Raw genomic sequence first — 229,482 nt, 5'->3', positions numbered from 1 at the left:
GGAGCCAGTCGTGCGAAAATCTGGAGGAAGAGTATTCCAGGCAGATGGAACAGCTAGTGCAACGGCCCAGAGGCCTGTTGTGTTTGAGGAACTGAAAGGGGGGGGAGGGGGGCAGGGAGGAGCAGCAGGAGGTGGGGTCAGAATGTGTGGCCTGGGGCTCTGTAAACCTGTGAGGGCTGTTACTCCAGGCTGAAATGAACACGGTCTTGAGCTATGTTTTAAAGCAGCGGTCCCCAACCTTTTTGTCACCAGGGACCAGTTTCGTGGAAGACAATTTATCCACGGAAGTGGGGAGCGGGGGCGGTGGGGGGCTGGTCAGGCGGTGATGCGAGCGACGGGGAGCGGGGAGCGGCAGATGAAGCCTCATGCTTGACCGCCGCTCACCTCCTGCTGTGCGTCCTGGTTCCTAACAGCCCGTAGACCGATACCGGTCCGCGGCCCGAGGGGTGAGGACCCCTGTTTTAAAGGATTTCTCTGGCTGCTAAGGAGAGAATAAATGTGGGTGGAAGCAGACCGGTGAGGAGGCTGCTGGAGTAATACAGGCAAGATGTGATGGGGGCTGGGAGAGTAGAGAGAGGTGGCCAGATTCAGGATGGGTTTTGAAGGTAGAGAGTGCAAGGTTTGCAGAGAGGTTGGATGTAGGGAGTGAGGGAAAGAGGAGGCAAGGAGGACTCCAGCGTTTTGGCCTGAGCACCTGGAAGGAGAGTTGCCATTACCTGAGACATGGAAGTGGCAGGTGTCTGGGGCCAGTTATGTTTGAGATGCCCAGTGATCATCCAAGTGAAGGTACCATGAATAAAGTGCTTGGTACCTAGCGGTTGCTCAATAAGTATTTGATGAATGAAAGAGGAAGGAATATGCCAAGTGCCTGGATAAGAATAATCGGTGGTCCAAGTGTCAGGTAAGGAAGGAGAGTCTCCTGGCTTTGAAGGAACTGTGTCCTCCACCTGGTTTGCTTTCTCCCACCCATCCTCCTCGTGGTGCCTATTCATCTGCCACTACTGTTTTTGAGCGGCTTACTACGGGCCCTGCTTCAGGGCATTCTCCCATTTTTCCTTAAAAAAGCCCCCAGCAGGTATTCACGCCACAGCTCTTTATTGAGCATCATCTGCAGGGCACTATCCTCGCCTTCAGGGAACCCAGCAGAGGTGAAAGGACTAGCTTCACGTGAAGCCGCCGTTGGCTCGTGCCTGCCTCGGGGGCGCGCAGAGCCGGAGATCGAAGGAGGTGGGGCTTGGGGAGGTTCCGAGGGCTTACTGGGCCGGTAGAGGGCGGGGCAGGACGTTGCTAGGGGGATTCTGTTAGGTCCTCCGGGGAAGGTTAGGCGCAGTGAGGCCCCGCCCCTCTAGAACGCCGGAAGCGCATCAGGTGACTGCGGTGGTGGCTGGTTCCGGAGACCGAAGCAGGCGGCTTGGAAGGGGTGAGTGTCAAATGTGGACGACTCTGGTTGGGGTCCCCGTGGTGGGCCGCTGGGCCTGCGGTCTTTGGGGACGGGGGGCGGCAACCCAGACCTGGAGGGAATACGGAACCTGGTCCCGGCCCGCCGCTTCCGTTCTTCCTGGGCGTCCTCGAGCCTGTCGCTGCCTCTCGCTGACCCCAGTCTGGCAGAGGGCCGCCCTTGGGCGCTCGGGGTTCCCAGCAGTGCAGAAGGGGTGCGGTCTAACGTCCAAGATACCTTGTTTACTATTTCCTCAGGAAGAACACAGGCTCGGGGAAGTGATGGCTGGGGTAGAGGCGGGGAGCGGTGAGAGGGCTTGGGGACCCAGTGTGGGATCCACACCCAAGGTTAAGGGCGGCAGGGCTAGCCAGGCAGCAGTGACGCCAGTGCTTTTCTAACGTTTCTTAGCTTCCAGAGCCCAACATACAGAGCTGGTAAAAGCAGAGCAGATCTGGTCAGGTCCTGAGACGCTGAGTCCAGAGCGATGTTGCTGAAGACAGGTACCTACACGGATGGGGGTGGCTTTGGGAGGGTAGGTGACCAGTTGGGGGTGGGAGCTACCTGGAGGAAGTTCCAGTCCTGTGGCGTCTGGGCCTCCTTCCCTGATGTGGGTATGTGGGGAGACATGTTCCTCTCATTCCTGGAAGTGGGCCAGGAAAGGAGGAAGTGCTCCCCACCTAGGAATCAGTTCCCCTCCAAAGAGGCCTCTTCCTTGCGCACCCCCTCTACCCCAAAGCACAGAGGCCCTATCTTATTAACATCAACATGTAATAAGAACAGCCCTGTAAAGTCACTACAGTGATTCCATCTTGCAGATAAAGAAACTGAGGCCCTAGAGGGAAAGTGAGCTGGCTGGGTGCAGGTCCAACCGGCTGGCCTCTTAAGCCCTTCTGAAGCCTCTTGGGTGTCTGTGGAGAACAAAGAGCCCTGGATGGGACTCAGGAGACCTGGAGTCTGGCTACACTGTACTGTCAAGTTCTGTGTGAATGGAGTGGGGGGAGCTGGTCAGGGTGTAGAAGGGATATGACCTCAGGGTGTTAGTTTTTGATAATTCCAGCACTGCTGTGGTAACAGCAAAGTGGGAATCCAGGCCTCAAACACGTTGCCCCACCCCAGGCACCGTCCACCCACTCACAGCACTCCTGGAGCCAGGAGTTGCAGGAAGAGCCCATTCCACCTTAAGCGCGAGAGTCTAGTTCCCCTAATGTGCAGGCCAGCAGCCTCTGCAGGGCTGGGCAGCACGTGGGTGGGGTGGGGCGAGGGCTGGAGCTATAGGAGCCACTCACAGTTATCCTTCCAACCCCCTGCAGTGCTCTTGCTGGCCTTGGTGGCCCAGGTGCTGGTTCTGGAGAACGGGCTCCTGCGGAAGCCACCCATGGGCTGGCTGGCCTGGGAACGCTTCCGCTGCAACACTGACTGTAACGAGGACCCAAAGAACTGCATCAGGTGAGTAAGGTCGGCACCACCCAACAGGCTTGCCTAGGGCCCTCACAGAGTGGGAGCAGCGAGTGGGGGTCAGCTAGGAAAGAGGGCAGGGTTAGAGCCCCCCATCCCAGAGAGAAAGCAACCAGAGGTGACTTTTGAGACCTCTGACACTCAGCTTCATGACCAGCTTGGGGCCTCTGTGGTGACCTCAGGCCTGTGGGGCAGGGACCCTGTGGTGGACGCAGCCACTGAGATAATGGAAAGAAGGTAACAGTTAAGGGCCAGGCCGGACCCCGCATGCTTCCCATTGGCCCGGTTCTGCTTCTTGGCTTGGGGGCCCCGTCACTCCTCTTGCTCCACCCTGCTCATGGCTCATGACATAATCCTTGGTACCCCTCACACTTGTTACCTGGCTTAGTCCTCGGCTGACAGCAAGGCCATGGTACTTGTAGGCTGGATTCACACTCAGAGCATCTAAGAAGTTTGAAAAGCTCTGAGGAACGGGGGGTGGGGTTAAGGTTAGGCCAGTGCTGGGCCACTGAGCAGCCCTGTCCCCTACCCCTCGCCAGTGAGCGGCTCTTCATGGAGATGGCTGACCGGCTGGCACAGGATGGATGGCGGGACCTGGGCTACGAATACCTTAACATCGATGACTGCTGGATTGGTGGACGTGATGCCAAAGGCAACCTGGTGCCTGATCCCAAGCGCTTCCCCAACGGCATGGCCTTCCTGGCTGACTACGTGAGCCCCACCCCAGCCCTGCCCCTTGGCCTGTGGGCCAGACCGCTCTTTCCACCCCATCCTACTTAGGGCTCATTTCTGTAATCCCTGCTTGAGAACTCACAGTCTGGTGGAGGAAATAGATACATGGACAGGTAGTTTTGACCCACTGTAGTGGGTGAGAGCAAGGAAGGACATCTTATTCAGCCTGGGATTTCAGGAAGGTTCTCCAGAGGAAGCAATTCTTGAGCTGATACTGGAGAGATGGCATTCAAGGGAATGGCAGAAGCAAATGCCTAGAGGCCAGAAACAGCCCATGCAAGGTGTGTGTGTTGGAGGGAGGGGAAGTATCATGGTTGGCAAAGGCCAGGCCAGCAAGCTGAGACCCTTTCCTTTGGGCTTTAGGAAGTCATTGAAGGTTTTTATTTATTTATTTATTATATCTTTAAAATTAATTAATTTATTTTTGGCTGCATTGGGTCTTCATTGCTGTGCGCAGGCTTTCTCTAGTTGTAGTGAGCGGGGGCTACTCTCTGTTGGGTGCGCAGGCTTCTCATCGTGGTGGCTTCTCTTGTTGCAGAGCACGGGCTCTAGGCTCATGAGCTTCAGTAGTTGTGGCATGCGGGCTCAGTAGTTGTGGCGCATGGGCTTAGTTGCTCCGTGGCATGTGGGATCTTCCCGGACCAGGGCTCGAACCTGTGTCCCCTGCATTGGCAGGCAGATTCTTTTTTTTTTTTTTTTTTTTTTTTATTGTTTTTTTTTTTTGTTTTTTTTGTTTGTTTGTTTTGTTTTTTTTTTTTTCTGCCTCTCCCGTTGCGGAAGACAGGCTTTGGACGCGCAGGCTCAGTGGCCATGGCTCATGGGCCCAGCCGCTCGGGAGCATGTGGGATCTTCCCAGACTGGGGCACGAACCCGTGTCCCCTGCATCGGCAGGCGGACTCTCAACCACTGCGCCACCAGGGAAGCCCGGCAGGCAGATTCTTAACCATTGCGTCACCAGGGAAGTCCCATCATTGAAGGTTTTAATGGGGCCTGGTCAGATGTGCCTGGGAGGTGGCTCCTTGAGGTGCTGCCTGAGCCCAGTGTGTTGTCAACCCCCCACAGGCTCATTCCCTGGGCCTGAAACTGGGCATCTACGCGGACATGGGCAACTTCACCTGCATGGGTTACCCAGGCACCACGCTAGACAAGGTGGTCCAGGATGCTCAAACCTTCGCGAAGTGGAAGGTGGACATGCTGAAGCTGGATGGCTGCTTCTCAACCCCCGAGGAACGGGCCGAGGGTGGGTCCCACAGCTGGCTGGGGGCCATTGGGTAGACAGGGAGGGGTGGCCATGGAAGGCCCCATAGTGCTCATCTGTCTGTATGGCCCCTAGCGGGTAGCATTTCCCAATTCCCCTCACCCAGGGCCTAGGGGGATCTTGGCTCCCAGGCTCCCTAAAGATGGGTTGGTACCATGCCCCTACCTGGGAAGTGTTTGCAGCTCTGGGTACAGGGAAGCACCTCCTTGAACCGTAGTTTCCTCCCATTTGGTGGGAGGTTTGGGCTGAGGCCCCAGATTTCATCTTGTGTCTCTTCATCCTAAAATGTGAGGGTTGGACTTCTCCAGGGTACCCCAAGATGGCTGCTGCCCTGAACGCCACAGGCCGCCCCATCGCCTTCTCCTGCAGTTGGCCAGCCTACGAAGGGGGCCTCCCCCCAAAGGTAAGCCATTCTGTGAACCCACCTGGCAATGCCCCTCATACCCAGGCCTCCTTGCCTTCTATGCAGTCAGGGCTCCTCTCATCATAGTTGCTCACATGCTGATTTGTAGGTCTAGGAAAGGGTCATAAGTACCTGAGGGGGCCTGAGCTAGCCCAGGGTCTTAGAGGAGACACTTGTCAGGTGGGCTGAAGGGATGGGTATCCAAGGCATGGGAACCATATGTTATGTGCTGACACAGCACCCAACAAGCAGTCAGAATCCTGGTTTTGCCGAGTGGGCTAGGAGATCCAGAAGGCTGGTGAGGCCAGGCAGGTGGGGCCTGGCCTCTGAAAGGCCTCGTGGGCATCTCACCAGGGACCCTTCAGCATGTAGGGTGCTAGAAAGGGTGGAATCAGACTTGCAGACCCGAGGGAGAACCCTGGCAGAGGGTGGGACTCACTGAGAGAACACGGGGGTGGGTGTGTGGTAGGGAAGGTTATGGTATGCCAGCCTGGGTCCATACCCCGGGCTTGGCCCCAGCTGGCGTGAGAGGGAGGGGTCGGCTCCTGGCACTAGCACGCATGGAGGAGAGGCCGGGCAGCTCCAGAGCAGGGCCACTCCCTCTGAGGCCTTCCTCATCCTGAACACGCTCAAGGTCTGTTCTCTTCTCCCTTCCCTACCCTCTATGTCTCCTGCTGAGGCTCCCCAGCCCCTTTGCAGGGCTCTAGGCAGCAGAGTGTGACTCTGGTGTTGGACTCTGCCTTCCCCCCAAATCCAGGTGAACTACACTCTGCTGGCGGACATCTGCAACCTCTGGCGCAACTATGACGACATCCAGGACTCCTGGAGCAGCGTGCTCTCCATCCTGGACTGGTTTGTGACCCACCAGGACATTCTGCAGCCGGTGGCAGGCCCTGGGCACTGGAACGACCCAGACATGGTACCAGCATGGAGGGGGATGGCCCAAGGCCCACTGCCCTATGCTGTCTTCCTGGACGCTGACTGCCAGGTTCTAGACCATCATATCAGAAACGTGTCCTTGAACCAGCCGTGCTGGACTTGCCTTGGGGGCTTACAGTTCTGTTCCCAGGGCCCCACCCCACCTCTTGGATCAGAATGTTCAGAGAGGGCCTGGGAATGCCCATTGTTAAGTCTTCCCAGGCAGTTCTGATGTGTCTTAAAACTTGAGAACTTGATCTGTAGTGACTCTTGTGTGAGACCTTATTCCTGCATAGGGTAAAGATCACAGATAGTCCACACTCTCTTGCCACCCTTCCCTAGACTCTTTGCCAGGTCTGCCTCTGACCCCTCTCTCAATGCTCTGTATTGTTACCCTCCACAGGCAGAACTGGCCTCTCATACCTACCTCACTCATAGCCCTGATCACTTAAATTTCTTTGCAATTTATCTTACAGTTTTATAGCTATCTCTTTAGTCAACGAGTATTTACCGTCAGTGATGATTATAATAATTACAAATACTAGGCCAGATGGAGAGGTGCCTGGAGAAACAGAAATTGACCTGCTTTAGAGTTCCAGCTCCAGCTCTGCCACTTACCTTGGGCACGTGACTTAATTTTTTCTGTGACTCAGCTTTGTCAATTGGAAAATGGAAATAATAATAGCAGCTGCTATATATATAGGGTTGTTTTGAGGGTTAAAAGGATGACCCTTTTTTTTTGTTTTATTTTTTTTTTTAGGCCAGCACATGGCTGATGTTGCAAACAGGACTCAGCTCCCTGGGGCTGGAGGGGAGCTGACCTTCATTGACCTATTAGGCACCAGGCCCAGGGCCAAGTCCTTTTTTAAAAATTATTTTATTTTTTGGCCATGCCACATGGCATGCGGGATCTTAGTTCCCTGACCAGGGATCAAACCCGCTCCCCCTGCAGTGGGAGCGAGGAGTCCTAACTGCTGGACCACCAGGTAAGTCCCCAGAAGGATGACCCTTTAAATGTCTGGCATGGTTTGCACATATACAGTGCTTAGTTAAATTGGTGTCACTAAGTACACAAGAGTGTTGAGTTGGCAGTAATCGTTTGTGTCCTGTTGGTGTATTGGTTGCGCTGAGGACAGGAGTGCCCGTTGGTGTAGTCAGCTGTCGTTAGGGCAGGTGGGTGGCTAGTGGCAGGAGCAGAGACTCTGTCCGGGTCTGGTTTACTACCATCCTGGCTGTATTTCTTGACTTGCATATTCCAGTTTATAAACGCTTTTGGCAACAGGATCCATTGGATCCTCTGAACAACCTGTGACATGGTCAGAGCATATTATCACCCCCATATTCTTGATGGAAGAAAAAACCTGAGGCTCTGAAAAGTGACTTGACCCACCCCAAGGCCACGCTGCTGGGGAATGGTGTTTGCAGAACCAGGGCCCGCACCTGGCCATCCTCCCCCATCTCTGTCTTCTTTTGCTACAAGTTTAGGGTTGGTCCCCGCGCCCACCGCCCTGAAGAGGGCAGAGCTTAGCAATCCTCTTTTCTGCCCCCAGTTGCTCATTGGGAACTTTGGCCTCAGCTTCGAGCAAGCCCGGGCCCAGATGGCCCTGTGGACGGTGCTGGCGGCCCCCCTCTTCATGTCCACGGACCTGCGTACCATCTCCGCCCAGAACATGGACATTCTGCAGAATCCACTCATGATCAAAATCAACCAGGATCCCTTAGGCATCCAAGGACGCAGGATTCTCAAGGTACTGGGGGTGTGGGAGCAAGGAAGGGAGGCTGAGAGACTGGGCTCCCCTGGAAACAAGTCTGCAGGCCAGAGGTTCAGGGGTCGGGACTGGGCCTCTGAAATCCACTCAATCCCTCCTAGTTGCATTCAGTCGAAGTCTCTACTGGGAGCTGCTTCGACTGTCCCTCACTTGCCTGGGTAAGAGCAGGGCCAGGGCAGGACAGCTTGTGGGATTTGGGGAAGGGAGACATCACCACACATGCACAAGGGATCAGTGTGGCCCCTCGGTTTGGAACTACAAAACTTCTGCACAAGTCTGTGATGGCTGGCAGAGAAATAGGGCTTGCCTTCAGAGTTTAGGAGTTGTTTGAGCCATGGAGTACAACTACTACTAGTACTAGTGTAGACTAGTTGCTGAGCACCTAGTGTGTGCTAGACATTCTAGATACATTTTCTCAGAAGGTCGATGCTCCTTCCCTGTTTTACAAATGAGGAAACTTAGACTTGAAGAGTCTCAGTAACTTTATACCAAGGCCACACAATTGGTAAGTGGTACAACAGGACTAGATGCCGATAGTGTCACCTCAAAGCTTGTGCTCGTTGCCCAGATCCTTGCCTCTCTAGTAAAAGGAAATCTACACCAATATAGAAAGCAGCTGCTGAACTGGTGATGCCCAGAGGCGATGACTAATCCTGCCAGAGGGGCGGATGGTGGAGCCAGGCCCAGGGGCCTTCTGGAGGCTGTGGCTTCACCCTCCTGGCTGCTCAGGGCAGAGCTCATCGTTCTAACTGGACGGTGCCCTCCAGTCCAGTGCCAGGGGCTGTCCATGTCTGTCTCTCCCGTTATCCTGTAAGCTCTCTGAGGCGGGACCTCGTGCAGCATTTATCTGTGTCCTGGCGTGGGGCCTGGCACAGAGTAAGTGTCGGGGAGCGTCTGCTGAGTCAGGGAAGGAAGGATGGAAGGTGGAGTTAAGATGAGTTGTGTGCTGGAGGGCTGTGGTTTCCCCTCCAAGCTTCTGCCTGACATGGAACTGTGGGCTGGCGAGACCCAGAGCTCAAGGGCGGGTTGGGAAGGGAGCTTCAGGGCCTGCTGAGCAGGGACCCCAGCCAGTAGCCATGTTCTGCGCCAGGAGAAATCCTACATTGAGGTGTACATGCGGCCCCTGGCCAGTGAGGCCAGTGCTATAGTCTTCTTCAGCCGCAGGACAGATATGCCGTATCCCTACCGGACCTCCCTCGCCCGGCTGAACTTCACCAGCTCCAAGGTGTATGAGGTGAGTGCCCTGCTACCTGCAGCGCTTTGGGTTTCCCTGAGGGTGTTGCTGGGTCCTACTCATACGGGGGCCCCTTCACTCACACACCGTCCCTTAAGCCGTGGGCCTTGGGTCCTCTGGCTGGTGCTGTGCTCTGCACTGGTGTTTTCAAGCTACACAAACGACTACCTTGTGTAAATGAGTCCCGTCAGCCCCCGAGGCCGCGTGTTTCCCCTCTGCAGTCTTGCTGGCACATGTCTCAGGTTCTTGGTGGGCTGGGCCCTCACCACTGCCAGTACTTGGGCATCTGTTGGCTTTGCCAGAGGGGAAGTCATGGGGACTCGGGCTCCCACTTCTGTAGGGCATACTGGAGGGTCAACACAGGCCAAAGTGCAGGCTCTTACATCCCCTGGAGTGGGGGGCGGGGGGGGTTTGTCCCTGTGCAGCCATTCTTAGGGTGGCATAGTGCTGTGCTCCCCCCTGCAGGCCCAGAACGTCTACACGGGTGACATCATCAGTGGCCTCCGGGATAAAACCAACTTCACATTGATCATCAACCCTTCCGGGGTGGTGATGTGGTACCTGTATCCTATCAGGAAGCTGGGGACGCCCCAGCAGTGAGGAGCTGGGACGTGTGACAGGCTGTGGCAGCACCACTGAGCCCAGGCCACGGAGGTTCCACGTGCTGAGGGCCAGTAGGTGGGGTCGTCTTCTACCCGTCAGACCCAAAGTGCAATCTCAGGGCCGGGTTCTACGCCCTGCACAAGTGTGAAGTCTCTTGGAAACTTGTCTTGGGGAGACTTCCTGTGGCCTCTCTGGCCTCTACCTCATCTGTTCAGCCCCATGGATGTTGCTGAAAACTCGGCCAGCCTCCTCAGCCCCCATAGGCAGAGGCACCGATACTTGTCAGGATTCTAGCCTCTGACCTTCTTTTTACTGACTCTGAAATCAGGATTTGGAATTTTCTTAAAATTAGGAGTGGAGCTCTGACCTCTTGTCGGGAAGTCCCATGAATTACTATGTGATCAACTTTCCTGCCCGGAGAAGGCCTTACAGGCTGACACTGCCTGGGAGTGACCTTGGTTCCTTCGGGTCACCAATAAAGCTGTTCTTTAGTCAAGTAGTTGTAATATGGACCTGGGGCCAGGGGCTGATCAGGTGGGGACTCTGGGTGGCACTACACAAGGTGCTGGTTTCAGATTTCACCTTGCATGGAAGATGTATGGCCTCTTCTGGCTCCTCATTCCACCGCGACCTGCAGACTGTACTTCTGGCCATGCCAGGCTTGCCTCCCGCCCCAGTCATCCCTGCTGTGCCTAGCATCATGGTGGTGGTAACGGCACAGTGAGGCGGACTAGTGATGGTCCCAGGCCCTCTTCCCCACCGCATTCAGACGTTACAGGGTCTGCCAGCCACTACCCGCACTCAGCAGCCCCTCTGCTGCACAGTGAAAGGCCCTTGACCTGCTAAGGAACGTTGCGTTACTGTCTTCAGCCTCTTTCAGCTCCTCTCCCCCTTCCTGACAGGGCTTCGCTCACTGACGCTCCTGGGCTGGGTGCAGCCGAGGGCAGTCAGCTCTGCCTTTCTCCCACAGGGCTTGTGTAGCTTGTCCTCTGCCCACCAGTGCCCCCAGCTCCTCCCTTAGTTTCTCCTCTCCTAACCTGGCTGCAGAGGAGTTTCAGATCCCTCAGCTATGTGCAAAGAAAGGTCCAGGGGCTCTTTGTGTCTTACAATATATATCCTGCCCCTCCTCGTAGGGAAAAGGGTATTAAAGTAAAGAATGGCAGGTTCTGACTGCCTGCCTTTGGTTCCTGTTTCCCAAGCCCTCTTTTTAGCTAAGGCCTCAGGGCACCTGTCTTCCCTAGTGGCTCTTGTTCCCCTCTGGAAAGCTGGCAGCAGACCAGGCTAGGTACCTTCTCCTTGTGCTTTGAATGTGGGAGCACCCAGTGCCTCAGGCTTTGCATGGTCCTGCCCTGTGGGAACTTTTCTGGGTGGATCTCCCATGTTCCCTCCCTCAGGGTTTAAGGTCATTGTATTTGGAGTATGTTATAAAGAACTCACAAACATACATTTTATAGTGTAATTTAAGATTTCTGGAGCTTCCCTGATTGAGTCTGGGGTCATCAGAGGAAGCTCCCTTTTCCCAGTTGGTGTCTTGAGGCTGTGGGTCACTTAGGAGGACAGAAGCCTACCTCATCCCAGGCCTCTGCCCTTTGAGGTCTGTCACCCTATGCATAGCTCCAGCTTTGGGTCTTGGTCATAGTGCTGGGCAAGCCAAGCAGAATGGTTTCGGGCAGAAACACTTCTTTTGCTAGCCCCAGGAAAGAAATCTTTTCCACCCCTGTGGGATGTGGTGGAGACCACCAGACTTGGGAGTTGGGGCCAAGGACCAGCATGGATTTGACCAGTCAGTTTCTTTGCCTTCCAGACACAGAGATAGTTACATGTCTTTACTTGCTGTATAACTTTATCCTGAGGGTACCTGACTGGTTCTATCACGTTAGCCTTTATTCTCTTAAGGCACACTCTATCTTCCAGGACATTGTTTTACTCCCTCCCGCCCAAGACAGTATGGGACTAAATTAATTTTTCCCAGTTCAAGGCAGCCTTGTCTGGACCCAAGGGTACCCCTTCTGTTTTTTTAAAAAAAATTTTATTATAGAAATTTTTGAACATTAAAATGGTAAGTGAACCTCCATGTACCCATCACCCAGATCCAACAACCATCAACATGTGCCATTATTTCATATCTCTCGTCCCTCACATACTTTTGCATGTAAGCTGGAGTATTTGAGAGCAAATCAAAGAAAACTCTAACCACCACTATGTAGCTCTAACAGGCAATAGGGTCTTGAATATACAATTTTCTTATCCAACAAAATAAAAGTTTTAATCTGATAACCAGGCTGCTTTCAGTTTTTGCCAGGTGTGTTGGGTTTTTGTTTGTTTCTGTTTTGTTTGTTTTGTTTGTTTGTTTGGCTGCACCCTACAGCTTGCGGGATCTCAGTTCTCAGACCAGGGACTGAACCCAGGCCACAGCAGTGAAAGTCTGGAATCCTCACCCATGTGGCCACATGGTGGGGACACACATGTGTCCCCACAACAACTGGTGGGGACTCCCACCAGTTGTCTCAAAAATATTTTTCCATAGTTTATTTGAATCAAAGTCCAAGCAAAGGGTCAACAAAAATGGTCCCGTAAGAACCACCGAAAGTTTGCTCTCTCTAAGACCAATGAAAAGTCTGCCATATATAATCAGAATCAACTTTAAACTCTGGAAATTAACCAAAGGCTTTCACTAACCCAGAGAGTGTTCAGTCAAGAAAGACAGTAGAATCTTGGTAAGAACAGAAAGCTTTTTAGAGTTTTTAACTTACCCTAGTACCAGATTTTAAGTCAGCTATTTAAAATACGTTCAAAGAGCTAAAGGAAACCATGTCTAAAGAACTAGAGGAGAAAAAAAAAAAGAACTAGAGGAGGTAAGAATGGTGTCTCACCAGATAGAGAATATCAGTAAAGAGACAACTTATAGAAAGGAACCAAATAGAAATTCTAGAGTTGAAAAGTACAATGACTGAGAGAAAAATTTCACTAGAGGGGCTCAGCAGACATGACCAAGGAGAAAAAAATCAGCAAATTTGAAGATAGGTCTGTTGAAATTAACCTATCCAAGGAATAGAAAGGAAAATGAAGAAAAATTAACAGAGGCTCAGAGACCTATGACACACCGTGCAGCATAGACATAAGGGGACGAGAAAGGGCAGAAAGAATATTTGAAGAAATGATGGCTCAAAACTTTGCATATTTGATGACAAATACTAATCTATACATCAATAAAGCTCAACAAACTACCAGTAGGATAAAGTCAAAGAGATCCATACCTAGACACATCATAATCAAACTCTCAGAAGACAAAGGGAGAATTTTGAAAGCAAGACACAAGTGACTCATCACATACAAGGGAATATACTTTGAGATGAATGAAAACAAGTACACAACACCAAAAATACTAAAACAGAACATACCAAAACTTATGGAGTCAAAGTAGTGACCAGAGGGAAATTAATAGCTGTGATTTGCCTATATTAAAAAGAGTGAAAAGACAACCCTCACAATGGGAGAAAATATCTGCAACTCATGTATCTGATAAGGGACTTGTATTTAAAATACACAAATAACTCGTAACTCAGTAAAAAGACAACCTAACTTCAAACTGGGCAAAGGATCTGAATAGACATTTTTCCAAGGAAGATATGCAAATGGCCAATGCTCAACATCACTAACCATTAGGGAAATGCAAATAAAAACAACTGAGATACCACTTCACACCCAAAAGGGTGGCTAGAAGAGTCAGATAATAATAAGTGTTAGCAAGGATGTGGAGAAATTGGAACTCATGTACTCATGCTGCTGGCAGGAATGTAGAACTGGAGCAGCTCCTGTGGGAAATGGTCTGGCAATTCCTCAAATGGTTAAGCAGAGTTACCACATGACCCAGCAGTTCCACATCTAGGTATGTACCCAAAAAAAGTTAAGACATGTGTCTACACAAAACCTTATATACAGATGTTGATAGCAGCATTGTTCATAACAGTCAAAAAGTGGAAACAACCTAAATGTCCTCCAACTGATCAATGAATAAACAGAATGCGGTTAACCATACAATGGAATATTATTCAGCCACGAAAGTAAAGAACTGACACATGAGGATATTAGGCTAAGTGAAATAAGCCAGTCACAAAAAGACAAGTACTGTATGACTCCATTTATCGGAGGCACCTAAAGTAGTCTATAGAAACAGAAAGTGGGATGATAGTTGGCAGGGGTTTGGGGGAGGGGGAAGTGGGAGTTCAATGTGTACAGTGTTTCAGTTTTGCGAAATGAAAATGTTCTAGAGATCCGTTGCACAACAATGTGAGTATAGTTAACAGTACTGCAGTGTACACTTAAAAATGGTTAAGAAGATAAACTGGTTTTTTTTTTACTATATGTATATATATATAGTAAAAACTATATCTATATCTATATCTATAGATATATATATCTCCATCCCTGAGAGTGAGCCAGAAGATGCCCAGCATTTTAGGGATGGTGGCCGTGAATAAGTCCAGGTCAATAAGAGTCCAACATGGCTAGAATACAGTACATGAGCTCGTGGAGAATACGCTCAGTCTGGATTACAGACAGCAGCATTCCTCAGGAAAGCAACAGTATACACAAAAGGAGAATCCCATCCAGACGTGCACATCTTCCAGCTCTGGGATGCCCAAGAGAAGGAATGAAGAAGGATGGAATTGGGTGTCATTAGGAATGGACATCTTCTCTACCACTACTGGTGATTGTGTGTATCAGATATATCAGAGTCAGATGTCAGCTTCCCATTAATGATTCTTGCTCTATATCCTTCTTTTTCCAGACTCCTGGTAAAATGCAGTACAATCTTGTAATATTCCCTTTCTCCCATTCAATGTTATCCAAACTTTTCTGCCGTCTTTACCCCATCAGATGGCTCCAGGAATAGAGCCATCCTCGCTCTTTCCCAGATCATTCCCATCCATGAAAGGGTGAACAAGAAGAGAGGGGAGAAGAATATCATCTGTCAGCTGGATATTCAGGGTAAAGAGTAAGAATTTTTCAAGTGGGGTGACATCAGCAACATGGCTGAATAAGACAGCCCTCACATATCCCTGCACTCAACAACAATTTGGCATCCATCCACAGACAGAAGTGCCTTGTAGCACCTGTGGGATCCAGCACCATGTACCAAGAGACCCAGGAGAAGTCTTACCCACCTGTGCATCAGGTAATAGGCATGCGGACCTCGGTCCTGGCTGTAGACCCTGCAGTGGCCTGTGAACCGGCTCCAGCCCCTCTCAGCCACAGTGTGGGAGACCCTGGAGAACAATGTCTTAGACAATCACCCACAGATGAACGAGCCTTTGTGGAAGTCCAGGTTTCCAGTGGAGAAGTTCCAGCACACCACTGGAGAAAGAAAATAGAGGTTGGGACACATTGGAGAGGAAAAGAGGAAGGGTTTGATTTTACCCACATCACCCCTCCCCCAAGGCAGCACAGCTCAGTACTGGGTGAGACGTTCTTGGCCGTTGATTTCTCCCACAGGGGAAAGTGAAGCATGCCAGTGCGCACCTGACTTCCCCAGCTGTGTGGGACATTGCCAAAGAGGCACATTCCTCTCTCATGCCATCCAGAGTACAGAGTCGTGAGCTGGCTGATGCCGGGGTGGGAAAAGGCTGGGAGAGTGGCAGATAGGACACTTGGAGGGCATTAAAGGATGCAGATCCTACTAACTGTGCTGCAGACTCCAAGGAGCCTGCCCAGGAGCTGCTGGGGACACCTTGCTTGCAGATCCCCCACTTGGCCTGTAGGCACCTCCAGTGCTCTGTGTGCCTCACCCACTCACACCCCTACCCGTGGCCAGCTCTCTGTGCACACTCCTGATGGTGGTGAGAGTGAGCTTTGGCAGACGGCTTGTAGAAAGCCGGCCTGAGTCTGCAGGCGAGGGAGAGACCACACACTTGAGCTTTAGCTCAGCCCTTGGGAAAACAAAAGGGAGGCTGTCAGCACCTGGCCTGGTGTGTTGCAGGATCAAGAGAAGGCAAACAAGCTTAAGAATTCTGCCACAAGAGGGAGCAAGAAGCATGGTGGAGGTGTATCCATAGATGGTCTGAGAAAGCCTCAGAGTCTCTAGCAGGACTGATGGTAGGGATTTCTCTCCCAAAGTCAGTTAGTGAAAATTGGAGAAGGTGCCCGCTACTGCAAGTGTGAAGACAAAAATGTGAGACTCCAAGGAACGTGAAAAACCAAGGAAACATGACACTACCAAAGGATAACAATAATCTTCTAGTAACTGACCTCAAAGACATGGAGATCTGCAGTTTACCTGATAAAGAATTCAAAACAGCTGTTTTAAGGAAGCTCAACGAGCTACAAGAAAACACAGAAAGGCAATTCAACAAAATCAGGAAAATTATACATGAATAAAATGAGAAGTTTAACAAAGAGATAAATCATTTAAAAAAAGAACCACACAGAAATTTTGGAGCTGAAGAATACAATGAATGAAATGAAAAATGCAATAGAGAGCATCAATGACCAGCAGAATGGAGCAATCAGGGGAAAAAAATCTGTGAATTCCAAAACAGGAACTTTAAAATTACCCAGTTAGAGGGTAACAAAGGAAAAAGAATAAATAAGAATTAAGACTACAGTAATCAAGACAATATGGTACTGGCACAAAAACAGAAATACAGATCAATGGAACAGGATAGAAAGCCCAGAGATAAATCCATGCACCTATGGTCAACTAATCTATGACAAAGGAGGCAAGGATATACAATGGAGAAAAGACAGTCTCTTCAATAAGTGGTGATGAGAAAACTGGACAGCTACACGTAAAAGAATGAAATTAGAACACTACCTAACATTATGCACAAAAATAAACTAAAAATGGATTAAAGACCTAAATGTAAGACTGGACACTGTAAAACTCTTAGAGGAAAACATTGGCAGAACACTCCATGACATAAATCACAGCAACATCTTTTTTGACTCACCTCCTAAAGTAATGAAAATTAAAACAAAAATAAACAAATGGGACCTAATGAAACTTAAAAGCTTTTGCAAAGCAAAGGAAACTATAAACAAGATGAAAAGACAACCCTCAGAATGGGAGAAAATATTTGCAAATGAATCAACAGACAAAGGATTAATCTCCAAAATATATAAACAGCTCATGCAGCTCAATATTAACAAACAACCCAATCCAAAAATGGGCAGAAAACCTAAATAGACATTTCTCCAAAGAAGATATACAGATGGCCAAGAGGTACGTGAAAAGCTGCTCAACATCACTAATTATTAGAGAAATGCAAATCAGAACTACAATGAGGTATCACCTCACACCAGTTAGAATGGGCATCATCAGAAAATCTACAAACAACAAATGCTGGAGAGGGTGTGGAGAAAAGGGAACCCTCTTGCACTGCTGGTGGGAATGTAAATTGATACAGCCACTGTGGAGAACAGTATGGAGGTTCCTTAAAAAACTAAAAATAGAATTACCATATGACCCAGCAATTCCAACTACTGGGCATATACCCAGAGAAAACCATAATTCAAAAAGACACATGCACCCCAATGTTCATTGCAGCACTATTTACAATAGCCAGGTCATGGAAGCAACCTAAATGCCCACCGACAGATGAATGGATAAAGAAGATGTGGTACATATATACAATGGAATATTACTCAGCCATAAAAAGGAACGAAATTGGGTCATTTGTAGAGACATGGATGGACCTAGAGACTGTCATAGAGTGAAGTAAGTCAGAAAGAGAAAAACAAATATCGTATATTAACACATATATGTGGAATCTAGAAAAATGGTACAGATGAACCAGTTTGCAAGACAGAAATAGAGATACAGACATAGAGAACAAATGTATGGACACCAAGGGGGGAAAGCTGGCGGCAGGGGAGGTGGTGGTGGGATGAACTGGGAGATTGGGATTGACATATATACACTAATATATATATAATAGATAACTAATAAGAACCTGCTATATAAAAAAAATAAAATTCAAAAAAAAGAATTAAGAAAGCCTATATGATCTATAGGATACCATCAAAAGAAGCAACCTGCAAGTTACTGGAGTCCCAGAAGGAGAACAGAGGGAGAAGGCAGAAATAACAGCTGAGAATTCCCAAATCTGGGGAGAGAGATCGGTATCCAAGTTCATGAAGCTTATAAGTCACTAAGCAAACCCAACTTCAAGAGATCTTCTCCAAGATACATTATGATAAAAAGTGTCAAAAATCAAAGACAAAGAAAGACTCTTAGAGGCAGCAAGAGAAAAGAAGCTTGTAACTTACCAGGGAATCCCCATAAGGATATCAGTGGATTTGTCCACTTTTAATGTATCATCCCATTCTCTCCTGCCCTATAAGCTTATAGGGCAGGAGAGAATGGGATGATACATTAAAAGTGCTAAAAGGGGCTTCCCTGGTGGCGCGGTGGTTGGGAGTCCGCCTGCCGATGCAGGGGACGCGGGTTCGTGCCCCGGTCCAGAAGGATTCCACATGCCGCGGAGAGGCTGGGCCCGTGAGCCATGGCCGCTGAGCCTGCGCGTCCGGAGCCTGTGCTCCGCAATGGAAGAGGCTGCGGCAGTGAGAGGCCCGCATACCAAAAAAAAAAAAAAAAAAAAAAAAAAAAAAAAAGTGCTAAAAGAATAAAACTGCCAACGAAGAATACTTTATCTGGCAAAGCTGTCCTTCAAAAATGAAGAAGAGATAAAGACCACCCCAGACAGAAGCTGAGGGAGTTCATTACCACTAGATGTGCCTTACAAGAAATGCTGAAAGGAGCTCTTCAAGCCGAAATGAAAGTATGCTAATTGATGACATGAAAACATAGGAAAATACATAACACACTGGTAAAGGTAAGTATATAGTCAAATCCAGAATACTCTGATGCTGTAATACAGTAAGTCCCCTATATGTGAAACTTCAAGTTGTGAACTTTCAAAGATGCGAACGTGCGTTCCCATGTCCAGTCATGCAAGTTAGTTCATGTGTCTGGCGTACATTGTCACATGCATGCATCCTCTATAAGTGGTTGTGCTTTTGTGTACTTTACTGTACAGTACTGTATAGAGTACAGTGGTACAGTATCATTATTTCAAGCCCAGGATGTCTGGAAGCAAGCATAAATGCAGTGGTGATGTAGCTGGTACTGCTAAGAAGCACCGAGCGATAACGATGGAGACAAAAATGAAAATAATTGAGAGAGTGGAGCGACAAGAGGAAGAAGTAACTGAAGAACCGAAGAGATTCACGATGCAGGAAATAGCAAGGGGATTTTCTTTATTTGAGGAGGCACTGTTAGTTTTTGAGGCACAGGACCCGAATGTAGAACAGTACACGAAGGTTGCAGCAACTGTTCAGAATGCAATTCAGTGCTACCATGTCATCTATGATGAGAAAAAAAAAGAGCTACTACCCAGGCATAACTGGACTGTCTTTTCAGGAGGGCAGACAGAATTGAATCCAGCAAGGAACCAGAACCTGAGCCATCAACGTCAGGTGTGAGTGAAATGGCAGCTTGCCCTCCGTCTCCTATGGCTGACGATCCTTCAGCTCTACCGTCTCCCACCTCCTCTCCCTCCTCCAGTCAGTAACTCTTCTTGCCTGTTCACTCGATGCCAGCCCCTGTATGCCAGCTGTTGTACTGTACTACTGTACTTTTCAAAGTACCGTACTGTAAGATTAAAACTGTTTATTTTTTGTGTTTGTTTGCTTTTTATGTATTACTTGTGTGAAAAGTATTATAAACCTATTACTGTACAGTACTATATAGCCGATTGTGTTGGTTGGGTACCTAGGCTAACTTTGTTGGACTTATGAACAAATTGGACTTATGAACGTGCTCTGGAACAGAACTTGTTCATATGTAGGGGACTTACTGTATGGTGGTGTGTTAACCACTTAACTCTAGTATAAAAGCTAAAGAACAAAAGTATTAAAAAATAATTATAGCTACAATAATTTGTTAATGAATTCACAATATAAAAAGAGGTGAATTGTGACATTAAAAACATAAAGGGAGAGAGAGTAAAAAGGTAGAGTTTTTGTATGCAATAGAGTGAAGTTGTTATCAGCATTAAATAAACTGTTGTATCTAGAAGGTCTTTATGTAAACCTCATGGTAACCACAAAGCAAAAACCTACAGTGATACACGAAAGATAAAGAGGAGAGAAACAGCGCATACCACTAAAGAAAATCATCAATTCGCAAAGGAAGGCAGCAAGAGAGGGAGAAAGGAACGAGGGAACTATAAAACCACCAGAAAACAAAAAGATGGCATTAGTAAGTCCTTATCTATCAATAATTACTCTTGTTTTTTTTTTTTTTTTTTTTTGGCCAAGCCATGCAGCATGCGGGATCTTAGTTCCCCAACCAGGGATCAAACCTACTCCCCCTGCAAAGGAAGCATGGAGTCTTTTTTTTTTAAATAAATTTATTTTATTTTATTTATTTGTTTTTGGTTGTGTTGGGTCTTTGTTGCTGCACACGGGCTTTTGTCTGGTTGCAGCAAGCAGGGGCTACTCTTCGTTGCGGTGTGCAGGCTTCTCATTGCGGTGGCTTCTCTTGTTGCGGAGCATGGGCTCTAGGCACGCAGCCTTCAGTAGTTGTGGCACGTGGGCTTAGTTGCTCCGTGGCATGTGGGATCTTCCCAGACCAGGGCTCGAACCTGTGTCCCCTGCCTTGGCAGGCGGATTCTTAACCACTGTGCTACCAGGAAAGCCCAAAGCATGGAGTCTTAACCACTGGACTGCCAGGGAACTCTCTCAATAATTACTCTTGATGTAAATGGATTAAATTCTCTAATCAAAAGCTAGTTGGATAAAAAAACAAGAGCCAACTGTATACTGCCTACAAGAGACTCACTTCAGCTTTAAGAACACATATAGGCTCAAAATGAAGGGATGGAGGGACTTCCCTGTTAGTCCAGTGGTAAAGAATCCTCCTTCAAATGCAGGAGATGCGGGTTCAATCCCTGGCTGGGGAACTAAGATCCCACACGCTGTGGGGCAACTAACCCTGGGCGCCACACTACTGAGCTCATGTGCCTCAACGAAGGAGCCCGCATGCTGCAAACTACAGAGCCCACCGCTCTGGAGCCCGTGCCACAACTAGAGAGAGAAAACCCACACACCACAACTAGAGAGAAGCCCGTGTGCCATACCACCTATACGGTATATCCATACTGTATGTGCTACAACATGGATGGACCTTGAAAATGTTATGCAAAGGGAAGAAAGCCAGACACAAAAGAGCTTATTGTATGATTCCATTTATATGAAATGTCTAGAATTGGCAAATCCATAGACACAGGAAGTAGATAAGTGGTTGACAAGAGGGAATGGGGGGCTTCCCTGGTGGTGCAGTGGTAAAGAATCCGCCTGCCAATGCAGGGGACGCGGGTTTGAGCCCTGGTCCGGGAAGATCCCACGTGCCTCGGAACAACTAAGCCTGTGCGCCACCTGTGCTCTAGAGCCCACGAGCTACAACTACTGAAGCCTGTGCGCCTAGGGCCCGTGCTCTGCAACAAGAGAAGCCACTGCAATGAGAAGCCCGCGCACCACAACGAAGAGTAGCCCCTGCTCACTGCAACTAGAGAAAGCCCATGCGCAGCAACAAAGACCCAACACAGCCAAAAATAAATAAAATAAAATAAAATATTTTTTAAAAAGCTTTAAGAAAAAAAAAGAGGGAATGGGTAGGGACTGTTAGTGAGTATGGGTTTTTTGCGGGGGTGGGTGATGAAAATGTTCTGAAGTTAGATAGTGCTTATGGCTGCACAGCTATCTCTCTGTTCAAATAAATGATGTGGTTTCTGTCTCCTGGCTGGACCCTGACAGGTACATAGGGAGCCTGGAATCAGCTGTGCAAGGGTCCAGATGAGAGACAGGGAGACAGGGACAGGGGGTGATTATAGTGAAGATGAAGAAGAGGGACTGGCCAGACCCCCATGACTGAGCGTCAGTGGAAAGGGGACCACTGAGGCGATGTGCACAGCCAAAGACATTGGTGGTAAATAAAGACGGAAGTGTTAGGAGCTGGTTGAAAAGTACCTATTCCACAACACTGTCTCCCGCAACAGTCTAACATTTCTAGACTCCCCTGATAAAAACAGTCTAACATTCTAGACTCCCCTGGATTCCTATTTAAAGAAACTCAACCAGTTTTCAGAAACTATTCCCCCAGACAGTCCCTGGATAGGGTGTTTGTGGGAGGGGGTCCTACAAAGACTGACCTCTCAGCTGAAAGAGACCCCATACCTCCCCAGGTTGGAACAGAGGTATTTGTACTGACTCAGGATGTGCAAGTATAATAAATTGGGGTGATTTCCCTCATTAAAATAGACTGCCCAGTTTATAGAATGAGAAAAAAGTTGCCTGTGGTGATTTAGTTACGTGTTCTAATATCTAGATTTAAATCTTGGCTTAACTTGCAGCAATTTTGAACAAGTTACTAAATATCTCTGTGCTTCTACTTCCTCCCCTGTAAAGTGCGGACGTTAATAGTTCCTACCGCATAGGATTGTTGCTAGAGGATTAAACGAGATAGTATATGTAAAGCACTTAGAATGGCACCTGAATAAGGAATTATTCAGGCCCAGACTTTTCCACATTGTGGTTTTTGCCACTAAGCCCAGAAGCCCTCTATAGGAAGCATGGGAAGTAACAGGCTCTCCCGCTTAATGCGCTTCCCAGTCCTCCTGTCTCCCCCCAACCCCCTTTTTTAAAAGAACAGTTTTAGGTTTACTGAAAAATTGAGAAGAACGTGGAATTTCTATACCCCCTTTCTTCCCCCCAGGCCTCCTTCAGTGTCTCCACTGTTATCATCTTGCATTAGTGTAGTACATTTGTTGTGACTGATGACAATATTGATATTTATAATTAGCTAAAGTCCGTAAGGGAATTCCCTGGTGGCCCAGTGTTAGGACTCTGCACTTTCACTGCCGGGGCCCAAGTTCCATCCCTGGTGGGGGAACTAAGATCTCGAAAGCCGCGTGGTGCGGCCAAATTTAAAAATAAATAAATAAAAAATAAAGTCCATAATTTACATTAGGGTTCACTCTTTGTGTTGTATATTCTATAGGTTTTGACCAATGTGTGACTTGTGTCCACCATTACAGTCCAGCACACAAGTTTCACTGCCCTAAAATCCTCTGTGCTCCACTTACTCATCCCTCCCTACCCCCACCTCAACCCCTGAAACCACCAATTTTTTCAGTCTTCATAGTTTTTCCTTTTCCAGAACATCAGAGGGTTGGAATTATACAGTATGTAGCCTTTTCAGATTGGCTTCTCTCACTTGGCAATTTGCCTTTAAGGTATACTTTCATGACCTGATAACTCATTTCTTTTTATCGCTGAAAATATTCCATTGTATGGATGTACCACTGTTTATCCACGCAGCTATTGAAGAACAATATCTGGTTGCCTCCATATCTTGGCAATTATGAATAAAGCTGCTATAAACATTCACGTGCAGAGTTTTGTGAGGACATAGATTTTCAACTCATTTGGATAAATACCAAGGAGCTCAATTGCTGGACCATGTGGTAAGAGTATGTTTAGTTTTTTGTTTGTTTGTTTGGCCAAGCCGTGCAGCCTTTGGGATCTTATTTTTCCGACCAGGGATCAAATCCCCACCCCCTGCAGTGGAAGTGCGGGGTCTTAACAACTGGACCTCCAGGGAAGTCCCGAGTATGTTTAGTTTTATAAGAAACTACCAAACTATATTCCAAGTGGCTGTACCATTTTATATTTCCACCGGCAAATGAATGAGACTTCCTGTTGCTTCAAAACCTTGCTAGAATTTGGTGTGGACAGTGTTTTGAATTTTAGCCATTCTAATAGGTGTGTAGTGGTAGCTCATTGTTTTAATTTGCAATTCCCTAATGACATATGATGCAGAGCATCTTTTTATATGCTTATTTGCCATCTGTATATCTTCTTTGGTGAGGTGTCTGTTCAGATCTTTTGCCCATTTTTAACTGGGTCGTTTTTCTTCTTATTGTTCACTTGTGGGAGTTCTTTGTATATTTTCGATACTAGTCCTTTACCATATGTGTCTTTTGCAAATATTTTCTCCAAGTCTGTGGCTTGTCTTTTCATTTTCTTAACAGTGTCCGTCACAGAGCAGACTTTTTAATTTTAATGAAGTCCAGCTTATCAATTTTTTCTTTCATGGATAGTGCTTTTTGGTGTTGTTTCTAAAAACTCATCAAAAAGCCAAGGTCATTAGTTTTTCTCCTATGTTATCTTTTAGGATTTTTATAGCTTAGCATTTACATTAGGTCTCTGATGCTTATTGAGTTAATTTTGTAAAATATCTGTGTCTAGATTTTTTTGTTTGCATGTCCATGTCCAGTTGTTCCAGTGCCATTCATTGAAAAGACTATTCTTTCTCCACTGAATTGTCTTTCTTTTTCAAAGATCAGTTGATTACATTTGTGTGGTCTGTTTCTGGGCTCTCTATTCTGTTTCACTGCTCTATTTGTCTATTCTTTCACCAACACCACACTGTCTTGATTACTCTATCTTTATATAAAGTCTTGAGGTTGGATAGGGACAGTCTTCCAACTTTGTTGTTGTTCTTCAGTATTGTGTTGGCTATTATTGGTCTTTTGCTTCCCCATATAAAATGTAGGATCAGTTTGTTGATATCCACAAAATAACTTGCTAGAATTTTGATTAGGATTACATTGAATAGACCAAATTGGGAAGAACTGACATCTTGACAATATTGATTCTTGCTATCCCTGTACATGGAATTCTTGCTAACCCATTTATTTAAATTCTTGCTATCCCATTTATTTAGAATTTCTTTCATCAGAGTTTCATAGGTTTACCCCACATAGACCTTGTACATATTTTGTTGCATTTATACCTAAGTATTTCTTTTTATTTTATTTTAATTTTATTTTGGTAAATAGTATTGTGTTTTAGTTTCAAATTCCAATTGTTCATTGCTGGTAAACAACTGACTTTGTATATTAACCTTGTATTCTGCCACCTTGCTATAATTCCTTATTAGTTTCAGAGGTTTTTTGTTTTTTGTCGATTCTTTGGGATTTTCTACCTAGATAATCATAAAAATCATGATAAAAAAGGAAATAAAATGTATACAGACTTGGAAAAAAGTAAAACTAATTTTTTTTTTTTTTTGGTCTTATTGCATTAGCTAGGACTTCCAGCACAGCATTGAATAGGAGTTGTAAGAGGGGATGTCTTTTCCTTGTTCCTGATCTTAGGAGGAAAGCATCTAGTTGCTCACCATTGAGTTTAATGTTAGCTATAGAGTTTTTTTGGTACATGCTCTTTATCAAATTGAGGAAATTCTCTCTATTCCTAGTTTACTGACAGTTTTTATCATGAATGTGTGTTGGATTTTGTCAAATGTTTTTCTGCATGTTGATATGATCATATGATTTTTCTTTAGCCTGTTGATACAATGCATTATATTAATTGATTTTTGAATGTTAAACCAGTCTTGCATACCTGGAATAAATTCCACTTAGTCATGGTGTATAACTCTTTTTATATATTGTTGAATTCAATTTACTAGTTTTTTGAGGATTTTGCCTTTTGTTCATGAGAGATGTTGATTTGCAGTTTTCTTTCTTTTCTTATCTTGTTTTGGTATGAGGATAATGCTGGTTGCCTAGAATGATTTAGGAAGTATTCCCTCTGCTTCTATTTTCTGGAAGATGTTGTACAGAACTGGTATCATTTCTTCCCTAAATGTTGTGTACCAGTTAACCCATCTGGGCCTAGTGCTTTCTTTTTTGGAAGGTTATTAGTTTTGAATTCAACTTATTTAATAGAGATAGGCTTATCCAGATTATCTATTTTTCTTTGTGTGAGTTTTGGTAGATTGTGTCTTTCAAGGAGCATTGGTAACTTTTGATTGTTTCTTAGAGTTTCCATCTCTCTGCTTACATTATCCATCTTTTCTTGCATGCTGTCCACTTTTTCGATTAGAGCTCTTAATAATCAGTTGTTTTAAATTCCCAGTCTGATAATCCCAACATTTTTGCTATGTCTGAGTCTGGTTCTGATTCTCGCCCTGTCCAAGCTGTGTTTTTTGTCTTCTAGTATGCCTTGTAGTTTTATGCTAAAAGCCAGACATGATATACTATGTAAAAGGAACTGAGTTAAATAGGCCTGTAGTGTAAGGCCTTATGTTTATCTGGCTTGCAATTAGGCTGTGTTTATTATTTGCTGTATCTGCAGGTGTGAGAGACTAAAATTTCCTCTGGTGTCCACGTTTTTGTCTCCTCTGTTGTCTTTGTGTTTCCCTAGAGACTGCTTAAATAAGGTCTGTGATGTGCAGTTCTTTCAGTTGTAATCCCCTGTTGTTAGGCAGGGGCCCTGTGGATGTGGTGGTACGGTGCTAGGGGAAAGGAAGAATTCTATAGTCCTATGATTAGGTGTCAAACTTTTAGTGACTTCTGCCCCTGGGCTTTGACCTTCACAAGTGTATCCCAGTTGTTGGATTCCACCCCCCTTAGTGGAGGCAGAAAGACTAATTAGGGCTGGACTTGGACATTTCCCTTCCTCTGCATGAAAGGTTACAGTGGACTGGAGTTGGGTATTCTCCCTCCCTGGGTCAGTTAGGCTCTGGTAAAACCCCAGTCAATTAGACCCTGGTTAAATGATTTCTCTTGAGAATAGGCCATGTTAAGGGAATAAAAGGCTTTGGGTGTAATTTCAAAATAGCTACTATTCCATTACCCCTGCTGGAAGTACAAAGGGTTTTTCTTTTCTCCACTCTTTACTGTGGGGAGCTGGTAGGGCTCCTAGAGGTAGAACTCACAGAAATGTTGGACTCCTCCCAAGGACTGGACCCCTGAAATTTTTAACTCTCAAGCTTGCCTACAAGCTTGAATTGCCTCCAGCAATTCGTCAACTGCAGTTTAAGTTTTCCTACCCTGATGCTGGCTCCATGGGTGGGGTTTCCTTTCTTGAGTTTTGTTTTCGGTGAATCGTGGTTCTCTGTATCCACCTGTCTCCCCAGTTTTGCAGACAGCAGTTTGCCCTGAGGCCTTCAATTCTCTGATGGATCTAAGAAGAGTAACTGATTTTCAATTTATTCAGCTTTTTTTTCTTGCTGTGAGGATGGGAATGTTGACTTCCAAGCCCCTTACCTGCTCTTCTCCTTTTTAGGAATCAGTCTGTGAAGGGAGCAGAAGGATGTGCAGGCACAAGGGGACAACCGGTCTCCTTACTAAGCTGGACCACATGCCCAGACCAAAGGCCTTCCTGGTTGGGGCATCAAAACAACGCAGACAGCCCCTTCTCCAGGAAGCCTACAGAACCAACTTGGGCTGGCCAGAACCGCTCCTCTGAACCCTGTGCTGACCTCTATCACTGCACTTATGTAAGGAATTAGGAGTGTCTCTCTCATTGGTCATCAGGTAAAAGCCAGAAGTCTAATGCCATAATTGGGTCCAAGGGAAAAACCCAAGCCTGAGCAGAAATATTTCTAAATTAGTTCCTTTATTTACTTATTTATGGCAGTGCCTCGAGGCATGCGGGATCTTAGTTCCCCGACCAGGAATAGAACCCATGCCCCCTGCAATGGAAGCATGGAAGCTCAGAGTCTTAACCACTAGATCGCCAGGGAAGTTCCTTTCCAGCTTTATTTATTTATTTATATCTATTTATTTTTGCCCATATTGAGGTATGCCAAGGCCATATCAGAGGTCTGATGACCAGAGAAGATAAGACCAGCAGAGCAAGCCAACAGGAGGTGGTCTAGACAACCTCCCTGCAGGGACCACACAGAGGGTGTGGTACTTATCTGCTTCCATCTTATATTTTAGGGATGGGTGGAGTCCAAGACAAGGTGGACACTTGGAAAATGTAATGAAATTGTCTATCTCTGGGGTAGTCTGTTTACTCCTCGAGATCAGGGCATATCAGATTCCTCAGAGCACAGGACTGGCTCAGAGCAGCCTCAGTAAGTACTTAACCTGAACTGATCCTTAGGAAGCCCAGGGCACAATATTGGGCAGTACGACAAACAAGTGGTCGTCCCACAAGCTCTCACATCAATTTATTCTGGCCCTCCTCTCCATGGAGAGTCAGAGAATGGGCTTCCCTGACTTAGGCAAGTGCTCCATCAAGGGGATTCAGAGACTTCAGCTGAGAAGATCCATCTCTCTTGGAACCAGACAATGAACAGTTGAAGCAGGACAAGTGCAGCACCCAGCCTGAAGCTGAGAGCCTGGGTGCATCCAAGCTGCCCTACTGGGAGGCCCCAAGGGAACAGCGCCAGGAAATGCATATCACAGATGCCCTCAGAAACAGAGAGACCCAAGGCCAAGGAGCGGTATGCAACAGCAAGCAGGCTTTAATCAGGGGTGAAAACCAGGGTGACCCTAGCTTCTTCGGTTACACTGACTTCTCTTTTATCCTCAGGACATAGACAGGAAGGAGGCCTGTTTTCTAACGACAACCTTTTTAGGAATCAGTCTGGAAAGGGAGCAGAAATCAGCCTCCATCCCCAAACTGTTTTACTTGCTGGTTCGGATCTCTCTCACTCTGGTTGGCTTGCGGTCTGTTTTCAAGCATTTTCCTTCCTTGAGAACAGGAGTCTTCTCGCATTCATCTGTGTTTTGAGGCACTGGGTATAAGGGAAGAAACCTGGGAATTAAGCTGCCTTTACACTAGCTGTTCCCTCTGCCTAGAGCGCTCTTCCCCAGATATCCGCGTGGCTACTCCCTCATCTCCTTTACCCTTCAAATCGTTCCTCAAATATTACCTTCTCAACAAGGCTGTATTACAATCTGCTCCCTCTGCCAATCTTCCAGTTTTCCCAATCTCCCTTACTTTGCTCTATATTTTTTCATAGCTCTTAATAACTTCTGTCTTTGCTTTTCCAGCAGTATGAATATGATACGCCTAGTTATATCATAACATTTTATATATATATATATATTAAAAATATATTGACTGTGTCTTCGTATTAGTAGAATGTAAGCTCCATAAGAGCAGGAATTTTTGTTTGTTTTGTTGACTGATAAAGTGCATAGAAATGGCACACAAAAGGCACTCAACAAATGAGTGTCTGAATGAAAAGGGAAACCTAGGTTTGGATCTCGCCCTGTCGCTTTCCAGCCAGCTGTGCGCCTTTGACAATTTGCTCCTCCCTCGGGCCCAGTTTCTTCATCTATGAGATTGGAGTCCAAGCACCCACCTCACTGGATTATGCATGTGAAGTGCCTGGCAGGGTGCTGGGCACGAATAGATAGTTAATAAACGGGCCGGTCAATTGACCTAATTACTGCCCCTCTCAAACTCTTCACCTTCCCATCTGTTACAAGTACCCTTTACTCGGAGCCATCGCTAAGGCAATTAAGACCTTTAGGTCTGGGGCTGTGATGGGAGATGAGGGCATAAGGCCATGAAAAACCCAAAGATCTCAAGATTCTCTCTTTCCGGTGCCAGTTGAGCTGACTCAAGGGCAGCTGACCTCAGGCTCTCAGCAAGCCCTGCACCCCAATTACATGGCAGCAGAAGATCTGGAACCAATCTACTGGTCCTGTGAGAAATCTGAGCCCTCCTCTGACCTGCTAAACCACGTTTGACACAGTTGATTTTCTAAGCCCTCTGATCACCAGGGATCAAGCCTGCAGCAGGAAAAGAGACTCAGAGCTCACCAGGACCTCACGGGTGTGTGGAGAGGATCAGGCCGCTACGTGCACAGGGGACGCCTCCTACGCTTGGCACCTGTGGGATGAAGAGAGGATGCTCAGGAGCAGAGGTGAGGGTCCATGTCCTGCCTCCACCTCAACAGCTGTGGATTCTTTCATTTCCTAAGGTTGCCAAGCTTCAGTGTGCTTAGCTGTAACATGAAGATATTAATAGATTTTCATCCTCACTGGATTGCTATGGTGAGATACGCCTCTGAAGTGCTTTAGCACTTGCCTGGCACCTAGCTATAGTAATAGTCATTAGGTCATTTTCAAAGGCCTTTAAACACCAGATGAGTTCTATGGGACCCCCTTGCCCGTGGTGGCTTTGGCCAGTAAGAACCATACAAACTGTGGCTGTGAGGTAGGAAGAGGTGAAATATAACCATGCCTTCAGGGCTGTTCAACTCAGTCGGCCAGAGAAGAGACAGCTTTCTCCAAAGTCCAAAAAAAAAATTTTTTATGTCAATCTATTTATTTATTTTTATTGGGGTAAAGTTGATTTATAATATTATATAAGTTTCAGGGGTACAACATAGTGATTCACAATTTTTAAAGATTATACTCCATTTATAGTTATGATAAAATATTGGCTATATTCCCTGTACTGTACAATATACCCTTGTAGCTTATTTATTTTATATGTAGTAGTTTGAACCCTACCCCTATCCTGCCCCTCCTCCCTGCCCTCTCCCCACTGGTAACCACTAGTTTGTTCTCTGTATCTGTGAGTCTGTTTCTTTTTCTGTTATATTCACTAGTTTGTTTTATCTTTTAGATTCCACATGTAAGTGATATCACACAGTATTTGTCTTTCTCTGTCTGACTTATTTCACTTAGCATAATGCCCTCCAGGTCCATGCATGGTGTTGCAAATGGCAAAATTTCATTCTTTTTCTTAATGCCTGAGTAGTATTCCATTTTCTGTGCGTGTGCGTGCATGTGTGTGTGTGTGTACACACACCACATCTTCTTTATTCATACATCTGTTGATGGACACTTAGGTTGCTTCCATATCGTGGCTATTGCAAATAATGCTGCTATGAACATTGGAGTGTATATATCTTTTCAAAGTAGTGTTTTCATTTTCTTTGGCTATATACCCAGGAGTGGAATTGCTGGATCATATGGTAGTTCTAATTTTAGTTTTGTGAGGACACTCCATACTGTTTTCCAGAGTGGCTGCACCAATTTGCATTCCCATCAACAATGTACAAGGGTTCCCTTTTCTCCACATCCTCACCAATATTTGTTATAAAGTCTGAAATTTTAATTTCTAATCCTTTCTGTCTGCCAAACAAAACCAATTCTGCAAATTATAATCTTTAGTTGGTGGCCAGAACTCAGTGGTATATGAATGTGTTGTATGTGTATATGTATGTGTATATCATAAATCAAGAAACACAATTTACTCGTGTTGTAGAGTGAATAAACACAATTTATTCACTCTACAAATGTTTACTAGACACCCACTCTATGCGGTGCCTTCTGCTAGGCACCCCTGCAATGAGATACAGGCTCTGCTCTCAAGGAGCTCACGGGTTGTGGAGGAGATGAGCACACAGACAATCCCAATAGGACTGGCACACTATTTCACCAGAAACACTCCAAGGGTACCATACAAGCTCAGTAGAAGGGCAATTATCCTAGAAAGGGAGTTCAGAAAAAGCTTCTTAGAAGAAAGGACTTCTGGGCTGTTTTGAAAGATGAGTAGAACACGTGGAGAGGAAGGTACAGAGGCAAAGGTCATGCTCAGCTGGGTCACTTGGCTGGAGAGGTCACTGGAAGGGCCAGACCTTGCAGAACCTTGAATACTAACGAGCATAATGTGCCAGGACTGGGCATACAGGCAGTCCCGTGTGCTACTGACACTGCAGTTTCGTAGACCCATGCATGACTCAATGCCAGTAACTAAGAAGGAGCAGCAGCTAGCTGCTCTCTATATTATCATATAGCTTCTTTAAGAAGATCTCCTGTTCTCTGTAAACTGGACATGAAACTCTTTTTCTTGGAATGGGAGGAAGAATGATCTTTGACTTGCCTCATTGTTGGAAAAAGCTTTGAAGTCCATTTTAATTCTAATATCCCAGAAAGTGTTTCCCAAACTTTGTTCCACTGAACCATAGTTTTTCCAAAGTGTTTAGTGAATTAAATAGTCTAAGGTCAAATAATTTTGAAAAAAGGTGTATAATTGAAAATCTCTCCCTCTTGGAAATTTATGATGTTCATTATAGGTGCTGAGAAGTCATGAAGTCATGAAGAAATCAGTTTACCTAGCTTTTTCAAATATATATGACTCAATAACCCCTTTTTTCACATAACACCCTTAAATAACACCCCCCTGACTTCCTTGGGAAAGGCTGTCCTTGGGAATATAGAAGATCTGGTTTCCTAATTATTACAATGAGAGTCAATCAATAACTCTAATCTGTTTTAAGGAAATGACACCCCCCTCAAATTTTTAAAGCTCTACATAACAGAGAAGTTAACAATGCTGTTAGTAATAGCAAAAACCTGCAAACAAATCAAATATCTTAAATAGGGATCAAGAAAATATGTAATGGTGTAACCATGTCAGAATATTATGTAGCCACTAATGATATTTATGAAGAACTTTTTAAGGGAATTCCCTCGTGGTCCAGTGGTTAGAACTCGGTGCTTTCACTGCTGAGGGCCTGGGTTCCATCCCTAGTGTGGCCAAAAAAAAACCTATAAAATTCATCAAATATATATGTTTTTAATATATCAATTATATCTCAATAAAGTTATTTTTTTAAAAAACCTATAAACTTGTTTGTAAAATAGCTGAAACACTATATATATATAGCATGTTCTCAACTACATATAAATATGCATAGAAAAAATGTTTTGGTTTAAATGTCTTCTGTGTCTAGTAATATTGTGGACTGGAGCCCCTGAAACCCTTCTGCTATACAATATCTAAAAAGAATTAAATTTTTAATGCCTCACTTTCATGTGGCTTAACAAATAAATTAAACCTGCAAGAAAGTAATGAAAGGCCAACGAAATTAGGAACTTGGACAGAGTGAGAGAACAGTGAGCTCTTAAGAGGCTGAAAACCTTTGAGTAGTCTAGAATACTCTAGAATGGTGGTTCTCAGCAGGGATGGCATTACCCCTGAAGGAGCGATTAGGAAATAAGTGGGGATATTTTTGGTTATCATAACTGGAGGCCACTGGTGGTACTTAAAGATGCTAGACATTCTGAAAGGCATAGGGCAGTTCCTCACAACAAAAAATCATCCTATACCCGCTCATGACTTTCAGATGAATCCCTGGCCATTGATGTAGGTGAAATACATGCTTATAATCATTTGAGCCTAGAGCTCAAATGATTTTAATATAGACAGAACTTTTCAGGAATTCAACCACTGTGGAAATCGAGGGAAAATTAAACTTCGTTTTATTTGGAAATTTGTCAAGAAATGTTTATCATTTTGGAAAACAATATTGCCAATGGCAATGCCACCATGATATTCAAGTCACCAATAGGCATACATATATCACTTTACAACTAAAGTGAATCTACACATGGTGAGTGAGCACTTGATTACTTCTTTGTGTCTTCTAGTACGGTGGAATCTGAGCATTTATATGTATATTAAAATACTTAAAACTTTACACCCAAACTACTCTTCTATTCTTCTTTATATCACATTTATGGCCTTGGGTTGATTTTGGTTGAAATAGTGCAGAATCATGTGCAATTGTCTACGAATTTCATTCCAATGAAGTAAAGGAGACATTACAAAATATTTTTTCTAAAAGGGGGCATTCAGTCTGATGGAATTAAAAATTACTGTAGCATAAAACTTGTTTTTCTCATTTAACAATAAGGTATAGAAATTTTTGCATATGTAGCATGCAAGTTCCATAGTTTAAATATTTACTATTAATGGACATATAGGATATTTCTAATTTGGTGCTGTTAGAAACAATGAATGTAATGAAATCGTCCCACGTTGTTGTGCACACGTGCAAGTATTTCTTAGGAATGGATATTGAGAAGTGAAGCTGCTAAATCAAGAGTAGAAATATTTTGGGCTTCCCTGGTAGTGCACTGGTTGAGAGTCCGCCTGCTGATGCAGGGGACTCCGGGAAGATCCCACATGCCGCAGAGCGGCTGGGCCCGTGAGCCATGGCCGCTGAGCCTACGCGTCCGGAGCATGTGCTCCGCAACGGGAGAGGCCACAACAGTGAGAGGCCCGCGTACCGCAAAAAAAAAAAAACAAAAACAAACAAAAAAAAAGACTAGAAATATTTTAACTTTTAAAAGGTACTTGGGGAATGCCCTGGCAGTCCAGGGGTTAGAACTTGGTGCTTTCACTGATGAGGGCCTGGGTTCAATTCCTGGTCAGGGAACTAAGATCCCACAAGCTGCACGGTGCAGCCAAAAAAAAAAAAAAAAGGTACTGCCAAATTTCTTTCTAAAAAGGGATACCATTGGGACACTGGGACTGACATATATACACTAATATGTATAAAATAGATAACTAATAAGAAGCTGCTGTATAAATAAATAAATTAATTAAATTTAAAAAAGAATAATTAATTAACAGTAAATAAAAAGGCATACCAAGTTATGCTCCCACTAATAGTGTATAAAAAATAATCTTTTCCCCACATTCTTCCCAACACTTGAGTTTTTCGGTCTTTTCTTAAATTTTATATTGGAGTATAGTTGACTTACAATCCAGAATATATTTTTTAAAAATCCTTATACAACTTAATAGAAAAGCAAACAAACAATCCAATTAAAAAATGGGGGGCTTCCCTGGTGGCGCCATGGTTGAGAGTCCGCCTGCCAATGCAGGGGACGCGGGTTCATGCCCCGGTCCAGGAAGATCCCACATGCCACGGAGCGGCTGGGCCCATGAGCCATGGCCGCTGAGCCTGCGTGTCCGGAGCCTGTGCTCCGCAACAGGAGAGGCCACAACAGTGAGAGGCCTGTGTACCGCAAAAAAAAAAAAAAAAAAATGGGGAGAGGCTCCGAATAGACATTTTTCCAAAGAAGACATACAAATGGCCAACAGGCACAGGAAAAGGTGCCCAACATCACCAGTCATCAGGGAAATGCAAATCAGAACCACAATAAAATATCACCTCACACCTGTAAGAATGGCCACTACCAAAAAGACAAGAAATAACAAGTGTTGTCAAGGACGTAGAGAAAAGGGAACCCTTATGTACTGCTGGAGGGAATGCAAAGTAGTGCAGCCACTACGGAAAACAGCATGGAGGTTCCTCAAAAAATCAAAGCTAGAACTACCATATAACCCAGCAGATCCACTTCCTGGCCTTCATCCTGTCAAATACAAATTGGCACTTGCCATCTACCTCTACAAGGATTAAATAATGTGCTGCTGCATCTGCTGACTTTCAACACCCCCTGAAAGGAGTTCAGGGTGGAGAGCAGACATGAGGTTCTCTGTGCTCTGGGAAAACTGGCAGAACAGGTCTTCAGATAGTTAGGTATTTTCAGGAGCTGATTTTATGAGCCCAATTCTTATATCTCCTCATATCTAGTAAAGCACTAAAATCCTTCAGGGTGATGTCTGCTCCTCGTGACTAGCAGTAACCTTCTGCAAAAAAAATATGTACTTGATTGCATGTACTCCCCCTTCACCAAAATCACATATATACTGACCTCTCCCACTACCTCTCTGGAGCAGTTTCTCAGAGCTATCTGAAATGCTGTCTCCCAGGCTATAGTCCTCATTTTGCCCCAAATAAAATTTAACTCACAACTCTCATGTTGTACATTTTTTCTTAAGTCAACAATCCAAAAGAAACAAAATCACTATCTTGAAAATATATCTGGGGCTTCCCTGGTGGCGCAGTGGTTGAGAATCCACCTGCCAATGCAGGTGACACGGGTTCGAGCCCTGATCTGGGAAGATCCCACATGCCACGGAGCAACTAAGCCCATATGCCACAACTACTGAGCCTGTGCTCTAGAGCCCACGAGCCACAACTACTGAGCCTGCGTGCCACAACTATTAAGCTCATGTGCCTAGAGCCCGTGCTCCACAAGAAGAGAAGCCACCACAATGAGAAGCCCGCGCACCACAATAAAGAGTAGCCCCCGCTCGCCGCAATTAGAGAAAGCCCGTGCGCAGCAACGAAGACCCAACACAGACAAAAATAAATAAATAAAATAAATAAATTTATTAAAAATAAAAATAAAAGAAAATATATCTGCACCCCAGTGTTCAAGGCAGCGCCATCTGCAATAGCCAAGACAAGGAAACAACAAGAGTTCATCACGAGATGAATGGATTTTTTTTAAATGTGGCACATATACAATCAAACACTAGTTGTAAAAAGAAGGAAATCCTGCCATTTGAGACAACATGGTTGGATCTCGAGGGCATCACACTAAGTGAAGTCAGACAGAGAAAGACAAATACCAATACTGTATGATCTCATAGGTGAAATTTTTTTAAAAAATCAAAAACAAAAAAATGAAACTGAAGCCATAGATACAGAGAACAGATTGATGGTCGCCAGAGGCAGTGGGTGAAATGGGTGAAGGTGGTCAAAAGCTACAAATTTCCAATTATAAAATAAATAAGTCACGGGTGTGTAATGTACAGCATGGTGAGTATAGTTAATAATACTGTATCACATACTTGAAAGTTGCTAAGAGAGACCTTTTTTTTTTTTTTTTTTAACCAGTCATCTTTTCTTGGGTGTTAATTCTGCATCAGGATATGAAAGGATTCAGGGGTGCCAGGCAAAAGTCATAGTCAGGAATGCAGAGTGTGCCCTCTTCAGAGGTACTCACTTGGCTGCTCATGTTTAAGTTCCTTGTAAGAACTGCAGTAGCTGAAAAGCACATAAGCTGCCAGCAACATAGAAAGCCCTACAATGCTCCCTTTCTTCATGTTGAAATACTTGTAATACCAGTAATAACCTCTTTGAAACGCTCCAGCAGTTCCTTTAAGGATGAAATCCCGCATTAGTATCCAGCTTGCCAGCTCCCTTAGTTTGACATTCAGGAGCTTCTTCTTCAGTGGTACAACTGATTCCATCTTGGAGTCCTGGCTGTCTGCCCCAATATCAACTTTTCCATGTTGAACAAAGTCTGAGGCATCATCTTCATAGGGTTTCTCACCACTATGAATTCTCTGATGCAGAAGAAGAGATGAATGTTTTCCAGGTATAAACGTTTTGCTATCACTGATTATTTTATAACTTGAATCCAAATCTGTACTCCAGTTTCTTGTTTCTTCCCTCACAACCATCCAGGGTTCTTTTCCTTGCTCCAATAACACAATTATGTCTGGCTTAGAAATGGAATGGCCCAGTGAGACCAAGTTACTATAGTTCTCCATCATCACACTGCAGTACAACTTCTTCTGAACAAGGTCGAGAAATTCCCACTCATGCTGAAAGAACGCTATGGCCACATACTTGAATGTTATTGGTCCATGGGCCATGATTTTAGACCTGCAAGAGCTGATCAGTCCTCAGGGTTCCTTTACCAGAAAAACACAGAGTCCAGAAAACCCAGACCATCCCTTGCCAGCTTGGGGCTACCTCTGCACAGTCATTTCGCAGCAACCTATGCTAGTTTCTCGCTTGGATGGATGCCACTTACAGGCAGTTCCCAACAAGGAACATAGAAAAAGGCCCGAGGTGGAAGTCACCTCGTCAATTGTCTCAATCATTTTCTTTTTTTAGTATTTATTTATTTATTTGGCTGTGCCAGGTCTTAGTTTTGGCATGCAGGATCTTTAGTTGTGGCATACGGGATCTTTTTAGTTGTGGCATGTGGGATCTTTAGTTGTGGCATGCGGGATCTAGTTCCCTGACCAGGGATCAAACCCAGGTCCCCTGCCTTGGGAGCGCGGAGTCTTAGCTGCTGGACCACCAGAGAAGTCCCTGTCTCAATCTTTTTAATGTTTGTAAATCTTTAGAAATAAAAATTCTCATTTCAAGTTGCATTTAGCTAACACTAGTCAGGTTGAACAAACATCTTTTCAAATGATTCTTGGTCATGCTATTGCCTCAATTAATTGAGAATTCACATCTTTTGTCCATTTTTTATTTTGGGTTGATTTGCAGAAGTACATATATTCTGACTACAAACTATTTGTTTGTTTAATATATATGTTGGAAATCAGTTTCTCCTAGTCTCTTGCCTATCTTTTAACTTTGGTCATACAGAAGTTTCAAATTTTGTTATAGTCAAATTTATCACTGGTTTCCTTTATTTCTTCATTGTTTTTGGTCTTCTTATAGAAGGCTTCCCCTACCTCTAGATATCATTTTCAATGGCTGCATAATATTTCATTGTATGGATATACCATAACTTGTGAAATTCTCTCTCACTACTGAAAATTTAAGTTGTCCCATCCATTCACTAATATAAATAATGCTATGAAAAACAACAAAGTGTTCAAGTTGATATTTTTAAGTATATATCTTAGTTCCTAGCAAAATGAGCATAATAAATGTTTCTTGAATGAGGGAGGGGAAAATGCAGGACATTTTTTCCACACTCACTCAAGGCATGTTAAAAAAAATGCAGCCCAATGTACACCAAATTACTGGAGAATTAGCTCTACAATTCTACTTCTCCTTTAGCCCATCTAATCAAGAGTTGACTCTGCCTCTAAAATCTAGGCATGGAAGTAAAGCTTCATCTTCCCTCTAAGGTTGCCTTCCCAAAGGGTGTGACAGCTATCTGAGACAGGCCTTTAACCACATACCTGAGTCATCCTTATTATTGTGACTTCAGTTTTAGGGTGCCCTTTGCTTGGTGAGTCTTCAATGTTTACTTCTTAGAAGGTGGTAAATGAGCCTGAGAAGATGAGGTAGATGGAAGAGAAGCCTCCGGCTGGGCTGCCACAGATTTGTGAGAGGCAGCTCTATTTCCAGCAGGTGGAGCTTCATATGCTGGAGGTGGGGCTTCATTTCCAGCTGGTGGGGCTCCATACCCTGCAGGCAGGGCTTCATATGTCACTGGTGGGGTTTCATATCCCGCAGGTGGGGCTCCATATCCTGGTGGTGGGGGTCTGTAGACCACAACTGGGTATGCTGAGAAGGAAAAATATCAGTTAGTCATTTGTTAGAGTAGACAAGGAATAAGTAAGAAGGAGATAGAAGATAAAAAATAATACTGGGGCTTCCCTGGTGGCGCACTGGTTAAGAATCCACCTGCGGGCTTCCCTGGTGGCGCAGTGGTTGAGAGTCCGCCTGCCGATGCAGGGGACATGGGTTCGTGCCCCAGTACGGGAAGATCCCACGTGCCGCAGAGCGGCTGGGCCCATGAGCCATGGCCTCTGAGCCTGCGCGTCCGGAGCCTGTGCTCCGCGGTGGGAGAGGCCACAACAGTGAGAGGCCCGCGTACTGAAAAAAAAGAATCCGCCTGCCAATGCAGGGGACACAGGTTCAAGCCCTGGTCCGGGAAGATCCCACATGCCGCGGAGCAACTAAGCCCGTGCGCCACAACTACTGAGCCTGTGCTCTAGAGCCTGTGAGCCACAACTACTGAGCCCACATGCCACAACTACTGAAGCCCATGCACCTAGGGCCTGTGCCCTGCAACAAGAGAAGCCACCGCAATGAGAAGCCCCTGCACTGCACGAAGAGTAGTCCCTGCTCGCTGCAACTAGAGAAAAGCCCTTGCGTGGCAATGAAGACTCAATGCAGCCAAAATAAATAAATAATTAAAATTAAAAAAAATAATAATAAGAATACTGAAGCAAACTGACACAGGAAGAGAATTCAGGCAGGCAGAACAATGCAGAAGCCATATTCTTCAGCCATCACCAGCTGAAGGCTTTATCATTTCTTGTTGTGGAAGAATTCAAATCAACATGAAAACAACCCTATAGTTATATCTCTACATTACTTATAGTTGTACCCAGATACATACTTAATAAAGTTTGTTTTGATGATAAAAAAGTAATAAATGCTCAATGAGGAATATGTATTTGGGAAATAGAGAAGAGATAAAATTTTAGAAGTCATCTATAATTCCATAATCAAATACAAAAACTTAATATTTTGGTGCACTTATTGGTAGGATCTCTGTTAATCTTTTTTATACGATCATGATTATAACAACCATACAATTTTTTAAAAATCTGGCTCTTTTTACTTGACATTATGAGAAAGTTCTTTATATTATTAATGTATTTCATAAATTAAAAGCTGGACTATATTTTATCATGCTGATAAGTGCTACTTATGATAAGTGCTCCCTGGTTGTTGGAGAGCATGTTGCTTCCAAATTTCCAATTAATATTATAATAAACATGAGTTTTATTTATTTCCTTGGCTACATTCCCTAAGTGATTTGACTGTGTCAGTGTGAATGGACTGTCAAGTTACTTTTCCATAATCCATATTTATGTTTAAGCTATGTAGAAAACACATTAAAAGAACTGTCTTAAAGATGCTCAAAGAACTAAAGGAAAATGTGGAGAAAGTCAAGAAAATTGTATATGAACAAAATAGAAGTATCAATAAAGAGATAGAAAACCTAACAAGAAAAGAAACAAACAAAAAATTCTGGAGCTGAAAAGTACAATAACTGAAATGAAAAATTCACTAGAGAATTTACATTCAGATTTGAATAGGCAAAAGAAAGAATCGGTAAACCTGACTACAGGACAATAAAAATTGTTGATACTGAGGAACAGAAAGAAAAAGACTGAAGAAAAGTGATCAGAGCCCAAGGGACCAGTGGGACACTACCAAGCAGACCAACATACACATTGTGGAAGTTCCAGAAAAAGAAGAGAGAGAGAAAGATGTAGAGAAAATATTTGAAGAAATAATGGCTGAAGACTTCTCAAATCTGATGAAAGACATGAATATAAACATCAAAGAAGCTCAATAAACTCCAAGTAAGATGAACTCAAAGAGATCCACACTGAGACACACTATAGTCAAACTTTCAAAAGCCAAAGATAAAGAGAGAATCTTGACAGCAGCAAGAGAGAAGTGAATAATCACATACAAGAGATCCTCAATAAGAAAGTCAGCAGATTTCTCACCAGAAACATTGGAGGCTAGAAATAAACTGTCCAACAAGAATCCTATATCTGGCCAAACTCCTGTGAGAGTGAGAAAGAAATTAAGATGTTTCCAGATAAACAAAAGCTGAGGGAGTTCATTACTACTAGACTTGCCCTGCAAGAAATGCTTAAGGGAGTCCTACAAGGTGAAATGAAAGGACACTAGAGAGTAATCTGAAACCATATGAAGAAATAAAGATTTCAATAAAGGTAAATCATTGAGCAATTATAAAAGCCAATATTATTATAACAATGGTTTGTAATTCCATTTTTGTTTTCTACATAACTAAAGAGACTAATGCATTTAAAAGAATTATTAGGTTATGTTTTGGGGGGCACAATGTATAAAGATGAATTTTGTGACATCAATTGAAAGGGGTGAAGACAGAGGGGCTGTAAAGGTACAGAGTATTTGTATGTTACTGAAGTTAAGACAGTAAAAATTCAAATTAGTGTTATAACTTTAGGATGCTAGATGTAACCCCCATGGTAGCCACACACACACACACACACACACAAACACACAGAACAGCTATGAAATATAAACAAAAGGAAATGAGAGTAGTGGGAGTCAAGATGGCCATGTGGGAAGACATGGAGTTAGTGTCCCCCCACAACTAGGGCACCTGCCAGCCTCTGGTGGGGGACTCTGATGCCCAAGGAGACAGGAGGAACCCCAAAGTGAACCAGTTGGTCATAGGGGGACTGAGGGGGGAGGAGAAGTGGAGGCCAGACAGGATCAGCGCCCCTGAGGCTGGGGAGATCAGGAGAAGCAGGTGGGAGGGACTCTCTGGGAAGAGCAGGAGAGGAGTGGAGGGTGATTGCCTGGCCCACTCAGGCCGGGGAGCCTGCTGAGCTCCCAGACCGGTACCCACCCCATCCAGGCCGCGTGGGTCCTGGGGGCATAGAAGGGAGGTCAGAGAGATCAGGAGTCAAAATCAACTAAACACAAAAGAAGACAGTAATGCAGGAAATGAGGGTCAAAAAAGCTATAACGCATACAGAAACCAAATAGTGAAATGACAGAAGTAAGGCCCCCATCATCAGTATTACTTTAAATGTAAGTGGATTAAATTCCCCAATCAAAAGACAGAGATTGGTAGAATGAATAAAAACTCATGATTCAACTGCATGCTGTGTGTATGAGACTTATTCTAGATACAAAGACATAAATAAATCAAAAGTAAAAGGTTGGAAAAAGATATTCCACGTAAATAGTAACCAAAAGAGAGCAAAAGTGGCTATACTAATATCTGACTAAATAGACTTTACATCAAAAAGATTATGAGATAAAGAAGGAAATTACATATTAATAAAATGTTCAGTACAGCAAAAGGATATAACAATTATAAACATTTACACACCTAATGACAGACCATCACATATATGAAGCAAAAACTGACAGAATTGAAGGAAGAAATAGACAGTACTACAATAATAGTTGTAGACTTCAATATCCTTCACTCACAATGATGGCTAGAACAACCAGACAGAAGATAAATAAGGAAATAGAGGACATAAAAAATACAACAAACCAACTGGATCTAACAGACAAATATATGACACTCTACCCAACAACAATAGAATACACATTCCTCTCAAGTATACATGGTACATTTTTCAGAATAGAACATATATTAGGCAACAAAGTAAGTCTGGATAGATTTTAAAAGATAGATGTCATACAAAGTAGCTTCTCTGACCACAAAGGGATGAATTTACAAATCAACAACAGAAGTAAAACTGGAAAAATTACAAATTTGTGGAAATTAAACACTGCACTCTTAAACCACAAATGGATCAAAGAAGAACTCACAAGGGAGGTTATAAAATACTTAGAGATGAATGAAAATGAAAACACAACATACCGGGACTTCCCTGGTGGTCCAGTGGCTAAGACTCGGTGCTCCCAATGCAGGGGACCCGGGTTTGATCCTTGGTCAGGGAATTAGATCCCACATGCCACAACTAAGAGTTTGCATGCCACAACTAAAAGATCCCACATGCCACAACCAAGACCCGCTGAAGCCAAATAAATAAATAAATTTTTTGAGCTTTTTTTTGTTTTTAATTATTATTATTATTTTTTTATTTTTATTTTTTGCAGTACGTGGGCCTCTCACTGTTGTGGCCTCTCCTGTTGCGGAGCACAGGCTCCGGACACGCAGGCCCAGCAGCCATGGCTCACAGGCCCAGCTGCTCCGTGGCATGTGGGATCTTCCCAGACCGGGGCACAAACCTGCATCCCCTGCATCGGCAGGCGGACTCTCAACCACTGCACCACCAGGGAAGCCCCTAATTTATTTTTTTATACAGCAGGTTCTTATTAGTTATCTATTTTATACATATTTGTGTATATATGTCAATCCCAATCTCCCAATTCATCCCACCACCACCCCACATAATAAATAAATATTTAAAACAAACAAACAAAAAACACCATATACCAAAGCTCAAAGAATGCAGCAAAAGCAACGCTAAGGGGGAAATTTACAGCTAAAAACACAGTAAAAAACAAAAAAGATCCTAAGTCAACAACCTAACTTAAAAACTTAAAGAACTAAGAAAAGAAGAACAAACTAAATCCAAAGCTAGCAGAAGGAAGGAAATAATAACAATTAGAACATAGATAAATGAAAAAGAGAATAGAAAAACAATAGAGAAAATCAGTGCAGCCAAAAGCTGGTTCTTTGAAAAGATCAACAAAATTGAGAAACCTTTGGCTAGACTGACCAAGAAAAAAAGGGAAGATTCAAATTATTAAAATTAGAAATGGAAGTGGGTACATTACTACTGATTCTACAGAGATAAGAAGGATTATAATACGCTACTATGAACAACTGTATGTTAGCAAATTGGATAGCCTAGAAGAAATGGATAAATTCCTAGAAGCCTAAAACCGATAACACTAAATCATGAAGGAATAGAAAATCTGTATAGACCTAGTAAGGAGACTGAATCAATAATTTAAAAAATCTTCCAACAAAGAAAACACCTGGACCTGATTGTTTCACTGCTGAATTCTACTAAACACATAAAGAACTAATACCAATCCTTCTCAAACTTTTCCAAAAAATTGAAGATGAGGGAACACTTCCTAACTCATTTTATTACCTATTGTGAATAATGCTTCTATGAACATGGTGTACAAATGTCTCTTAGACCCTGCTTTCTATTCTTTTGGTATATACCCAGAAGTGGAATTGCTGGGTCATTAAAAATGTTTTTAGGAACCTCCATACTATTTTTCACAGTGGCTGTCCCATTTTATATTCCCACCAACAGTACATAAGCATTCCAATTTCTCCACATACTTGCCAACATTTGTTGTTTACTGTTTTTTTTTTTTTTGATAGCAGCCATCCTAATGGGCAAGAAATGAAAACTTATGTTCTCACAAAAACCTGTACCAAAACCTGCAACCAACCCAGATATACTTGAGCTGCTGAATGGTTAAACAAACTGTTGTACATCTATACCATGAACTATTACTCAGCAAAAAGAAGGAACAAATTATTGATACATGCAACAACCTGGGTGAATCTTGAGGAATAATGCTGAGTGAAAAAAGTCTATCCCAAAAGCTTACATACTACATGATTCCATTTATATAACAATCTTGAAATGTCAAAATTATAGAAATGGAGAACAGATTAGTGGTTGCCATGCGTTAAAGAGGAGGGGGAGGAAGGGAAGTAGGTGTAGCTATAAAAAGACAAACAGAAGTGATCCTTGTGGTAATGTAAATGTTCTGCATTTTTATTGTATCCATGTCAATACCCTGGTTGTGATATTATACTATAGTTCTGCAAAATGTTACCAGTGGGAGAAACTAGGTAAAAGGTATAAAGAATATCTCAGTATTATTTCCAAAAACGTATGGGAATCTACAATTATCTCAAAATAAAAAGTTTAATTAAAAAACCATAATTATAGCAATAAACAATCCAAAAAGGAAATTAAGAAAACAATTACATTTACGATAGCATCCAAAAGAATAAAATACCTAGGAATAAATGTAACCAAGGAGGTAAAAGACTTGTGTTTTGGGACTTCTCTGGTGGTGCATTGAGAAGACTCCACGCTCCCAATGCAGGAGGCCCAGCTTCGATCCCTGGTCAGGGAACTAGATCCCACATGCGTACCGCAACTAAGAGTTCGCATGCCACAACTAAGGATCCTGCATGCTGCAACTAACACCCAGTGCAACCAAATAAATAAATAAATATTTTTTGAAAAAGACTTGTGCATTGAAAACTACAAAACATTACTGAGATAAATTAAAGAAGACCTACATAAATAAAAAGAGTTCCTATGTTCATGGGTTAGAAGACAATATTAAATTAAGATAGCAATTCCCCCAAAACTGATCTACAAATTAAATGCAATCCTTATCAAAATTCTAATGGTCTTTTTGCAGAAATGTAAAAGCTGATTCTCAAATTCATATGGAGCTATAAGGGACCATGGATGGCCAAAACAATATTGAAAAAGAAATACAAAATAGGAGGACTCACACTTCCCTATTTTGAAACTTACTACAAAGTTACAGTAATCAAAACAATGTGGTACTGGCATAGGATAGACTCATATACCAATGGGAATAGAACTGAGAGTCCAGAAATAAACCTAAACATCTATTACCAATTGATTTTCAACAAGGGTGCCAAGACCACCCAGTGGGGAAAGAATAGTGTCTTCAACAAATGATTCCTGGACAACTGGATAAGCACATGCAAAAGAACAGAGCTGGACCCTAACCTTACTCCATATACAAAAATTAACTCATAGAGACTTCCCTGGTGGTCCAGTGGTTAAGACTCCATGCTCCCAATGCAGGGGGCCCGGGTTCGATCCCTGGTCAGGGAATTAGATCCTGCATGCCGCAACTAAAAGATCTTGCATGCCGCAATGAAGATCTTGCATGCAGCAACAAAGATCCCATGTGCCACAACTAAGACCTGGTGCAGCCAAATAAATAAATATTCTTTAAAATTAAAAAAAAATAACTCGTAATGAATCAATAACTGAAATATAAGAGCCAAAATTATAAAACTCTTAGATAAAACATAGGGGTAGATCTTCATGACATTGGACTTGGCAATGGATTCTTAATTTGATACCAAAAGCACAACTAACAAGAGAAAAAAATAGATAAATTCATCAAAAATTAAAACTTTTGTGCATCAAAGGATATTCTCAAGAACGTAAAAGATGACCTACAGAATGGGCAACATATTTGCAAGTCCCATATCTGATAAGGATATCCAGAATATATAAAGAACTCTTACAACTCAAACAATGAAAAGACAAACTACCCAAGTTAAAAATGGGCAAGGACTGGAATAGATATATCTCCAAAGAAGATATGCAAATGGCCAAGAAGCACATGAAAAGATGTTCAACGTCATTTATCATCAAGGAAATGCAAATTAAAATTATAATGAGATATCTCCTCACAATCACTAGGATGGCTTTAATATAAACAACAAGCAAAAAAAAGTTAAGTAACAAGCATTGGCAAGGATGTGGAGAAATAGGAACTTGTACATTGCTGGTGAGAATACAAAATAGTGCAGTTGCTGTGGAAAATAGTTTGGTGGTTCCTCAAATAAGTTAAACATTAAATTACCATATGACCCAATAATTCCAAATGTAGGTATATACCCAAGAGAAATGAAAACTTATGTCCACCTGGAAACCTATATACAAATGTTTGTAGGAGCTATTATTCATAATAACCAAAAGGTGGAAACAAGCCAAATGTTCATCAGTGGATGAATGGATAACAAACTATGATACATGCAATGGAATATTAGTCAGTCACAAAAAATGAATAAAGTACTGATAATGCTACAACTTGGATGAACCTTGAAAATATTATGCTAAGTGAGATAAGCCAAACACAAAGGTCACATGTTGCTTGACTCCTTTTATGTGATATACACAGAATACGCAAAGCAGATTAGAGGAAACCAAGAGATGTGGGGAGGGGACAATGGGGAATGATTACTTAGTGGGTATGGAGTATTCTTATGGAGTGATGAAAAAGTTTTGTTTTGTTTTTTTGGCCTCGCCACGCAGCATGCGGGATCTTAGTTCCCCGACCAGGGATCAAACCTGCGTCCCCTGCAGTGGAAGCGTGGTCTTAACCACTGGACTGCCAGGGAAGTCCTGAAAAACTTTTGAAACTAGAGAGAGCTGGCGGTTGCACAACATTGTGAATACGCTAAATACCACTGAATTGTACATTTTAAAATGGTTAATTGTACGTTATGTGAATTTCAACTCAAAAACGTTTTTATAAAACTTTAGCAACACTTACTTTTAGATCTTGAATATTAGATTTTAGTAACCCTTAAAAACTAAGGTAACTATTAAGACTATAGATAACTATCCTTCAGCTGTATACAAAACTAAATAAGCCGATGGACATGTACGTCATGCTCCAAGGAGAACCCAAGAGACAGCCTGCATTTGGGGGTCTGTTGGTAACCTGTTAGGAGACTTTTTGTGGTCCACCAACAGACTGTGGACCGTAGTTGAGAATCACTGATCTATGTGTCCTGGGAACATGACTCAGCAGCTATGGACAGGCACGACTGTTAAAGGAAAGTGTACAGGGCATAAAGCCGAGGACTGGAGTCCTCGGTGAGGTTGAAGGGCATGGCACAAGCATGATGGCTATGCTTGTGTGAAAGGGGAAGGGGGAAGTTGGCAAGAGCACATGTTTCTGCTCAGGCTGTAAGCAGGAAGTGGCTGTTCCCACTGATGGGAGTTGCCCAGGTATGCTCCATATTTGTACATTATAGTTAAAAGTAAACCTGAAATGGAAGCCTGTCATTTACTGACTTGCCACTGAGTTTTAGTCTGGAAATGAAGTCATGGACTCAACCATTTTCCAGCCCCCCAAACCTCTGCTGCTTCTTCTGCAGCAGAATTGGAGGCAAGGTAGCAGTGAATAGATCTTTGAGCCCCTGGCGTACCTTTCCACCTCCCAGGAAGAACCTCCATGCCATATCTTACCTGGACAAGGCGTCTGTTGGGTGCACATCATGCCCCCTGGTGCAGTAATTATATAGGGTCCTGAAGTGCCGAACCAGTAATTTACACTTCCAAGTGGAATTCCTCTGGCAGCTGAGAAGACAAGTTTGGCAAAATAGGGACTCTTTAATTCTTTTAAGTCAGATGTACAGCAGCTAGCAACCAAATAATTAACAGAGTATTAACCATCACCTTACATGTGTGTCCAACAATGTCCCCAGGATACAAGATTAAAAATATACATTGCCCTTGTCCTCAACTGTATGCTTCTTGAAGGCAGTGATTGTGTATATTTGCCTGTGCTTATTGAAGGCCTAGCATAACACCCACCATGATAGGTATTCAGAAAAAATTTCCAAGTGAGAATTCTATCAAGTTGGCAAGTCCATTAAAGGCCAATGTAATGGCAGTACTAAAGAAAGCACTTCTGTTTGTCTCCCTCTGCCTCTCTCTTAAAAGGACACTTTTGATGGTATTTGAGGTCCACTTGAATAATCCAGAGTAATCCCCGCATCTCAAGATCCTTAATTATATCTGAGAAGGCTTTTTTTTTTTTTTTTTTTTACAAACAAGGTAACATTCACAGATTCTGAGGATTAGGACACAGATTATATCTTTGGGAGCCATTATCAGCCTGCCACACTAATTTCTGGCCTATGGCATATGACCAGAAGTAATGTACACTGCTTCCAGGCCTGACCCATGAAAACTTCCCAGGTGAGATCTTTACTCTCTTCCCCTCTCTGCTCGCTACCCAAAGAGGTCTTGGAAGCCATGTGTTAACGATGGCAGAGACTCTATTACCCTGGGTCCCTGAAGGGCTATGTGGAACAGAGCCCCCTTTCACCCCTGCTGATTGGCCTTTATATAAGCAGTAATATCCATTATCTTAAGCCATTGATAATTTGGGGTTTATCTGTTTCAATAGCTAGCATTATCTTAACTAATTCACTCTGAATCTACAGTTGTCATCCTTCCCTGTTACCCTCCCTTTCAATATTCTATTAGTATCCCCTTTCAGAATAAGTCATTATTTTATTCACTTACATGTTTGCTTATTTCTTATATGACTCTCACTAGACTGTAAGTTTAACAAAAGCAGGGACTATGTACTTATGTCTCGTTCACTGTTGTGTTCCCAATTGTCGCTCCTAGTGTTTGGCACACAATAGGTACTCAATACATGTTTGCTAAAAACTTAAATCAAAGAGCCCTGACAAAGCAACTCTGCTGAGGCGAAAGGAATCTTTCCTGGTCATATAATCAGCTCATGATGCATGATGGGTGTTTAATTCCAAAGGCCTCAAGGAAGCCCATTCACAAGACCTGACTCTTGCCAGGGGAGTAGGCATAGGCTTCCACACCTAAACCATGACATAATCAGACCCAGAGCAGTTTCAGACATTGGGCCAAGTTCATATAAGTTGCCTAAATCCTTTCCAAGTGGCTGTGCAATGGCTGAGACACTGACCTACCTTTGCAGGCCAAGAAGCAGAACTTAATGAGAGCACGAAGAGAATCCCCTGAAGTTGCCTGACCCTTATCTCATAATCCTAAAAATAAGCCCCCTCAGTACTGTGAGGCCAAAAATAAGAGTGAATTCAAGACCCAGAATGCAATTGTCCCGAGTTCCCCAGACATCTGTAGCAAAGGGGAACTGGATTTCCAAGTGTCCCCTGACCCGGATTCTTCATAGCTACACTCCCTCTGTCTGTAGGACACTCTGTTATCCAATGTCAGGCTTCCAGATGCTGTCTGCCCTCTGGACCATGAAGAGCTGCCAGTTGGGTACAGCTTGTGAACTCCTTGGCCTTTATATATTTGCACTGTATTTTTAACAGTAACTGCAACAAATTTTCTTACTCCTCAATTTTCTCTAACATCGTTCTTCATCACCCCTCTTCTCCAGCAGTTCACTGAAATCTCTTGATAATTCTGCCAAAAACCTCAAATTTCCTCATGCAATGCACATTTTTCAGTCTTCATTTTACCAAACATCTCTCCAGCAGCTGACAGATGACTACCCAGTAATGCTTGAACCTTTCTCCTCCCTTGACTTCCAGGATAATGAACTCACTTGATTCTTCTCTCACCTCTCAGTCAGCCCCTTCTCAATCTCCATTGAAGGTCACCCCTCCCTACCTATCCTTTAAATGTTGAGGACCCTTGGCATACCATCCTTAATTCACTGAATGAGCCCATCATTCACATGGCTTCAGAGATGACCGATGTGCTGAGGATTTCCAAATCAGTGTCTTGATACAGTGCATCTTTGGAGCTCCAAGCTGCATGTCTACTGCCTCTAGCAGCTTGTGTACCTCACACTTAATATGGTGCAGGGGTTAAGAGTGTAGGCTCAAAAGGACACAACATCTTTTATACAGTATTCCTGCCAAAATACATGACCTGAATATAATCATGAGGAAACAGACAAACACAAATTAAGGGATATTCTACGAAACAATAAGGCTGTATTCTTTTTAAAATGTCAGGGTCATGAAAGACAAAAAGAAAGGCTGAGCGCAGACTAAAGGAGACCAAAGAAATAGGACAACTGAATTCAATATGTGATCTGGGATTAGATCCTGGATTGGAAAAAAAAAATGCTATTAGAATTAGGAATAGTAATGGTCAATCATTTGAACTTGAATAATCAATAGTATTGTTTCAATGTTAAATTTTCTGATTTGATAAGCACACTGAGGTTAGATGAGAGAATGCCCTTGTTCTTAGGAGATACACACTGAAATATTTAGAAATGAAGGAAATGATCTTTGTGACTTACTCCCAAATAGTTCAAACAAAAGCAGGAAAAAAAAAGAATAACATAAAGCAAACGTGGGGACTTCTCTGCTGGCGCAGTGGTTAAGAATCCGCCTGCCAACGCAGGGGACACGGGTTCGAGCCCTGGTCTGGGAATATCCCACATGCCGCGGAGCAACTAAGCCCACGCGCCACAACTACTGAGCCCGCGCACCTAGAGCCCGTGTTCTGCAACAAGAGAAGCCACCGCAATGAGAAGCCCGTGCACCACAATGAAGTGTAGCCCCCACTCACCGCAACTAGAGAAAGCCTGCGTGCAGCACTGAAGACCCAACACAGCCAAAAATAAATAAACAAATTTATTATTTTTAAAAAAGCAAATGTAGGAAAATGTTAATAATGGGTTAATCTAGATGAAGGTCCATGTGAGTTCACTGTAATATTCTTAAAACTTTCTATAGATCTTATTTTTTTTCAAAATGAAAAGTTTAAAGAGAGAGAGTATGTTTAAGGTTCAAATTCCAGCTCCACCACTTGCTAACTGTATAGCCTTGAGAAATTATATAACCATCACTGACTCAGTTTCCCTAGCTATACATTGGGGATAATGATAGAACCTACATCATAAGTTTTTGTGAGGATTAAATAAATTAACACATGTAAAGGCCTTGGAACACTGCCCAGTATATGATAAGCATTCAATAAGTGTTAGCTAGTATTAATTACTATGTCTAAAGTTGAACTCAATTCCTCTCCAATTTAGACTATCGCTTATACTCATTTTTTTTTTTTTTTCGGCCATGTGTCTAGCAGGATCTTAGCTCCCTGACTAGGGATGGAACCCGGGCCAATCCCCAACCACTGAAAGCATCGAGTCCTAACCACTGGACTGCCAGGGAATTCCCTAGACTATCTCTTATACACTTGACTATGGTCTATAGCATCATGATCCAGTCAGTCTTCTAAGGTAGAAAATTCACTACATTCGTCTGTGTGTCCCCAGAACTTTGCCCATGCCTCTATTACAGCACATGCCATAAGACAGGATAATGTATCTGCATATGTCTATCTCTACTGGACTGTGTTTGTCTCAACTAGACTGGAGTTGGGAGTGGAGAAGGCAAGGGAGAAAGGGGAAGAGCATTCCAGACAGAGCAAATAGCATGAAGGCTCAGAGGTGGGAGGGCAAGGCACAAAGAAACCCAGTTGGATTGGAGTACAAAAGGTGAGAGAATGAGGGATATAAAGTGAGGCTAGATTGAATTAAAATATAACATAAAAAGATTATTTGTATCCTCCGGTACATCCATTAGATCAGTGCTGCAGGGCTTGATGGTACCTCTTCCCATGCTTTAGTCCCATGGAAGATGGGAATTAAACCTAAGAGAAGCAAAGGCAAAGTCAGAAAGGAGAGAAGACAAAAAGCCATGCCAGAGGAAGAAGAGCCAAGGCCACGCTACCGAAAACAAGACTACTCAGTGATACATGAGACCGGCACTTAAATGGACAAAAGACTATCAGGTATAATTAGCTGTTCAGGTGTCTGACGGTAAGCTCCCATTAGACTGCAAACTCCTTCAGGACAGGGAGGGACTAAATCCTGTGTTCCTAGCACGTAGTATGTTACTTGGCACATAGTCAGTAGGCTCAGGAAATGCCCGCTGAATACATGTGCAAATATCAACCGCCTGACCACAGAGGCCGGAAGTCTTCACTAGCTAACAGTCTTACTTCAATTACACAGGCCCCCAAACCCCAAAGTGCTTGATAATTTTATAAGCATCGCTCACCAGCAGAGGCAGCTTTCATCAGCAGCTGGGCAAATTCAATGGCACCTCCTTTTCTGAAGGATAATTTAAAAATAGCCTGTCCTTCCCAGCCACCTGGAGGAAGAAACGGCACACACTCACTAAGAGGCTGGCATGCTGTAACAGAAGGACTGCCACAAACAATAAGAGAAGCACTACCCAATGAAGCAGGGGCCACGTCTGAATCTTAAACCTTCTGGAAGCTTTTGAGAAAAAATACACTTCTGAGGGGGGACACTTACCATCCGGAGCTGCCTGAATGGTTCCTTTAATGTAGTTGGGGGCAAAGATTGGTTGTTGAATGGTGCAATTACTCATCAGACCAAATGGCATCATAAAAGAAAGCATGGGGTCATTGACTAAGTGTGAAGTCACGAAGATCACCTAAGAGAGAAAAGAAACTTTGGAAAAGGAATGCAATTTATCCATGGATTGAGACATATAAGAGCAATTCTGAAGTTAAGGCTGCTTTGGCATTCTGGCCTAATTGAGAAGCATGACTAATTTTCTTCCATCACACTTCAACATGGAAAATCTCAAAGGAGAAATGGTTTAAAATACTTTGAAAGTCAATGTTTAACCTCTCTCCATTTTAAGGAAAAATGTGGAGTTAATCAGATCAAAGTAGAAGTAGAAATTACCCGGTATGAAGTGAGAAACAATGTTCCTCTTTTTGTACCATTAAAGAGATCATATCCCACTGGTTGCTGTAGGAAGGAGAGGTCCACATCCTGACTCTGCTTCAAGACACTGCAGAAAAGACAGGGCAGACAGCACACAATTTAGAATCTATATAAAATTATACAAACAGAGCTCGTAGCATAGTTTCTAGCCTGGAGGGAGATTTTAATAAAAGTTACTTGCTGCTGCTACTGCTACTACTATTTTATTAAAATAGAAAGGAATTTAAATGATCTTATTCTCTGACAATTCACACTTATTCTTCTTCTTTATCATTGGGTTCTTTTTTTAAAAAAAATTAGTTCCCCCACTCTTTTATTAATTAATTTATTATTTTTGGCTGCGTTGGGTCTTAGTTGTGGCACTCGTTATCTTTCATTGTGGCTCACAGGCTCTTCACTGCGGCACGAGGGCTCTCTAGTTGAGGCTCATGGACTTAGTTGCCCCACAGCATGTGGGATCTTAGTTCCCCAACCAGGGATCGAACCCACCTTCACCTTCATTGGAAGGCGGATTCTTTACCGCTGGACCACCAGGGAAGTCCCATTGGGTTCTTCTTTCTTATCAAACCTAATTCTATTCTTAATGTATATTCATTAATTCTTCTACTTCTTGTGCAGTTGGTATAAAGCACTCTGTTAACGGAAATGTTTCTTGGACTCTGGTAAAGAACGTTAGGCACACGCAGAGTGCTCCCGAACGCTCTGACATGTTCCCTCTGTCTGTCATGTTCTCCCTGCACTCCTAACCTGAAAAACTTGGGCTCATCCTATTCTTACTCATAGAATCCTACTGGGTTTTTTCCCTTTCTTAGCAATTTGTATATATAAATTATAAATATATAAGTGGGTGCTACTAAATATTGAAAGAATGAGTGAATGAAAACATGAATATAGGTAATAATGCAAGAAATATATGACATACATCACATAAATGGAACAAAAATATCATGGCAGTTTGGTGGAAGGAGAGATTAGCTCTTGGTTGAAGTAATTAGGAATGACTTTACAGAAAGGTTGACATTTGAGCTGATTCTTTTTTTTTTAGGCCATGCCATGCAGCATGCAGGATCTTAGCTTCCCAACCAGGGATCCCCTGCATTGGGAGTGCAGAGTCTTAACCACTGGACCACCAGGGAAGTCCCATTGAGCCAATTCTTAAGAGATGAATAGTGTTTCAGTAGGCAGAAGTGAGGGTAGGGGAAAATCCTGATGGGGAGCAAACAGCATTAATGGAGGTATGCAGTGGAAAGAAAACTGCGTACTTGGGAGCAGCCTACCTATGTGGATTCATCAAAACAGCATGGAAGTGAGACCGGGAGGAATAGTGAGATAAAGCTGGAATCATGCTGGGACTAGAGCTTGGAGACATCATTCAATAGGCAAGGCAGAACTGTGACTTACAGCTGTCTCAGCAGGGAAGTCACATGATCAAGGAAGTGGTAGTATGTCAGAGGGATCCATTTAAGAGTTCCTAAAAATGTTGCGATATGAGGTAATAAGAACTGGAACTAGGATGGTGGTGTATGGATAAAAAGGGCTTTTTAAGAGACTATGAAAAAATAGGATGTCAGCAAAAATGGTGGAATAAGGAACTCTAAAGGTCAGCCTAGAACTCTAGAATCTAATCAAAAGTTTATAGCAACTAAGGGAATGTTTAATCAAGAAAAAAATAGTTGAATGTCAATAAGGGAGTTCTGTGCACTTTAACTTACCCTAGTACTATCCTCCACTCCCCAGTTTGGCAACAGCCTTGACAACCACCACCCATATTCTCAGTATAGGTGCCCACTCCTGGGCGGAGGAGAACAGACCTTATTGTGGTTTGACCTGTCCAGTGGCTTCCTGGAGGACTAGTTCTAAGGGCATGTGCCTAACTCAGAACTCTCTTAGGACTTAGGCAGCTACCTAGGGCACATCTGTCAAAAACATTTCAAGGCAAATGTGTTAGAGCTGCTATCTGGGGCAAAGAACGACATTTTGGGCAAACAATAAAAAAACTGAAAAGTGAGGAAGGAAAGACTGGGAAATGAGATACTTTGAGGAATAAAGGCTTTGAAAACCTCTGACATGTTCATGGGAATCTAGAAAGCACCACACATACATTTTCAGGGCTGAGTTCATGCTCAGAAGAAACCTGAGAAGGCCCCAAAACTGTTACCTCTGGTTGACAGTGGCTCTGCTCTGCTCAAGCAGGCAGTGAAAGCTAAGACAGAGTTTTAAACTGCCTAGCTGAGTGATAAAGACAGGCTCCAACTCACACACACACACACACAGGCCATCTGCAAAGGCTGGGATTTTGTTGTTGTTGTTCCAAACATACAAGTAAACTGTCAAATCACTAGCTAGCCTCTAAATTAACATAAAAGAGGCCACACATGTCATTAGCCACACATAACAAAGAATATAGACTTTACAAAATTAGTTCAGGGGGCTTCCCTGGTAACGCAGTGGTTGAGAGTCCGCCTGCCGATGCAAGGGACACGGGTTCGTGCCCCAGTCCGGGAAGATCCCACATGCCGTGGAGCGGCTGGGGCCATGAGCCATGGCCGCTGAGCCTGCGCATCCGGAGCCTGTGCTCCACAACAGGAGAGGCCACAACAGTGAGAGGCCCGCGTACCACAAAAAAAAAAAAAAAATTAGTTCAGAAAAATCACTAAACAATAACTACAATATGCAGCAACAACACCCTGTGGAAGAGGGAGAGTCTGATTTCCAGAGTTGCCACATTATAATTTTTAAAAATGTCCAGTTTTCAACAAAAGAAAAACATGAGGCATGCAAAGAAACAAGAAAGTATGGGACTTCCCTAGTGGTGCAGTGGTTAAGAATCTGCCTGCCAATGCAAGGGACGCGGGTTAGAGCCCTGGTCCGGGAAGATCCTACATGCCACAGAGCAACTAAGCCCGTGCGCCACAACTACTGAGCAGACACTCTAGAGCCCACGAGCCACAACTACTGAAGCCCGTGAGCCACAACTACTGAAGCCCACGTGCCTAGAGCCCATGCTCCGCAACAAGAGAAGCCACTGCAATGAGAAGCCTGCACACTGCAACGAAGAGTAGCCCCTGCTCTCCTCAACTAGAGAAAGCCAGCACACAGCAATGAAGACCCAAAGCAGCCATAAATAAATAAATAAATTTATTTATTTTAAAAAATTAATTGAAACTGCCCCTTAGGAAGCCAAGAAATTAGATTCACTAGACAAAGACTCTAAATAAACTATTTAAAATATATTCAAAAATTAAAAGAAACAACGACTTAATAACCTAAGGAAAAGGATGAAAACAATGTCTCATCATGTAGAGAATACAAAAATAAAAAGATAGAAATTATAAAAAGGAACCAAACAGAAATTCTGGAGTTGAAGACTATAATAACTGATATAAAAAGTTCAGTAGTGGGGGACTTAATGGCATATTTCAGCAGGCAGAAGAATCAGTTAACTTGAAGATAGGTCAATTGAGATGAATAGTTACTACCTGAGTAACAGAAAGAAAAAAGAATGAAGAAAAAGGAACAGAGTCTAACAGACCTGTGGAACACAATCAAACATATCAACGTATGTATTATGCGACTGGCAGAAGGAGAGGAGAGGAAAAAAGGGGGAATAAAGAATTTTTGAACAAATAATGTCCACAATTTTCCCAAATTTAATGAAATACATGAATCTACACATCCAAGCTCAACAAACTCCAAGTAGGATAAACTCAAAGAGATCCACACTGAGACACATTGCAATCAAACTGCTGAAAGCCAAATACAGAGAATCTTGAAAGCAGCAAGAGAAGAAAATTATCATGCACAAGGAATCCTCAATAAGACAAACAGCTAACTTCTCACCAGAAAATATGGAGGTAATGGGATGAAATATTCAAAGTGCTAAAAGGAAAAAAAAATTGTCAACCAAGAATTCTAAATCTGGCCAAACTATCCTTCAAAAATTAAGGAAAAATTAAAACATTACCAAGTGAACAAAAACTGACAGAGTTTATCACTACTAGATCTGAAATATAAGAAATGTTAAAGGAAGTCCTTCTGCCTGAAATAAAAAGACACTGGACAGTAAATGAAATCAACACAAAGAAATAAAAAACACTGGGAAAGATAATTACATAGGTAAATTAAAAATCAATATTAATGAATTTTGGGTTTGTTCATTTCATTTCATCCTATATGATTTAAAACACAATTGCATAAAACAATAATTATAAATCTATAATGATGAGCACACAATGTATAAAGATGTAATTTGTGACAATCACAATATAAGAGGGCAGAGATATGTAGGAGTAAAGTTTTTGCATATAATTAAAACTAAGTTGGTATTAATTTGAACTAGATTGTTATAAATTAAGATGTTAAACATAATCTGTGGGGCAACCACAAAGAAGATAAGTAAAATACATGCAGCAAAGGAAATGAAGAGAGATAAAGATGGTATACTAAGAAATATCTGTTAAACACAAAAAAGCACTCATGGAGGAATTGAGGAACAAAAATGATATAAGAAATATAGAAAACAAATAGCAAAAGAGCAGAAGTTAAATTCTTCCTTATCAATAATTACATTAAATTAAATGGATTAAAGTCTCCAATTAAAAGGCAGAGAATGGTAGAATATATTTTTTTTAAAACATATTACTGCTATAGACTGTCTACAAAAACTCACTTGAGATCTAAAGACACAAATAGGTTGAAAGTAAAAGGATGGAAAAAGATACTCCATGAAACAGTAACCAAAAGAGAGCTGCAGTGGCTATACTAATATCAGAAAAACATAGACTTATTTATCTCTTGTAAAAATAAAATACAGTGTGTGTGAAAAAAAATTATTACAAGACAAAGAGGAATCTTCTATAATACTAAAAGGGTTAATCATCAAAAAGATACAACAATGATAAGCATGGATACATCTAACAAAATTCAACCAGACCTAACATATAAGGACACTCCCCCCACAAAGGTAGAATACACATTCTTCTCAAGTGCACATGGAACAGTCTCTAGGATAGACCATATGTTGGGCCACAAAACAAGTCTCATGAAATTTATGAAGACTGCAATCATACAAAATATCTTTTATGACTACAATGGAATGAAATTAGAAAACAATAACTGAAGGATATCTGACAAAGTAACAAATATATGGAAATTAAACATCACATTCTTCTTCTTCTTTTTTTTTTTTTTGCAGTACGCGGGCCTCTCACTGTTGTGGCCTCTCCCGTTGCAGAGCACAGGCTCTGGACGCGCAGGCTCAGCAGCCATAGCTCACAGGCCCAGCCGCTCCGTGGCATGTGGGATCTTCCTGGACCAGGGCACGAACCCGTGTACCCTGCATCAGCAGGCGGACTCTCAACCATGAGCCACCAGGGAAGCCCTAAGCATCATATTCTTAAACAACCAATGGGTCAAAGAAGAAATCATAAGTGAAATTAGAAAATACTTCGATCTAAATGAAAGCAAAAGCATACATACCAAAATTATTTAGATGCAGCAAAAGCAGTGCTTAAGAGTGAAATTTATAGCTTTTAATGCCTACATTTTTTAAAAGAGAGATTTCATATTAATAATCTAACTTTCCACCTTAGGGAACTAGAAAAACAAAAGCAAATGAAACCCAAAGTTAGCAGTAGGGAGGAAATAATAAAGATTACAATGGAGATAAATGAAATAAAGAATAGAAAAATAGAATCAGTGAAACCAAAGTTACTTCATTGTGAAGATCAACAAAATGTACCAATCTTTAGCTAAACTGACCAAGGAAAAAAGAAAATTCAAATTACTAAAACTATGGATGAAAGTGGGGATGTTGGGCTTCCCTGGTAGCGCAGTGGTTAAGAATCCACCTGCCAGGGCTTCCCTGGTGGCGCAGTGGTTGAGAGTCCGCCTGCCGATGCAGGCGACACGGGTTTGTGCCCCAGTCCAGGAGGATCCCGCATGCCGCAGAGTGGCTGGGCCCGTGGGCCATGGCCGCTGGGCCTGCGCATCCGGAGCCTGTGCTCCACAATGGGAGAGGCCACAACAGTGAGAGGCCCGCGTACCGCAAAAAAAAAAAAAAGAAAAGAAAAGAATCCACCTGCCAATGCAGGGGACATGGGTTCAAGCCCTGGTCCAGGAAGATCCCACATGCCGCAGAGCAACTAAGCCTGTGCGCCACAACTACTGAGCCTGCAAGCCACACTACTGAAGCCCACTTGCCTAGAGCCCGTGCTCTTCCACAAGAGAAGCCACTGCAATGAGAAGCCTGCGCACCTCAACAAAGAGCAGCCCCCACTCGCTGCAACTAGAGAAAGCCTGCGTGCAGCAACAAAGACCCAATACAGCCAAATATAAATAAATAAATAAATAAATAAATAACATTTTAAAAAAAGCAAGAAAGTGGGGATGTTATCGCAGACCTTACAGAGATTTAAAATAAGATTATAAGAGAATATATGAACAATTGTATGGCAACAAATTAGATAACATAGATAAAATGGGTAAATTCCTAGAAAAAAACTACTGAAATTGACTAAAGGAAGAAAATTCCTTTAGACCTATAACAGGTAGAGATTGAATCAGTAGTCAAAAAACTTCCAATAAGAAAAAACAGAAAAATACTCATGTAAAAAATCCTCAAAAATATACTAGTAAACTGAATATAACAACACATTAAGAGGATTATACACCATGACCAACTGGGATTTATCCCTGGAATGCAAAGTTTAAGATACGAAAGTCAATCAATAACATAAAAATAGACTACCTTATGATCCAGCAATCCCACTTCTGGGTATATATCCAAAGGAAATGAAAATAGGATAGCAAACAAGTATCAGTACTCCCATGTTCATTGAAGCATTATTCATAATAGCCAAGATATGGAAACCATGTAAGTGTCCATCAATGAATGAACAGATAAAGAAGATGTGAGATAGATAGATATGTATGGACAGAGAGAGAGAGAGAGAGAGAGCCACACAGAGAAAGACAATACTGCATGGAATCACATATATGTGGAATCTTTAAAAAGTCAAACTCAAAGAAACAGAGAAGTAGGGTGTTGCCAGAGGCAAGGGGCCAGGGTGGGGGGCTGTGGAGAGAATAGGGACAGGTTAGGAAAAGGATCAAACTTAATATAAATTTTTTTTAAAATAGAGATTTTTTTAAGAAAATCAATCAATGTAATATACCACATTGACAAAATGACGGACAAAAAACCACATGATCATCTCAATTGATGCAGAAAAAGCATTTGACAAAATTTTACACTCTTTCATGATAAACACACTCAACAAACTAGGAATCATAGGAAACTACCCCAAAATAATAAAAGCCATTTATGAAAAGCCCACAGCTAACATCATACTCAATGGTGAGAGATGAAAGCATTTCTTCTAAGATCTGGAAAAAGGTAAGGATGCCCACTCTCACCACTTCTATGGTAAAATGATCTTCAACAAGGGTGCCATGACCACTCAATGGGGAAAGAACAGTCTCTTCAACAAATGATGTTGGAAAAACTAGATATCCACATGCAAAAGAATGAAGTTGGACCTTTAACTTACACCATCTTAAAAATTCGACTCAAAATGGATTAAAGAACCAAACATAATCTCTAACACTACAAAATTTCTGGAAGAAAACATAGGTGGAAATTTTCATGACACTGGGCTTGGCAACAATTTCTTGCATATGACACCAAAAGCACAGGCAACAAAAGCAAAAATAGACAAATGGGACTATGTCAAACTTGAAAACTTTTGTGCATCAAAGGACACAATCAACAGAGTGAAATGTCAACCTATAGAATGGGGGAAAATATTTGCAAACCATAAGAGGTTAATATCCAGAATATGTAAAGAACTCCTACAACTCAACAACACCAAAAAAAACCAAACCGATTTAAAAATGGACTAAGGACTTAAATAAACATTTCTCCAAGGATGATATATAAATGGCTTAAAAATATGAAAAGATGTTCAACTTTATTAATCATCAGAGGAATGCAAATCAAAACCATGAATGAGATAGCACCTCACACCTATTAGGATGGCTACTATTGAAAAAAGAAAAGTGTTGCCTAGGATGTCGATAAATTGGAACTCCTGTGCACTCTTGGTGGGCTTGTAAAATGGTGCGACAACTATGGAACAGTATGGAGTCTCCTCAAAAATTAAAAATAGAACTACTCCATAATCCAGCAATCCCACTTCTGGGTATATATCGAAAAGAATTGAAAGCAGGGTCTCAAAGAGATATTTGCACACTCACGTTCATAGCAGCACTATTCATAATAGCCAAGAGGTGGAAGCAACATAAAAGTCTATCAATGAATGAATGGAGAAACGAAATGTGTTATATGAGTAAAACGGAATATTATTCAGCCTTAAAAAGGAAGGAAATCTTGTCACATGTTACAACATGGGTGAATCTTGAGGACATTATGCTAAGTGAAATAACCCAGACAAAGACAAATACTATATGATCTCACCTACATGTGGAATCTAAAAAAAAAATTCAAATTCACAGAAGCAGAGAGTAGAACAGTGGTTATTGGGGGCTGATGGGATGGGGGAAGTGGAGAGATGTTAAGCAAGGTTACAAAATTTACAGTTAAGTAGGATGAATAAGTCTAGAGATCGAATATATAGGCATGAAGACTATATTGTACTTAATAATACTATATTGAACACTGGAAATACGCTAAGAGAGTAAAAAAATGATCATTATGTGAGATGACACGTTAATTAACTTGACTGTAGGAACCATTTCACTATGTATATTACATCAAATCACCATGTTGTATACTTAAATATATACAATTTTTATGTTTTTAGTGGCTAAGATGGTAAATTTTGTTATGTGCTTTTTACCACACAAAAAATGAACAACTTTGGGATTTCCCCGGTGGTGCAGTGGTTAAGAATCTGCCTGCCAATGCAGGGGACACGAGTTCGATCCCTGGTCCAAGAACATCCCACATGCCGTGGAGCAACTAAGCCCATGGGCCACAACTACTGAGCCCACGTGCCACAACTACTGAAGCCTGCACACATAGAGCCCGTGCTCTGCAACAAGAGAAGCCACCGCAATGAGAAGGCTGAACACTGCAACGAAGAGTAGCCCCTGCTCGCCACAACCAGAGAAAGCCCGTGAGCAGAAACAAAGACCCAACACAGCCAAAAATAAATAAATAAATACATAAATAAATATATTTATTAAAAAATTAACAATTTAGCAAAAAAATGGAGAACATTTATGAACCAAGAAAATTTACCAAATACATATAGTCAATAACCATAAGACAAAAATAATTTCACTAGCAATTAAGCTTTAAAAAAAGATATCAGTATTCAGATTCCATGATCAGACTGAGAGAGCTATCAAAGATTAACACAGGGTGTTGGCATTGGGCACTCAAAGTATTAAAAGGAATGTAATTTGATATAATTCTGTAGGGTAATTTTGCAATAAATATATTTCTGTGTATAAATATATTAAATATAAAAGATTTTTAATATTTTGACAAGATCTTTCATATTAAAAAGAGATTTTTAAAATATTTTTTTAAAAGTCTGTGTCCTCTGCTCCCACAATTCCACTTTCAGGAATATATCTGAAAGAAACATTCTGACAGGTGGGCAAAGATAAATCTTTAAAAAGTTCACTGCAGCAATGTTTATAGCAAGGACAAATTAAAATCAGACTATCTGGGACTTCCCTGGTGGCGCACTGGTTAAGAATCCGCCTGCCAATGCAGGGGACACGGGTTCCAGCCCTGGTCTAGAAGATCCCACATGCTGTGGAACAACCAAGCCCATGCACCACAACTACTGAACCTGCATTCTACAGCCTGCGAGCCACAACTACTGAGCTTGCGTGCCACAACTACTGAAGCCCGCATGCCTAGAGCCCATGCTCCACAATAAGAGAAACCATCGCAATGAGAAGCCTGCGCACTGCAACGAAGAGTAGCCCCCACTCGCCGCAACTAGAGAAAGCCTGTGCGCAGCAACGAAGACCCAATGCAGACAAAAAAAAAAAAGAAAGAATATATCCTCCTTTTTTAAAAAAAAAAAAATCAGACTATCCCAGATATGGGCTGGAGCAAATATGTATGCATACTGGAGTACAAGACATTGAAAATAATGATGTAGGTACCGACACTGGAAAGCATCCCCAATACATTGGTAAAGGAGAAAAACAAGTTACAAAGCAGTCTGACAGGGGAAGGTGTGTATATTTCCACAGGGGAAAGTACAGAAGGATACATACCAAAATGTAAAAAGCACTGGATGTAGGAATTTGGGGTAATTTAAAATTTTTCCCAAGTTTTCTACATGGTTTTACCTGCACACATTTTTGAATATGGATTTAAAAAAAAACAAAACTCAATGTCTTCCCTTTTTACCAGTAGACTCTGGCCCGCACATTTATGACTTTTCAGCTGGGATCAGAAAAAAATCTCCACACAACACAGCCAAGCTGTGATGAATTTCTCAACTGTGTATTGTGAATAGTCCAGAGAAGTCAAAATATAACCAATCTTCTCCCTCTCAAGCTATTTCTTTAAAGTGTTTTTTATCCAGGAAGCCAGAGCACCTACAGAGACTTCTTTGCTGAGAAGAAAGAAGAGAAGCAGTCCTTTTCCTTTTAGAGGGGCAGCCAGAGTAGAGAAGTGAATGCATAGTGCCTAAGTTCAGAGCTCTCCCACATGCACTGGCCATGTGATTTTAAGCAAATTACTTCTCTTTCAGTTTTCCCACCTGTGAAACGAGGAAACTAGTACTGATCCTTATTGCAGATAGAGCAGTTATAACTATAAAGCCCTTGCACAGTGCTCGGCTATGGTTAACTATTCAAGAGCACACAAGGGACCCCACAAAGGTAATCAAAGGACCATAAAATCAGTATATGTTACAATTTTTTAAAACCATGCGTCATTCCCTGCCTCCAGCACACAAACAGAAAAGCAGACAGACAGACTCGTAGCCTGAATGAGAAGACACCCGAACACCAGATTAGAAGTGGCTTCAAGGCACAGAGCCACAGGCACACAGGTCAGCGTTCTCTAGGCCAGTGTGCACGCGGTCAGAATGGTGGGCAATCATCTCCTACTACAAAACTGAACAAACAGCAGCGGTCCTTCAGGGGCAAGGGAGAACCTACCGCCTTGACGGCGCGTATAAATCTGTCAAGAAAATATTCTGGGGAAGGAAGCATAGAAAAAAGATCTGGACATCAGCGTGTGGTACTGACTTAAATGGTCTTCCTGACAGATGCATTCAAAGAGACCTAGGTGTGCTCTGCCTCACCTGAGCACAGCCCTGGGCTTCAGAGTCTCACTGCTAGGCGAGCGCAAAGGAAAACGAGGGCAAACCGGAGCAGAGAGGAGCACCTTTAAGAAGTGCCGGGGGCTGGAGCAGGCCTCTGGAAAAATGGGGGCGGGGGATGAAGGAGGGGAGCGGGGCAGAGTCGAGGTGTTAGGTGGGGAGGTGAAAATGGGCGGCTCCGGGCTGAGCCTGACAGAGGCGAGAGAAGAGGGGCGAGCGGTGGTCACCGCTAGCACCACACAGAGCGATCGGTGCGAACCCCAAGGCCGCCATGGGAGGCAAGAGAGCGTCATTCTTCCTAGACGCGTCTTCTTCCGGTCCTGATCTTTAGAAAAAAGTAAGACTAGTCATCTCCTTGGTTGGGGCGAAGACGAGAGAGGGCTTTTCGAAGTTCTGAGAGTGAGGAGAGGCCCCTGACAGTTCGGGATCCTTCCAGAAAGATTCCAAAGACACTCATGCCTCTTCTACCTCCCAGAAGCCTGGCACCTTGTTCCCGTCACTCTACAAAGGTAGCGCACTAACAGCAGCCGAAAGCGACCCGGAGGGTCGGTGCGACTCCCCACTCTCACCACTGCACTTCCACCTTTCTTCTGAGGCAGCACGCGCCCTTCACACGTGCAACGGCCCCCGCTGCCGCCTTCCCATTCCGAACACCCGTGAGGCAGCAAGCGCCCTAGCGTCGGGGCGGAGCCACGCCCGCTGCGCACGCGGAAAAGGCGGGAAAGTCTGATGCGCTGAGAGTTTGCGAGCCGCCAGTTCCCCGTGCATCTGCTGCCTCCTCTGACAGCTCCGCAGGCTTCCTTTCACGCACCTTTCGCCGAAGGGGATGAGGGCCCAGCGACGGTTCTCGGTGTGGCTCCGGTTCACTGCCATCCTGCCCTAGGGCCGCTCCTGCCGCCCCTCAGATGGGAAGGGGCGGGGCCTGCGCCAAGCTGTTGGGTGGGGCTCTGAAGGGGAGGGCGGAGATTATGGCGTAAGGGACTGAGGCGGCTGGTCACGTGAGGGGCCTTGGTCAGAGGACCAGACGGAGTCAAGGTCGAGACAGCCCTGATGGGGAAGGGGGAGGGTCCAGGGAGTTGACTCCACCTCCGGAGCGCAGAGGAGTGAGTGATGAGTGGCCTCCTCGACGGTGATTCGCCGTCTTGGCCCCTATGTGGCTGCCCCGCTGCCCACGGGTATGAACTTGAATTGGTCCTGTTGGGAATCAAAATTAAAAGTGGAATTTTCCTACGCCCTCCCTGGCCTGAGTCAGGAAGCTGTTGCCCTTTGGAGAAAGGGTCCAGAACGATTCCTCACCTCTCCTAAGGCGAGCAGAACTTTCTTCCACCAAAGAAAGCCTGGGATCAGAGCCGATTTCTTGTGAGGCAGCATCCAGGAAAGGGTGCGTTGCTGGGTCAGGAAATCAAAGGGGGAATTTCGACCCTGTGTGAGTCTGTTCCAGCTCCAAGATGGAGAAAGCCTTTTGTCTCTGTGGTACGCATCATACCTGCCCTGCCTCCTCCAAAGGGTGACTGTGAAGATCAGGTGGGATACGTTATACCAGAATTGCTTTTAAAACTAAAATGTTGTATGTATTCTTATTTCCTTTAAACTTCACCAATAGCACCAGAGGGCTTCAAACAGAAGGATGTTAACATCTTCTGGACCACCTACCATATTTCATCAAATTTAAGATGTTGTCAGTTGTAAAATGCACTATTTTAAAGTGTAACTTGAAGGAAAAAAAGTTGCCAAATAAACGGACATCTGTTGTAAGATGTATGCTGATTTCAGAAATATATGTATTTTTTTTAAATCTTTTTTTTTAGGATGCACCAAGCATAATGCAAGATCTTCCCATGACCAGGGATCGAACCCGTGTCCCCTGCATTGGGAATGTGGAGTCTTAACCACTGGACCACCAGATATATATATACTTTTAAAGCACGACTACAATAGGAATGGCGTGAAGCAGGGGAACAAGCACTGAGGTCTAGGCCCTGTTCTGCCTTGGTAACTAAGTGTACAACCTTGGGCAAGACGGTTATGCTTTCTAGACTTGTTTCCATATCTGTTTGAAGGAAGAACGAGAAGAACTCTTAGGTTTCTTTCAGCTGTGATATTTTATGATTCCCACACTGCTGTGTCACTCAAATCTTCTCACTTCCCTCCATCTTGGTGTGGCCTTGCCGTTCTAGTTCCAGTCATCATTTTACTTGAATGACTCCAAGGGCCTGCTGACCTCTCTTCCTCTCGTCTTGACTCCCCACCATTCATCTATACCTTGTGCTCACCCTACAGAATGTTGAGGACCCAAACACAGTTGCACATGATTGTCACATTCAAATTCAGAGAGATAATATACAGGTAGAGTTGTGTTATTTGCTGGCTATAGAAGACAGTGTGAACCTCACGAGAGGAAGGATTGGTTTAAGTTTGAAAAAGACAATACAAGCTAGTGCTTTAAGTTTAGCTCTTAAAAGTCTTCACTGCAAAAAAGGCAGGTCTCAGGCTTCCCTGGTGGCGCAGCGGTTGGGAGTCTGCCTGCCGATGCAGGGGACACGGGTTCGTACCCCAGTCCGGGAGGATCCCACATGCCGTGGAGCGGCTACGCCCGTGAGCCACGGCCACTGAGCCTGCGCGTCCGGAGCCTGTGCTCTGCAGCGGGAGAGGCCACAACAGTGAGAGGCCCGCGTACCGCAAAAAAAAAAAAAAAAAAAAAAGGCAGGTCTCTAGGCAAGATAGGTCCACTCCTTTCCTAGATTTGGTTTTATGCCTTCTGGAAAAAGGAGGGTGAAAGCTAGGAAATTAATTGAATGAAAATAGACATTGTTTCCATTAGAGGAGACAGGCTATGCAGAGCATAGCATCCCTCAAGGTAAAGTGTGATAGCTCCATCACTCATTCTGGATACAAAACTCCAGGGAATAATGACAGGGGTCCAACTTCATGCCCACTGAAGATGAACTGACCTCACAAAAACTTTTCCATCTCTAATTTCTGTGTCTACTTCTTACCAAGATGGTCCCTGTCTCACCCTCCACACATGGGTGAGATGATGTAATGGCTAATTTGGCCAAGGACTGAGGAGCAAAAATAAAACACAGTTCAGTTATTGTTCAAACAGCAATGTTTAGTTGTACAACACATAAAGTCTAGCAACATTTACACAACCAGTTTGAGTGTCTGTTTGCTTACTTTCAACTGGGAAAATTAATCATCATGTCACCAAAAGGTTGGCTGGGACTGGTAACATTTAAGAAATGGGTCGTTCTTGCATCCCCTAGGCTTGGGCCTCTTGCTCCATCAGGACTTGGTTGTAGATGAATGGCCCACAAGTCACCAGCCTTTGAGCAAGTTGTGTCCAGGTGGAAATGGTGGGGCAGTGGGCAAGGGGTATTCCATAAAGACATAGTGTGTGGGGCGGTGGCAGCCGACATTCGCAAACATTCATGCATCTGATGCGGGGCTGTACCCTCCACTGGGGATTTTCCACTAGCCTACAGTGACCAACTGTGGCCAGGCTGATTCATTACTCACGTTAATGGAGTGGGGGAGGGGGTGGGGTGGAGTAGTCAGGGTGGGTGGGAAGAGATTCCCTCTTATTGCTAAGTGGACAGAAGGGTGCTTTTTTCCTCCTAGAGTTCACATCCTGTGACTTTCTGGAGTTTTGTGTGTGCATTTAGTTCTTATTTAAAGTTTGAGGATAAGGAAGTCAACTCCAGGAATGTCTCAGGAAAGCCACGCTCCCTAAGTGGCTGCATTATGGGGCAGGGAGGGTGTGTGACTACCCTCCGGGCCAGCCACAAGCAGTGATTTTTTTAAAAAGTGATCCTAGCCCTTGCTCCCCCAGATCTGTAGTGACCCACCCTTATAAATAAGCTTTGAGCAATGAAGGAGGCACCCTCGTCCCACCTTGGGGCTCACACAGCTGACGTCAACAAATCTGACAAGGAGAAAAGTTGCTTTCTTGACCCTCTGAGGAAGCCAAGAGTAGCTCATGCAGATGAATGGACAGGGAACAATGCCATTTCCCTTGGAGATGGTTACAAGTAGCCAGTATGGGTTTGCAAGGGCAGAAGGAGCTCTTGGTGAGCTCTTTCACCCTACAGATGGGCTAGGACCAGCTGACACAGATGATGGAGGAGGGCAGTGCTGGCGAGAACTCCATTCCACTGGGAGGAGAGGGGTGGTTTGGATGAATGGAAGAAGCAACTGTCCTAAAGGGGCAGCCGGCCCCTCCCACCAGCTGAGGGCTGAGAGGGGCCGTGGTGTTGGCTGGACACACACAGCACTAAAAAGGGCGTGGCCCTGCAGCAATAACAGCTGAGAGGAATGGAGGGAGGAGCGGTGCTTGAAATGGCCTTCATTCTGCAGTGGGACAGGGGGTGGCTGGCACAGGTGGAAGGACAATGCCCAGGAGGCCTTCTCCCTGCGGGGGGGTTGAGAACGGTTGAGGGTGTGGAGACCAGCAGCTGGCAGCAGACATATAAAACAGCTTCTCCAGGGAGGCTGAGATCATGATTTAGGGGCGCCAAGCATCAGTCTCCTACTCAGCCTCTCTAATGCCCCCCCCTCACCCCTAGACCTTCCCCGCTAGGCCGAGGTGTCTAGTCCCACGTCTCCATATAAGCTAGGGATCCCTCTTCTGTTGAAATGTAGCAACCTCTGGGCTCTAACCCTGCCGCTCTTCTATCCTGCCTCGAATACTTTGTGGGTGAGGGAAGATGTGGGTTGGACTGGTAAGGTGCTTCCAGGAAAGACTGTGACCATGAGTTTTGGGCCACTGGCAACAGATCACCTGCCTCTTTCTCCTGGTCCACTGAATCTTGGTCTTAAGTCTATGTGTTCTCCTAGCACCTGAGTGATAAGGGACTATCAACGCTGGGATCTGCAGGGGACCAGTTAAAAACCTAGGGTTAGACCAGGAGATGGAACAGGAGGTTGTAAGAGGTTACTGTAAACTGTATCACTTGTTTTCCCTTGCCTAAGGCTAAACTGTTTCCCCAGCCCCAAATTTCAGCCACCTTACAGACTATAGGAGAAAGAGTAACTTGTTTGTAAAACAACAGGGGAAATATATGCATTAATAAATACAGGGCTGAAGGGAAAGGCAAGAAAAGGCTACATGTATGATTGTGGCTATCACTGGGAATGTCTACAGGGGTCAGGAAGAGGAACTGGGGAAAAGCAGAGAAAGACAGACAAAAATGCAATTAGCTTCAACATGAGAGAGACAGTGAGACAGAGAGAGAATAGAAGAGAAGTAAAGGGTGGGGGTCAAGTATACACAAGAAGAAGAGAGAAACAGAAGCCAGCTTTAAGGAGGAAGAATCCTGATGGAGAGAAGGGAGGTGTGGTTTTAAATTGCCAAACTACCAAGAAAGACAAATACTGTATATTGTTCTTGATACTTTAGACTCAGTTCTTCTAGAACTTAATGCCTAAAACAGGTTGTCTCACTTGACCAGCACATGTGCTTCTTTAACCAGTGGGCACCGCATAACTCGCTGTGTCTCCTCCTTTGCTGGGCTGCCCACAAGCTCGGGGCCATTTTCAGCGCTCGACCGCAGAAACTTTCTTTCCCATGCCTCTCTATAAATCCAATTTCTCTTGAAATCTCAGTTTGTACTGTCCTGTGATTTAAGTGATGATTTTATTTTAAGTGGCCTAAAGTCGTTTTGGGAAGTAGACTGGGCATAAATCCTAAATATAGAAATGAAGCTAAAGTGGATTAGGGTAAAAAGAAGTGAAAAGTCAGAGGGGGTAGAATGAAGGAAGGAGGGCAAGGGGGAAAAGAGAGGAAGTGGAAGCCGAGGGGAGCGAGGCAAGGGGAGTGCGGAAAGCAAGCAGTCTTTGGTGGTGACAGGTAGTAGCTTTCGGACAGTGAACGCGACACGGACCAAAGGGTAGAGCTCTCTCCTCCACTTCTAGGTACTACTTCTTTCTGCAGGAGCCCAGCTCTGGGCTACTTCTCTGCTCTCCCCTGATCTTTCTTTTCCCAAATAGTCCTAGCCTTACCCCAGACCAACCCGGACTTACAGAGAGGGTTAAGTCATCAACTCCCCGTCCCCTCCCAGGTCTAGCTCCACAGACTGTCCTTGGAGAATCTCTGCAGTCCCTGTTTGCAGGTGGGTTTCAGAGGTAAGAAAGCATTACCTGTGGCTCACCTGCTCCCATCATTTTTAAATTAAACCTCCCCCAGACCACTTGAGTGAGGCACACGGCTTTGTTCTGGGACACAAGGAAAGGAGACAGATAATGGACAGCCATGGAGGAACCAAACTTACAAGGGACTTTCCAGGGAGGGCAGTAAAAATACCTCACCCCTGCACAGGTGCACACACATACACACACACAATCTCACACACACACTCTCTCACACACACACACACACACACACACACACACACATTGTAGACAAGATGCTCCACAATTACCAGATAGGCCTGTGGGACAGGAGAGAAAGGAAGAAGGTGGTTGGTGGTGGTTTGGGGATGTGTGTGCATGGAGAAGTGGGTATGTGTGATGATACAGAGAAAGGGTCGTCATGGGTTACTGTCGTGGCTTTCCTCTGTGTCCACGCTCACCGGGGGGAGGCCTCCATTGTCATTGAGCCGCTTGGCCCTGTAGGTCTCATAGTGGATGTTGTGTGTCACTTCCTTGAGGTCCTGGAGGTGGGTCCTGAAGGACACAGGGCGAGAAGAGAGAGGGATGTGATTAGCGGCGGCAGGAGGAAGAGGGGACCCACGTCTGAGGTCCACACATCGCGTCCATGGCCTGGACCCACTCCAGAGAGCCCATGATACCTCTTGAGCCCCTTTTCCTTTGAGACGCGAGCCGGGACTGGAGCAGAAAGCTCTGTCAGAGAGACCTGGGGACTGAGGAAGTCGATCTGAACAGACGGCCTCCAGACCCCAAATAATTAAACCTGCCATCTGACGGGAGGGGTGCATCTTACCTGATGACAAAGTCTCGAAGCAGGGCAAACTCACAGTGGTTGAGGTTTTCCACTGTGAACAACAAAAAAAAAACAGGTGGTCATTTCACTAATGCTGCAACACCAGCCGGTGAATTTCTGTTCAGGTCATGGAGGCATTTAGGAGGGAGCCACGGGGCAGGCTATGGTCACCCTTTCAGAGGTGTGCTCATCTTGGCACTTCAGTGCATTGGATTTCACTCATTGAACAAGTATTCATTAAGTAGCTACAGGGGCGCAATACTACTCTAGACTCTGTGGAATAAGCGCTATTATATTGCCCATTTTATAGAAAAGGAAACTAATACACAGGGAGTCTAAGAAACCTGTCAAAGGCCTAAGACACAATTCCTATCTTTGAGGAGCTCATAATCTGATTGGAAGACAGTAACACACATAGAAAGTAACGACGCCATCTTAAAAAGGTCACGATGGCTTTTGATAAATTTAATTCAACATAGACTGAGTGCCTACGATTTGCAAATCACTTGCCAAAGACTGTGGAAGCAGAAGAGGATTAAGCCACAAACGCTCTTGTCTCACAATCTAATGGGTAGGGCAGATATTCTCATGATTCAAGGCAGATGATGAGAAAAAGCTATTTTTTAAAAAATCCCCACAAAGGGTCATAGAAAAATGAGAGACAACACGATATAATGGGATGAACCTGGTTTTGGAATCAAAGTATCTGGGTCTAAAATCCAAGGTTCACCACTAACAAGTCATGTCATCTTGGACAGGACACTTAACCTGTCTGAGACTCAAGTGCCTCAGGACGGATGTTCTGAGAACGGCCACGCCTACCCTGCTCCCCTCCGAGGGGTATCATAATGAATGTGATCAACTGAAGTGATTCTCTGAGAACTTTCAGAATCATTGTGACCTTCTCAAGGTCACACCGTTCCTCATAAAATGAAAATGGCAACATCTGAACAACCCTTCAAGAGTTTTTCAGATCATGCCTCCTTTCATGTGAAAACCTTTCTCTGGTTATTCCGATCCGTATAATCTCTCCATGTTCTGAACTCCTTTGACCCTCGAGCTAGTGCCTCCTGGTCAGGTGCTAAATCCAACTTTTATTGCTTCCTGCCTGTGAGCCTCATCTTCCCAATTAGACTGGAAGCCCCTTACGGCAGGGTCTGGCTGACATTCATCTTATATCTTACATCCCAGGACTGTGCCTTGACCTATAGATGCTTAATAAATAAGCAAAACTGACCAGCGGCCAGTTCTTCAAGAAGATGCACTGAATTACCTTCAATGATCCCCCAGGGAGTTTTTCTGCCGAGGACCCGCTTGCCATTCACTTGGTACTCCTTGTCACTTCCCACCACAGCGAAAGGCATGCTCTCCTGCTGACAAACCAGACACACGTGCATGTCATCCTCCTACCATCTGGGCCTCCAAGGGCAGGATGGAGTACGGTCCCGGGCCTCTGGCCTTGAACGGCACATTTCTGAAGCTCATTCAGTGATCCCATTGATGGCAAGGGCAAGGCTCTTGTCTCTTAAAAAGAGCACTGGACTGGGAGTCCGAAGGCCTGGGTCCAACCCCGATCGCTCCCCGTGCCTAGCAGGTTAACCTCAGTAAGTCAGCTTCCCTACAATTGGAGAACGCTGCACGCTCCTCAGCGCTTGATCAGGTTTGGTTTGATTTGCAACAACCCTGTGAGATAGCCAGGAAAGACAGACCTCTTAAACGACACCTACATGACTGACTGCCAAAGTAACTGAAGCTTTACACTGTCTCCCCCACTGGCAGAGGCCCACACCCGCTGAGCTTCCAGAGCTCAAAGGCTGCTTTCTGATGTGCGTAGGCCCCTCTGCTCCACCAGGTATCTGTTCCCAAATCTTTTTGCCTGGTGTGTACTTGTTGTTGCAATTGGATAAATTAACTGTTATATAAGCTGAGGACATATCAGTGTGGAGAGTTGTTTCTCTGAAAATTAAGTTGAATGTTTCAGAAAGACTTGATAAAGGTGAGCTGCTTTTGCATTCAGAGCAGACTTACCTTCAAAGGAGAGGTCTTGTCTCTCTATGAAAAGAATGTTTAATGAATGTATTAAAACACTTTTTATAAACATTTAAGATAAATAGGTTTCATTTTTAAAATAACTTCTTCACTTCAATTGATTTTTTCAATTAACTGACCAACTACCTGTCTCAACTACATCAGGTAAGGGGCTTCTACCAGGTTACCACACTGGATGATGGAGACTCAAGACCAAAGCAAATGAGTGATTGGTCCCAGGTTACAGTGGTTAATGGAAAAGCTCAGACTAGAACTCAGGATTCTGATGTAGAATCATGGAATAGTAGAAGTTTAGAATTGAGAGGGATCTTAGAAATCACATAGGTCCGTGGTTTCCAAGCCAGGTTTCATGAAACCTTAAGATTCCCAGGAGAGGGACTTCCCTGGTGGCACAGTGGTTAAGAATCCGACTGCCAATGCAGGGGACACGGGTTTGATCACTGGTCCGGAAGGATCCCACATGCCACAGAGCAACTAAGCCCATGTGCCACTAGAGCCCGCGCACCACAACTACTGAAGCCCATGCGCCTAGAGCCCGTGCTCCGCAACAAGAGAAGCCACCGCAATGAGAAGCCCACGTACTGCAACAAAGAGCAGTCCCCGCTCGCCACAACTAGAGAAAGCCCACGTGCAGCAACGAAGACCCAACGCAGCCAGAAAAAAAAAAAAAATCCCAGGAAATACCCCAGGGGCTGCTCAGAAGGTAGGGCTGTGCCTGTGTCACTTAGCCAAAGCAGTTCTGTTTTTGTGTTTTACATATTGGAGTCTGTCTGACATTTAATTTTTTTAAGGGTTCTTCTCGGGAAAAAAAAAAAAAAAGAGCCTATAAGCCTCTGAATTTTATAGAAGGGGAAGCTGGCAAGCAGAGCTCTGGTAGAGTATAGATACTGTGGACCCCAGGCTGAAGCTTTTCCTGCCTGTGCCCTTCCATCACCCCATACCTTGGTTTCACTTGGCCCTGTGGGGGAACGAGAGGCTTTCGTGTGGTCTGGGGATGGACGGAGCACTGGCTTCCTGGGTGCAGGGTTCACAGTCCTGTCCAGCGCCCCAAGTCCTCAACCTCTCCCCTGACACTTCTGGTCTGGGTCAGGCAAGGTGGGGCAGGGAGTATGGAAAGGGAAGAGCAGGTTGCAAAGCAGAAGTGGTACGTGACCCACAGCCCAGGGGGACTAAGGCGGGCATCCGTGTGATGAACAGAGTCCCAGGCACCTACCCGGATTTTGTCATTCTCTGTCTTGTCCTCCAAATCCTCATCAAATTCCTTCTGGGGGTAGAATTCAATGCCATTTACTTCAAGCTCCTTTCGAACCTAGAGGTGGGGAGGAGAAGCATGGTAAGGGGAGAGAGGGCCATGTGTGCGTGTGCATGCGTGTGCAAGTGTGTGCATGCTGAAGTCAGAGGGACGAATGCAGTCTTTGATAATCCAGTTATCTCTGAACTCTGAGGCCCTGGGCAGCAGGAGGATCCTGAACACATGGGAGCCCCAACCCTACAATTACCATAGCCCACCCCAGCCTGCAATGAGGAAGAGTCTGGGGGTCTAGCTTGTTCACCTTAGGGTAAGATTAGGATTCAGACAAGCAGTACAGCTGGGAACAGATTCCACATGGGCAGTGCTCATGCCATACTTGTTATATTCCTGTTTGCAGGGAAGAGAGGTGCATCGCCCCCACCCCCAGCCTCTCTGTTTATCCTCTTTCAAAGCTCGGCTTAAGTCTCCTCCTCCAGGAAGCCACCCAGCATCTTTTCAGTAATCTACTTGATTGTAAGTTTCTTAAAGGCAGCAACTGTCTTTATACTTCCTCTGCGTCTCCCCAACCCCGTCGCCTGTGTGTCCGACACAGGATAGAGCTTATGGAAAATAACAATAAGGACTAGCAGGCAGTTGGTTAATTAGTCCTTCAAGCAGCCTAACAGTGAGGAGTGGTTTCTCATGCTCATGGTGATTTGTGTGTTCAGAGGTCTTTGCAGGTAAGTTTGGAGGGCAGCAAGAAGGCTGGAGCTGCACTAACTTCTCTTCACTGTTGGTCCCCAGATACCACCAGTCCAGCCTCTTTAATGGTTGAGTAGGGGCTGGGTGGGAAGCGGGGTAGAGGGTGGATATAATAATGAAGGATAGGAGAGGGCTTGGACCAGAAGAGGGGAAGGCAAGGATGGGGACAGGAAAAGGAGGAGGGGGCCTTCTCACCCTTTGCTTGAATTCAGACTTCTCCTCCAGGGTCATGGTGTCAGCCTTAGCAATGACAGGGATGATGTTCACAACTTTGCTGAGGTGTTTCATGAACTCCAGATCGAGAGGTCGCAAGCTGGGGCCCAGAGAAGGTGGGGTGTCAGAGCCACCGTGCCCTCCCCCACGCAGCCACTGCCACCATTCCAGGGGCACCCTTGCGACAGGAGGACTGGGCTGGGAACTGGCTGAGGCCAAGAGGCTGCTCCCTTTCCTATCCGACACACATCCACCATCTCAATGTGCAGAAGAGACCCCGACTCTCCACCCACACACGGTCCACCACCTCTCTTTCTCCTCCTCGGTTCCCATGCAAATCCTGCCTTCTTTAAGCCCCACTCAAACCACGCCTTCATGACATCTTTTCTGACCTGAGATTTCTTTCTCCTGGGGACAGCTGTGGACTGCTGTCCCTACCCAAACGTCCTTGTGTCACGGTTACATGTGTGTGTCTATTCTGCCTACAAGACAGCACTTTTTGACAGGTCTCCTCCCAGCCCCCAGTTAGTCCTGCAGGGCTCCATCTGGGGGCCTGATCCCTCCCCCATCTGCGGGGCCAGCTTCCTCTGGACTCTGGGGCCCCCATCTGGCTCTAGTTTGCAGTCTAGGGGACTCATTCAGTCAGGCCATCTGCTGGCTTGCTCTGACCTTGGGTCCAGGTTCTAGGGAGGGATAACGCAAACTTTTTGTTGAGTTCCTGAGCTCCTCCATTGAAAACCTGCTGAATATCTGATTCCTCCAACACTGGGGGCCTGCCTTGCTTGTGCCATCTTCTCAAGAACTGAACTAAGCTGGGCTTAGTGATAAATCACGAGACACCCGCCCTCTGCTCGCCTACCTGGATTGCTCCGTTCTCTCCTGGTACTCCCTAGCATGGAACCCCGCCTGACACTCAACAACCAGACTTCCCAGCATGCCCTGCTTATTGCCAGTCTTCATCTCTAGACACCTGGCTCCTCATGCTGGGCTGGCCGCCCTCCAAATGCCTACAGCTGGGTACCTCCCCCCGCAAACACCAGCCCCAATCCAGTAGCCCAGCCCCTCCCCATTTCACCCTTCTTACTGCCCCTGACCCCAGGCTTGTGCAAAGCAGGTATCTCTTGAACAAATGAGGAGCATCTGGGGCACATAAGCCAACTTCTGTCCGCCGGCACAGTCGTGCTACGGTGCCAGAACACCAATGGGCGGCGCAGGGGCTGACGGTCAGCTTCACTCTCCTGGCAAGAAACTCTGGGGAATCACCGGACTGTGACTACACTGGGGCCCATCTGGCCCTCCCCAGCTGAGTCCAGGTAACGGTTACCCACTACAGGTTGGGCACAGATGATGCAAACTAAAGCCAGGCCCAGCAATGGGGGTGGGACTGGTACATACGAGTGTCCCGTCGGGGAGATGAAGTAGAGGCAGCAGTGGACACGAGTGTCAGGGATGCGTTTCTTCCTGGCTATGTTCACCTCCTCCTTCAGGAATTTCTCATATTGTTCATTGATGTATTTCTCAATGGGCTCCCAGCTGGGGGGTGGGAAGAAAGCAGATGGATGTCCCAGAAGGACAGGACCTGGGAGCTCACCTTAGACATGGTCAGGAAGCAGTCCCCTCAAATCCATCTCATTTCCTACCTCCCCTGGTGGGTCTAGGTTACCTGCTGACTATTATCCCTCGGCCTCCCATGGATGGCTTTCCCTGTGATCAAGGGCAGAGCTCCCCTGGGGACCTAGCTCTCTGACTGGGCTAAGGGACCCTGCAGAACCCCATCCCACTCCCGACAGCAGCGCACACTTTCCCCACATCCATTACTTATTAGCTGGGCAGCTCTGGGGAAATCTCTGCCCCTCTCCGAAGCTGTTTTCTCATAAGTAAAAAGAGAGTAACAATAGGTGCCTGGAGAGATTCATAGAAGAATCAGAAAGAACAGGTATAGTACTTAACAGAGCAATGGCACGTAGAAAGTACTCAGTCATGGCAACAATTCATTGATAACAATGAATAATAACCCTTCTCTGTCCAGAAGTGTGTGTATAGCCAGAAAAGAAGGCAACCAGACACTTCTCTAAGATCAATACAGCCAGTTCCTAGGTGTGCTGCTGAGTGGTCCTGTCTGTCTGGGGCAGACCCCAGCTCCCTCACAGAGGACAACTGTCACCATCCCTGTCTGGGAGCAAACTTCTGCCTGGCACCTTCTGTAAAGTGGGGAATGTCACTTGCCATCTGGTTCTACAAGGATTAAGTCATTAGTCACTGCAGTCGCTGATCTACAATATACCCTGAAAGGAATTCAGGACAAAAAACAGGATAAGGCTTCTCTGCACTTTGGGAAAACAGGGAAAACAGGCCCTCAGATAGTTGTATTTCAGAAAAAAAAAAATTTTATGGACCCAAATCCTTGCACCTTCCCCTACTTAGAAAAACACTAAAATCTTAACTGAGATATCTGATCCTCGTGACGTGCCTTTTGCTGAGCTGTTTGCTTGACTCTCCGTATCCCCCAGCCAGAAATCACACATATATTGCCTCTCGCCCACCTGTTCAGAGCAGGTCCTCAGAAGCATCTGAGAGTCTGTCTCCCGGGCTACAGTCCTCAGTGAGACAGTGAATGAAACCCAACTCACAGCTCTTACGTTGTGCTTTTTTTTCACAGTCGACCCTTCCGTCTATGCCTGGACAATGTATTTCACCCCTTCTTGGCGGGACGCTGACTGCAGCTTTGCTCTGTGGATTCCCAGAGGCAAAGGTTCTCCATGGAAACTCCCCTTCCTCCTGTTTTCCACCCATCCTCTCTTTGTCCAGGGCTACAACATCTGGCTCTCAGGTCAAGCTCCCTGCCATAGCCTTCAGGTCAGCCTGGATTTGCACCCCAGTTCCCCTTGCTCTGCCTCTCCTGCCTATTATGACAGATCCACTCCCATCTCCAGGCAATCCCTCAGCTGACATTCCCTCTGTACTGTCCCCTTCCATCCCCATGCCTGGGCCCCATGAGGACCTCCTCCCTCACCTCCTGACAAAGCCCCTCCGCTCTTTCAGCAAGCCTTCCCGCTTAACCCCTCAGCAGGGAGGGCGCAGACGGCTCTCAGTGTGAGTGAATCTGCGCCACATTCCGTATCTGCCTTGCAGAGTCTTTAGGGTGGAAATCTCACAGGCAGACATACCAGTTTTCATTGTTGATCTGGTCTCCAAAGCCTGGCGTGTCGATGACAGTCAGCTTCATTTTGACACCGCCTTCCTCTATCACTGAGGAGTGAACAGAAAAGGCACCAGGATGCTGCAGAGCAACTAAGCCCGTGCGTCACAACTACTGAGCCCACATGCCACAACTATTGAAGCCCGCGTGCTTAGAGCCCGTGCTCTGCAACAAGAGAGGCCACCACAAGAAGCCCGCACCGCAACGAAGAGTAGCCCCCGCTCGCCGCAACTACAGAAAGCCCGTGTGCAGCAACAAAGACCCAACGCAGCCAAAAATAAATAAATAAATTTCTTAAAAAAAGGCACCAGGGAGATCACTCCTCCAGCTGACACCAGGTGCCCCTACCAGCCCGGGGGGAGCTGGGCTCCTTCCTTCTGAAGGACTGATTATTGGAAAAGTCGAGTTCAGGGTCTTCAACACCTTTGTCCATGCTGTTCCCTGCGCCTGAAATGCCGTCCTTACCCCTTCTGCCTGTCTAAATCCACCCAGCCTTTGTCATCCAGCTCAAATCCTACTTCATTCCTTTCTAATTCCCTCACCCCCTTTCCTGGACTTACAGTCTAAGGAGTTGGCTCCCTCGTGTTTAGGGCTTAATTCTATTCTGTCTTGAGGTTGCCTTTCATCTGTCTCATTCTCCAAGAAGCCCTATTCTTTCCCTTTTCTGCCAGAGGCTCCTCTGAACAATGCCCATCGGGGTCCCTGCCTGGTCCTCACCGTGCCCGATAGCTTTGATCTCCACTGTCTTGGGAATCTTCTCTTCCCGGTTCCAGCTGGAGGCCTTGCGGCTCACTTGGGATTTGAAGAGCGTGTTGACTAGTGTTGACTTGCCCAGTCCACTCTGACCTGCAGCAAGACAGGAGGAAGATGAGAAGGCAGGGAGACCCCATGCCCACCCGCCGAGACTAGTATCTCTCCCCTGAGCTTACAGAATTCTAGAGCTGTGATCCAGGCCCTTGACTGATGGCTCACTGGGGAGGCAAGGGGCTGAGTAGGGAGAGCAGGTGGGTGGGAACGGTTTCCTACTTACTGGTGAAGGACCTGGGGGAATGTTAGTTGGATTCCACATTCTCTCCTTCTGGAGCCCCAGGACCACTGGGAAAGGAACAACCTCTGCATTTGTCTCATGTAGTGGTTTTCGGTTTGGTTTTGTTTTTGCTTGACCTAAGTTTTTAACATTTAATCATACTAAAAGTAAAGACAGAATTACTTTGCATACTGACACTGCAGTTCAGCAGAAGATTTCATTCCAAGGGAGAGCTCCACACTAAAAATATTTGAAAACCACTGGTCTGAGCAGTGTTTCTCAAACATGCACCAGAATCACACCGGCAAGGCTGGCAACTAATGAGTGGCACTTGGCATCACCTGGGTGCTTGTAGGAAATGAGGTACCCCAGGCCCCACCCCAGCCCTATGAATCAGAATCTGCATTTTAACAGGACTTCAGATGAATCAAATGGGCAATAAAGTCTGAGGTGTGCTGGTCTAGAGCATTCCTGTCATATATTAGGAAATGGGCCCGGCAGGGGGCTGGAGCCTAAGGTTCTAGACTCAACTGTGCTTCTTCCCTGAAGCCTTGGACCAGCCATGTTTGCTCCTCTGGGCCTTAGTTTCTCTTTACTGATAGGACGGTGGGGAGGGAGGGAACTGGATGAGACCAGGGATGGCAAATAAGGTCCATTTCTCAATCCAACTGATTAACTGGCAGTAGCCACGTGCCTAATATGTTTAAAAGGCTACCTCTGGGCTCGGTACTGACTGCGCGCAGTGACTGACCCGTGACGAATGCCACAGGCACTGCCGGGGAGAGAAGCGGCCCACCTTGCTAGAACGGGCGGTAGAGTGGTGAACAAGACATCATCCTCACCCTCAAGGAGCCATTGGGTGTGAGGGAGACAAAACATAAGCGGACAATGCCAAAGGGAACCTAATCCAGTCTCTCTGGGATCAAGGAGGACTTCTACGAAGAAGCAATAACTAAGCTAAAACCTAAGAATGACTTCAAATGACCCACGAGAAGCTGGGAGGGCAGGTTCTAGAGAGAGCGAACAGCATACACAAAGGCTAAGAGGTAGGAAAGAGCATGTTAAGTCCAGGAGAACTGTTCCCTGTAAGGGAGGAGTCGAATGCTACACGGGAAGTGGTAAGACAGCAGCGGAGAGGTAGTGCCAGGCCAGGCTAGGAATTTAAACCCGTAAACTTAAGAAAGATTTTAAGTAGGGTGTGTGACTTGAGTTTTGCAGGTTGGAAAAATTATTCAGTCACTGGTGGACAATGGATTGAAGGAGACAGGAGACAGAGAATCGGGAGAAAAAGAAGTTCGCACCAGAAAGTAAATCAACTTATGTCACCAAGCACAATGTTTAGTTTAGCCGATGTTTTTTACAGCAAGACTTTCCAGATGATTTACACTCTGGCCTAGCTCCTTATGTTTAAGCAGCACTGAGTCAGGTGGCCCTGGTAATCCAGGGGAGAGATCCACTCGGCCTAGGGTGGTAGCAGTGGAGATGGAGAGAGGTGGACAGACTTGAGAGATATTTACCAGGTAAAATTGACCGTATTTGATGATTGACTGGATTGGGGGATAAAGGAGGAGGAAAGAAGGATGATGCCCAGATACCAGTTTCGGCAACAGAGAGAATATCTCACTGAGGTCAGGCAAAGGCCCCCCTCTGCTCTTACATTCTGTGACCCAGTGACCCTACTTAGTGACCAGTGTCCTGGAAATTCTCTCTAAGCTTGAAAGCACACAAAAGATCAGAAAGAAGACCACCTTTCATCCGATCCTCCCCCAGCTCCTGAAGTTAGGGGAGGACACTGGTGATGCCCGCCGTGTGCCACACACACGAAGGCAACTTGAGCACAGCCAGGTGTTGGTGGGGCCACAATGACCACCCACCCCCAGCTCCCACCCTTGGATCAGCCAGCCTGTGGGGAGACAGGGCTCAGGCCTTTGTGATCTGCACAGCGAGATCTTTCCTCCGAGAAAGAGCTCATTCTAGAGAAGCCAGGGCTGAGGCCATCCTCGAGAAAGAATCGGGATCCTGGGTGCTGCCTGCCACCAGGGCCTCCAGGGAACCCACGGCCTCCATACCAACGACCATGATGTTGAAGTCGAAACCAGTCTTCATGGTCTTCTTGCGCATCTGCTCGATGATGGTGTCGATGCCAATGTAGCCCAGCAGGTTGGGGTTGATGCTGACGGGCTTCATGGGCACTGCCGGCTTAGGCCTGGGCTCAGGCACCAGCTCTGACATGGCTGCGTCCGTCCTGGTCTCCGGGAGCCCTGAAAAGCCAAGGTGGGAGGGGTGGGCTAGAGGAAAGCAGAGGTCACGTGGAAGGCACAGTATTATTCTCTGGATACAGAATCATACAGGGTTGGGCCTGGAAGGGACATCCAGTACAGGTCTCTCATCTCACAGATGAGGAGACTGACGCCTGGGGGGGAGGGACTTGCCAAGAACACAGCAAGTCAGATGCAAAATCTGGACCAGTACCCAGACCCTCCAGTCGCTGGGGCACTTTCATATGCACCTCGCTGCTCCTAAGAACCACATCTGTGTCTCTAACCCAGGGGTTTCTCCACCTTGGCACTATTGACATTTTAGGCCAGATAATTATTGCAGGGAGCTGTCCTGTGCATTGTACGATGTTTAGTGACATCCCTGGCCTCTACTAGATGCAGGGAGTAGCCCCCCCAGTTTAATGACCGAAAATATTTCCAGACAGTGACAAATGTCTCCTGGGGACAACAGTGCCCCAGCTGAGAACCACTGATCTGAGAGATGTCTGGGGTTATTCTGACCTGAGTTCCTGCCTCCCCCAGAAAAACGGCAAAGACCTTTTAGGATACTGGACCTAACATCTGTTGACTGCCTGTCACTGATCCAGTTGCTTGTCTTTTAGAAGCACATGGGGAGACTTCCCTGGTGGTCCAGTGGCTAAGACTCTGTGCTCCCATTGCAGGGGTCCCGGGTTCGATCCCCGGTCAGGAAACTAGATCCCACACGCCACAACTAAGTGTTCACATGCCGCAACTAAAGATCCCACACACCGCAACTAAGACCTGGCAGCCAAGTAAATATATAAATAAATATTTAAAAAAAAAAAAAGAGGAAGCACATATAGGGCTACCCCATCTCTGCAGAGTGAGCATCACTCCTGTCTCCCAGCCTCCGTGTCCCCTCTGTTCCACAAGCACTGCTGCAAGGTAAGGAGGTCTGTGCCCTGAGGTGCCCCCAGACACCCTCCGAGCCTTAGTTTTGAGTCTGAGGGGGAATAAGTCTCCCCTTTTGACTGCTGGGGAGAGGATGAGACCCAAGTAGGGGCCATCACTGACCTAAGATGACATGACACAACGTGTTCTTGGGATGGTGGGTAGCAAAAGAAAGGCGAGGCTGAAATCACAGCCCTTCCCCAGTGGAGAAAGGCAAACATCCCTCTGTGTCTGGCAGATCATGGGTATATTCACATACAAGAGAAATCTGTGTGTTTCCTCATCAGGCCACTGTCCACCAGGGTGGGTTTCAGGATACAGCAACTCCATTTCCCTCCCCGTAAAATGGGGGTGTGTGGTGATGTGGAAAGAGCCTGGCTCTGCTGCTTGCCAGCTTTGTGGACTTGGGCAAACCACCCCCCCTTCCCACGCGCCTGCTTCCTCCTCTGTACTCTGTAAACCGGTTAGGATCGTGAGTAAGGCTGTAGTGAGCACTGCACACGAGGTATATGCCTAGAAGCGCCTGCACAGCGCCTCCCTGTTCCAGACCCTGTTGCTCCTGTCCCTTTCAACTTCACAGCCTGTCAGGAGGGGAAATGAAGTGGTGCATGTGAAAGCACTCGTGAGAGGGAGGTGCCCCAGATACTAATTACACAGCACAGTTACTGGACTCCACGCTCTCCAAAGGCCCTCTTCCAGCTCTGCCATTCTAGAATCCTACGGTTCACGGTTACCACCCTGCAGAGTCTCAGGCTCACAGAGAGAACTGATGGAGCAGCAGATGGGAAAGAGGGTGAGGGGACAGGAGTACCTCCCTCCCCCACCCCCAAACCCAGCCAGGAGTCTGTTCTTGTACCCCTACCACCTGGTCCTTCCACTGGTCCTGGCAAGACTCTCTCTCTCTCTCTCTCTCAATTGGAAACCATTCTTTCCTTGTCACTCCCAGGCACAGCCAAATCTGACAAAGTCTCAGGACCTCCCCAGGGCCTGGCGTGGCTCCCTCCTGCTTCCTAGGAAGCTGTTGCCAGCCAGGCGGCCCCAGAAGGCAGCAAGATTGGCTCAGCCCTGCAGCAGCTGACTCTCAGCAGCCTGGCCATCATATCCACTCTGCACGTGGCTCCCGGACCCAACTCAGCACACCTGCACTGGGGGCCAATGCCCCATTTTCCCTGCCCAGCTGCTCATCTCCCTCATGCCTCTACAGCCAGCCCATTTGGTCTCCACAACCTGTGTTGTGAGATAGATCCATCGGTGTGTATGTGTGTGTCGGGCAGGCAGGGTCTTACCTCATTTTACAGACCTGGAAAGTGAGTCTAGTATTTATTTATGGGAGTTTTTGTAAGTATTTTTATAAAGTGTGTGTCCTCACCATGGCCTGCTCAGCCCTGGTCTGTCAACTGCAGCATCTTCAAAGATCATTCCCAAAAAGACAGACCCTGGTTACAAGAAGGGGGTGGCCTACCAGATTCCCAGGCAACTTCTAGGGGCTACAGCAGGCCTGCTGCAGGTCCAGAACGGGAGCAGATCTCACCTTCATTCTTCTATCAAGCACCTATGAGCACCCATAGAGCTCCTGCTGGCAAGCTGCCCCTCCCAACCGCATGGCAATTACAATCAGCCACAATTACTGCAAACCTGTGGTGGGTCACTGTGTCACAGCCTTTGCTGGAAGACCCTTCGCCCATTCCAGCCCCTGGCTAACTCGTCCTCTTTTTTCGCCATTCAGCCCAAGGGCTACCCCTCAGGAAACCTTCTGCTTTCCCATCTCGTGTGGATGCCTCTCTTCTGTGCTGCCTCAGCCCCCGACTAACTTCCTAGTCATCACATTCATTCACTCACTCACTCCATCCCATCCCTCCCATCCAGGCCTTCCCACAGGCTGTCAAATGGGAGCCTACTCCAGCCAAACTTTAGACTAAATGCCAAGGACACTTTTGGACCCCAGACAAGGTCCTTGCCCCCAAGGGCCCACTGTTTGGTGAGGGTGCCTGACAAGTGCATAAAGCCCTCCAGGGCACAGGACAAATGCAGCTCTGGAGCTGAATTCTGCAGCTCCATCCTCTGCCCTTACAGCTCCCCTGGTCCCGCCATGCCAACTCCAGATGGCCCATACTTGACTCCCAGCTGGATGACCCCTGTGAGCCTCAGTGTTCTCCTCAGGAAAATAGGTACAGTACCTACCTTGCTGGGTTGCTATGAAGCTTATACAAAAGCATGGACATCAATGACCTGGCACTGAACATATGCCAGTTCCCACCCTTCTTCAGCGCAGGAGCCACGTCTTATTGATTTCTGTGCCCCAGTGAACCTAGTATAACAAGACACTCAGCAATGAATGAATGAAGGCAGATGTTACTTCAGAGCCATCACTTTTCTCTTCCCTCAGATGCTGCTCCCTTGGCAGAGCAGCTGACCTCCACCCAGCAGATGGCTCTTGTGTGGGCCACGGTCACGGAGGTAGACTCTGTTACGAGACTTTCTCCTTCCCCTGCAACAGGGATTGGAGGGGGGCTCCCCAAGGGGGGGCAAGAGCTCAGGATGGGGCCACGGCAGGATGTAGCTCAAATATGCCATCCCGCCTAAGTGGTTCTGGGGGCTCCTCCTAAACTCCCAGCTCTCTCAGGGCCCCTGGAGAGGAGGGGATCTGTCTGCAGCACCCCCTGCCGGGAGCCACCTGCCCATCAGTGCTCCAGGAAGAGACATTGTCCACCCCACTCAGCTCTAGCTTAGTCCCCACAGAAACAGCACCTCCCCCCATCCCCGTGCCAAGCAAGGACCCTGGTGCTTTCTTTTACAGGCAAATGAATGGCTTTGTCTTTGTCTGGCCCAGGGACCGCACCCCTTTGTTGGGAAGGTGGCAGCAGGGGGAAGGGACCTTTCCAGAATAGCACCTTCCTCCCTGGCTTAGTGGGGATCCAGGGGGTGGGGAGGCTCTTCCATGGGGAGCTGCAGGTCTTCCTCAGCCCCCAGCCGCCTTCAAAACAGCGCCCCCACCCGCAGAGGCAATTCCAGTCCACCCCAGCTCCAGCCCCCGGCTCTCAGAAAAGGAATCACAAAAGATATCTTAGTACTTTCCCATTCACAGAAGCAAAGGGCCCTGGGATACCCCTGCCTCCATCCCAGTCCTCTGGAGGCCAACGAGTTCCCTTGGAGACCACCAGCTGGTGCCCGACTCAGTGTGCGCCTATGTGTGGGGGAAGGGGTCTACGTGTCAGCGCACAGGTCTCTTGTCTGGCTGTAGGTGGTCCTGATACCTGTGCGTGGTGTGCATGTGTGTGCACTTCTTGGTGTGCTCCAGTGTGGAGCTTTCTGTGCGCATCTGGGGGCCTCCTCGCTTCTTCGGGGCTCTCTGTATCTCTCCGCGTTTCCATATGTGCATTTCTCCGGGCTTGTACATCTTGGGATGTGTGCCACCGTGTGTGCGTGTGTCCGTGCGTATGTCACCGCGCATGGGTTCCTCAGCGCATCAACCCTCCCTGGGTAGCATCTCCAGCCGGGCTTTGGGGGCCGCAGCCTCCTCTCGGCGCGCGCCGGTGGCGCCGCCGGCCTTCCTACCTTTGGACATGAATCCTCCTTTGTCTCCGTTCCTCCGGGAAGATGCTCAGGGCGCGGGGCTGCAAGGCTGAGCTGGACGCGGGCTCCTCCTGGGCCGAGCAGACCCTGCAGCCGGGCCTCGCCCCTCTGCGTTCTCCGCCCACCCGCCCGGCCCGCGGCCCGGCAGCGCCGTCCCCGCGCCCCGCGCTGCCGCGCCAGCCCGGGACTTCGACTCGGCAGGCTCGGCGCAGCGCTGCCCCTGCCCGCTTGCACCGATGCCGCCGCCGCGCCGCCGCCGCCGCCGCCGCCGCCGCCGCTGCCACCCGCACCACGTGACCCGCCCGCCCCGCCGAGGGCCCTCCCCTCCCCCTCCCTCGGCGTCCTCGCCCGCACCGGCTCCCCTCCCGCCCGCACACGGGAGCGGGTACCCAGGGCTGGTTGCGGGCCGCCGGGGAGGCGCGCGGGGGCGCTGTGCCTGCAGGCTCGAGGTTCCGGGTGGGGCATGGTTCCCGCATCCCAGTCCCGGTCCCTCCCCCTCGATCCTGCTCCCGGTCTGTTACCCTCTAGGCCGGGGCGGGGCGGGGAGCGCAGGGGACCTGTGGGAGCTGCGGGAGGCGGTGCGCGCGCGAGAGTCACGCGGTGGCTGGGATGCTGGGCTGGTTCAACGCGGTTCTGCCCAGACGCGGGTGCCTGTAGAACCCTGACTGATTCAGGAGCCCGCGTTCCAGGCCTGGCTCTGGGATGATGAGCCCTGTGACCTTGAGCTAGTCAGGAACTTTCCTGAGCCTCAATTTACCCTTCAGAAAAATCATCCTTGCATTCAGTCCACTTGAATGGACAGCATATTGCCAGGCCTTGAGGGGACAGGAATGAGGGTCACCATTTCTGTCCTCAAAGAGCTCTGGGTCTGGTGGGTCAAGACAGAAAGCTGGCCTGTCCTAACGGAGGGGGTGGGGTATGCACAGGGTACTGTGAGTGCAGGGTGGTGGGCACCCACCGGGTACTGTGGGTGCAGGTGTGAGGGCCCTTGCTGAGGGCCAAGATGGAAAGGCAAATATAGGTGCGAGGGAAGAAGGGAAAGCAGCCTATGGAGAGACCCAGAGGCGACAGCTGCATGGTGCTGGGGACAACAGAGCTCCCGGGTGCACCAAAGCAGGGAAAAGTCCAGACAAGGATATAGAGTTAAGAGGCTGGAGAAGTCCAAAGCCTTGGAAGCCAGGCTAAGGAGCTGGACTTATCAAAGAAGGTAACAGCGGGTCACCAACAGCTGTTAAGCAGGAAGTGCTGCCATGAAATATATGAGTCCCTGTGGCAGCTGTGTGGAGGGGCAGGGGGTGGCCTCACAGGGACAGAGGGATGGAGAGGAGGGGACAGACAGCCAAGGACTGAGGAGACTGATCAACAGAGTTGGAATTAGACTGGATGGGATGAAGGAGAGAGAAAGATGAGGAAGACGAGGATACCCAGGTTTCTGGTATGGTGCCTGCAGCTGAGGGAGTGAGATCAGGGAGGGCAGAAGTCAGGAAGAAAGGGGCTGCCTCTAGACATGCCCGGGAGTTGTCTGGGTAGAGGGGTCCCGCAGGCCACTGGGTGTCTACACCTGCATTTTGAGAGAGAGGGCTGGGCTGAAGATGGAGGGAGAGCTGAGGTCCCATAGGGAGGAGGGAAGACCAGAGCCTGGGTGGGCTCCCCCAGGCCGAGTGTGCAGAGGGCAATGAGAAGGGGGCTGACAACCCCCAACGCCAGTTAAGCCACTGGACTGGATACCTTCCAAGCATCTGCCAGACCCGGAATCTCTGAGCCTTTGAAATGTTGGGAATGAGACTGCCCAAAGTAGAATTCCAAGATCTGGGTTCCCATCGGCTTACTGCCATCAACCAGCTGTGCGACTTTAGGCGTGTCACAGCCTCTCTAAGACCAAATGAACTTCTAGCCCTTGTGTTGACCTGTTTTTTCTTCTATGTAGGACTTCCAACCTACAAGTCCCCAACTCACCTTTCAGGACTAAAGGGCTGGGGGTAAGGGACCGAGAAAAAATTCCAGGTGAGGCACCTTTTAAGCAACAACCATCCTCCTGAAAGGCCGACTGGGGATGATTTAGAAGGTCTCGGGTGAGATCACTATTCACATCTAGAGGAGCCTGGCAGTGTCGACTGTTAGACAAATCACCACTTACTGAAGTGCTGGTCTATATTTTCGTGTAGGTGGTTTGCTTTTCAAGCTGGACTCACCTATAGATCACCTAATTATTTCAGCTCTTCAGGGAACAAAGAAACAATCATGGAAGATGCTAAAGGACAGACTCAGCATAATTGCTCTCCCACAAATTACCCCTGTAAACCCCCTTCTGATGGCTTCCCTCAACCTGACCTCTGACTGGCAGAGTGGGACCCAGTTCAGGGTGCACCCCCTGTGTTCTGCCACTCAACCCCATTCCCTTTTCTCCCAGCTCATTCAACTCTGCCGTTAAAGTCCCCCAGATCTATCCAAGCGTAATCCAGCTCCAGGCTCCTACACCCCAGCAGTCCAGCGCATCCCCAGCCCAGCCTTTTGCATTTACCTTTGGTTTCTCTGGCCAGGTCCAGCATGGTGAGCGCTGTGACCCAGTCTGTGGCAGCATCTGCCGTAGCATGGTCCAGGGCTGCATCTGTGCTTCTGCTTGGCATTGATGGGTAGGTGACAGTGTCTGATCTCGTCAGCTTAATGACACTGTCCAGTGTGGTCTCACCAGTGACTGGGTCTGGGGTGACCGGCACAGCTGAATGCATGGCTGTGCCCAGCCTGCTTGTATCCAACACAAGAGAACCCGTAGTCATGTCCAGCTTGGCTCTGTTCGCCCCGGCCAACACCAGGGCTGTGTCCAGCTTGCCTGGATCTGGTGCTGCCACTTCCCTGGCTGTACCCTCCGTGGTTGTATCTGGCTTGCCTGTGCCTGCTGTAGCTTTGCCCAGCTTTTCTGGGTCTGGGGTCACCGCGTCCGTGACCGCGCGTGGCTTGGTTGTGCCTGCTTTAGCCAAGTCCATGGCAGAGCCCAGTTTGCTATCCAGAGGAGGGAACTCAGTGCTTGTGTCCAGTCTAGATGTGTTTGGTGTAGCCAAGTGGACAGCCAAGCCAGGCCTATTGGTGGCCATCGTGGATGAATGTCCGGATGTGCCTGGCCTCGTTGTATCCAGGGCAGCCAAATGCATGGCCGTCGCAGGCCCCGTGGCAGGGATGGCCCTTTGGAGATGCAGCCGGGGTCTCTGAATACCCCTGGGCCGGGGCTTGCCTCTTCCTGGAGAAGCTCTGGTAGGCACATGGGCGGTCATTGGGACAGGGTGCCTCTGACCCACCAAGCCTGGCCCTGCAGGACCTGGTGGACCCTGAGCTAACTGGGATTGGAAAGGCAGGGTCAGGCATGAGCTCACCAGGGGCTTCTCCACCACAGGCACCCTGCTGGGCTTGGCCAGACCTGGGTGACCTGGGCCCTCGGAGTGGACCCTGTCCCCTGGCACTAGGGTCACAGGTGGTGAGTCAGGAGAAGGCAGCCTCCCTCCTCTGTGGGTGGCAGCCTCCCTGCCCGGGGTAGACACCTGTTCCCAGTGAGAAGGCAGGGGGCCCAAGCGCCATGCCTGGCTGTGCTGGCGGACTGTTAGGGAGATGGAGCTGAGCTTCCTGGGTGCCAGGCTCTTGCCAGTCTCCTGTGGGGGCACACTCCATGCCCTAGCTCCAAGGCCTGGTCGGCCGGAAGCCTGTGGGATGTGGCTCTGGGGGAAAGCATCCAGATGGATGGTCTTCTTGAGAACAGGGATGAGAGGCGACACCCCTCCAGGGAGCTTTGAGGGGCGGGCAGGGCGCCCCAGTAGGTGGCTGCGGGAGAAGGAGGTTCCAGCACCTGGGGCTCCGTGAGGCTGCATCGCAAAGTTGTGGTCCATCCAGGTCTTTCGTCTTCCCCTGATCGACAGAGAAAAGGGGCCGAGCGGGGGTGAGGTGCTCGAGCCTGCAGGTGCTGGCCCTCCCCGTCCTGACTAGCAGCTAGCACTCCTCTGAAGGGGCCTTGTTTGGGAGACTGTCAAGTCCTCAGTGGCGTACACCTGTCCCTTCCTACAGCCCTCCTACAGCTCCCACCTGCTACATGCCTACACACCTCACACACATGGGCCCTCACACACACACACACCTACCAAGATACCAGGTGAATGTGGAAGAATGTTCCAGCAATGGGTGGAACCCAATGAGCAGGCTGCCCCGGCATGAGGAAACCTCTGCCTTTGCAGGCCTGAGTGTGGCCCCTCTCTGGCCAACTCCATGGAGGTCACATATACCTTTTCAGGAGCCCCAGTGGAGGGCAGTGGTTATTGGAAGCTTATCTGCTTCTTCCAGAAGGGGCCAGAGGACTCTGAGTTCCCACACACAGCAGCCAGAATAGGAGTTCAGGCGTCCAGGTAGGAGACCAAGAGGTGACCAGTTTGGCTTGGGAAGAGGGTCTGCACCTGGGGCTCCTGCCCGGAACCAGGAAAGAGCCCTGGGCTGGCCTGCTGCTGGAGCTGAAATCGGAACCAGAACTGGAGCTGAAGAGGGCCCTGGACGAGGTGAGGCTTGGGAAGTAGAGAAGTAATGAGCATTCACAGGGTACTTATCCAGTGAACAAGCCACAGTATCTACCCTGGGGAGACCGGCCATCCCCAGGGGCACCGGACAGTGAAGCAGGCAGAGCTATGCGGGAGGTGAGCCTTGTGGGGGAAGCATTAGCTCAGCCTTTGGGGTTAAAGGAGGGAGGCTGGGCCTGGGGCTGGGGGAAGTCACACAGAAGGCCCAAAGGTGAGGAAATGTGGCATCTTTCTGGAAATCCTCCATGGGGCTCCCAGGCTGTATTGTGGGGGAGGGGCGAGACAAGGCTGCAGGTGCGCTGGGGCCCAGGCCAGGCCGCAGTGATGCTCAGGCCCTGGAAGATGACCTGGTCAGATCTGCAGGTGGCCACTCCAGGACTGTGTGACAGCAAGATCGGGGGGAAGAGAAGTGGAGGCAAGGAGGGAGTTCCCTGGTGGCCTAGTGGTTAGAATACCAGGCTTTCACTGCCGTGGCCCCGGTTCAATCCCTGGTCCGGGAACTGAGATCCTGTAAGCCTCGCAGCAAGGAGAGCAGCGAGTTGAAACACTCTGTGAGCTGGGGGTGGGGCTGGAGAAGGCTGAATAGCACAGAGGAAGCAGCAGCAGGACTGCCAGAACATGGCGAGTCAGGGAGGGGGCGTCCAGGACTGGCTGGTGGTCTGCGTGGATGAGCCATCCCCTGACGGGGGCTCCACAGCTCCCAGACGGCCAGCTGGGGCACACTCTGGGCTCCCTATAACCCACCTTCTGGAGCAACGTTGTTTCTGTTGCTTTCAGCACAGCAGGTGGGGCCATGATGCCGCTGGGGGGGACTGGCAGCAGGGGCTTATGGGGGGAGTGTGATTTTATGGCTAGGGCCCTAAAGTTTGGAGCAGGGGCGGGGAAGGCAGGACACTGGAGGGGTCTTCGTCATCTTTCACGGTGGCACCCCAGCCCCTCATCCCCATCCAGTCACATATTTGTACCCAAGGCTGTCCCTGCCTTATCACCTCCCCACTTGGCTTATCCCTGCAGCCCTGCTTTGGGGCCCTTCCTCACAACCACACATACCTGGGTACATGCATGTTTACCCTGCACTTAACCACAAACATCTACCCTCCGTGTGTACACACACACACACACACAGCTGGCCAGAGGACAGAATTTCTGAGATCTATTTGTTCTAACATCCCCAGATCCCTTCCCCTCACTGAGCATCCACCCGCCATCAATCACCTGGTACTATCCTCCCCCCACCCACAAATACTCACCTACCTTGATCAGAGAACAAGAAAGGTCTAGTGTTCTTCAGTCTGGGACGCTAACTCTAGTGCAGGGCCCTCACCTCCTCCGCGCCCAGATTCTGGCTGTGATGACCAGCTCACGGATCTCATCTCTCTGATCCCCTCAGTCTCCAGGCTGTAGTCCCCAGGCCTAGGGCCCAGCCTTCTCCTGACCTGTACCACCAGCTCCATCCACAGCTGGGCTGGGCTGGGCTGTGGGGCAGGGAGGGGCTGGCTTCTCAGCCAGTGGGCGTCAGTGAATGGCTGCTCTGAGCCTCTGGAATCCCAAAGGGCCATGGGAGGCTCGTAACAGCCAGGCTTGGCTGCCCTGGACTCAAGGACACGTGGGGTGTGGTGCCCTGCTGCCTGCCCTCCCCAAATCTGCTCTGTCTCCCACAGACTCTGACCCTGGAGAGATGTCTGCCATAAGAATAGGGAGACTCCAAACATGGCCACGCTCCAGTGGTCCCAGAGCCGACCTCACTTCTGCTTTCCCTGTGCATTTCCCCACACCCTGTTTAGTTCTGTGACCCTCAGACCACCTTGGCCACCCATCTGAGGTCTTTCCTGGAGCAAGATGGAGTTCCTGGAGACTAAAGCAGGGGCTTTCTGCTTCAACAACTATCCCCTGAGCCCGTGCTCCCTCCAGCTGGACCCTGTACTAAGGCCCTGAGCCTGCGAAGATGACCCTCCCCTGGACCTGAGGAGACCCAGGAGGCCTCCCAGCCTGGCTCTGGCATTGCGGGCTGTCAGCAGACCCTGGCCCTTGGGCTGGGCTGGGTCCCCTCTTCTGCCTCTATCATAAGAATAGTAATAATAATGAAGGTGATAATGACAGCTACCATTTACTGAACACTGACTATGTGCCAGGCACTACGTCAGGGCTGGGAAGGAGCCCGCTTCTGCTCAGGAAGATGGGAACGTAAATAGATCCTTACAGTAACTATAATACAGCAGTGACGGTGGACATCCTCCGAGCACTCACCCTGAGCCAGGAACTAGGCTAAGCGTTCTCCTGGCATCTCCTTTAATCTTCGCCTCGTCACAGGGACCAAGCAACTGAATTTTTAATTTTATTTACATTTAATTTGTGGCTATGATATTGGACAGTTCTGAAGGGCCTGGATTTTATTCGTCTCTGGGTCCCAGGTCCTGGTAAGAATTACTCTCATAAGTTTCTGTAGAATGAATGAATAAAAGGAAAAAATGATTGAATGAATGGTGAATATGTGGACCTAGGAACTTCCCCTCTTCTTATTCATTCTCTCCCCTGCAAGCTTTAGGTTCTCAAACTTGGCTGTGCTCTGGTTACCGGGACAACCTGGTGGAAGTCCTAGTGGGTGGGGGAGGAGATCTGTCTGGAGTTCCCCTTCTCTCCTTGCTTTGAGGCCTGAGGACCAGCCTGATTCTAGGAAGAAAAGAGGTGGCTGGGGGAGGGGATAACACAGCTCTCCCTGGACAGATTGAGTTGGGGGAGCCTTACCGCCCACCCCCACTGGATTGCACTATCTTTGAGATGCAGAAACCCTGAGCTGAAGTCAGGGGTCCTTACTCGTGGGCTTCTCTCCTCTCTTTGGCCAGTGACTCATTGTGCAACTTCTATCAGATCTCTTGCCCCTCTGGGCCTCAGTTGCCTTTTTAAATAGGGACCAGATGCCTTCATGTGGCCTCTTGAAGGTCTAGAATTCCTCCATCTTGCTCCCTGCCAGGCTGTTAGGGCCTTGAGAGCAAGGAATGGGTCTTGTTCATCTCAGTATTCCTGAGGCTCACCTGCGTCTCTCTCCTCCAGTGTTGGGGGCCTGGACGAAACTGCCTGCCTGTTAATTACGCGCTTGGGTTCAGCTGCCCTCTAGTGGCCCAAAGTGGCAATGACCTCCTTGTGTCTGTACACAAGTTTTTTTCCCACCAAAGGAAAGGTTGACAGGCCTGAAAGTGGCCTCAAAGGACAGACCTCCACCCAAGCAAAAAATCATTGTGGTGGCCTCCCAGACAAGTGGCACAAGCTCTAGAGTCTCAAATCTGGGTTTGTGACAGCTGTGCAATTTTGAATAAGTCACTTAATCTCTGTGAGCTCCAGTTTCTTCATCTGGGAAGTGGGAATTATATCAGTCAAGATGGGTTAAATTATGTTCCAGTAACAAACAATTCCAAAATCCCAGTGACTTATAATAACAACTATTTATTTCTGATTCATGCCTCATGTCCACTGTGGTCTGGGTCCACTGAGGCTCTGTTCCATGTCTCCTTCACTCTGGAACCCCGGCTGATGGAGCGACCGCCTTCTGGAGCCGTGTTGGTCTTTGTGGCAGAGGAAGGAGAGAGTGGTGAATCATATGGTAGCTATTATATGCTTTGGCCTGGACTTTTCTGATCACAATTCATTGGCAAGAACTAGTTGCAGGAAGGTTAACCCTACCATGTGCAAGAGCTGAAGAGACAGACATATTTGGTTAGCAGCATTGCTGGCCCGCTCACGCGGCTGTAAGGATGCAGTGAGACGTGCCGTTGCACTATCCCTCATGCAATGAATTCAATCAACCTTAGTCATTGAAATTACTGTCTTGTAATTCTGATTTCCCCTTTCATCTACCCTCGTGATTTTCTGTGACTTCCACATCAATACCAACTGTTTACAGCTGCAGATACAGAGAGGGAAATGGACTTGCCAAGTTTCACACAATGAACCCGTAGCTGGACACCCACATCTCCAGGCTCCAAATTCTGAGCTTCCCGCCCCCCACCTGACGTGGTGGAGGAGAAGGGGCTTTGCCCTCCCAGGGTTCTTCGTAAGGGTGTTGACTGACAGTGTGACAGTCTTTTGAGGGAGCCTGGAGCCACTGCCTCCCTCCCAAAGCTGGTCTCTCAAGCCTTCCCAAGCCCTGCCCGCTCAGCCAGAGTGGAGAGCCGAGGGGGTAGAACAATGAGAAGCCTGTGCCGCCCTCCAGGGCCAGAGTCCGAACATCGCAGCCACTCCTACGCAGGGACCCTACACATTCCCGCCTCCTGTTTCCCTGTCCTGGGCCCAGCCCAGACATACCCACAGTATCCTGACAGCAACCAGATGGTGGGAAAGGAAAGCTCCCAGGACTCTTCAAAACCTCCCAAAGCATTTTTAAAACCTGCACAAAACCTGACCCCCAGAAAGCCTCCTAGCCTCTCTAAAATCTTTGTCTCTAAGTAGATGGGTGGCCCCTGGCAAGACAAAGAGACAGGCCCCACTCATCCGACAAGCGTGCTTTCAGGGAGGCCCTGCCCAGTGCCATGGAGGCTGCAGGCTGAGATAAGAAGATGCCGTCGCTGCTCTCCACAGACATGTGAAAAAAAATCACAGCACAAGACTAGGGCTGTAATGGGGAAAGCTGCTGGTGGGGTCAGGGAAGCCTTCCTGGAGGACATGGCAATTAGCAGGTCATCAGGTTCTCTCCCTGGACCTAGCCTTACTTGAAACACAACTTTCTGGTTGTTCATGCCCCTCTCCCACCACTTACTTGCCAGTATTCTGTGCTGCAATCACAGGACACCACTCACAATTCTCAGAAAGGTCTGCGTCCTCCCTAGCCTCCACGGCTTTGCACTTGCTGGCTCCTCTTCCCTTTATAGGGAAAACTCTTATTCAGCCTTCAAAACCCAGATCAGTAGTCATATCCTCCTTGATAAACCCCTTCCCTGGGATTCAGTTCTATTTTCAGTTTCTCACACATACTTCTCTCGCTAGGACAGTTGTAATTTGTTTACATATCCGTCTGCCCCTCCAGTCTGTGAGTTCCTTTGATTCAGGGACTATATTGTCGTTGTCTTTGCATTCTTGGTGCCAGACCTAGTGCCTGGGGTAGAGCAGGTATGTGACATGCCTCTGCAGGGTTCTGGAGAATAGCTGTATTATGCATGGGATTTATACAGTGCTTTCCTGCCAACTACCTCCTTCGACATTTACCCTAACCCAGCGAGGCAGGCAGAGCAGGAGTGATATAAAAACAACCAGCTCTCTACAAGAATCTGACATGAGCTGAGCGCAATGCCAGGCACTGACAGAGGACACTTATCTGGGCTTTAATCATCTGTGATTCTCAGTGCCTGGCACACAGAAATGCTTGGTGAACTCAGTTGTGTGTCAGAGCAAGAAACTCGCCCTCCAAAATGCAACGTATTGTTATTTTTTTTAATATTTATTTATTTGGCTGCACCGGGTCTTAGCTGGCACACAGGATCTTCGTGGCCGTGTGTGGGATCTTCCTTATGGCGTGATGGATCCTTTTTTTTTTTTTTTTGGTGGCATGTGGGATCTTTAGTTGCAGCATGTGAACTCTTAGTTGCAGCATGTGGGATCTTTTAGTTGTGGCCTGTGGGATCTAGTTCCCTGACCAGTGATTGAACCCAGGCCCCCTGCATTGGGAGCGTGGAGTCTTAGCCACTGAACCACCAGGGAAGTCCCAAAAAATGCAATATTTTAAAATTTTTATTTTATTTATTTTTGGCTGCGTTGGGTCTTCATTGCTGTGCACGTGCTTTCTCTAGTTGCGGACAGCAGGGGCTACTCTTTGTTGTGGTGCGCGGGCTTCTCATAGCTATGGCTTCTCTTGTTGTGGAGCACAGGCTCTAGGCGCACGGGCTTCAGTAGTTGTGGCTTGTGGGCTCTAGAGCACAGGCTCAGTAGTTGTGGCACATGGGCTTAGTTGCTTTGTGGCATGTGGGACCTTCCCAGACCAGGGCTTGAATCCGTGTCCCCTGCATTGGCAGGCAGATTCTTAACCACTGCGCCACCAGGGAAATCCCCCCAAAATGCAATTTAAATGGACAGTTTTATAGGATTTACTATTGCCAGGCCCTGACCTCAAGTTGCTCCCAGTACAGTCCTCTGGCATGCCCTAGCAGATGGAAAAATCTGGTTCCATGGGCACTGGCCTGTTTCTGTAGGCTCTGCTGTCTGGGTCAACCGTGCCCCTTGTAAAAAGTGCTGAGGGCACAGTCTACTGTGTTGCTCTTAACACTGAGACATTTCTTTTTAGTATTTGGAACCAGAAAACTTGTCTTTCATTAACAGTCAATTTCTCCTGCTATCATCTAACAGGAATAAAATGATCTCTTTGTGTTTCCCCTTTCCCTGTGGCTGCCAGGAAGCTCAGAGACAAGTAATAGTATTACTGTAGGAGTCAGAGTCAGAATATTTCCTTTCCACCCCCATGTATGTGGCTCCTTCAGCTAAAACCTTCTTGGGTCCTTTATAGGAGGAGCATGGATAAGTAACCATTTATGTAATAAGCCCTGGGGAGAGCACAGGGAAAGGATCCAGGTTTAAGAGCAGAAGGCTTGGGTGAATCCCTTACCGTCTCTGAGCCTCAGGCTCCTCCTTGGAAGCCTGGGGTAGGAGACCCTGCTGCAGCTTTTGGACATTGCCAGCTTTCCTGCGATGAAGACTGGCCACTGCCCAGGCCTCAGGTAGGGTCACGGTCAACGTCCTCCCTGCTGAGGCTGTGAAGCCTGTAACCTTGAACACCTTCACACTTTAGACCCAGTACGGCCAGAATTTTTATTTTCAAAGAGGAATCAGAAAAAAGATTTTTATGTGAAATCTCCTGACTTAGAAATGTTGCCAATTAATTTGCATTTTTTCAGGAATTCCCTGGCGGTCCAGTGGTTTGGGCTTGGTGCTTTCACTCCCAGGACCTGGATTCGATCCCTGGTCAGGGAACTAAGATCCTGCCGGCTGCATGGTGCAGAAAAAGAAAAAAAAATTGCATCTTTTCAAAGCACTGTGTTGGACATACCAAACTTGGCTGCTGGCCAGATCTAGTCTGAGGCCTTCAGTTAAGCTGAATACATCTCCAATAGGGACTGTCTGGTGTGTTCAAGCTAGGGGTGGGGGAGCAGTTTTCATCATTTCTTCTGAACCCTGCCTTCCCGAGGTAATATCCCAAGAGACCTGACAGTAGGACTCGGCATCAGGTTCTGAGATGACCTGTGCTCAGGTCATGTTGACTGGTCCAGATGGGCCCTGACCCAAGCTGGACCACACACAGGACCCTGCCCCAGCCTTGGGTGATGAGTTTAAAATGGGCGCCTGACCTAGGATGAGCCATGAATCCCACCCCTGAGATATTTGTGCTTGCAGCCAGAGAGAGGGACAGGGTAACTCTCTCTCCACTGGCTGGAGCTGTAAGACAAAAGTTGCCAGAAGTTGGCTGCTACATTTTCCATGATGGGGGGCATCGGGGTTGGTTAGTGAAGTAGGTATACAGAAGCAGGAATAAAAAATAGTTTGAGGGGCCTTCCCTGGCTGTCCAGTGGTTAAGATTCCACGCTTCCACTGCAGGGGGCACGTGTTCGATCCCTGGTCAGGGAACTAGGATCTCACGGGACACTGGTGCGGCCAAAAAAAAAAAAAAAAGGGTCTGAGAAAGAATTCTAAGGGGGTCTGAGTGGCTGCTTCTAGTTGTCCTGAGTCCCTGCTACTTTCCTGTCCTACAGGACCGGAACACTCCAGAGTCTTTGTGATAACTTCCCCTTCTCACCCAAGCTAGTGGAGGTGGGGCTTCTGACCTTCACAGCCATCAGTTCTAACTCATGCACATGGTTCTGCTTGGGCTCTTCCAGTTTCCTGATGAGTAATAGCAGCACGGGGCTCCCAGTCCTGGCCTCCCAGCCACCACCACCCCCACCGCCACGCCTGACACCTCTACTCACTTGGATTAGCACTGAAGGAACTCGTGAAATGCAGAGCCTCATAATGAAAGAAGTTCATCCCCTCAGGGAAGGCAGCTCAGAATACAGTGGGGCTGGCACTGCCAGAGAAACTGAGGCAGTGTGGGACTGGCTACCCAGTGGGTGGTGCTGGTTACCCCCATTCTTGTGTGGGGTGATCTGTAAGGCACTGGAAGGGCCCTGCCCTCCAATGGGTCCTGCCTCCGCCACGCCCTGCCTGCCCTGGAAGTTCATACCCAGAGCACCGATTCACATGCTCACCAAATTCTGAGGGTTCCTGCCCACCCTCCCCACCCCAGACTCCCAGTCCCAAACCCAGGCACTAGTAACCCCCTGGGTCACCCCGGGTGGGTCATTTCTCTCCGTGCTTGTTTCCTCTTCCGTAAAGCAGTGTCCTCAGTCCCTCTTGGGTTTTGCCCAGCATCCCTTCCCCTCCTTTAAGTAACAGCTGCAACCTACCCCCACCCCCTCAGACCATGTGATCAGTAGAGCCAACTCCACCCCTGGATGCCGGGGTGGGTGCCAGAGCTGCCTGGTAATCAAGGCACCCCCATCCCCTAAGCTCGTAAGCCTTGGGGGCTGACAGGAGCCCACCCCCTGAGGTTGTGCAGGAACAGATGCGTGCTCTCACCTGAAATCAAGGCACAAGGGCTGCATGAGCCTGGGGCTGCCAGGGCACCTTTGTACCACGTGGAGAAAAGTCACCTGAAGGAAGCCCACAGGGCTTAACAAGATGGAGAGAGAGAAGGATGGAGAGCTGGAGTGACCCAGTGACATCCTTGAGCCCCAGGGTCCAGCTGAGCCTGAGTCCAGAACCAAACCCTATTATTGCAGCTGTTTTCAGTTTGGTCTCTTGTGCCTGCAAGAGTCCTGGGCGGTAGTGTGGTGGGGAAGCTGCCTGGTGTGGGGGCGGGGGTGGGGGGAATCCCTGTGGGCTGCAAAATGCTCTGCTGGGTCAGAGGTCAGGGCTGTGAGACTCAGAAACAGCAGGACTGGGCCTAGGGTGAGGCAAGAGAGGTGCTGAGAATTGAATGAGGGGGCCCTCTTGCCTCACTCTAACCTGGCTCTGCAACACAGCCCCCTGCAATTGCTGGGTTGCCCCAGGGAGGAAGGGCAGCCTCACCCCTCGAGATGAGAGAAGGCAGCTTTTGCTCTCGCTGACTCCTAAGATGGGGCGTGTGCAAGAGTGAGCCCGGGTCTGGGGTCAGGAGGTCTGGTTCAAATCTCAGCATGTTGTCCTGTTGCCTTGGCAAGTCCCTATGAAAATGGAATGGCAGCTGCCTCTGTGTGTCCTCCCCCTTTCAAGGAGGGGGACTTTTTTCTTTTTCTTTTTTTTTTAATATCTTTATTGGAGTAGAGTTACTTTGCAATGTTGTGTTAGTTTCTGCTGTACAACAAAGTGAATCAGCTATATGTAAGGAGGGGGACTTTTTAAATGGACACACAGCCACCCAGCTCTTCCCAGCCTCCCTTGCAGCTAGGAGTAGCCACGTGACTATGTATTGACTGGTGAGGTGTAAAGGGATGTAAGAGGTCCAGCCAGCAGGAGTGTCCCTCAAAGGGGCAAGTGGCCCCTTCTACCCTCCCTCCACCCTGCTCCTCGGGATGCCGAAGAGCCCCCCTCGGGTGGCGCCAACCAGGACAACAGCCCTGCAGCAAGAGAGGAGCAACTCAGGTCCCCGAACACTGCATGGAGCTGTCCACCAGATCAGCTCTGGACAACCTCCCTATGAACTGTACCGTAAGAAAGAAAAACGTTCTATTTGGTTTAAGGCCCTGCCGTTTTGCATCTCTGTGCCCGAATTTCTATCCTAACTGGTTCTCTACCCCAGGGAATCCAGTTAGTTAGGGGGGAGGCACAAGTGCTACTGGTTTCTAGTGGGTAGAACCCAGAGATGCTCATCACCCTACCACACACAGGCCAGCCCCCCTACAAAGAATGATCTGGTCCCAAAAGTCAATAGTGCCACTGCTGAGAAACTGCTCTTTCCTCTTGGAGAGTCAGTGTTCCCATCCCCCAAATGGGGGATATTGAACTATCATGATTTTTATGAGGACCCAGTGAGATGATAGACATGATCCTACTCTTAGGAAAGGAGACAGTCCTGCAAAGATAGTCATGGAGTCTTTATTATTGAGATAAATTAAGATGGACGCCCCAAAGGAGGGGAGTGAGCAGGTTGCCAATCTATGTCCAAAAAGGAGGCAGTGGTGCTCCACAGAGAAGGAGAGGCTCCAGGGTGGGCTTGGGGCCCCTGGTGCAGTGCAGGACCCGGAGGGGAGGGCAGGGGCTCCTGCCAGTGGCCTCAGCCTTGGGAAAGGGAAGGGATAGGCAAGTCCAGCCAAGGGTGGGGGGTGGGAACTGCTGGTGGTCCCCACACTGCCCACAAAGCTCACCCCATCCCCACCACCTCGCATCCTGCCTGGGGGCACCCCCCTCACACAAACATGCTTCTCCTCCCCTCCGCACGCCTGACCCCAAACGTTCTCTCTCTCTATCACACACACACACACCTCCTTCCTCTATGGCCTTGCCCCTTGCACACCCCACCACAAACACTCGTCCATGCCAAGCCCGGGTCCGGAGTGGTAGGACTGGGCTGGACTCAGCTGACATCCCTCCAAAGGGGGCCCTTTCCTTGGGTCAGCTTTGAAGCCTGGCCCATGAAGCTGTAGGGTCGATACCATTGGCTGGAGTGGGGAGCTGAGTGTCACCGAGGATCTGGTAGGGAAGTGGGAGATCTGAAGGCTCAGGACAGGCAGGGGCAGCCATGCCTGACGCCGGGTGGAGGGGCAGGAGTGCTGGGCAGCACAAAGGCACTGGGGGGCCGTGGGGCGTCCCCAGAGCTGGGGAAGGCAGGTGTGGGATAAGCTGGCTTGACCTGGAGAGCAAGCCCTGGGCCATCAGCAGCGACATCTCAAGGCACCCAGGTGCCCCACAGCCAGGGTCCTCCCAGAGCCCCTCCTCCTGGGAGGAGCCAGGCTGCGAGGGAGAGCCTGGACGACCAGGGATTCTCCTCCGTCTGCCCCGGGGTCTCCAGGCCGGGCGGGACGGGAGAGGGCACCCGGTGCCCGCCCCCCACCGCCAACAGAGCCGGTCAACTCAGACCTCGGGGCCCCCGAAGGCCAGGTTGTCGCGAACCATCATTGTCTTGCGGAGGTCACGGTCCACCAGGGGGCGCTGCATGCGCCACTTGTGCGCCTCCTGCAAACCGGGCTCGAAGTAGTAGATGCAGGCGCCGAAGCCCACCAGAATGAGGACAGAGATGAACAGGTAAACAGGCACGAACCAGTCCAGGAAGTGCGGCATCGCGGAGGCCTTGGCTGCTGAGACGCGGTCGGTGAGAACCAGCAGAGAGGCTGCTTATCCCACCCACCCTCCCAGAGGGGGACCCGCAGGCGTCACAGAGCCAGGAGGTCGGAGCTTCACCTTACGGCTGGGAAGACGGAGACCCTGGAGAGTGGAGAGCAGTGACTCAGCAGCCCCGGCCCCCTGACCAAGCACACAGCTGCCCCCACCCCAGGGGCCCACCCAGCTCCTACTCACCCTTCTACAAGGAAGCTTATAGCTGAGGGCTGGCCCTGGCTCAGTCCCTCAACAGTATGTGTGCCCTCAGGCAGGTTGCTTAACCTCTCTGGGCCTCAGCATTGTCCCCTGCAGAAGGGGACGCTACCAGAGCCTTGTGGGGATTCAGTGAGGTGACTGACCCCTCAGAGCACTCAGAAAAGGACAGCTGGGGCCATGCCTCCTCTGAGCTGTCCCTCCCGGCTCTGACTGTGCATTTGCAGAGGCTGCCACTTACTAGGCCCCTCACAGATGAGTGGGTCCCCAGCCACCCGTGCATCCTGGCTAGGTGTGGCTTAGTGAAAGCATGGTGAACAACTGCCCATCCCTAGGGGACCTGGTTGATATCAACAGGCTCTGCACAGGCTCCTGAATTCAGGCCCATGCCCCATTTTATAATTATAAGAGTATGGACACAGTGCCAGCCCCAAAAGACTTGGACATTGGTTTCCACATCTGTAAGATGGGAGTGAAAACAGTATCTAGGTCATAGGGCTGTTGTGACTGTTAAAAGAGTTAATTTACGTAAAATGCTCAGAACCAGTGCCTGGCGCTTACCAAGTGCTACATAGTAGTTTGTTCTTAATTCTCTGGGCCTCAGTTTCCTTATCTGGAAAATGGGCATAGAAGTAGGACCCACTTCTTAGGGTCTCTGTGAATGTTTAACAAGCCAATGCCTAAGGAGCACTTAGCATCATGCTGCTTGGTGCAGAATCGGCACCCAGTGAATATCAGCTATTGTTATTTCCAGTGCACCAGAGGTGGGGAACGCAGGAAAGTGGAAGCTAGCAGGTTTAAGGTGCTTCACAAGTTTTACATACACCCAGACTCTTTAGAATGGCCCAGAGATGCCCACATCTGCTCTCTGCCAACCTTGCCAGCCTCATCTCCCACACTACGTGCCATCACAGGGAACCACTTGTCAGTCACCTATGTGCATCTGCATGTTATACAGTCTACATCTTTGCATATGCTTTCATTTTCCTTGGAATGTCCTTTGCATTCATGTTCATGTGGCAAACTCCTATACATACTTCAAAAGCCCCACCACAGGTTATCTCCTCCAGAAATGGAATAAATCAGGGCCCATTTAACCCACCCTCAGCCCCTTCCTGAGGTGTGAGAAAAGGGTAAGGTGAGGAGCCCCACTTCTGCCTGTCAGGCAGGGAGACCACAGTCAGAATGCAGTCACAGACCTTACAGAAGGCCTATGGGGTAGATGTTACTGTGCACATTTTACAGATGAAGAAACTGAGGCCCAGAGAAGTTCACTAACTTGCCCTGAGTTACCCAATTGAGAAGTGACAGAGCTGGACTCCAACTCCCCAGCGATGTCCTGAGGTTTGATGGGGAAAATACCTGAACGGAATGAAATGAGCAAAGGCCCACCTTGTCTTCTAGGGAGGGAAGAAAGGGGATGCATGGAATGACCTCCAGGGCAGGCTGAAGAGAAGCTCCAGCTTTTCAGACCTCTGTCTCCAAGCTCCAGCTCCTCTTGTCCCTCTACTGCCAGGTGGGTCTACGAGGTGGGCTGTGAGGCCAGGGGAGGGAGAGATGCTGCTTCCCAGTCCTGCGTCCACCCAGAGCCCCTCCCCTGCCCTCCAGGGTCCCCACTGGCTGTTCTGAAACACAGTGTCTCAAGGTGCCCTATTCTCCTCATGGAGAAATAAAATGAAGAGTGTGCTAATGGCCCAAAGTCAGGGTTAGAGCAGTGTCCTCCTAACCATCTGTCCTTCCGTAGAGCCAAAGAGAGGGTTCAGAATTGCTTGGTGTGGCCTGGGTTTAGGGGGAGGTGGAGAAGGGGACCTACAAGCAGAAAGGCTGCTCCAAACTAGCGTGACTGAGGCCAAGTGATTCGTGCCCCCTCCCCTGGCTCCGCCCAGGACCCTAGCCTCCTCTGAGCTTAAACATGAGAATGGGGGACTTGGGCAGATCAGAAGCCATTTCAGCTGCAATGCTGTGGGCCTGTGAAGCAGTGTTTAGGGTCTCCCAACCTCTCCAGCCCTGTGAACAAAATCCCAGGCATTCTGGGGCAACTGAGGACCCCAGACCTTCTCCTGGCTTCTCAGAGGACTGGCTTAGCTGAAGCAAAACATTCACTGGCCTTCTGTGTGACCTTGGGCCCCTCCTCACCCTCTCTGAACTTCCAGGGTTCCCTGCACAGTGATGGGGTGGGGGCGGGGGCTATCAGATGATCTATAAGGTATTTTCTAGCCCCCATTCCAGCTAAAGTCCCATCCAGGACAGTGTGAGGGTTGCAGAGCCCCTCTCCCTGCCTCCCAAGCACCACTCAATCCTCCACCCGACCCCCGTGCCCGCACACCCACCTCAAGCCCTGCAGATGCCTGTTCCGAGGGCTCCGGGCTGAGCGCACAGCCTCGGCCTAAGCAGCTCAGCGTCGGCCCGTGGACTCAGTCGCAGCTGCCGTCCCCAGAGATGCTGCCATCTGCAGCCGCCCCGGGTGCTGGAAGCAGAGAAAGGGCGAGGCCAACGCCCCCTACGGGAGACAGAGTTTCTCAGGCCCAGGGAGTCTGACTGGGCCAGGAGGGGGCAGTCCTGGGCTAGCTCCGGCAGCCTGTACCTCTCCCTGCCCGTTGGAGACCCTTCTCTCTGCCCCCCACCCTCAGAATAGCGGGAGGTGGGACCTGCCTTAGCCAATCAGCAGCCTGGCAGAGCAAGGGCTTTATCCTCTGTTGCCCTGGCAACCAGCCTTCTCTTCAGGATCCCTTGCACTGTGCACATGGTACAGAGATGACAGGCAGAGCAGGGTTGGATAAATTCGGGACAGGTGGGAGCCACCCAGCAGGCTGCTGGACCCCACGGCTACTAGACCTAGAGAGGAAGTGTCCCCTACCAAGATAACTAGGAGGATTTGGCCACTTGTCATTTGAGGGTAGGGAGAGATTGGGGTCCCTGGCACGTGGGCAGGACACAGAAGCAATGACCAGTAGAGCCAATGAGGGTCATGTGTTATAGAGGGAAGAACCAAGACTGAGATTCTGGACACATTGGTCCAATGTAACATTTACCATATGCCAGACACTGCTTTCAGTGCTTTCCATATTTATGTTAACTCATTTCTTGGTCATCCAAGGTCACATGGCAAAAGTCTCAGTGCCAGGGTCGGAGCCCTAGCCTGGGCTGCAGGCCCGCTCGCAGGGACTGCCCTCCTGGTTCTGCCTCACCAGCCCCGGCGACCCCCTGGCTGGGATACAGCCTGAGATGGTTGTGGCTCCCAGCCACGGAGCCCTCCCCGCCAGGCCAGGACTGGGCCCCACATCACTTCATCTGGTCCTCCAGCTGGTTAGTTGTTGAAGCCCACTTTGGGGTTGAGGCAGCTTCGGCTCAGAGACGTGAAGCTGCTTACCCTCTCCTTCTTCAAGGTCACTCAGCTTCTCAGTGACAAAGCCAGGGCGTGTGCGGGGGTGGGCTGGAGGTGAGGGTCTACCTCCCAAGCCTGGGTCCTCCCTCCTATGCTAGAGACAGAGTGTTTGCAAAGTTTCAGAGGCCCAGTGAGCATTCCATAAACAGCAGTGGTTGTCGTCTCAGGAGGAGAGAGCAGCCCCGGAGGCCCACGGGATGGGGAAGAGTCTTCGAGGAACCATCTCCCTGGGGAATCCATTCCCAGAAACTGAGGACGGGCAGGTGGCAAAGGCTATGGGTCAAATGGCTTTGGGTCTCTGGGTCCCCCAACCTACAGACACCCTGACATCTGTGGGACAATCTGGGAGTCCTGCAAGTGTCCTCTCCAGCATATGTGGGCCAAGGGGACTGAGTTTGAGTTTCCAGAGAGATTTTTATTAAGATCTAAGGTACATACAGTAAAATACAAACCTTAAGTGATGAACGTTTACCTGTGTATACACCTTTGCAGTTGCCACCCAGACCATGTCTAGGATATTTTCATCATCCCAGGCAGTTCCCTCCTGTCTCTTGCCAGTCAGTACCGCCTTCCCAAAGGCACACACTGATATGATTTCTGTCACCATAGATTAGTTTTTCCTGTATTTGTATTGCACGTAAATGGAATCTTATGGTATATGCTCCTTTGTGTCTGACTTCTGTTGCTGAGCACAGTGCTTTTCTCTGCACTGACGATGTTGCCTTACCAATGTACCACAGCTTATCTGTTCACCACTGAAGGACATTTGGGGCATTTCCAGTATTGAACTATGATGAGCAAAGCTGGCAAAGTGCCGTTGAACAGTTTGGAGTGGGAGGGCAGAGAGGAGGTGGGGGAGGATGAAAGGGGCACAGAGAAACTTTTGGAGGTAATGGATACGTTCATTATAAATTGATTGTGGTGGTGGCTTCCTGGGTGTATATTTATATCAAAACTTACCAAACTGTACACCTTAAATATGTGTGGCTTATTACGTGTCAATTACACTTTAATAAATCTGTTTTTAAAAGTGATAAACAGGGGACTTCCCTGGTGGCGCAGTGGTTAAGAATCTGCCTGTCTGGGCTTCCCTGGTGGCGCAGTGGTTGAGAGTCCGCCTGCCGATGCAGGGGACACGGGTTCATGCCCCGGTCTGGGAAGATCCCACATGCCGCGGAGCGGCTGGGCCCGTGAGCCATGGCCGCTGGGCCTGCGCGTCCGGAGCATGTGCTCCGCAACGGGAGAGGCCACGGCAGTGAGAGGCCCGCGTACCGCAAAAAAAAAAAAAGAATGCCTGTCAGTGCAGGGGACATGGGTTCGATCCCTGGTCCTGGAAGATCCCACATGCCGTGGAGCAACTAAGCCCGTGCGCCACAACTACTGAGCCTACGCTCTAGAGCCCTCGAACCACAACTACTGGGCCCGTGTGCCACAACTACTGAAGCCCGCGCACCTAGAGCCTGTGCTCTGCAACAAGAGAAGCCACCGCAATGAGAAGCCTGCGCACTGCAACGAAGAATAGCCCCCGCTCACTGCAACTAGAGAAAGCCCTCATGCAGCAACGAAGACCCAACGCAGCCAAAAATAAATAAATACATTTATTGAAAAAAGTGATCAGCAGCCCTTAGATATTGTTTTAGCCACATGATTCTTTATTCACAAAAAAGTTTATAGGAAGCTCAATATGTAACAGAGATGAAGCCAGAGCTGCTTCTGTTAACTGGTGGGGTGGGGTTTCTGGGCCCTACGTACTCAACTTCTCCCCTGCCCCTCCCGGTGCCCCTGAGGCATCTCCCCAGGGTTTCGCAGAAGTCAGTTTGAAAAACACTGGCCCAGAGGGTCTCTGATGGCCCTGCAGGTTCTGGGTGTTGATGATACAAGAACCTCCAGGCCTGGGTCTGGGCTTCCTGCCAGTCTCTACACTTCATCACAGTATGGGTCTTACACACAACTATGTTCTATTGCACTACCTATGCGACAAGCACCCACTCACCTGACCCCTCAGCCAACAGTCACCTCCCCAGCAAAGTGTAATGGGGGCCCCCAGGGAGCCTTAATGCACCTTCATCTGGGCTCCAGCTGCTTCCCATGATGGCTCTCACCCACTGTGCTGCCTTTGGCTGTTGTTATCTGTCCATCCACCACTGAAACCTCTGTGCCTGGGTCACAGTGTCCAGCACCAGGCCTGGCCCAAGGCAGGCACTCAGCACAGGTTGATTGAATGGGCCTCAGCTCAGCCCCTCCTGGACCATGCTGAGCAGGGTCCAATGTCTTTCCTTGACTCTCTAAGGGCCTCAGTCACCTGGCCCTCGATCAGCTCTCTAGCTTCATCTCCTTCGCTCCTCATCCCACCTGCTTCAGCCACTGGCCTCCTTGCTGCTCCTCAGAAGTGTCAGGAATGCTCCCCACTTGGGGTCTTATCACTTGCTGCTCCTTCTGCCTGAATCCTCTTCTTCACTATATTTATTTAGCATTTTTCTTTTTTTCCATTTTATTATTTTTTTAACATCTTTATTGGAGTATAATTGCTTTACAATGGTGTGTTAGTGTCTGCTGTATAACAAAGTGAATCAGCTGTATGTATACATATATCCCCATAACCCCTCCCTCTTGCGTCTCCTCCCACCCTCCCTTCTTCACTATATTTAATTGGCTCCTCTCTCACCGCATGCAGACATCTGCCCAAACATCACCTTCTTAGCTAGGCCTCCCCTGACCTAAAGTACCTCCTCCTACCCATCACGTTCTATCCCCTAGCCCACCTTACTTTATTTTCCTAGTACTTACTACTACCTGACTGTCAGGGAGTCCCCTCCGTGCCCCGTGCCATGGGGAATCAAAACACCATCTGTGCTGGGGCAGGGGCTCCCTGAAGCCACGTACTTCCTGCTCTTTCTAAGCAAGGTATAACTAGTTTGGTTCGCAGTGAGAAGGATTTAGGTTAGACAGGAATATGCCTCTTTTCTCCCACATGTCACAGTAATGAACACACTGTGAGATCACGGTCCTACTCCCCCATCACACTGAGTTGGTCAGTAACATCTGATTCATCTGTGTTCCCAGGGTGGGGCATTGGGTCTTCCCTAGGAAATGAATGAATGAATCACTGCTGAGAATAAACAAATGGATGTAAATCGATTCATTCATTCATCAAATATTTCTTGAGCAACTACTATGTACCAGACATTTTTTAAAGTGCTGGACATACAAACTGACAAAATTTTGCCCTCATGTATCTTATGCTCTAGTTGGAGAGACAGACAATGAGCAGATATTATATAACTGTTGGGAGAAGCAATCTGCTGTGGGCTCTGAGTCCCTGCAGGTTCTTGCTGGGCATGCCAAGAAAGCAAGGCTCTGAAAGCTCTTTACCCAGGCCATTTCTAAGGGTTTGTTTTTGCAGCAAGCAACCTTGAGGGTTGGGAAAAGAACAGGAAAAACAAGCAACCGGAAAAAGGACAGGCATGCCTACCACTCACTGTTTTACAGTGTTTGAATTTCTAACCTCTGTGTTCCTCTCCTATAAGGCCATCCACGAGGTGTACAGGCAAACATGATGGGTGGGTCCTTTGCAGGGCTTGCGGGACGTGGGGAAAATGACACAAACAAAGGTAAAGCCACAGCTGCTGCTTTTACCTTGAGTAATAATGTCCTTTGTCCCTTACCCAGGAGTTTCATGTCTTCTGCAGCATCCATGAAAAGGTAACAGACTATTACTAATCAGTAATAAACAGTAACAGTTTATTAGTTTGTAAAATCTCAGGTGCTGCCCAGTTCTAGTCAATATGTGAAGTGCTATTGAGAAAACTGAGCAGAAAAGGGGAGAGAGGGATTATGGGAGGGCTTGCTATTTTAGATAGGGTCGTTAAGAAAGCCCCCTCTGATGAGGTGACATTGCAGCAGAAACCTGAATAAAGTGAGGAAACAAGCCATGTGACTATTTGGGAGGAGAGCATTTCAGCCAGAGGGAACCACAGGGCCAGGGGTCCTAGAGCCGTTTTTAGAGGGAGAAGGGCAGAAGATGAGGCCAGAGAGACTGTCAGGGGCCAGAACCCACAGAGCCTCAAAGGCCCCGTAAGGCATTTGCAATGTACCTGAGCAAGAGGAGAACTATTGATGGGTTTTGACCAGAGAAGTGGCCTGCTCTGATTTCTCTTTTTAAAGGATGACTCCGATTGCTGTGTGGAGAATAGCCAGTAGCCCTGGAGACCAGGGTGGAAGCAGGGAGCCAGTGAGAAGGCTCTTACAGTAGACCTGGTGAGAGAGGAGAGTGGCTTCTCCTGGTGCTGGGGTGGAGGTGGTGAGAAATGGTCGGCTTCTTGCATTTTAAGAATAGAACCCACAGGCTTGCTTACGGATTGATTGTGAGGTGCGGGGAAGAGGAGTCAAGAATGACCCAAGATTTTGTTCTTTGCAGCTGCAAGGACGGAGTCAACTGAGATGGAGAAGATGTGTGAGGGACAGGTTTGGAAGGAATCAAGAGCACCTTGAATGAGCACGAATTAATGAAAATGAATAACTGAATCACTGAATATCTTCTTTCTCCCAGTCGTGAAATAAAAGTCTTGTCCCGCAGGCAGCACCCTATGCGCCTAGAGCCAGCGGTGGAACCTCTCCTCGGAAAAGGCGGTAGTGGTTCCTTTAAGAAGGTCCTGCCCAAGCACTGTCACGTGACCCGCGATTACGCACAAGGGGTGGGCCACTGGGTGGTTTGAAAGCCCGGCGCGCACTGCACGAGCGGCGGTTCGGCCTGTCCCTGGGATGTCGGTGTTGCGGCCGCTGGACAAACTGCCTGGCCTGAACACGGCCACCATCTTGGTAGGCGTCAGCAGCCCAGATTCTCCCGCCCGCCTTTCCTCCCAGGCTGTGCCTCAGCCGCCAGGTCCCCTGCGCTCTCTGAGGTGCTGGCGTGGGCTGTTCTGGCTGGGGTGTGGTGGGCCGGAGAGCCACACTCTGAACCAATCGGAGTAGCCGCCCTTCTGAGGCTGAGGGACATCCCCACCAATAAGTGCGCAGTTTCTGATTGATGGGGCGGCTGGGCGGGGCGACCGCGCGCAGGGCGGGGTGCCGGCTGTCCAAAACTCTGTTTTCCCGCGTAGAGGGATCGGACCTCCGGGAGAGACGATGCCTTTCCAGGAAGGGTCCGGGGAGGTAGTGAGTGCTTTCCGGGCAGGACCGGAGAGGGTGCAAACCTCGGGCCCTCTGCCGGAGTCCTCTCGGTAAAAGGGTGCCTCGCGCGCTGGAGCCAGAATCTTGGGTTCGCGGCCGTCCGGGCCCTCCAGCGGGACTGCTGTGTCCAGGTATCAGTCGGTCGCCTTCTCTCTCTGGGCAGCTGGTGGGCACGGAGGATGCTCTTCTGCAGCAGCTGGCCGAAGCGATGCTCAAGGAGGATTGCACATCGGAGCTGAAGGTGTAAGTAGCCTTATGCTGGGGGTGTCCGATCGCTGGCCTGGGCGCAAGGGAGAGCGGGGTTGGCTGTAGGGGGACCACCAGAGAGGCGGGCACAGGTGGAGCCGGTTGACCAACCCCTCAGAGACTCCGTCCTAACGCGTGATCTGTCCCCGTCCAAAGGCCTCCTCCATCACTGTCACACAGTTTTTCTATTTTCCTCTAGCACTTGTCACTATAAGAAGTTGCCATGTTTCTTTACTTGTTTCCAGTCTGCCACCCCTAGGGACCAAGGTCAGCCCCTTGAGGGCAGGGACTTTGACTTTTGCTCATTGGTGAATCCCCAGTGCCTTGAGCAATACTTGGCACAGAGTACATGCTCAGATAACCCCCAAATTTGGAGAAAAAGTAACTAAAGTATATTTTGTTTTCCTTCTTCTAACTGAGAGGGAGTAGAAACAGCTGCTGGCAGGAGTCAAGTGACTGAATACATGTGGGTGTCATTCTCCCTGATAAAGATTATGTTCCCTTATTCTACCTAGTATGGGGCATTTCCAATTCCCACAGAGGAAATACCCTCTAGATTTGGATCATTCTCCTTCAACGTAATCTTTCCCTCAAAATGAAGATTGTTCATATGTCCATCTGTGCTCTACCTATGTTGCCAGCTTCTTTGGCTATAGAACACCAAACACAATAACCAATAATCTCAAACCCATAGCTCAGAAATTGGAAAGGATAAAAAAAAATTAATTTGGGACTTCCCTGGTGGTCCAGTGGTTGGAACTTTGTGCTTCCGCTGCAGGGGGCACGGGTTTGATCCCTGGTCCAGGATCTAAGATCCTGAATGCCATGGGGCAAGGCCCCCCCCCCAAAAAAAAGTCAAAAAAAATAATTTAATTAGCATCAGAGTAAATGGAAAACGTGGATAAAATTGCCTACATTCAGCAAGATGGAAACCATTGGCAAAAAAGAGTCACATGACATGCAAAAAATCTGATGAAGAACCCACTCTGGGGAAAGGGGAAGAAAGCTCCTTTTTGAGTTCTCTGTGCCATTGAGGAATTTAATAGGAACATGAATTTTTTAAAGAAGCGTTCAAAGACCAAATAATAACACAACAGAATGAGAGGAAAAGGGAGGTTGCAGAGCTAAGGACAAAAAAGGTGAAAAATAATACCATATGAAATCTATCTAATAAATACATAGAAACAGCAAGGATCAGAGTAGATGTGGTTAAAGACTTAATTATTTACAAAGAAGAAAGATTTGAGAAAATTACAGCAAAAGTATTTGAAGTGTAGTAGAAGAAGACTTCCCTGGAATGAGTGAAGAGTTGAATTTGTCCATTAAAAAGGGTACATATATCTTGTTCCAGGAAAAATGGACAATTATTTACTTCTGAAGTAAATAATTCTTCAGACTTTTAGGCAGGAGAAGCAAATCACCCATATGGTCATCTGTTCATTCTGTTGTCAAGTATTTTCAGCTCTCTGCATTTGTAGTATTTGGCAGGAACTAGGTTTGACCTTTTGTGGTTATGTGGAGCCACGTGACTAGTTCTGGCCAATGAGTTGTGAGCAAAAATGATTGTCTCTTTATTGCTGAAGCATTTAGTTGCCAGTGAGAGACCTTCCTCAGTACCCTTTGTCTCTCTCATGTTCTAGAGTGGCAACTTCATTAGCTGAGGTCCGAAGTTATGGTTAGAGCAAAATATAAATGTATATAATAATACCATTAATAATAGCAATATAAATTACATTTGTAAGTTTTGTCCAAATGGTAAGGTAGATTATAAGAATGCTAATTTTCTCACTTTTCTTAATAATAGAGAATCAATCCCATATAGGTAGAATGAAAACTGTTAAAAATGATACCAACTTACTCATTTATTCCATAATCTTTTTTTAATTGGGTTCTTTGAGGAAATAACTTCTTGTGATTAAAAAATAATTTATCCAAAGTTCATCTTTTTTTTCAGTTCTACTTTAGTTATTTTGCTTCCACTAAATTCAGATAAAATTAATACTATTATCCTATTTTTATTTATTTTTATTTTTTATTTTTTGGCCGCACCATGCCCCTTGCGGGTTCTTAGTTCCACGACCAGGGATTGAACCTGGGCCACGGCAGTGAAAGCGCTACATGCTAACCACTGGACTGCCAGGGAACTCCCTCCTATTTTTCGATTACATCTACTGTATTCTAGTGTCTGAATGTGTATACATTATGTACATGGAGAGATGTTTAGAAAAATGTTCTAACGTTAATAGTAGTTATTTCTAGGTAACTGAACTTTTAGGAGTATGTGTTTCTTTTTTAACTTTTGTGTTTTGTATACTTTTTGGTATTCTTAAATTATAAGCTGAGGGGTGGGGGGCAGATGAGTAATAGTCATATGTGGAAATGGGCAGAAGTAGAGGATTCAAAAAAACCCTTCAGGTGGGTATTTGACAATCTGAGACTAAGTCCAGACAAGAATGATGAGGGTGACTTACCCAAGGTCACATAGCTGATAATTGGCAGACCTGGGATTTGGGGCCACTTCTGTCTTACTCCAAAGAGCTTCAATCTTAACACCTGAACTTCACAGTCCAACACCCTCCCCCGCTTCTGAGCCTGGTCTCCCTCCCAGCATGCAGTGTAGATGTCTAGCCTCATGCCATCTTATATCCAAAACTCCCTCTTGCCAAGGCAGTTACTAAACTTTCTGGCAGGGAGAGTAGAGCAGGAGTCATCTGGATAGGACCAGCTCTGCCCTGCCCCTGTGCTCACCTGAAAAGTCTTGCTTCAGGTGAATAGGAGAGGAGCTCTTGACAGCCTCTTCCCTGTGACGGGCGGCATGTGAACAGTCATTGTGATGTGGGTACGTATTTAGTCCTGCAATTTCTTGTTTTTCAGCCACTTGGCAAAGTCCCTCCCTCTGCCCTCCAATGTGAATCGGCCCCGAATTGACTTGATTGTGTTCGTGGTCAACCTTCACAGCAAACACAGGTGAGAGCCAGAGGATGGGGGCTGCCGGGCTCAGGTAGACCTGGCGCGGGGATGTGCTGGGACAGTGGCCTCACTTGTGATGGGAAGGAGAGGAGACAGGGAGAGGCTGCCTGGGGTTAACTTAGACGGTGAGGAGCGGGGAGCCAGTGGCCAATGCAAGATGTTTAAAAGACACTGATAAATGCCAGCAGTGTCATCTGTCATTTGGCTCTCTGAGGCCTACTGTGTATCCCTGACAGCAGGCACAGACATGAATGAAACAGACCCTGTCCTCAAGGTCCATTAGGGGAGGAGGCTAGACTTTTGAACAGACAGTTACAGTACCTGCGATGGGTACTGTAAAAAGAAGGAAGCAGGGGGCTGTGAGAGCCCAAACAAGACCTCTGACTCCCAGGACTTAGGTCAGGCTAGACTTCCCGGTGGAGGTGACATTTAAGTAGACACCTGAGAGATGACGAGAAATTAGCCAGGGAAAGAGAAAGTGAGCAGAATGTTCCAGGTGGAGGGTTAATGCAAAGGGCAGGAGGAGTGTAGTGTGTTCGGAGGACTGTCGAGGCCTGGGCAGCATCAGAGCCAGTCTAGCGCGGGCCCGTGGCAGTGGCAGCATGGGTGGTGTTGATGCTGGTGGCCTGATCCGGTCTCCCTGTGGTGCTGGCAACCCTGGGGACAGGACTGCAGCCAGCCTAGGGAGTACAGAAGAAAGGTCTGCCCTCTCCCTCCTGGGTGACAGCAGGCTAAGAGCAGGACACAGTGTCCAGCACAGAAACCAAGGCAGATACCTGGGCCTGTGGTAGGGATCAAGGGAAGGATGTGGTGGAAACACCTGGGAATCCAGTGGCATAGAGACACCAGATACCTGTAGCATCAGGACCAAGTCCAGACCGCACTACCTGACCGGTTGGAACCAGTCAGTGGTGACTTAGGCCCAGGTGGGGCTGAGATCTGCCGTGGTTGCCAGAAGGCCCTGGCTCAGCAGATCTGTTGCTCTTTGGGTGAGATCTCTCTGTTCACCAGAAGGGACACTGGCCCAAGTCTTTGGAGAGATCCTGCTTCACAGCCACACTTAGGGGCAGGGCCGCTGTTGCTGTTGGCCTCAGGCTGTGTTCATTCAGCCTGAAGCCTGACCTTTGAGATGGCTTTTTGGCCAGGAGACCACAGGTTCCTTCATCACTCCCTGGACACGAGTGAATGAAAGCCTCAAACCAGAAGGTCAGGGTGCCGTTGCTTAGAGGAAAAGAGTGTTTTCATATGATTGATATGACTTAAAATCACTGTAATCTTAATGCAAAGCAATTCAGCAATACTTATCTACACTTAAAAAAGACACATACTGTGACCCAGCCATTCCACTTCTAGCGTCTGTCCTACAGAAACGTTTGCTTGGATGTGTAAGGACCCGTGGGAAAGAAAATTCATGCAGCATCTTTCGTAACGGTGAACAAGAGGAGACCGTTTAAATGTCCATCACAGGGAAAGTAGTTTGTGGTACTGTGTGGTCATTCCAAAGAATGTAACAGAGTTGTCGAACCCAGTTAGACCCAACTGGATGCTGGTACCTATCACTGTCTGTATTTGCATATGAAAAATATTCCAGAAGAATTACACCCCCAACTGTCAGCAACAGTATCTCTGGGGAGTTGAAACGGAAGGTGGTGCTGGAGACGGGGACTTCTACTTTTTACTTATACACCCGTATTTACTGTTTGATTATATTACGAACTTGAGTCACTTTGTAATTAAAAGTAGTTTGGGAAATTCCCTGGCAGTCCAGTGGTTAGGACTCCTCGCTCTCACTGCCGAGGGCCCACGTTCATCCCTGGTCGGGGAGCTAAGATCTCGCAAACCGTGTGGAGTAGCCAAAAACAGAACTACCATCTGACCCAGCAATGCCACTACTGGGCATATACCCTGAGGAAACCATAACTCAAAAAGAGATATGTACCACAGTGTTCATTGCAGCACTGTTTACAATAGCCAGGTCATGGAAGCAACCTAAATGCCCATCGACAGATGAATGGATAAAGAAGATGTGGCACATATATGCAATGGAATATTATTCAGTATAAAAGGGGACGAAATTGGGTCATTTGTGGAGACGTGGATGAGTCTAGAGACTGTCATACAGAGTGAAGTAAGTCAGAGAGAAACAAATATTGTATATTAACACATATATGTGGAATCTAGAAAAATGGTACAGATGAACCGATTTGCAGGGCAGAAATAGACACACAAATGTAGAGAACAGACGTATGGACACTAAGGGGAAAAGTGCCGGGGTGGGAGGGGGGGGTGGGATGTATTGGGAGATTGGGATTGACATGTATACACTGATGTGTATAAAATGGATGGTTAATAAGAACCTGCTGTATAAAAAAATAAATAAAATTAAATTTTTTAAAAAATGTAGGGTTTCCCTGGTGGTGCAGCGGTTGAGAGTCCGCCTGCTGATGCAGGGGACACAGGTTCGTGCCCCGGTCCGGGAAGATCCCACATGCCGTGGAGCGGCTGGGCCCGTGAGCCATGGCCGCTGAGCCTGCGTGTCTGGAGCCTGTGCTCCGCAACGGGAGAGGCCACAACAGTGAGAGGCCCGCGTACCGCAAAAAAAAAAAAAAAGTGTAGTTTAAAGATATAAAAGGACAAAGTATTCCTCTAGGGCTGTTTCCTGTCACCCTCCTCTCGTTCTCTGGCCTCTCTGGCAGCAGAGGCGGGGCGGCTTCTGCTTTCTCTGTTGTGAGGTTTGTCCTCTGCTTTGTCCTCTCGCCCTGGCCACTGCAGCCTCCGGAATGTTGAGGAGTCCCTGCACCATGTGGACGCCACCTTCTTCCTGGGGAAGGTGAGCTTCCTCGCCACTGGCGGTAAGTGCATCCCTCCCCCGCCGCTCACCCCCTCCCTCGCCAACCCAGGGCAGGCTGCGGCTGGGCCTGTGGTGGACTCCTTGCAAAGGCAGCCTGGGTGATGGAAAACACATGCATTTTGGAATCTGATGTTGTCAGTCTTTATAAAGCAAATCTGAGCTGATCCGTCTGCCAAGTTAATTCCGCTGAGATAACGGCTTAGAGGTGCCTAGTGGCTCTCTGTGGCTTTCAGAGTAAAATCCAAACTCCTGTAAAGGCACAAAGTATTTTGCAGTTTGGCCCCTGCTTCCTGTCTTATTTCCTATTACTCTTCCCCTCTTTGGCTCAGCTTATAGTTCTCTGAAACTTGGTAATATCAACAGTGGAAATAATAATAGCTACCCTACATCGAGCACTCACAATAGACCAGACACTGTCCTAAGTGCTTTGTTTCTATATTACTTAATCTTCACGACAGGTACTACTGTAGTAGGTACTATTTTCTCTGTTTTGCAGCAGAGGAAACTGTGGTCACGAGGTTAGGTAACTTGCCCAAGGCCCCGCAGCTGAGCAGTGGTAGAGCAGAGATTCACACGTAGAGAGTCATATTCCAGAGCCCATGCCTTTAATGATTGTACCATGTGGCTTCTCTCAAATACTCTTTCCTCTTCTTTATCTCGCTAACCCCTATTTTCTGCCTCCTGGGGGACCTGACCAGCCCTGCAGTCTGGGCCCTCAGGGTATCCATCCCACACATGCCTCTGTCAGAGACTCCTAACCCTTCTACCTACACTGACGGTGTGCCTGCCCCACCAGCTACACTGCGAGCTCCTTGCAGGAAGGGCCTGGCGCAGATGATTCTCATTAAGCACTGCTGGATAAATGGACACCAGGTCACTTCTGTGTGTTCATTCATTGAATCTCGATAGTAACTCAGCAGGGTAGGGGTCGTTACTATCCTCATTTCACAGATGAGGAAATTCGTGTTTTTATTGAGGACTCTCTCCAAGCCCCTTCAGCCTATTTTCTGATTTGATGATCTTGACTGCCCTGAAAGGAAGGTAGAACAGGCTTGTCACCCCACTGACTAGTAAGTAACGGAGGCCCAGAGAGGGGAAATGAACTACTTGGCCCAGTGCTTCCTAGATCACAGTCATGAAGGTAGAGATTACAGGCCGTGGCTTCTTTGCAGCTGGGCGGGAGAGCCACTGCAGCATTCACCGGAACACCGTCATGCAGCTCGCCCACACCTACCGGAGCCCCCTGCTCTTCTGCGACCTGGAGGTGAGGACCCCAAGCACGCGGGTTGAGGGGTGGGGCAGTCAGCACACAGTGGCCGTGGCAGGGATGCTCCTTGGAGGCTCGCTGAGTACCCTGGTGAAGGGGGTCCTGATATGGAGACAAGATCCTCATTTGAATCCTGGCTCTTCTGCTCGCCGTCCTTGGGTGGGTCACCGTAAGCCTTGGGTGGGTCACTGAAAGCCTTGGGTTCGCACATGTAAAGTAGGGTGATGCTCCGTGTACATCTTGAGCTCTGCTCATACACCAGGCGCCATCACCTCTTGCTTTTGCGTCGTTCTCTCTACTCGTAACTAAGTCTTGTGTGTGTACCTGTGGGTCCATGTTAATATCTCACTTCCCTGCTGGGGTTAAGTGCTGTGAGGCCAGGCATCTTGTCTGCCTCATTAACCAGCAGTGAAGGTGCCCAGTGTCCTCCTTACATCCCTGGATTGCAGACCTTGTCTGGTACCAGCCTGGGGCAGGGGGTCTAGCAGGCAGCAGAAGGGGAGGCTGGGTAGGTGGGCAGGTGCTTGGATGGATACATGTGATATTAGTTCTGCCCTGACTTGCTTGTGTGGGTGTTTCTCACGAGGTGAATGCTCATTGTGGGGTCAGCACAGCAGATTTCTATTTTGCTGTTGAATTTTGCTCTTCAGCCTCTCTTTGTGTGGTACGGAACCTGATGACTTTTTGCTAAAGGGTCCTCAGCAGGAGTTGATGCTGCTGCCTCTGGGCTCCCAGGGCCTGGGCTGCCCCACCCGCACGCCAGGCCTGCTCAGTTGGTTTTGAGATTCGTTTTAAAGATTTGTGTTTCTGCTCTGTTCTGGGTCTTGCACCTGTTCCCAAAAGCAAAGTGATGTCGTAAGAGGGAACTGAGTCAGTATGTGGTCCCTCATCACCAAGGGTTCTTACTCTGGGGTCTGTGGACCCCTCTGGTCGGAAGGGAGAACAATTCAGGGGATTTGCGGACCTGGACGAGGAAAAAAAATTACTTCTTGTTTTCAGTAACTTCTAAAAGAAATTTATCATTGTGAATGTAGGCAAGAGATGTCAGTAGTATTAGCAGAACCTGTGACTGTTAGCAATAGAAGCGGCGGGACGTTGCCATGTCCCATGGGGATTGAGGCAGCTCTCATTACTACTCCGACACTGCAGAAGTCATTAGACCTGCCCCAGATCTCATTCGGCACATCGGTTAAGATGTACAAATTTGTGTTTCACATTTGATGACTATTTTAAGAACCCCGACTAGACCGATGCTCCGATCTCACAGGTAGGACCTGAGGCCCGGGGCACCCCTGAGGAGCCTGTCCCTGCAGGCTTTCCTCACAACAGGAGAGGCGAGACGTGCTCACAGTCACACAGCTAGGAAGTCAGCGGAAGAGCCAGGTTGGCGTGCAGCTGTCCCTTTCCTGTCTTAGCGGGCTGACTGTGTGGCTTTGAACAAGTCGACCCACCCCCGACACACGCACACACACGCACACGCACACGCACACAGCCTGCCTTCTCTTGGCGCTGAAGGGGAATCGCCATCTTTGCTCCACGGCAGAGGTGCGCGTGGTGCTGCAGTTCTGTGTGTGGCCATGAGGTGGCAGGCTGTAGCAGGTCCTGGGTTGTCCTCTAGCCTGAGAACTTCTCTCAAAAAAAGGTCTGGGGGAAAAAAAAAAAAAAAAAAGGTCTGGGGCCGACTTTCTATTTCCAGCCAGCAGCAGCCCTGCTGAGAACCTAGACCTGGCATTCTCTCACACAAAGCACCCAGTGTCTGGACGGTCAGCACTCCTCGTACCGCTGTCGTCCCGTTCGGGGCACCCTCCTCCGCTTAATCGACTTGGAGCCTCACCGTATTCTGAGGCCTTTGCGTGGCAGGAATTATTAGCCCCGTTTTACATATGAGGAAACACCCAGGGAGGTGTGGGATTCGCCCAGTGAAATCATTTCCCAGCTCCGCTGATCGGGCCCTGTGCTGGTCCCTGAGAACACAAATGCCTCAGATATTGGCCCTGCCTCTCAGAGGCAAGCAAAATAGACCGACATGTAACATACGCAGCAGGAGAAGGATTTGCAGAGCTTTGGAAGCCTGGCAGTGGAATTCAGCCATTCCTTCCTGTAGGTGACGGGGCGTCATGATAGGGTCAGAAGTGGGATTTGCGGGCCACGTCTCTGGAGTATGATGTGTGGATGGGAGGAGGCCTGGCCACAGGCAGGAGGCCTCAGGACGAGGCTGCTGCGGGAAGCGGACTGTGGAGTCCAAGTGAGAGCAGCAGCAGTTTGGAGGGACAGTTCAGAGGCAGAGGCCACAGAGCTCAGAGGACTTATTCAGCAAGTATTTCTGGACTTCCCTGGTGGTGCAGTGGTTAAGACTCTGCCTGCCAATGCAGGGGACACAGGTTCGAGCCCTGGTCCGGGAGGATCTCACATGCCACAGAGCAACTAAGCCCATGTACCACAACTACTGAGCCTGCACTCTAGAGCCCGCGAGCCACAACTACTGAAGCCCACGAGCCACAACTACTGAAGCCCACGTGCCTAGAGCCCATGCTTTTCAACAAGAGAAGCCACCACAATGAGAAGCCCACGCACCGCAACGAAGAGTAGCCCCCGCTCGCCACAACTAGAGAAAGCCCGCGCGCAGCAACGAAGACCCAATGCAGCCAAAATAAATACATTAATTAAAAAAATAATAAAACAAGTATTTCTTACATAACCTACAGTGCGCCGAGCATTGTTCTAGGCACTAGGGAAGCAGCATAGAGCCAGAACAGTTTTAAAACTCCCAATTCTGTTCTAGTGGAGGAAACAAAGTGAGGAAGTAGAACGTATGGCGTGTTAGAGAATGGATGTGACCTGTCAGGTGGTGGTAAAGTGGCAAGATTTACATAGGGGTTGAAGGGGCTCACTAAAAAAAATGACCTGTAAGTAAAGACTTGAAGGAAGGCGCCGTGGGGTCTCCTGGTGGAAAGGCCCACTAGGTTGGAGAAACAGCAAGGGCAAAGGCCCTGAGTTTGGAACTTGCCTGCTGTGTTCAAGGTCCACAGGGAGGCATGGGTGGCTGGAGCAGAGCTGTGAGAGACGAGTCAGAGTGACCGTGGGGCTTTGTGGGTCGTAGGACAGGTGGTGGCTTTCACTCTGAGTTAGACTGGAGCAATGGAAAGTGTGGGGCTGGGCAGGGGGAACACAGCCTGACTCGGGTTTTAAGTGGGTCCCTGCAACTGTTGGGAGGAGAGTGGACTGAAGGGAGACAGGGGCAGAAAGAAGGAGATGGGCCTGGGGACTGTGTCTGGAAGAGTTAAGAGTGGTCTGGGCTCAGTGGTGTCTGGGGAAGAGGGAGATGAGATGGTCTGTGATGCTGGGTGTTTCCAGGGCGGGGCCGACAGATGTGCTGATGGCCTGGATGTGAGACAGGAGAGGAAGAAGAGTCAAGGTCGACTCTGGAGTTTTCAGCCTGAGCAACTGGAAGGATGGGGTTGCCTGTGGCTGAGATGGGGGGCGACTGCAGTTTGGGGGGACTCCCAGGAACTCCGTCTTAGACACACTAAGACTGAGGAGTCTGTTAGATGTCTACACAGAAACCAAGCAGGCAGCGGCACGTGTGTCTAACATTCAGAGGAAAGGTCTGGAGATGCAGTTTGAGCATCCTCAGCAATGAGATGGTTTGAAGGTCACAGAGCTGGCTGAGATCACCTGGGGACCGAGTGTGGGGGAAAGAGATGCAAAGGCCAAGCCCTGGGACCCCCAGCAGTTAGATGTCACACAGAGGAGGGAGCAGCCTGTGGGGTGAGAGGAGAAGCCCCGGAGGGTGGGGTCCTGGGAGCCAGGTGGAAAAGACTTGTCAAGGGGAGGAAGCAGCTGCGTCAGATTCTGCTGAGAGGAGACTCAGTGCGGATGAGGCCATGTGATGAGGACTGACGTCACCTCTGGATTTAAAACCCAGGATGTCGTGGGTGGCAAATGGTGGAGGACGTGGGGATGCCTGATCACTAGCTTGGGTGACTGGGTGGATGGTGGCGCCCTTTCCCCAGTTAGAGAGGGAACAGGGGAAGGGGGAGATGCTTCTGAGGCCACCTGTTGGTCAGGGGAGAACATCTGAGCATCACTGTTTATTCCTCAACATTTCTAATGAGCACCTCATCTGCCCGCGCCATCTGATGCCAGGCCCTAGGACAGTCTTGTCACCCCTGCCTAATCCCATGGCTCCTCTGGGCCCGCCAGCCCTTCAGAGGCCCTGATATAGGAACCGTCTGTTGACAGTGCCTCCCTGTCCTCGGAAAGGGCCACTCTCTACCCACCCCTCCTTTCTACCCCTGTGAGCGTCTTTCTCAGACAGATCCCAGGTTGGGAAGCCTTTGGGGCCTACTGTACCCCAGCGTTGGTTGGGACTAGCCCTGGTTCAGATGCCAGCTCTGCAGGCACTAACTGTGTGCCTCTGGACAGTTGGCCTAACCTCGCCAGCCCAGCTTGCGGGGCCTTCATTTCTTCTGGAGCAAGGGTCATCGTCTCTGGTATCCCTGGAGGGTGTTTGAAGGATTCGGTAAACTAAGGTGGTTGGAAACGGCTCGGCGAGGTGTGGCGCGGACAAGGGCGTGGCCATGCTGGGCAGCGGTGCCCTGAGCTGTCCCCACATCTCAGCACCCCGCTCCCCCGGGCAGCCCGCGGAGCTGCTCCACGTGAGAGGAGCAGACCCCTCACCGCTGTTCTCTGCTCTTCCTCTGCAGATAGAAGACTTTCGAGCCACCATGGCGCAGCGCCTGGTCCGCATGCTGCAGATCTGCGCCGGCCATGTGCCCAGCGTCTCGGCCCTGAACCTGCTGTCCCTGCTGCAGAGCTCTGAGAACCCCTCCCTGGAGGACCTGTGAGGGCCACCAGCCCCCGGGCTGCCCCTCCCCAGGGCTTGGTGCCCGGCTCAGTAAACAGTCACTGTTGCCGGGGCTTGACAGGCCGGGGTCAGCAGGCAGTTGCCTCAGGGCCCAAAGTCCTCGAGCTCCAGCAGCACGTGCTGGGGGCAGGGGGTGGGGAGGGAGCCCAGCTGGTGGGACTGCAGCCCCCCTCCCCCTCCCACGCTCACTCCAGCAGAGCCCCAGGTCTTCGTCCATCTGACGTGTTCTCTCTCCACTTAAGACTTCAACCGAACAAAGGGTCCGTGGCTAAAAAAAGATTGAAAATCACTAGTCTCGTCCACCACTCTGATTTTGCAGATGAGCAAACTGACTCAGAACAATTAGGAGCCGGGTAGGGGGAGCTTGGACTCTGTGAGCCCAGTCTGACTCTGCATCCTGGCCTTGCCATGCCTGGTTATAGGACCTGGTTGTTGCCTCCTGGGGCCTCAGTTTTCCCAGGTGTGAAATGGAGATTGTTCTCCCTACCCTGTTGCGTTGTGAGGATTGTGTGACGTGGTGGAGGTGAAGTGCTTGAGGTTGTATGACTCTTGCGCTTGTCTGAGCGCCTGCTGTATTTCATAATAAACGTGTTGATGCTTACACAGTGCCAGGTGAGCACTCGATGAACAGTTATTTGAACGATTATTTGAAATCACACAGAGCTAAGTTCAAAACCTGGTGCACATCCAGGAATTACACTGTGAAGTCTTAAGGTTGTGCGAATTCAGTGAGAGAATCTGAGGGCTGCTTTCTGGGTTGGCAGCAAGAGATTGTGCCATGACCATTGCTTTCCTTCTCCTTTGGGTCTCATTAGAATTTGTGGAAGTGCCGGGATTAGAATCCAGAAACCCTGGCAGCCAGATCTGGGCTCCGGCTGCTCCCCCGTGGCCGGCTGGGCATGCATGTGAGAGCTTGGGGGTGAAGAGGAGGCCTGGGGGGAGAGGCCTCAGGAGGAAAGCCAGGTTCTGGCTACCTTGGAGCGTGACAGCGCCCTCCCAACCCCGCCCCTCCTGCTTGTGCCCCGGCCTGTCCTCCATCCTCAGGCCTCAGGACCGACCGGCCCTGCTTGATGCCTTGGACGGTGCCAGCACTGCAGGGCCTCTGCTTTGACGTCACCATGGCAGCCGCAGCTCACGCTCTCCACCGAAGGATGGGCCAACCTGAAACTCGGTGCAGGCGTCATAAGGGTAGGGCCCGCCTTTCTCCTCTCCTTGGGTTCCTTCCAGACCTGGCCCAGCACCCGACCCCTCGTGCGTGCTCGGTAAGGTTTGCAGATGCCTGGCTGTCTTCCAGGGAGCCCCCTCAGCCCACCGAGAACCTCAGCTGCCAGCTGTGGAGACTCGGTTCAGGTCCCAGACGTCACCCACCCGACGTCGCAGAGCTTCACACTTCACAGAGCCCTTCTCACACAGTCGCTCCTGCCACCCTCCCCGCAGACCTGTGAGGTTGACAGTGTTTCCCCATTTCAGTTAATGAAACTGAGACTGTTGTCATCAGAGGCTTATCCACAGTCGCACAGCTAATCGGAGGCAGAGACGACCTCTGGCCCCAATTCTCTGCTTTTTCTCTCTGGTTGTTCTCTTAGGCACCTAATCGTTGAACAAAGGTTTGGGCATCTCTGCTGGGCAGGCCCTGAGCTGAGAACACAGAAATGGTGGACACACAGGCCTTGAGCCAGAGAAAGCAGCCATTTGGAAGGGCAGTCTCCTATTAGCACAGGGGGAGGCTTCACAGAGGGGAGGGCGGAGAGCAGGCCAGGGGCCCGGCCCACCGCAGGAGGAGGATGTTGCAAGCCTCAGGCTCCAGCAGGCCTGGGGCACAAGGATCGCCCAAGGACTCGCAGCATCTGGGAAGGGAAGCCAGCTTCTGTGCTGAGGTTGGGGTGGGTCTGGCTTGAAGGAAGAGGCTGGCAGTAAAGGTGGGCAGTGAATCCGCGGGGATGGGCTGGATCAGCAGAGGTCCAGGAGGCCAGCCTTCCAGAAGGACCCTCGGCTCCTAGAAAACCGGCATTGTCTTCAGCCCCTCAGGAGCCTGGGCCACAAAGGGCAGGGCTTTGCAGGGCTGCGGTGGGTGGAGGGGGCGGGGGGCCAGGGAGGAGGCCTTTGGGGGATGGAGCGTGGTGTCCAAGCAGGAGAGTGCAGCGGTGTGGGCACAGTCTGCCTGCCTCTTCTGGGCTAGTCATTTTGCCTGGAGACAGGTGGGGTCCTCCCCATACACCCGCCCCCACCCCCAGCCAGCATGAGGCACTCTCTCGCTCTCTGGTCCCTATGCCACGTTTTCTTCGCCACCTGGTACCATTTAATGAGAAATAGCGTGGCATCACGTTCTCCAGCCGAGGATCTGGGAGCCTTCCAAGTGCTGGGGGAGCGTGACGCTGTCACTGCTGTCAGCTCCAGCGAGCTTGGCGTGGGGCCCTGGAACCCAGAGGCCGCCTCTGCCTCACAGCAGAGCTGACCAACCCCTAAACGGCTGCCGGCCACCCTCAGGCCCACTGCCCCCAGCCGGGGAGTAGGGGCCAGCAACATTGTCCCGGAGACAGTTTGACTGAGGGAGGTGACGGAAGACCAGTCTTTACGCCCCCGTGGTGCCCAGAATTGGCGCTTGGTGCTGTGGAGGGAGACGGGAGAGGCTGCACTTGGCTTCTTACTGATCTCCCCATCTCAGGCAGGTCACTTATCCTTGATGTGCCTCAGTTTCCTCATCTGTAGAATGGGGTCAGGCTAATTGATGCCTTTCTTCCAGCCGGTTGTGAGGACTGAGAATCAGAAGCTGTTATCTTAAACATAAAACTCCAAGCAAATGGAAGACTTCTGGGGCTGGCCATGGTCACAGGGTGGTCACGTTTGAGGCAGTTATTGAGGGTTGGCATGGACCCCTGGGCAGCAGGTCCGAGTGGGTGGGCAGCCCAAGGCTCCCGGAAGGGATGCCCTTCTGCTGGGCCTGGGAGCTGCCCGGTCCAGGCTCTCTGAGAGCACAGAGGAGGGAGTGAGACGTTTGGGCCCCCGCCTTGTGGATGAGGCATCCAGGCTGTCAGAGGAGCTGGGCTTGTTCAGGGTCACAGGTTCTTTTGTGTCCTCAGGCCACCTGGTTGTGGGCAGCCCTGGAGCCCAGGCCCAAGGAGCTCACATTCTCCGTAGGAGGCAGCCCAGACCCAAGCATTCAGGCCCGGGTCTGCCCAGGAGGCAGGGCCTCCCTTCAGGGAGGGGGCTCCGCAGCATGCCACCTGTGTCTCCACCCCTCAGCGAGCAGAGGCAGGGGCATCCTGGCCACAGAGAGGAAGTGATGCAGTGGGAAAGGACCTGGCCTCTGAGTCCCATTGACTTGGGGTCTGTGGCCAACCTGCAGTGTGACCTGGGGTGGCTTACTTCCCATCCCTGAGCCCCACGGCCTGCTGAGGTTCTCCTGAGCTCAGAGAAACTGAAGTGCCTGACACCGCAGCTGCCGCATGCTCACCCTCCAGGCCCTCCAGAGAAGGTGCAGGAGGTTCTTGAGGTCAAGGCCCCCTCACACCTGGTGCAAGGCCAGCACAAAGGGACCCTTTCCAGAAGGTGCCTGCTGACTGAAACACTGCCCCCACCCCAGCCTGCCATCCGTCAGTCTCCCCTGGGGCTATGCAGAGAATCATTGTGAAAGGACTTCTCACAGACACTTGGCGAGGCTGAGGGAGACAGTGTGGTGGGCTCTGCACATCCCAAATCTGTGAGTCCTGATTGAGTGTGACCCTATGGACTGGGGGGTCCCTGACCGGCTCTGGGAAGGAGAGGGGGTGGGCAATGCCCAGGGCCCCTGGCTTGGGCAGGAGGCAGCCTTCCCTGGGGGTTTCTGGGAGCTAGCATTTGGTGGAGGCTTGGTCTGACTGCATAACAGCCCTGCCAGGCCAGGCTCAGAGGGGTTGCCCAGCACTTGGTCCTCTTCTGTGCCGGACCTGACCCCACCCCCCCAGTGTCATCGACCCCCAGATGTTGTATCGTGGGAGCGGCGGTGGGAGAGCTCAGGGGCCGGGGGCTGCCTGGCTCATCCCTTTTCCTTCTGAGCTTGCTCTGTTCTTTGCAAAGTAAGAATCACAATTCCACCTCCCCCCACAGGATTGAGGCAAGGGATTCAGGTGACACGCAGGGCACAGGGCCAAGCAGGTGGTGAGCGTGCACGCTGCCGGTCCCTGGGCCTTGCCTGCTCCTCCCCAGACATCTTCCGGGGTCACTCGCACCTCTGTCCCCCTGTTCCGAGGTCTCACCGGGCCTTTCCCAAGTCTCTGGCCCTCCCTGCCACCCTTCAGTCCTGACGTTTTCTCCCCAGCACTTCTCACCTCCTCATCCACTGTATGGTTTTACTGTTGGCCTTTTGTCTCTGTGGTTCCCTGCTGTCTCCCCAGAACCTAGAACAGTGCCTGACTCGTAGCAGGTCTCAGTAAGTACCTGGTGTCTGCACGCGGAGTTGGCCTGTGCGTCACACAGGGGCCAAAAGCCCCCAGGAGGCCCCGAACCAGTGGCCTTGTCCCTCCTGTGTGGTGTCCCGAATGGTGCCTGCGGAGGGATGACCGCTGGGGAGTTCCCTGCTCCTCTCCCCCCCCACCCTAGCCTCACCGCCTCTGTCCACCTTACACACCTGCAGGCCTGGCCCCAGGAGGTGGGGACTCTCTTCCCTGTGGCCGTGAGGCTAAAGGGCCGGGTCTCCTTTCTGACCTCCCATGGAGGGCCCGCGTCCCCCAGCCTAGGGCCAGGCTGAGAGAACTGCCGGGGCTGCTCTGGCCAGGAACCCCTGGACTGCGTGTGTGTGTGTGTGTGTGTGTGTGTGTGTGTTTGTGTGCAGGGAGGCTGGGGGCTTGAGGCTAGACAGAGAGGGCCTGGAAGAGCCTGGGCAAGGATTTTCTAACTGCTTCATGGACAGGCATGACCTGCCCTTGTATAACGGGTTCAGGCGGAGAGGGGCCCCGGGGTCTCTCTGGCCTCACCAGGACTTTGTACTGATCTCCCTGCCTCTCCCACCCTCTCCCAGTGTCCAGAGGCCCAACATCGCATCCTTCCCACTCCCCGGTGAGGGGCCCTTTCTGGCAGTGTGCTGTATGTCAGAGCTAATACGTGAGAAAGGCAAAGGGAATCACTACTCTGGGGGCTCCAGCCGCTGTGACAAAATAAGACGGAGCGAGCGGGACTTCCCTGACAGTCCAGTGGTTAGGGCTCTGTGGTCTCACCGCCAAGGGCCTGGGTCCATCCAAGAAAAGAACAAAAGATGGAGCAAGAGAGCCAGCACAGCGCTCAGGACGGGCCCAGGGATGGGAAAGGCCAACAGAACCATCCACACCACGTGGCCCGTCTATGAAACACAAGACCTGGTTTCCTCTATGCACGTACACGAGAATTTAAAGGCATAAAAATCAGACTGGGATGAAAGGCTCCAAAGTGAAAACAGACTCCCTCTGGGGGCAGCAGGGAAATGCCCCTTCTTACTCATAGGCTTCTGTATTGTTTGAGGGTTTTTTCATGAGACTGTGTTCAGATATTACTCACAAAATGACAAATAAAACTAATTTTTAAGTACAGAATACACGCATCCCGGGTCTCAGAGCACTTTCACATCCAGATCTGGGGGGCTGGGTCTCTGTGCCCCTGGGGACTGCCCCCACCATGACACTGAGCTTGTCCAACAGGCAGAGTTCCCTCACTTCCCCAGTCCTGTCCTTGAGGCACGAAAGGCATAGGCCACACTTCGTAGTCGGCTGGACACAGACCCCCACCCAGGCCACCTCGAACGTGCTGGGTCATCCCTTTGCCCCTCAGAGCCCTTATTTCCCCATCTGAAATACTTTCATGATGATAACACCTGTGTCAGAACCATGGGGAGGGTGTTTTGGGGGGCATTTCAGGGATACAGATCAAGGGAGACTCCCTTTTCCCTGACAGACTCAAATTAATCGTCTTTTTAAAAAAACTCATCATTGAATGAAAACTTGAGAACACGATAGATTCCATCTGAAGGGTTTTTCAGCAACAAAGTCCCTTGTTTTCTGCTTCAACATGCATTGAGGTGATGACACCAAATTATTTAAAGTAAAAACTATCAAAAGAGCAAGGGAACTTTGCTTGAACCACGTTGATTTTTAGAAAGTTTAACTCTTCTCTCTTGCTCACATCTCATAGTTAAAAAGTGACGTAGAAGACAAATTTTAAAAATTAATTGACTTAAGAGCTATGTGAGAAAAAAAAAAAAGAATACGTTGAGGAATAACTTTTTACTACATTGGTCTGATGGTGAAATTTCTCTTCTTAACAACTCCTAAGTCGTCCAGAGATTCGAGGCCTCCCGCTTCCCTGTTTAAGAGGCGCAAGTGAAAAGGTTTGTTCTGAGCCAGGTGCCCGCACGCTCCATCGACACGTGTCCTGTTGTCTGCTCCGTCCTCAGCGCCTGGCTGTTCAGGCACATGGGAGGCACCCAGGAAACCTTTGTGTCAAACCTTTGAGTGTCTCCGCTTCTCCCTCAAGATGGCCTGCGCCAGGGTCCACGACCAGCAGCGCCACAACCCTCCCCCAGAGTCAGAGCAGCCACGGTGAGATGAGACAGAGGCCAGGGCAGCCCCTGCAGTGATGGCTCAAGTAAATGATCCCAGACCTGGCTCCACCCTCACCCAGGAGTAGCTTCCCCCTCCAGGCTCCCGACACCCAGCCCCCTCCACTGGGGTTAAAAGAGATGCCTGATGCAAGTCAGGGCCCTGGGGTAACAGGTAATAACAGCTTCCGTAGCGATGGCGATGGGGCGGGGCTTGGGGCGCAGTCTTCCAGCCTCACCGCCGCCCCTCTGCCCCATAGGAGGGCCTTCCCTGCCCTGACTCCTCTCCAGCTCTGGGCTCCCCACCCCCTCACCACACACCCACTCTCACACCCACACCCACCACCCCAGACCCACTTCTCCTTTGCAGTTGCCCCACCGCCCACACCTTCCTGCCACGGAGTTGCTGGCCCGTACGTAGGGGACGGAGAGGCAGTGGGCCAGGGCTCCCCAAGGCCGGCCAACTCAGGGTTCTGTGTGAGTCCTAGGGTCCCCGGAGCCAGAAACCTGGGGGCTGGCCTTGCTCCCCTCACTCCATGGCATCCCTCTTTCCTCCTAAACAGCTGCTGGCTCGTCCCCTGGCCCTAGGCTATGGTGCCAGCTCTGCTTACTTTGTCCAGTCTCCGACTCCACAGCAGCCGGGGAGAGGGTCCCTTCTAAGGCACAGCTCAGAGAATCTCTCCCCCACTCAGACACCTCCTGGGGCCCCTCACTGCCCCAGGCCTGCGGCTTGAGGCCTGGCCCTGCCCATCTGCAGCCTCCCCCTGAGGCAGTGGCCATGCCTGTTCCCAGAGCAAGCTTCCCCTTGCCCTTCTCTGTGCTTCTGCCCTTGCCCATCCCCTCTCTCTGCCTTGAAGGTTTCCCTCCCCCTTGAACGGCTAAAGATCTACTCCTACCCCTAAGCCCCCTCCCTGCCCCCGGGGCAGTTACTCTTTCCTCTGTGCACCTCCAGCCCTGACTGCTTAGGGGTCTGGTATGGCCCACCATGAGGCTCTAAGTCCGTGCTCCATGCTGAGGCTCTCTGCCAGCCCCTGCCCCCAGGGAGGGGGCAGCATATGTCCAGGAAGGTCGAGGGGGCTTGTGTGTCTGTCTGAGACTCAGTCTGAGAGACACAGGTGAGAGACAGGTGGGTCTGCCCCAAACACCAGGGAGTAGAGACAGACAGGAGGGGCCTCGGTGAGACACAGAGGCGAGAAAGCCTGGACACACACAGCGCTGAGAAAAAGGAGTCGGGTGGGTGAGCTGCCTCCTGCCTACTGGGCCTTGGTCTGTTCGTCTGTCTGTTCATCTGTGGATCTGAGTGTCCCTCCTGCTTAGGATCTGGAGACCGAGCTGTCCCTGAACCTACCCCGTCTGTGCCCTCTACTCCAGCCAGTGGTTCCTCGCTAACCATAGTCAGGCAAATCTGACTATGACACGCCTTGCTTAAAGCCCTTCATGGCTCCCCAGTGCCTTTCCAGCCGGAGTCCCAGCTTCTCTCAGTCAAGGGCCTCTGGTCCCAGTACTCCCTGGCCTTCATATTTAGGCCCTTGCTCACCCTGGGCGCTCCCCTAGACCTCACTCCACTAGCAAACACCTTCTCATCATCTCCACAAAGCTTTCCTGTCCCCTCCGTGGTGATCATCTTCATTGATGCCGCTGCCGTGAGGCATTGTCTCCCCCATCACCACCTCCAGGGTGGGAGTCGTCTGGGGCCTGGTACAGTATGGCCACTCAGGATGTGTTTGATGAACTGAGCAGCTCTGCCTGAGAAGGACAGGAGGGCTCCCCGGAGGAGGCAGGTGGGGGGGAGATGCCTGGTGAGCATGGTCTAGGACTCTGGACTGGCCTTGGGAAGCAGGACAGAGGAGGCCACCCAGAGGTCTGTGTCCCGATTAAGGGGCCCATCCTCTGCTCCCCAAGAGCAGGCCCTGGTTTGAGCCCCAGCCTCATCTCAGTGCCCAGCAGAGGGCCCGCCCAGTGGTTGTCTGGAGGTGATGGTTGAATGGAGAAACCACAGATAGAAGGTCTGGGGTGCTGGGGCCCTGGCTAAGAGTGGCCCCACCTGGTCCCACCCCAGCAGGCAGGAGGGCGGGGTGGGTGGTGGCCCCGCCCGGTTTCCTCCCCATGGGGCAGCAGAGGCCAGACTCAGCCCCAGCGGGGTAGGCAGACAGGCATGGGCTTCGGCAGCATGAGGCGAGGGGCGAGGGGCCTGAGGGGCAGAGACATGCCGGCCACCCCGCAGTGCCTGCAGGCCCAGTGCTTCGACCCGCTGGTTCGCAAATGCGTGGCCTGCAGTCTCCTCCGGACGACAGAGCCTAGACCGGGTAAGAGTTGAGCCGCGCTGACGGACGGCACGCAGGGCGGCCCTGAAAGGGGAGGGAGGGTTCTGCCGGGAGGACCCCGCCCTACCAGAGTCGCAGGCATGACCCCCACCTGTCCCAGGACGTCGGGGGGCATCGCGTTAACGGGCGAGGAGGGGGACCTGTGGGCTGGGGCCTGGATGGCGACCAGCCATCGCCGCGTGGCCCTCATGGCCCCCTCTCTCCCCCTCCCCCTGCCCTGCCCCGTCCGGCTGTCCCTCCCCTCCGCGGCCCAGCCTCGCCCCCCTCCGACCCTCCCCCTCCCCGCTCGCCTCTCCCCTCTGCCCCGTGCTCTGCCTGCCCGTCCCCTCCAGCAGGTGGCCCGAGCAGTCTGGCGCCCGGGACGGCGCTGCAGCCGCAGGAGTCGGTGGGCCCGGGGGCCACGGCCGAGGCCGCGCTGCCGCTCCCGGCGCTGCTCTTCGGCGCCCCCGCGCTGCTGGGCCTGGCGCTGGCCCTGGTCCTGCTGGGCCTGGTGAGCTGGAGGCGCCGACGGCGGCGGCCCGGCGCGGCGGCCGCCTCAGAGGCCCTGGAGGCCCCGGACAGAGACCAGGATGGTAAGTTCCGTGTCTAGGGGAACCGAGAGGGCTGGGGGCCGTCGGAGGGGAGACATGGCCCTTGAGGGGCAGGGGCAGGGGCAGGGTAAAGGCGTGGGGGAGGTCTGAAGCAGAGGCTGGGCTCTAGGGGGTGATGCAGACAGAGGGGACGAAGACTTGTGTGAGGAAGAGACACAAGGCTGGGGAGCCCGGTCGAGGGAGGGGGTCTGTCCTGCCCTCTCTCTGGACAGCCAGACTGGTTCCCACCCCTCCTCGCCCTCTCCCATTTTGCCAGCGCTCTCAGCACTTCCTGTCCTGAGGGCCGATCATGTGCCACCCTCCCCAGTCCCGCCAGTGGGGCTTCATCAACTGACTTCTCTCTCATAAGTCAGAGGGCTGTTCCTCCAGGGAGGCTTCTGGAACAGGGATGGGGGAAGGCTGTGACCCAATCCTGACCCTGCATTCCCCTGCCACCTCCCCAGAGCCCCTGGACGGTGACAACGTCCTCTCCCTGGGAACCCTGGATGCCACAGCTCCCATCTGGCTTCCGCCCAGTGAAGACCCAGCTACCACCCCACCTGCCCACAGCGTACCTGTGCCAGCCACAGAGCTGGGTTCCACTGAGCTGGTGACCACTAAGACGGCCGGCCCGGAGCAACCATAGCGACGGAGGGGGCAGGAGGTGGTCCCTGCCCTCCCTGCGGGCCATCAGCCAGGGGCTTAGAGATTGAATTCGGTTCTTCACCCCAGTTCTCACCCATCCCTTTTCTGGGAACCATGCTGCTCCCCGGCTAACCCTGCAGAACCACAGGCACCGCAGACCACAGGGTTCAGACTGCATGGCATCGTATGGCATGTTAGCATTTGGCTTAAAATCATACCATCTATGGCAGCCCTCAAAGGTCGTGGCTGAGCTCTGTGCTTTCGAGTGGTTGGGGTACTCTTTTTTAAGCATGGGGAAGCCACCAGAAACCAGAATGAATCTAGGAAAATTATCGAGTGGGAGGATGCTTAATTTGTAGCTGGGTGTTGTATTTTTTTTAATACTTGCTCTCAGAGCTGTCCTGCTTTTAAACTGATACAAATGGAAGCAATGGGTAACCAACTGACCTGTTTTCTTTGGGATTGAGTACAAGATGATTTTAAGAAATAGCCTGAATTGTGCTGATTCTTTGGTATCTGTATCCTAGGGTCACCCCTGAGCTTGGCCCAATCTGCTAGGACCTATGATGCCATTTTCACCCTGGTGGCAGCTTGCAGAGCCCCAGGCTGTAGCCCTCCCTTCCCTTGGGAGGAAGCCCTCTCTTCCCTTGGGAGGAAGTCTACAGCCTCTGGAGCTGGACTGCAGATTCACACTGAAGGCACACTGACAGGCATCTCCATCAGAGACCACCTGGAATCCCAGCTGCCTCCAGGGCACACTGGGCTGTACACAGGGCAGGGCCCAGGACCTGCAAGAGGCTCCTTGTTAGGAGGCCAGGGCAGGCCTCTGGCCTTGAACCAGCTGGACCTGATGTCCCTTGAGTGTCCTTCTCTTTGTGGCCTGTCCTCCTCAAGTGCTTGGGTCACTTGGCCACTCTGTGCCAGCCCCCTATGGTCACCCACCATCCCAGTGGAACTGTTCCTCTGACAGTGGTGCCCCTTGCTCTGGGGCCTGGAGCTGAGACCATCTCTTCCAGTTCTGGACCATCCTGTGCACTCAGTCAGCCGCTGACTTTCCTGCCGATCCTCCTACACAGGGACACAGGGTTAGAACCTCCTGGCCTGGACTCCACCCTGGACAGTGTCCTTGGAATTTGTCACAGCTTAGCACCCTGGGAAGGCACGATGGACTGGGAATCAGCAGATGGGATTCTGAGTACCATTTTGTCCCACTTGTAGGTTCTTGACCATGTTCCTTTTTTTTTTTTTCCTTTGCCATGCTGCGCAGCTTGTGAGATCTTAGTTCCCTGACCAGGGATTGAACCCAGGCCTTCGGCAGTGAGAGCTAGGAGTTCTAACCACTGGACCGCCAGGGAATTCCCATCTTGACCGTGTTCTGTTCCATGCATCAGTTGCTTTCTGCCCATCAAAGCTGCCCAGCAGACATCTGCCTTTCCTGCCCACCCCTTTCCCAGCTCAGAAGATAGTCAGCGGCCAGCAGTAGTTGGAGCCCCAGAACCTGGACTACTACATCTAAGCCTCTTCCTCTCCCTCCCAAACCCATCTCAGATGCCCCCTCCCCGCCCCCAGGCCACCAGGTGGCTGAGGTGAGGTCAGTGTGCGGGCACAGGCAGGAGGGTGGGGAGCAGGCCCAGAACGGGTCCAGCTTTCCACTTCCCTCCATCTCAGGATTCGGGGGGTCTGAGCTGTTCTCGGCCATCCGTCTCACGCCACCTTTTCTACCACAGCCAGGGGGTGGGCCCTGGAGGCGAAACAAGTGGGTGAACACCCCTGGGGTCCAGACACGCAAACCTCTGGCACCACCGTGTCCCCAGTGAACCCCTAGTCCAGTCTCAGTTTCCTTTTCTGAAAAATGGTGGTGGGGGTTGGACGCAAAGTTGTCCTCGTGGCCTGTGGCCCTCCGAGTAGGACTGGGAAGGCAACGTGGAGGATCCTCACTCCCCCACCCCCATTTTACAGATAAGGAAACTGAGTCTCTTTCCCAGAAGGAGAGTCATTGCTTTAAAAAGGCCTTGACCTTTTTTAAGACCCCTGTTGGTCAAATTGCTTTCCTGAAAATCTGGACCCGTTCATGTCCGTGAGCAGGGTGATATGGCGCATTTTGCAGGTAGGGAAGAAGAGGCCCAGAGAGGTGAAGGGATCTGGCCCAAGATACAATAAGCAGCGGTGGAGCTGGGCTCCACCCGGGCGCCTACCTGTCCAGAAGTACCCTGGCCCAGGTGCTCTGCTGGGGAGCAGCAGACTCCAGGCGTTGATCCCAGGCTTTACTCCTTGTTTCTATCACTACTCAAAGATTTCCCTCCCCAGCTGGTCTCTTTCTGCAGTAAGAGGGATCCACGATAGACTGGGAGAGCTGCTTGTTGGGATGGGAACTGAGGGAAGTAGCCCGCCTCCCACTAGCCTGTTTCTGGACAGTTTTTCCTGATGGAGGGTCAGGTGTCCCGGAGGTCCCCAGGGCCCCACGGGGGGGGGGTGGGGGCGGGGTTGGCTGAAGTCTCAGTTCCTCCTGGGGCTTCCTGCAGGCACGTCTCACTTCCTGCCCTGGCAGCCCTAGCTCCCGGCTCAGGCTGGGGGTGGGGAGGCCCAGCTGGTGAGGCCAGGGAGGAAGGACCTGACCCCTAACCTCCCTCTGTCTCGGCAAGGATGGCCCCCTTGCCTTTAGACGCTGCTGCATCTCTTTGGGCCTATCTCCCATATTCAAAACGGAGCCTGAGGACCAACCAGTTGTCCAAGATTAAAGAGGTCATGTGGAAAGTATGGTCTCCACCTCAGAAGTGCCTCTACTTCCTTCCTTCCCTGGAATGAAGACACCTTTCTGCCCAGGGCCCCCAACCCTTAGAAATTCCCTCTGGGAAGTGAGTTTCCCAGTGAGTTTCAGAGCCTGAGGCTCTGGTCTCAGGAGTTACCACTCCCATCGCTCATCTATTTACTGCACCGTTGATCACACCAGATGCCAGCACGCCTGCTTTGTGCCAGGACCATTCTGGTCAGTGCCAGGAGGTCAGCCTCAGACCCTGCCATTAGGTCCTATTCCAGTGGGAGAGACAGAGCGGGACACAATGACAGGACAGGGTCCTGATCCCTGCCAGAGCCAGGGAATGCCCCAAGCGCGGGAGTGACTAATTTTTTATATATATATATAAATTTATTTATTTATTTATTTATTTATCTTTGGCTGAGTTGGGTCTTCGTTGCTGCACGCAGGCTTTCTCTAGTTGTGGCGAGCAGGGCTACTCTTCCTTGCAGTGCGCGGGCTTCTCATTGCGATGGCTTCTCTTGTTGTGGAGCACGGGCTCTAGGCGCGCGGGCTTCAGTAGTTGTGGCACATGGGCTCAGTAGTTGTGGCTCACGGGCTCTAGAGCGCAGGCTCAGTAGTTGTGGTGCAGGGGCTTAGTTGTTTTGCGTCATGTGGGATGTTCCTGGACCAGGGCTCAAACCCGTGTCCTCTGCAGGGAGATTCTTAACCACTGCGCCACTGGGGAAGTCCCGGGGAGGGTGTGTGTGTGACTAATTTAGCATTTAGCGTGCTTTGGAGAGTAGGAGGTATGCCCTGAGTTCTGTGGAGTTTTCCTGCTGGAACAGAGCAGAGAAAGGGCATTCTTGGCCCAAGGAACTGTGTGCAAAGGTGCAGAGAAGAGGGGGCAGGAGGAGAGGCTGGAGACTTGGGCAGTGTGGCCCCTGAGTGCCAGGTGAGGCTGTCAGAACCTTCCCTGTGGCCATTCTGCCCCCATGGCACACAGGGGCACCCACTTCAGGGAACCCAGTGCTCCTCCAACCCCATCATTTGGTCTCACCCTTTCTGTCACCTCCGAGAAGCCACCAGACCCCTCTGGCCCTTCTCTGGGCACAAGGTGGGAGCTCATTCCCATTTGCTCTATTGTTGGTGGCTCAGGCCAAATTCTCCCTCACCCAGAACGGAAATTTGACCTCTCTCCAATATGAGCCAGCTCCCCAGCTGCCTGATCCTGACCTGGGGGTGGGGAAGGGGGGGTTGAGGGGTAGGAACCACTGCCCAAGATCACATGGAGAGTCGAGGAGAGGAGAAGCCAGGAGGACACCCATGCCAGTGTTCCAGCCCATGCTCTTTCCAGGGACTCTGCAGGGGTCCCGGGGCCCAGGGGGCCTCTGAGCATCTCCTCACTCCCCTGAGCTGCAGAGACTCTGAGGACCAGCCCCGGGTGTCCTGCATGGATCTAGGACGGTGCCAGCGACTCCAGGGCAGGTGAAAGTCTATCTCGGCAGCTCCTGCGGTCAGCGAGACCGGTGGCACTTCAGAAGGCGGGGCTGTGGGACGGAGTGGGTGGGGCCAGGGCTAGAGGCGCGGCGAGGGCGGGGTCAAGAGAGGTGGGGCTGAGGAACCCCGAGCCTCCAGGTAACACGAAAGGGGCGGGGTCAGGAGCATGTAGAAGGGGTGGGTTCAAGGCCCACCCGCAGGGAAAAAGGGAGGCCACGGATGAGCGGAGGCTACCAACTGTAGCCTCTCTAAACTCTGGACCACCGCGCTCACGCGGGGTCCCCATCCTCAAGCGAGGCCCGAGGACCGCGGCCCGAGCCAGGAGGGGTCCAAATGCAGGGCATGGCCCCGACTCTGGGGAGAGGTGGCCTCCCCCACTCCGTCCCCCGCCCTCCGGCTCCGGGCTCGGAGCTGACCTCGGAGGTGTGTCCCAGGAATGGGCAGGCTAGTGGGTCAGGGAGCACCTGTCCCGGGTGGAGGCGCTGTACGGCCTCTGCCGAGCACCGTCCTCTCTGGGTCTGTTCCCGTGCTATGGTCTTGGTGGGCAGCTCCGGATTTGCACCTTCACTGGGTGATGCGGAATTAAGAAGGGAAGCTGAGCTCCAGTTCCCAGCACCACCACCCCGAACCCCCGCTCCCTCGCAACCTCAGGAGCCCGGGGGTACCCTCCCTCCCACAGGCAGCTGGAGCCTGAGTCACGAGCTGCCTCTCATGGAGACAAAGGAGGCTCAGGCCCTCCCCTCCAGACCCCGCTCCCGGTACTGGCTTCGCATCTGCACTAGCAGGGAGTACGTAGTCCCCTAGAATCTCTGCTTCTTGCGTAACCCTCCACCGTGGACAAAACAAAAGCAGTGTGGGCTTGGGAATGAGGCCTTTGAGGCTTGTGGACGACACCCACAGTGGCCATCACAATCTTCTCAGCACCGCTGTGGCGGGGGCTCCCAAAAGGCTGCATGTTCCTGGGTGTTTTTCATCCAGGGACCCATTGGCTTCTTCCTGCAGCCCTGCCAAAGAGGAGCTAGCAGCCCATCTTGCAGATGAGAAAACTGAGGCCTAGAAAGGTCGACTGGTCTTACTAGAGCAGGAATTCTAACCCACAATAGTCTGGTTCCAAAATGAAGAATAAACAGGAGCTCTCAGTGTGAGGGGCTGGAAAGGCCTTCCAGGAAGAAACAACCTGCTGGAAGGCCTGGGGGCTTATGGAGGAGCTGTCGTGTCAGGCGTTAGTCAGGCACTGGGTGTGCTGCTACTGGGGGTAGGAACACCTGCCTGGCCTCTGGGCTGGGGTCCTCCAGCTGCTCTCTCTGTTTGTACTAAACTGGCCAGAAGGTAGGTTTGGGGCTCACAGGGCAGGTTCCAGGCCATACCCCAGCCCTTCCAGGCTGTGTGCCGGTCACAGCAAGTCATTTCTTCTCCCTGGGTCTTGGGTTTCTCTCTAGGAGGGCTGGGCAGACTGGTGACCTACCACCTAAAATCAGGACACTGAGGCCCAGGACAGGTTTTCCTTAATGTCCACAACCTCTCCTCTCAGGACCCTGAGCCAGAGCTGGACACCAGGCGAGAACTCAACAGTGAGGGAAGAACACATATGCAGAGGCATATCCACACTGACACACACATGTGCGGGGAAGGCTCTCATAGCTGTGCCAGCACCAGACATGCACACTCTCACTCACATTCGTGAGCACACTCAGACACCTGCACACTCCAGCTTTCGGAGCTGGGGGTGGGGCGGGTTCCCTTCATGAACAGAGACACGGCTCCTCTGCCCGCCACATGGGGCTCACTGCAGATGCCAGGGGTTATTTTAAGCCTGGATCAATGGATGATTTTTGGTGACACAGGCTTGGGGACGGCGGGCAGTGGAGATGAGGGGCTGGTGCTCTGGTGCCTTGCTTTGGAGAGAGACCCCAGGGTCCAGGGAGGGCAGCCTGGGCAAAGGGATCCCCCCTTAGCTGGACTGCTCCCTCTAGATCCCCTTGCCCAGCACATGGCTGGGCACCTGGAGGACAGTGTCAGCTGAATGAATGGCCAGACCCCAGGGCTCAGCCAGTTAGCTGTGGTCTGTCTTTGCATTTGCCCTCTCCTGCTTCCCCCACTGCAAGGCTATGTGTTCACATGGAGAGGACATGGAGCGCCTGGCACAGACCTGGTAGATGTGGGCATCTGTTGTTCCCGGCTGACCACTGAACAAGACTGAGATGGGGAGGATGGATGTGGGGAGGAGTTGGAGGTTGGACATCAATCCCTTGGGGGCACAGTGGAGGGGACAGCTGAAAGCCAGCTCCTTCATTGGATAAATGGATATATATATATATCTCCTGACTGCAGTCAACTTGGGGTGGAAGCTGAGCAGAGCACCCAATGATGCCAGGACAGTGGGGGCAAGAGAGGGGCCCAGGGAGGAAAGCATTGGAAGACTTGTTCTGGGCCCAGTAGGGTGATCCTACCTGGGAAGAAGCCACAGTCCCAGGGGGCAGCGACAAGCCTCTTTAAACCTAGTGCCCAGCAATAGGGTGGGAAAGTGGGGAGAAGCAGTCACCTTCCAAGACCCAGTAACACAGAGGACTGCTTGGCAGCGTGTGACGGGGGCACTGATACAGACTGGACAGTTTGTGCCGTGGTTCCCATGTCTAGGAACACCAGCTAAGGGAGCAGAAAAGGATGCACCAGAAAATACAGTTATAATATATAAATAAACAGAATAATAATCTGAAAGTTTGACAGCAAAAAGCAAACTAAAAGCCAGTTACAAAACAGTATGTAAAGCCTCAGTTATCCCTGGTGATGGGATTAAGGCAATTTCATTTTATCCCTTTGCTCATCTAGTTTCTTTTTTCTCTAAAATGGTAATAAAGTCTTTTAATGGGGTAGTGTCCTCCGGGCTGGGCGTGTTTGTGGGGGGAGGGGGGAGGAGCAGGCTGTCTCTGGCCAGGGCACAAGGAATCACCCTGATGGGGGAGGGCATTATAGGGAGGTCACCTGCCTTCCCGTTTTAGCCTTGAAATTAGCCTGTCAGCCCCTCATCTCATCAGCAGAAAACTGATCCTCCTTTAAATGTAAATCCTTCTCCCTCTTCCTCCCTCCACCTCCTCCATTTTTATAAGCTGATCCCAGTTGCTGAGTGAAGAGAGGATGCAAGGGGGAGCAGGAAGGGCCCTAGGAGCCCAAATTCTTTATCTGAAACTAGAGACTAGAGTCACTTCACTTCATTCATTCAGCAAATACGGCAGAGGCCTGCCCTGTGTGGGAACATCGGAGAAGTGGTCCATGCAGCCCTTGCCCTCCTGACGCTCCCATCTAGACAGTGGGAGGCCCCGTATTGATCCCTGACCCCAGAACGGGCAGTTTTTGATGTTAAAATGAGAAACAGGCAGAGAAAAGCAAAGCACCTGGGATCGGGTCATATTCTCCAATTAAAACTAACTTCAAAAACACAGCCGAGGGCTTCCCTGGTGGTGCAGTGGTTGAGAGTCCGCCTGCCGATGCAGGGGACACGGGTTCGTGCCCCGGTCCGGGAAGATCCCACATGCCGCGGAGCGGCTGGGCCCGTGAGTCATGGCCGCTGGGCCTGTGCGTCCGGAGCCTGTGCTCCGCAACGGGAGAGGCCACAACGGTGAGAGGCTCGCGTACCGCAAAAAAAAAACAAAACCACAGCCGAGTAGTGCTCCGAGTAGGTTCCATACCTGCCCTTCACCCTCTTCCCCCGGGCTTGAGAAAGGACCTGAGCATCCTGTGGGGACCAGGGCAAAGGATCTGCCCATGGCTCTGCCCCCAGGCGACGCCCTGCTGTCCTCATACAAGGCAGGGGCTAAACCAATCTCCTCCTTTTCACACCTGGGGTGGCGGAGAGATCCCAGGAGGGCGCCGACCAGGCCAGGTCCATCGCCCATAGGCGTGGGGTCACCCCAGGACCCCAGCCCGGTGACTGAGAAGTTCTTGGACCAGGGTGTGCGCCCCGGGGTTAAAGCTCCTCCCTAGGTGGCGCGGAGGGGACCCATACTTGGCCCTCTGCTGCGGCTCTGCTGGGAGTTTCCTTCCCACTTAACATTCCCTGCCTCAAGTCACACCTCTGTCTCGATCGGAACCGATGGAGGAGACGGGAAGGAAGGCGGGTGGGCAGCAACGACTCTCTGGGGCTGCTGGGTCCTTTCAGTCCCCGCACCTGTGAACCGAAGCGCTCCCGCGGCGGGCGTAATGTCCGAAGTAACAGTTCCGAGAGCCTTGAGCTGAACCCTCTGGAGCGCCAGTTCCGGGGAATGTTTGGGGGAGGCCTTCGGGGAGGGTCCCTGGTGGGGCACCCAGGCTGTGCGGGCCCTGCCGCGCCCCCTCCCTCCCGTCGCCTCGGCCGCGCTCCTCCCCCGGCTCTGCTTCCCTCCCGCCTGTCCCCCTTCCCCCCGCTGTCTCCCTCCCCCGCCCGCCCGAGGCCGCGCGGAGCCGGAGCCGCAGCCAGAGCGCGGGCAGCGCGGAGCGGGCGGCGGGAAGGCAGCCGTGTCCGGCGGCCCGCCGCCCCCGCTAGGCCCCAGACTCGCACACCCGCCGGGCCGGGGAGAGGCCGGGACCGAGCGCAGGCGAGGACCCGCCGCCCTGCCCGGGAGGAGTCCCAGGGCGCGGACTGGCTGGCTCGGGTCCGAGGTGAGGCTCGGCGTAGGACGCGCCCGCCGGAGGCGCGGCCCCGCGAGCCCACCAGGGTCTGGGGTCCTCTCAGGAAGCTGACGACCGAGGAGGTATCCGCCGGGAGCCAGCGCTAGGACGGCAGGGCGGGCTTGATCCCTGCGGGCGCGGACGAGCGGACCCGGAGCGCGGCGGGAGGGAGCCGCGGCGCGCCGCCATGCGCCGGGTGCTGTAGCCGAAGGCGCGGGCCCGATGGAGCGGGCCTGGGCGCAGGGGCTGCGCGGAGGCCGCGGCCCGCCGGCGCTCGGGCTCGCGCTCGGGCTGGCTCTGCTGCTGGCGCGGCCGCCGTCGGGCAGCGCGGGGTCCCCCGAGGCGCAGGAGCCGGCGGCGCCCGGCACGGCGGCCCCGGCCGGGGGCGACCGCTGCCGCGGCTACTACGACGTGATGGGGCAGTGGGACCCGCCCTTCAACTGCAGCTCAGGCGCCTACAACTTCTGCTGCGGCACGTGCGGCTACCGCTTCTGCTGCCACGACGGACCGCGGCGCCTTGACCAGAGCCGCTGCTCCAACTACGACACGCCGGCCTGGGTTCAGACTGGCCGGCCTCCCGCGCGTGCCCGCGACGCCACGGTGCCCCGGGATCCGGGCCGCGAACGCAGCCACACGGTCGTCTACGCGGTGTGCGGCGTCGCCGCCCTGTTCGTGCTGGCCGGCATCGGGGCGCGCCTGGGCCTGGAGAGGGCGCACATACCGCGCGCGCGGCGCACCGTGACCAGGTGAGAGCGCGCCGGCCGGGGCCGGGGTCCGGGATCCCCTCCCAGCCCAGGGACAGGTGGCCTGCCAGGTGGGCGCCCCCTCGCGATCCTTCATCCTTCCCGCCCTTCTCCGAAACTCTGGTCCTCTCAGCAGCCCCCTCCTCCAGGTTTTCCCTCCCTGCTCTGTCTCCAGGTCTCTCTCGCCCCCCACCCCCACTTCACGGAGGGAGACAGCTGATACCGCTCTGTCTCCCCTTGACCTTCCGGCGGGAGCTGGGTGCTGGGCCGCCTTCCCCCGAGGCTCCCGCCTCCTCCGGAGTGGGCGGGGAAGGCAGGTCGCTCGACCGAGGGCACAAGATCCGCGCCTAGGGGAGGGGACCTGGGGCCCCCGAGCCCCACTAGCGCAGGGTGGAGGCGTGGGTCCCCGGGGAAGGGACACTTTCTATAGCTCTCTTGGCTCTCTCCCCACTTTTCCCTCCCTCCTCCCCTCCCACCCCGCATAGTTGTGACTCAGGCCTGACCTTATTTCCCTAGGATTTTTAAAAGGCCTCCCCACTCACCCCACTCAGTGCCCCCAGGCAGGGTCAGGGTATCCCCCTGTGTAGAAGCGGACCTGAAGTGTGTATGTGGCGGGGTACAGATTCGTTTTTGGTGAGGACTGGACAGGTGTTAGCTGAGTTCTGAGTTTCATGTGACGTGGGGGCCACAGGACCCAGGTTCTCTTCCTCAGCTGGGATGGGGCTCTGGGATTCTGTGTCCTGACCCTGGAAGCCTCACCTGCCCCCAACACACTCACACCCCCCCTGCCCCCGACACACTCACATGCCCCCAGCCACCCCCATCCTGGGCCCTGCACCCTCCTCACTTGCTCACCCAGGTCCCCACTCCCTTGGCTGTGTGGGCTGCTGACATGTGTAAGACAGGCAGGCTGGTACTTAGAAGTGACAGTGGAGAGAGGCCCCCATGCCTGGGTGGGCTAGGTGTGGACGCTTCCCCACTCCTAGACCTCAAGGGCAAGAGGGCTTCCTTGGCACTCCACGGCATCCCTTGTCCCCCAGACCACTTAGGCCACCAGCTCCCAGACAGCTGTAGGGCAGAGCTGGGCCTGGAACCCTGGCCTCAGCTACTGTGCTGCATCCGTGATGTGTAATGTGGTGGCTCTCAGCCTGGGTCCTGGATGCTTCAGAAGCACGGCCTGGGCTTCCTGAGCTTGGAGCCTCATGCTGGGTGAGGGGGAGAGGACAGGGCCTGTTCTTGACCAGAGTGGGGCAGCAGGAACTGAGGGCCATGATGGTGTAGAGGGCGTGGCTGGGGCAGCCTAGTGACTCGTTCACTGGAACCCACTTCATCCTCAGGGGACCGGGAAACAAGTCTAGTAATGCTTCAGGAAGAGCTGGACCACCCTGATGTGCTGTGTGGCCCGGGCCAGTGCCTTCCTCTCTCTGGGCTTTAGGGTCCTGTGTGCCCTGACTCCTGCTTCTTATCTGGGGAGACCTGGAGCCTCACTTCAGTTCGTGTGTGGCTATGCTCTGAACCCCTGCCCTCCCCTCAAGTCTCACCCTTAATTCTGCCGTGTTGAGGTTGGTGGTCAGGGAAGGCTTCTCAGAGGGTTTGGTGAGGAGTCGGAGTCTGTCTTTGGAGAAAGTTTTTGCGAAGGTTCAGAGGCATGAAAATTGCTCAGGTGTTTGGGAGGGCTGGTTGGTGACTGCTTGCTCGGAGATGAGACCACAGGTGTGGGCAGCTGAGGAGTGGGCAGGGCATGAAGGTCAACTCAGGCAGGCACTAGGAGACTTTCAGACCCTGCCACATTGCAGCCAAACTGCGCCCACCCCAGGTGTCCCACCTCCAGTGTGCTTCTTCATGAATCAGTCATTTGAGGCCCCAGCTCCAGGAGGGAGAGACCAAGCTAGGAGAAAATCATGGGTTCCGTGCTCTGAAGGCAGCTGGGCTGAAGGCTGGGTCTGGCTGTCTGTGGGGAAGGCTCAGTCGGATTCCGTCACAGCTGGGTGGGGGCTGGGTGTCCTGGTAGCCAGGGAGGCGGCTGCCCAAGGTCACACAGCCTTTGGTGCGGGGCTGCCACTGCAGGATCTCCTGGTTCCTCCTTCCCCTCATTTGTCTGTCCTCCGTGCTTGTGCTGGCAGCTCTGTTCCAGAACCCAGCAGAAGCCCCTGCTGCAGGAGGGGCGTTAGGTAGGCAGGTAGAAAAGGCTTCCTGGTAGAGGAAGGGTTCTGGTGGGGTTTGAAGAATGAGTAGGAGTTTTCCCGGAGGAGATGGAGGAAAGTAAGTGATGCCAGAGGGAATGGCACAAACAAAGTCCAAGAGCCTGATACACTCACAGAGCTTGTGTTGGGAGAGGAGGCTCAACATGGAGGATCTGGGGGAGTGGACTCCAGAAAGGGGAGGAGGGGAGCCTTTGGAAAATAAGGTGGCCCTGGTTACACGTGACCCCATTGGTTTCCTGACCTACTCTGAGAACTGGCCATGTGGAGGCTACAGGTCGTGCCTGGGAGGGGAAACTGGATGTATGAGGTCAATCACAGGAGAGAAGGGAGGCCAGAGGGGTTGAAAGAGCTGCCCAGGGCCACACAGTGAGAAGCGATGGCCGGGGCTGGCCTTTGATAGACCAGACCTGGCTGATGGGGAAGCAGGAGGCGTGGAGGGCTGCTTGTCACCACTCTTTCCCCACAGGACACTGACAGAACTTCTGAAGCAGCCTGGCCCCCAGGAGCCACTGCCTCCACCTCTGGACCCACCTCTGGGTAGCTGTGTCCAGGTGCAGATGGGCGATGGCCTCCCCCGGGGCTCCCTCCACAGGAGCACAGGTGAGTAGACTAGCGGGAGGGTGTTTGCTGATCTACAGCACAGAGCCGCCCTTGTCTGAGGAGGGCCTGGGAGCAGGGGAAGGGGTGTGCTGAGGCTGTGAGCTGTTTCCCAAATAGAAGTGAGCCGCCTGCCTCTGCAGGTGTGTGAGTGGGCAGTGGGCAAGCTAGTCAGCTCCTCTTGTTGGCCAGGGTCCCTCGACGGGTCCTGCAACGTCCAGCCTCAGGGACTCTGTGAGGAAGGTTCTAGATTCGGGGATCCCCAGCTCAGGCTCTGGGGTCTGCCTGGTTCTAGGCTCTGGCTCAGTGCCCTGGGGTCCAACTGGCCCACGGCTGTGGCCTCCTGTGGGCCTCTTCCTTCAGGCTGGTGCCTCCCTCTTGGACTCCTGCTGGTGAAGCAGGCTTGACAGCACCTCCCCTCCCCCCAGTATGGGTTCCAATCCTCAAATATTCTCTTCATCTCTGGGAGAAGCAGGTCCTGGGCCTCAGTGCCAGGCTCAAACGTTACGTGCTGGCAAGTCTTTTGTTAGATGAGCACCGGCTCAGGGCTGGCCACTGTTACTCACGTTATTCTGAGCCAGGCCCTGTCCTAGGCACTGGAGAGTCTGTCTTCAAGAGTCAGGTTCTGCTCTCAGTCTCCAAGGCGTAAGTTCATAAGTCATCTCACAAGCTCTCATTGAATCGTAGCTGGGGAATGGGCTGCGAAGAGGCGGTAGTGCTGGGGCAGGGTGACCTCCGGTCAGCGGGCCGAGTCTCATCTCCTCCTCCCCCCATCCAGACAAGAAACGCCCCATCAACGTACCCCTGGCTTCGGCGACAGCGGGCCCCCCGCGCGCCCCGCGGCTGCAGGGCGGCGGCAGCCTGACGAGGCAGCCGGACTACGCCAAGTACGCCACCCTAAAGGCAGCCGCGCTCAAGGCCGCAGGTGAGTGGCCAGGTTTGTGCCCGGAGCGCCGGGCCCACCGCACCCGAGGTGTCCAAGCTCCAAGACTGCAGGGCTCGGGGTCCCAGTTCGAGTTCTAAAGTTCCCAGCTTCCGCATCGCGCCTACGCCAATCGGCTGCCACGCCTCGGCCGTACCCCCCCCCACCCCGATCAGGCTGCCTGTCTGGGACCCCGTCGCCGAATCCGGAGCCCCGGGCCTAGGAAGCCCTCGTCTCCAGCGGCCTGTCCCCGTCCTACCCCTCCCCGGTGGGGCTGAGACCCAGGCCCCTGCGGACTGTCCCAGCCGGGAGGCTCTGAGGCCCCGCCCCCGGAGCCTGACCACGCCCCCGACCCACGCCCATCTGTCCCCGCAGAGGCCTCCCCGCGGGACTTCTACCAGCGTTTTCCCGCGACTGAAGCTGCCCCGCCGACCCTCCCGGCGCGAGCCCGGAGGCCCCCCGAGGACTTGCCTGCACTGCTCGACGCCTGCCCCTGGGCCCCGCCGGGCTACGTGCCCCCCGCCGGCCCCACCCCATCGGGCCACTACAAGGCCTGGACGGACGGCCGCCCGGCCCAGCCCGCCCCCCGCGGCCACCTGGCGGCTCATGCCTCCTCAGCGCCCCGGAGGCCCGGCGACGCACCCCGGCGCCAGTTCAGCGTGGAGAAGCTGCCCGAGGCCTTCAGCCCGCAGCCCCCTGGCCTTTATGGACGCGCCAGCCGCGGACCCAGGCACCTGAGCACCAACAGCAAAGCCGAGGTCACCGTGTGAAGAAGGGGCCGCTCGTTCTGAGGCACTGCACTGCCAGGAGCCCTCTTCTGCCTGGGGGACTCGCCATGGGCTTGATCGGGGGGCCCAGGCTACCGGAAGGAGGGGTGCTGGCCATGAAGGCCAGCCCTTCTGCCTGCCCACTGGACTAGGAGCCTCGGAGCCTGCAGGGCTCCTGGGTCCACTTGGGTAAAGTCAGTGGTTCTGTCCTGGGGGCCTTAGGGCCCGGGTTCCTTGTGTAAATAAACCCTTTTCTGTGACTCCCAACCCTGAGAATAAAGGAGCCCCAGCTTGGCTCTGCGAGGCACTGATGGCGGAGGCACTGGTCATTGACGGGACAGACGGCAGTGCCGGCAGAGGGCACAGCATGTGCAAGAGCAGAGGACCGCTCCTGAAAGCTGGTGGGCAAGGGTTCTGGGAGCCAGGGAGAAGTAGCTGGAGAGGGTGGTCAGGGCTGAATGCCAGGCTTAACGTCCACACCAGTAGGAGCCACGGGAGAGGGCGCAGTTAGGCCCCAGCCGTCTTGAGGCTGGGGAGAGGGCTGGTGGGCTCCCGAGGGTCCATGCCCCTTAATGGAGGTGAGCCCCTTCCAGCCGGTCACCTGCTCTACAGCTTGAGTTGGCTGAGCCTTGGCTGAGCCTCATTGACATTTTCTGGCCCTGGGCCGGCCCCTGGGCTGTTGGCCACTTGGCCAGTCTGGCCCAGGGCCACCCCCCTGATGACTGTGGGCTGTGGGCCGAGTAGACAGCTGGTACTCAGGATGGGGGAGCCTCTTCCCGGTGGCTGCTCTGGGGGAAAACAGGGATGGGGATGCTGGACCCAGAGCCTTGGCAGTGCCCCCACCAGGGTGCTTACCCCACTCATGCTTGGCACTGCCAGCTCTCCCCCTTCCTGCCAGGCAGGCTCCCAGCACCTGGCCATGGCCCAGGGCATTGCCAACAGCCTGCGTCCATCAGGTTCGTCTGTGCCAGGCACTGATGGGGAGCTTGAGGGCTGGGTTGTGTGTGTGACCCCATTGTGTGACCTCAACAAAGTTTCCCTCGTGTGTATCCTAGGCACACGGTATACTGTTTTAATAACAGTGGCCACCATTTGCTGCTATTTCTTCCATTTAATCCTCACAAAAGCCCAATGGGTGTGTGGCTTTTCAGAAGAGGAAACTGAGGTCCTGAGACCTAAGTAACATGCCAAGGTCACCCAACTGACTCCAGTTTAGGACTCTTCCGTATTCTGCAACAACTGTGAATCTGGTGGTGGGATGGCAGCAGCAGTCGGTGTGGGGGAAGAGGGAAGGTTGTGTCTTGGCAGAGGGGCCCTTGCTCCCAGGGTACAGGGAGTCTCAGGCCTTCCTCCTGCTGGCTGGGCTGCCCTGAGGCCCCCAAACCCACCAGCTCTTCACCCATAGGAGGGTCCACCTTGCTGTTTCTTCCGTCCGTTGAGGAAATCAAGGCCCAGAAGCCCGCGGGCAGAACAGAGCCCAAAGCCCATGTTCATGCCTGCAGTGAGGACGCCCATGGCTTACAGGGAAGGCAGCCCTCACACCCTCAACCCAGGATGGGGTTGTCCCCGGGACTCTCCTGCAGCCGTACAGATACGGCTGGGGGAGGGGGGTGGGTGCTGAGCCATGGATCCTGCAGAGACTCACGAAAGGACTGGGTTCCTGGGCACGTATCAGCCACCCATGGCCACCCACCCTGGTGACATAGGCCCTGGCTAGGCTATGCTGGGAGGTGGGCGTGACCTCTTGGTTCATTCTCAGTCCCAAGGGCCCTGGATCTACATCCCAGGGGGCCAGGCCTCCACTGAAAACGCTGCTGTAATAACTGTGGACAAGGACCAGCTACAGCTGCCAGCCCTGCCCCGGGCTGCTCTGGCCCGTGGGACGGTGTGGTCTGCTGTGACTGCCCTTCAGAGAACGGAGTGGCTTCGGGAGCTGAAGGGACTTGGCCCATTTCTCAGCCCAGCCAGGTCATGGACCATGCACTTCAGCCCCCAGGCGTATCCTGATGTGGCACTGCTGACCCCGCCTCCCCACAGGGCCCAGCACTCCCCCATCCCAGCCCTCCTTGGGGTCCGGCCCCTCACCAGCCTCACTAGGCCCTCACCATAAACTGGCACTTCACATGTGCTGTGTCGCTCAAACTGGCCAACAGCCTATGGGGACTTCGTCAAACGCAGGGACTGTCAGCCCCATTCTGCACACACGGAAGTGGAAGCTGAGGTGATGCATGCGCCCTCCCCCCACCCCACGCAAGGGGACCCAGCTGGCAAGTACAGGAGCTGGACTTGGATGTGACTTGCAGGCCACATCCTCAGAAGCTCACTGCTTCCCGGGAGACGGGGAAACCAAGGTGTGGCCCACCCAATAGGGGAGAGGTTCCTCTCTGAGGGGTGAACACAGAAGGGCTTAGCATCCCAAATCCCAAAAAACCCTGCTGTCCCCTAAACAGCCAGCTCTGTGTCCTGCATACAGTGACCTCTGACCCCAGCAACACCAATACCCCTTTTATCCCAGGTCTGTCCCAGCCCTGGAGTGTGAGCCAAGCAGCCAGCATTGGGAGGAAGGGGCCAAGTGCATGGGCAGGCAAGGAAGGTCCATCAGATTGAAGCCCCCTGGGGCCTCTCAGCAGAGAGGGAATGGCTATCCTCAGTTCTGACCCACTGGAGGCCGAGCCATGCAGTCACCACAGCGGTCGTGCCACAGACCCTCACACGCCTCACGCTGGGTGGTACCAATCTGTGTTTATTCAATAACCTACATCCAGGACACAGTGAATGATTCCACATCAAGGAAGCCATAGGTGTATCCCCCTGTTCAGTGAAAAAACAACCCCCCCACCCCTAAACGAGAATGAGAAAAGGCACAGTATATACACATGACACAAAGGCTGGCTCACCCAGTGGGCCGGGGCCATAAATTACAGTTGGGGGGGGGTGGGCAGGAGAGAAAAAGTGGGTGAGGTCCAAGCTGACTGTTCCAGCCTGCACTTGGCCAGAGGAGCCCCTCCCTGCTGTGTACCCCCATCTGTGCTGGGGTCCCGGCCCACTTTCTGCCCCAACCAGCCTGAGTGGGTGAGAAGCACAGGGAGGGAGGGAAGGAGGGCAGCCCCTCTCAGCCTCCCAGCAGGCCCCGGGGTACCAGGCAGCCCTCGGGTCCCAGGAGAAATGGCCTCCGGGTAGGCACCAAGCCAAGGGATCCAGAAAAGTAGGACCACTTTTCCCTCCAGGGCCCCCCCACCGCAAGGAAGGGGGCTTCATTCCTAGTGCCCACCTTGGGCAACACTGTGCCCACCCTGAAAAGGGGCTTGTCACTGGGGAGGGGTTGGGGTCTGGTCCCTGCCACCCTGGCTTATTTTCAGGTCAAGAATTAGGGATAAAAACAGACTATGGAGGTAGGAGTTGGGGTGACAGGGAGCTGAGAACCCATGAAGGCCCCTGGTCCCCAGTCCTTAATGGGTGGCTTCATCTTTCCCAACCCCCTGGGACTAACCCAAGGTTGGGCTGACATCCCAGGGGGCGGGGGAGTGGGAAGGAACAGGACACTTAAATAAGATATCGTTTATTTTTTAAAAAATTAAAAAATTATGCTGACATTATTTCATCCATCCCCAGGTCTGCCCCCTACCCCCCACCCGCCTCCCAAGGGCTGGGCCCCCTCCTCCCGGGGCTCCTGTGTGGTAAAGAGAAAACAACGGACTGGCTTTGTTAGGCACAGGGGAGGGGACGCAGACCCAGGGAGAGAAAGAGAGATGCCACAGCAACTTAGCCCTGCATCACGGCAACCCCAAGCACACTGATATAAAAACATTCGTATAAAAAGGGGGGGCGTGCTGGCACAGTGCCAAGGGTGAAGCGCTCTGGTGCCCAGAGACCTAAGTCCCCCAGAGGGAAAAAGCCTGATAAACAACCAGGAAGCAGGAAAAGGTGGGGAGATGTTCACAGGAGAGAGTGTGGGAGGGCTGGAGGCGGGGCCGGGCAGCTTGGGAGCTCCCCCTGCCGCTTCCACGTCAGGGCGCCCCCAACTCCTGCCCCGCCCTGACTTTCCTCTCTCAGGCCCACTGGGGCCTGGACTGTGGGCATCTATCCACAGCAGCTTTAAGGGGCTCTGCCCAAGGGGCCCACTAGCCTGAGGTGGTCCAAAAGCCTTGGCAGGTGACAGCTCAGAAGCCACGGCTCATCCCACAGCTCCCAGAGGGAGGAGGGAGACTGGGAGGCAGAGGAGGAGGGAGAGGAACACAGACAGAGGGAGGAGGGAGAGAGAGACTGAGAGACAGAGGGAAGTGGTGGCCGAGGTGGGCAGAGCCGGGGGTCAGGAGGCGGCGATGGCAGTGCCGCCCCCCAGCTTGACAATCATCTGCTGGCAGTCGCTGCACGAGCGCCGGTCGCCCACCTTCTCCAGGGTGCGGGCGGCCTCGGCCAGCAGCACCGCCCGCTGGCCCGGCGAGGAGAGGAAGGAGAGGGGCAGGTGGCGGCAGGCCAGCAGGATGGCAGTGGCCCGCTCTCGCTGGCCGGGCCAGGCGTCCGCCTCTCCTGTGGGAACGATGAGACACGCACTCGCTGAGATGAGAGCCCGCCAGGACGCAGGCGCTGTTCCCAGGGCTCGGTGTGAGCTGGTTTATTTAATCCTCACACCCCTCAAGTGAGGGCGGTTCCAGTGCCCTGCCTAGTTCACAGAGATGAGCTGAACCCGAGGTGCCACAGGCTATTACTCCAAGGCGGGGCCGAGGTGTGGCCCATCAGCGCAGCCGTCCCCTCCTCACTCGGGGTTGGACCACGTGACAACGCGACCAAGGCTGTCCCAGCCCCACAGCACCTCATGGACCCTCCCCCGGCACCCACCAAATCAAGCCTCGGGTTTCCTCGGTTCTCGCGCTGCCTCTGAGAACCCTGCAGATGCCGAGGGCAGGGTAGGGCTGGGCTCCTCCCCCGTTTCCCCGCCCCTCCCCAGGCAGGGCCCGCCCAGGCTGCCCAGGCCGTGGCGCAGGGTGCCGGTGGGCTCACCATGCTTGGCGTTCTGAGCGGTGCGCCGTCGCAGGCTGTGCTCCAGCAGCTGGTGGGTACGGGTGGGGCTGGCCCCCGCCATCAGACGCACGGTGGCTTCATGCAGGAACACCTGGGAGGTGCAGGGGGACACAAGCCGGGGGTCCTTACCTGTCTGTGCCCCAGTAGGTCTCTCTCCCTGCAGCATCTCGTCTGCCACCCGAAGGCACCCCTTCTCTCCACAACACCCTGCCCTGCTCACCCCTTGAAAGCAACCTCTCTCGTCCTCACTCTGACCCCCGACACAAGCCAGGCAGGAAAGGGGAACACAGCACAGGCCACCTGGTGGGGCAGGAGCAAGGCTGCGAGCTGAGAAAGAGGCCAAGGGCTGCCTCCTCTACCGCTGACCCGGAGCGCCAACGCGCCCTCTGGGGTTGGAAAACAAGTAGCCTGGGGGGACCCGCACTTCGCTGGAGGCTGCCTCCAGCTGGAAAACAGGACAGAGGTGAGGCAGGGACAGGAGGGGGCAGGGGGACGGCTGCGCTAGCACCAAGGAGGTTCAGGGTCCTGTTGCCTCCTGTTTCTTCAGAAAGGAACAGAGTCCAGAGGTTTCCAGGTGAAAGTCTGCAGCTCTTCTGTAAATACAAGTCACTGGGGATGGGGGGCCAGGCCTAGGTCTCTAATTTCTTAACATCTCAAGGTTCTTTTACACCTTAACATCTCAGTGTGTGAGGAGCGCTGCCCTGGAAGGCACCGGGGGAGGCGGTGAAGGGCTTCCGCAGCAGTCTTTTCTGAGGAAGCCTTTGATGGGGGCCACAGTGCCTGGGGCACACTTCCTCTTCTCCACGGTGAGGGGGGTGGCTGTCACATGACTGTACTCCATCTGCCGTGTCTGTCCTGGCTCGCTGCACACGGGCCACAGCGTAACCCTGCGAGGGCCCCATAGCACCCTAGGGTGGGGGCAGCCTCACCCTGAGCCCTTCTTTTTCGCACCCTTCCCTCCCCACACTTCTGGCCTTCTCGCTTGAATTTCTGGAAAATAATTCAGGCAGCGAGAACATGCTGAGTATATTACCCTAATTAGCAATAAAAATAAACCAAACAACGAAATGATTTGCGTCCAGCAAGCCCAGTTACACATCTGCCCCCAGAGCTCATCTCAGACCGTGTTGCCATCGCCAAGGGGATGTTACGTGGGGCGTCGGGCAGCAGAACCAAAGCCCCCAGGGGCTCAGAAAAAGAATGAAAGGCATGTCTAGGGGCATTCTGCTGCTCTGACACCAATTATGAACCCAGAGTAGAGAGCTTCCTCGTGGCCTTCCCGCCCCTCTCCGCTCAGGCTGGGAGCCCCTTCTTGCTCCCACTGCCCCCAGAGCTCCCCATTCCCGAGTTTAACTGGTGAGGCGCAATCTGTGTTGTCCTCTGTCTGCGGCCGTGTGGCCTGCTCACCACCATGCTCCAGGGCTGGGCACACAGCAAGTACTCCACCAACATGAGCCAAACAAAGGGATACATGGCACCCAGCCCAGTGCCTGATAGCTCAGCTGACCTCAGGAGACCGACTCCACAACCCCAGGCCAGTGCTGTGCTGGGTTCTGCCCTCTCCCACCAGCAGGCCGGGCCTCACCTTGCGGTAGGCCGGGCGGAAGCTATGTGCCAGCCTGCGCAGGCTGCCCAGGTCCCGCTGGAAGCCAGCCAGCTCAGCGCCCGACGCGTGGTAGGTCTCACCCAGGGCCTGGCTGGCTCCTGCTTGTTTCTGCCAGAGTGCTGTCCGCAGCGACAGGAGCAGGTCACAGGTCAGCAGCTGGACCACCTGCAGGGTGGGCCACGAGGGAGAAGACAGGTGACTGGCCGATTCCTGGGGCAAGGATCCCAGCGCCCACCAGGCCCTCCCCAGCCTGATACCCGCCAGCTCCGGGACGAAGGGTGAAGCCCCAGACAGGGGAGCCTGGAAAACACCCCACAGGGAGCAAGAGAACACCTGGAGAGTGAACTTAAGCTCACGGCATCTAGTCCTTTCCATGGCCCCAGGTGGTAGATCTGTTCTCCCATCTTGCGGGTGAGGAAGCTAAGGCTCAGAGAGAGGCTGCAGGCTCATGTAGGGGGCACAGTGGCGAGGACATGGGCCTGATAGGAAGTCGCAGGTCCCTCCCACCTCACAGGAGCCCTCTCATGGCTGGCCGGGAGGCTGAGATACTCAAAAGGTGCCTTGGCCCCATCCTTCCAGTGGAATCCAAAAGCCTGAAGTGGCAGCACAGCCTGGAGATGGAGGACCAGGGAGAAGAGGCTCGCTTCAACAGAGGGCAACCAAGGCCTGGCCCAAGTGGCCTCTGGGGTCAGGGAGACAGGAGCCCAACAAGGCAGAGCCGCAGAGCAGCTGAATGCTTGGGTTTGGATCCACTGACCCAGATCTACCCTGACATATGACCAAACCTCTCTGAGCCTCAGTTTCCTCACCCACAAAACGGGCACCTCAGGGCTGCAGTGAGCATTACATGAGAGAATGCGTGGAGGCACCATGCCCGGCCTCAGAAGCACTGGCCTCAGCCCACACTGGCGCCATTAAGCACAGATGCCGCCAGGCGCCAAGGCCAGGCCACCTGCCTTGCTCCAGAGGGCCCTCGGCACCAGGGAGCAGCGCTTCTCGAGATGGGTCACATGCGGCCCTCAGGCTCTGATGGACTCCCCCAGGCCATTCCTCATCTTGTGCAGCCTGGCTTTCCCCTTCTCCAGGGTGCTGGACCTGGGGAGCTCACCGTGCTGCCCCAGACCTGGACCCTGCCTTGAACCTGCACGTTGGCTGACCCTCGGCCACAGTGTTTTTTGGCTGCTGACAGCTTGGTGGGGGGACACGGATGAGGTCTCTCTCCTCAAACAAAGGTGGCACTTCTAAGAGGTGGGGTAGCAGCCTGGGGCTGAATTCTGTCCCCGAGGAAGGCCAGCTTCTGTGGAGTTCCCTTCTTCTAGGCCCATTCTCCCACGCAGGAACCCCAATCCCAAGGGTGCCCGCAGCCTCTCTCTCCTTCCCCAGACTAAGCTGAGACAGTCTAGTTCTCACGAAGACGAACAGTACTGGACACCAGCGAGGAATCGCACAAAGCGAGCCGTGGCTCCCCTCGAGCCTCTGGTCTTGGGCCCTGTCGGCACACTGCCTGTCCTGTAGGGCTGCCTGCTGTCCTGGGTTCGCCCCAGGGTCCGGGCCACTGATGACCTCTAGCCAGAAGTGCCAGACCAAACCCTAGTGAGGGGCTCAGAGCCGGACCCTCCAGGACACACCTCCTGTCTCCCTTTCTGGAGTGAGACCACGCTCCTCCCTGCGAACAGATGATGCTTCACCTTCAGCTGCGTGCACGCCTCCCCTCCCCTCTCCCGGATGGCCCTGCCTTGTGACCCAACAGCGAGAGCAGAGCCCTCTGACAAGGCCTGGCTGGAAGTCTCTCGAGGGCTGGGCAGGCCTCTGTGATGCACTGTGGAAACATTGCATGGGTACCGCCAGAACATGCAATGCAACTACAATGCACCACAGCTGCCCGCTCGAGGGTATGCAGCCAGCCACGGGGGTGCCCAGGACGCTCAGCTGGCTCAGGATGTGCATGTGAGGGGGCAGGGGCCCGTGGGGGCCTGGGGAGTCGGGCAAGCTGCCTGGAGCAAATGCAGAGCCCTGGCCAGCTGAGGTTCGCCTGGGGCTGACCAAGCTGAGGGCCCGCAGGACCCAGGACTCAGGTGGGAACATGCTTGTCCAAGTACTGAAAGGAAAGCCACCTGGACCCACAGCCTACGATCTAGGGAAGGGGGCTGCTTGCCTGGTCTGTCTTTTGCACAGCCCCATGGGCTGGGTGGGCTCAAGGCGGGTCAGAGTGCTCTTACCCAGCAGAGCTGAGCACCTCCCCGAGGGGCCAGAGAAGCCCTCACTCACATGGCTGAGGGCTGGGTCGCAGGCAGCCCCACTGACGTTGAGGCTGCTCCACAGGTGGCCACTGGCCCTCTCGCAGTGGCAGAAGGAACTCTGCTGCCCGTCCGCCTTCCCGGAGAGTGAGGCGTGCATAGCTCTGCAGGTGTGGAAGACGGCCTTCACCAGGGGGCTCCTGGGCGGTGAGAGAGGCAAGAGGCAGGATGTCAGTGCACGTCGCCTGTGGAGAATGAAGGGGGAGCCCAAGCCGGAGACGACTGCCCCCTCGCTGCTGTGACACGTGGGTCTGTCTGTTAAACCAAATGCTGCCATCATAATGGTTTCAGATCCCCAGCTCCAGATCGGAAATGCCAGCCCTGAGTGAGGGAGGCTTCCCACCCCTAAGCACCTTCCTCATTCAAGGAAGGGTGACGGCGTTCATTTCCTAGTGAAGGAGTCGGATGATAAATGCATTAGATGCTGACTGCGTAATGCCAGGTGGTGCACGTGCCATGAAGGAAAGTCACGCAGAGGAAGGGGGTGGCATTTTATAACGGAGAGTCAAGGACGTCCTCTCTGGAAAGGTGACACTCGCGCAGAAGGAACCTGAGGGAACTCCTGAAGGAACCGGGGAAGCAGGAGTGTGGATTTCTAGGAAGGAGGGTTCCAGGCAGAGAAGCAGCATATGCAAAGGCCCTGAGTGTCTGACACATGTGAGAATATCCAGGAACGAGCATGGCTGGAGGAGGAAGTGAGGGGAGCAGAGGGAGAGCAAGCTCTAAACAAGGCCCTTCTCAGCCTGGCCGCGGCCCTGCCTCCCATCTGCCTCTGACCCTGCTCCAGGCTCCAGGCAACCGAAGCTCATCTCCTCTCCCTTCCTCACTCCTTGCCTCTGCTGACATGGGTGCCTCTGCCGGGAATACCCTTTCTCACCATTTCCCACTTGTCTCCTGAGACTTGTTCCACCTGCCCGGCCCTCTGGTCCGCCTTCTCCTGTCCTGCCCCCCACAAGCCTCCTCTGGCTGGCCCCCGGGTCAGGCCCCCTGGCTCCCCCAATTATGCGCCTCCTTCCCTCACCAGGCGCTGTGCGAACTCCCGGAGGCTGACCGGCCTCTGGCCCGGAACCCCTCCCAGCGATGCGCCGGCTGCTTCACGGGAGCCAAGACTGGCCTGGCACAGGCAAAGGCTCCCACAGGAGAAGGCGCCGAGCAGGACGGCCACTGTCTATTCGCTTACGGCTATAACTTGCTGTCCTGTTCACTGCCGCCTCCCAGAGCCTAGAACGCAGCCGACACCGAGTACGCCCTCAGCTAAGTATTCGCAGAAGAAATGACGGAATCATGGAAGAGGTACAGGAGACCCCAGAACGCGGCTCGTGGCCAACAGGAAGGGATCAGAGACGCAGGCTCAACCACCAGGGCTGCCACTAAGAAGCCGCCTAAGATGGTCATTCAAACAATCTATGCCTCAGTTTCCTCATCTGTAAAGTAGCCACAATACCACTCGCTGCTACCTGTGGTGACGTACAGTACTGGTCCCATTATCTGCACCTGTTCTCTAACGGCCATTGCCCCAGAAGCCAGGTGTTCAACTCTTTGGAGAAACTTAGCCTCGTTTCATAGAGCAGGTCAGGGAGACAGTGGGGAGGCTGGGATTGGGGGAGGGGTCCCACAGCATCATTATCCCTAAAGAGCAAAGGGGCCCCGGAGTGACTGAGTTCGGGGGAAGGAACGCCCGCTGGGGGTCTCAGCTGCACACTGGGGCTCTGTTCTCAGAAGTGAGGTGACTTCAGATGATTTGCCCGCTGAGCCTCAGTTTCCTCAGGTGCGTTGGCTGGGAGAAAACACACACAGGGTGGGCGCTCACTGGTCAGGGTGCTTAAAAATGGGTTACTTCAATGAAACTGGAGTGTCAGACCGACTTTAGGGAAACTGCCTCAACCTGCTTTTCTCAGCTCCCTCCCGCTCTCCTGGTTAAGCATCTGCTCAGCCTTGGCTCTGAGGAAAGACCCAGTGAGGCCTTTCTGTCTTGGAGCATTTTACCATTTCTCTCGAATGGCAGAGGATGTCAGGGACACTGAGATCCAGTCAGAAGCAGCCAGGACACCGGCGGGCTGCTCGTCACTACGGGCCAAACGCCCCCGAGAAGCAGGCGTAAGTCCCCCAAGAGGACAGTCAAAGCTCTCCGGTGATGCCTTGTGCTAAAGGCCTGTTTAGTGATAGCGCCGGTGGCGGGGGGGAGGGCGGCGGAGAGGAAACTGGATGCAGTGCTGGCACCTGAGAGAAGGATCCTCGGGCCTGCACAAGCCGGTGCTGGCTGTAAGCCATCAGCACCCTGCCCGGCTCCACCGGGAGCTTCTGAACATGCTGGGGGCTGCCGGCTCTCCCTGCCCGTCAGCCTGTGCAAGGAGGCCCGGAAGCAGCGCGGGCCGCTGCTGGGGTGACACACACGGACAGACGTGCTCGCCATGTTTGGTCTCTCCATGGTGCCCTCACCCCCTCACTTCATCTCTCCATCTGTCATGTAGTCCCCAGGCTGCCTGACCCTTCACCCAGATGGCCACCCAGACCTGCTCCCTCCCACTAACCCAGTGAGCCTGGCACAGCTGGCGCTGGGGACTCCCCTGGAGAGAAGCAAGCAAGTGGTCAAGGGGGGCTACGCACTCTGTCACTTCCAGGGCCTTGGGAACACGCTCCACTTCGGTAAAGTGAGCGCGCACAGCTGCGTCGTCTCCCTGGAGCCAGCTGATGGCCATGGTGATCGCGGACGTCCACCACCGACAGACAACGTCTGGACCTAGAGGTGAACAGAACCAAACGCTGCTCCAGCGCCCACAGAAACCAGAGCCTGCTGGCTGCACCTGGTTCCCATCGTTCGTGCCACCTCTCCCTCCTGGCGATGGGCTGGGGCCTGTGGGCTGCCCTCTCACACGATTCTGGTGGGAGCGCCAACCAGCACCATCTCAGAACACATTTGGCAATCTGTACTGACAGCCTTAACAACGTTCACTCCTATTAACCTAGTAATCCCATTTTTTGGGCAATCCATCACAAAGCAATTGGCCTAGAGAAAAAAGGCTCCACGAAGATGTTCACTGTGGTGTTATTTTTAAGTAAAAAGCTGGAAACAACCTAAACTTCCAACAGTTGTGAAAAGTGGTGTTTCCAAAGTATTTGTAGTAACAGGCTCAGGTTAGAATCTTTTTAGTGTTTTCCTCTCTGAGGCTAAGTTTTCTCAGTGAACCTGTACGATGAAAGGCCTAAGAACATGTTCTTTTCTAAACTCTGAAATAAAGACAGGCCACGAGGTCAGTGGTCACGATGGGGCGGCTGCTTCTCTGGGATCCTTCTCTCTCTAGGGAGAGCGGCCAGAAGGGAGCTCCGTGTCGCTGTCCCCCAGCAGCCTCAGAAGCGCAAGAGGTGACAGCTCGTGTGCCATCACCCAGATGGCAGTTTAGAAACAGAAGCAAAGAATGTCCTGGTGACAACTCAGTCGGTGGTTGTGCTGTGCCACCCAAGGCAACGGGTACTGTAGCAATATAGGTGCCCAGATGAAAGGCCTCTTTGGCAGAGTGTCAGACCCAAGAGCAGCCCCGGGGACCACTGTGTATTGAAAGGTGAGCCCCTCCCCAGCTCCCGGTGCCGGGACCACTTGCTGCCCGTTCTGAGCGTTTGGGAGAATTCCTGACCTGCCCCACCCATCCAGGGCCCAGGGAGGGCACTGACTCACTCATCGTCACACTTCTAGGAGAATCATGATCTCCTGGCCCCAAAACGCTGTCCAGCACAGCGGAACTGTGCATGAGGGCTACATGGGGGCTGCAGATACACACCTCAGATCCAGAGAAGATTCTCGAGTGCAGACTCATAACTAACCCTGGACCCTGGGACACAAGGGCTGTGAAGGGCTGAATCAAGCAACCTGAGGCCTGCGGAGCTGCCCCACAAGATGCTTACCAAGGGCTGACTTGAGCACGCAGCTGCTGGAGAAGGGGGCGGTCACAATCCCCACAGAGTCCACAAAAGAATTAAGTAACTTCAGGTACTCCAGAGCACTGGAGAATTCACTAGGAAGAAAAGAAAGGGTCCCACACACATCAGAATGTACACAAGGACCACGCTCATGGCCTGGCTGGTCAGCCCCCAGCTCTGAGACCCACCACACCAGGCGCCCCGAGCTCTGCCTCTCACACCACTCACACTCTCCCCAGGCTGCCCTGACACCGGTTCTGACACTCTCCCCTCTGCCGGGAGAGCCAGCTTTCTCTTGCATCCCTCGCCCTTCAAGACCTAATTCAACTGTCGTCTCTGCCCAGAAGTTTTCTGACCTCCCAGGTAGGACCGCCCTCCCCTCTCCGCTCAGGTGCACTCCAGTCAGGACCTGGGCCGTGAACCAGAGTGACCTTGGCCCGTCTGCCTCTCAGGTCTGACTCTGTGAAGGAAAGACTGCACTCAATAACTCTGTAAGAATAAGACACTGTCTGACACACTCAGTACAGGTCGGGGTCCCACAAGGTGTCTGGGCCAGAGCGCCTGCCTTCTGCCGAGCTCCCCACATTCCACTCCACACCCTCCACAGGCCACCCTTCCCCTGGCAAAGAGCAAAGCAAAAGAATCAAATCCCTGACTGCTCCGAGAACTGACTCCACTTGGTGAAGGGATGGGTAAAAAGGAGAAAAAGGCGGAAAGTGATACCCTTGGTCTGGCAGTACAAGGCAAAGAGGCCAGGTCAGAGCCCGCAGAGGGCCCTCGCGGGGCTGCCAGGTTCAAGAAGTAAACATGAAGGAATCACTGGATCTCCCTCTTGACCCTACACTAGGGCTTGTTTCCTTCTAGGCCTCACAGCCACCTCTGCGCTTCCCGGGCAGACGGCCCGAGGCAGGGGGCCCCTCCTGGGGTCAGTACCTGCTCTCCTCTTCCTGGTCTGCAGCTTTCTTCTTGGCCTGAGGTTTCACCAAGGACTCCACAGCTCGCTCCAGCAGGTTCCTGCAGAAGGCCTGGTGCACCTGGGCGATGGGGTCGGCTGAGGAAGAGGAGGCAGGCCGGGAGAAGGGTAAGTGGGTCTCACTTATGGGCTCATTTTGCCTTACAGAGAAAATAGAGGGTGGGGAGAGGAACCCAAGGAGCAGCTGTCCCCTCCGAATCGGGGCAAACGTCCTCAACAGACCCCAGCACTGCTTGTTGAACAGTCAGAAGGTGGGGATGGGGGTGGGGAGGGGTGGGTCCTGGACTGGCTCCGGGGGCGTGTGAGGAGTGCTGTGCCTCCTGGCGCAACGGCCAGCGCTTCCGTTCAAGGTTGGGAGCTGTGTGGCGGCCACAAGCCTCGTCAGGAGACAGGAGATGGGAAGGTGGACAGTACACCTGTGCACGTCTCAGGGACGGCCTCTTCTCCTGCGGCCCAGGAGGACAGCCAGCAGAGGGGCACGTGGCGCCGGCTGCTGCCTGGCGGGATTAGGGAAACGCCGCTCCCGCTTACCAGAGCCTTTGCGTGAGGCCTGTGGCCAGCAATCGTCTGGCTGAGCCTATTAAACAAGAAGCCTTGCAATGCTTGTGACAGCTGACTGTCACCGACAGGCCCCCCCAGCTGGCAGGGCGTCACCAGCCTTCCCCTCACTCACACGCCACAGCCGTGTGGGTTTCAATTTGACAAGAGCGGGGAGGCAGGACACTTATGAACACATTCTGGGCGAGAAGGCCTAGAGCCAGAGCCACTAGAGGTGAGAGAGCCAGGGGCAGTCCACGGCGCAGACAAAGCAGCCTGGCGATGCAGCTGAGATTTACGATGGCTTTTGCTTTCATCCTTACTTTCTGGTGTTGTACATCACTCTTCCTTTGAGCAATAAAGTTATTAAAAAGAAACGACGGTGGAACCTCCCTTCCCCACAAAATGTTTGACACACACCCCTGTACCTGCAGGACATGTCTGACTCGCCCCAGACTCCCAGTTCAGAGAGAGGAAAAGCGCAGAAAGCAGAAAGCCATGGCTGCTCAAGTCTGAGCCACCCCGAACAGCCTCTCCTGCTCCGAGGCCGGGTGCGGGGACTCCAATCACTGTCAGACACCGGGGACAGCAAGCCAGCATCGCCTCCCAACGCCTGGAGCCCTGTCCCTGCCACCACTCTGAGCACTTGATGACCGTCTGTCGCCTGTTGTTCCCTAACTGCTCCGTCTATGTCTGTCTGCTTTCCAGGGGGAGCGGGAGATTGGGGCCAGCAAACAGCAACTCCACACATCCTCTCAGTCTCCAAAGCGCCCAGAACAAGGGCAAGATTCCAGCTGGTGCTCAATCACCATTAGTAACGTGTGGCGGTGTGACTGATGTCAGGACCACGGGCTCTGCATGTCAGAGAGAGGCGAGCTGCAAACCCAGCTTAGCTGCTGACCAGGCTCATGACCTCCCTGAGTTTAAGGAAAACATGGCTGAGGCATCCTGTGTCCCCACGTGTCTGGAGTGTAGCCACCCTGTGGTACCGGTGGCTCTCATAGCTGCACAGGTGCTCTCACCTGGGTTCCTCTGGGCACAGTACAGACTCTCCTTGGCAGCCGACTTCACGGACCAGCTCCGCTCCATGAAAAACTTCTGACCCAGGGGGTGGCAGAGCCAGCGCAGCGAGTCGGGAACAGCACTGCGCTCCGGGCCACACAGGCTCTGGGCGCGACTGAGGAAGTAGCTCTGTGGAAGGACAAGGACCACGGTGACAGCAGGGTGGCAGAACGCTGGCTGCGCCACCATGGTGGAGGCAGACTGGGGAAGGGAGGTCAGCAGGAGGGCTGGGGCACTCACATACCTGGAAGGAAATGCCCTCACTGAAACCAGGGCCATGGCCCTGGTGGAGTCTTCCAGGCTCTATGACCGCATACCACCCCCAGCTGGATGGGGGTGGGGCCTCAAGGCACCCACGGGGGCCCGGCTGCACCCTGTCCTGCTGGGTCTGCCTAACCCGACTCGAATCTTGTTCTGGGCTGTGCTGGCATTCAACTGCAGAGCTGAGGAGGGCTCTCCCAGGCCCCTCGCGGCACTTTAGCCCTCAGCCCCGTCGATGGCGCTGCACCCTAGCCAGGTGGCCCACTGGGTCCTGGGACTTTTTCTCATCTGTCATTTTAATTACATATCTTTCAGAGTATTTTTAGGCAAAACCGTATTCTGCTTTGACTAATTTTCATCTCTTTTACCTCTGAGTGTGAAGCGTTTAGAACAGGCGCCCAGCAAGTGGTCAGTGACTGTTATTTACCATCACTGTCACTCTAGAAAGCACTGGAGTGAAAGGGCAGCCCTGAGACTCGTCCAGCCCCCTAAAGAGAACCCCCTGCCATCCCTGGATGAGTCCTTGACGTGAACACCCTCTTTGCTGGACAATTCAAAGAGCCAGTGACCCAGTTTCCCAGGCCCCTCTTCTGCCCACAGGATAACATCACTCCAGGGCCCCAGGAATAAGAATTGTAGGGACGATGCTGTCTAACCATGTTTTCAGAAATTGTGTCATTTTTTGAGTAAGGATATCTTTATTCTAAAACCCATGTTTTCCAACCCATAAAAACCACTCGATACAGGCCAATCTGAATGAGAAGCTCAGCAGAGAAGGATGGAGGGAGAGAGAAGCGTGAGATGCAGGGAGCCCAGAGGAGGGGCTGCTGGGCCGGGCAGTGGACCTCAACCTTTACACTGCAGCCCTCACCTCCACAACGAAGGTAGCCACCTCCTTGTCTGGTTCAGTCTGATGGTTCTGACCTTTACTGGGCTCTGAGCAGCCATCAGCTACTGTGATGGCCTCAGAAGACTTGAAGGCCAGGGTCAGAAATAGCCCTGCCAAAGTACCACTCAAGAAACATGGACCAAGGAGACTGGCTTTCTTGGGGAACCTGGTGACGGCTGCCTAAATCCAGAAGAAAAGGACCCGGCCAAACTGTTCTCTAATGTTATCATGGCACTCACAGGACCAGGCGGGGCATGTCACTTCAATCTCTAATCACAGGGCCGGCAGCGCTAATGGCCTTTCCTCCTCTTTGCTGATCACCATACTTTAAAAAGGGGACTGGAGAGCAAATGTAGAGAATTCTATGACCTTCTCCTGACCCTCAACAAAGCCCTCCCTGGATGTGAGCTTGTAACTGCAACGGTCAGAGAACAGCAGCTGAGGAGCCTGAAGGGGACAGAGGTTGGGGGTGGTTTGGTGGTAATTCCAGGCCCTTTGAAGACTGCGAACCTTCTAACAGTTGCCCCCAGCTCTCTCCTGAGAGCACATACCTGACAAGCAAGGGAGCTTGACGGCTGCTCCAGGGGAAATCTAGGACCACTGATCCCTAAGAAGGGCCCAAGCGTCACCAACAGAAGCAGAAACAAAGCCTGGTTAGGTGATATTGCAAGAGGAACCCAGAGAAGCGATTTAGAAAATCATTAAGTTAAAATACATTTTTAAGCTTAATTCTTAGAAAAGAAAAACTTTAGTTATAACACATCTCAGCAGGAGGGGGAGCTCCAGTTTAGTGGTTTGAATTAATAAGAAATATAAATCCTGGGATAGTCATCCACGGCATGGCTTCTAGAAGGGAAACTGAGAAAATAACTTCTGTTGCTCTTTTTTTTTTTTTTTTAACAAATACATTTATTTATTTATGGCTGCGTTGGGTCTTCGTTGCTGTGTGTGGGCTTCCTCTCTAGTTGCGGCGAGCAGCGGCTACTCTTCGTTGTGGTGCGCGGGCTTCTCAATGCGGTCACCTCTCTTGTTGCAGAGCACGGGCTCTTGGTGCACAGGCTTCAGTAGTTGTGGTGCGCGGGCTCAGTAGTTGTGGCTCACGGGCTCTAGAGAGCAGGCTCAGTAGTTGTGGCTCGCAGGCTCTAGAGCGCAGGCTCAGTAGTTGTGGCACACGGGCTTAGTTGCTCCACGGCATGTGGAATCTTCCCGGACTAGGGCTCGAACCCATGTCCCCTACATTGGCAGGCGGATTCTTAACCACTGTGCCGCTGGGGAAGCCCACTTCTGTTGCTCTTTTAATTTTCCTGGTATTACCACCCCATGATCATTTCCTAAATTTTACAGACACCAGAATTCACTCAAGCTGGGGCTGAGGAGCAACCTCACCACCATAACTCATCTGCTAATTGCTGAATTGAGAGGCTGTGGCAGGAGACTCAGAACTGTTCGGATCCTGAGGGCCACCCTGTACCCCTGGGCCAGTTCCAACTCCAGGTTATGTCCTCCCACTCCAGTCCGACTCGGCGGTTCTCAAACTGTGTGCCAAGGCACCCCAAAACACCGCAGCAAACTCCACAGGGGTGCCACTGGATATGTCACACTTTGGGGGGAAACACAGCAATGTTCAACATGAATCGGACACCATGTAAACTGCTAGATGGAGGCAGTTCGGTCTCAATGTGAGACTGCATGACCGTCCTCTGGGTGGTGTCATCTTTGGGAAGCTGAGTTTTTGGAGGCTGTTTTAATAAAAAGCAAGTGCAGCGTGAAAGCTGGTGTGGGACAGGAAGTGAAGGTGGTGGTGTCCAGCCTGATTTCAAAGTCTGAGAAGGAACATGCAGCAGGCACACGCATCCCATTAGTAAGTATCTATGGTTATTAAGAATAGAACTCAAACATTATATCTTCCTTCAGTTTTGTGTATTATTTTTCCAAGTGGCCACTAAGTTGTTAAGACAAGTATCTATTAAGATGTTTGCACCTAATTAACAAACAGAACTGTTAGGTATTTCCTTTAGCCCAAGGAAACCATGAAAAAAATTACTGAGGCACAAAGGGTGCCGCGAACCAAGAAAGCTTGGCAACCTCTGGTCTACACCATTTTCACGGAGGCCAGCCCTCTGTGTGACCCCCAATGCCTGACTCATTTGCTGGCTAAATACATTCCACCAAATTCAAAGCTTCTTCCTATTTAAGAAAGTACTATCTGGGTCTCTCATTCCCCTTCCAAGAGAAGCAAACAGATGAGAGGAGCAGCTACTTTCCTAGAGACTGGTTCCTCTCCTCTTCCCACCTTACTGAAAATGCACACTTGGCGATACCACTGATTTTCCAAATATTGATACTCTTTGACCCAGCATCACCATCTCTAGACTTAACCTGAAGAGGTATTGTACAAGCGGGTGAGGGTACTTCCTGCAGTACTGTTTCTAACTGCAAATGCTGGAAACAACCCAAACATCTAGCAGCGGCACACTGGCTCCATCAAGGACAGTATTTACACATGCTGGAGCAGCAAGTGGAATAGGCGGCAACAAAGAAAGAGGCCCAAGACTTATAATCTGGTTGAAAAAAGCAAGTGGCAAAACAGGGTTTCTGATATGATCACATTAAATAAATTATAATGCATATATGTTCTGACGTGCAGGAAGAAAACTGAGGAAATGCACATTAAACTGCTCACTGCTTGTTAGGCATACCCAATATTTTTGGGGTGGGGGGACACTCATTAGGGAACCATTTTCCTGATCCTCAGCTGTTACACACATGCCTTCCTCAAATGGGCTGAGTAGCCCATTAAAGAACACCTGTGTCTTAGCAACAAAGACAATCAAAACCCCAGTGGGATTTCTGGGATGACGGGATGATCCTAAAATTTATAAGGCAAGGTAAAGAGCAAACACTAGTCACTAAAGCCGGAGGACTGACACTTCCAGATATCAAGACGTATTCGAGGGGTTGGCCATTAGGGGTGTGCGGTGTTGGTGCAATGGAACTGACTAGAGCGTCCAGAAGGAGACTCATCACACGTGGACATTTAATTTAAGCAAAAGGTGCCACTTGGTGCGGTGCAGAAAGGGCAGTCATTTTAACAACAGATTCTGGGGTTGGGAGATAATACATATGAAAAAAAGTCGATCTTGCACCCCTACCTCCAGCTCATACAAAAATCCGTTCTAAGTGGATTATAGACCTATGTGTGAACATTTGAAAATAAAGAGACTAGCAGATACCATAGGAGAGTATCTTCATGACTTTGGGGTAGGATAAAGATATATTAAACAGGACATAAAATGTCTAATTGCTAAGGAAAAGACGAATAATCTGGATTTCATGAACATTAAGAACTTATGCTCAGACTTCCCTGGTGGTACAGTGGTTAAGAATCTGCCTGCCAATGCAGGGGACAGGCGTGCGAGCCCTGGTCCGGGAAGATCCCACATGCCGCGGAGCAACTAAGACCGTGTGCCACAACTACTGAGCCTGCGCGCTAGAGCCTGCGAGCCACAGCTACTGAGCCCTCGTGCCACAACTACTGAAGCCCACGCACCTAGAGCCCATGCTCCGCAACAAGAGAAGCCACCACAATGAGAAGCCCGTGCACCGCAACGAAGACAGTAGACCCTGCTCACCGCAACTAGAGAAAGCCCACACACAGCAACAAAGACCCAACACAGCCAAAAAAAAAAAAATAACTTGTGCTCATCAATCAACACCACTGAGAGAGAGAACAGGCAAGTCACAGAGGGAAACGATATATGCAAAGCACATATCCAACAAAGGATCATAGCCAGAAAAAAGAACTCCTCAAACCAACAAAAAGAAAGACGTCACAAATAAAAAACAGGTAAAAGACTTGAACAGGGTTTTCACAAAACAGGCTATCCAAATGGCCAACAACCTATCCCAATGGCCAATGATCAAATGGCCAACAAACTATCCCAATGGCCAATGATAAGGTGCTCAACATCCTTCATCACCTGGGAATTGCAAATGAAAACTATGAGATACCACCAGCAGGGCTAAAAAAACAACACTGTCACGTGGTTGGTGAGGGTGCAGAACTGGAACTCTTTCCACTGTTGGTGAGGTGAAAATTGGTACATCCACTTTGGAAAACTGTCAGGCAGTGTCTACTGAAGCTGAACATATGCATAACCTCTGACCTAGCAGCGCCATCCCAGAAACGCAGTCACATGTTCACTGAAAGATGAACAGGGATGTTCACAGCAGCACTATTCACAATAACCAAAAACAGGAAACAACCCAGAAGTCCATTTGTAAGCGTCTAGTCATACAATGGACTACTATAACGTAATGAGAATGGGCAATCTGTAAGTACACGCAACGTAAATGAACCTTACACGTGACACTGAGAGAAGACAGCCAGACATATACAGGACATATGTGTGACTCTCCTTTCATGGGGATGGTGGTCACCTGGCTGGAGGGCTTGAGGGGAGGGGCAGTTTGCTGACTGCAAGGGGCCCAAGGTAGGCTTCTGGGATCTTGGTCGTGTTCTGCTTCTTGATCTGTCTGCTGGTTATAAGAGTGTGTTCATTTTTGTGAAGTCACTGACCTGTGTATTTATTTATTTACTTATTTATTAATATTATTTTTAAATATTTTCTTATTTATTTGTTATTTGGCTGTGCCAAGTAAGTACTTAGCTGCGGCACACAGGACCTTCATTGCGGCACGCGGGATCTTTAGTTGCAGCACGCAGGATCTTTAGTTGCAGCATGTGGGATCTTTTTTAGTTGCGGCATGTGGGATTTAGTTCCCTGTCCAGGAATCAAACCCGGGCCCCCCTACATTGGGAGCGCGGAGTCCTAGCCACTGGACCACCAGGGAAGTCCCTGACCTGTGTATTTATAATTTGCGTACTTTTCTACATGTATATTGTACTTCAATAAAAGGTTTACAGGAACAACAAACAACAGGTGGGTTAAATTACGGTGACAGAAATCAGAATGATGGTTACCTCTGAGGGGGGCAGCATGAGTGAAAGCCTGAGGAGGCTTTGGGGGTGATGGGAACGTACCACTTCTTGATCTGGGTGGTTGCTTACATGCGTAAGTTCACTTTGTAAAAAGAGCTGTTAAGTTAAAATGTGCATATTTTTCTGTATGTATGCTGTATTTCCGTAAAATTAATGCCTTCAAAGTACTTCTGGGGGGCAGAGAAGTTACAAATGTAACGACATTGGCCCAGAGCACTAGGACTGCTCTCAGCCTAGATTCACTTTGCCCAGAAAGCCCACCTTGACTTCCTCTAAGATGGGGTCGGGAGCCCAGTGTGCTCTCTGGGCAGCCAGATTAGCCCCACCCTCACACTCATCTACTGCCCTGAAGGCCTGGTCCTGGTCTGGTTTCCCTGACAGACTATGTGCTCCCCCAGGCAGGGCGAATGTCCTGCTTGCCACTGCACGTCCTCCCTGGGAAGTGCCTGGCCTAGAGCAGGGACTCAGTCACGTTTGCTGAATGAACGTCTTATTTGGGTCTTGGAAACGGGGTTGAGACACAGCCCAGTACACTGGAAACGGGGTTGAGACACAGCCCAGTACACTGGGCTCTCCTATGCCCTTCGTCACCCAGATTACGGTGACACACTTCAAGAAACGTATCAGCGTCACCACAGGGCACGGTCCTGCTCATTCTCAGCTCATCAGCGTTATTAATGAGATATGGAAACGGATAGGGGGGGATGTGATCATTCTTTTCTGAAACAGCTGATGTGTTCGTCAGCCTACCCAAAGTAGACATTGAATGAAACGTGCCTGTGTCTGCTGCAGTAAGAGGAAGCCTGAGGTCAGCAGAGGCTGGGAACTAGCTGGTAACAAGGACTGTGAATTATCCAGTTGTGAATTCCCGAGGCTGGCCCTGTGTCAGGCTCACTGGAGGCGCCTGAAACCCCAGTTCCCACCCCAGAATCTGACCTGAGCTCCTCACAAGACATACATTGTTTTCCATTTCTGGATCCACAGTGCCGTGATCAACACAAGGTACCAAATAGAATACTTCTGAGTGAACAAAAGAACCAGGAGACACAACCAGAAGATTCCAAGCAGAAGAGTCATATGTTAACCCCTGAATACAGGTCGCTCTTATCACTGAATCAATCTTCTCACCTCAGGGCACTAAAATGCCTTGTTATGCTTCTAAGGGAGGAATTTGGTCTGTTGTGTTCACTGCCCTAAGTATTTGTGGAATGACCCACTGAATGAATGTCTACCCCTCTAGGTGGTCGGCCCCCCAAGGGCGGGGGCCCACACCTATGTTCACATCTTGGCTCCTGGCTGGGAAGGGCACTCAGCGAAGGTCCACAGGAGGGAACTGAAGCACACTTACCGCCAGGAAGCCCAGCTTGCCTCCACACTGCGTCTTGAGCCCCATGGCGGCCGTGAGATGGATCTCAACCAGCGTGCTCGGGGGGATTTTCTCCTCTGCACATTCAGCCAGGTTCACAGCGCACAAAGCCATGTGTACATCTGAACAGGCGGATCCCACAGGAAGCTTGCCTATGGCGGCAGAAACGGACAACGACTGTTGACAGATTCCCTCGACCCAAGCTTTTTCCTGCTTTCTCAAGCATAATCGGAGCACCAGCAGAACCAGAGGAGAAAGTCTGTGAGCTCGGTGATCACACAGTCCTGGATGGGGTGCCAGGCTCTGTGACTTCGTAGCAGTGTGCTCCTTTCTGCCTCACAGGTTGTTGGGGACAAGAGAAAACACAGGTCACAGGTCTGGCCCGCGGCCCCAGCCCTGTGTAATGGGCAGTGGCTGTGACCGCAGGCCGGTGAACAGGACTCAGAGGCGCGAACTCCAACGCTTTCCAAAACGGCGTCAACAGCATGGCCACGTCCTGCTAACACAATCCTGCGTCTCCAAATGTTGCGAGAAAGGTTATAAAAATTAAAGACAAAAACCCAAGAACAAACTGACCTGACTTTATTTTCATTCAACAAGACCCCACAGTATATAAGCGCACACCCTCCTGAGGTGGGGGGACGTGACACACAACTGAGCCGTGACAGCGGACACATCATGGGGCGGAGGTGGAAGGCCAGGAGAGGCTTACTAACCCTCCCGTGAGGGCTGTACAGCTCATCTGCGGTGGCCCTGAACTCGGGGACCAGAGTGCCCTTGCTCAGGCCCCGGGGCCCGTCGAGGCTCTGAGGCTTTCACGCTGCTGCCTGCTTCAGTCCTCACCACAGTGCAGGGAGGTGCCCAAGGCAAGCAGGCGCCTCACTTTGCTGAGCCTCAGGGGTGGCCCAGCCAGGCCTCCCAATCCCACCCAGCCTCTCTGGTCTTTTATCAGCCCCCAGACTTCATTCTGCACAGGCGTTAGGTGTTGGTCTCCCCTGGGAGGCACCACCGACTGGCCTTTCTCCTTTGCAGGGAAGGAAGGCGGAGGGCAGTGTGGGGACCGTGTCACCTCTGTCCTCTTGGTGCCTTGCGTGGGGCCAGGCCCACAAAGTGCTCAGTGAATGTGGGCAGAATGAGTGATGTGAACCATCCCAGCTGGAATTCTCCTGAGCAGATGCAGCCTCCAGATCAGAGACCTGGGATGGAGCTGCTTCCCTCCCCCCGGGCCCGGGCACACTGATGGGACAGAGAAGCAGGGGAGGTCTGCAAATGGCCCTCTGCTAGAACTCTACGAAGGCCCCAGGTGTTCACACCCCACAGCTGGCTCCAGTGTCTCATCTCCACTCCCCCTGGGGCCTGGGCTGAAGCTCCCTCCCTCAGCCACCAGGGCTGTTACCTATATCCTGTTACCACATCCCACTGCTGTTCTCTGCCCTCATCTTATCGATGGCCCAGCAGCAACTTCCCTTCTTGAACCCTCTGACTTTGCTCCCTCTACACCAAGCATCTTGGCCTCTCCTGCCTGACCACCTCTCAGGCAGCCTCTGCCCGACTCCTTGTCCCGGGCCTGCCCCTTCCGTGTGGGTCTCCTTCCACATGCCCTCGAGGGGCCCCCTTCACCACAAGCCCTCTCATCAGCACCCATGGTTTTCATTCTCACCTGCAGGCCAAAGACCCAGCTCCTTTCCTTGGCCTGCAGATCCAGCGTGGCCCCCACCACTGCATCATTTCCCCTCGGTGTCTCACAGGCAAGTGTCCCGAGCGGAACTTCTCACCTCCTCCCTAGAAAACTGATTTTCCTCTTGTTTTCCTTACCTTTGCTGGTGGCAACAGCGTTCACCCAAACGCTCAAGCAAGAAACCAGAGAACCATCTTAGCTAGCTCCCTTCCTTACCCTTCCCGTCCAATGAGTCCCCAAGGCCTGTCAACCCCACTTTCTCCTTTATCTCTGTCCTGTCCTCTTGGCACCTGCATTAGCTTCCACTGGTCCTCCCTGAAGGCAGCCTCAATGCTCTCTTCAGAGCGTATCATCTCGACCTCAGAAGCACAGACCTGATGACGTCATTTCCTCCACTGCACTGGCTCCCATCCCTCTCCCCTTGCACAGCCAACCTTGGGGACCACTGGAATATTCTCCTCCAGAGCTACCCACGTGGGGTTCCTCCTTGGGAACATGCATCCCTCTGCCTGGAAGGCACCTCCCCTTCTGCAGAGCTGGTGAACTCTACGCATCCTTTCGTGCAAAGCCGATACTTTCCAGAAAGCCTTTCCTGAAACCCTCCCCAACAAGGACCCCTTCCCCTGAACTGAAATCCAATTCTTCCGCTACCTCTACCACACGGAACTGTAATTCACTTGCTGACCTGTCTGCTTCTCCATTAGAGCAGGAGTTCGTTGAATGAAATAAATGATCATATTTCACTGAATCTAAGATGCCATCAATTTTAAGTTTCACTATTAAGTACCACCAAGGAAAAAACACTGCCAACTCAACCATGACATTCATTGTGTAGAGGACAAAGCCAAGCGTAGAGATGTTAACGTGAAAAACGTGTGTCTTAAATTGATGAACTGCAATCTTTACCGCTCTAGCTGTTTGTCTAACCATCCTAAACGGGTAGTGTGAAGGGGACATCATTCAGCTGGGGCAGAAAACTGGCAAACTGCGCCAGGGTGGAGCGATGGCATGGGGGCACTTCGAGGCAAGACAGGCCGTGGTGGCAGCCCTCACCTGTGATGTGCAGCTGGTGCAGCCTGTGATAGGCCAGGGCTGCATCCCGAGCGCTGGTCTTAGCTTCCTCCTCAAAGCCTGCGGCAGTGGCCAGGGTGGCCCGCCGGTGCTGGAAGACCTTCTTGAGCAGCCAGCGCACCAGGCGCAGCTTCTGCAGGCTGTAGCGGATCACGTTCCAGGAGAGGCTGCAGGCCAGGTCCAGGCGGGAGGTGGGCAGTGCCCGGCCCAACACTGACAGGCAGGTTTGCAGGTTTGCAGCGGCAGCTGCAAAATCTCCCTAGCAAGAAGCAAGAAGGTGTAATGTTCGCTGGCCTTGACGTGGCCTTTTTGTTTTACTTTAACAAAAACTCTTACTTTCTCTTCACCCCTCCAGACTATTAGAGTAATACATACTCACTGAAGAAAATCTGGGAAAATTTAGAAAGCTACAAAAAAGTAAAAAGAAATCACCTGTAATCTTATCCCCCAGAAAGAATGACTGCTGACATTTTAATATATTTCCTCCCAGTCTTTCTACTAAATTGGGATGGTACTATGTTATATCTTCAAGCAAATACTATTCAGAATTTCAGAATTTATGTACGTAGCTTTCATACATATGGTGATGACATGGATCTAGATGATGAACGATGTGATCTTTTAGGTTCTCAAAGTGTGGTTCCCAGAGATCAGTAGCATCTTGTTAGATGCTACTGGTTTCTGGGAATCTTGTGAGAAATGTGAATTCTTGGTGCCTCACCCTAACCCTCCCCCCCCCACCCCCCCGACCTAATGAATCAGAGCCTCTGGGGTCAGGGCCTCTGGGTGATCCTAATGTCTGCTGACGTTTGAGAACCACAGTTTTAGGCAAATACACAGCTAAACTACTCTAACCAAGGATCTGAAAAACTCTCTGCCAACCTGAGAGGGTCTAGCAGGGAGTCTACTGCCCTGTATTGAAGGCCTTTTTCTCTGTTTTTCTCATTACTGGAGGCGACACAGTCTTGAGAAACTGGAGTAAACGCTCTTCTCCTTTCCCATCACGCAGTGGGTATGATACCTGTACTTTCCTTCCTGCACCATTACAGAAAAGAGGATCCTTACAAGGGGAAAGTAGATGCCAACGCTCTGAGGATGACAATCTCTGAGGTGGTGCTGCCATCCTTCCAGCCAGGAGAAGCACCTGTGTTTACAGGTTCCAAAGGAGGTGGGCCTTTCTCTGTGTCTCCTGGCTCCTCTTCCTCGTCTTTCCCAGGAAGGTTGGCTGTTTCCAAGGCTCGGGCTTTGGCTCTTGTCTCTTCCAACTCACCAATCCAACTCGCCCTTGAGTGCCCTCCCCTGGCAGACGCACAGCTTCCGGCACACTCTGGTCCCAACCCATCTTGGCCACCACGGCCTGCCTCCTGGTCGGGAAGCTTCTCACCCTCAAGGCCCTCTCATAGCACTTTCAAGCAACACGGTTAGATGGAGCCCACCACAGCTTCCAGCCTCCCCCATCTCTGAGTCACTGTCACTGCCACTTTCCTTCCATTTCACATCCCAGGTATTTCTTGAATTCATGCCTTTCCTTTCAATTTCCAGCTCCTTGTCACCTCTCACCCAGCCTCCTCTAAGAGCACCCTCACTTGCTTCCATGCATCTGTGTCTCCCTCCTCCAACCCACCCTTCATACAGCCACCAGAATGACGTTCGTAAAACACAGCCCTGAACCTGTCTCTAGGATAAACATCTAGGGGTACGTGTCATCCTGCGTTAGGGGTGGCGCCAACAACCACACCTATATTGCAGTAGCCGCAGCCCTGGACATGGCTGACAGGTCCACTGACAGACTGGCTGGCCAAATTCTCTCTTGTGGGCTCCGCAGCTGGCAGGCGGGGAGAGCAAGCCCATGGCTACCTGCTGCCGAGGGCTGGACTGGTCCTTGCTCCTCCCGAGACACGGGTGTTTAACTCTTCCTTCCGTGCCGTGAGTTTGCCCCAGAATCCTTCCCATAAACTCCTTTGTTGATTTCAAAAGAGGATTTGCAGCAAATTTTCCTGCTCAAAAACCTTCCTGGTTCTCCAGAGAACTGGGACAAAAACCTCAAATCAGTTGCTAGTCAAATACGTCTCCAACTTGGGCCCTAGCTACACTACCAGCCTTAGCCCTCGTCTCCCCCGACATATCCTACACTCCAGACATACCCATCTACTTGCTAGTCCCCCAGAAGCCCACCTATTCCTGCCATCCTCTCCCCTTGGAAGGGCCTTCCTGCTCTTGACCACTCTGCTCACACCCCAGACTCCCAGAGCACTTTACTCTCCCGTCATATTACAGACTAGAGATCAGCTCGTGTCCGTGGAATCACTTCTGCCTAGGTGCCCTCTCCTCCGCTGCCCTGTAACTGTTGGGGGTAGGGTCCCCTCGTCCTCTTGCCCCCGGGGTATTTTTATATGCTGGGGTGTTGGAATAAGTTGCTGAGTTATGGGCCGAGCCTGGGGGAGGAAGGGGAAAGGCAGGCGGCAGGACTCACCCGGGCCAGGTCCAGGTCTGCCTGCTTCCGGTGCCTCCAGAAGGTGACTGAGGAGCGCGAATGCGGCCGGATCACTGGCTCCCCGTGGACCAGCAGCTTCACAAAGACGCTCAGGACAATCACACCATTCACCAGCCACAAGAGGAGCGTTGGCATCATCCAGTCAAACCAGCCCGCAGAACCTAAGGAGGAGCGTCTCAGCTGAGCCCGTGGGGAAGCGCCTCCTGAAGCAGCCCTGGGAGACTGCAGGGCACCTGACTGACCCCTCACTGTGAAAGCAAAGAGCCTCCTACCTCATTTTTGGAACAAATGCGACTGCTTCATTTAGTAGCAATGTCGAAGTGCATAGGGGAGGAATAATACATGCACCTTAATCCACACTATAGCAAATTTGGGACAGTTCTACAGCCTAACTAGGAACCCTGTAGCCCTTGTCTCTATGGGGCAGGATGCCACAAAAATCTTTGTTAGCCAAGGCAGGGTTAGGCCACTGGTTTAATGACTCAGGCAGTAAGAAGACCACATCCTCCTTCAAACAGCCACACCCTCAAACCCCCAATTAAGGCAGTGCAGGGTCCTGATTTGTTTTGCTCTTTCTGACTGAACTTGGGTTTGCCCTGTTACTTCTGAAATGCGACTTATGCCAGTCCCTATCAGAAGCAAGCAGGCGGGGGCCCCCTATGAAAGCCCTTCGGGACCTGGCGGACAAGCCGAGTGGCTGCATGCAGGGCCTTCTCCTGCCACAGCAGCCCACCCAGGCCCGGGTGGCACGAGGGGCCTTCCACCTACCTGACTCGAGAGACAGCATGCTGCGGCCAGAGCCTGAGTGTGGACGCTGGTCCGAGTCGTGGGCCCCTCCCCATTGCAGCAGGGCGGTCAGGGGGTTAAAGGAGAGGCACAGGAAGGTGAGGACACACAGCAGGATTCGCGAGCGGTCCACCATGCCAAGTGCTACAGGAGGAGAGTCTGGCTCATCTTTGACCTTCAAAACGGGGCCACAAGGTTAGAACGAATACTGCGTGGATATTTATAGCATTTTACTTTTATATATATCGGAATCAGATCATGAGATTCAAATTCAAGACCATTAAGTCAGATGGGAATAAAGCACTTGCCCTTTTGCCACCTGGGAGAAGAACATGTTCTAAAGACCAGAGGGACATGAGCTCTGCTTTTACAACAGAGCTCCATCACAAAAGAGAACACTCTGCAGGATTCTGTTTCTGTGTAATTCCACAACAGGCAAGCTCATCTAAAGCGACAGAAGGCAGATCAGAAGTCTCAGGCTGGAGAGACGTGTGTGCACTTCCTGCAAAGTGTAAGTTCATGGGAGATAAAAATGTTCTATATCATTTTGTTCTAAACTAGAAGGGATTTATTCATTTATCATTTTGTTGTTTTTTTATAAATTAATTTATTTTTCTTTTATTTATTTTTGGCTGCATTGGGTCTTCGTTGATGCGTGCGGGCTTTCTCTAGTTGCGGTGAGCGGGGGCTACTCTTCCTTGCGGTGTGCGGGCTTCTCATTGCGGTGGCTTCTCTTGTTGCGGAGCACGGGCTCTAGGCACGCAAGCTTCAGTGGTTGCCGCACGCAGGCTCGTAGTTGTGGCTCCCGGGCTCTAGAGTGCAGGCTCAGTAGTTGTGGTGCACGGGCTTAGTTGCTCCGTGGCATGTGGGATCTTCCTGGACCAGGGCTTGAACCTGTGTCTGCTGCACTGGCAGGTGGACTCTTAACCACTGCGCCACCAGGGAAGCCCCATTTATTGTTTTTTGTTTTGTTTTGGTTTTTTTGGCTGCACCACACAGCTGATAAGATCTTAGTTCCCTGACCAGGGATCAAACCCGGGCCCTCAGCAGTGAAAGAGTGGAGTCCCAACCACTGGACCTCCAGGGAATTCCCTATTGTTATTTTTTAATTGAAGTATAATTGACCTACAACACTATATTGGTTCGAAGTACACAACAGAGTGACTCGATGTTTTCATACATTACATCAGCTCCATGGTAAGTCTAGTTACCATCTGTCACCATACAAAAACACTACGATACTATTGACTATATTCCCCATGTTGTATATTTCACCCTTGTGACATTTATTTTGTAACTGGAAGTTTGTAGTATCTTTTTTTTAAATTTTTTTTTTAGTTTGTAGTATCTCTTAACCTCCCTCACCTATTTCACTCACCCTCCCAACTCCCTCCCCTCTGGCAATCACCCATTTGTTCTCTGTATCTACCAGTCTGTTTCGTTTTGTTGTGTTCGTCCATTTGTTTTGTTTTTTAGATTCCATATGTAAGTGAAATCCTATGTATTTGTCTTTGTCTGACTCATTTCACTTAGCATAATACCCTCTAGGATCACACATGGTGTGACAACATCTCATTCTTTTTTACAGCTGAGTAACATTACACAGTATATATATATATAATCACATCTCCTTTATCTACTCATCTATCTGTGGGCACTTAGGTTGCTTCCATATCTTGGGCTATTGTAAATAATGCTGCAATAAACATAAGGGTGAACATTACTTTTTGAATTAGTGTTTTTGTTTTCTTTCAGAAAAATACCCAGAAGTGGAATTGCTGGATTGGATGGTAGTTCTATTGCAAATTTTTTGAGGAAACTTCCTACTGTTTTCCATAGTGGCTGTATCAATTTTCATTTCCACCAATAGTGCATGAGGGTCCCCTTTTCTCCACATCCTCACCAACACCTATCATTTTCTGTCTCTTTTATTACACTTAGCATAATACCCTCTAGGTCCATCCACGTTGTCACAAATGGCAAGATTTCACTCTTTTCTTATGGCTAATATTTCATTGCATATATACCACATCTTCTTTATCCACTCATCTATTCCTGGGCACTCAGGTTGCTTCCTTATCTTGGCTATTGTAAATAATGCTGCAACGAACACAGGGGTGCATATGTCTTTTTTTTTTTTTTTTTTAATATTTATTTCTTTGGCTGTGCCGGGTCTTAGTTGTGGCATTCAGGATCTTCGTTGCTGCATGTGGGATCTTTTTAGTTGCGGTATGAGAAATCTTAGTTGTGGCATGCAGGATCTAGTCCCCTGACAAGGGATTGAACCCATGCCCCCTACAATGGAAGCTCGGAGTCCTGACCACTGGACCACCAGGGAATTCCTGATGTTGAGCATCTTTTCATGTGCCTGTTGGCCATTTATATGTCTTGCAAAAATGTCTATTCATGTCTTCTGCCCATTTTAAAATTGTTGTTTGTTTGGGGGTTTTTCTGATGTTGAGTTGTATGACTTCTTTGAAAATTTTGGATACTAACCCCTTATTAGATATATTGTTTGCAAATACCTTCCTCCATTCAGTAGGTAGCCTTTTAGTTTTGTTGGTAGTTTCCTTTGCTGTGCAAAAGGTTTTTCTTTTGTTTTTTTTTAGGGTTACATCCGTCTACTCTATTTTTTTTCTTAATTTATTTTTATTTTTAGCTGCGTCAGGTCTTAGTTGTGGCACGCAGAATCTTTTTGTTGTGGTGCGCGGGCTCTCCGTTGTGGCGTGTGGGCTTCTCTCTAGTTGTAGCCCGTGGGCTTCTCTCTAGTTGTGGCATGTGGGTTTTTCTCTCTCTAGTTGTGGGGCGCAGGTTCCAGAGCACTTGGGCTCTGTAGTTGTGGCGTTTGGGCTCCAGAGCGCATGGGTTTTGTGGTTTGTGGTATGCAGCCTCTCTAGTTGAGATGCGTGGGCTCAGTAGTTGTGGCGCATAGGCTTAGTTGCCCAGTGGCATGTGGGATCTTAGTTCCCCGACCAGGGATCGAACCCGTGTCTCCTGCATTGGAAGGCAGATTCTTTATTTACCACTGGACCACCAGGGAAGTCCCAATGCAAAAGCTTTTTAATTTGATGTAGTCCCATTTGTTTATTTTTGCTTTTGTTCCCCTTGCCTGAGGAGACACAGCTCCTCCCAAATTGCTAAGACCAGATTTCCCTGGTGGTGCAGTGGTTAAGAATCCATCTGCCAATGCAGGGGACACAGGTTCGAGCCCCAGTCCGGGAAGATCTCACATGCTGCAGAGCAATGAAGCCCATGCGCCGCAGCTACCAAACCTGTACTCCAGGGCCTGCAAACCACAACTGCTGAGCCCGTGTGCCACAACTACTGAAGCCCGTGCGCCTAGAGCCCGTGCTCCGCAACAAGAGAAGCCACAGTGATGAGAAGCCCATGCACCGCGACGAAGAGTAGCCCCCGCTCGCTGCAGCTAGAGAAAGCCTGCACACGCAACGACAAAGACCCGACGCAGCCAAAAATAAATAAATTAAAATTAATTAATTAATTTTTAAAAATTGCTAAGACCAATAACAAAGAGCATACTGTCTATGTTTTCTTCTGGGAGTCTTATGGTTTCAGGTCTTACATTTAAGTCTTTGATCTATTTTGAGTTTATTTTTGTAGATGGTGTGAGAAAGTAGTCCAGTTGATTCTTCTGCATGTAGCTGTCCCATTTTCCCAGCACCATTTATTGAAGAAGCTGTCATTTCCCCTTTGTATATTCTTGCCTCCTTTGTCATAGATTTAAGTATGGGTTTGTTTCTAGGCTCTCTATTCTGTTCCATTGATCATGTGTCTGTTTTTGTGCCAGTACCACACTGTTTTGATTACTGTAGTCTGAAATCACGGAATGTGCTACCTCCAGCTCTGTTGTTCTTTCTCAAGATTGTTTTGGCTATTTAGGGTCCTTTGTGTTTCCACATAAATTTTAGAATTATTTGTTCTAGTTCTGTGAAAAATGTCTTTGGTATTTTGACAGGGATTGCACTGAATCTGTAGGTTGCCTTGAGGAATATGGTCGTTTTAATGGTATTAATTCTTCCAACCCATGAGCACAATATACCTTTCCATCTGTTTGTGTTGTCATCAATTTCTTTCATCAATGTCTTATAGATTTTCCAGTACAGGTCTTTTACCTACTTGGTTAGATTTATTCCTAGACATTTTCTTCTTTTTGATGCAATTGTAAATGGGATTGTTTTTCATTTCTCTTTCTGATACTTTGTTGTTAGTGTATAGAAATGTAACAGATTTCTGTATATTAATTTTGTATCCTGCAAACTTACTGATTTTATTTATTAGTTCTAACAGTTTTTTGAAGGTGTCTTTAGAATTTCCTATATATAGTATCATGTCATCTGCAAACAGTGACAGTTTTTTTTTTGTTTGTTTATTTATTTATTTTTGGCTGCATTGGGTCCTTGTTGCTGCGTGCGGGCTTTCTCTAGTTGCAGCAAGTGGGGGCTACTCTTTTTTGCGGTGCACAGGCTTCTCATTGCGGTGGCTTCTCTTGTTGCGGAGCATGGTCTCTAGGTGTGCGGGCTTCAGTAGTTGTGGCACACGGGCTCAGCAGTTGTGGCTTGCAGGCTCTGGAGGGCAGCCTCAGTAGTTGTGGCACACAGGCTTAGTTGCTCCGTGGCACGTGGGATCTTCCCGGACCAGGGATTGAACCCATGTCCCCTGCATTGGCAGGAAGACTCCCAACCACTATGCCACCAGAGATGCCCAACAGTGACACTTTTACTTCTTCCTTTCCAATTTGGATTCCTTTTATTTCTTTTTCTTGTCTGATCACTGTGGCTAGGACTTCTAATTCTATGTAGAATAAAAGTGGTGAGAGTGGGCATCCTTGCCTTGTTCCTGATCTTGGAAGAAACGCTTTCAGCTTTTTACTCTATATCTTGATTACTGTGAGTTACATAAGCGTATACACTTGTTAAAACTCATCATACTGCACGATACAGTAAAATAGGTGCACTGTATCACATATAAATTACACCTCAAAGTTGATTAAAGACCATACTTTAGTATGAACCTAACAGAAGCTTGCTTATTCTTTTTTTTTTTTTTTAGCCACATCACACAGCTAATAGGATCTTAGTGCCCCAACCAGGGATTGAACCTGGGCCTTCAGTGGTGAAAGTGTGGAGTCCTAACCACTGGACTGCCAGGGAATTCCCAGACGCTTGCCTATATCTAAAACCACAACATTGTTTTGTTTTCTCCCCAGTTTTATAGAGGGAGAACTGGAGGCAGAGGCCCTGCCTGCCCAGGGAGCCTAAGGAGGGAGGGAGACTGGAACCAGATCTCCGCTGACTCCCAGGGTGTACATCCCACACAACTTGTTTTCAGTATTTTTAAACCATTTGAAAATTTCTTCTGAGGATTCAGACACCTATCTAATTCAACGTATATGTCACGTGGCCTTTTGTTACCAAGCAGAATCACATTTATAAAATATTTCAAAAACAGAGCTTCCTTAATAAAATTAAGTACATGATACAATAAATGGTCTGATCAAAAACTTATGCTAGGGGCTTCCCTGGTGGCACAGTGGTTGGGAATCCGCCTGCCAGTGAAGGGGACCCAGGTTCGAGCCCTGGTCCGGGAAGATCCCACATGCCAAGGAGCAACTGGGCCCGTGCACCACAACTACTGAGAGCCTGCGCTCTAGAGCCTGTGCTCCGCAACAAAAGAAGCCACCGTGGTGGGGGGCCCGTGCACTGCGACGAGGAGTGGTCCCCGCTGGCCGCAACTAGAGAAGGCCCTCGCGTAGCAAAGAAGACCCAACGCAGCCAAAAATAAACAAATAAAATAAATTAAAAAAAAAAAAAAAAAACTTATGCTAGAAGGGAACTCTGTGCTTTTGAGGCCAGAAACTGCCAATGCCAAAATACAGCACAAACCCCAGTGGTCTCCACAGGCTCCTGGGAAGATCATTAGGCTTGAGCCTCTTTTAACGAATTCCATTAAACAAGAATTGCCAGGGGCTTTCTTCCACAATTAAAGGCCCTTGGTAGGAATGTTATCTATTAGACTGCAAATTCTAATCATTTCCCAAAGAGGACCCAGAGGCAGCATCATCCTAACCCAACTGATCAAGCTCACAAAGTGGTCTTGCCAGGCTCATTATGGGCGAGGGAAGCGATGAGGCGCCTCCAGCAACTCCTGGCTCCGCACAACAGCCGCTGTGTGTTCCCATGCTGGATTTGGCCATTATTCCCCTCTGATGGGCCCTTTCAGCAAGGACCAGTAAAACCGGAGGTTGTATCCCCATGCAGAGTCAGCTTTCTTTTTCTTTATTCTCCAGTACGTGGCTAATTTCACAGAATTCTCGTTCCTCTCCAGCCCAGGGCCTCTGAACACCTGACCTGGACCGCTGTCTGCAGCCTCCCCACTATTAACTTCGGGGAGATGGGAGAGATTCCAGGGGTCAGGGGATTTCAAAAGCTCATTACCTTTGCGTCATCCAATAGAGGGCTTCCTGGCTCAGAGTCGATGGAGTAGGGGGAGAAGCCTGCCTGGGACCCTGAGTCGGAGGCCGGAGGCGACATCAGAAGGACATTCTGATTAAAGTCATCGATCTTCAGGTCCACGTCATTGTCCACCAGGCTGCCTAGGTCAATGCCCTTCAAGAGCTCTGTAAAGAAAACCCTACCTGGCAAACGGTCCGTTTTATAGCACCCCACCTGGGCTGGAGCTGGGCTAGGTGAGGGATGCACAGCCCCTGCTCCTGCTTCACCCCTGAAGGCACCTTTTACACAACAGTGGACCCTGCCCGGTGCCCAGCACAGGACTTCTACTATAACCGGAAAGTCTGAAACCCTTTTCTCAACGAGCACACTTACTGTTCTTCTGATTTGCCAGTTTCAGCACCATGTTCTCCTGGCGCAGTTTATGATTGACCTGCTGCAAGTATTTGATGTAGTCAATGGCCTTCCTCAGAACGCCAGACTTGTGCATCTGGGAAGGAAGACGGGTGAAAAACATGGTGGCGTCAGACCAGCTTGCAGTGAAGAGAGCAGAGGCCCAGAGCTCGGGCTCTGGAGTGGGAGGTGCTGAGTTCAGATGCTGACTCTCCCACTACTTAGCTGTGCAACCCAGGACAAGTTACTCAACATCTCTGAACCTCACTTTCCTCCTCCGTGAAATAGGGATAATGATAGTATATGAGTCATAGGCTTGCCATGAGGATTAAATGAGCTAATATGTGTAAAGAGTTTAGCCTCTGGCCTGGCACACAGTAACACTATATATTAGCTGTTACTCCTACTTCCTATGATAATCCTAGCATCAAAACAAACTTTAAGGAAAACAAATGACAAACAAAAAACCAGAGTACTGTTGGCTGGTTATCTTAAGTAAAGGTATATTAGTACCTTTCAGATTTGTAGGCTACAAGGAAAATTATATTTTCTTTCAAAATAGAGGTAAAGATAAACAGACAACAGGTAAAAAAAATCTCCTATGTGCCAAAGCCAAAAGGTACATTCATTGAAACACCAGAAATTTATGAAAAACCAATTTCCTCTATTTGTTCTTTGTCAAAGATCCAATCTCCATTTTTCCTCCTCCCTAAAAGGTTAAAATATTGTTAGCCATCCCTGAATACAATTAAACATATGCCAAAAATGCCATCAGCTGCCTCAGATGTACACACGGTTGTGTATCTGGCCATCAGTGAGCAGTAGGTGTCTGCAACACGGTGGTGGTAGTGGAGGTGGTGGTGGCCACCACCACTGCAGAGCAGACTCAAAGGTCCAGGCAGGCCACGGCCTTACCAACACCCAACAATTAATATTTTATAATCCTGGAATTTCAAAACACCAAGATGCTTTAGTAAGAGAGCACCTTTAACTATTCTTGCATTCACTCAGCCTGGGCCTGGGTCTTCCCTAAATTCCTGCAGCAAAGACAGATAGAGGGGAGATGATGGGGCATGAAATAACATTTTGCTTGGCACCTACCTTGGCATCTGTCCCCATGACCAGGTCCTTCAACTCAATGATTTTGTCATTGATGGAGGAGCGATACCGCTTCTCAATGATGTTGTGTGTCGTCCTCCTTTCTCCTTCCTTGGGGGGCTCGAGCTGCTTGACTCCTCCAGGTACCTGCTTAATGGGCACTTTCTCTTGTCCCATCATCACAGGCATTGTGGTCAGAATGGTCCCATTGCTGCCCACCAGGGTCTAGAACAGACACAAGGGCAGAATGACCACTTGGTTAGTCTGAGTAAAGCAACCTCGCAACACAAACCCACTGGCCCTGGCCACGTGGCATCACCTGAAAACGCTGTATAGCCTGACACCCTTCCTGGGTTAATTAAGTCCAGAAGCCTTAGGAGCCGTGGTACCTCAGGTACTGTGCCCCTTTCAGAGTCACTGTTGATTAGTCATGTGCCACAACAGCATTAATGTGGATACACACCAACCTTTGATGTAGGGATGCCAGAAACACGTCATGTGATTTCCTGCTTTGCTGTCGACCCATTAGCCACCTCTGAGCTCGCATACAATGCACCAACCACAGAACTTTCTCCTGGTGTATGGCACGTATTTTCCTCTCACATGACGGTGAAGTTAACTTACTGCATTTCCTTATACGATTTGCCCATCAAAAAGCTCAAGGGCAGAAGTGAAAATCAGAGCCATTTTATTAAACAGACCAACTAGAGAGGCTTCCCCTTGTTTTCCCCTCAAATCTGCTTTGCTTGCTCTTTGTTTCTGTTTTCACTACTTTTAGTTTTATTTTCTTCAACAAATGGCCTCAATATCCAAATGGCCAATGAACACACAAAAAGCTTCTTAACTTCGTTAGTCATCAAGAAATAATTCACACATAGTAAAAAGCACACAGTTTAAGTGTACAGCTTAATGGAATTGTGATGTATGCATACAATGTGTGTAACCAAGGTAACCCTGACCAAGACACAGACCATTTCTATCCCCTTAGAAAGTTCCCTCATGCCCCTTCCCCCAGAGCAGTAATCATGCTCTGACTTCCAGCACCATCTTCCTGAACTCTGTATAAATGGAATCATCAGCAGGAACTCTCTGTGATAAGCATCTTTTGCTCAGTGTACTATTGTTGAGGTTTAGCCACGTAGTTGTAGGTATCAATAGTTCTTTTTGGATGGATAGTTGGGTTGTTTCTAGTTCTTGGCTTTTATGAGTAAGGCTTGCTTTTGAATTCTGATCACTTTTTCTCTCAGACTCTCTTGCCACAAGATGAGACAGTGGCCAAGACCCTACAACTGAAGTATGGGTGCCTTTCATGTACCCCACCTTGGAGCCCCTCCCTTCCTGGGGGGCCTAGGGTCCTTCAGAAGCTAAACCTCCATCAGCAGGACCTAAGAGGCAGATGGTCCTGTGTGGAGCTGTTGCCCAGAAACTGGGGCTCCTCTGCTGTTCCTCTCTTGCCCCTCATAAACCCTAGTACTCCCACATAACATTCAGTGCTGGTACTTCTTAAGGGAAAAAAAACCTAAAATGGGGTAATTTTGCAATCTGACACACTGCATAGAGCTGCCACATCTATTCAGTATCTGGAGGCTTCGTTACCATCTCTGAGGCCTAAAACCCCCAAGAAGTGGGGGTGGGGTGGGGGGCAGCTCTTACCGGAACTTGAAGGGCAGCTGTCTGGATGGGGGTGGTGAGGGCAGTGAGGGCTGGGTTCTGGACTGCGGCCATCACAGGGCTGCCATCTGTCTTCAGTGTGGTCAAAACAAGGGAATCTGTCTTGATGATCTGAGGCTGTACCAGGACCTGGATGGAAAAGAAGAAAAGGAAAAGGAAGGTAGCATTACTTTTCTATTTTGCATTACTTCTTCCTGTACAGACCCTCCAGAAAAGAATGAGAAAATAAAATTTTCATAAAACTGAGAATGTAGCTTGATTACTGGGTTGCCGGGGAGAAGGCGTACAGCTAAAGAGGGTCTGGGTTGGAAGGCTGAAAGGCTTTGAGGAGAGCAATGCCAGCGGCCTAGCCGGGGCAGAGCAAGCATGGCTCGGGTGGACAGTGGAAGGAAGAGAGACCTGATTGTGGACAAACTTAGGAATGTGAGGAAAAGGGTTGGGAAGCAAAAATGGTAAAACTGGATTGTTTTTTAAAGCTAACTTACTTCATTAGTTAGAAATACAGTCCACTATGATACACACCTTAAGAACATTCTGGCACATTTCTTTTCAGTTTTATACCCATTACATGTGTAAATGAGTTAATACACCAGCATTTACTGAGTTTAGGTGGGTGCCAGTGTGCATCTGCAGACGGCTTCTCTGCCAGGTCTCACGGGTGTCTCGTAAGGTCCAGGTGCCCCTACCTGCCCTGCAAGCTACTCCCTCACACTCCGCTGGTCCTGCTTAGCACGTAGACCACATCTTCAACCACAGGCCGGCCAAGAGCCCCAACCAAGGCCTCCCTGAATTCTTGTCAGCCACCTACCGGGACCTGCTGCACCTGGGGCGCAGCAACTGTCTGCACCGTGGCTGGGGCGAGGGTCTGCAGCGTGCCATTGGCTGTCTGCGTCAGCACCCGCTGGGCCTGCACCGTCTGCACCTGCTGCTGGATGGTGACCGGCTGCACCTGGGAGGATGTCACTAGGCTTTGGACTTGAGGCTGAAGGACTTGGGAAAAGAGAAGAAAAAAAGTCACGTGGACGAGGAATGCATTCTGTCACCGTAGCTGTGGCAATAACCGAGGCTGGAGTGCCTCCTAACGATCCCAACTCCCCACCTGTTGCTGAAGAAGATGTGCACAGCCATTTACAAGCTGGTCTAGATGACAAGAACATCCCATAAGGGCTGCATCAATTTCTGAGGGAACGAGTACAAATTATTTCATTACTCCGATGCTGGGGTGGAGGTGAGAGAAGCTAATCAGCAAGTGACTGCACCCAGCAAGGGAGTTAGCAGGTGTTGAGAGCCAACTCCCTGGGGCTTCATTTCCTCCCGTGAAGTGAATGGAAGGTGCACTTTGGGATGAGGGTCTCAGCTTCTAGCTTTGTGGCCTCCCCCCAGCCCCTAAACCCTTGAAGCCCATTAAAGACCTGTCAGATTCTTTGAAATTAGTAGAGCAATACTAACCCCACCCAGGGGTCCCCACAGGGTCAGAGAGCAATCTGATGAAAAGGTGCTGGGACACAGCACAACACAGAAAGTCCCTCATTCACTCAGCACACACCGAGGGCCTACTGTGAGGCCCACCAGTCGGAGACACGGCACCTATGTTAACAGGAGTACTCTTCTCTGCAGTGGACGCTCAGGAGATGTCTCCTGGATGAATGGTTCTCAACCTACAGGTGCTGAGATCTTCCTGGTACCTGGGTGAGTTTCAAGACTAATTTTATTCAAGCCCCCACCTCTAGTTACCAGGACATCCCTGTGGCTACTGTGCCCGCTGGAGTCTCTGACCACGCATCCTTGAAACAGGCACAGTAGACATTAAGGTATTTGAAGAGACCGAATGTGTTCCTGCACCACTATGCTTACGGCCAGCTACTGAAACCTCATTCAGACAGGGCCAAGTTGATAGGCTGTGTCATCCCCAGAGAGGGCAGAACTATTTACAGTCTACCTCGGAAGTGTCTGCAAACTGGCACAAAAACTTTTGAACCAACCAATCGCTATTACATCTGAGTTCTGAGTCACCTTGAAAGCTGGTAGCTGCGTTCTGGTATATCAAAGGCTGCTGGATGATCCTCGTCTGGGGAGCGGTGCTGAATGTCGGGGTGATCATTACTGTCTGCTGCTGCAGCTGAGCTGGAGGCTGGGGCTGGGGCTGGGGGCGGGGCTGAAGAACGGGAGTTGCCCTTGGCGGAGGGGGAACCGCGGTGGGGGGAGCCTTGACTTGTAGGGCTGGAGCCTGGGGGGAGGTAGCCGAGGGCGAGAAGGAAGGTAACGGGACCTGGCTGAAGGACCGCTGCACCGAGGGGTCCCCGGCTCCGGCTCCGCCACCGCTGCTGCTGCCATTGCTGCTGCCGCTGTTGCCACTTCCACCACCGCCAGGGAAGGAGCTGCACAGCTGCTCTGAGAACAAGTCAGGGAACTCTCCCACTTGATTGCTGACAAACTGCAGCATCTCTGTGAGCAAATGGAAAGGAGTAATTCTACTGCCAACCAAAATATCTATTAACTTTCAAATTTGCTTAAGAAACCGAGGCATGAAAATCCAATAGCTTTCCCAAGACACTGCAGAGATGGGTCGCCTCTCTCTCATGGGGGAGTGGGACAGGACTTCACTTGCTTGATGCTCTTCTCCCTCCTCACCACCTCCAGGCTTGTTCTACCCACTTTCCTCATTGTCTGTACCAGGCCTAAGAGGAGCTACCTCTGTGCAGGGTGACTGTTCCTCTTGGAGGGTACAGCTGGTCACATTTTACGGTTGGGGTATTGCTGTCCTGAGTCTTTGGAGCTCAGCAGCCTTGTACTGTGAGGCCACCTCCAGTCTCAGCACTGCTTCCCATGGCAGGGGAGTCCCCAGACCCCAACTCTCCTCACCACAGGCAGACTCTGGGCCTTCTCTCCAAGATGGGCATATCCCTGGGCACTGTTGGTACCCTCAGGAACACTCGGGGATGATAAAGTTGATGGCCTCCAAGTCATGGAACTTTAGAGGTGGAATGGATGGAAAGATGATACACGAAGTCCAGGACAGGGAAATAACTCGGCCAAGGTCACACAGCTCATCGGGGCACAGCAAGGATTAGAACCAGTTCTCTGCCTCCCAGCCTCGCTTTCTTCGACTGTACCCCAGTGCCTTCACTGTCAGAAGGTCAGGGCAGAACAGCCCAGGCCCTGGACCCCTCTGGCTGTGCCCCTTTCCTCTGGGCAAGGAGCCTGTGGAGCCAAGGGGATGTGTCCGCTGAAGATCATGCCGCCTTCTATTGGCAGATCATGCTCCAAGTACCCGGGACCCCTAAATTCCCAGCCCAGAGGGCCTCTTCCCCTGCTTCATCCTCCCAATGGTTCACCCAAATCGAACTTAATCCACAACTAACAACTCATCTCTCATGACTCCTTCCTCCCCGTAGGGCTGCTCCCCATTAGGAGTCTGGGGCCTCAACTTTGACCCAGGTATGTTCAGATCTACAATTCTCTCCCCTGTCCACATTCTCTCCCCTTTCCTCTCCAACACATTCCCAAAAAGCTACTGCTTGTTCCTAAACTCCGGCACCCTCCTCTCAAAACCCTCAAGGCTGCAGGATGCTCTGATTTGGTCACCAAAAAGAAAAAACAAACAAAAACGAAAAACAAAGCCCCCAAACACTGTCTCCATTCATTCGTCAAACCTCCACCAGCAAGTCCCTCCCAGGTTTCTAGCAGTGTGTGTGTGTGTGTGTGTGTGTCTGTGTGTGTGAGGGGGAGGAATCTGGGCTATAAAGAGTCTTATGTTAGGCGAGCAGAAAGCTACCAGGGGTTTCTAGCACGACCTCCACACAGGATAACTGGAGCTTAGCAGTTCAGCATGTTCAGTGTTCAGTCAGTTCAACCTGCTGGCGAGACTGCATCTCACAAGATTCAATGACTACACGGTGGTGTTATTTACCAACACCTCGACACCCTGCTCTGTCCCCACTCAGCCGTCAGCTGTGGGAGGGAGAAATGGGCAGAATGCCACAGATACCGTAACCTGTACCAACAAATTCCAATTCCTTGTACATGATTAAACTAAGAAATACCCTCAAACTCAGCACAAAATTTAAACAAAACACAACTTGGTGCTGACACATTCCAAGCACAACACAATATTATAAAATGCTTTAAGAAATTAAGAGAAACCTAATAATTCGTTGAGCTTTCCAGAACTCCCATAAAATCCTGACTCTGGGGAATCAACACAGAGGACTACTTTGTGAGCCAAAAGAACATCACTCCCTGGCTGATTGTTCTAAGCCATGGAAAGCTAAGGAGGGCAAAAGAGGCCAGAGGGTAGATGGGCACAGGCTTTGGCACTAGGTGGGTCTCAAAGGGCCCATCTAATCAGCTGTGTGAACGTGGGCAAGTCACTTCTTTCTACACCCTCGTTTCCTTACAGGAGGCTGCCACAAGAAGACTCACTTGGCTTCTTTGTGGTGAGGATTAATAAGAAAATTGATGCACAGTGCTTGGTGGGGGCAGACCCTTACAAAGGTCCCTGTCAGTGGTGCTTCTGAAGCCCCACTAAACAGGCACTCAGCTCCACTTACCCTGTCGAGTGCTCTCTAGAACCTTTTGTTGGGGAGACATGGTCTGGCTGGTGAAGTAATGTACGGAGGTCACAAAGCTTAGTTCACAAAGCAGGTTAAGTGTGTGTAGGCAGATGGAATGCGACTGCTTAAATTTAAAAAAAAAATCCTTTTCGACCCACACATGAGGAGCTCCAGGGAGCTATCTCCAGCCAGGCAGATGGGCACGGGGCTGAGGGGCACAGAGGAGCTGTTAAGACTGAGCATTTGAAGGAAGAAATAACGAAGAGGTTCTTTGAGCCACTGCTGCAGCAGGCACGCTGGGCCTCCCGGGGACCCGTCTGGTCTGCGGTGACAGAGAAGGGGAGGCCCCGGTAAGTGGAACGAGGCCCACCCAGGCGCAGATCTGCTCAGTACCTGGGGGCTACACCTCGGGAGCTCCCCACATCTCCTGGCTCTTCCCTGTTCCCATCATTCAATCATTCGTGTGCTACGGACAGACAGGCTCTCGTGTCTGCAGAGAGCCATGAAACCTAGAGAAGGAGGCCTGGGAGAAGGCAGTTTTTGTTTTTTTTTTTTCGGTACGCAGGCCTCTCACTGTTGTGGCCTCTCCCGTTGCGGAGCACAGGCTCCGGACGCGCAGGCTCAGCGGCCATGGCTCACGGGCCCAGCTGCTCCACGGCATGTGGGATCTTCCTGGACCGGGGCACGAACCCGTGTCCCCCGCATCGGCAGGCGGACTCTCAACCACTGCGCCACCAGGGAAGCCCAAGGCAGTTTTTATGGAGGTTTGAAAATGAAGTTTGGCTAGACATGGAAGGCCAGACACGGGCCTCCTTGGAGCTGGGTCGCCCACCAGGGCCTGCAAACCCCAGCTCACCTTGAGGGGGGACTCCTGTCAGCCACCCTCCCCCACCAAGCCACATTCCTGTGTTTAGCTGCTTCATAAACTAAGATCTAAGTTGCTTGATAAAGTAGGCTGGGCCCCAAGAAACTGTATCTGGGTTTTGATCACGTAACCAAAATTAGAGGCTCCGGCTGTCACCTGTGCCTGACAGTCTCAGGCTTCATCCAAGGAGACCCCAAGTTCACTTGTACTTTACAGAGCTCGCGACCTAGAGGTAACATAAGCCACTGTGTCTGGCTCAGTCTAGTGGCATCTACCTCAGAATGAGGTAATTCGAAATCTGGTCAGATTAATTCTGGTCAAGAATAAAGAATCGGAAGCCCCAAATGGGGTAACGCTGTCTCCAAACCGCAGTCAGTCAAAAATTCTTTCAGTGGGTATTTGTTACCTAGCCCTGTTAGGTGCCAGAAGAACTACTTTTACAGAAGTCATTTATTCTTATATTTTGAATTTATTATGGATCTTGTGTTAGACAATGTTTTAAAATAATTTTCTTTTTTAAATCATAAAAGTAACCTTCACTACCAAAAAATGTAGAAAAAAGTTAAATGAAAAAATAAAAATCATCCAGCAGGGCTTTCCTGGTGGTTCAGTGGTTGAGAATCTGCCTGCCAATGCAGGGGACACGGGTTCGAGCCCTGGTCTGGGAAGATCCCACCTGCTATGGAGCAACTGAGCCTGTGGGCCACAACTACTGAGCCCGTATGCCACAACTACTGAAGACCACGCGCCTAGAGCCCGTGCTCCCAACAACAGAAGCCACCGCAATGAGAAGCCCACACACCGCAAAGAAGAGTAGCCCCCGCTCCCCGCAACTAGATAAAGTCCTCGTGCAGCAACAAAGACCCAACACAGCCAAAAAAAAAAAAAATCATCCAGCAATTCCACCACCCTGAGACATCTACCGCCAATGTTTTGATGTGTATCCTTCCAGACTTCTTCCTATACAAGGCTTGCTTGCAAACACAAGTGTGCACATGTATGGGATGGTTTTACAAAAATGGGATCACGCTGAAGATGCTATTTTGTCCCTGCTCCCTTTGGGAACAATACATTGTATTGTATTATATTAATGCACCAGACTTTAACCACTTAGTGATGATGGATGAGTGCTTTCATCTTTTCACCATTATTAACAACACTGACAAAAATCTTTGAACAAGCATCTTTTCCCATTTATCTGATTATTTTCTTAGGATAAATTTCTAGAAATTAAATGGCTGGGTCAAATGACAGGTATATATACTTTGGAAAGGTTACAACAATCTATACGCTTGCCAGTGTTTCCCCGCATTTAATGGGCTGGCCAAAAAGTTCAAGTTTTTCTGTAACGTCTTATGGAAAAACTCGAACGAACTTCTTGGCCAACCCAATATTTCTGTCCATTTGATAGTTGGAAAAAACAACATCTAATTGTTCTAATTTACATGAATGCGTATTAAATGAGGTCAAACATCACCCCCCCCCCCCATTTTACTGGCCATTTGTATTCCTTCTTTGTAAATTGCCTGCTCTTGACCTCTGTTCATTTTTCTACTGGGCTGTTTGTCTCTTTTTAGTGATTTTAAAAACTTTCGTACATTATGGATATTTGCTCGTTCTTATATATTTGCAAATATTTGCCCCACTTTGTTGGGTTTTTGTTGTTGTTGTTGTTTTGTTTTTTTGCTCAGGAAAGAGAATGGCATACTCACTGAGAGCTACCCTGGCCTAGCGCTGTAACCTGGGGCAAGTTTTACCTCTCTGAGCCACAGTTTTCTCACCTATAAAATGTGGCTAACAATTATATCTAACTCGTCATGTTGTTGAGAGATAATTCACATAGAATCTACAGCACAGTGCCTGGCACTTACTATTAGCTAGTACATGTTATACACAGTGGTTTCTGACAGTTAGTTTTGCTTTGACTTTTTTTTGGAAAATTCAGATTTGTTCCAATGCATTGGATGTATTAGGGAATAATTTGGGCATAACATAAATTTCGTGTTTACTTATGCATGAAAGAAACACTAAAAAATGCAAAAAACCATACCCAGCTGAAATGAGCCACACAGGAAAACAAAAAACGCACACATTTCAAACATCCACCAGCTGTCAGATCACCTGCGTGCGTTATGAGCTGTAACCCTCTACATCTGGGGTGAGAAATTTCCATCCGACTTCAGAAAGCCTTCCTTCCATCACTTCACAATAACTTGCGAGCTATAACCTTCCAACGCCTACTTCCACAAGCAAACCTCAGGTCTTTTTTAAGGTAGAGTGCTACATTTATTGTGGTAGTTATACATTTCTTAGCCACTTAACATCTGTAAAACTGCGCTGTTTAGGGGGTCTTATCTTATTTTTTATTTATTTTTACCGTTTAATTTTAATTTTTTTATTGGGCTATAGTTGATTTACAATGTGAGTTTCAGATGTACAACACAGTGATTTCAAAATCTTTATAGATTATACTCTATTTAAAGTTATTATAAAATATTGGCTATAGTCCATGTGCTGTACAATAAATATATCCTTGTAGTTTAGTTATTTTATACATGGTAATTTGTACCTCCCTATCTTTTTTTAGAATGCCTACTTATTTTTTCTCTCTCTTTTCTGGTCACCTATGAAGTTTTTGAGTGTTATGACCCTAACCCCACTTTCCCCATAAGCCCTGTGGTTTTTACTGTGTAATTTTGCATAGTGCGGTAATTTTTAGGAATGTGTATGTTCCATTACAGCAGAACAATTTCAATCCTGTGCAGTAAAATTACATGGTTTCTGTTCCTCCTCCCAAAGATCCTAAGGATATTGACCTAAACTTTCTTCAGTTACTTTTGTTCATTTCATCTTTCACATTAGGTCTGCCCAACAAACCTACGAACACAGAAGCATGGTGTGTGATGTGTGTAAGGCTGTTGGGAGTGAGATGGACCACAACCGTGGGGGAGAGGGAGGTAAACACAAAATCTAATATCCAGCAAGAATCCTTCTTGAGCAACAAGTATCCTGCTTTCAAGCTGACGATCCTGTCTCCCCTCCTAGGATGATTTTTTTCTAATAATTAAAGAATCTTAAAATTAAAAAAAATGAAGTAAAATGTAGACCCATATCAAGCCTGAGGGTCAATGGTAAGATAACTCTTCGTTTTCCCACCATCTTGCTGTTTGTGATCACCACTGCTTTCCCAGGACGTAAAACATCAATTATCCCCGTTCAAGTCACCCAGAGGGGCAGGTAAGGAGCTGGGCTGTCAACCACACCCTTCAACCCAGAAGCCCTGAAATGCAAGCAATAACAGAAGGAACAGGGGGACAGTTACAGCAGGCAAACTGCTGCCTTAAAATTGTTCCACTCAAACACCAGGAGGCACAGCCATTTGGTAAGAAGCTCAGAGCACAGGGACACAATTGTATACTTCAAGGGAATTCTGGGTCACCATCCTGGGGAAAGGGAGTCTGGAGGAGGCACTGAATGACACAGGATGACAAACTAGTGACCTGGGCATCCTATATTTTAAGCGAGGGATGAGTAAACTCTTTTTACTGGCAAAGAAACCACAAAGGGAAACTGGGTGGGGAGGTGGGGTTCTTAAGTGCTTGTGTTCCACAACACACACAAATGTGTCATATATTCCTTTGCACATATCAAGTATTACATAATAAAATAAAACATTTGAAAATTAAGAGAAAAAGAAAACACAAAGAGAAGCCAAGTCATTCTCAAATGGCCTCTGGTCTGCTCTGTCTGGCTCTCTCGCCACCTGCCCAGGCTGGGTATCAGGGGCAGCCCCAGAGGGCCCCAGCTCAGTTGGCCGGTCCTGGCTTCTCTGGTCCAACACAGCAGGAGACCCGAGCCAGTTCTTGAGTTTCAATCAAAAGAGAGTGATCTTTGGCACTACCTTCAATTGCTCTTTCTTCTTCTTTCCGCTGCCGTGAGTTCGCTATGAATTCCTGGCAGGTCTCCTTCCGTAGTATCACAGAGTTATCTCTTTGCTCCACTTCCATACCCTGCCTTGATTTCAACCGCAGCCTTCAACCCAGTGACAATCGTCTTCTTTGAGTATCTTGTTGGTCCAACAGTCTTTCAAAGCAAATCAAACTTCTTGAACATGAGCTTCCTACCAATTCCTACCAACTGGGAGCTTCCTACCAATTGCTCCCTCCTACTCCAGGGGATTTCACTTCCCATTCACCTTAGCTCATCATCCAGCCTGGAAAAATACCCACTCCCTTCCTTTTTGGCACATGCCTTTGTGGGGTGGGGGAGGCAGCCTTACCCTTTCTGCTTGTTACAGCCCTCTTCCTTTAACTGCACAATTCCATTTCAAAATGACTCACAATTTCTTCCACCAAGGACTCTTTTCTACCTCAGATCCAGCCATCTTTTAGATCTTGAACCCAACTGTGATTTATTTGTTAAGAAAAAAAGTCTAAAACTTGAAAATATGGGAAATTAAAAAAAGTACAGTTCTGGGCTCCCCTGGTGGCACAGTGGTTAAGGATCCACCTGCCAATGGAGGGGACACGGGTTCGAGCCCTGGTCTGGGAAGATCCCACATGCTGCGGAGCAACTAAGCCCGTGCACCACAACTACTGAAGCCCACGCGCGTAGAGCCTGTGCTCCGCAACAAGAGAAGCCACCGCAATGAGAAGCGGCGCGCACCGCAACCAAGAGTAGCCCCCGCTCGCCGCAACTAGAGGAAGCCCCAGCACAGCAATTAAGACCCAAAACAGCCAAAAAAAAAAAAAAAAAAGTACAGTTCTCTTTAAAGTCATATCAGAGCATTGCCTAAACTCTGGTTTAGACAATGCTCTAAAGGTCATCTGATGCTCTACAGAAACATAAAGTTGTCTGACTTCCTATTTACTACTGATTAGGCACACATTCTGTAAAATTAGATGTTCTCATGTAGAAAATAAACAAGTTGCAAATGATTTCTCTCTGGTAAAAAAGATAACCTTGAAAGCTTTGTTTTTATTGCCCTGTAGGACATTAACCAGTTATGCATCTAAATTTGCAATCTTATTTCTTTCCAACTATGTAAATATCAGTTTCTTACTTTCCCCTTGAATCCAGCCTGGTCATCCTGCTGGTTTTCTCAATAATGTTAATAAATCTTTGGTATGTGCTGATGATATATTAGTGTAAGAGTTATGTTTTTCACCTTAAAAAATTTTATTTTGCCATATTACATACAGTAAGATATATTTTTGTGATGCTTTTCTTTTTTTAAAATTTATTTATTTATTTTTGGCTGCATTGGGTCTTCGTTGCTGCACGCGGGCTTCCTCTAGTTGCGAGAGCGGGGACTACTCTTCGTTGTGGTGCGCAGGCTTCTCATTGCGGTGGCTTCTCTTGTTGCAGAGCACGGGCTCTAGGTAAGCAGGCTTCAGTAGTTGTGGTACGTGGGCTCAGTAGTTATGGCTCATGGGCTCTAGAGCACAGGCTTAGTAGTTGTGGCGCACGGGCTTAGTTGCTCCGTGGCATGTGGGATCTTCCCGGAGCAGGGTTCGAATCTGTGTCCCCTGCCTTGGCAGGCGGATTCTCAACCAGTGTGCCACCTGGGAAGCCTTTTAATGCTTTTCTTATACCTTGTGTTCTACAAGCACCTAGACAAAATCTTCCACTCCCCTGTACCTCTCCAGGCACTAAGCACTCTGGTAGTTAAAAAAATTGGCATCGGGCTTCCCCGGTGGCGCAGTGGTTGAGAGTCCGCCTGCCGATGCAGGGGATGCCGGTTCGTGCCCCGGTCTGGGAAGATCCCACATGCTGTGGAGCGGCTAGGCCCGTGAGCCATGGCCGCTGAGCCTGCGCATCTGGAGCCTGTACTCTGCAACGGGAGAGGCCACAACAGTGAGAGGCCTGTGTAACGCAAAAAAAAAAAAAAAAAAGAGTTCTGGTTATGTATGAAAACTGGGAAACAGGCCACCTATCTCTTAGGGACTGTGTGAAGGAAGTGTGGCAAAGAATCATATTAAAGAAGAAAAGCAGGAGGTCAAACAGGTAAACCAAGACTTAACTGGAAGGCCAAACAGCATGGGGATTCCCAAGTTTAAATTCAGAGAGAACTGGCTGTGGAATCAGCAGCACTGGGTTGTGAATCTAGTGATGTAATTGTTGTGCTGCCTTTGGAAAATTCATTACTCTCCCTGAGACTGTTTCTTTATTTATAAATATGGGAATAATCCAAACTCCTATGGATGCATATTAATATACAGAAATATGTCCAGCACGTAATAAAATGTATTTGACTTTTTCATAGTTTCTTTTTATCATAACATTTGAAAAAGGGACATCTCTCCAGGTTAGATTCCAATTTAACCTCTGAATAAAAGCCAACAGTCACATTACTGATGTTTAAAAGCAAAAACAACTCAGTGACAAAGCTAATAAAACTTATTTTCTAATTAGAAATCAAATTTATAGTTCATATTTTATTTAAATGCACAGAAGGTGGTTATGACTAAAATTAATTTCATATTGAGTCTATGTGAACAACATGATAATCAGCTATCACTGATACCTACTTAGCACTTTACACAAACCCAGATGCTAGTATTATTATTCTACTTTACAAGTGAGGAAAATAAGGTTCAGAGAAGTTAAACTACTTTCACAAGCCTCTCATGTAAGCTACAAAGTGGCTGGGCTGAGATCTGAATTTATATCTGTATTTAGGTTTGTCTGAGTCTCCCCTCTATGCACTCTATTTTCCCTACAAAACAAACATTTCTTGGATTTTACAACTTGGGAGAAAGATGCAAGACAGACCTGGAGAGACAGTAAAGTACAGGGAATCTGGGTGTGTGTGGAGGGGGGCACTTAATGTAATCCGTCTCATTACTCTCAATATGAAGTTCAATGTTAATGGAAGAAGATTCATCTCAGGGCAACACCCATGTAACTGACTCATGGGGGAGTAGAGAGATTTTTGCCTGACTGCATTTTGCAAGTATACCTCCCTCCCAAATTATTAAATTATTCTCCAAATGAGACCTTCTGCCTTGACAAGATGCTCCCTTCTAGAACACCTCTCTTTCTTCAAACAAATAACAAATCAATGAAGACACATCCCTTAAGACATGCACTCAACAAACATTAACTTAGCCTACCATGTGCCAGACACAAAACTGAACACCTTCAAGAGGCACATGTTCTGGCAAAGAAACCCTGTGTAAACACTCGCCAGGGCCAGCTGCTGAGTGCTGGGATGAAAAACGGCACATGATGCAAGAGGAACCTGTTGGGAGTATGTTGCTTAAAAAGCTTCTGTTGTTGATTTTTACTGCGATTTATCTCATGTTTGTGTGTGAGTATGGGTATATTTATAGACAAAGTTTAAATGTGATTTATTTTTCTTTACTAGAAAAGAACTTCATTAGCAGTGTCACCCAGTCGTAAGTCATGCCACGTGGCATGCGGGATCTTAGTTCCCTGACTAGGGATTGAACCTGAGCCCCATGTATTAGAAGGACAGAGTCTTAACCACCGGACCGCCGGGGAAGTCCCCAGTTGTTTCTGCTTTTAACACCTTGCTAGCAGTTCCACACGTCGCGGTATACAATTCAAATCACCCCATGAGGTAGCTTCAAGCACTCTTTTAAATGAGTTACTCTATGCACAGCACTTAGAACAGTGCCTGGCACAGAAGTGCCTGAAAGGGGTGATGGTGGTAGGGCTTGTTACACAGGAAGAAACAAGCCCAAGTCCAAAGAGGGGGTGCGAGGCAGGTGAGTCAGCGAGCGGCAGGCTGGGGCAGGAGCCTCCTCCACCCTCGCCCAGGCCCGGTGCTCTTTCTGCAGGCACCCTGCTCCAGAAGTCGCCCCAACAAGCACATTGGGGGGCTTCCTCTCAGGAGTCCCTCCACCCCTGGGGCTGCCCCACCTCACAGCAACTGGGCTCTAGAATGTCCCCACTCATGCGACAGTCCCACCCTGTGTCCTGGCCGGGAACCCAGGCCTCCAGCCCTTACCCAACACCAAATTAAAGGCATCAGATTTGTTGACACTCCCCGTTTGAAAGGCTGTCCATCTTATTCCATTTATTACTTTGAAATGCTTGCTTTTAGAAAGAGGTCAAGAACAGACTTTGAGAACAACAATTAAGAAGAAAAAACTCAAGCCAATTACTAGCAGTAATAATAAAAATAGTATAGTAATTGTTCATGTTTCCTGAGCTCTTACCATGTGTCAGCAATTACATTAAGCACTTCACACAGATTTCATCACTTAATCTCCACACTTTGAGATGGATGCCATTATTGCCTCCACTTGACACACAAGGAAGATGAGGCACAGAGACCTAAAGTAACTTGTCTAATGTCACGCAGTCCGCAGGTGGCAGAGCTGGGATTTAGAGTCAAGCTCTTAGCCACCATACTGGACAGATGCTTCGTTTCTATTATTGCATAGACGTCACCAGACAGAGCCTGGCATCAGACAGATGCTCAGTAAGAGCCTTGTTCTCAAATGAGAACGAATACCCCCAGCTGGGGAAGGGAAGGAGTGTCATCCCAGGTGTCCTGTAGCTCCCAACCCTTCGTCTGCTCCCACCCGCATCGCACTGTTCTCTCTTTCACTCTCCTGGAACAAGAGGCTAAAAGTTGAGGAACAGAGAGTAAGATGGCAAGGAACGCTCCCTCACAATCCTGTTCGAGGGCCTGGCGTCACATAATGCCAGGTGACTGAGTGTCCACAATGTCTGGCAAAAGCCACTTCTTCACCTGAACTGTCCTCCCGTGGGTAGAGTCTCCAGAGCTGGGGATCTCAACCTTTTTCAGTCCTTAAAGCATTCAGGCAAAAGTGAAACACTCCCAACGACTCACCAACGTACCCTTCCATTCATTACCACACCCCCAAATCTCCCTCAAACTAAGGACAAAAATAATACTTGCAAAGCAGGTTATTAAATCATGCTACAAACAGCCACCCAGCACGCGCATACAACTGTGCACTGCAGTGCCGGGAGTGGGACCCAGCATAGAGGAAGGGCTCCGAAGTGTCGTTTCCCTTCCCACCCCCAACCTCACAGGGAAGACGGAGAAATCCAACCAACTCCACAAACTATGACAAGGGCGAGAACAGACAGGTGCCTCACAAAGAAAGGGCTGTCAGAGGGCAGAGAGAGGACTGACCCATCCTGGCAGGCAGTGAAAGTGGAGCCTAGAAGGGTGAAGAGACTTTCATGAGTTAGAGAGAGGGACATGTATTGCAGGCAAAGGAAACAGTCTGAGCAAAACCACAGCACCAGGAAATGTCCTGGGAGGAGATGCAGCGGACAGCACATGGAACAGAGTGGAGAGGTGGAGCTGCTTACACTTAAGTTGTGAAAGGCCTTAACGGTGCCATACGGCATAGCACAGAAAACATAGTGGACATCTGCAACTTTTGTTTTGTCTGTCATCCTTCAACCCGACCCTCCCATCAGCACCCTGATCTTCCTTTTGGAGAACGCCCACTGGGTGGTCTTGGTGGTAAGGTTTCCTGCAGGTCGGCTCTGATGAATGCATGATCCCACCAGGAACATGACTCTTGCAGGAATGACCCCAGGAAGCAGAGACAAGGCAGAGATCGCTGAGGCAGCGCGGTCCTAAACAGGTTGCTCCAGGCTCTCCTCAGCTGGACTCTGCTGCTGAGCTGCCCTTGGCTCCAGCACATTTTCCAAGTCTGACTCTCCAGGTTTTCTGATCAGTCTGTGCACCATCCTTCCAATAAACTCCTTTTCTGTTTGAGCTAGCCAGAGGCAGCTTCTGCTGCTTATCACCAAGCCTCCTGACTGACACAGGACACACTGAAGCAGGAGAGGGACCCAATCAAAGCTGTGTTTGAGGAAGACAGCAAACAACAGTCATCAAGAGTATAGCCTGCAAATCACCTGAGCACAGTGGTCAAACCTTTCAAAGTGGCTGTACCCCGGTGGGGCTCTTAGGCACATTAAAGTTTGAGACCGTCTGTTCTACACTGTACTATGGCCACAGTGAATCACATATGCCCAGAACATGCCAAATTATTCCCAACTTTGGTCCAGCTCTGTCAAAATGAACATTTTGCCTTTCCAAATTCTCCTTTCTAAAATGCTGTTCACTCACCCTTCACAACTCAGCTCAAACGCCAAAGTCTCTGTGAAGATTTTCCTACTTCCCTTCCTTAGTGCTCCAAAAACCTGGAGTTTATTCCTCTGTTCTGGCCTCTTCTGCATTTTGCTTTGTATTCTGACTGGCTGCTTAGATGTCAGCTCCGTGAAAGTTGGGACAGTTTCATTCATCTCTAACACCCCAGAGTCTAGTGATGTGCTGCGAATGTAGTGGATACTCACACTGAACTGGAATGAACAAAATTTTTTTAATTAAATTTAAAAATTTTAAAACAACTACTGACCAGAACAGGGGCTCCTAGACAGGCTTCCTGAGTCAGGGCATCTCCCACCTCATTCCCACAGGGCAGGGAAGAGTACAGGAGGCCATGTCAGAAGGCCCAAGTTCAACTCCTGACTCCACTTCATGAGCCCAGTAAACCATGGGCAAATCATTTTATCTGTCTCTATGTCTTCATCTGCAAAATGGATATAAATGGATATAAAAATCAAGCGCCTCACAGCACTGTTAGGAAGACAAATGTATCAGAAGGACTTCTGTAAAGTGTAAGGCCTCGTAGGAATGTCCACACTTAGGAAGAAGCATTATTTCCACTTGTTGCTATGGGATGGTGAGGGCCTGAGCTAAGAAGACACCGGTTTAACAAGGCAGTTCCACATCTGGTTCAGTAGCCAGAGGAATTTCATCACTGTTCCAAACTAGACCCTGAACCCAACAGACCAGATGCAGAAGCCAGATTATAAGGGACATTTAGACATGTATTCATTAGCAATTCCAAAGGCCTGAGAGATGCAGAAAGAGTCCTGTTTTCCAGTTTCCAAGCCCTTCAATGGTTTAGGATTAGTTTCTAAACAGAGGTTCCCCAGAGAGCCTTACTTTGAGGCCCAGGCTCTGGGATCTGCTACTCTTTAAAAAATTCCATCATGTCAACAAAGTTTAACCCTTGAGGCTTGTGGTCCAGAAGTGGAACACTTTACCCTGTTCTGTGACTGCTCCTTTGTGTCCCATCCACCACCTTCAAAAGGAAAAGAACAAACATTCCAAAACTGTATTCTAAAAAAGGGCCCTTGGTCCTAAGAGTCAACTTGCAAACTGTAGTTCCTCATTCATTCTCAGATAGAGTCAAAGAGAATGTTATTTTCTGCCCTCTTCCTTTTATGTGCTGTAGCTCACTCAAGTCTTACAACACCTGTGATGCAGACATCCCCACTCCCCACCCCACAGCAGAAACTAAGGGTTAGAGAAGTGCTGCAGGACCCAGGGGAAGTCACTTGAAGTGCCCAGCACAGGGCAGACCCTTCCTGATAAACACATGTGGTCTGAATGTGTACCTGAGCAGAGGATCCTGGGTCTCTCCAGTCTCAGCCCACCACTCAGATGGGGATTTGGCATGGAGTAGAGGAAAAGTACATGGGTTTTGGACTTGGACTCGTGTGGACCGAGGTCACCATTTTATGACTTACTAGTTGTGATCTGGGTCAGTTTCTTCATCTGTAACACACCGTGGAATTGAAGAAAAAATTAAGAGCAAAAGACAATGTAGGTAAAGGGCCATACACACTGTGTGAGGATAGGGACCTTGCTTACCCTGCTAGTGCTGTACCCAGAGCCCAGCACAAAACAGGCCCTCTGTAAGGGTCTTAACTGCAGGTCTAACCAGACATGGTGCTGGGCATGTAGCGGGTGCTGCCTACAGTGTGATTTCAAAACCTCATGAAGGATGGAAAAGTAGCAGTGACTGCAGAGACAGTCAGTAATTAATAAAGAATAAGACAGTCACCTTCACCTAGAGAACTGATGCACCTCAGGATAAATGATGGTACACCTGTAGGATCAAGATGAAACGGTCCCATATTTGTTATCAAATACAGTGTATGTCTGTAAGAATCACACAATGGAAAACAGCAATCACAAGTCAATTTCAGTCCTGCCCAACAAATAATCACGGAAAGCCCACCCAACTAGCTCAGAAAAACTACCACAATTGACTTTTAAAAGTTCAAAGGAAAGTATTGTGAGAAGTGAGGCTATTCATAACAAAAGGGCATTTCCTAAAACGTCTGCAGATGTTGGTGAAAGGTGGTCTGAAGAGAATCAGAATGAAAGGAAGCAACTTCCAGAACACTATTTATAGGAATGGAGAGCCCCAAAGAATTTTTATGCGAGGATGGAGGATGCACTGAAATTCTGGGGCAGCAAGGGCTGCCACCAAGACACCAAGAAAAGGAACCCAGACAGGAAAGAGTCCCACTGAAACAATGTAAAGCAAGAAGTCATTTTTCAAGTCCCCCAAGGCAGAGGGCTGAAAATAAGGAACTGCTGCTGTACCTTCAGGAGCAATTTTAAAAGTATAGAGAGCAAGCAAACCAGACAAAGGACCACTCCAAGAAACCAAAGGCAGCAGAGGAGTAAAACAGCCGCAACCACTAGGGTCCTGGGCAAGCAAAGGGAACATTAGAGGCACAGGAAGGGATTGCTCAGAAAGTTGGTGGCTGCCCACTGACTGTCCAGTGGTCTCAAATATAGAAAAGAAATATGAGGAACCAGGAGGCCAGGACAGAGGGGTCTATACATGTGCATTGTTGGGGGGCTGGGGCAGCATCAGCCCTTAACTGGCATACATGTGGCAAAGAGACAGGCAGAATAAGGGACTAGAGTTCCAGACTCTAGCTGGAAGCTGAGAAGGACAGGCCCTCTCCTCCACACTGGTGGAGGAGTAAACTGGTATATCTAGTGAGGAGAGCAGTTTGACAGGATCTATCAAAACCACAAATGAGCCAGAAGAGGATGTTAGTACCTGCCCCTTCCTTTCACATGTTTTATCTCATTTGACTCTTACAGCACCTATGGTGTAGATATCACCACCCCACCCTGACGCACACTTCCGGTCATTTATCCTGCTCCAACACCTGCACATGTGTGAAGTGACGAATTTACACAGCTATTCGCCACAGCATGTTTTTCATAGTGAGGCTGGAAACACCCTCAAATGTCCAGCAAAAAGGGACTGGATGAATTACAGTGCATCCATACAATGGAAAACCATGCAGCAGTGAAAAAGACTGGGAAGATCTCTAAGGTACGCTGTTAAGTGGAAAAAAAAAGGGTAAGCTGCAGAAGAACACAGCTTAGAGCACGTTATTTGTGAAAAATAAAAAGGGGGGCAAAAATGAAAATCCATACTTGCTATTTGCTTCTATTTGCATTAAGTTTTGAAGGATGTAAAAGAAACTAAAAAATTAATAACTTGGGGTTGTGGGCCCTAAGCAGATGGTGACAGGGCTGGGGGCAAGACTTTTCACAGTACCCTTTCATACTTTTTATTTTGTCATATGAATGTATCACCTTTTTGAAAAGATGAAAATATTTTCCAAGTGGTAAGTTCCAATCACCACAGTAATTTATAACACTGGAAAAGTTTTAAAAAATGAAAGGGCTACAGCTGGCAGTGTGTAAGAGCTGTCACCCAGCTCTTCACTTGAAGAGTCCTTGACGAGAAACACGCACCAACGAACTGACTCCAAAGTGATCTGCTCATCTGTGTTCAGGGCAACAGTACTTATGTTAATGAAAAACTGCAAATGATGCAAATGTTCCACGGGGACATGGATAGGTATTTGCCCCCTCAGATGAATTACACTGGATCACAGGCAATTATACCTCAACTGTTTCAACATACAGCAACCCGTAAGTGAAAATGCTGTAACATTTCATGTGCACGTTAATAAAGTTCAGACAAGAATCCAGCAGGATAGACAATTTGATATTCAGGGAGCGCTATTTGAATAAAGTTGCTTAAGAACTTCTTTTTTAAATTATGAAATTGAGAAAAGAAAAGATCTATTCGATACAGGAGCAAAAATACACTTTTTTAAAAATGCCAAGAAAAAATGCCAAGACCTGAGCTGAGTATGAGAATGACAGAAAAGACTGACATGAGAGGCAGGCAGCGCTCAAGAACATTGGACCAAAGGCCCAGGTGTGAATGCAACACGTTTGTCAAGGGCGAAACCAAACAGACCCAGGAAGAAGGAGAAACCCCAGGAGACTGGTTCAGTGGTCTGAGCAACCCTAGAAGATGTATCCCACGAAATGGAACCGGATGAGACCAGGCGCTAAAAACTGGCAGAAAATAAATAAGCTAAGAGCAGCAGCAGCTCTTTCAAGCCAAACACTAGCAACAGTGATATATGTTCTAGTGTCAAGAGAAAGCTTACATCTTCAAAAAGGGGTAAAAAGTAGATCTCTGCTTCACCTCACTGAGCAGTTTTTCCGAAGTATGACTCACTGGAGAGACACGAAGCCAGTTTCTACCCGTCTCCTCGCCTCCCTGCCAGTGGTGTGCTGGCCACACCTTCCCCGACACAGGCTGGCCACTCCGATCTTCCCAGTGATGTGGACACCTCGACTAGGGGCCCACCCAACACCTCAACCTGAAGCGCCTTCCTTTCCTCGTTAGACACACTTTTACAGAGCGCCTCTCCAGTGCCTGACTGCTGGGAGAAGCCAGCAGAGGCCCAAGACAGTGCCACCCAAAGGCTCAGGAACAGCAAGTTACTCTGAAGCCTAGGGCACAGGGTGGGCTACCAGCAAGAGGACTGTACGAATGTAGGTATCTGACTTTGTGAGCCCTTCAGAGCCCACCAAGCAGGGACAGTGACTGACAGCTCAGCCCATCAGTGGACATCATCGTGGAGTTCAGAGCACCAAGGACAAAGACAAGAGCCCACAAGTTTTCAGAGAAAACGTGTCACACACAGAGGGTCAGGAATTAAAATGGTATCAGATTTCTCAACTACTGGAAGCTAGAAAACAATGAGGCAATGCCTTCAACCTAAAATTCTAAACCCACCCCAACTATCAAATTGGAGACGTCAGAATATATTTTTAGAGGTAAAGCCCCACATATTTACCTCTAAAGTACACTTCCTTAGGAAGCTACTGGAGGATGTGCTCCATCAAAACAAGGGAGTAAAAAAAAAAACAAGAACTAGGGAACAAGGGCTTCAACATCGCCCCCGACCCCGGGTGATGGTTAAGGGTAGACCCAGGATAAGTGTGAAACAGCAGACCTAGACAAGCATCAGATGGGGCAAAAAGAGGGAAGGCCCCAGGAGAGACATCAACAAGGGCGATAAAAGGAACTGACTGGACTTCCCTGGTGGCGCAGTGGTTGAGAGTCCGCCTGCTGATGCAGGGGACGTGGGTTCGTGCCCCGGTCCGGGAAGATTCCACATGCCACGGAGCGGCTGGGCCCGTGAGCCATGGCCGCTGAGCCTGCGCGTCCGGAGCCTGTGCTCCGCAGCGGGAGAGGCCACAACAGTGAGAGGCCCGCATACCGCAAAAAAAAAAAAAAAAAAAAAACTGACCACCAAACTGAGTTTCTGTCACAAGATTTAAGGCTGCATTAGTTACGGGAACATGGAAAGTAAGCAAGTGAATAAATGGGGCTACTATGAGCGCTAGGAAAAAACAAACAGCAACAAAAACCGTAGAGGATCTACCCAAGAGAAAAGAAAACATATGTCCACAGAAAAACCTGTACCCGAATGCTCACAGCAGCTTCATTTATAATAGCCAAAAAGTGGAAACAACCTAAATGTCCAACAACTGATGGATGGATAAACAAAACACGGTGCATCCATATAAGGGAACACCGTGCTGCAACACGGATGAACCTCAACGTTATGCTAAGTGAAGAAGGCCACATATTGCATGATTGCATTTATATGAAATGTCCAGAATAGGCAAATCCATGAGGACAGAAAGTAAATTAGCTCACCGAAAAGTTGCTTCAACCTTCTCCACGGAGAACAGCTGCCTCTACTTGTCCACCCGCCCCCCGCTCACTCCTGACTTCGTTCTGGTTTACCTGGCCTTGGATCACCCCATCTGACTGCTGTGTCAAAGGTGGAACTCCTAATTGCCAAATCCCATGAGTCCTTTCATAGTCTTGTCATCCGTGCTGTCTTCTGCAGCACTATCTCCATCATCCACTAACTGCTCCTCAAAAAGCTCACTTCCCCTTAGGTTATTATGTTTCCCTCACCTGATTTGACCTCCGGTTCCATCTTCTCCTCTCACCTCTATACTCAACTCATCAATATGGGTGGGTGACTAGTCCTCAATCTCCATCCCCAGTTTTAACCTTCTCCTATCTGCCTCCCATTTCCTACTAGCACCTCAATTTCAGTCCATTTAAGACAAATTTTCATCACCTCCCCAAACCAGCTCTTCCTGCTAGCTTCTGAGCCCTCCCAATGCCCAGGATCAAAGCCTTAATGGGATCTTAGGATTCCACCTCTGCTCTGCCTTCAGGGCCAAGTTTCACTGAGGCCATGTCCTGTCACATCCAGCACCTTGCACAATGGCCACTTCTTATCCCCATCCCATCACCTTCTTAGGATCATCACCTCACATCCACATGGCTACCTCCTAGAGGCTGGCATGTGCTCTCAAGGTGACACATACCCTCTCTCCCCCACTACCCACAGCATCTCTTCTTCCTCACCCAACCAGCTCCTAGAAGCATCTGGGCTGGCCAGCTCTGACCTAAACCAACACCAAGGGCTGAGTCTAGTATAACTTAGAATCCTGCCTAGCTCAAGGTCCCTGGATTCATTCAGGCACCCCACAAATATTTAATTCTAGGTGAAAGAAACAAAATGCAAGGCCCTGGCCCTCATGGGGCTGATGTTCTGGAGGGAGATGGATGGGTAAGTTTTCAGGGATATTTGTGCCTGCAGACCACTGGCCTTCAGCCCACCCAACCCTTCTTTCCTCTAAGACCCACATCCAGGGCCATCTCCTTGGTGTGGTCTTCCTGGTAAGCCAGCCTTTACCAAGCTCCCTCCACGCTTACTTTCACTAACTGCTCTGCATAACTGTGAGCTGTTCTATACTCAGCACTACAGTTTTACTATTATTCACCTCAAACTCCACAAAGCCATAAAATTCTACCTTTCCTATCTTTTCATGTTCCCTACAGCTCTCACTTGAATACTTGTTGACCAGTGAAGACAGGGAGCCATTTTCTCCCAAATCTAATATGGAGCCCTGTGAAGCCATGGAACCACTGTGGTAGTTTCCACAACATACATATTACTCAGAAATCTATAGGGATAAGGTTAATACTTAACTACCAGGTACTTTAACACATTACAAATTAAGATAAATAAGAATCAGTTTTGGAATGGGAATGCAAAATGCACATGAATTTCTTTGTGTGAGGTTGCTAGTGGACAGTTTAGGACATGCTCCTTACTGGCTGTGTAACCTTGGGTAAGTTAATGAACTGCCTTGAGCCTCAGTTTCAGGATCTATGAAGAGGGGATGAATGTAGTATAACAAGCAGTCTCTACCTGATGGTACTTGTTAAGGATTGAGGACATTAATGTGCAATGACTGCTTAACACGGTGCCTGGCACATTAAGTACTCAAAACATGTTAGCTGCCCTTAAGTTCCAAGAACCTCCCTCCCCCATTTGTCAACACATTTCTGTATTTCTGAGCATTCAGTGGAAAAGTCTGTAGTTAGACTTGAGGCGTCATTTAAGGGTCTTACCACACTGCCTGTATGACCAAAATCAGAAAGAAAAGTCAGGCCAAGGGGTGAAATGTTACAGAAGCAAAATGGGAAACGGATTCTTTTGAATTAGCTGTTGCCACTATCTCTTCCCCTGGAAGAGAATCTTCTGCTGCCTCGGTTTCCTCATCTGTATAATGAGATTGTAGTCATCATACCTGCCTGCAAGGCTGTAGTGAGATCTTGGACATGAAAGCACTTTGTAAACTCAAGAGCACAATGCACCTGAGTTACTGATTAAGAGTATGGGTTCTGGACAATCTCAAATGAGCGACCTTAAACAAGTTAACATTTTCTGGCCTCACTCTCCTGTAAAATGGGAGCAAAAAGAGTATCTATCTTAAAGGACTGTAGTAAGGAATAAGTGAAACAATTTAAGCGTTTGGGGCCTAGAGTATCAGAAGAACCCACCTATTCAGAGTTATTATTATGATGACTAACCTATTCACTGGACTCCTCGCCCCCAAGGAGCACGTGAAAGCTTGATGGAGCAGCGACACCAACACTGGCCCAGGAACTGTGCTCCGTAACCAGCTGGGTGACCTTGGGCAAGTCGCTGACCCTCTCCAAACTTTGGGTTCCGTGATCACAAAATGATCCCTGTGCTCCTACCAGCTCTTCCTCTCCGCTGTTAAGGTCGCCGGAACAAAGGCCACCCGCTCCCCAGCCTGTCCCCGAGGGGCCACAGCTCAAAATTCCTGCTGCTCAACTCCCTTTGCAGCGCAACAGCAGGAGCGCCCGGGTCTCTATCCCGGAGAGATGCGTCCACACTCCGCCGCCACCGCTCGCTTCATCAGCAACTTGCTTCTGCAGCCGCTCGCTGCCCAAAGTTTTCCCAGGCGCCAGGAGACTCGGCCCTGTTTCAACCCCGGGAAGACCAGGGGTGAGGGCGCAGAGCCTGGGGTCCCGGCCCGGGGAACCCCAAAGCCGCCCACGCGGTCGGGAGTGGAGTGACAGGTGCGACGCGGAGCCACTGGGCGGGCAAGCGTGACCTCGCACCGCGCGTGTAGGAGCGCGAAGGAGGCAGCGGTCGCGCGCTCTCCTCTGGCTGCTCCCGCCAGGCCCCCGCGACGCCCCCGGCTCCGCGTTCCCGACCCCACGACCCTCGCTGCGCTTCCGGACACGAGGCGCCCCGAAGCAGATCCCGCGGCCTGCCCGAGCGGAACGGCCGGGAGGGGCTCAAACCCACAGCGCCCGGAAGGGTTGGGGACAGCCGGGTCGACCGCGCCTGCAGGGTCTTCCCGCGCGAGACGGGGCTGCCGGGGGGTGGGCGCACGCGCACCCGCGCGCGCCGCCGTAACCCCTTCCTCCCCGAGCGCCCCCGCACTCCCACCCACCCACCCACCACTCACCGTCGATGTCCCCTAGGGTCAGCTCGTCGCCCAGCTCCGTGAGCGTCTCCATGGTCTCCAGACCGCCCAGCTCTCCGCTCCCGTCCATCGCCCGGCTCGGTGCAGAGGAACCCCTGCCGTCCCGCTCAGGGAGACGCGGGGGCGGTGCCGCCGTCACCGCCCATGACACCCAACAGCCCCCGCCGGATACCGCCTCACCGGCCGGTGCCAGCCGCCGCCATGTTTGCGCCGCGCGGGCGGGGCGGGGCGGCATTGCCCCGCCCCAACCCGCGCCCTCTGTGGCCCCGCCCCCAGGCCGCGCGCGCCCCCTTGTTTGTTGTCAATGGGACCAGGCTTGTCCTGGCCAATCGGCGCGCGAAGCGGCGCGTGGGGTGATGGCGCGTCAACGATCAGCAGCTCAGATTTGCATACCGAGGCCCCTCCCCTGGCGGCCTGTTAGCGAATGCGAAGAGAAGCCTCCAGGTCCTCAGCCCAACCTCCTTCCCGTAGTTTAAAGGAACCGCTCCCTTTTCTGTTGGTTCGGCTCCACAAGCTACTCCATCCACCCGCTGGGGAATGAAGGGTTAACACCTTCCACCCCGCCCCCGCCCGCTGGGCGCCCCCAGAGTAAGCCTTGAGCACATTACGTCATCGTCCCAGCTGTCTCTCCCCCACCCTAGCCCCGGTCCCCCCAGCCCGCTTGGGTGGCGGGTAGAATCAAAACTGGACCCCAGCACTGGGGTCCGGAGGAGTATGGAGATCGTTCACGTCGCGTTTCTCCCAAGCCCCTTAGGAAGGCGGCTACCGAGGCTCGCGAACTGCCCAAGTACGGAGTGTATTTTACAAACTCTGCGCCCTTGCACCTGCCGCGACCACGCGCTTACTCCAGCTGCCTCACCCCGGGTACCTCAGAATCTCCTGCAGTCCTTTAAAATAACGCCAGTGCCCGGAACCACCACAGGCATTCTGAGGTGGGTTCCGAGCACATCTTGACAAAGTTCCGCAGCGATTTTGAGGCGCAACCCACCCACGGATTCCCACTCCTTCAGGCACCGCACTTCCAGTGTTGCAGTTGGTCACGATGTAAACAACTGTGCAGGTTTCTAGGAATTTATACTAAGGAATAAACGTATGAGTGCTCAGAGAAGTGTGCCCTCAAAGGAGCTCTTCAGAGTCCGCTGTAACTGGGAAAAACTGGGAAGCCCAATAAGGACCTGATGAATATACCTGTTGACAAAGACTTCCGCGATATATTGTTAAAAGGGAACACTGTTTTCCTGCTAGTCTGTGAGAGGTAGCAGTTGCTTTGCGGTCAAGACTTAAGAGTTCAAAGGCTGGGTGGAGGCAGCCATGTGGATTCACTTACAAACCGTGTGACTTTGGGCTGGTTAAATAACTTTTTTTTTCCTCAGTTTTTTTAGCTCTAAAATGGGAACAGTGCACCCTTGTAGTGGTGAAGATTAAGTGAGATCATCTGTACACTCATTTGACAATATTTATTGAACATTTCTGTGGCAGGCAGAGAGACAGTTCCTGCCCTCTGAGAGCTTCCAGTCTGATGAAGAAAACAGGCACTGATATTTAAGACAAAACCTAAAATTATGAGGAGGGAACTGCATCTGGCATAGCTAGGGGAACACACAACACACACAAAGGCCCTGAGGCAGAAGGAGCTGATGCAAGCCAGCACTTGGAATAAGTCCTGACACACAGTGCCCATACAAGGTAGCTACTGTAACTGAAGTTACACGTGATCTGTGTATCACATGAAGGACAAAAAGGATGGAAGGCCCAAGAGCTGAGTGTCAGTGATGGTTATGGGAATGGTGGGATTTAGGGTGAATTTTACTTTTTTCTTGGTATTTCAGTATTACTTAAATTACTTTTGATAATTAACATATATAACATAATAAATAAAGTACCTTATTTGGGGGGAAAAAAGACAAGAAAGTCCTTTTCATTGTTTACATGCAGGAGGGTTGGTATAGATTATACTAGTCTCACCCTGAAACAGAAAACTAAACCCTGCTGCCCTGCTGTGGACTAGGCACTGAGCTGGACAGTGCCACCTGCAACTCCACCATTCAGTGGCTCTCACAGGGCTCCCCACAGTGGGGGGTGACTGTCTGCTGGCATACCATATGACTCACTTTCACTTTGGTCCAATGCCTTCCCATCCCAGAGCCTCAGTAACCCTCTGCAGAGGGCTACCTGAGTACCAGGAGATCAGGTAAATGGGCACAGTGCCTCCCACTCTGCAGCTGTTCCCATAGCTCCCAGCTGGAGCTGCCCGGGGAAGAGAGCAGAGTGGTTCTGTTTGTACCTTTGAAGGTGTCAGATGGGAAAACTTGGGCCCACTGGAGGGTGGAGAGGAAGGGATCAACCAAGATGGTGAGAAGTGAAGGTATAGAAGGAAGAACCCAGGAGGATAAAGATGCTAAATGGGACAGAGGTGAACACAAGTTAAGACTGGGCTCCTCTCTTTGGCTGTGCATATAGTGGGTGCTCAGCAAATCTACGGGATGACCAAAGAACCATCAGAGAAGGGCTCTTGTCACTGAGAAGCCAGGCCCCAACCTCAGAGAAGCAGTTTAGGGCTGGCCAGACGGTTCAGACATTATCAAATTCATTACACCAATGAAGCCACAGCACAGGTAAGGGGTGGGCCAGGGTCACTCCGCAAGTCTGATGGGCTAAGACCCTGGGTCTCCCTTGGGCACTGTTAGTGGTAGAGGGTTGGGGATAGTTGTGTGTCTCTCCCCTGGCTTGGCAAAGTCAAAGAGACAGAGCTAGAATTCCCCCCAGAGCCCCTCCCTTCTCTGCCTGGAAGGGATATGACAAGGGCGGCAGCCCACTCAGGGCCTAACTCCCTCTGCAGCTTCCCTGCTCCATGGCCCTGGTCTTTTCTTACACACCTCCTGACACAGGGAGCTTGCTATCTGATCAATCCAGCTTGGAGTAGCCCTACCATTACAAAGCACAGCCTCCTGCAGAGCTGCAGCCTGTCCCCCAAGAGCCCCCACCCGCAGGCTATGGTCTCCCTGCGCTGCCAGAGAGAACAAGTTGATTCTTCCCCGAGCCTGCTCAATGACTTCCCTGGATACCTGAGGACAGAGATCACGCTGCTCCAAGGCTGTCTTGGGCTAAACACCCTCCCAGGATACTTCTGGTACCTTCTCAACACTGATCCCTTGTCCATGACAGTGCTGAGAAGGGAACTGGAGGTCAAAGCCAAGCCCCTGCTTTGCTGCCCCGCCAGGGCTTGAGGCTCCTCTGAGGAGGAGGAATATCCTCTAAGGTGGTCTCTACATCTGAGGGCCCCCTATCCCCTGACCCAGGCCCCTCTCACCTGCCCCATGGAGAGGCTCCCTGGGGCCCAAACCAACCTGCTAGCCCAGAGCATTTGCTGGCTTTTATTGTCTCTGCAGGGGACAACTGTGCCAGGCAACTCGGTGACACAGTGGGGCCAGCAGCAGGCATGACACCTCCACACATGGCTCAGAGCCTAGCTCTGCTGCCTCGCCAGGAAGGGCAGCAGCCAGCCGGCCAGCGGTCCTAACCCAGCGGGAGAGTCCAGCCCAGGATCCCTCCTGCTCCCCCCAGCGTCTCTACAGGGTTAGGTCTGCAGCGCCCTCTGAAGGCTCCCTTGGCACCCCTCCAGGAAGGTCCCTGGGGAGAAATGCAGCCCTCTGCGGCCCAGTCCCTTCAGCTGGGGCTCAGAGCCGGCTCCAGGGGTCTGAGCAAACTCGGCCTCCCCTCTCACAGGGGCCAGCTCTCACCACCAGTCATACCGCTGCATTCTCCTCTTCCTCCCGACTGGCCTCCTCCTGGCCCCCTGAGCCCTGGGCTGCTCCAGGGCTATAACTCGGACTGGGATCTTGAGATCCGAGGGCCTTTTCGGATCTCTTTCCGCTTCTCCTCTTTCTTCCGGCGTTTCTCCTCTCCTCTCAGGGCCTTCTGGAAAGGGTCAGTGCTGGTGCTGAACTGAGGGGAAGAACAGAGTGGTCTGATTAAGTCTGCTGGCAGCAAAGAGTTCCCTCTGAGCTAGGCTGCTGTGGGGACAGGAAGGTCACTGAGACACAGGCCCTGCCCTCGGGCAGCCCGCAGACATGGAGATAGTTAAATGGGCTTGGGGAAACTGCTGAGCGGGTCTTGGAAGATAAGCAGGAGCTTGCCAAGCAAACAGGACGAGGGACGAGTACATTCCAGGCAGAGGGACAGGTGCTGAACCTACATGGCGCATCTGAGAAACAACAGAAAGACTCCACTCAGGGTGAAGGGGCTGAGTGCCGAAGACCACCACAGACTCCCAGAACCCCGAGGAAGAGATGGCAGCCGGCAAGAGTAAGACAACAGGGGTCCTGCCACTTGCGAACAAGTTGCAACGTCTAGGCAAGGGAGTGTACGGGAAGCAGGTGGGCCAGAGGTTAAGCCGGCAGAGCCTGAAAGAGGTGGAAAGACGACAACAGTGGTGCCCAGACTCGTGGCTTCCACAGTGGATGCACGGTGGTACCCAGTGAGGAGATGGGAACACAGGGCGAGCTGGGCAGGAGGATGAGGACTTCAGCCGGGGTCATCCCCAGGCCCTCTGCTCTTCTTCCCCCACTCTCCAGACTGGCTCATCTGACCACAGGGCTTCCGTTCCACCTCTATGGTCAGTTACCACTCAAATGTGCATCTCCCTATCTAAATGCCTGTCTGACACCTCCACTAATGTGCAAACATGCCCCAAGCCCAGCATGGCTCCATCTCCCCAAAACCCAGTCCCCTTCCAGAGTCTCTGTCCTCATGAACAGCAGTGCCCCACAACCCAGTCGAGGCAAGCAGGGCAGAGACCAAGCATTGCCCCCACCCCCACCCCTACCCCTCACAGTCCATTGCCAAGGCCTGGCCCATTTTACCCCCTAAGTCTCAAACCCATCTACTTCTCTCTGTCTCGCCTATCCTACTGCTACCCCCATCACCTCCCCCACCGCCCTCCTGATAAATCTGGGCATCTCCCAGTCTCTCCACACCCTCTTTGGCCCCTCTTAAGCCATTCTCCTCACTGCAGTTAGCTACTTTCAAAATGTAAGTCTGACTCCTGCTTAAACCCTTCCACGACTCTCCATTACTCTCAGGACAAGGTTTCACACAGCTGCGTCTGCAGGTCCACCCTGCCCCCCTCTCCTCCTCCCTCACTTCTGGTCCCTGGGCTCCTTCACTCCCATTTCCAGGCCTCTGCACGTGCTGTGGCTCTTCCCAGCCCCCACCCCCTCTGCCACATTAGCTCCAGCTCAGCTGTCACCATCCTTGGGGACCTGCCCTGGCTCCCGGCTGGGGCTGCCTCCTCTGTTTCCTTCTCAGTGCTTCTCCCCTGCCACCAGCTGCCTCTGTGACCACCTGCTTTGTGCCTGTTGCCCCCACTGGACCACACTCTCCACGAGGACAGGCAGATTGTGTCGGATGCTGCTCACTGAGCCACAAGCCCCCAGTGCAGGGCCTGCTGGGCTTACAGATGGCACTTAGCATGTATTTTTTAAATGAATGAATGAATAACGTTAGAATATGAGATACGATAGTACCCAAAACTCAGGTAACCTTGTTGTGAGATACACCCATTTTATTTGTTCATACGATAAATCTGATAAATGTCTGATCAAGGTAGATGTTAAAAACAAATTAGGAGCTCCACCTTGTGGAGTAATCCACCTACCATGTTAGACTGAACCACAAGTCTGGAAGATGGGATGAAGCCAGAGAAGTGCAGCCCAGAGAGGGTAAGTGATCTGCTCAAGTCACACAGCTAGTCCCAACTGGGGCTAGCCCCCAGGCCTCCCACTTCCCTGACCAGTGCTTTCCTTATCACACTCTGCCTCCTATCCCTACAAGTTAATTCTGATCCTCTTGGGAGGAAGGAGGAGCTGGGAGACCCCTCAAGCCACAGAGGACTCCACACTCTTGGCTCCGGCTTGGGGAAGGACAAGTCAAGAGATCCTGGCCCCACCAGCCCCAGCTAGGTGGATCAGAAGAGAAACAATGCCTATCCCTTTCCTGGATCTCCTCCCCGCTAGATCTGGCTAATGCCTACTTTAAGTTCTGATGCTAACCTCGAGCGGACCCTTCGTGCTGCCTGACAATCCAGAATGTTTCCCTGGTCTACTCACTCTCCTGCTCTCCTAGACACACCTTCTCCTAGAACCTCCATCACTCCTCCCCTCCTCACTCGCAGCCCATGACCTTGCTTCCTGTTCCAAAGAGAATGGAAACACTCAGAAGACAACTTCCGCAAGCTCCCACCACCATACCCACCAACCCACTTGCTGCTGTGCCCACACTGCTCTTCCAGGCTAGGCCACGCCCCCCCCCCCCCCCCCCGCCGGGCACCAGCTCTCCTCTCCCCCCTCCCTTCCTCAGGGATGAGGCTCCAGCAACCCTCCTACCCCTGCACCATCGGTTCTTCCTCCCTAATAGGTTGGGGGGTCCCATCAACATGCAAACTTGCTGTAGTCTCTCCCATCACACTAAACTTTACCCTGGAACCCACACCCTCCTCCAGCTAGTCTCCCATTGATCTGCTCCCCTTGAAAACAAAACCTTTATCATAAGCGACAAGGATATACTGTACAACATCGGGAATTATAGCCATCATCTTGTAATAACTTTTAATGGAGTATAGTCTGTAAAAATACGGCATCACAGGCTTCCCTGGTGGCGCAGTGGTTAAGAATCCACCTGCCAATGCAGGGGATGCAGATTCGAGCTCTGGTCCGGGAAGATCCCACATGCCGCAGAACAACTAAGCCCGTGCGCCACAACTACTGAGCCTGTGCTCTAGAGCCCGCGAGCCACAACTACTGAAGCCCGCATGCCTAGAGCCCGTGCTCCGCAACGAGAGAAGCCACCACCGTGAGAAGCCTGCGCACCGCAACCAAGCGTAGCCCCTGCTCGCCACAACTAGAGAAAGCCTGCATGCAGCAACAAAGACCCAACACAACCAAAAATAAAAATAAATTAATTAAAAAAAAAAAACTGAATCACTATGCTGTACACCTGAAACATAAAAAAAAAAGAAAAACTCTTCAAAAGCGTCACCCGTACTTGATGGGATGCGTCCACTTCCTTTCCTCTCATTTTCTCCAAACTCAGTCTTTTGTCCCCACCACTCAACCAAAACAGCTTTTACTGAGATCTCTGATGGCATGTCTCCATGCTGCTAAATCCAGTGGCTGATTCTCAGCCTCATCTTCCTTGACCCTCCAGCAGCATCTGACAGGAAGATCACTTCCTCCTTCTTGTCACTTTCCTCACACGGCCTCTGGGAAATTATTCCCTCTTGGGTTTGCTACCCTAGCACTGACTGATCCGTCTTGGGGTGCTCTGCGAGTTCCTCCTCATTCTCCCGTCTCTAAGTGCAGGCACATCTCAGGCCTCAGGCCTCAGACCACTGCTATACCTGCCCTGCCCCCCTGCTACTCTCACATTTGCAGCTCTAGCTTTAAGCTCTCCCCTGAAACCCAGTCATATACCCAGTCGCCTCCTTGACATCTTCATTCAGATGCCCATCAGGTCCAGAAACGAGGCCTTGATCCCCGATCCAGCCCTCGACCTTGTCCCACCAGTCTGCCCATTTTAGAAATGGCAGTCCCATTCTTCCACACACTCAGGTAAAAAATCGTCGAGTCATCCTTAATGCAGCTCTTTCACTCCAGATCTGCTTCCTTAGTGAATTTTATTGGCTCTGCCTTCAAAACAACCAAAATCTGACCATTCCTCGCCAGCACCATTGTTGTCACCCTGGTTCAAGCCACCATTAATTCCCAAATAGACAAGCACAGCATCCTCCTTACCAGTATCCGTCTCCTCCCTGGTCCCCCTCACTATTCTCCACACAGCAGCCAGGCTGATCCTTTAAAAGGATAAGTCAGAGACCCTCACCCTGCTCCTATGTGTCTTGGAGCCAAAGCCCTTGAGAAGACATGCAAGGGTCCTGTGCTCTGGCCTACAACTCTGACCTCACCCCCTCTCACACTCCCCACCCTTCCAAATATGCTTCCAATTCAGGGCCTTTGCACTTGCTGCTCCTTCAGCCTGGAATGTTCTTCCCCAGAGACAGAGCTGGCTCCCTTGCTGTTTCACGTCTTTGCAGTAAGAACCTTCTGTGTCCAAGTCATGTGAAATAGCAACTGTACTCCCATGTTACCCCTGGAATTCCTTAACCACGTTCCTCTGTTTTTCTCCGTAGCCCTTATCACCACCTATCATATATTTTTTATTGACTGTCTATCACCTACAACTAGAATGCCATTCCCAGGAGGGCAGAGCTAGAACGCTTCTCTAGTGGCTGGGATTCAGTAGATACTCACTAAACGTTGAACAAATGCATGTGCTATGCCTCTGAGCCTTTGTGCAAGCTGGTCCCTCTGCCTGGGAAGATCTTCCCTGAGCTGGTCAACCCCGCACTTCTTACTTATGCCAGAGCCTCCACCCCCTACTTCCATAGGCTCCCTCGCATGGGTCCTTCCCTCTTGCACTGGTACAGATATCATGCTAGATTGGGACTGTGTTTCTCTGCTACCTTCCCCAACAGACGGTGAGCATCTTCAGAGCAGGGAGAGGGCCAGCTCCCTCTGGACTGGGACAGTGGCCAGCACGAAGCCTGATACAAGTTAGCTCTAGTGATGGGTATGTAGTAGGAGGGGACTCCCGGAACACCCACTGGTATGGAGAGAATGCCCAAGGTGAGCGGAGCAAACCTGGACTGTTGCTGGTGGACAGGTCCACACGGGATACCAAAAAGTTGAGTAAAATCTTGGGACCGTCCCCAGCCAATAAAAGGAAAGTATGTTGCTTCTGAGGTATGCCCAAGCAGAGCACATTATGATGAAGCTAAATTACATCTACCCTGGAGCCCATTCTCTCAGTGCCCCATGCTCTCACCCTCCTCGTGTGTGAGAGGCATTCATGATCTGCAGGGCAAGAAGAGCCAGTGACACAGCAAAAAAAGCATCTCCACGGGAGCCCCCTCATTGGGAAAGGCAATCTGCCATGGCCTTGAGCATCCCTGCATGTTCTTGCCGTGTAACCAAGAACCCAGTCCTGACTGTTCTTACCCAGGCCATTTATCAGGGTTGTGACTGCAGCAAGCAACCTTGAAGGATGTGTCATCTTGGTTTTACATGAAGGGGAGGCAGCTACGCTAGTGTGGAAAACCATATCCCCCACTCCGTCACCTGAAGCAAAGCCACTAGTTCAACAGGGCCCTCGAGTCAGAGGTTCCTCTGAATAGTCAGGTCTGTCCTCTGATTGTTCACCTAAATGAAGAGCTAATGGTGCTGTGCAGAAGAGTTAACATAGCTGGCCTCACTGCTATCTTTTAGAAGGCTTGCTTCCAAGGTTGGTCCTTGGCTGGTGTCTGGGAACTTGGTTTACTGGGAGGGATTCCCATCACCCTAACTGATAAGAGTGGCTCACTGCACCTAAACTGTGCAAAAATGTGGTTTATGCTAAACACCCACTTTCCTTCTGGAGTCTGGAATTTGGTATGTGCTAGGCAGAGGGTGCCTACGTGACCAGTTCCCAGTAAAAACTCTGGGCACTGAGTCTTTAACAGGCTCTCCTGATAGACAACTTTTCACACGTATTTTTATAACCTGCTGCTGGGGGAATAAATTGTGTCCTGTGTGACTTCACTGGGAGAGACTCGTGGAAGCTTGTATCTGGTTTCCCTTAGACTTCACCCAAGAAGCATTTTCCCTTTGCTGATTCTACTGTGGATCCTTTCACTGTAATAAATCATAGCCTCGAGTACACGTACACACTGAGCCCTGTGAGTCCTCCTAGCGAATCATCAACCTTGGGGCGGCTTTGGGAACCCTCGGCACAGGTGACCACGGGCAGCAGCAGCCATCTGGCCCCAGGGATGACACTGGAAGACCAACTGCCATAAAGGCTAGTAAGACAACAATCTGAATTAAAAGCCGTCCCTCTTGCCTAGACAATATTCCTAATGACCAGGCATGCTGTATTCTTACTGACTGTTGTCAGTGTCCTAGCCATCTGGTCTGCCAAATGAGCAGGCTACAAACTGGCAGATCAAAGATGGCCATCCCTCCTGGGGGCCATGAACTGTGGAAACAAACTGTGGTTGACAATGGGGCAGTCTGGGCCACTCGCTTAGATGCTCATAGCCAATTCTCTGATGAGACCAACCAGAATCAAAAGGCTGATCAAGCCTACACAGCCCAGTTGACTGGCACTGCCACCTACATGCATCATTGTACTAAGTGTGGCAATACTCTCACCACCATGGACTGACACAAAGCAGAGGACTCCGTATTTCTGGTTCAGCTACCTAGAGTCCCTGGTTGGAACAGTATGGCCCAAGATCGTTAGAATAATGACCACTTGAGGGACTTTCCCTGGCGGTCCAGTGGTTAAGACTCCACGCTTCCACTGCAGGGGGCACGGGTTCGATCCCTGGTTGGAGAACTAAGATCCTGAATGCTGCATGGCACGGCCAAAAAAAAAAAAAAAAAAAAAAGAATAATGACCACTTGGTTCAGTACGCTCCTTGCCACGTCTCCCTGTAGTGGCCCATGTGGGCCAAGATGGGAGATATGTGTCTGTAGAAATCTTGCAAAAATGCCCTTGTCCCACTCACATATGACCCTTCTGAACAAAAAGTCTAGGTGAAAGTAGGGAATAATTGGAGAAAAGTGAAATTATAGGTCCTGGGATGTGACATGTTGATTTTGTACCAATAATCTGGGGAGGGAGTGCCTTAGATCCCAGGAGGTGTGTGGAACAATTAATCCTCTTTGTCCTTTAGATCCAGCACTGCCGCCTGGCAAAACAATCCTAGGGTCCACCCAAGCCAAGCGGCAGCTGCAGTTGAGAGTCAGACCAGCTGTCCAGTGTGTCATTCTCAACCACGTGATAGGAAAATTCACATAGACGCAGTCAGTCCTGAACTATTCTGCTGTGTCTGATACCATCCAAGGCAGCTCCCAAAGTAACCCTGTGTAGACACACAGACCAGAACAACCTTGTTTCAATCTGACATACAAATCCATCTGCTTCTCCTGATCCCTGAGTGACCCTGGTTATGCCATGTAGGGCAACCGAGGCTGCAACTCAGCAGCAACACTGCCTCCAGAGCTCAGCCAAACAATGCAATGGTGACCCAAATCAAGTGGTAACATGTAGGAGACAGTGGGCCGCAGAATGCCTCTCCACTGGGGATGAGCGTTGCTTTGGGTCTATCTCTTGGCCCCTATAATCACTGGCAATGGCATCAAAGATCAGCAGCTCAGTCTAAACCCTTGTATGGGTGGTAACAGATGATAGATTGGTCTTAGACGGCGTGCTGATTTTCGAATGTAAGACCTACTGCCCCCGCCCCCCCCAGGACTTATCAGAGCTGGCCAAGTCCAGGACCCTGGAGCATATGGTTGAGATCAACACTGCGTGTGGCCTCATCCTGCTGCTTAGAGTCCTACTGACAGGAGTCTGAGACAAGCTGAACAAACGTGGTCCTAGTCTCTACTGATCAGATGAATCATGGAATAGGACATTCCTGTAGAAATGTGAGTTAAGCCAAGACACGTAGGGCTGATGGATGGACCGTGGGGAGGTGATCTCCATCGCCCTGCACATTCTTGCTGGTACACCAGACCACTCTGTACCTGGGCCATTTCTCAGGTTGTGTTTGCAGAAAGCAACCATGAAGGATGAGGTGATGTCTGCCTGCAAAGACTTGGTTTTCTTCTGTTCATTATAAAGGTGGTGAATTTCCCAAGCTTGGTGCTTCTAGACTTGATGCAAACCCACTGCATGGGTGGCATTTGCCTGGGCCCCTCTGTGTCACCCTCCTGGGACTTGGGGAATACGGGAAACCCACATGACCAGGCCAACAGCAACTGCTTTTGCTGCAATAAACTCTGATGTCTCTAACCTGTCAGCATCCATAAAACAGCAGCAAAATCCTAAACCTTCAGAGGTCCCTCCCTACACCTGAGGAGAGCTTGTGATTTGAGGAGTACAGTGCTCTGGCCCTTCCTCCCTGCCGCTCAGGCCCTGCCCTGCCACCTCTGATCTCTTCCTCCCCTCTACTGTGTGTCCGTATCTGTCATGCTTCCCCTGCAGCCTCCAGCTCTCAGAGCCCATCTCAGCCCCTAGGAGGAGAACATGTGCAGGAATGTGGGACAGAAGCCTGGCTGGGTGCTCAGAGGCTCAAGGGCAGAGAAGCATGGCCTGACCTCCCATGGCTTCCCTGACATTCGCCTGATGGGCACAGTGCCTACCGTACACTGGGATGGATGTGTTCATAGCCTCTGACTGGCCCTCACAGCTGAGGTCCACACCGCATGGACAGACGGGGAGCTGAGGCTAAGACAGGGCCAGCAGCTTGCCCAAAGGTACCAGTGAGCGAGTGATACTCAGGCCCAGACCCAGGCACTTCTGGCTCCAAGTCCAAAGCCCTCACACTCCACTCTAGGTGCCCCAGCCCCTGCAGGCCCTGGCCTCCCAGGGCTCAGCAGAGGCCAAGCAGACATGGCCACAGGTCCCAGCAGCTCACCTCTGTGTGGTCTACTTTAAATGGGTTCTGGAAGTCAGAGTCTTTCTCGCTGATTCCCAGCTCCTGGGCCATCTGCGGATGAGGAAAAGCTAGTCATCCTCTGCCTTCTCCTGCCTCCTGCTCACCCAAGGGCCACCCCCTTCGAGGCCTGAACAAATGTGGGCCAGGTGGTGACCCCTAGGGACCCAGGTCAGCATAGAACCCCATGAAAGGGCACCTCAAGGTGGCCCAAGGCTTATCACAGAAAACGCAACCAAAGGCTGACATTCAGGCCTCACTAAAGGCAGATGCGTGGCTCACAGCATACCACCAGACAGAGGGCTCCCGGACCTCCTCCACCCCAGTCCTTACCAGGCGGAGGATGGGCGAGTGGGGGCCCTGGTCAAAGACGCCCGACTGGTTGCAGAAGCTGATGCCCCAGCGGATGAGGAGGTTCCAGTTGGAGTTGTGGTCAAAGCAGTGGTGCACGATCCTTGGGAAGCGCAGCACCACATCACCGAAGAAGGCTGTGTTCTCCACCACTTGGGAGAAAGCTGGTGAGAGGACCCTGATGAGTGGCCAGGGGAGATGCCCTTCTACAGCCCTCCTGGCCAGCCCTACGCACCCTCCAGAGAACAGAGGCAAGCCCACTAATCAGAGAAGGGGAACGGTGCCTGAGGCCCACAGGCTGCTGACCACATGTACAGTGCATGCTAAGGGCTTTATGTCTACCAGGTCACTGAATCATCAAAACCACCTTTAGAAGGAGATGTGTCTGCTATTCCCATTTCTCACATGGGAAACTGAAGCTGACGGCTCATGAGCAGCAAACCTGGGCTGCAAACCCAGGGCTGACTCCAAAGGACATGCTCTTTCCCCTGTATCTCACAGCTCAGAAAACTCGTTTGCCATGGGGACCAGAGAGGTGGGTGTCATTTTGCACATGGAGGCATATGCAGCCCATGAGGCTTCGCTGGGCCTAACCTCCCCAACTTGGTATCCTAATGTCCAGAGCTGGGACCTTTTGTTAACACAACTACAGTGTCTGTGAGGGGTCAGTTCTGTTAGGATGGCCAGGGAACACATCAGGGTTTGTTTTCTTTTTAGCGTATGCCCAATTTTATTTTAAATGCTTAAGTTCTTATTTTGAAATAATTTTAGACTTACATAATACACCACAAAATTCCTTCACTGGCCTTCCTCTAATGTTATCATCTTATATAACCATTGCACAACTATCTAAACCAGGAAATTAACATTGATACAATACTATTAATCAACCCACAGACCTAATTTGAATTTGGTCAGTTTTCCCACCAATATCCTTCCTCTAGTCAACAAATCAGTTTAGACTGAGTTTAGTGTCCATTATGGTGGCAGGTCCCCGAACCCAGGCTAGCATGAAGAATAGTAACTATACGCCCAGCCCTGGTGGCAGCCCCTGTTTGAGTGACCCCTATAGATAAGGCCCAGGCAGCGCTCACCAGCACTGGCCAGGCCACACAGAGATAAGCAGACTCCTACAAAGATATGCCAGGTTGGGTCTGAGACAAGTGGGGCAGGGACCCCTGGGCTTCAGAACGATCTTGAACCGCAAAGAACTCAGGAGTTCGCTTGGTTTACAGGTAAGAGCCAGGCAAACCGCCTGTCCTCTTTCATGTGGAAACTGGAGGGAATAGTGCCTTCCTCAGTTATCATGGAGATTAGAGATATTTGTAACGTGCCCAACATTCAATACGTAAAAGCTCCTTCCGTCCTGTCTCAGACAGTGCGACCTAACAAACTCTACTGTTAGAATGTAACCAGTTAATGGGGAGCAATTACCACTGAAGAGAAATTCTTGGAAAAGGAGATGAAGGGATTCAAAATATTCTTTTATTTATCTATGTTGGTCTCACCTTGTCTCAAAAAGGATTTAAGGGGGTTGAAGCTTTTAGAACAGTAGTAAAGAGTGAAGGTAACTGCTCCCATGGGCCAGTCACTTCAAAAGGCCTCAGTTCTTTCTCCTATAAATGGGAACAACCCTTGCCATCTCTACCAGGAGGGTCAGGGTGGTGAAGGCAAGGATTTCTGGAGGGGAAGTGGGCAAAGCCTCCTCCCTAGATCCCCCGTCTCAAACACCTAACCACACGACAGAATATATGTGTCAGGGACACAGAAACTGGCTCTGAAACGAGCCGAGAAACACTCGGAGAATCATATACTAAGTGCCCAACTACCCAAAGAGACTCCTTGGAAGGTGCCACAAGAGGGTACTTCCAGAGAGAAAAAAGAGTGACAAGAACAAGAGGGAAGGAGCTGCTAGAGAAGATCAAGGATGGAGTGGGGAAGAGGAGAGGGAGAGATTGGGAAGACCATACCATCCTTCAGTTTCTCGTCCTGGGGGAAGGGCCCATCTGGGAGCACATCTGCAGCAATGAGCACTGTCCGGGAGTCCTCCAGCACCTGAGGGAACCCCACCTGGGCTGAGTGGCTTTGAAAAGGTCTTCCCAGACCGGCCCCAGCCCCATTTACTTCAACCCTACTTCAAATCTTCTGTGGGGGGCTTCCCTGGTGGCACAGTGGTTAAGAACCTGACTGCCAACGCAGCGGACACGGGTTCGAGCCCTGGTCCGGGAAGATCCCACATGCCACGGAGCAACTAAGCCCGTGCGCCACAACTACTAAGCCTGCGCTCTAGAGCCCACGAGCCGCAACTACTGAGCCCGCGTGCCACAACTACTGAAGACTGTGCTCTAGAGCCCGTGCTCTGCAACAAGAGAAGGTACCGCAATAAGAAGCCTGTGCACTGCAATGAAGAGCAGCCCCTGCTCGCTGCAACTAGAGAAAGACCGTGCATAGCAACGAAGACCCAACATACTCCAAAATAAATAAATAAATAATAAAATAAATTAATTATATATAAAAAAAAATCTTCTGTGCATGCGCTTCCCCCTCATTGAACACCATCCCCTTGGGGAACTCCTACGCATCCATCAGTGTCCAGATCAAAGACCAGGCCTGCCATGAGCTGCCCGCTGCCTGCATGCACCTTAAAGAGCCCCTTGAGCATGACATCAAGGATCTTGTACTGCTGGTGGACATCATTCAGCTGTGCTAGGTTTTTCAGCGCCAACAGCTGCTCCCGCCGCTTCACCTCAAACATCTTCTTGTCTGAGCAGCATTAAGTTAAGGAACTGGCACCAGTTCTCCTGCCTGGATAATCCAGTGGTCCCGATCGAGAGGGCCCACCCTGGCCAGCAAGTCTCTGCCAGGGGCATAGATGTGCATGCCTGGGACTCCCCAGGGAACGAATACACTCTCCGAGAAGCATATGAATCCTGCAACATATCATTCATCCACTTCACAGAGGATTCCACACCCGACAACCTGAATACAACCCTCAGGACCTGGCTCCTGCCCTCCCCTCCCCGTGGTCTTTCCCCAGTCTCCTACAGCCACTCACTGCTCCCAGAACCTCCACCCCTCTGCTCACACTGTATACTCTGCCTGGGGTGCCCCCCACCCTTCTCTATGAGTCTCTATTCTTTCAAGACCCAGCCCTTGGGTAGGCAGCCCAGTATGCCAGGGCTTGGTCTCCAGCCAGGGCCTCACCCAAAAAGAATGAGGCACATGTACAATCCTCAAGAGTCCTCATGGCTGTGAGATATATGCCTTGCCTTCTCAATTTAACATATGGGGAAACTGAGGTTCAGAACAGAACTGACTTGAACAAGGTCTGGTTAGAGCACCTTACTTTTTCTCCCGTTCCTATTAGGGGGTTCTGCTCCATCCCTGGAATCTCCCAAGGGGTTGTGGGTATAGACAAACCTCATTTATAGACCCCTCAAAAACACCTCCAATCCCAAAGGATACAGATCTCCAGGCTCGGGTCCAGGGAGGTCCTCAGGGTGTCTGTGACTCCTGTCCCAGACAGTAGCAGGACAGAGAGGAAGGCCAGGAACCGAAGAAGGTCCATATCTAAGACTCTGGAGCTAGGGGAGTAACCCAGAGAAAGAAGGTGAGACCCAGAGCTTGGTGTTACATGAAACAGAAAGTGAGTTGAACAGCAACTTCCCCTGATAATGACACAGCCTCCAAACACCAAGAACCCAGCTTTGGGAAGCCCTGGATCCCCAGTTCCTAGCCCAGGGCCAGTGACCAACAGACACAAAATAAAGACATGGGATGATAGGAGGGAGGGAGAAAGATAAAGTCAGCAAGGCAGGGATACTTAGAGAACAGGGATCAACGCCTGGAACCCTGCATTGGAGCTCTGGCTCTGTCTGACTTCGGGACCTCGGGCAAATTGCTCAGCCTCTCTGAGCTTCATCTTCCTCACTGCAAAATGCGGATAAGGAAGTCATCTCCCTGTTGCAGAGACAGAAGGCTGGGTGAGGCACTGTGCCTGAGGAAGGAGGGCCTGGTCAATATCATTGCCTCTCAATTCCCCATCCTGGCCTCTCAGGAGGCCCAGGCAGTCAGAGATGTGAAACTTCTGGGGCTTCCCACCTTTCCTGACTTCTGTCATCAGAAAGGAAGAAGGGGTGCAGGCTGGGAAGGGAGGCAAGACAGTCTTGGGATAAGACGGCTGTTATTCTCTTAGGAACCACCTGTTCCTATCTAGGCAATATTCCCCAATTACCTACTGAGTACCTGTCACGTTCCAAGCACTGTTCTAGAGCCGGGAATACGGCAGTGACAAACAAAATTCCCTGCACACTGGTACTTTCATCCCTAGTAGGGTTAAGAGAAACCAATGAAGTTGTAAAACAAGCACAGAAAGATAAGAGGGAGTCAGCAAAGTGCAATCTTAAATACAGTAGTCAGAGGCAGCCTCTACTCAGATAATAGCTGCCCAATTTTACCAACGTGGAGACCAAAGCACAGAAAAAGGAGGAGACTGCCCAAAGTCACTCATGGGTTCTCAGGCTAAATCAAGAGTCTTAATGAGCACAGGCTATCTCAGAGCTGGCCACTGTTCTATTAGGACACCTAGGTGTGTCCCAGAGATGCTCAATTATTGACAGTGAGACCCCACACAGATCAACCAGAGAACCGCCCCCATCCCACGCTGATGAGACAACTGAAGCCTAGAGAATGGGAAGAAACAGTTCAAGCTCACCCAGAACCCTTACCTTCCACCGTCACGCTCCAGACTCAAGGGAACCAAACACTGGTTAAGGCAGAACTTGGGGTCAGGGGAAATCAGACAGCCGGTAATGACTGAAGCAGGAAAAAGTGGGAAAAGAAAGCCGAAAAAGCGGACTTGCGTGGGGCAGATCCTGCTGTCTCTACTGTTACTCCCACTTATCCGCCTCTCAATCCCGCTCTCTGCCCCATGAGTCCCCAGAGCTCTTCCCGGCTGGGCGTACGACTCCGAGGCCATTCTGCAGAGGTGGCTTGGTGGTGGATCCTCAGCCGGCAACCCGGGCTCGGAGACCAGGGTCGCTGCCCCTAGCCTTTAGAGCTCCGGGAAGAGAAAGTCTTTCTAATGAGAAGAGGCGTCCGGGTCCGCGAATCCCAACCCCCAACGTGTGCAGCCAGTTCTGGGCCCTCGGTCCCTCCCCCGCCCCCCCCCCCACGGGAGCCTGCCCGCCCGGCGCCCCCGCCCCCACCTACCAGGCCGGGCGGGTGGGTGGGCGGGCGGACAGGAGTCAGCGTGCACCTCGCCTCGAGGGTCCGCAGACGACCGGCAGAGGCGCAGAACCTCAGTGTCCCACAGAAGCCTCGCAGGAACTGCCAAGCGCCGCCCCCGCCCAAAGATCGCGGGCCGCGACGGCCGCTCCTTGACCTAACTTCCGGCCCCGCCCAGTAGGCTCCAGCGCTAGCCCTGCCCGAGGTCCGTGGGAGTTCGGTCCCGCCCACCCTGCGTGGCGGCTTGCGCACTTGCCGCGTTGAGGTGTGGTTGGAGGAGATAGTCAGCCTGCGGTGTGTGTCGGACGCATCAGCAATGAGGCCCTGACCCCTGCAGGCTGGGCGGCCTCCCCAGCGCCCTCCCCGAAACTGTTTCGTTAGCTGAGTTGTTTTTTTTTTTTTTTTTAATATTTATTTGGCTGCACCGGGTCTTAGCTGCGGCGCGTGGGATGTTTAGTTGCATGTGAGAATCTACTTCCCTGACCAGGGATCAAACCCCGGCGCCCTGCATTGGGAGCGGGGAGTCTTAGACAGTGGACCACCAGGGCCGTACCAGCTGAGTGTTTTTTAAACTGCAGTTGTCAAGATCAGTTTAGTGGGTCGTGGCTAACACTTTTTTCTTTTTAAGTAACGTGCAGTGCAGAGTTGGGGCATACCCTGCTCGCCCCTCGGATCCACCAAGTTCTAACCCAAGTTCGTGGGGTCCTTCCCTGTCCTATCATTAGGATGGAGTTCAGCCCAGTTTTGCGTAGGGTCAGTCCAGCCAGACCCAAGGGCTAGCCAAGTACAGGCACCGGGGCCCTGGCAGACTGGCAGGAAGGGAGTTAAAGGCCCTGGTGAGCTGAGCTCAGAACACGTGCGGGCAGTTGTGGAGGGCAGACATTGAAAGACGTGTGTGCACAAATACACGCTCTGAGGAGGGCCGGGAGAGAAAGGAACACTGGGGACCTACTTTAGC

At 50.2% G+C, this 229,482-nt stretch overlaps 9 protein-coding genes and 1 pseudogene across 20 annotated transcripts; 4 read left to right on the top strand and 6 right to left on the bottom strand.

The window, feature by feature from the left end:
* The first annotated feature begins 1,336 nt into the window (after positions 1–1,336).
* On the top strand, positions 1,337–12,079 carry NAGA (alpha-N-acetylgalactosaminidase). 2 transcript variants are annotated; one of them, XM_060025767.1, is made up of 10 exons: positions 1,337–1,420; positions 1,847–1,938; positions 2,749–2,884; positions 3,433–3,604; positions 4,688–4,865; positions 5,192–5,286; positions 6,044–6,205; positions 7,755–7,952; positions 9,064–9,207; positions 9,673–12,079. In XM_060025767.1, the coding sequence occupies exons 2-10, from the start codon at positions 1,923–1,925 to the stop codon at positions 9,805–9,807; spliced, it is 1,236 nt and encodes a 411-aa protein (XP_059881750.1). In that variant the 5' UTR covers positions 1,337–1,420; positions 1,847–1,922; the 3' UTR covers positions 9,808–12,079. The 2 variants fall into 2 exon arrangements, with proteins under 2 accessions (XP_059881750.1, XP_059881751.1); XM_060025768.1 differs by having other exon boundaries at positions 1,358–1,420; positions 1,854–1,938.
* Positions 12,080–36,270: 24,191 nt separating this feature from the next.
* On the bottom strand, positions 36,271–36,531 carry LOC132434347 (ATP synthase subunit f, mitochondrial pseudogene; annotated as a pseudogene).
* A 1,748-nt stretch (positions 36,532–38,279) lies between these two features.
* On the bottom strand, positions 38,280–65,019 carry WBP2NL (WBP2 N-terminal like). The gene is made up of 6 exons (XM_060023983.1): positions 64,958–65,019; positions 52,787–52,895; positions 52,388–52,529; positions 52,128–52,220; positions 47,557–47,667; positions 38,280–38,542 (listed from the first exon to the last, which is right to left on the bottom strand). The coding sequence occupies exons 1-6, from the start codon at positions 65,017–65,019 to the stop codon at positions 38,280–38,282; spliced, it is 780 nt and encodes a 259-aa protein (XP_059879966.1).
* A 2,218-nt stretch (positions 65,020–67,237) lies between these two features.
* On the bottom strand, positions 67,238–95,642 carry SEPTIN3 (septin 3). Of its 3 annotated transcripts, XM_060025764.1 has the most exons (12): positions 95,632–95,642; positions 88,853–90,225; positions 81,637–81,828; positions 79,258–79,386; positions 78,509–78,590; positions 76,737–76,874; positions 75,324–75,441; positions 74,349–74,444; positions 72,360–72,459; positions 71,087–71,138; positions 70,716–70,809; positions 67,238–68,557 (listed from the first exon to the last, which is right to left on the bottom strand). In XM_060025764.1, exons 2-12 carry the CDS (start codon positions 90,204–90,206, stop codon positions 68,492–68,494), a joined length of 2,421 nt encoding a protein of 806 aa, XP_059881747.1. In that variant the 5' UTR covers positions 90,207–90,225; positions 95,632–95,642; the 3' UTR covers positions 67,238–68,491. The 3 variants fall into 3 exon arrangements, with proteins under 3 accessions (XP_059881747.1, XP_059881748.1, XP_059881749.1); XM_060025765.1 differs by lacking the exons at positions 88,853–90,225; positions 95,632–95,642 and adding an exon at positions 86,314–86,587; XM_060025766.1 differs by lacking the exons at positions 88,853–90,225; positions 95,632–95,642 and adding an exon at positions 86,314–86,587 and having other exon boundaries at positions 72,360–72,456.
* A 5,323-nt stretch (positions 95,643–100,965) lies between these two features.
* On the bottom strand, positions 100,966–105,016 carry SMIM45 (small integral membrane protein 45). Of its 4 annotated transcripts, XM_069541246.1 has the most exons (5): positions 104,735–105,016; positions 103,797–103,938; positions 102,273–102,296; positions 101,952–102,166; positions 100,966–101,153 (listed from the first exon to the last, which is right to left on the bottom strand). In XM_069541246.1, exons 4-5 carry the CDS (start codon positions 102,150–102,152, stop codon positions 101,031–101,033), a joined length of 324 nt encoding a protein of 107 aa, XP_069397347.1. In that variant the 5' UTR covers positions 102,153–102,166; positions 102,273–102,296; positions 103,797–103,938; positions 104,735–105,016; the 3' UTR covers positions 100,966–101,030. The 4 variants fall into 4 exon arrangements, with proteins under 4 accessions (XP_069397347.1, XP_069397346.1, XP_069397348.1 ...); XM_069541245.1 differs by having other exon boundaries at positions 101,952–102,296; XM_069541247.1 differs by lacking the exon at positions 103,797–103,938.
* Positions 105,017–110,506: 5,490 nt separating this feature from the next.
* Positions 110,507–123,767, top strand: CENPM (centromere protein M). Of its 2 annotated transcripts, XM_060023978.1 has the most exons (6): positions 110,507–110,607; positions 111,122–111,201; positions 114,079–114,171; positions 116,947–117,026; positions 118,198–118,289; positions 122,999–123,767. In XM_060023978.1, exons 1-6 carry the CDS (start codon positions 110,551–110,553, stop codon positions 123,137–123,139), a joined length of 543 nt encoding a protein of 180 aa, XP_059879961.1. In that variant the 5' UTR covers positions 110,507–110,550; the 3' UTR covers positions 123,140–123,767. The 2 variants fall into 2 exon arrangements, with proteins under 2 accessions (XP_059879961.1, XP_059879962.1); XM_060023979.1 differs by lacking the exon at positions 118,198–118,289.
* An 8,106-nt stretch (positions 123,768–131,873) lies between these two features.
* Positions 131,874–133,700, top strand: TNFRSF13C (TNF receptor superfamily member 13C). The gene is made up of 3 exons (XM_060023977.1): positions 131,874–132,009; positions 132,363–132,599; positions 133,055–133,700. Exons 1-3 carry the CDS (start codon positions 131,874–131,876, stop codon positions 133,240–133,242), a joined length of 561 nt encoding a protein of 186 aa, XP_059879960.1. The 3' UTR covers positions 133,243–133,700.
* Positions 133,701–142,338: 8,638 nt separating this feature from the next.
* Positions 142,339–147,648, top strand: SHISA8 (shisa family member 8). Its single transcript, XM_060023975.1, has 4 exons — positions 142,339–142,865; positions 145,533–145,666; positions 146,442–146,588; positions 146,961–147,648. Exons 1-4 carry the CDS (start codon positions 142,342–142,344, stop codon positions 147,353–147,355), a joined length of 1,200 nt encoding a protein of 399 aa, XP_059879958.1. The 5' UTR covers positions 142,339–142,341; the 3' UTR covers positions 147,356–147,648.
* Positions 147,649–150,077: 2,429 nt separating this feature from the next.
* SREBF2 (sterol regulatory element binding transcription factor 2) lies at positions 150,078–210,644 on the bottom strand. Of its 2 annotated transcripts, XM_060025762.1 has the most exons (19): positions 210,392–210,644; positions 187,954–188,385; positions 186,749–186,930; positions 185,923–186,069; positions 184,273–184,494; positions 183,154–183,268; positions 182,764–182,945; positions 176,294–176,486; positions 175,505–175,686; positions 173,014–173,290; positions 170,265–170,434; positions 162,725–162,893; positions 161,126–161,243; positions 160,178–160,287; positions 158,885–159,017; positions 156,249–156,417; positions 153,960–154,145; positions 152,354–152,465; positions 150,078–151,882 (listed from the first exon to the last, which is right to left on the bottom strand). In XM_060025762.1, exons 1-19 carry the CDS (start codon positions 210,642–210,644, stop codon positions 151,662–151,664), a joined length of 3,573 nt encoding a protein of 1,190 aa, XP_059881745.1. In that variant the 3' UTR covers positions 150,078–151,661. The 2 variants fall into 2 exon arrangements, with proteins under 2 accessions (XP_059881745.1, XP_059881746.1); XM_060025763.1 differs by lacking the exons at positions 187,954–188,385; positions 210,392–210,644 and adding an exon at positions 187,040–187,349.
* Positions 210,645–211,805: 1,161 nt separating this feature from the next.
* Positions 211,806–228,665, bottom strand: CCDC134 (coiled-coil domain containing 134). Of its 4 annotated transcripts, none has more exons than XM_060025757.1 (7): positions 228,510–228,665; positions 226,764–226,882; positions 225,940–226,061; positions 225,269–225,353; positions 223,281–223,462; positions 222,930–223,001; positions 211,806–214,354 (listed from the first exon to the last, which is right to left on the bottom strand). In XM_060025757.1, exons 2-7 carry the CDS (start codon positions 226,864–226,866, stop codon positions 214,229–214,231), a joined length of 690 nt encoding a protein of 229 aa, XP_059881740.1. In that variant the 5' UTR covers positions 226,867–226,882; positions 228,510–228,665; the 3' UTR covers positions 211,806–214,228. The 4 variants fall into 4 exon arrangements, with proteins under 4 accessions (XP_059881740.1, XP_059881741.1, XP_059881743.1 ...); XM_060025758.1 differs by lacking the exon at positions 228,510–228,665 and adding an exon at positions 227,122–227,738; XM_060025759.1 differs by lacking the exons at positions 211,806–214,354; positions 228,510–228,665 and adding an exon at positions 220,773–221,369 and having other exon boundaries at positions 226,764–227,742.
* Positions 228,666–229,482: the final 817 nt, after the last annotated feature.

This window comes from Delphinus delphis, chromosome 11, assembly GCF_949987515.2.
Source record: "Delphinus delphis chromosome 11, mDelDel1.2, whole genome shotgun sequence".
Taxonomy (NCBI): Eukaryota; Metazoa; Chordata; class Mammalia; order Artiodactyla; family Delphinidae; genus Delphinus; species Delphinus delphis.
The sequence above is the reverse complement of the archived record's forward strand: the minus strand, read 5'-3'. Positions and strand labels throughout refer to the sequence as shown.

What these genes read in the sequence shown, in the direction of transcription:
- SREBF2 (XM_060025762.1), bottom strand. Translation starts at nt 210,644, where the DNA reads ATGCCGCCCCGCCCCGCCCGCGCGGCGCAAACATGGCGGCGGCTGGCA. An exon ending in CATGCTGTCTCTCGAGTCAG is followed by an intron (nt 175,687 to 176,293) that starts GTAGGTGGAAGG and finishes GCTCCTCCTTAG; the next exon opens with GTTCTGCGGGCTGGTTTGAC. An exon ending in GCACCAGCTGCACATCACAG is followed by an intron (nt 170,435 to 173,013) that starts GTGAGGGCTGCC and finishes CTGCCGCCATAG; the next exon opens with GCAAGCTTCCTGTGGGATCC.
- SMIM45 (XM_069541245.1), bottom strand. Translation starts at nt 102,152, where the DNA reads ATGCCGCACTTCCTGGACTGGTTCGTGCCTGTTTACCTGTTCATCTCT. An exon ending in TGGCCTTCGGGGGCCCCGAG is followed by an intron (nt 101,154 to 101,951) that starts GTCTGAGTTGAC and finishes CCCTTTCCCAAG; the next exon opens with GCTGAGGCCACTGGCAGGAG.
- WBP2NL (XM_060023983.1), bottom strand. Translation starts at nt 65,019, where the DNA reads ATGGCAGTGAACCGGAGCCACACCGAGAACCGTCGCTGGGCCCTCATC. An exon ending in TGTTTCTCACTTCATACCGG is followed by an intron (nt 52,530 to 52,786) that starts GTAATTTCTACT and finishes TTTCTCTCTTAG; the next exon opens with GTGATCTTCGTGACTTCACA. An exon ending in CCAACAGACGCCTTGTCCAG is followed by an intron (nt 38,543 to 47,556) that starts GTAAGATATGGC and finishes TTTCCTTCTCAG; the next exon opens with CATACCCAGTTGTGGTCTAC.
- SHISA8 (XM_060023975.1), top strand. Translation starts at nt 142,342, where the DNA reads ATGGAGCGGGCCTGGGCGCAGGGGCTGCGCGGAGGCCGCGGCCCGCCG. An exon ending in GCGCGGCGCACCGTGACCAG is followed by an intron (nt 142,866 to 145,532) that starts GTGAGAGCGCGC and finishes CTTTCCCCACAG; the next exon opens with GACACTGACAGAACTTCTGA. An exon ending in AGCCGCGCTCAAGGCCGCAG is followed by an intron (nt 146,589 to 146,960) that starts GTGAGTGGCCAG and finishes CTGTCCCCGCAG; the next exon opens with AGGCCTCCCCGCGGGACTTC.
- TNFRSF13C (XM_060023977.1), top strand. Translation starts at nt 131,874, where the DNA reads ATGAGGCGAGGGGCGAGGGGCCTGAGGGGCAGAGACATGCCGGCCACC. An exon ending in GACGACAGAGCCTAGACCGG is followed by an intron (nt 132,010 to 132,362) that starts GTAAGAGTTGAG and finishes CCCCTCCAGCAG; the next exon opens with GTGGCCCGAGCAGTCTGGCG. An exon ending in CCCGGACAGAGACCAGGATG is followed by an intron (nt 132,600 to 133,054) that starts GTAAGTTCCGTG and finishes CCCCTGCCACCT; the next exon opens with CCCCAGAGCCCCTGGACGGT.
- CENPM (XM_060023978.1), top strand. Translation starts at nt 110,551, where the DNA reads ATGTCGGTGTTGCGGCCGCTGGACAAACTGCCTGGCCTGAACACGGCC. An exon ending in GAGCTTCCTCGCCACTGGCG is followed by an intron (nt 117,027 to 118,197) that starts GTAAGTGCATCC and finishes GCTTCTTTGCAG; the next exon opens with CTGGGCGGGAGAGCCACTGC. An exon ending in TGCTCTTCTGCGACCTGGAG is followed by an intron (nt 118,290 to 122,998) that starts GTGAGGACCCCA and finishes CTTCCTCTGCAG; the next exon opens with ATAGAAGACTTTCGAGCCAC.
- NAGA (XM_060025767.1), top strand. An exon ending in AAGGGGGCCTCCCCCCAAAG is followed by an intron (nt 5,287 to 6,043) that starts GTAAGCCATTCT and finishes CCCCAAATCCAG; the next exon opens with GTGAACTACACTCTGCTGGC. An exon ending in ACTGGAACGACCCAGACATG is followed by an intron (nt 6,206 to 7,754) that starts GTACCAGCATGG and finishes TTCTGCCCCCAG; the next exon opens with TTGCTCATTGGGAACTTTGG.
- SEPTIN3 (XM_060025764.1), bottom strand. Translation starts at nt 90,206, where the DNA reads ATGGACCACAACTTTGCGATGCAGCCTCACGGAGCCCCAGGTGCTGGA. An exon ending in AGTCTGAATTCAAGCAAAGG is followed by an intron (nt 74,445 to 75,323) that starts GTGAGAAGGCCC and finishes CCCCACCTCTAG; the next exon opens with GTTCGAAAGGAGCTTGAAGT. An exon ending in TCCCTGGGGGATCATTGAAG is followed by an intron (nt 71,139 to 72,359) that starts GTAATTCAGTGC and finishes TGTTGTTCACAG; the next exon opens with TGGAAAACCTCAACCACTGT.
- CCDC134 (XM_060025757.1), bottom strand. Translation starts at nt 226,866, where the DNA reads ATGGACCTTCTTCGGTTCCTGGCCTTCCTCTCTGTCCTGCTACTGTCT. An exon ending in TGCTCAAGGGGCTCTTTAAG is followed by an intron (nt 225,354 to 225,939) that starts GTGCATGCAGGC and finishes GGGTTCCCTCAG; the next exon opens with GTGCTGGAGGACTCCCGGAC. An exon ending in TTAAAGTAGACCACACAGAG is followed by an intron (nt 214,355 to 222,929) that starts GTGAGCTGCTGG and finishes TCTTCCCCTCAG; the next exon opens with TTCAGCACCAGCACTGACCC.